Below are 217051 nucleotides of genomic sequence, written 5' to 3' on the forward strand. Positions count from 1 at the left end.
TAACTAGTCCATCATTCAATGGCTAATTATATTTTGAAATAATTACAGCTGTATCTGGAATAACTGAATCCTCTCAGATCACCTACCCCCAAGAAAAGACCCCAAACCATATAAATCACATAAAGTAGAGATAGCTGTAACTAGAGCTGCATGCCAGAAATACCTCTGTACATAACTTCTATTTTTACTTCTGCCCAGTTGAAGATATAGTAACTAATATCACACAGTAGTAGAGTCTTAAAAAATCTTTTGACCCAGCTTTCTCTTGTACTCTTCATTTGCCTCAAGCCTCTACTCCACTTACTCAGTACCAGCCTCCTCTTTCAGAGTGAAAAGGAAATAACTACATGGCACTGTGAAATGTGCAATAAAAATGCATGCATTGCGAGTAGAGCAGAGATGATTCACATTCCTTGGAGGAATGGAGATTTCACAGAGATTCCATCCAACCAAGTCGAAAAGGATGAACTCAAGCTGATCAGGGAGAGAGAAGGGCACTCCAGGCATCGTGGAGAGAGAAGATATGCATATAATATTTTCTACAGGCTAAAAGCACTGAAGCAAGGCTTCATACTTATGGGCTATATACCTCAAACATAGCCCACAAAAATACCTATGTGGGCACTATGCTTTAACTACAGTTTCATTGGAGTGTATTAGTAACATGCCAGATTCAAAACATGGCTGTAACTTCACCATCCTTCAAGATCATTATCTGATTGTCTACTCCTTCAACTCTTTCCAGTTCTATTTCTTTTCAGAGCTTTATCATAACATGTCCTTCAGTTCAGTTCAGTTCAGTTCAGTCGCTCAGTCATGTCCGACTCTTTGCGACCCCATGAATTGCAGCACACCAGGCCTCCCTGTCCATCATCAACTCCTGGAGTTCACTCAGACTCACGTCCACTGAGTCCCTGATGCCATCCAGCCATCTCATTCTCAGTCGTCCCCTTCTCCTCCTGCCCCCAATCTCTCCCAGCATCAGAGTCTTTTCCAATGAGTCAACTCTTCGCATGAGGTGGCCAAAGTACTGGAGTTTCAGCTTTAGCATCATTCCTTCCAAAGAAATCCCAAGGTTGATCTCCTTCAGAATAGACTGGTTGGATCTCCTTGCAGTCCAAGGGACCCTCAAGAGTCTTCTCCAACACTACAGTTCAAAAGCAGCAATTCTTTGGTGCTCAGCCTTCTTCACAGTCCAACTCTCACATCCATACATGACCACAGGAAAAACCATAGCCTTGACTAGGCGGACCTTAGTTGGCAAAGTAATGTCTCTGCTTTTGAATATACTATCTAGGTTGGTCATAACTTTTCTTCCAAGGAGAAGTGTCTTTTAATTTCATGGCTGCAGTCACCATCTGCAGTGATTTTGGAGCCCAAAAAAATAAAGTCTGACACTGTTTCTACTGTTTCCCATCTATTTCCCATGAAGTGATGGGACCAGATGCCATGATCTTCGTTTTCTGAATGTTGAGCTTTAAGCCAACTTTTTCACTCTCCTCTTTCACTTTCATCAAGAGGCTTTTTAGTTCCTCTTCACTTTCTGCCAGAAGGGTGGTGTCATCTGCATATCTGAGGTTATTGATATTTCTCCCGGCAATCTTGATTCCAGATTGTGTTTCTTGCAGTCCAGCATTTCTCATGATGTACTCTGCATAGAAGTTAAATAAGCAGGGTGACAATATACAGCCTTGACGTACTCCTTTTCCTATTTGGAACCAGTCTGTTGTTCCATGTCCAGTTCTAACTGTTGCTTCCTGACCTGCATACAGATTTCTCAAGAGGCAGGTCAGGTGGTCTGGTATTCCCATCCTTAGAGTAACAGTATGAGTATGGTAGAGAACATTTTCCTAATAGAAGTCAAGGTACAGATTGGGTAGGTTAGGACAACTGATTGATATCACACCTACTAGAAACAGAACAGTTTAACACAGCAGTCTCACAGGGGGCCCAAGGTAGAGCCTGTATCAGAAATAAAATATGGATGTGGCTTTTATCCAATGAATGGATAATTTAATATAATTATAATATAAAAACAAGGAACCCACAACGTTTTTAAAAGCAATTTTACTAGACTGAACCATAAAGGACAGGAACAGTACAAAATGTAAAGAGGTCTTTGCATGCTCAAACTTTTCTAGCTAGGAAAACAGGGTGAGAAAACTACAGTTAAAAACATGAGTCACTTTTTTAGAAAAAGAATGAATTCAGTTCAGTTCAGTCATGTCTGACTCTTTGTGACCCCATGGACTACAGCATGCCAGGCTTGCTGTCCATCACTAACTCTTGGAGCCTATTCAAAGGCATGTCCATCATGTCAGTGATGCCATCCAACCATCTCATCCTCTGTCGTCCCTTCTCCTCCCGCCCTCAATCTTTCCCAGCATCAGGATCTTTTCCAATGAGTCAGTTCTTTGCATGAGGTGGCCAAAGTATTGGATTTTCAGCTTCAGCATCAATTCTTCCCATGAATATTCAGGACTGATCTCTTTTAGGATGGATTGGGTGGATCTCCTTGCAGTCCAAGGGACCCTCAAGAGTCTTCTCCAACACCACAGTTCAAACGCATCAATTCTTCGGCGCTCAGCTTTCTTAATAGTCCAACTCTCACATCCATACATGACTACTGGAAAAACCAAAGCTTTGACTAGCCAGACCTTTCTTGGGAAAGTAATGTCTCTGCTTTTTAATATGCTGACTATGTTTGTCATAGCTTTTCTTCCAAGGAGCAAGCATCTTTGAAATTTATGGCGGCAGTCACCATCTGCAGTAATTTTGGAGCCCCCCAAAATAAAGTCTCTCACAGTTTCCATTGTTTCCCCATCTATTTGCCATGAAATGATGGGACCGGATGCCATGATCTTAGTTTTCTGAATGTTGAGCTTTAAGCCAACTTTTTACTCTTCTCTTTCACCAAGAAGCTCTTCAGTTCTTCTTTACATTCTGCCATAAGGGTGGTGTCATCTGCATTTCTGAGGTTATTGATATTTCTCCCAGCAATTTTGATTCCAGCTTGTGCTTCATCCAGCCCAGCATTTTGCATGATGTACTCTGCATAGAAGTTAAATCAGCAGGGTGATAATATACAGCCTTGATGTACTCCTTTCCCAATTTGAAATCAGTCTGTTGTTGCATGTCCCATTCTAACTGTTGCTTCTTGACCAGCAGATTTCTCAGGAGGCAGGTCAGGTCGTCTGGTATTCCCATCTCTTTCAGAATTTTCCACAGTTTATTGTGAGTCACACAGTCAAAGGTTTTGGCATAGTCAATAAAGCAGATGTTTTTCTGGAACTCTCTTGCTTTTTTGATGACGCAGAGGATGTTGGCAATTTGATCTCTGGTTTCTCTGCCTTTTCTAAATCCAGCTTGAACATCTGGAAGTTCATGGTTCACATACTGTTGAAGACTGGCTTGGAGAACTCTAAGCATTACTTTGCTAGCATGTGAGATGAGTGCAATTGTGCAATATTTGAACATTCTTTGGCATTACCTTTCTTTGGGATTGGAATGAAAACTGACCTTTTCCAGTCCTGTGGCCAATGCCAAGTTTTCCAAATTTGCTGGCATATTGCGTGCAACACTCTAAAAGCATCATTTAAGATCTGAAATAGCTCCACTGGAATTCCATCACCTCCACTAGCTTTGTTTAGAGTGATATTTTCTAACGCCCACTTGACTTCGCATTCCAGGATGTCTGGCTCCAGGTGCGTGATCACACCATTGTGGTTATCTGGGTCATGATCTTTTTTGTATAGTTCTGTGTATTCTTGCTTGCTGCTTCAAGACAGCGGAGGAATAGGATGGGGAGACCACTTTCTCCCCTACAAATTCATCAAAAGATCATTTGAATGCTGAGCAACTTCCACAAAACAACTTCTGAATACTGGCGGAGGATACCAGGCACCCAGAAAGGCACCACATTCTCTTCAAAAGGAGGTAGGAAAAAATTGAAAACACAAAAAGAGAGATGAAAGAGTTAGGGACAGAGACCTGTCCTGGGGAGGTGTCGTGAAGGAGGAGAAGTTTCTACACAGTAGGAAAACCTCTCACAGGTAGGTCTATGGGGAGTTTTGGATTCTCAGAGGGCAACATAACCGGGAGAGAAAAGACAAAACAAAACCACAGAAAACACACCTAACCGCAACTGCGGAAAATAGAACTTTCCCAAGAAAGGCTCCAACCACGAAAGGCACAGCTGGCCTGCTCACAGAACAAAGGATTGAGTGGATACCAAAGGAGAACCAGCTGGCTCCATACCAGCCCCTCCCTGCCCAGAGGCAGAGAGGCAGGCTTGCAACAGCCAGAACCAGAAGGTGAGTTCAGTTCAGTTCAGTTCAGATCAGTTCAGTTGCTCAGTTGTGTCCGACTCTTTGCAACCCCATGAATCTCAGCATGCCAGGCCTCACTGTCCATCACCAACTCCCGGAGTTCACTCAGACTCACGTCCATTGAGTCCGTGATGCCATCCAGCCATCTCATCCTCTGTCGTCCCCTTCTCCTTCTGTCCCCAATCCCTCCCAGCATCAGAGTCTTTTCCAATGAGTCAACCCTTTGCATGAGGTGGCCAAAGTACTGGAGTTTCAGCTTTAGCATCATTCCTTCCAAAGAAATCCCAGGGTTGATCTCCTTCAGAGTGGACTGGTTGGATCTCCTTGCAGTCCAAGGGACCCTCAAGAGTCTTCTCCAACACCACAGTTCAAAAGCATCAATTCTTCACCACTCAGCCTTCTTCACAGTCCAACTCTCACATCCATACATGACCACAGGGAAAACCATAGCCTTGACTAGGCAGACCTTAGTTGGCAAAGTAATGTCTCTGCTTTTGAATATACTATCTAGGTTGGTCATAACTTTTCTTCCAAGGAGTAAGCATCTTTTAATTTCATGGCTGCAGTCACCATCTGCAGTGATTTTGGGGCCCCCAAAAATAAAGTCTGACACTGTTTCCACTGTTTCCCCATCTCTTTCCCAGGAAGTGATGGGACCAGATGCCATGATCTTTGTTTTCTGAATGTTGAGCTTTAAGCCAACTTTTTCACTCTCCTCTTTCACTTTCATCAAGAGGCTTTTTAGTTCCTCTTCACTTTCTGCCAGAAGGGTGGTGTCATCTGCATATCTGAGGTTATTGACATTTCTCCCGGCAATCTTGATTCCAGATTGTGTTTCTTGCAGTCCAGCATTTCTCATGATGTACTCTGCATAGAAGTTAAATAAGCAGGGTGACAATATACAGCCTTGACGTACTCCTTTTCCTACTTGGAACCAGTCTGTTGTTCCATGTCCAGTTCTAACTGCTGCTTTCTGACCTGCATACAGATTTCTCAAGAGGCAGGTCAGGTGGTCTGGTATTCCCATCTCTTTCAGAATTTTCCAGTTTATTGTGATGCACACAGTCAAAGGCTTTGGCATAGTCAATAAAGCAGAAGTAGATGTTTTTCTGAAACTCTCTTGCTTTTTCCATGATCCAGCAGATGTTGGCAATTTGATCTCTGGTTCCTCTGCCTTTTCTAAAACCAGCTTGAACATCAGGGAGTTCACAGTTCACGTATTGCTGAAGTCTGGCTTGGAGAATTGTGAGCATTACTTTACCAGCATATGAGATGAGTGCAATTGTGCGGTAGTTTGAGCATTCTTTTGCATTGCCTTTCTTTGAGATGGGAATGAAAACTGACTTTTTCCAGTCCTGTGGCCACTGCTGAGTTTTCCAAATTTGCTGGCATATTGAGTGCAGCACTTTCACAGCATCATCTTTCAGGATTTGAAACAGCTCAACTGGAATTCCATTTCCTCCACTAGGTTTGTTCATAGTGATGCTTTCTAAGGCCCACTTGACTTCACATTCCAAGATGTCCGGCTCTAGATTAGTGATCACATCATCATGATTATCTGGGTCGTGAAGCTCTTTTTTGTACAGTTCTTCCATGTATTCTTGCCACCTCTTCTTAATATCTTCTGCTTCTGTTAGGTCCAGACCATTTCTGTCCTTTATCGAGCCCATCTTTGCGTGAAATGTTCCCTTGGTATCTCTCATTTTCTTGAAGAGATCTCTAGTCTTTCCCATTCTGTTGTTTTCCTCTATTTCTTTGCATTGATTGCTGAAGAAGGCTTTCTTATCTCTTCTTGCTATTCTTTGGAACTCTGCATTCAGATGCTTATATCTTTCCTTTTCTCCTTTGCTTTTCGCCTCTCTTCTTTTCACAGCTATTTGTAAGGCCTCCCCAGACAGCCATTTTGCTTTTTTGCATTTCTTTTCCATGGGGATGGTCTTGATCCCTGTCTCCTGTACAATGTCATGAATCTCATTCCATAGTTCATCAGGCACTCTATCTATCAGATCTAGACCCTTAAATCTATTTCTCACTTCCACTGTATAATCATAAGGGGTTTGATTTAGGTCATACCTGAATGGTCTATCGGTTTTCCCTACTTTCTTCAATTTAAGTCTGAATTTGGCAATAAGGAGTTCATGATCTGAGCCACAGTCAGCTCCTGGTCTTGTTTTTGTTGACTGTATAGAGCTTCTCCATCTTTGGCTGCAATGAATATAATCAGTCTGATTTCGGCATTGACCATCTCGTGATGTCCATGTGTAGAGTCTTCTCTTGTGTTGTTGGAAGAGGGTGTTTGCTATGACCAGTGCATTTTCTTGGCAAAGCTCTATTAGTCTTTGCCCTGCTTCATTCTGTATTCCAAGGCCAAAGTTGCCTGTTACTCCAGGTGTTTCTTGACTTCCTACTTTTGCATTCCAATCCCCTAAAATGAAAAGGACATCTTTTTTGGGTGTTAGTTCTAAAAGATCTTGTAGGTCTTCATAAAACAGTTCACCTTCAGTTTCTTCAGAGTTACTGGTTGGGTCATAGACTTGGATAACTGTGATACTGAATGGTTTGCCTTGGAGAAGAACAGAGATCATCCTGTCGTTTTTGAGATTGCATCCAAATACTGCATTTCGGACTCTTCTGTTGACCATGATGGCTACTCCATTTCTTCTGAGGGATTCCTGCCTGCAATAGTAGATGTAATGGTCATCTGAGTTTAATTCAACCATTCCAGTCCATTTTAGTTCGCTGATTCCTAGAATGTTGACGTTCACCCTTGCCATCTCTTGTTTGACCACTTCCAATTTGCCTTGATTCATGGACCTGACATTCCAGGTTCCTATGCAATATTGGTTTTTACAGCATCAGATCTTGCTTCTATCACCAGTCACATCCACAAGTGGGTACTGTTTTTGCTTTGTCTTCATCCCTTCATTCTTTCTGGAGTAATTTCTCCACTGCTCTCCAGTAGCATATTGGGCACCTACTGACCTGGGGAGTTCCTCTTTTGGTATCCTATCATTTTGCCTTTTCATACTGTTCATGGGGTTCTCAAGGCAAGAATACTGAAGTGGCTTGCCATTCCCTTCTCCAGTGGACCACATTCTGTCAGGCCTCTCCACCATAACCCACCCATCTTGGGTTGCCCTGCAGGCATGGCTTGGTTTCATTGAGTTAGACAAAGCTGTGGTCCTAGTGTGATTAGATTGACTAGTTTTCTGTGAGTATGGTTTCAGTGTGTCTGCCCTCTGATGCCCTCTTGCAACACTTACCATCTTAGTTGGGTTTCTCTTACCTTGGCATGGGGTATCTCTTCATGGCTGCTCCAACAAAGCACAGCCGCTGTTCCTTACCTTGGACAAGGGGTATCTCCTTACCGCCACCATTCCTGACCTTCAACGTGGGATGGCTCTTCTAGGCCCTCCTGTGCCTTCACAGCCACCACTCCTCAGGTTGCTTCTCCCAGCTGCTGGCCCTGGCCTCGGGCTTGGGGTGGCTCCTCAAGGTCACCACCCCTGGCCTCGGGTATGAGGTGGCTTCTCTTGGCCGCCCCTGATCTTGGACGTGGGGTGTCTCCTCCCGGCCGCCCCTGACCTCAGACGCAGGGTAGCTCTTCTCGGCCGTTCCTGCGCCGTCGCAGCCTGTCGCCCTAGGCCGCTGCCCCTGACCTAGTACGTGGGGTATCTCCTCTCGGCCGTGCTTAATGAGCTGGCCCGCAGCCGCCTGGGCCTAGTGAGCCGGCCCGCAGCCGCACTGCTACAATCTCAGTCCCAGAGAAGGCATCTTCCACCAAACTGTGAGCAGGCTCCCAGCTTCTAACCACATCACCCTGAGATCACGTATGGCTGATTTCACCAGAAGAGTCACAGCCTGAGATCAGCTCTCCAGAGGAGACATACAGCACACCTGAGATGGAAGCCAAGCAGCCAGGACCAGGGAGGTGATTAACATGCAGGGCCCACCTGGGAGTATGTGCTTGCCAAGCACCTGGTCGCCTGAGCTGCTCAACCCTGGAAAGGGCATGAAAGGCATACCCAGCTCACAGAGACTGATCCAGAACTGTTTCTGAGTGTCTCTTGAGGAGGTACGCATCAGCAGTGGCCTGCCACAGGGGCTCTGGGTGCAGACTCGGGTACGGCATAAGCCCTCTTGGAGGAGGTCGCCATTAACCCCACCATACATCCACAGAACTTACAGAGGACTGGGGAAACAGACTCTTGGAGGGCACAAACAAAACCCTGTGAGCACCAGGACCCAGGAGAAAGGAGCAGTGACCCTCACAGGTGACTGACCCAGACTTGCCCGTGAGTGTCCAGAAGTATCCAGGGGAGGCGTGGGTCGGTGGTGGCCTGCTTCAGCATCAGAGGCACTGAGGGCAGAGTGTGTGCATGGGATCTTTTGAAGGAGGTGACCATTATTTTCATTACCTCCACCATAGTTTAGCCTCAGGTCAAGCAACAGGAGGAAACACAGCCCCACCAATAAACAGAAAATTGGATTAAAGATTTACTGAACATGGCTCCGCCCATCAAAACAAGACCCAGTTTCCCCCTCGGTCAGTCTCTCCTGTCAAGAAGCTTCCACAAGCCTCTTATACTTCTCCATCAGAGGGCAGACAGAATGAAAACCACCATCACAGAAAACTAACCAAACTGATCACATGGACCACAGCCTTATCTAGCTCAATGAAACTATGAGCCATGTCTTGTAGAGCCACCCAAGACGTACAGGTCACGATGTAGAATTCTGACAAAATGTGGTTCACCGGAGAAGGGAATGGCAACCCACTTCAGTATTCTTGCCTTGAGAACCCCATAAGCAGTATAAAAAGGCAAAAAGATGAACTCCCCAGGTCGGTAGGTGCCCAATATGCAACTGGAGAAGAGTGGCGAAATAACTTCAGAAAGAATGAAGAGACAAAGCAAAAATAGCACCCAGCTGTGGATGTGACGCATGATGGAAGTAAAGTTCAATGCTGTAAAGAGCAATACTGCATAGGAACCTGGAATGTTAGGTCCATGAATCAAGGCAAATTGGAAGTGGCCAAACAGGAGATGGCAGGAGTGAACATCGACATTTTAGGAATGCGTGAACTGAAATGGACTGGAATGGGTGAATTTAACTCAGATGACCATTATATCTACTACTATGGGCAGGAATCCCTTAAAAGAAATGGAGTAGCCATCATAGTCAACAAGAGTCAAACAAGAGTCCAAAATGTGGTACTTGGATGCAATCTCAAAAATGACAGAATGATCTCTGTTCATTTCTAAGGCAAACCATTCAATATCACAGTACTCCAAGTCTATGCCCCAACCAGTAATGCTGAAGAAGCTGAAGTTGAACGTTCTATGAAGACCTACAGACCTTCTAGAACACCCAAAAAAGGTCCTTTTCATTATAGGGAACTAGAATGCAAAAATAGGAAGTCAAGATACCTGGAGTTACAGGCATATTTGGCCTTGGAGTACAGAATGAAGTAGGGCAAATGCTAAGAGTTTTCCCAAGAAAATGCACTGGTCATAGCAAACACCCTCTTCCAACAACACATGGACAGCACCAGATGGTCAGTACTGAAATCAGATTATATTCTTTGCAGCCAGAGATGGAGAAGCTCTATACAGTCAGCAAAAACAAGACCAAGAACTGACTGTGGCTCACATCATGAACTCCCTATTGCTAAATTCAGACTTAAATTGAAGAAAGGAAAACCACTAGACCAAGTAGGTATGACCTAAATCAAATCCCTTACGATTATACAGTGAAAGTGACAAACAGATTCAAGGGATTAGATCTGATAAAGTGCCTGAAGAACTATAAATGGAGGTTTGTGACATTGTACAGGAGGCAGTGATCAAGATCACCCCCAAGAAAAAGAAATGCAAAAAGGCAAAATGGTTGTCTGATGAGGTGTTACAAATAGCTGAGAAAAGAGGAGAAGCAAAAGGCAATGGAGAAAAGGAAAGATATACAAATTTGAATGCAGAATTCCAAAGAATAGCCAGGAGAGATAAGAAAGCCTTCCTCGGCAATCAATGCAAAAAAATAGAGGAAAACAATAGAATGGGAAAAGACTAGCAATCTCTTCAAGAAAATCAGAGATACCAAGGGAACATTTCATGCAAAGATGAGCACAATAAAGGACAGAAATGGTATGGACCTAACAGAAGCAGAAGATATTAAGAAGAGGTGGCAAGAATAACTTAGAGGTGGCGGGGGGTGGGGGGGGGAAAGAGCCCAAAAGGTGGAGCCAAGAGCTCTGAAGAAATACTTGCAGGGGACAGGATTACTTAAGAAATTGGTGACAGGTACCCACCTAACTTTCAGAATCCTTCTGGACCAGAGACCATCATATGAATGTTACTTCTCATCTTTTAGAATGGGAGATAGCTACTCTCTCTGTCTCACCATTGTATGTTTCACAGACAGGAGGCCCATAACTTGCCTCATTACTTCATGGGTCTTTAAACTGAGAAGTACTATACTTAAGGAAACTCATGTAAGGAGCCACATATACACCTGAACCTCATTTAGATGAGATCTTGGGGGTTCAAAAGCCTAACTCTGATGCAGTAATAGGATAAAAACACTGCGGAGTTTTTGCATATGGGAGGAATATAGATTTTAAAACTTTAAAAACACATATCCTGGGCTGATAACATTGTACTGCTTAGATTCTGTTACAAACGTCATACCTATATACCAAGCAATCAATTGTACAGGAGTTAGGATCTCAAATGAAGGAAATGGTAACCCACTCCAGTATTCTTGCCTGGAGAATTCCATGGACAGAGGAGCATGGTGGGCTACAGTCCATGGGGGTCACAAAGAGTCAGACACAACTGAGTGACACACACACACACACACACACACACACACACACACATGGGTCACAAAGAGTTAGATATGACCAAAGTGACTTAGCATGACACACGTTAAGGCATTTCCACTGTGGAAAGAAACGAGTTGTAACACCAAACTGTTTCACTCATCATATTTGCAGTGAGAGAATATTAAGAAACTTTTCTTGTTCTAAGGAGCCTTGTGAAATAATGTTATACTCCAACTTCGCATTAGCTCCCTGAATTATAGACCACAGATGTTCAGGCGACAACCAAGCAAGAAGGGAAAAAAAAGTCATGAAAAACTCCAAACATTTAGGTTTGAAAATAGCAAAAGCCATACAGATTTTTAAGACTGACAGGTACATTTAAGTCATCTATATTCAACTTTTTTCAAGTACTCTGAAGGACAACATTGTAACCTTTCTACTAAAGTAACATCAAACACCACAAATATCTTTCAACAATTCCAAGAAGAATATTCCGAAAACAGCACCACTTCACTCAACAAATCAGTCGTCAAAGTCCTATCTGGTATGAAAACACAGCTTTTCTTCACCAACACATACATGACTATTTCTGCTATTGTGTTACCAAGCAGGGTTTAAAGGCATTTAGAAAAGTATTATCTCCTTCTTCCTTCCATGTTAGAGTCTTGCTTCACATGTATTCTTTCATATATATTTCTATGTCCCTATAATGCACACTAAAACTAAAGACTAAAAAAATCTGAAACATAGGATATAACACCTTTTACTTTGAAATATTTTTCTTGCCAACTTTTTTCAGATGAACTGATACAATTCTAACAATTTTTTGAAAAAAGAGAATATTCTGTTGTATGGATTACCAAAATTTATGCCACAATTTACCCATGAATTAACATTGAGATTTGTCTCAATAAACATCTGTATACATATATTTTTATGCATAGGTATTTTTATTGTAAAGGATAATTTCCCAAAAGATTGCTCAGTGAAAGTATGTTTTTCAGTCTTATATATGTATCTACATGACTTTGTAACAGTTTAGTTCTGCCAGCAATGTTTCACTGTGCTCACTTCCTTGCATCTTCACCAAACTGAAGCCACTGTTTTGACTTTATTCTAATTTGATGGATGAACAGTGGTATCACATTGTTGTTGTTGTTTTTTAACATTCTTTGCACTCTTGGTGAGGATGAACATATTTGTGCTTGGTGTGGTTATTTTCCCATTATTATCATTTTAAAATTCTCTTTGTATTAGGAGCATTAAAATTTCCCTATATACTATACATATATTTCTTGTCTACCTGTTCTTTGGATTGTAGTGTCTTGCAATATAACATTTAAACTTTTTGTTTAGTAAAATATATCCTTCTGGGTTGTCAACACTGTTATGAAAAGATCATCGCCACTTCAATGTTGTATAAGGATTTTCTTTAAGTTCTGATCGTTGAGACCAGTTGGAGAAATTCTGCAGTGGTTTTATAAAAAAAAAAATTTAAGGAGAAATGAATGAATTGGGGCAAGACAAAGAGAGCCAGAAAGGATGATAGAATTGACTGTCCCATGATTCTACATTAAAAAAAAGACAAACACAACGCTACATTTTAGAAAATGAGGCTCACAGTGTGGTTAATTCTTCTACCCTTACAAAGCCTCATTCTCAGAAAGCACACAATTTAAAAAATGTAATTTGTATCCACTCCATTAGTGTGGATAAAATTTTACATATATGTACATCATTTTTTACTTAAGCATACATTCCAACTACCTTTACCATTTTATTCTCACCTGTTTTGCATAATGCTTACTCATAAAGTTAAAAAGACTATAGAAAAGGAACAACAGGGAATCTGGGAAAATTATGTAATTCTTCCTACATTAACCAAATACAAATACAGAAATTCTCCTATTTAAAATGTCACATATACTTAAATCAACTAAAGTGGCATAACTATTAAAACAATAGCATGCTTAAAAAAAAAGTCACTGCATGATTGTTTATTTAAAATATTATGACTCTGGATGTAAATACATATGGGCTTACATAATTTATTATTCATATAAACCCTTAATTAAAATGCTTAATTCTTCATCCACCATGTCTTTTTCCTAATAAGCATAATAATAAATTTTCTATCTCACTGAAAGTGTTTAAATTTAAAGCCTTTTGAATCTTGATTCATGAAGAAATTACTGAATAATTTAAGATTAACTACATCAAACAATAGTATCATTTGCAATGCTGTCACAGATTTCTCCATGGCAAATAGTCACATATCGTATTGCACAATTTATAGGTACAGGTTATTATGTGCACATAAACTCTCTACACAATAACAGTGTCTTCATCGCAACTTGCTTAACACATTTAAAAGTATGAATTTACAAAATCTTTTAACAATATACTTTTAAAAGTATCCTGAGGATATTACAAAATTCATTTTACCAGCCCTTCATTTCTTTGCTTCATTTGACTCTTTAATTTCCAAGATAATAGTTGTCCATATTTTGTTACATAAAAATGTTCTATTAATGTTCCTATTAACAAAATATATTTAAGCTAAGTAGTATATAGTTGTTACTTAAACACTTAGTCCCATTTGCCTCCAGTCTCCTTGGTTAAAATTAAGTATTACCAAGTTTTCTATAATTCTGAATCAGAAAAGGTATAGCACAAAACAGACAGAAATAGGGTTAGCACATTTAAGTTAAAAGCATTGTGCATTTTTAATATTTTGGTCATACTTTTATAATAAAATAATATATTTTGGCAAAAAAATAATAAAATATAAGGTTTAGTTTATTATCTATTAATGGTAGATCTGGCAGGTATTTTACATTTGTAAATACTATCTATGTAATTTGACTTTTCACATTTGTTTCTAAAAACACTGCTGTAAGTTTTTCAGAACTTTGAGACTAAAAGCACCTAAAAATAAGAAGTAAAATAAAATTTAAGTAAAATGTATGGTGCCCAAAAATCCTTTGACAAATTTATAAGCTTAAGTGTCTCATATATGCCACCACAGAAACATTATTGCCTGCTATGTCTAATCTAACTCAATGCAATCTTAATAATCTTGGAAGTTTTCCTGAAATTTATTTGAAGATTGTGAGAATTCAAAATTTAAAAAAAAAAGGTAAAAAAAAACAAAACAGCTGCAAAAAAGTTGTTATTCTGGTGGCGGTGCTGTTATGGCACAAAAACAAATGAAAAGACTTGCAGTTTTCTCTTATACACATACACACACACAGTTCACATAAGATGTGTAAGATATATTATATACATACACACACCACACACATACAACTTGGGCTCCAGAGGGAAAATAGATGAAAACTTTACGTAAGGAGCCATTTGACTCATTTATCACTAAAGTCCCAATGACAGTGTTAATGGAGATATTATTTTTTGACTCTTGCCCAAATATCATTCTATCATTAATTAACAGAGGAGTCTGAGATGTGAAAGTCTGAAAAAGGAAGTGAGAATGTGGTGAATTAAGTGATGACTGAGGTGTAACTGCCTTTATAGGTTGCACCTGTAAAGGTGCAAAAAAAAGGGGTATTTTTACTGTGAAACAAATTCATGCAGAGATGTCTGCAGAAGAACTTATCAACAAAACAAAATTCGTTTAACACTATGATATACTCACTATAACATACTATAAATACGTATTATTACAGCATTACTTACACATTTTACTTTAGGCAATGTAGTCTAATTCTGAATGACCTTGTTAATTTTTAAGGCATCAGTGCATCAAGGGCAAAGCTCCATAAAATAAATAAGAAAACAAGAAAAGCATTAGCTTATTTGTGGTATAGAGAATGATCACCGTACATTTTATGTGTTGGCCACTTCAAGGAATAGGTAATAAATTATATATCTTATTGTTAAAAATGTTACAGCATAAATTTCACATCATTTTTCAACACTTCATTTAATGGGCTAAACTGATCCGGCAGTATTCTCATTTTCATTGTTCCATCAGCTCCACATGAAAAAATGTGATTTGCAGGCCCCGTCTCAATTTGCATCACTCCGGTTCCAATATTTCTGAAAATGGATTGCCGAGCATGTTCATTGATAAAGGTGTGAAGAAGACTAAAGGTAGAGAGACTCCAAATCTGAAATTATATCAAGGACAAAATAAAAATAGGGATTGACAAATACCTTAAAAATCCAAGCCAAAAAAAAAAAAAAAAAAAATCCAAGCAAAAGATTTAGGCCTGTGTTTGTGTACAAATAAGGAATTTCTAAAACAAAAATGGAGAAAAATCTGTGTAGGCCTACAGTTACAACATTTTGATTCTTGTATATAGTGTTGCAATTTTCTAAATCTCATTGATATTATTACATTCTTCAAAAGTTAATCCAGTAAAACAGGTTAAGTATTTTAAACCCTTCATTAGAAATGAGAAAACTTAGATACAAGAAGGTTAGGTATGCAATGCAACAGAAACTTGTAATATTGTAGGAACTACAATGAAGATTTTCTCTCTCAGCAAAGATTCTGCTGTGTACCTATATAAATAGGGTAATTTTTTCTCCATAATGCACAGTATCCACCAGGGAATCAGAACCACTGGAAAGAGGAAAGTGCCAAACACCCAGAGGCCTTCAGATCAGGCAAAACTATATTCCAGTGGCAAGATAAACTATTACAATTTTCTGATGTTTTGACATCTCATTTAAAAAAAAATTTCTTTCTTTTCCCAGAGAAATTCATTAATTCACACTACTCTAGACATGAGTGTTAAAATTGTAACTCCTGAATACAACCTGGTATATTATGAAATCTTTTAACTTGATTAAATAATCAAACTCAGAATGAAAATACATACTAAAGAACTAATCTAACATCTAGCACAACTTATTCTAAACTGAGGAAAGTTCAAATAAGAAACTAGCTTCAAACAAACGAAAAAGAATTTTGTATGAAAACTGGTATATATATTTGATTTTAAGAAACACCTTTTTGAAATTCTAGTTAATTTTTTTCTGGCTGAGAATTATGAAAACAGTATGGAAGTCCTAACAAAGTAAAGTAGTCCAACTTATTTGTACTAAGTAGTCTCACTAGCATTTAAATTAATGGATTCTAAGAAACTAGACTCCCCCAGTGAGTTACTGACCATTAGAATAATCTGTTGACTAGTCTTACCCCTACAGATCCTTTAAAGTGCAGACAGGGAACCCTTCATCAGAACCACTACATCTGTGTTATAAAAGTGCACACTTCTGAGCCTTGGACTTACCAACTTGTTATGGGGGTACAATCTAGCAACCGTATTTCTAGAGTGGGATTCACTTTTAACAAGGTGCTTATTTTTAACAAGCTGCTTAACATTCAAACTTCTAAGTTCGAAACAGTGGAGTTTCAGAAAGACTGTTATAAGCAGAGCTTATCCAGGTATATCAGCATTCTTGAATCAGTCACTAAGTGGTTGGATGCTGATACTATGAATGACAAAATGGGGAGAAATCTGGGATAAGGGAAAATGTTAGTATATTTTGCAGCACCTGAAACCGTATTCAGTAACTCTGAACATGGAGTCAAGACTAACGTCTGAAATATGTTCATATCCATATCCACAGAAAATCCAGTTCGTTTGCATCCATTAGTTAAGCACATTTGAAAACAACAGGCAAATGGGCAATTTTCAAGTTAAATATTATTTTATTTTATTCACTAAAAGATTAAATAGCAATTAATCTTGTGGACTACAAAGAAGTCAATATTTCTATCATTTAAAGAAACAAGTGTCTTCAATATGATTAAAGAACCAAGGTTTCCAAAATTTTCCTTTCACATTGCAGATATTGTGGCATTACTATAATTACCTTTATGTTGCCTTCGGCAGATCCTGTAACAAAGTACTCTTCAGTAGGATCAATAGCGATGGCTTTAACAGGAGAATCATGGCTCTGGAAGAGTTGCCTCTGTTGTCGTTGCCGAAGGTCAAATACACATGTATAACCTTTTCTGCCACCTGATATTAGTAGCTGATGTTTTGGAGCATATGCCAAAACAGTGGCTCCACTATCATGACATGCAAAAGCTGAAAATTAAATAAAAATAAAAACTATATAACAGCATAAGAAACATACTCCTGGCTTTTGGCCAAGGTGGAATACTAGACTCGATTTACTCTCCTGCCTAAATCAATGAAAATATCAAGTGATACATAAGAAACAATGGAATGAGACACTGGAAACTAAGCACTGAAAAAGAATGATCTCTGAGAAATGAGAAATGAACTAGGTGAGCCACACAACTGACTCAGCTTACTGCTTAGGATTTTCCGGCCATAGCATAAGAAAGGGGAATCCAGGTTGATTTGTGTTCCTGTTTTTACCAGCCAGAGTAGGGAAAAAAATCTTTTAATTCAGAAGGCACTATACAGAGTACTGAGAAGGGTACTGACTCAATGGGGTGTGTGTGTACACATGTGCGTGCAAAATTTGCCCTGTACCAAACGTGGCTTTGATTCTGTTCAACACGATTCCCATCTCCACCCTCAACAAATCTGTTTCCAAGTAACTCAGTCCTGGAGAAAAACCTCAAAAAATATTTAAACAATACAAAAATAATACCTAAAATATATAAAATTTACACTATATCTAATAAAAAATGACCAGGCATGCAAAGAAGCACACATAAAGACAAGAAAATCCATCAACTGAAACTAACCCAGAAACGACACAGATGACAAAAATGCTAAATAAGGAAACCAATGTAAGTGTATTCCCAAAATCCTGGATTTTGTCTGGATTTAAATGTATACCTTAGGCGAATTATTTAACCTAAGTCTCAGTTTCATCATTTGTAAAAGAGACGATAACATCATCTGCCTAACAGTTATGTATGAGGATCAAACTAGGGAATATATTCAAAGCATATACATTACCTGGCAAATACTAAGTACTCAACAAAATGTTATTAGTATTGTAAGAATCTAGATAAAACTAATCATAAGGTTTTTTTTTTTTAACTTTTCCAGCACTTTGAGATATAAACTTGCATAGAGTAAAATGGACAAATTCTAAGTGTACACCGTTCATGAGTTCTGACAAATGGATACCTTTGTGTAAGCATTATTCAGATCAAAACAAAGAATGCGTTCATCATTCCAAAAAGCACCCTCAGGCTTTTCCTTTGCCCTCAAAAGCAATCACAATTCTGATTTCTATCCAATTAGTTTCGCCAGTTCTTGAACTTCATATAAATGGAGTTTTGTTCCTGCTTCTTTTCCTTTCGACATGCACTTTAGGTGTTAACCTATGTTGTTCCATCTATCAGTGGGACATGCATTTTAGTTCTGAACAGTATTCTATTACATAAATATACCATGTTATCCTGTTGGACATTTGTGTTATTTCCAGTTTTTGGCTATTATAAACAAAGCTGCTAATAACATTCCTATACCAGTTTAATTGTGGACGTGTGTTTTCATTTTTTGTGTCAAAATATATACTGCTAGGTCATGTTAGGTGCATGTGTAATTTTATTAAGAAATTGCTGAACAGTTTTCCAAAGAAGTTGTACTATTTCATACTCCTATCAGCAAATCATGAAGGTTCCAGTTTTTCCATACCCTCATCAACACTTGGTGTTCTAGAATCTTTAATTCTGGCTATTCCAGTGTATAGGATAGTATGATAAATTATGGTGCATTTAGCGTGCCCTTCCCTGACGACTACAGATACTGAGCATCTTTTATATGGCTATTTGCTCTTCAGATAGTGAACAAAAGGATAACTTTAAAAGTCTGGAATATATCATTTCTTTACTGGATTGTGTTTTTGTTTTATCTAAATCTCATCAACAAACCCAAGGTCACCTAGATTTTCTCCTGTATTTCCTTCTAGAAGTCTTACAGTTTTGTTTTTACATGCAGATCTATGATTCATTTTCAGCAAATTTTTGTGAAAGGGGTAAGATTTGTACCTATATTCATTATTCCACACAAAAGGACCCAAATGTTATAGCACTCTTTGTTGAAAAGACTATGTGCTTCCATTAAATTACCTTTATGGCATTATTAATGATGAGTCTACCAACTATGTGCAGGTCTATTTCTATGCTTCTTAATGTGTCTATTCTTAAGCCAATACCACAGTGGCTTGATTATTATAGCTTTACAGTGATTCCTGAAATCAGGCAATATGAATACTCCAGGTTTCCCGCCCCTCTACATAAACTTTAGAACCAGTTTGTTGACACGTACAAAACAGACTGCTGGGGGTTTAATTAGAATTGCACTGAATCTATAAAGTTGGGAGGAAGTAACATCTTAACAATACCAAGTTTTACAGTTTGTGAACACAAACTATCTCTCCATTTATTTAGGTCTTTTATCTTTTTTACCTTTTTTGGTAGCTTTTCCCAACAGATGCTATACAGATTTATGCTTCAGAATTACATTATTTTGGGTGCTATTTTAAACGGTGATTTTTTTTTTTTAAATTTCAACTTCCAAATGTTCATTTGTTGGTGTAAAGGAAAGCAACTGATTTTAGTATACTGATCTGGAATCAAAGCTTTGACTTTGCTATATCTGTACATTAGTTCCAGCAGTTTGGTTTTTTTTTCCCCCTGTACTCTATGGAGTTTTCTACAACATCATATAATATGTGAATAAACACAGTTTTATTTCATCCCTTCCAATAAGTATATCTTTAATTTCTTTTTTTTGTCTTATTGCTTTAGTTGTAACTTCAAGTATGAAGTTGAGTAACAGTGGCATGAGAGGATATAATACTATAACTGATATTCACAATGAACAATTTTTATATTATCTATGTTCCACTGTCCTTCATTAAAATACAGTGAAGAGTTAATTACACATATTAAACTTTTCTGCTTTCATACTTTGCTACCATGAGCAAAATAAATCTCACAAACTATTAAACATGTCATTTAAAAAAATCCATTTAAAAATCACTTTTATAAAATGCTTTCAAAACTTACCATGGACTAAACTATTGGCAGGTGCTACAAGAGTGTCCCACAAACATATGTTTCTGAAAAAAAGAAAGATTACTTCTTAAGTGACATAAAAAGTTGAAACAGAATAAAAATGTTTCACATTATATAATGATAAAGGGATCAATACAAAAGGAATATTATACATGTTAACATATACACACCCAGTACAGAAGCACCTATATAAAGTAAACAATAATAAAGAATACATAGGGAAGAAATTGATAATAATACAGTAACAGTATGGGATTTTAACACCCCACTGACATCAATGAACAAATAATCCAGAGAGAAAGTCTATAAGGCAATAGTGGTATTAAATGACAATGGATCAGTTGAGCTTAAATGGTATGTATAGAATATTATATTCTAAAACAGCAGAATGCACATCCTTTTCAGGCACACATGGAATGTTCTCTAGAATACGCCACATACTAGGTCACAAAACAAGTGCCAACAAATTTAAGAAAATAGAAATTGTATCGAGCATATTTTTTTCCCTAATCACAAAGGTACGAAGCTACAAATAAACTACAGAGAGAAAAACAGGAAAAACAAACAAACATGCAGACCAAACAACATGCTACTAAAAATGCAATGGGTCAATAACGAAATCAAAGGGTTTAAGTCAGAAAAGACCTTAAGACAAATGAAAATAGAAACACAATTTCCCAAAATCTATGGAATGCAGAAAGCAATTCTAAGAGGGAAGTTCACAGCAATACAGGCATTCTCAAATAAACAACCCAAGCTACCATTCACTTTTTCTTTTAGAAAAAGAAGAACAAACAAAGCCCAAAGTCAGTAGAAGGAAGGAACTTTAACCAAGATTAGAGAGGAAATAAAACAGAGATTAAAAAAAAAAATCCAATAGAAACAATCAATGAAAACAAGGGCTGATTTTCTGAAAAGAAAACAAAATCAACAAACTTATTCAGGTTCATCAAGAAGATGACAGAGGACCCAAATAAACAATACAAGAAATGAAAGAGGAGAAATAACAACTGATATCACAGAGATACAAAGAATCATAATACTAAGAACAGTTATATGCCCACAGACTGGACAACCTAGAAGAAATGGACCAGTTTCTAGAAATATACAGCTTGCCAAGAATGAATCAAGAAGAAACAGAAAATTTAAACAGACTGATCACTAGAAATGAAAATCAATCTGGAAGGGGAAACAAAACAAAAGCAACTGCCAGGTAACTGAGTGTCCAGGACCAGACATGGGAATTCTACTAAATATATGAAGAACTAATACTTATCCTTCTTAAACTATTCCAAAAAACTGAAGAGGAGGGAACACTCCAAAACTGATTCTACAAGGCCATCATTACCTCGATTATCTTGATACCAAAACCAGACAAAGACCCTATAAAAAAAGAAAATTACAGGCCAATATCTTTGATAACTACAGATATAAAAATCCTCAACAAAATATCTTAACAAACCAAATACATAAAAAAGATCATACACCATGATCAAGCTGAATTAATTCTAAGGTCACAAGGATGGTTAGACATTTGCAAATCAAAAAATATAATATATCACATAAACAAAAAGAAAGATAAATATAAGATGATCATCTCAAAAGACACAGAAACTCTCTATTGAGTTTTCCATTCATGATAAAACTGTGTGTAAAGAGGAAACAGTTCTTAACATAATTAAAGGCCACTTAAGACAAATCCACAATCAACATCATACTCAACAGTGAAAAGCTGGAAGCCTGCCACTAAATTCAGAAACATGACAAGGATGTTCACTCTCTCCAATTTTATTTAACATGTTACTAGAAATCCTAGCTATAGCAAACAAGAAAAAGAAATAAAAGGTATCCAAACTGGAAGGGAAAAGGGAAAACTGTCACTATTTGCAGATGATATAGAAAACCCTAAAATCTTTACCCCTCCAAATTTAGAACTAATAAATAAATTCAGCAAAGTTGCAGGATATAAGATTATATACAAAAAATGTGCTATACTTTTATATACTACTAATGAAATATCAGAAGAAGGTAAAACACAACCCTACTTAAGATCACATCAATAGGAATAAATATTTAGGAATAAACATAACCAAGGAGGTGAAAGACCTATACTCTGAAAACTATACACCACTGATGAAGGAAACTGAAGATGCTACAAAGAAATGGTAAGATAGCCTGTGCTTTTGAATTGGAAGAATTAATATTGTTAAAATGACCACTAAAACGACTACTCAAACCAATCTACAGATTTAATGCAATCCCTATCAAAATACTCATGACATTTTCCACAGAACTAGAACAAAATAACTACAAAAGACCCTGAGTTGTCAAAGTAATTTTTAGATATTAGACTAGAGCTGGAGGAATCATACACCCTGACTTCAGACTATATTACAAAGCTACAGTCATCAAAACAGTGTGATACTGAGTTCCCAACTCACTGTTACAAGCCACTGTTGACCTACACTTCACAGGAGACCCTCCAACGCTAGCAGGATCCCCACCCTTTGGTCCACTAGCATGTATAATTAAATTCACATAATTTAAATCCCTCTACTGAAAGAGGCATCCAGATATAGAAGACTCATCCAGTAGTCAAAGACCTCAGGGAATATGGAGAGTGGCTTGGAAATCACTTGCTCTGTAGGAAAGCCAGCTGCTATGTCATAATGTCACTCAAGCAGCCCTTTAGAGAGACTCAAGTTGCGAGAAACTGAGGTCTCCTGACAAGGCTTGCGAATAGCCCCGTGAATAAGCCATCTTGGAAGAAGATTTGCCAGCTCCAGTCAAGTTTTCAGATCATTACAGCCCCACTGACATCTTCACTGCAGCTTTAAGGAAAAGTCACTCAGCTAAGCCATTCTCAAATTCCTGTTCCATAGAGACTGTGAAATAATAAAATTGTGTTTGCAAACATCTTTTCCCATTATGTGGCTTGTCTTTTCCTTCATGTTAAGATGTGCCTTTTCTTTTTTAAATAAACTGAAGTTCTTAATGTAAAAAACAAAAATAAAAAATAAACCAGTGTGGTACTAACACAAAAACTGACACATAGGTCAATGGAACAGAATAGAGACCCCAGAAATAAACCCAAGACTTATGGTCAATTAATCTACGACAGAGAAGTCAAGAATATACAATGGAGGAAAGACAGTCTTTTCAACAAGTGGTGGCGGAAAAACTGGACAGCAACATGTAAAATAATGAGACTGGAACATTCCTCTTTACCATATACAAAAACAAACTCAAGATCGTTTAAAGTCCTAAATGGAAGAACGGAAAATCATAAAACTTCTAGAAGAGAACACTGGCAGTACACTCTTTTACATAAACCATAGCTATATTTTCTTGGATCAGTCTCCTTAGGCAAAAAAGAAATAAACCAATGGGATCTAATTAAACATAAAGCTTTTACAGAGCAAAGGAAATCATCAACAAAATGAAAAGATAATCTACTGAATGGGAGAAAAAGCAAATGATGTAACTGACAAGGAGTTAACACCTAAAACAGACACACAGTTCATATAGCTCAATATTAAAAAAAAAAAAAAGTGGAACAGGACTTCCCTGGTGGCTGAGTATCTAAGATTCTGCGCTCCCAATGTAGGGGGCTCAAGTTCAATCTCTGGTTGAGAATTGAGATCCTGCATGCAGCACAGTACAGCCAACAAACAAACAAAACCAAAACACAAAGCCACCAAAACAAACAAAAAAAACCCAACATCAATCGCAGCCGGGTATCTTAACTGGTTTCTGATTCAACCTGTTAAAAAAAAAAAAAAATGGACAGAGTAGATAGATAATCAATAGATAATTTCCCAAAGAAGACATATAGATGCCTAAGAGGCATATGAAAAGATGCTCAATATCACTAGTGCAGATCAAAACAACAATGAGCAATCACCTCACACCTGTTAGAGGGGCTATCAAAAAGTCTTCAATAAAAAAAATTTAGAGAGGGGATTCCTTGGTGGTCTAGTGGTTAGGAATCTGCCCACCAATGCAGAGGACTTACGTTTGACTCCTGGTCCAGAAGGATCCCACATGCTCTGGGCCAACTAAGCCTGTGTGCCACAACTACTTACCCCACACACCTAGAGACCATTTCTGCCACAAAGGAAACCACAGCAAAAAGAAGCTCACGCACTGCAGCTAGGGAGCAGACCCTGCCCACTGCAACTAGAGAAAGCCTGTGCACAGTAACAAAGACCCAGCATAGTCCAAAAGTACATAAATCTAAAAACAATTAGTTGGAGGATGAGGAGGAAAGGGAACCCTTGTACTCTGTTGGTGAAAATGTACATTGGTACATCCACTATGGAAAACAGTATGGAGGTTCCTCAAAAAATTAAAAACAGAACTACCATATGATCTACCAATTTCACTCATGGATATATATCTTGAAAAAATGAAAATACTCTTTTGAAAAGATATATGCAGCCCAACTTTCACAGCAGCACTTTATAATAGCCAAGACATGGAAGCAACCCAAGCGCCCATCAACAGAACACTGGATTAAGAAGATGTGAGACACACACAATATTACTCAGCCATAACAAAGAATGAGACACTGCCATCTGCAGCAATGTGGGTGGACCTAGAGACCACTGTGCTCAGTGAAGTAAGTTAGACAGAAAAAGACGAATACTATATGCTATCACAACATGCAACCTAAAAAATAATATAAATGACTATGTATACAAAACAGAAACAGACTCACAGGTATAGAAAACAAACTTGTTACCAAAGAGGAGAAGATGGGGGAGTGACAAATTGGGAATATGGAATTAATAGATACAAACTTAAAAAAAAAAGATACAAACTACCATATATATTATAAAATAGACAAGAAACAAGGATACATTGTATATAGAATAGGGAATTATAATAATTATCTTATAAAAATCTATAGAGTATAATCTGCAAAAATACTGAATAATGATGCTATATACCTCTAACTAACATAATATTGTAAATCAAGTATACTTCAAGTATAAAAACAGTATGTCTCATTCTAGCTCATCTGAATCTCACTCACACAGAAAGTTCTTAAATTTATACGGCACCAAATACAAGTAACCAATATACTTATGTATGATTAATTTTTAGACAAAAATTTTAAAAAATAATAGCTTCCAAAATGAAAAACTTCAGATTAACATGTAATTACAAGGAATACTACATGAAATCTGAATATAGAAACTATTTTTTGTATTCACTGATTTTCTAATCTAAATAGTTTGACTGAAATAAAGAACAGGACACAAGGAATCTTGAGCAAAAAGAAAACTTATTCCTACTATGAAAGGGAACAGCTTCTACTCCATTCTGTGAGTTACAAAGGAGGCATAAATACATATAAGAATTTCTATGAAAGATGGGTTGAAAACTCCATATTCCTAAAATTCCCACTTTGAGTGCAAAGAGGCGCCTCAGGACAAATATAAAAAGCTCAGCAACTTCAGAAGGCCTTAATCTCAAACTGAGCTGTATGAGGGAAGTCAAAAGGGTGCATGGACATGGAGAAATGAGATTTTTTTTCCACACATTTAAGTGTTTCGGGGAGATGGGGACAGGGTGCCATACACAACTAACATGTCTTTTGGAAGTTGTGTTCTGATTACGAAACTGATAATATTGGTCTCATAGGCTATGGCAAGGGTTTAACTAAACAGCGGGGCCAATAAATACTTTTTTTTTTTTTTTTGGCTCAAGCTTTCTTAACACATAGAAAATAATATGGAGAAAAACTCTTAGCAAAATCAAATTCTTTTCTCCTACACTGAAATGTTAACATTATTAATAGAATACCAAAAATCCAGAAGGAATGGATTTTGTTTTTAATGTCACCAGAATTTCCTTAGCTTTACAATTCAAACACAAAAGTGCTCTAAGAAACAAGTCTCTGTAATAAAAATATTTAAAGGTGTAAGTGTGAAAACATTATTGAGATATAAGGACATTAAGCAATTTAAAAATAAAGCTTAGCTACATACACCACAAATTTCAATTTCAGTTATAATCTCTTACCTATTGTCAGTTGAAAGACCAGCTGTAGCTATTAGAGAGGAAGAGCTAACGAAGACAAAATCATTGGCTGTTTTGTTATGACACTGCCAAGTCTGGAATGGTTATAAACAACAAATGTTACTGTTATCACAAACAACTTTATAAGCAGGTAGATGCATTAATCAAAAAGTGATCATGTAATTTGTGACTCACTTAATCCCTGTGTTCTTTCCCCTATAAACTTCAGAAACGTTATAAGAGTAATACAGAGAACTCTCATATACCCCTCACCCCAGTTCACCAAGGTTCCCCATTTTGGCATATTTGTAAATTTGCCACTTCTCTCTCTCTTCTCCCCCCGCCTCCTCTCTCTCACACACACACACATGCATACATACACTTTTCCTGAGCTACTTAAAGAAGATGCATACATTATGAGCCTTTACGAGGCCCTCTGCTTTTGTTCAACCAAAAGTTCAAGGGGAAACAAAAAGAGGTTAAGTTCAAATATTTTTCTTAGAAAACTTGTGAAAATGTTTGTCTTAGAAGACAAAAACTAGAATTTCAGATGATCTCAGACTGAATTATTTATTTTCAGAAATACACTTTAAAATATTTTTTTAAATATGTTAAATAAAAACATAATACTAACAGTCAACAAATTAGAAAATTGACAATGTTTCTCAATATTCCATCAAATAATAACAAACTATTATGAGAGATTTTTAGTCAATCATAAACACTGCTAAGTTATTTCTGTTTAGACATTTAATAAAAAATGAATTTTTAAAACATGTCAAAAATCATCCCATGAAAAAATTTTCCTTTCAGTCACTCCCCATTGCCCCCAAACACCACTGCAATTGGGCTAGATGATATGTCTTTAAAACAAAATTTACTTTGATCTCCAAAAGCAAATACTATTCATTTTTAAACTAATCTGTCTTTTTGGAAGTCAAAAAAATAAAAAGATAGTCCCCTTAGGAACATAAACTTGTACAGTTCACCGTTGAACAACATGGTTTGAACTATACAGGTTTAAACTACATGGGTCCACTTATACACAGATTTTTTTTTTGTTTTTTTCAATAAACACATTCTAGAGTACTACATGATCCAAGGTTGGTTGAATCTATTGATGCAGGACCATGGATATGGAGGGCTGCCTGCAAAGTTATATTTAGATTTTCAACTTGAGGGGGGAGGGTGTCCAGTGCCCCTAATCCCTGTGTTGTTCAAAGGCCACCTGTACATTTAATCTGCTGGCTGAATGAAAATATGAGAAAAAAATAAATAGTTTCAAAGTACCCTCACCAACACTCCCTTGCTTGCTTTCACTTAGATTAGTACTTTCTTCTAGCATTTAACCTAGAGTGAACTACCAGAATCAACCCACATTCTTAATTTTTTTCTTGATAGATATTGCTTAGTCCTACAAAGGGCTTCACTGAAGAATCTATCAAATATAAATTCACAGTTCTATGAAGTTGTGGAAGGTTCATTAAGTTTTTGTGGTCCTGAATAAAGATGTTATCAATTTTTTTTAAGAGATGGACAAGAAAATAGCGCCAGCTATAGGATATCTTTTCTGCTTTGTTCATAAGGTATAAATTTACTGCAGAAAAACAACTAGATGCACTAGTCTGTTTATCATCCTTTTTAGGCATCACAGCCAGCTGCAGTTTAGTAAGGCTAGAAAGGTACTTGAGTAACCTATGGTTGCATGGGTCTCCAGAGGTACCATGTTGGTTCTATACAGGCTTCTTTTCTTCTTTAAAAATATATCCCTTGACTAATTATTACATTTTAAATAAATTTTACTTCTTTGGTCTTTATCAAGTAACTGATCCACTACTCTTATTATTTATTTATATTTTCTGGTGAGTTTTTTTACTTTTCTTTTTTCTTTCGGTTTTGAGAAATGATTAACATGCAGCACTGTATAAGTTTAAGGAGTACAGCAAAATGTTCTGTCTCACATACATCATGAAATGATTACCACAATATGTTTAGCAATATCACCACCTCACATAGATATAAAAGAAAAATAAAAAATATTTTTCCTTTGATGAGAACTCAGAATTTACTCACTTAGCAACTTTCATATATAACATATTGACTATGTTAATCATGTTGTACACTACATCCCTAGTACTGGCTTATAACTCCAAGTTTGTACCTTTTGAACTGCCTCCATCTAACTTCCCCTGCCTCTAGCAACCATATATCTGATTTCCCCTTGCCATGAGAACCAGGCACTTTACAGGTTTATTTTCCAAGTTACTGGAGACTAGAGATTTTTATACCTCACAGGGTAATTTTAACATAATACAGACCGAAACTTACAGTAGTATGACTGAATACATAGCACTAGATAGATTTTACATTTTTGTCTTTGATACTTAAGTATATATTCTTGATTTCTTTAAAATAAAAATTAAAAAAATTTAAAGGTAGGAAATCTTGGCTTACCAGGTATGGCTTAGGCATACTTCCAGTAACTGGACAACATTTCCAGTTTGTTTGATACAAACTTAAATATCCATCAGCGTCAACTATTCCAAACTTAAGAGAAAAAAATTTAGCATTTAGTACAAATAAAAGGTACATATTTACCTTTACCCTCACTGTAAATCTCGTATTGTAAATCTTAAACATCTGAGTCATAAATTGTTTGATTTCTCATTTCACCTATGCATGGATCTAGTCCAGATAAACATTTAGCTACTGCTTTAAAAAATTCCAGGGCAGAGAAAAGTAAACCAACATCAGATCCCCAATTTATTATACTAACCAATAGCCTAGTCTGTATATTCTCTGTAGGTACTCCAAAAATGGGATACTGGATTTACACATTAAGCCATGTGACAAAATTTTAGTATGTATAAGATAAAACACGGTTCATTTTGAAAAAGATTCCCAGAGATATATAATAAGGAAAATGTGGCGAACAACAGTAGAAAGTAAAATGAAACAAAATTTATTATACTAAAAGAATTCTTGATGGAAACTCAGAGCATTTTGATTGGAAAGATGATAAAATAATCCAGTAAGGGAGTATAAGATACAGATCTTAAATGTCTAATTTCGACTCCTGCCTTCTCCCATCTACGGATGTAACAATCATTAATAATCCAATGTGTTTTCATTCAGATTTATTCTGCAAATATTCAAACACTCGTACATATTTTTTTAATGAAATTAAGATAATAATATACAGTTCTACAATTATATCTTTTACTTATGATAGCCATTTTTCCACATTGGTACATACAAATTTACCTCTTTCTTGTGCTGTGTAGTATTGCACTGTATAGTTGTATTGTAATTTTTTTTAAAGCTTTTCTCTATAGAATTTCCATTTTCTCCTATAATAAAAATGCTGCTTTGAACGTTCTTGCATATATACCTCTGAGTATTTATATAGGACAGATATCCAAAAAGAAAAAAAAATTGTCAAAGGGCATCATTTAAAATTGGTAGGTGAAGCCAAAATTAAATCCTAAGTGGCAATATCAATTTACACACCCATTTTCCCTTACACATTAGTTAACACTGCATACTACAAAATTTAACTATTTGTCAATTAACAGAAAATCCTCATTTTAATGTTCATTTCTTCAGTTATTAGTGAGGGTTATTGATCATGAATAGGGTTCTGCTTGTTTTTTGGTCAACTGTTCACATTCTTTGTTGTTTTCATCATCTTTTTACAAAATTGACTGACAGGGTTAATAGTAGGAATATTAACCCATTGTTTACTATATTTTTTACAGCTATTTTTCCAGGGTTTATCCTTTCTGTGGTTTATTCTGTTTTATGGAGTAAGTTTAGGTACATTTTTCAGAAAGTGTATATGGAATGTGCTAATTCTCTGCATACTTAAAAATGTGTCTATTTTGCCATTAATTTTGCATGAGTTTGGACAGACATTGGCTCCATTCCTTATCCATCAGAATTCTGTGAATACTGTTCTATTGTCTATTCGTAACCTCTATTTTCGGAGAAGGCAATGGCACCCCACTCCAGTACCCTTGCCTGGAAAATCCCATGGACAGAGAAGCCTGGTAGGCTGCAATCCACGGGGTCGCGAGGAGTTGGACACAACTTAAGCGACTTCACTTTCACTTTTCACTTTCATGCGTTGGAGAAGGAAATGGCAACCCATTCCAGTGTTCTTGCCTGGAGAATCCCAGGGACGGGGGAGCCTGGTGGGCTGCCGTCTATGGGGTCGCACAGAGTCGGACATGACTGAATCGACTTAGCAGCAACAGCAGCAGCAACCTCTATTTTTAAGGAGGCAAATGTCATTATTTTAGATAGGAAGGTGGAGAGGTTGTAGGTAAACATCTTTACCCCTACTCCTTCTTCTCATTACTTCTGGTCTAGTATTTGGTAGGCCCTTCTTTTTCTAAAAATCCATTTTTTGCTATGGGGAAATTTTTATTTTATTATTCCTTTTAATACAACGTTTCCTCTTTAAATCACTTTTCTTTTTATTCTTCTGCTATGTCTTTTAAAGGTCTTCTATGCATTTTCCTGGATCTTTGTCTCAATTTACTTCTTGGGTTTTTTCATGATGGGATAAATTCCTGATTTGTACTTCCCAGTCACAAATTTGATTTTCAAATACTTCCACTCTGCTATTCGGTTCTTCTAATCAGTAGTTCCTCTACTCTCCTAATTTTGGGGAATTGCATGTTTTTAATTTATAAAACTTCTTTATTATTCTACTGCCTTTGGTTCATAGAATCCTGTTCTTGTTTTACAGTGTAAGATCTTCCTGAATCTGAGGAATCATTCCTCACAGGTCATTTTTTCCCTGCTAAATGCTCCCTTTTATCTCCTGGTTTTTCTGCAATGTCCAATGACTTCTGACAAAATGATCAGCATTATTGTGAAGTAGCGTGAGTTACCTGTTCCATTTACTCCAGCAGTCTTCCCTATTAAGGGAGATAGCATGCTAGGGTGTTGTGCTTTTGGGTACCATCATGGCAAAGGTGAATTAACAGTAAGCTGACTGCCTGTTAAAGATACCTAGGCAGATAATAATGAAGAGTTTGTTGTGCCTTAAAAAAGCCTATATAGGAGAGTATTGTTGTGTTAGTCACTCAGGTGTGTCCCACTCTTTACAACCCCATGAAATTCTTTTGGCAAGAATACTGGAGTGGGTAGCCATTTCCTTCTCCAAGGGATCTTCCCCACCCAGGGATTGAATCCGGGTTAGTCAGAACGTTAAATACATAAAATAACTCTGTCAGGAACAAGACAAGGGTGCCCACTTTCACTGCTACTATTTAACATAGTTCTGGAAGTTTTGGCCACAGCAATCAGAGCAGAAAAAGAAATAAAAGGAATCCAAACTGGAAAAGAAGAAGTAAAACTCTCACTGTTTGCAGATGACATGATCCTCTACATAGAAAACCCTAAAGACTCCACCAGAAAATTACTAGAGCTAATCAATGAATATAGTAAAGTTGCAGGATATAAAATCAACACACAGAAATCCCTTGCATTCCTATACACTAATAATGAGAAAGTAGAAAAAGAAATTAAGGAAACAATTCCATTCACCATTGCAACGAAAGAATAAAATACTTAGGAATATATCTACCTAAGGAAACTAAAGACCTATATATAGAAAACTATAAAACACTGATGAAAGAAATCAAAGAGGACACTAATAGATGGAGAAATATACCATGTTCATGGATTGGAAGAATCAATATAGTGAAAATGAATATACTACCCAAAGCAATTTACAAATTCAATGCAATCCCTATCAAGCTACCAGCCATATTTTTCACAGAACTAGAACAAATAATTTCAAGATTTGTAGGGAAATACAAAAAACCTCAAATAGCCAAAGCAATCTTGAGAAAGAAGAATGGAACTGGAGGAATCAGCTTGCCTGACTTCAGGCTCTACTACAAAGCCACAGTCATCAAGACAGTATGGTACTGGCACAAAAATAGAAAGCCCAGAGATAAATCCACACACATATGGACACCTTATCTTTGACAAAGGAGGCAAGAATATACAATGGAGTAAAGACAATCTCTTTAACAAGTGGTGCTGGGAAAACTGGTCAACCACGTGTAAAAGAATGAAACTAGATTACTTTCTAACACCGCACACAAAAATAAACTCAAAATGGATTAAAGATCTAAATGTAAGACCAGAAACTATAAAACTCCTAGAGGAGAACATAGGCAAAACACTCTCCAACATAAATCACAGCAGGATCCTCTATGATCCACCACCCAGAATTCTGGAAATAAAAGCAAAAATAAACAAATGGGATCTAATTAAAATTAAAAGCTTCAGTACAACAAAGGAAAATACAAGCAAGGTGAAAAGACAGCCTTCTGAATGGGAGAAAATAATAGCAAATGAAGCAACTGACAAACAACTAATCTCAAAAATATACAAGCAACTTATGCAGCTCAACTCCAGAAAAATAAATGACCCAATCAAAAAATGGGCCAAAGAACTAAATAGACATTTCTCCAAAGAAGACATACGGATGGCTAACAAACACATGAAAAGATGCTCAACATCACTCATTATTAGAGAAATGCAAATCAAAACCACAATGAGGTACCACTTCACACCAGTCAGAATGTCTGCAATCCAAAAATCTGCAAGCAATAAATGCTGGAGAGGGTGTGGAGAAAAGGGAACCCTCCTACACTGTTGGTGGGAATGCAAACTAGTACAGCCACTTTGGAGAACAGTGTGGAGATTCCTTAAAAAATTGCAAATAGAACTGCCTTATGAGCCAGCAATCCCACTGCTGGGCATACACACCGAGGAAACCAGAATTGAAAGAGACACATGTACCCCAATGTTCATCGCAGCACTGTTTATAATAGCCAGGGCATGGAAGCAACCTAGATGTCCATCAGCAGATGAATGGATAAAAAGCTGTGGTACATATACACAATGGAGTATTACTCAGCTGTTAAAAAGAATACAGTTGAATCAGTTCTGATGAGATGGATGAAACTGGAGCCGATTATACACAGTGAAGTAAGCCAGAAAGAAAAACACCAATACAGTATACTAACACATATATATGGAATTTAAAAGATGGCAATGATGACCCTGTATGCAAGACAGCAAAAAAGACACAGATGTGTATAGCAGACTTTTGGTCTCAGAGGGAAAGGGAGAGGGTGGCATGATTTGGGAGAATGGCATTGAAACATGTATACTATCATGTAAGAATTGAATCGCCAGTCTATGTCCGATGCAGGATACAGCATGCTTGGGGCTGGTGCACGGGGATGACCCAGAGAGATATTATGGGGAGGCAGGTGGGAGGGGGGTTCATGTTTGGGAACGCATGTACACCTGTGGTGGATTCATGTCAATGTATGGCAAAAGCAATACAGTATTGTAAAGTAAAATAAAGTAAATTTAAATAAATAAATAAATATATCATGCCAAAAAAATAAAATAAATAAAATAAAATAACTCTATGAGTGTAGAAGGGCTTGAATGTCACACTTAAGAGTATGGACTTTTAGATATAACGAGGAGACTGTGGGTTCTTGAAAAGGACAACATGATTTCATCTACAGTGTATATATATAATGCTGGTTTTTTTTTCCTTTTTTATCTTTTTTGGCCATGTTGCAAGGCTTGTGGGATCTTAGTTCCCTGACCAGGGATCGAACTCGGGCCCTAGCAGTGAAAGCACAGAGTCCTAACCACTGGACAGCTAGGAACTCCCTATGCTATTTGTTACATAACTTTGTTGGCAATATGAAGGATGCATTAGAGAGATTAGTTAGTAACAATATAACATTGACACAATGGAAAAACATGAGTATATAAATGATATTCTTATATGCTCATGTTTTTAGATTAAAAGGTTTCTTGATTAAACTCCTTTAATTTCCCATTAAGGAGCAAAGAATGTTGCTAATTACTATTAAGAAATTATATGCTCTCAATTCTGTTTCATAAATACAGGAAAAAATTGTTGACTTTAGTGAAATGCTAAGAGCCATCTAATAAATGTTGTAGGCAAAAAGGTTGTAGCACACCATGATACAAGTAACATGTAAGGATGGTGGAAGGTTTGGAGGCTGACAGAAAATGAAAGGCAAGATGTACTATCAGCAAGGGCCCATGTGAATGTTTTTAGTGCAGCATGGTCATAAAGACAAAAAGAAGGCTGATTTCCTCTTTAGTAGCTGTTTGAAGTGCTAATAAGACAGGAGGGGCAGAGAGAGACAGTTTTAGGAAGGAAGATTACAGGAAGTGAAGACAGCAAGAGCCAGGTTGGCAAATTTTTGTTAAAAGGCCCATAGAATAAATATGGCTTGCCAGGTATAAAGTCTTTGTTCCCCTGAACTCTGTTGCTGAACTGAGAAAATAATCATGGAAAACAAATAATGAACTGGTTAGCTGTGTTCAAATATAACTTTATTTACAAAATAGGTGGTCTAGGCCATAGTTTGCCAACATCCTTTCTAGAGCAGGTGTTCCTCAAACTTTAACGTTTTGTACAAATCACAGGAGCATCTGGCTAAAAAACAGATGGTGATTTGATAGCTCTGGAGTCAATAATCTGCATTTCTAATAGGCTCTCAGATGTTGCCTACTACTTGGTACCTGACCATATTTTGAGTAGGTTCCAGAGGATAAAGAAAGCAGAAGTATTTAGAAGATGGTCCTATAATCATTTGGTCCTTAAGCATCACATAAAAGAATTTTGATGGACATATATATAATGTCTTTACAGAAAGAACCAAGTGAATTTAAATTTTGAAAGGAATTTCTTTGAAAAGAATTCATATAGATGGATTAATACTTCACCAGTAGATCAGTGAACTGTTCTTTTCAGAAGCCCAAATAAGAAATATTCATAAACCTTTAAGAAAATCAAACCATTACCCCTATTTACACTTTTAAATATTACCTTATTTCCTTGATAGTTAAATCTCATTCTTGTAACTCTTGAATTGCCACCAGAGCGGAAACAGGTTATTTGTTGAGAATGGCCCCATTCGAACATTCTGACACTTCCATCTTGAGCTCCTGTCAGATCTGCATTATAAGAGGGAAAAAAAACTACAAATTTATTTCAAGAATCAATGTGAAAATATGAAAGAAATACCTAAGAAATGAGTCACAGTCAATTTAGATAAATTCACTTTTGTATGAAACTTCACTTGAATACTCTCAATCTTAAAAACAGATAATTGCATAAGGCTTTCATCTGAGAACATATCCTCACACAAAACAACAGAAGCAATTGAATCAGATCTCTATAAACTTTATTTTCTTTTGAAATTATCTCAATTGTGTTTTAATAACCTTTAATAGATAATGTTTATGATGAAGAGTTAGAGTCTTAGGATTATTTAACTTTGTATGGTGACAGATGGTAACTGGACTTATCATGGTGATCATTTTGCAATGTATCAAAGTACTGAATCACTGTTGTAAACCTGAGACAAACACAATATTTCAAATTAACTGTATTAAAAAGATGATCTTGGGATTACTAACAGTCAATTCTTATCAGGCATACTAATAATGTTTAAATATCTGCATTTTTCTCTGACAAAACGATTGGAGGTCTTGAAAGTCATGTTAAAAAATCAATCATTTCTAATAATTTTATTATGATTGATCTAATACTCAAATACAGTATCCATTTCACTAAGGAATATGAATAAACTAAATATTATTACTTCTTTGCTTTATCATTTACTAATTGTATGTTACTAGGAATCTTACATAATCCCCTTGCTCTATTTTCTTCTTGTAAAAGGTATATGAAAGTGAAAGTGTTAGTCACTCAGTTGAGTCCGACTCTTTGTGACCCCATGGACTGCAGCCCTCCACGCTCCTCTGTCCATGGGGATTCTCCAGGTGAGAATACTGGAGTGGGTTGCCATTTCCTTCTCCCGGGAACTTTCTGATCCAGGAGTTGAACCTGGGTCTCCTGCATTACAGGCAGATTCTTTACCATCTGTGCCACCAGGGAAGCCAAAAAGGTATATAAGTCACTACTATAATGATATATAATATATCATTAATGATATCATTAATGATATATAAGTCACTGTACAGTTCTGAGAAGTAAATGAGATAATTTATATAAATCATTCAGAAATAAACCTAACATACAGGGCTAAACTGACATTAAGAATATGGTACAGAGGTAGTGAAAAATTATATTAATGTACGTAAAGCATCTAGCACATTTCTAGTCATATATGAATCAACCTTCCTTCCTTCCTTTCCAAGTACTTAAAATAAAGGAACTTCAACTGTTTTGGTTATATTTTAACACTGGGCTGGGATGCAAGAGTGGGTACAATTTCTTGTGACTAGCAATGTTAGTAGTAGGGCCACCTGATGTGAAGAGCTGACTCATTGGAAAAGACCTTGATGCTGGGAAAGAATGAAGGCAGGAGAAGGGGGTGGGGGTGACAGGATAAGTTGGTTGGGTGGCATCACCGACTCGATGGACACGAGTTTGAACAAACTCTAGGAAACAGTGAAGGACAGGGAAACCTGGTGTGCTGCAGTTCATGTGACTGCAGAGTCGGACATGACTTAGTGATTGAACAACAACAAGGGATGTAAACTGTATTCCCCTCCCCTCTATAGTTTTGTCTAGCTTAATCACAAACATAAATTGGACTAGATGCATTAACAAAAATCATTCAAATTTTTCTATTATTCATGGTTTTCATTTATTTGGAAAAATCCCTATTAGTAGCTTACATGAAAATGAAATATTCTCTTAAAACTTTATAAAGTTAAAAAAACCCAAAAGGTTCCTATAACCAAGTTGTCTGAGTAAATATCCCTCATTAGTAACTGGAGAGTGTTATGCTATATAGGTGTGGAAAGAGTTAAAGGCAAGCTTAAAAATTTTGACAAAATCATTATTTTTTTTTAATGGAACTTTCTTTTTAAGATTTACCTTTCTATTTCAACTCATCAGATTAACTTCTATAAAATTTTCCTTAAGTCCAAAAGTATTGGTTTATAATGACTAAGATCTTTTAAAAATCTGTTCCAAGGAAGAAAGGAACTGTTTTGAAGTATCAGCAATTCAGTCAAATTTTTTAAAAAACCTATTTCAGGGCTTCCCTGGTGGTTCAATGGCAAAGAATTCACCTGCTAATGCAGGAGACACGAGTTCAATCCCTGGTTCGGGAAGATCCCACATGCCATAGAGTACCTTAGCCCGTGCACCACAACTACCGAGCCTCTGCTCTAGAGCTGGGGAGCCACAACTACTGAGCCCATGCATCGAAACCACTGAAGTCCATGCTCCCTAGAGCCTGTGCTCCACAACAAGAGAAACCACTGCAATTAGAAGCCATACACTGCAATGGAAAAAGCTCACGCAGCAACAAAGACACAGCATGACAAAAAAAAAAAAAAGTAATACAAAAAATTTTTTTAAATAAATAAATAACTCATTTTAAAACTCCAGTTCATGAAAGTAGCCCACAGTTGAACGAAATTACTATCTGTGAGACTTATTCATGATATGAAACAGTATACTGTAAAAAAATTTCAGTGACTAATTAGCATTTAATTTTTCAACTCTCTGTCAGCTACAGTAGTTCTCTGAATGGAGAAAGTACTTATCCCAAGACAGAAGTTACATGATATTACCTAAGAACTATGAAAATAAGCCCATTAATTTTCTTTGAATCCAGGAATTATTTTATTTAAATCTATGGGCTTGAGGCAGAGCATATTTATAAACTAGTCAATTGTCATCACACATGCTTCAGGGCTGAGAAATAATGAAATCCCTTCAATATTTCAGGAAACTTCTAAACCCTACTGCAAAGAGTAAGGATAGGTTTTAAGCAATGCCAAATTTTCCTGCTGTGGGATTCATATTATCTACACTTTATATATAAAACACCTTTGACTCCTTTCTCTCTAAACCATCTCATGATTGTTTTTAGTTCATGTTTTACATTAGACTTGTGGATAGAAAACATATACTTCTAGTATTGAATAAATTCAACATAGTGAAAAATCGACTCAAGTTTTCAGTATTATTTTATATCTCTAGCATAAGTAATAGAAGCTACCTATTCATCTTAAGTATATGGCTCTCTTGAACACTTTTATTAGATAGTGGTATATAACTCTGATAACACATGCTTACAGCACTTGTGATCATTAAGTAAAAAGAACTTTGGTTTTGTCACTTGTATTTTATCAGAATATTTCTCATAAAAAAGGTGGTACAATTTTTAATAGGTTATTAAATTGGAGGGACATGAGTATCTTTTAGTTAACATGCACTATTTTTACTATTTTTGTTACTGTGTGGTAGGACAACTTGATGAAGGGCACAACTTAAAAATCTTATTTAAAAAAACTTAAAATACTCACATGCCAATATGAATACTGATTCCAACCCAACAGTTAATTTTAAAGTTGTCTCTATTATTATTTCTGCTTCAATACTTCCAATAATTCCCCATTAATTAAGTTCTTTGTTAAAGGAAGAAAAATTTTTGAGATTCCTAGGAAGATTAACTGAAAATAAATATATCCTGCCTTAGACTGTATAACCACTATACTTACTATTAGTGTGTCTGATAAAAGATAAACTGACATATATTAAAAAAAAACAAACTGATTATGATGAGCCTCTAAATGATCAAGATATGGTTCTGGTCTATATAATAAAAGATGAGAGTGATCCAATTATTAAAACAGTAATTGTCAGCTATAATTTAACACTATGAAGAGTATAGAAATGCTCAAAAATAAAATGTGCTAAGAAATATGCAGCAAAATGCTAAAAATTTACACATTAGGTTAGTCTTTATTAATTCAGGAAAATTACTTTCTCTATTTTTACTCAATTTTGAGGTGATTTCACTTGCTAGCAAACATTCTCAACAACAACAAAATAAAAGTTGACTACTTTTGATTGATACTAGAATTTTCCTTTAAATTCTTTACAATAATGGCTTATTATCAACTTACAGTAAGGAAGAGTTGGATGAGAAGTCATTCTTCTGACATTATTAATGGCCTTCTTAATCATCTGTTAACAAAGAAAAATCATTCATTTACACTTTTAATAAAAAGTAGCATTAAAATTTTATATTCTGACAGGAAATTCAAGTAACATTTATTTTTGTGTGATTTCATAACTATCATAATGGGTGCTAAAAATACTAAATATGATAACAGAAATAAAATTTTTAACAGCTCAGCTAACATTTTAAGTGTACATACATTTTCTGCATCATTGCCTAGGATCTAAGAACAAATTCACCTCAAGAATTTAGTCTTACCTCCTTTCTTGCCAATTCTTTTCTGATCCCATTAAATTTATTGGAATAATCCTGAATAGGATAAGGTTAAAAAGACAGGCAGAAGCATGTGAAAAAAAAAAAAAAGAGGTAAACAGAAAACTGTATAAATTTTTAACTGATAGTTTGGAACTATTTATTTATCCATTTTAAAATTATGCTTTGAATGGTTTAAGTAGCCTGTCAAACAAGAGTAAACTAAGTACTTGAAACTAAAGGGATAATTTTAATTTACAGGATATATCCTACTTATAGACTATAGCTAAAGTTATAGATTATCCTAAGTGTGTATCACCAGTCTCATGCACATTTTTTTGTTGTTATTGTTCTTTTGGATTTTAAATTGTTTAATTAGGCCAAAGCCATAAGTAAAGTGGGGATATAATAGGGAAAGACGGAACTAGGTCAGCAGAATCAGGGAGGAACAGAAACACTGAAAGACATGTTTGATACAGCTATACTCCAAAAGAGCAGAAATTGGTCCTAACTAGTATTCCTTTTCATTAGTATGCATAATTTAATAAAATAATAGGACTAGAAAATATCTGATCAAATTCCCTACCCACAAAAACTGAAAGCCTGCTGAATGTCATTTCTGTTTAGTAAACATCATTTTTAAACCTCTAGTCTCAATTAAAAAAAACAGCCTGAGGATTCTTGATTTTTCTAACTACTTTTTTTCCTAATAAGAGTATCAAAGAAAGGAAAATCATGAATAAAAAATACAAAGAGTTAAGTTTCTGAAAGCATATGCAGACTAGTACAAGGGAAAAGAAATCATTGATTATTTTAGTAAATCTATATAAAAGGAACCACCTTATTATACTGGTGTCTTTTTCCTGAGGCTGGAGTGGGGTAATCCCAATACTTATGTTTACAAACCACAATGACACCAACTAAAAAGATGTTCTAACATTTAAATAGGAAGAAAATTCAGTCCTAAGAGGAATGACAAAGGTAAATTTCCACATAAAAATGCTCTGGAGAGTAAGCAAATATTTTCTGAGCATCGACTAAAGGTTAAGCACATTCTACTTAGAGATCACCAGTGTGTATAAAGTAGACACATAATAAACTCTCAAAGAGCTTACATTCAGAAGGGTATAAAAAAATACAACCAAATAATAATAGATAATTTATAAATTGATAAAAGCTATAGAGATGATAAAATGGGATAATATGACTATCAAATGAGAAAACAGGATAACTGGGAGTAGAGGAGGCAGGAGCAGATACCTTTGCTAGGGAAACAAGAGAAATCTCTGGGAATCTGAGTTGAGATCTGAATGGTAAACAGCAAGTATTCTGAGTAGAAACCAAGGCAGAGGCTCTAAGTCTGATGTGTTCAAGCGGTAGAAAGAAGGTCACTGGAACTAGAGAGCAAAGAGAATCCAGGGGGGAAAAAAGGGAGATGCTACTGCAGAGGCTGGCTGAGTTTAAGTCACACAGGGCCTCAGAAGCCATGTGAAGGACGTGTTTTAAAGCAGTACTGGGAAATCTTAGTTTTAAGCATGGGAGTGATAACCTGAGTGATGTTTTAGAAAAGAGAAACTCTGCCTGCTGTGTAACAGACAGAGGGAGCAGTTGTAGAAGCAGAGACCAGAAAGAAAACTGTTTCAGGAAGAATTGTATTATATTCTCTGAAAATAGAGCTGGAAAAAATGCTTATTATTTCTTTTAATATATTTTGTATATTCTAAGTTCTCCTTTAAAAGATAACATCGTTAAGTTTTACAAGTGAATTTTAATGTATCTGTCCAATGGAAAAAATTAACTATTAATGACCAAGTCTTTTCTTTTGAATAATCACTAGACTGTTTTTCATGTTCTTCAATTCAATACTTAAAACCGTCCTCCATGAAATCAATGAGTGAAGAGGAATGGAGGGCTTTAACAGAAGCTCTACCACAAATTGGAGACAGTGACCTGAGTTAAATTCTTTGACCTTTCTCGATCTCAAGCTTCATCTAAAGAATGGTTAAGTGGAGTAATGTAACAGCTACAACAGATATCTCAAACAATAATAAGGTTATATGATTGGTAAAGGAACTGCATTAAGTATAAAATATTATCAGGTATTATTAAAGATAATCAAGCTTTATTTAAAGAATTATCTTCACTAATTAGTCAAAAAATTGGCACGGGGTGCAAAGACAGAATTCTACAGGACTTAAGAAACAGTGGGGAAAAAAAACACCTACCACCTAGCAAGTCATTGAAAAATTGCTGGTGCTGGGTTTCTTTGGTTCTGTGTATCGATTTCTATACTCCTATAGATACAGCTATGGATTATATCCTAGGTAATCAGGGTACAGTTCTGTGGATATCGTCATTCATACTACAATATCACCATTTAAAAACAAAGTAAAAGGGTACCCTTTGGTTTCCACTTCTACATCATCATACTTTTTCAGTTCATCTGCATATTATATTTTGCTTAAATTAAAAAAAAATTTGTATCATTTTTATTTTTTCATGAAAAGAAAAACATATTTGTCTCAGCATCAACTAAGAGTTGTTAGTTGATAACCATTTAAAAATATTTGGCAAATCTTTTTGGAAAAGAATTAGATAAATAAATGTTTGGTGCTTTATGGGCATATAGTCTCTGTCTCAGAATCTCAATTTTACCATTGTAATGTGAAAGCATCCATAAACGAAATACTAAAAAAATGTGTGGCCATGTTCTAATAAAACTTTATTTATATACAATAAAATCTAAATTTCATATAATTTTCATGTGTCACAAAATACCATACTTATTTTGATTTTTTTTAATGGCTTAAAAATATAAATTCTTAGCATGACACAAAAACAGGTGGTAGGCAGGATCTGACCCACAGCATGTGGTTTGCTGAGGTCTAATTTGGAACAGTAAGTTTCAAATAATTATTACTTAAAATACATCTCTTTGTATTTTCATTTATTTAAAATAACTTTTGTTATCAAATGAAAACCTATTATTCTTCAAATAAAAAAATCAGAACTTCCAAAAAGTATGACTTACTAAAAAAATTAAATTTTTAAAAAACATTTACATCCTTTATCTTATTAATTTAGAGGGAAAAAGCAGACATTTATACACAAACATTTTTAACTTTACATACCACAGATGCTCCTCTGCCAGTCTGTGTACTACCAAGCCATGGCATGTTAATTGGAGTACCAGGATTGCTATGTGTATATGGGGTTGTACCTTGCACAGCTGTTAAATCATCACGAGCATGTATAACCAAGAAATCTTCTGATCTACAAAGGAATGTCAGCCAGAATAAATCAACGAAGAAAGGTCTTCATTTCTTGTTATACCTGAAAGCTCTAACATATGACTTTGGATTTCTCTTTAAAATTAATTTTCTTCAGCTCAACTCCTAACTCACAGCCAATAATTCCATGCATGAACAATTTCAGATCCCTTCTCTTATTCCCTTCCAACCCTCAACCCACTTTTTTAAAGTTCAAGCCATCCCACTTCTTTATTCTTTAGCATATCAACTTCCATTTTGCTTACAATCTAGGAATATTCCTTTAAAAAAATAACTTGAAAGGTACAGTTCTGTGGATATCATCATTCATCCTACAATATCACCATTTAAAAACAAAGTAAAAGGGTACCCTTTGGTTTCCACTTCTACATCATCATCTACCCAAGTATAGATCTGTGTAGCCAGAATTCCAGAAACATCTAGTTCTTGAACATCATGGCTCGAAGCAATTGCTATGCAGTTTCTATTCGCCTGAAAAATAAATCATATAATAATCTTTAAATAAAGAAAGCATAGTGTATATATGGGCTACTTTTGAAAATGGAGACTACAAAACAGCCTCTAGAAATGATAACTTTAGGTATAGAATAAATATTATTTTCACAAATAAATATTTTAATAATTAAACTTTGAGATAACCATCAGGATGAACCTGGAGATGTGTTTATATTTTGAGACTTTCACAGCGCTCAACAGAAGGCAGCTACAAATGGAAATGCAAGTGCCACTTCATTTCTTCTGCCAGTAGCACTCTCTCTCTAGTCTACTAGAATGGTACTATCTCCCTAAAATTTGCACAGTTCAGAAATGTGAAGTGAGATATTGAAAAATATAAGAGCCCTGGAAGGTAAACAAAGGTAAGGGAGATAAGAACTTCAAACTGAAGAAATAACGGTGAATTATTCAAATAAGATGGTATTTCTTTCTCCTAAAGCCTTTCAATCTTAGGCAAGACAAACAGAATTTGGGAAGGGGTCTCGTGTCTCAGTTAGTAAAGAATCCGCCTGCAGTGTGGGAGACATGAGTTCAGTCCCTGGATGGGAAGATCCCCTGGAGAAGGGAAAAGCTACCCACTCCAGTATTTCGGCCTGGACAATTCTGTGGGCTGTATAGTCCATGGGATCGCAAAGAGTCGAACACGACTGAGCGACTTTCACTTTTTTAGGGCTTCCCTGGTGGCTCAGAGGTTAAAGCATCTGCCTGCAATGCGGGAGACCTGAATTTGATCCCTGGGTTGGGAAAATTCCCTGGAGAAGGAAATGGCAATCCACTCCAGTATTCTTGCCTGGAGAATCGCATGGACGGAGGAGCCTGGTGAGCCACAGTCCACGGGGTCGCAAAGAGTCGGACATGACTCAGTGACTTCACTTACTTCACTCACCAAGAAAAGGTGATGAAGTAAGTATTTCAGAAAAAAATCATCAGTGAAAAGTTGGTCAGATTAAATGATAGAAAACTTTCAACATCTATAAATTTAAAATGTGTATCTTTAAAGGAAAAAAGGAAGATTATTGATAGCAAAGAGAAAACAGGACTAATATTTCAATTATGCAAAATTCTAATACAAACTGAGACTGAAAAAACTGAGACTCCAGAGATATGTGGAAAAAAGGAAATTAACTACACTGCTGGAAGGTAATTCTCCATGTGACTCTCTACTTCTGTGTGTCTTGTGAATTAGTCAATGACTGCCTTTGTTTCACAGTATTATTATCAGGATGCCTATATAGCTATAGTCTCTCCCTCCAGATCAAAAGGCAGATATGCTTACTGTCCATTAGAAAAGATTTGGGTTCCCTGAACTCACTGTTCTCTGCCTGTAATGCAACACACTTTGTTTAGGTATCATCTAGCCCTCTTGCTGTCACTAGGAATTGCACCTTAGGGAACCAGAGCAAAAATGCTAATGTTCTGGCTTTTGCTTTTGCTGTTAGTAATAAACTATACTTTGTCTCTGGTCCTGGAGTCTTGTGTCTTCTAACAGTATCCATTAAATTGTAAAAGCTAACTTGTTAGATTGAATGCAGGGGAGTATCTCAGATCCTTCACAGTGCTTGACAGATAATCCACAACTACACAAATGAGGAAAAGTTCAATGTTATCAGCATTTTTAATTACTGCAATTTAAAGCAAAAGATATTATTTCTTACCTACAAATTTAGCAAAGATGTAAAAATTTAACAAAATAACTGGAGAAATAAAAATTAAACAAAGAAAGTTAATTTAAAAATTAAACATTAGAAAGTCAACAGAAGACTCTGTATTATTATCATGAGGATGACTGTTCAACTAGTTATATAAATTCAAATAAGAGAAAAAAGCTAGTTTGTTTTATAACACAAAATATTAAAATCTTATTTTCTTCAGGAGAAGGAAGGTACTAGTTGTGTATAGATAATAATTTTGAATTTGTATTTCACATGTATATATCATATTATATATTAGCACATCATGAGAACTGCCTGGCTAAGGGGCTAATTCCAAACTTGCCTGCTATGAACAGAACTAGTCATTAATCAGGAGTGTCTATGAGGAAATGAGACAAGGAACCTAGGAAAAGATGAGGAAAGAATGACAAAGGCACTATCTAGATGAAATCAAAGACAAGACAGACAAGCACAGGACAATGAAGAACCAGTTGGTGAATGGTTACTGAATGGGTAATGCCATAGGATATGATCTAAATAATATTTTAAAGTTATGAATACATGAAAAGGTGTGTGTGTGTGTGTGTGTGTGTATATGTGTGTGTGTGTGTGTGTGTGTATCTCTCTCTCTCTCTCTCTCTCTCACAGGCAGGAGGAGAAGGGGACAACAGAGGATGAGATGATTAGATGGCATCACTGACTCAATGGACCTGAGTTTGAGTAAACTCTGGGACTTGGTGATGGACAGGGAGGCCTGGAGTGCTGCAGTCCATGGGGTCGCAAAGAGTCAGACATGACTGAGCGGCTGAACTGAACTGATATATATACACACACATATCTAGATATATATCTCCTTTAGGTTATTGGTAGTAAAAGGAAATGAGTAACTAGAAGTTTTTATACATTTTTTAGTAAGGCAGTTAGGCAAGAAAGGAGGAGAAAGTGCTAAGACAAATTTCAACCATGGACCACTGTACCTAAGGCTACCTCTTCTGTAAGTAGCTTATAGACACCTCTATGGAGCATGCTGAGTAGAAGGGTAAGGGATACAAAGCAAACACTCTAGTTGGGCAGCTATTATAGCTAAAAGTTAAAGAGGAAGACTTTCTGTGAGACACATTTAAGCTTAATTTTGATCTAAGAATCACATTCAACATATTCATATAAGAAAGACAGAAAACATTTTCTTTGGATTAATTGGATGTGTTGTATAAACTGTAAAGGCAGGGGACGTCCCTGGTGGTCCAGTGGTTAAGACGCCATCCTTCCACTGCAGGGGGTGTGAATTCAATCCCTAAACAGGGAACTAAGATCCCACATGCCCTGCTGCATGGCCAAAAAATAAAAATAAAATACAATAATTCTCAAGACAACTGCATATATAAATACTTGAGACTTCCCTCTGTTTAGTAATAAAGTATTTTTATCTGCTATATATCCATAGTCAAATAAATTATCAAGCAATATAATCATCTTATATAATAAAGAATTTACTCAGATTGCAATTTAGGGAGTAGAAAAATAGCTTTGAGAAAGGGAAACAATACTAGTAAATAAACTGACAGAATAGGAGACATTCTCCAACTATGAATACTTAATTACAGAAAAAAGTCGATGTACTTACTTTGTTAACAGCAAAGGCAGTAATGATATCAGATTCCTTATGAATAATTCTTGCTTTACCTCCAGGATATCCCAAATCTGCTTCTATCTACATGGAGGGAAGAAAGGTACAAACATACAGCAATGTTAGTAATGGGAAAAAGAAATATGCTGGTCTTTCATTTAATACTTGCATAAATTAAGATGCTTTTTAGATAATTCAAATCCAAAGGTTACTAATTTACATGCTAATTATTTCTGAAACAAAATTTGGTAAGAGGAAATGACATCTGTACAAATTTGCCTTTTCACATATAAAAACATAATTGATAAACAACTCCATTAACTGCTTATATTCTTAAGGTGCAATAAGATAATTTAAGGCATTCTAATTATTAAAGTAAAATAAATTTACCACACTTCTTGAGTTTATAATCTTTTGATAATATTTTAAAAATATAGAAAAGCCAGAAGATAAATATTTTAGGTTTTGCAGACCAATAGTCATGCTGCATATTCTTTTAAAAAACCTTTCAAAAATATAAAAACCATTCTTAGTTCATGATCTACAGAAGAACAAGCAGGACACAGCCAGCTGAATATATTTTACAGACTCCATATAAAATAACTTTCTAGTTATAAAATAAACCTGAAATCCTGAAAAGCATAATATTTTACCCAAGTCAGTATTAATAGCTGAATAGACCATAATCCAACATACGTTAGATAAGGGAAACGTATTTGACCTTTTGCTTATACCACAGAAGGCAAATACATCTTTCAACTTAGAAGAGAGTACTGTATAAAATTAAAATTTACTAAAATAATCAGAGGTAAAATGAAGAGGCAATTGTTAAGAGTTAGAGATGTTACTCAATGCACTATGATTCATTATATTTTATTCTCCCTAACCTTCAATCTTTAAAATGAATTATTATAAAATGTTTTATAATTCATCATGAAATATAGAAGTTATTAATTTGAAATTAGAAAACAAATTTACTTCCTGGAAAATTTAAATAAAATATCACCAATCCCCATCCACTGTTTGACCACAGAACTGAGTAGGGTTAGCAGTATTTTTAAAAATGGCAACTAAGATGATAGTTCATTTACAAAGTTGAAAGAGACTTATGATTAAACCAAAATAACCATATGCAATCAAAACTCACAGTCACTGGATGAAAAATATCAAATATAATCTTAAATGCAACTTGCTAACAAATATTTTAAAAATTCACTGCTCATACAAACATTTTGGTTGATTTGAAGGTCAACTTCTCTTCTAAATAAAGTCTTACCTGTCTGAGGCTCATCGTCTGTAACAATGTCTAAGTCAAATTTTGTAATGACTAAAATTCCAAATTAACCGCCTATTTGCCTGGTATCTAAAGCACACTAAGTGTTTACTATTGGATTTTTAAAGAAATTAGATATAAAGACAAATAGTATTTCCATGGAATAGAGCAATATGCTATTTGCTGGTAATGAATGCGGGGGTGGGTAGCGTCACCTGCAGGACAGTCTTCAAACTTCATTCTCATGGAGAGAAAAGCAAGAAGTTCAAAAAAAGCTTCTTTGGTAAGGAAATACATTCCTGTCCTCTCATTATCTAGATTTACCAAAACACTGTTTCTCAATGGTGTGGTCCCAAGATGACCTGCATGAGAATCAACTAAAGGGGGTGGAGTGGAACAGGAGAAATGGTGTTTAGCATTAAGAGTTTATGCATATTTAATTTTGAGAACAATAACAAGTTGTAGGAGATGAGTTTGGAGAAGTAGCAGGTTTTGTTTGTACAGAGCTTTAAAAGCCATAATGAAGAATCCAGATTTCATTTTTAAAGTTATAAAAATACTGGAAGGTTTTGGCAATTCTGGATGTTGTAGGGTAAAACACAAAGGGTGAGACACTGGCTGCCAGGAAATGAGTTAAGAGGCTACTACAATAGCTAAAGTGAGAAGTAGTGGTGGATTTGACTAGGGTAGTAGAATAGTGGTAGTGATTAAGTGGTTAGAAATAAGATAAATTTTGTCAATGGGCTGAAACTGAAGTATGAGTATTAGAGAAAGCAAGGATGACTCCCCGTTTACAGATCTATCTCAATAAAGGATACTCGATGAAAGTGAAGGAAACAGTGGGTTTAGGCTGGAATTAGGGGAAGACAGGAAATTATGTGTTTTGACATTCATGGGGAGGTAACTATTAGGTTATATATGCAGGTCTGGAATTCATGAAGTGAGTAGGAATAATTAGGAATTACTGATAATTATTATTATCACAATAATAATATTTATTATCATATTACCATCATAATAATTATCAGTAATTCCTAATTATTCCTACTCATTATTCCTAAATATTAGGAATAATTAAGATTATCAGCCAATGGATGATATTTAAGCTATCAGATAAACCATACAGAAAGTAAAGATAGGAAGAGAAAAGGTTAGAGAAGTAAGTCCTAGAGTATTCCACATTTCAATGGTATGAAAGAAAGATTGGTCATTTCAGGACTAGGAAATAGCACTGGGAAAGAGAAATACTGACAGTGAATAAACTGACAGAACAGGAAACATTCTCGAACCAAGAGTTTCAAAAAAGTAGCTGAGATTAACACTATCAAAGGATACTAAAAAGTTGAATTTTATAAAGACAGAAAATTGACTACTGCAATCAGTGTAGTCACACACTAGGACAATCACAATGGAGCAAACTAAAGATAATACCTAACTAGGTTAGATGGAGAAGGCAATGGCACCCCACTCCAGTACTCTTGCCTGGGAAATCCCATGGACGGAGGAGCCTGGTAGGCTACAGTCCATGGGGTCGCTAAGAGTCAGACACAACTGGGCGACTTCACTTTCACTTTCATGCATTGGAGAAGGAAATGGCAACCCACTCCAGTGTTCTTGCCTGGAGAATCCCAGGGACAGAGGAGACTGGTGGGCTTCCATCTATGGGGTTGCACAGTCAGACACAACTGATGCAACTTAGCAGCAGCAGCAGCAACTAGGTTAGAGAAACACGTGACATTTGGTGAGTAGGGAAGGAAGTCCACTGGGGAATAGTCACAGGGGCATTCAATTGAGTTGACAATGTTTTATTTCTGAAACTGGGTAGCTCCTACATGGTATCTGCAATATTACTCTTTAAGTTTCATTCTTGAATGACTTTATAGGCAACTCTATAAATGAATTTTCCTAGATAAAGACTTAGAGAAATAAGGTGATAGACTCAAAGATAGATTTTTTTTTTTTTGGTTTTCATATTAAAGACAATAAAATATATTTACTTATGTTGAGAATAACTTAGGTAAAAATTTATCATGGGAGTGAGATGAGGAATAAATACCGAAGCAAAGTTCTTGGGGAGATAAGAACAGACAGGATCAGTGCACAAGTGGAAGATTTGGCTTTGGATGAAACAGTGTCAGATATCTATTTTGAGAGAAGGGAGAACAAAATATCTGCATACAGAACAGAAGTGAGATCTGGTGATGGGACAATACGGTGGGCTCAATCTCTGCTGACTGTACTTATTTTGATAGCAAAATGAAGTCATCCATGGAAAGTAGTAAAGAAATATCGTAAAGCTGAGATAAAAGGGAAAAGTAGGGAGAAAGAAAAGAAAATGAAAAAATTATGATGGTGGGATAGTTTAATTTGAGATTTGTGACTATAAATTTTAAATAAGGCAAGTCCCCATGGTTTGTGCTTTTACTTTATCCATGTTCAGCTACTTGGGTGCAGACATAGAGTTGGTAGAGAGCTAGGTTTAAACAGGTTTGGGAATTTTGAAGGCAAGTACAGTGTAGAGAGAAGAGGGCAAAAAGGTTAGGAGGTTTGCAAGGGCTTGATCACAATGAGAGGGCTTCCCTGGTGGCTCAGATGGTAAGGGCTCATGGAATCTAAGCTGGGAAAGAAAGGAAGGAAGTGGGGACATGATGTGAAGTGAAGAGAAGTCGCTCAGTTGTGTTCGACTCTTTGTGACCCCATGGACTGAAGCCCACCAGGCTTCTCGGTCCGTGGGATTTTCCAGGCATGAATACTGGAGTGGGTTGCCATTTCCTTCTCCAGGGGATCTTCATGACCCAGGGATTGAACCCAGGTCTCCCACACTGTAGGCAGACGCTTTACCGTCCAAGCTACCAGGGACATGATACTGGCAAATAAAAATATGGAACTCACATGTGCTACAAACATTAAAAGTCATACAAAATAAAATCAGAGTAAAAAAATCACAATGAATATGGTCTTAAAAATCTTCTTAATATAAGGTTTCAAGTCATGCTTATAAAATGTGATTGGGCTGGATATATAAGGGGGAAATCCAAATATTAATGCTAAAAGAGACTTTATGAGATTATGCAGATAAAAAAACTAACCAAAGAACTACCATATGATCCAGCAATTCCACTTCTCAGTATACACACAAAGAAATGAACGCAGAGACTGGAAGAGATATTTGCATACCAATGCTCACAGCAGTACTACCCAGAATAGCCAAAAGATGGGATATAACCCAAATGCTCATTAACAGATGAACAGATGAACAGAATACATTATATATACACAATAGGATATTATAAACCTTGAAAAAAAAACATAATTCTGATACATGCTATGACATGGATGAACCTTGAAGATGTTACACTAAATGAAATAAGCCAGTCACAAAAGGACAAATACTGTATGATTCCAAGTATAATGGGTACTGAGGGTAGTAAAATTCATAGACTGAAAGGTAACTGCCTGGGGCTGGAGCACTGTTTAATAGGTAAAGAGCTTCATTTTAGGAAAATGAAGAAGTTCTGGGAATGGATGTCATGATGGTTGCACCACTGTATTAATGTACTTAATGTCACTGAACTGTATACTGAAAACAATTAAAATGACAAATTTTATACACATATTTTATCACATTTTTTTTAAAGAAATTTTATGCAGAAACTGATCTGAATAGTATTTAGGTTCCACAAGGCTTTCTTTAGGAATTGGAGAAGAAGGGAAAAGTTCTAACAGACTAAATCCAGGACTCTACTGCTATTTCAGTTAAAGCAGCAGCATGTTTAAAACTATCAACTCTCATTTTACAAGTTGAAACCTTAGTAAATGAGGCTTCAAGAGTGGAATGAGCTGTGTCACACAACAGATCTATGGAAAGGTCTCATTAGTGGTTTTCAGTTACTATATAATGAAGTATTCTTGTACGCCCAGAGTACTTCAGCACTACCCTAATGATTTAATAAAACAAACATGAAGATGAGCTCTAAGAAATATCAAAGGTATAACAGAAGGAAATGGGAAGCAACTAGATGAATATAAAATGACATCAATACTCAAACAATTAGGGAATACAAATATTAAGAAATAATTTTGTTTTCAAGATTATAGCAGAGAAATGAGAGATAATATCACCATAGATTCTACTGTGTATTAAAAAGATAAGGAAAAAATATTAATAACTTTAACCAATAAATTTGACAACTGAAGTGAAGCAGAAAATTTTTTGAAAGGTATGGACTAAGAAAGTTCACTCAAGAAGAAACAGATAGCTTGAACTATCCTGTATCTGTTAAAAAATAGAAACTGGAGATTTTAAAACTCCAGGCCCAGAAAATTTCTCTGGTGAATTCTATCAAACACACAGTTAACAATATTCTTTGCCTGGTAATCATTAAAAACACCTGGGAGTTGTTTTATGATTGTACAAATTCTCATCCTTTCTGCTCTTGTTCTCAAGTACTTTGAGTACTTACTATGCATAAAGCAATGGGCTATATGCTACTGGTACTAGTAAAATAAATGCTGTATGTATGTTAGTTACTCAGCATGTTCAATTCTTTGCGACCCCATGGACTGCAGCCCGCCAGGCTCCTCTGTCCATGGAATTCTGCAGGCAAGAATACTGGAGTGGAATATTGCCATTCCCTACTCCAGGGGATCTTTCCAGCCGAGGGATTGAACCTGGGTCTCCTGCATTGCAGTTGGATTCTTTACCATCTGAGCCAAAATAAAAGCTACATAATATTATTTGATATATTTTAAGTAATTACAATCACAGAAGAGAATTTTAACTTCAAAAGTGATACTTGCAGAAACAGAACAATACTATTATAATTCTATAATACCTACTATAATTATGTTTTATTAAGAACTTTAGTTTTAGTTACTCATAAAAATTTGTAGCCAAAACAGGATACATTCAACTCTGTTTAAAATTGCATTCTCTTAAAAACAAAACAGAAACATTTTTTAATGATTACAATATTTAACTTGTTTAAAAAAAAGTAATTTGAGGTAATTAATTACTTTAAAAAGTAATGCAGCAATTTAATTGCATTGGAAACAAAGTCCAGTCCAGAACTAAAATGCAAATACTTTATTTTTCCCATTAAAGAATGCAATTTCTAATTTCAGTTGAATGATATTTTGTACCTTATTGATGTTTGGCTCCTCCATCATAGAATTTTTGATGGTTTCACAGTTGTCCTCTAATGACTTCATCAAGAAAGAATAACCATATGACAAAGAGTAAAGATGAGATGTAACATGTAAAATACTGGGGATATTTCTTTTTATTTTTAACCAAATTTACTAGAAAACAATACCGAACTATTTTTTTAAATTTCATATATTTTAAACAAAGTATGTGTGGAGAGGCATGATTGGGGGTTGGAGAAAACTTAATCCCTCAGAACTCATTAACAATCACTATAAATTTTATTCTATTTCCTAAGAAATTTTTACTCACTTCACTCATTTGAAATGTTGACATTTAAGCAAGATTAAGTCCAGAGTATTTTACACTACAAATTTCAGAGCTACTAGTGCCAGAGTATCATCAAATGAAAATTAAAGTCAAACTGTTCTCTTACACACTATTAAGTCTTGTCTCCATTATGACATCTCATTCCTCAAGGAAAATCTCCTGATTAGAAACTTTGATTTCAAGATTTCTAACTCCTTCTCTTGACTTAGCCAGAAAGAGTCAATAAAATGCTTGCAGCAACATATTTTTTTTAAAAGAGGATATTAGCACTTGTTAAAGAAGGAGATGGTTCACGACCTTTAGTTCTTAGAAAATGAAACAAAACAGAAAAAGAAACTGAGGATTAAGATGACAGCTGTCAAGCATTTTTGGGGGTTGGGACTGATTAGGATATAGTCTATTTGCAACCATCTACATTTGTATTTTACTTTTAAATAAGTACAAACAGTGAAGGACTTCTATTTTAAAAATACATGTGCCAGCAAACTATATTATATAGGAAAAGAAAAGACCTGAGGATACACCAGAACTTTAATGTCAGATGAAGAAAATTAGATTCCAAACACGTATAGGAATAAAGCAACAGCAGCACTCTCAAAATACTCTCCAACATCTACTGTAAATACAGGGCCTGTTATGTATCTATTTTCTAACCATCTGAAAAGTCACAGAGACTTGGGCTCAACTATTAAGTAGTCAGCCTCCAATTAAATAAATTTATATTTAAAAAATCATCATTTTAAAAAACAGAGAGATGGAAGGTAATTTTGAAAATACCACAAAAAGCCAGTCAACTTTCCAGTAAAGATTAAATAATTTTGTACCAACTCTATAAAGTCAATATTGTATTTAATTCCATTTAATCTATGTTTTACTAGGTAAAATTTTTTTTTTCATATTTCCTTCATGAAAATGTCACTATCACTGTTTAGAATAAGACAACAAAGCAGTAACAATAAATTTCTCATTACTGCCATTAATCATGCTGGGTTTTAAATAAGTTAAATCTGCTAGTCAAATACTGAAAAGTGTATTATATTTATTTTGGAGATTAAAAAAACTAAAATCAGAGAAAATATTTAGCTAAATGATAACTAAAATCTTCTATAGTCTAGCATCCATATTCATGATTTTTATTAAAATAATTATAATACAAAAATAACTAAAATTTTCTTAAGATACTATGAAACTCCTAAGAAAACTAAGAATAAAACAGCAGATGAGTTTAACAGGTACATCTATACTCATTTTTCCATTACCATTCCTTATGCATTCTGGGTTAGTTAAGCTCTATTCCCTTCAACTAGACAATCCAGTAGCAAACTAGTTTTTTGTTTTGTTTTGAGAATGATTTCATTTCCCAAATGTACTAAATATATCAGCAGTGAAGAAATGTTTTTATTTTCACAACTATATTTATCAAATACAGCGATGGCTTTTAAAAAATAATTTTGTACTTGAAATTACTATGCTTAATTTTCATGTTCATATTACAAGGTGCCTCAAAGAAATTAAACTAGTAATAACAAGCATAGTAAAACATGCTTTTTATTCAGAATGCAGCAGTGCTTTGTATATCATTGTGAGAAGGCTTTAACTTGCAACATATTATTTTAGTCAAAGGTACCTTTAAAATAAGAAACATTACCTCACCAGTCACGTTCTAATTACTCTGACACTCTTATATAGCACATTTTCTATTTTATTTATCCAAAGGTTTTCTTCAACTGTTTTAAAGTAATATATATATATATATATATATATATATATAAATTTAAGATATGTCTCACCAAAGGTTAAAAAGAAATACGTTAACTTGTACTCTATTTAATTGTATCTATTGTTTGACTAGATACGTACCAAAAGTCTTCTAAGTTAGCAAGAATACTATGTATTTTGTTTCCTGACTTGGCTAATTCAAATATATTTACATAATCAGGCAAACAGTAAATAATAACACATGCAGTTGCCTCTAACAAATTAGTTCTTAAACTGACAGACAAAACATAATTCATTTTCCTTTTCCAATAAGGTTAGATGTCATCTTGCTTTTTGCTAACTTGTCTTTAAGAAGCCATTCTATTTCCTTATCATTCCAACTGAAATGTCTTCCTTTTGTCCTCCCACTTAAAAAGCTGAAAAGCCTGCTTTCAGATTAGTTCAGAGCTTCTCAAAGTGCGATGATCCACAACCAGCCACCAGTCTTGAACTCTCTGTTACCGATATATGAGAAAATAAGGAACTGACTACATCACTAAACCCACTGCTTAATTTATACAATACTTCTTAATAGCAAAATTATTTAAAAGAAAGAAGCAATATGTTAATTTATATTCCAGTACAAGTCCCCCATATCAAACTGGACTTATGAGTAGCACTGAACTAAATGAGAAAAATAATCTGTATTATGATAACATTAAGGTATAATCAACCAATTACAGTAAAATTATAAACTGAGATTATAAAATTGTACTAAGTATAATCAATACAATAAAAAGAAAATGTAAATATTTGATATGTTTCCAGTATAAAAACCTAGTTTCAATGAAACTTCTAAGATAAACTTTATCACATGAAAAGGATAGGAAATTTCCCCTTTGTCTCAAAAGGTAGTCATGACAGCTCAAAATCAGGAAACAAGATACAGAATTCTAAGTTAAACAGTATCTTTCTGGGGAAAAAAGTCCCAACTACATCTGAATTAGTTACTTTGAACTAGTTAGGAAAATACCAACTCTCTCTATGAATTAACATACATGTTTATGACATAAAAAATGAATTTTTATAAAAGTCTGTAAAATACAACTCTTTATAGTTAAAAATACAAGGCATTAATAACAAAATGGCAAACAAGTTTTAATTTATACAGACCTCATTTAGACACCTTTTCTTTGTGAATATATTTCTGATAAAGGTTTCTTGAATTTCTTCCTGTTTCACCAAGTACTGCCAAAGTCTCTTCACAGACAGTGCCAGATGGTGTTTAGATCTACAAAGAGGCAATATATTTCACTATACACTTCCGAGACTTCTGATTAACCTGATTACATTCCCTTGGTGCTATATGAATGATTATAATAATAAGTTATCTAGAATCAGACCACATCATCTAGGGTAGTAATCAGTAATACTTTCCTTAAAAGAAGAGACAGTAAATATTTCAGGCTTTGTGGGCCGTATGTTCTCTCCTACAACCACATAACTTCACCACTGAAGTGGGAAAGCATCCACAGGTAATATGAAAATGAAAGGGTGTGGATACAAACCATAAACCTTTATTGACAACACAGAAGGAGGTGTGGATTTGGCCCCATGGTTTGCAGTTTGCTGACCTTTAACCTAAGAATATAAGCTCTAACAAAAGAGGTATGCTTCCTAGAAGAGATCCAGAAACAAAGCCACTCAAAGTGTTGTCTGTGAACATGTACTAGCCCATGAACTCTGTTGCTGATGAGCAATGAGGGAAGAGCCTGTGAAAGAATGAAAATCAACTATGTCACTGAGCCACAAAGTACACTGTTTATTCAGTTAACATTTTCTGTAGTAATTTTCTTAAGGAAGCAAGCACTGAACTGATTTATCTTTTGGTACAAATGCTTTATTTCTTCATGTACAGTAAAACAGTTTGCTAAAAAACTGTTCCAAATAGCTCTGCTCCCAAGTAGGTGTTAGGAAACACTGGCCAACAGTTCAAATCCAGCCTACCTTTCATATTCAAAAATAAAGTTTATTGACTCTATTATATTTAGAATAGATAAGCAACAAGGACCCATTGTATAGCACAGGGAACTTGGCTCAATATTCTGTAATAACCTAAATGAGAAAACAATTTTACAAAGAATGGATACTTGTATTGGTATAAGTGAATTACATCTATAACTAACAGATCATTGTTAATCAATTTTACTCCTATGTAAAAATTCATTGGATCACAGCTATGCCCATTCACTTATTGTTTATGGTTGCTTTCACTCTCCAATGGCACGGTTGAACAGCTCCAACAAGGACTGTAGGGCCAGCAAAGCCTAAAATATTTACTATATAAACCTTTGTCAGAAATGTCTGCGAAAATCCAGACTACAATATGCATCACGCAAAGACACAGATATGAGCCCAGAACAGCAAATTAAATGTAAGAAGTACTAAAACATTTTCTTCATGAAATACCACTAATATTCTGACTTACTAAAACTCAGAATAGTATCCATATGAAAACCTACTTGAAAGGAGTGTTGGTAGGTTCCAGCAAAGCTTTGTGGCGGAGAATTGCAGGACCTGCAGAAACACTCTCTTCAGAGGTATGACTTGCAATGAAGTTTTGAGGTGGTCCCCCGTGGATTTCAAGTCGTCGGAGAAGAACTTGTTCCCAGCACTGAAGAGTTTTTAGAACAGCATGACAAAGTGGTGAACTAACTGGAAGCTCTAAACAGAGAAAATTGACCCACTATTATCTTCTGCAATAAAATGCTATATTCAATCTTAAAAACGACTGAAATAAGATATACACATTTTGGCAGAGGAGACGTGAAAGAGAGGTGAGCACAGAAGTCCAGAGGACTGAAAAGAAGGATGCTGTAAATCTCTATGGCATTTCAACATAATTAGTGGCCTAGGATAACAGAAAAAGGGCAATCTAGGTCAAAATTACATCATACCTTTACTACTAGAACTTGAAATAACATTTGCAACTTGTGATTTAAATAACTGCTATAGGAATTACTGCATCTGACTTTAATTTCATATGAAAAAAATGTACGTGAATATCATAAAAATATGTCTGGACGGAAAATCAGTTGCCTTAAACCCTTGTATCAGCCCAATTTCTGCACAGCATATAACTTAGACTTCTTTGGAGAATTAAAACAATACGCAAGGTAAAAAAAGAACGTGAAATAATACTTACTACAAAACTCAACACTTCATATTTTACATTTCCATATTCCTAAATCCTGATCTACTTTCAATCTTTAGCTATTCTTGCTTTTTACCTTCAAAAATCTAAATAGTAGGCTTACTGCAAATTCTTGAGTTTTTTCAAGTTTAGAAGTGATCTAAAGATTTACTATGGAATATGAGAATAAACTTCCCTTCTCTCCATCAATCCAATATAGTCCACAATAATTTTTAGTTAAATTAGTATTTTAGCATCTACCACATACATATAAAAATCACAGCTAAATTACTTGGTATATTGTCATGCCCCTTTCGTTTCTATACAATCTTTTCATCCATTGGAGTTAATAATTACTACATTTTTGCTTTTGTTAGTCTCCTGGGTGTCTACAACTAGGAAATATCCAGCTCTTTGACTAGAGCTATAAACACCGTCTTGGTGCAGTTAATCACATCAGCTGCACATTCCCTGCTTTCTTGGATCCTGTCTTTCTACCAGCAACTAACAATATGACAGACTCATTTATAGACAGTTGCTTTGGTTAAAAGAACCGAATCTTCTACCAGCAGGAAGTTACTAAACTTTTTATCCACTATTTGAAAAAAAAATACAAAACAGTAAATCAAAAGCAATGGCAATATTAGCTCATGTTAAGCTATGTATTACCTGCAAGATCATGACCTGCAAAAGGATAGAAAGTCTTCAAATTGCTGAGCACCAGCTGTACCATTGCCAAACGCATCAATGACCAACTATAAATAAAGCAATAGATTTGTTAAAAATTTACTTACGGATTGAGAAGACTACGCTACTCTTTGTCCCAATAACTCACTACTAGGAATCTACCCTGAAGGACCTCCACAAAAACAAAACAATATACACAGGCAGTTTACTCATGTCAGCATTGTATAAAGAACCAAATTATCCATGAGCAGAGTAATGACTGAATAACTAGCTTTAAATCATGGAATATTTTAGGGTAGCCATAAAAAAGAACAAAAAAGGATCTCTAAATGTTAATATGAAGTGAATTTTAGCATGTATTAATAAATAAAAAGCAAGCTATAAACATTACATATAATATGGTATCTACTACCTTCTGTGTAAGAAAGCAGCAGAAATAAGATTTTATATACACAGAGATACACACACACAAGCTTATTTTTGAAAACAGAAGAATAAACCAGAAACTCATTAGAATGAGTATCTGTAAACAGCATAGAGGAAGACTCAGCTGGAAGAGATATGCTTGAAGAATTGCCTTTTTAAAAAAAAATTAAACAGAGACATTTTGGCTTCTTTCTTTTTCAAGTGAAAAATTTATTCCTTAGAGTACTGGTTTTTATTAGTCTAAACTGTCATAAAGTACACAATCAAAAATTAACTGTGGAATTACTGTTATGGAAGGGAACTTAACAATTCAGATCTAGGTTGTAATTCACCAAGCTACTAATTTCACATGCATTATTTTCAAAATTAAAAAACAAAATTTTTTAAAGAAGCTTAAAATTAAATATTCCATACCTATACGAATTTGAGTTAGAATGTTCCTGGAGATGGAAATCGGAAGCTAAAACATCATCGTCATCATCATCACTTTCCAGACTCTCCTCTGAATCATATTCAGCTCTACTTTGGGAAGCAGGTAGAAATGGCTAAAAGAAAAAAGTTATAGAATTTATTATCCAACTATATGACTTAATACATGTAATTAAATAGCCTAATATCAGCAATTTATCCCATTTTTGAGTACTTCGTTATAAGAAAGTAAAGTAGCAAGTAATTGGCTGCTTCTTTTTTGACAGTCTATGCCTTCAATACCACTTTAGTTGGTTCCCTTATTTAGTCATCATATCAACAAAAAATTTATTCAGTATCCACTACGTATCAAAAGTATACTCAATGTAAGAAAATTTAAGACATATACGCAGTCACTGCTCTCACATAACATATTTTAGTGGGGAAAAATAGGCAAATATTGAAAATTAAATATAAATTGAATTTAGCTGTGTTATAAAGAAAAAAAACAAGAGTTGAGATAAGCTAACCATGAAAGGCCTCTTTGAAAAGTGTAATTTAAGTGAGACTTAAAAGGACAAGAAGGAATAAGCCATATAACGAGAGCGAAGAAAAGCATTTTAGGCAGTAGTAATAGTATGTAAAAAGGCTTTAATAAAGGAAAAAAGTTTGGCATGAGAAAAAAGAATTTGGCTGAAGGCTACTAAAGCAAGAGGATAGTGTTGGCAAAAAAAACAGAAGAGAATAGCATGTGACAGATAAGGTAGGGTTTTTGAACAACACAGTAAAGAGTGTAATGGAATGCCACCAATGAATTTTAAGTAGAGTAAAGGTATTGATATTTATGCTTTTAGGAGTATCACTATGACCACAGCCTTTTTAGAGAAAAGTCAAATGTGAAAAGTAGAAACAGGAGACATCAGAAACTAAGGCAAGAGCTGGCAGTCTGGATACAGGTGTCAGTCATGGAGATGGAGATAAATAACACATTCACAGTATACCTGGGGGAATACATTGATAGATTTACTGATCAACTTGGAGAGCAAGGGAAAGAGAAGGAAAAGACAATTTCTGGGTTTCTGCTTGAGCAACTACATGGAAGAAGATGCCAATTAATAAGATGGGAAGACTCTAGTTGTGACAGGGGCATTACTGAAGAAAAAAAAAAACCCAAATCTTAAAGACCAAGATTCACAGGTCAGGTAGAAAAGGAAGGATAAAGAAAGAACATTTCAAAGGAATAAAGAACAAAGTTAGGAAGTAAACTAGAAGAGACTGGTATCAAGAGAACAAAATAAAAGCAACTCAAAATGGAGGAAATGGTCACATGGTTGAACCTGCTGCTAAGAGGTCAAGTGAGATGATGATAAAGAAGTTTCCATTATATTTGATAACAGAATGGGTGCCACTTGAATCTTAGTAATAGCAGTTTCAGGGGGCAGTTGTGTCAGAAGTCATACAATGACTACAAGTGAAGGGGATCTATGGTAATAAGAGAGATAATATGTATACACTTTTGAAAAGCTGAATGAGAATGAGAAGCAGAAAAACGGAATAACAGCTGGAAAAAACTGGGGGGTCAAAGCAGTATTTGGGATGTGAGACAGCAGAGCACTATTTTGTTCTGTTGGGAAAAGACAATAGAGAAGACAGAAGGCTAGAGAAGAAAAGCAAGGACAGGATTCAGACTAGCACTAAAGCCTTTGATAGGAAAGATGTTTCCTCAATAGTAAATAAGAGGAGAGAATAAGATGAGAGATTCACGACAGAGTGATGGAAGAATTTTGTTTTGATTCTTTTTTTTAAATGACTTATGACACCATCAGTTGAGTGAGGATGAAAGAAGAGATGTGGGAAATTTGAGAAGAAAACAAATATTGGATTCAAGGAAGCTGAATAAAGGAACACAGCAGGAGGAGTAGACCTTCTGGAAGAGCTGAGCGAATAGCTTGGTAGTCCTCTGCCCAGAAAGCAGAAATGTGCTGCACTATGCTTAGTCGCTCGGTCATGTCTGACACTTTGAGACCCCATGAACTGTACCCCGCCAGGCTCCTCTGTACATGAGGATTCTCTAGGCAAGAATACTAGAGTGGGTTGCCTTTCCCTTCTCCAGGGAATCTTCCCAACCCGTGATCAACCCCAGATCTCCAGCACTGCAGGTGGGTTCTTTACCATCTGAGCCACCAGGGAAACCCAACAAAGTTGTCAAAACAATTATTTAAAGATACTGGAAACTGATCAAACACACAGAGAAGTATTTATTCAAGAAAAACTTGTGAGGGACTACCGTGGTGTTCCAGTGGTTAAGATTCTGCACTTCCACTACCAGGGGTGCAGGCTCGATCCTTGGCCCAGGGAACTAGGATCCTGCATGTTGTGTGACCGGGAGCAACAACAACAGCAACAACTACTCAATCTCTGGTAAAAGTGAGCATCTAGCATTTTGGCCAGGGGCTATTTCTAGCCTGACCTCTGCCCTCTGTGACTCATTTGTTCTATCAGTCTGTGAAGACAAAGAACTCGGCTGCCTGGACAGAGAGGGCTCTCTTTAATGAGAATTCCATGCCCATAAAACCAGGCACAGGAGGGCCTAGAGGAGCTATCTCACGTTGAAGGTCAGAACAGCAGTGGTAAGGAGATACCCTTCGTCCAAGGTAAGGAGCAGTGACTGTGCTTTGCTGGAGCAGCCGTGAAGAGATACCCCACGTCCAAGGTAAGAGAAACCCAAGTAAGATGGTAGGTGTTGCAAGAGGGCATCAGAGGGCAGACACACTGAAACCATACTCACAGAAAACTAGTCAATCTAATCACACTAGGACCACAGCCTTGTCTAACTCTATGAAACCAAGCCATGCCTGCGGGGCAACCCAAGTGGGCGGGTCATGGTGGAGTGGTCTGACAGAATGTGGTCCACTGGAGAAGGGAATGGCAAGCCACTTCAGTATTCTTGCCTTGAGAACCCCATGAACAGTATGAAAAGGCAAAATGGTAGGATACCAAAAGAGGAACTCCCCAGGTCATTAGGTACCCAATATCCTACTGGAGATGAGTGGAGAAATAACTCCAGAAAGAATGAAGGGATGGAGCCAAAGCAAAAACAGTACTCACTTGTGGATGTGACTGGTGATAGAAGCAAGATCTGATGCTGTAAAGAGCAATATTACATAGGAACCTGGATGTCAGGTCCATGAATCAAGGCAAATTGGAAGTGGTCAAACAAGAGATGGCAAGGGTGGCCTAGACATTCTAGGAATCAGCAAACTAAAATGGACTGGAATGGTTGAATTTAACTCAGATGACCATTATATCTACTATTGCAGGCAGGAATCCATCAGAAGAAATGGAGTAGCCATCACAGTCAACAAAAGAGTCTGAAACGCAGTACTTGGATGCAATCTCAAAAAACGACAGAATGATCTCTGTTCATCTCCAAGCCAAACCATTCAACATCACAGTTATCCAAGTCTATGACCCAACCAGTAACTCTGAAGAAACTGAAGTTGAACGGTTTTATGAAGACCTACAAGATCTTTTAGAACTAACACCCAAAAAAGATGTCCTTTTCATTATAGGGGACTGGAATGCAAAAGTAGGAAGTCAAGAAACACCAGGAGTAACAGGCAAATTTGGTGTTGGGATACGAAATGAAGCAGGGCAAAGACTAATAGAATTTTGCCAAGAAAATGCACTGGTCATAGCAAACACCCTCTTCCAACAACACAAGAGAAGACTCTACACATGGACATCACCAGATGGTCAACGCCGAAATCAGATTGATTATATTCATTGCAGCCAAAGATGGAGAAGCCCTATACAGTCAACAAAAACAAGACCAGGAGCTGACTGTGGCTCAGATCATGAACTCCTTATTACCAAATTCAGACTTAAATTGAAGAAAGTAGGGAAAACTGCTAGACCATTCAGGTATGACCTAAATCAAACCCCTTATGATTATACAGTGGAAGTGAGAAATAGATTTAAGGGTCTAGATCTGATTGATAGAGTGCCTGATGAACTATGGAATGAGATTCGTGACATTTTACAGGAGACAGGGATCAAGACCATCCCCATGGAAAAGAAATGCAAAAAAGCAAAATGGCTGTCTGGGGAAGCCTTACAAATAGCTGTGAAAAGAAGAGAGGCGAAAAGCAAAGGAGAAAAGGAAAGATATAAGCATCTGAATGCAGAGTTCCAAAGAATAGCAACAAGAGATAAGAAAGCCTTCTTCAGCGATCAATGCAAAGAAATAGAGGAAAACAACAGAATGGGAAAGACTAGAGATCTCTTCAAGAAAATGAGAGATACCAAGGGAACATTTCATGCAAAGATGGGCTCGATAAAGGACAGAAATGGTCTGGACCTAACAGAAGCAGAAGGTATTAAGAAGAGGTGGCAAGAATACACAGAAGAACTGTACAAAAAAGAGCTTCACGACCCAGATAATCATGATGATGTGATCACTAACCTAGAGCGAGACATCCTGGAATGTGAAGTCAAGTGGGCCTTAGAAAGCATCACTATGAACAAAGCTAGTGGAGGTGATAGAATTCCAGTTGAGCTGTTTCAAATCCTGAAAGATGATGCTGTGAAAGTGCTGCACTCAATATGCCAGCAAATTTGGAAAACTCAGCAGTGGCCACAGGACTGGAAAAAGTCAGTTTTCATTCCAATCCCAAAGAAAGGCAATGCAAAAGAATGCTCAAACTACCGTACAATTGCACTCATTTCACACGCTAGTGAAGTAATGCTCAAAATTCTCCAAGCCAGGCTTCAGCAATACGTGAACCATGAACTCCCTGATGTTCAAGCTGGTTTCAGAAAAGGCAGAGGAAACAGAGATCAAACTGCCAACATCTGCTGGATCATCAAAAAAGCAAGAGAGTTTCAGAAAAACATCTATTTCTGCTTTATTGACTATGCCAAAGCCTTTGACTGTGTGCATCACAATAAACTGTGGAAAATTCTGAAAGAGATGGGAATACCAGACCACCTAACCTGCCTCATGAGAAATCTGTATGCAGGTCAGGAAGCAACAGTTAGAACTGGACATGGAACAACAGACTGGTTCCAAACAGGAAAAGGAGTACATCAAGGCTGTATATTGCCACCCTGCTTATTTAACTTATATGCAGAGTACATCGTGAGAAACGCTGGACTGGAAGAAACACAAGCTGGAATCAAGATTGCCAGGAGAAATATCAATAACCTCAGATATGCAGATGACACCACCCTTCTGGCAGAAAGTGAAGAGGAGCTAAAAAGCCTCTTGATGAAAGTGAAAGAGGAGAACAAAAAGTTGGCTTAAAGCTCAACATTCAGAAAACGAAGATCATGGCTTCTGGTCCCATCACTTCATGGGAAATAGATGGGGAAACAGTAGAAACAGTGTCAGACTTTATTTTTTTGGGCTCCAAAATCACTGCAGATGGTGATTGCAGTGATTTTAAAAGAAATTAAAAGACACTTACTCCTTGGAAGAAATTTTATGACCAACCTAGATGGCATATTCAAAAGCAGAGACATTACTTTGCCGACTAAGGTCCGTCTAGTCAAGGCTATGGTTTTTCCTGTGGTCATGTATGGATGTGAGAGTTGGACTGTGAAGAAGGCTGAGTGCTGAAGAATTGATGCTTTTGAACTGTGGTGTTGGAGAAGACTCTTGAGAGTCCCTTGGACTGCAAGGAGATCCAACCAGTCCATTCTGAAGGAGATCAACCCTGGGATTTCTTTGGAAGGAATGATGCTAAAGCTGAAGCTCCAGTACTTTGGCCACCTCATGCAAAGAGTTGACTTATTCTGATGCTGGGAGGGATTGGGGGCAGGAGGCGAAGGGGACGACCGAGGATGAGATGGCTGGATGGCATCACGGACTCGATGGACGTGAGCCTGACTGAACTCTGGGAGATGGTGATGGACAGCGAGACCTGGTGTGCTGTGATTCATGGGGTCGCAAAGAGTCAGACACGACTCAGTGACTGATCTGAACTGAACTGAAAACCAGAGACAAGCACGATTTGGAAGGATACATGTACCCCAATGTTCACTGCAGCACCATTTACAATAGCCAGGACATGGAAACAATCTAAGTAGTGTCTATCAATAGATGAAAGAAAGAATGATGTGCTGTGCATGTGTGTGTATATATAGCATTGAATTCTCACTCATAAAAAAGAATGAAATAATGCTGAAGATGGACCTAGAGATTTTCATAAGAAGTGAAGTCAAAAAGAGACAGACAAAGACAGAAAGACAGATACCATATGATATTACTCATGGATGAAATCTAAAATATGATATATATGAACTTATCTGTGAAACACAAACAGACTCATAGACATAGAAAATAGACTTGGGGTGGGGAATGGGACTTTAGGATTAGTGGATAGAAACTATTATATAGAGAATGGGTAAACAATAAAGTTCTACTATATAGCACAGGGAACTATTGATATATTTAATATTCTGTGATGAACCGTAATGAAAAACATGAAGAAGAATGTAATATAACTGGATAACCTTGCTATAAAACAGGAATTAACACAACACTGTGAATCAACTATACTTCAATAAATTAAAAAAAAAAAATAACTCCATGCCCAGCAGCATTGTCATAAACAAGAGTCTTCAGCAGCAAACAATTAGGGAAGGCCAACATCTCAGACAGGAAAGGATCTGCCTGTAATGAAGGAGACCTGGGTTTGATCCCTGGGTGGGGAAGATCCCCTGGAGAAGAGAATGGCAACCCACTCCAGTTGCATCTGTTATTCTCGTCTGCAGAATTCCGTGGATAGAGGAGCCTGCTGGGTTATAGTCCATGGGGTTACAAAGAGTTGGATGGGACTGAGTGGACTAATACTTTCACATCTCAACTAGCCTGTGTTAAACAGTGGAACAAAGGCAGACCAGCCAGAAATTTAACCAAATCCAGAAACAAGACAACTAAAGAAGGCCTTGATAATCAAGAATCATATAGCCAGCAAAAGGAACTATGCTTCAAAAATGAAGATGAAATATACTCCAATATAAATAAACATTTGCTGAATGAATCAATGACTGCAAAAGGCAATGTGAAACAAGGTGATATAAATGCACTTCTTTATCCTGAACCATGTTGGATATGAGAAAAACAAAATCTACTGCCTAACAGGACTCAGGGATTGGTGTCATTAGGAAATAGTGAGGAGTCAATTAATGCAAGGTAGTAAGGAAAAAATCTAGAAGTTCAGAATGTGAAGAATTTGGCTGTCCACAGAAGAAGAAGAGGATATATACTAGAAGTTCTTGCTAGGCATGGTAGGACAAGAATGTAAAACTACAGATGCAAGTTGAAACCATGCAAAGCAAATCTTAACAATCAATGAAAAAACTACAAGTGTTCCGTGACTATTAACAAATTCATCAAAACACTAAAAAACCCTTACAGTCAACTATAAATGTATAGGAAAAAGAAAACAGTAAAAATAATATTTAGTATACTGGTTTTTCCAGTGGTCATGTATGGATGTGAGTTGGACTGTGAAGAAAGCTGAGTGCTGAAGAATTGATGCTTTTGAACTGTGGTGTTGGAGAAGACTCTTGAGAGTCCCTTGGACTGCAAGGAGGTCCAACCAGTCCATCCTAAAGAAGATCAGTCCTGGGTGCTCTTTGGAAGGACTGATACTGAAGCTGAAACTCCAATACCTGGCCACCTCACGTGAAGAGTTGACTCACTGGAAAAGACCCTGATGCTGGGAGGGATTGGGGGCAGGAGGGAAGGGGATGACAGAGGATGAGATGGCTGGATGGCATCACTGACTCGAAGGACATGAGTTTGGGTAAACTCCGGGAGTTGGTGATGGACAGGGAGGCCTGGCATGCTGTGGTTCATGGGGTCGCAAAGAGTTGGACACGACTGAACAACTGAACCGAACTGCAAATCAGAATCAGCGAGAATTTATAAAGTGTTTTATTTCTTTGTAAAAAATTTATCAAGAAAACTTTCAATAGTGCTGGCCTTCTAATTTTATAAAACCCAGAATAAAAGCAAGTATCTTTTCTAATTGTTAGCAAACTATCAATTCCTTTCTAACTTTGTATCAACATCCAAGTTTTTATTGTACTTTCTATGTTGTGAAATATTACCCAGAGTTCTTTTAATGTGAAAGTTTTTTGGTTTCTTTTTTCCAATTTCAGTATCTCTAGGTCATCTCCATCCTTTGTCAAACTTTCCTCATTTATGTTGATAAGCTGGTCCTCACTAATTTTCCTTGGGTGCATATCTAAAGTCTCTCAAATGACAGCAATGTTAAATCCAAGAGTTAGCTATTTTTTCTAAAACTTTATTTATATTTGATTTGAATTTTATTTCCAGTACTCACTTTTCATTTCCAGTTGCACTTGACTTTGTCAGCTAATTTCCTGTTCTGATTAGCCAGTTTTGAAAACGTCACTTGCATTTATTATGGGAGGTAGGGAGGCAAGACAACTAACTACATGCTTTTCTGTGTATGAAATGAATACTGAATAAAAGGTACTAAATGACCAATCACTAACAGACTTTGAAAGAACTGTTGTGATTGGTCACTGATCAAGAGTTGCATCTATTGTTTATATAGTGATTTGTGGACTAAGAGCTAGCAGGAAAGTCTGTACTTTATGCAATCACTCATATTAAATACATTGTGGTAACTTTAAACTTGAACAATATTGTTGAGGGATTGATGTTATTTAACTAAAAACTGATATCTGAGTACATCAGGACAATGTAGGACTACAGTACAGAAAAGGAATTAGAGTTTGGATGGCACTTTGACTTCTGGCAGTCTTGATTCCTTAATCACTACCAAGTACGTTACCATTTGGAGAAGGGAAAGGTAAACCACTCCAACATTCTTACTTGGAGAGTCCCATGGACAGAGGAACCTAGTTGGCTACAGTCTATGGGGTTGCAAAAGAGTCAGACAAGCCTGAGCAACTAACATACACACACACATTACCATTAATGTGGCAGCCAATTTATCTTTTCATCTTCCTAAGAATGTTGCATTGTTTAAAATGCAAAAATCTTAATTTATACAAGAATTGTCTTAAAAAATAGTTGAAATATGCCCAAAATATTTTAGGATATATTCTGTGATAATTTATCCTGATAAAATGAACATTTTCTAAACCTGTGTGGGAAAATATTTGGAAACACCAACAATTACACTTAAACATTTTCATTTCTGTTTAACAATACAAATCATCATTTGGATAACAATTGTATTACCTTGGCAATGAAATAGTCCCAGATACTGAGCTCAGGTGGAATGAACTTCTCTTTAACTATCAGTGTCTCCTGGCTTATTGGTGGTGAGGAAGAGGTCACTGAGGCAGATTCTCTGCAAGACATTTTTGATGGCCTAAAACGTTTGTTCTGTTTCTCTCCTTCTTCCACTAGTGAAGAAACTAATAAGAACAAAACAAAGTATTACTAAAATAAGCACAATTTTCATTGTACTGATTTCATCTATTTTTACATAAGACTTAAGGTTAACTACAAATAAGTACATACACAAAACTGAGATTACTATGATAGTAAGGTAACTGGAGGAAGTGAGACAAAAATCATCTTGTATAGCTATCTTTGTTTTTATCTCATCTTGACCCTTACTCTCTGAATGTTCATTTATTTATTGTATATGTAAATTGTATACAGAAGAGGATGTAATATCTTCCTATAAGTGAGTCCATAATTTAGCTAAGACTATGACAGAAAAGTATCTGCATCTTTTTATTTATTTATTTTTTTAAGAATTTCATGGGTCAGGGCAGGGAAAACAGTATCATGAGATGTCAATATTAATTAAAGACAATGATTTTAAGATTCTTCAGCAATCACTTGGCCTTTTATCCCCTAAAAAACTACTACTAATTTTTCATTGAAAATATTAAAAAGTTCAAACACCACCACTACTTACTAAACTGATTCAGACTCTTAGAAATGATTAGAGATAGAATTTTCTAGTCAATGGAATATAAAGAAGAGGAAGAAAATGCAGTTTTTATTGTTTTAACTTCTAAACACTTTAGAGTTAATATTCCCTTATTATTTTACCTTAGAATATTAAGGGCATAAGCAAAGAAAAACAAGTTATACAAATCTTTAATCAAGACTAAGTCACAAGATGCAAATCACCAGTAGAAAATGCCTATCTCCTGGACATAGGCATGATCCAACAGATAGGTAAACAACTCCATATTAAGGCAAACTAATACTCTTCTTCAACGATTTCAGCCAGAAGTTACTTACCTTCCAAGGAATACAAGTATTTGTGCTGTAATACAATTTTGCTTAATTACTTGAAGCTACTCAGCTTGCATAAATAGCATGCTCATGCATTATATCGTTACAGCCAAGCTGACTCTAATAGAATAATTTAGTTGTTTCAGAAAAAAATAACACACATAAAATTAGTATACTAAGAGACTGCTAAAAAGTGGTATGATTATTACATAATCTTTCAAATGACTTTAAAAAGAACCATCATATCAATGTGTAATTTTTTCTCTGATCTTATAAACAACTGATAATCAACAAACATGTTTCTAATATATCTGTTGCATACATTTATATACATTCTAAAACTTAATGGTTTTACCAAATTCTGAGTAAAAAATTTAGAATTTAAAGGCATTTTTAATCTGTCAAAAATTAATGCTGTGTTCCAAGGTAAATGTCATTTGACTCCAATATTACTATTCTGCTATTTTGTTTTTAGATTATAAGAAGGCATATGATGTGAACATAGATGTTTAGGGAAAAATAAAACCGAGGCTAAATTCATAGTTTTACCAAGTTTGCTATGTCATAAAAATCAGCAGAGTTTTTAAAGCAAAGCTTTGTTTTGTTTTCAGTTTTTTAAAAGGGAGAAAAACATTTCAAAGTATAGTGTGTGAACCCAGGCACATGACATGAAAATGAAATTAACTACATTATGGGGAAATGTTTATAATTACAGATTCAACTTCAGAAGGAAAAAACTTATAAAACACTTCTGATGAACAAGGAGAATGGGGGGGAAATGGCAAACAGGTTCACAGTACTGAATGAAATGCTACAAGTAAAAAGACTTAGTGGTATCTCCTAGGAAACAAGAAATGACTTGAAGCTTGTCATTAGAGTAGATGCACCCACTTTTCCCTCAAACTGCAGCAAGACCTAAGACAACTTTATGGCTTAAATCATGTTGGATTCAAGTAGTCTTGAAGCTCAGGGGCACTGCAATAGAGACTATATATACTGCTGTTGGGTGCTTCACCATTTGTTTTTGAAAAAAGCTAATAATAAAATATCAAGCCATGTGCATGCCACTCTGTGGATACAAACTGACTGTACTGTTCCATTATTAAGGTAGTAAATGGCTATTTTAATAGTAATAAAAGAAAAATCAGCATTAGGGAGAAATGAAAAGAAATTTGGATATAAGAGACCTTGTGAATTACAAGGGGCATTAAGAAGCTAGAAAGTGGGTTAACAAAAACTAAGTTATGCATGGGAATTAATGATAATTCTTTCATCTGCAAGTATTATGAAACATAAAAATTATTAAAATATTTTGCTTTGCTTTATAAATGCAGTAAAAAGCAAAAGTATGGATTTCTAACTGTTAACAGAAAAAAAAAGTAATTTTTCAAAAATTGCTACTGCTCAACTATCTACTTTAAAAGCTTATCATAATAACAAAATAACTCCATGAACACACACTCAGACTAGTTTTAATTAATTAGAGAAAAGCAAATCCCATATTAACATATGTGGAAATCACAAAGTAAATTAAGTTTGATGAAAAATACTGATTTATGTACAATAACATTTTTGTTAAGAATTCTGACCTGCCAAGCTAGTCTAATAAAAATCGTCTACCATTTTCTCATATTACAAAGCTTAAGTCATATTTAAATTTTATATCATTAACAGTACATTAACCATATAATAGACTTGTAGAGAGAAAAATAATTTAGTTCATAAGACCATTTTTATAAAGTATTCTAGAATCAGAATTTATACCAGAACAAGGAAAACAGTGACTTTTAAAAACTTCACAGTACAAAGTGATGAAAAAACTTTTTAAAAGATTTTCAGGAGTTATAAGGAAAGTATTTCATCTTCAATATACAATACATTGATACTGAATAGCTGAATAGGTTGTCAGGAAAATGAAATGTTCTAGACTTATCCATCTTCATTTTGCTATACTTAAACACTAAAAAAATAAATATATACATTATTTTTCACTGAATTCAGATCAACTTTTTTAACACATCTTTTTATTTCCTTGGTCAACAATGTATACTGAATATTATCTAATGCAACTACACTCCTGGGACATCATGATTACATTTAATAGTAACTGAAACACGCAAGGCTACTTACTTACAACTGGAAATTTATCAAGCTGCTGTGCTGCTTTAGTTGGTGTGCTTTCAGAACAACATAATAATGCCTACAAAAACTGAGATTTCAGAACTTTGCCTTACACTGAAAGTCACTGCCGCTTGTCCCTTTGCCAACTTTCTGTTCTCAGATTTTGTCCCTCCAACTGTCAGTTTGTCTGCCTCACAGGGACTGCTACTTCTAATTACTACTACTGCCTTTGCTATTCACTATCTTCACTTCTTCCCTTTTTTCTGTTTTTCTATTTTTTTCTACTAGCTCCTTTACAAATTAAATCAGCTTTAGAAACAGCATGCCTTGGCTTCATCATTAAATGAGTGTACTCTTTTTCTTCTAGTTAGCACACTGATTAATCATATCATGCATGTTTTCTGTAAATGCTCTTTCAGTTACATCCATGACGGATTGTATTCAGAATAGTTTCTGGGTTCTTATCGACAGATGAGCAACACAAAATTTATATGCGGCTATACCCAGCCTCACCACTGAGTAAACCATGTTTTAAGTATCCTGTATTATTTGGACACCATGTCCCAATCCAAGAGGTTAAATATACAGATACAGATAATTTTTTTCACTTTGATTATTTAGGATTTGATAAGTGGTGAGATAAGAGTTTATTACATGGTATTTGCAACTAAAAACAGCTAAATCTGAGTGGTTAAACAAAGAACAACCTGGACTTCAAGTAAAGCTGTTTATGTATCTGTGCTCAGAAATGTTCTAGAATTGTTAAAATTGAGACTTGCTGACTGGTTAGTAAGAATGTATTTTTAATTTTTCATAAGTGTGTGGACATTCTATTTCAAGAATTTATACCCTTTATAACATTTTACATTAATAAGATCACAGTTTTCACTTTCAGTAAGCCTATAAACTGTACTCCCTCTTTGAAAGTTCTTTAAAAGAATTTAAATATCTGAAGTCAAGTATATATTCCAATGTGAATTTCATGTTAGTCTTTTCTATTTTCATCCATATAAAAAGTTAAGCACTGGAAATTACTCTTTAAAAATTTCAAAGGAACCATTATAGAAATTAAAATATCATTTAAAATTTGAAAGCCAAAATTATCACATATGGGCTAATAAATCACAAAAAGAAAACAAAGGCAGAAAACATCATGATTTTTTTCAGGTCAAAAAGCTTTCAATCTTTAAATAAATATACATAGTTTTAACACCACCAAGTTTAGAAAAGATAATAGAATTGTTTAAAATATTTACTTTACATGGTATTATGAACACTTAGAAATCCAAAATCTCTAATGGCCAGAATCATGATACGCAAACATAAAGCAGCCTTATTTGAAATGTTTTTCCAGTCACTTCAAGCCATAGTCTGATTTACCACGATTAGCACTGACATTTCTTTATTTTTACCCATTTAAAAATACATTAAAGTATAAGGAATAGAAAACATTGAAATGAAGAACTAGAGCAGAATAAAAGAAGCAGGGATGGTTTTCTAAAATGCTAACCATTGTTTTAAATCAAAAATATGACTTGATTAACGGAAAATTTTCAATTTTCTAAGTGCCAAACAAAATAAAATCGGCCCACTGTATCCCGACCCTTCCAAAACAACACAAAGCAAGCTGAACTGTAAAAGCCTATTTCTAAAGCTAGTATCTTGCCTGCAAGACTGGTAGGGCTATGAGAACTGATGGTTGAAAGAGCTTTGGAAAAGCCCACACACTCCATGGAGAATACCACTACCTGGTGGGGGCTAGGCATAGCAAAGTACCTTCCTGCCAAAAAAAGAAGAGAGAATCTGTATTTGGGATAGAACAAAAACCAATGTTACAGTATTTTTCAAAACAAATGAAAATTTCAATAGTAAAATATTTTAAATTACATTAGATAGTTCTAATCACTGGTGTACCAGTATCTTAAAGTTTAATAATTACACCAGAAACTTCATACTGTATGTTTTCCATAAAACTATTTATTCATGCTCTAAGAAAATGGTCTGTAACATACTTTCCTGTGAATAAATTAAAATGTAATTACATTTAACAAAGTTATCATTCAGATAAATAAAGTGGTAGCCTTCAAAAATAAAGTAAAACAGATTAAAAACTAACCAGGTAAAGCTTTTGAGTGTGCTTGTTCTTTGTTGGGAACACGCGCACCTCCACCAAATACAGCAGACCACATTTTTTCATTTAGAGGGTGGGCCACAATCCGAAATAATTCGTTACTAGAATGTGTTGCCAAGCCATGGATGAACAGACTAAGATACACTGCTGTGAGAATCTCACAAAGCAAGATCGTAAGTCCTGACTGGGCTTCCTCCCCAGAAGAATTCAAAAGTTGAACTAGGGAAGTTATTCCTAGGAGAAAGAACAAATATAGCTACCATTAGCTACCACTGACAATAAATTTAATAAATAAAAAATTAACTACAATTCCTAATTTTTGAAAAAATGTTATAGCATCAGGATAAAAATATTTTCTTCCACAGTTTCATAGACCACTAGAGGTTACTGCAGTTAATGCGTAAGTGTTGAGCTATCTGTTCAATTTACACAGACATTAGAAATAACAATGTTTTTCTATTACAACAAAAGCAAAAGTATAAAACATGATATGACAAAACATTTGAGTTATTTTAGTACTATGATAAAGGAAAAACTAATGTTATATAACTGGATAATTTGTAGTAAATGATGAATAATGAATTGGAATCAATTCTAACAATACTTAACAATGATTATCACACAGAAAAACCAAACCAGACCTACTTTTTCCTCATCTGATTAAGTTCAATAAAGCTAAGAAAAAACTTGTGTGTATATATATATATACATATATATATATAACTTTTTATACCTGGCCATTGAGCTGGTGATGTATTGGGAGTTATGGCTTCATCTAAGCTTCCTGTTTTTAAGGAATGTCGATGGGGAAGCAGTACTGTCTGATACACCATTCCAGTAAACTGATTTGTTTGAAATGAACTGAGAGAAAAAAAATTTAAATAATAACTATCTATAGTGACCTCCAATTGCAATGAACAATAATAACAAAGAATGACCTAAAATGAATTTCACATTTAATATTTCTATGTTTGAGATCTAACATTTAGAGTAATTTAAATACAAGCTTTTGAGTATTAGTTATACTGCTTTACATCTAAGTACTATACTGTATACTCTAGTACTATAATAAAAACAAAGTATCCTTTAAATTTTCTAAATTAAAACAGATATGATAGTTTTTAAATATACTTACTGAAAGTCATAAAATACATACAAATGAGGAAACTATTATTGACCACAAATAGGAAGCTTATATATCACAAAGGTATATAATTTATATATATCAATAACAAGGTTGAAAACAAAGTCAGTTTAGGTTCAATTTGATATTTAATGGCTAGTCTGCCCTACGTCAGGGTAGGCTATATCAGGTATATGCACCAGTAGCAGAAGTTTAACGAAAAACATGGAAGAATGGATTAGTGTCTGGAAATGCAGCTAGGATTTCTTATGAAATGAAGCAAAAATAAAAGAAATAAATAGATCATTTAAGAGGAAACCTAAAAGAAAAAAGAGATCCACAAGTTCTAATATCTGTCTCATAAAAGGAAAGAGAAGAGAGAAGATAAAATACTTGAAGAAATAGAATAAGAGAACTGCAAAGAAAGATATAACCCCACAGTGTCCAACAATATGTTTCAAAAGCCTAGAAAAATTACAGTGAAACCTTAGGACATAAAGAAGAAAATCATAAACATCAAGGAGAGTGTAAAATTTTTCTCAGTTCCAAGCCAGTCACTCCCTCCTCTGTGTTCCCTGAGCCTTTTACTGTTTATCATGTCTATCATGATCAATGATAGAGGACAAATCATTTAAGTATGATGTCATACTACATATCATTTATAAGTTTATATGTTTGTCTCTAACTAACATGACTTTAAGGAAGGAGATCTTATTCTAGTGATATCACAATGTATAGCATTAGGCAGTAATCAATAAAAGGCAGTTAAATAAGTTAATTGTAAAGAGTTTAACTTGAGATGCATTTGCCATAAAGACAAATGCTAAAACTTCAAAGATGAAAAAAAATGACTCAACATTTCTCCATATGCTTTTTGCATTAGCTAAAGTGGACTGCTGTATACATATTCCTAAAGCAAGAGCATATCTTGTATGCTGTATACATATTCCTAGAGCAAGAGCAAACTTCAGCAGTTACTACAAACATTCTTAAATTTCACAAGAAGATATTTACCTGTAATTATGACCACCACAAAGGCACTGATAGATACAAGCAGAAAGTGAGGCTGCTAAAGTATGCATTACATATACCTGCGGGAAAAAAAAAAACCCACAAAATTAATTTATAACTTTTAAAAACTGAACCTTTTTCAAGGCCTAATATAATTAGCATTTTTTAAAAGATGAAAAAACTATTCTGCCCTAATAAATATTTCCTCTTTTTCCTTAATACTCATTTCTGTCTGGAGACATCTCACTACAAATACACACACAGACACAAATAAAACCTGAAGCCTCTGGCAGTAATTATAAAATTCACAACTGCTACCTAATTTCTATTTTAAGGGCAAATGAGAACAGATGCTAGCTATTCAGCAAAGCAATGAGCCATTCATTAAAAGCAAGCCCTCCAAGACTCAACCTGTTCCCTCTTCAACCAAAACGTAAAACCTTGTCTGATAATGACAGTTCACTTAAGAACTATTCAAGTTACTACAGAAAACAATTTGAAGAGAGTGAAAATTTTGAGAAAGGGAAAGGTATGAAAGACAGCAACTGAAGGAAAACATTTGTATTAAGGAAGACAGAGCTCTAAACATGGCATGACAAAGAGAACTAACAGAAATAGATCTGAGGATGAAGGAGAAGCTTACCCTAGGTAAGAAAGTAGACTATTCAAAAAACCAGGTTCCTGATCTAATTATCAATATGATACTCTCTTGTGCAGACTAAAATCTAACTGCTATTTTTCCTTCAATTATCAATAGACATGTGACATGAATTAAAGCCAAGGAGAGCATCAAATAAACAAAGACAGCAAAGACCACATATGAGTTCAGTTCAGTTCAGTTCACCACTCAGTCGTGTCCGACTCTTTGAACCCCATGAATCGCAGCACGCCAGGCCTCCCTGTCCATCACCAACTCCCGGAGTTTACTCAGACTCACATCCATCAAGTTGGTGATGCCATCCAGCCATCTCATCCTCTGTCGCCCCCTTTTCCTCCTGCTCCCAATCCCTCCCAGCATCAGTCTTTTACAATGAGTCAACTCTTCACATGAGGTGGCCAGAGTACTGGAGTTTCAGCTTCAGCATCATTCCCTCCAAAGAACACCCAGGGCTGATCTCCTTCAGAATGGACTGGATGGATCTCCTTGCAGTCCAAGGGACTCTCAAGAGTCTTCTCAAACACCACAGTTCAAAAGCATCAATTCTTCGGTGCTCAGCTTTCTTCACAGTCCAATTTTCACATCCATACATGACCACTGGAAAAACCATAGCCTTGACTAGATGGACCTTTGTTAGCAATGTAATGTCTCTGCTTTTCAATATGCTATCTAGGTTGGTCATAACTTTCCTTCCAAGGAGTAAGCGTCTTTTAATTTCATGGCTGCAACCACCATCTGCAGTGATTTTGGAGCCCCCAAAAATAAAGCCTGACACTGTTTCCACTGTTTCCCCATCTATTTCCCATGAAGTGATGGGACCAGATGCCATGATCTTCATTTTCTGAATGTTGAGCTCTAAGCCAACTTTTTCACTCTCTTCTTTCACTTTCATCAAGAGGCTTTTTAGCTCCTCTTCACTTTCTGCCATAAGGGTGGTGTCATCTGCATATCTGAAGTTATTGATATTTCAACTGGAAATCTTGATTCCAGCTTGTGCTTCCAGCCCAGCGTTTCTCATGATGTACTCTGCATATAAGTTAAATAAGCAGGGTGACAATATACAGCCTTGACGTACTCCTTTTCCTATTTGAAACCAGTCTGTTGTTCCATGTCCAGTTCTAACTGTTGCTTCCTGACCTGCATATAGGTTTCTCAAATGGGAGACAGCAAAAATAACATTTTCTAGCTTCTCTAACCAAAAGGCAGAGTCTGTCTCTCCACTTAATGAGTTTGGGCTTACTTGTGACTTGGTTTTTGCAAGAGGACACAGCAAAAGTGATGTGTTATTTCTGAACCTAGTTCTCTAAAAGCCTTGCAAATTCTACTCTGGCTCTTTAAACCCCTGAAACCACTATATGAAATAACCCAGGTGAAATGGTTAACTTTATGTGTCCATCTGCCTGGGCCAAGGGGTGTGTAGACATTAGGTCAAATGTTAAACATGTATAATACCATGTAAGAAACGAATCGCCAGTCTAGGTTCGATGCAGGATACAGGATGCTTGGGGCTGGTGCACTGGGACGACCCAGAGAGATGGTATGCGGAGGGAGGTGGGAGGGGGGTTCAGACTGGGAACTCATGTACACCCGTGGTGGATTCATGTTGATGTATGGCAAAACCAATACAGTATTGCAAAGTAAAATAAAGTAAAAATTTTTTTTTAATTTTTTTTTTTAAAATAAAGTAAAATTTTTAAAAAATAATAAAAAAAAAGTTATTCTACATTTGTCTGTTAGGGTGATTTTGGATGAGATTAACATTTGAATTAGTAGTCTGTGAGTGGGCCTTACCCAATCAATTGACGTACCTGAATAGAACAAAAAGACTGAGTATGAGGGAACTTCTGCTTGGCTGCATTGAGCTGGGACACTGGTGGTCTTCTACTTTCAGACAAGAATTGAAACAACAGCTCTTCTTGCATCTCAGGCTTGCTGGTATTTGGACTGGAACTTAGACTGTCAGTTACCCTGGCTCTCAGGCCTTTGGACTCAGATTGGAACTACATGATCTATTCTCCTGGTTCTCCAGCATGGCGACAGAAGATCTTGAGACTTCTCAGCCTCCATAATGAAGTGAGTCAATTGCTTAAAATAAGGCTCTTTCTATAAACACACCCTCCACCCCCTTTTGATTCTATTTCTTTAGAGAACACAGCCTAATACTCTAAGCATGCCTACCGGCGTCTGAGACACATCTCAGAGTCTCCGGCCATCCTAACATCTCCTGACAGTCTTGCAGATGGCCCACCAACCACCAGAAAGTAAATGAGGCCATCTTAGGTCATCCAGAGTCCAGTCAACATGCTTGCTGACCAAAGACAAATGAGGTATCCAGCCATCAATCCAGCCAGCCCAGACTAGAACTGATGAACCAACCCACACAATCCTGAGCAAAATAAAGCATAGCTATTTTTAGCTATTAATACTAATGTTTCAGGGTGGTTTTTAAGCAGCAGAAGCTGATACATCAGGGATGTGTTTATTATTAAAGTTAAATATGGAATGAAATTTGCTTAAAATTAGCATAATCTGAGGAAAATTAAATTTCTAATCCTATAATATGCAATGTGGGCATTTATTCTACTGGGCAGTACAAGATATAAAGTGGCAAAATTAATTTATAAGGGTTAGGTTATCCAGGAGGGTAAAACTGTAAGAGAGGCTACCATTAAACAAGAAGAAAATGGAAATAGAATGATATCACAGCTTGTGAGGTAGGACAGAATCAGATGACAGACTATGAGAAAGAAAAAAAAGAGATACCTACATACTAGTTCTTTAACACAATATTGTTTCTGTCTCTAAAAAACAACCAGCTTTTTTTTTTTTTTTGGCTAAGTGTACACTAAAGAATTACTCATAAAAGCACACATACATACTATTATTCTTACCTAAATGAAATGGTTAAATAAGATAAAATGAAAGTTAAAAAATGAAGTACCCTTTGGGTAAATAATACAGGTAAAATGAGCCTTACCTACAGTCAAGTTTTCTTTGATCAAAATCGATACAAACTTGGCTACATAACAATCACTAAGCATAGGATGATGTTTAAATCATTTATAAAAAGCCTTAACACTTACCTTTAGCTTTATGACAGTGTATAGATTAATTAAATGTTTGAAACCAAACATACTTACTTTATTGCTCTGGATATCAGGATGGGGTGGTGAATCAAAGTTAATTATGGCATGTAGAATATCATGTGTTAGATTACTAAGGTGCAACAATGGATTGGCAACAACTGTTTTGGCACTGGCTGTACGAGCAAAGAGGAGAGGTACTGAGGTCTGTTCTGAAAGAGGGCTAGGAAATATTGGTTCTGCTGTTTCCTAAAAACAAAGGGAAAAAAGGTTAATCAACTATTTATAGTTATAATCCATTACTTAAGTAAGTCAGGTGTCTCTTTGAAAAACTTCAGAATGATTCAAAATTAAAAGCAAAACTGAAACTTTTACAGTTAGAAGGGACCTGAGGTGGTCAACCTTCCACCGATTATAATGAATAACGATGGGATAATACTTTTTTATTATCACCTCGCAAAGCCTTCATGTAAGACCATTTAATATGAACTAAGCAGACCTTAGGGTCTGACATGAAACTGTCCTGAAGCCTCAATACATTCACAACTCTAGAAATTCACAATATGAAATGCCACAAAAAAGTAGCATTCCTTAAAGTAACCATAATTAAGACAATCAACAATTTAAATATTTAAAAGCTAAGAAAAAGCAATCTCAAAAACTGTTTTTCATAAAAGTACTATTTTGACTGGTTATCATGTAAGTTACATACCTGCTGAGATTCTTGCAAAAGCAAAATCAATTCCATTCTCACAGATGCAAGACCCCCACCATGGGATCCATGAAGTATGCAGTAACTAAGAAACATCCTCAAGAGAGACTGATATTTCAAAAGCCACTGTCTTTTTTCCTGAAAATTTTCTCTCAGTTGTTTCACTTTTGTTTGCTGAAGCAAATCTTCAGCATCCTCATTTAGTTCAATTGCATCTCCATTTTTGCCAAATGCCGACTGTACTTCCTCAGGATCGGAACAATAGTCACAAGTTCTCTGAAGGGCTATCACCTCTTTTTCAAGCCAGTGGTATAGCTGATATCGCAGTTTTCCACCATCTATTTCATAGCCAGTAGATAAAGTACGAAGTTCTACTGTGAGAATCTTTAAACAAGCTCTAAATTTTAACTGAACTGCAATTACATCTTCTGATGGACTTAAAATGTCATTTTCATCTAATGCGCTGAGAGATTCTGTGTAATTAGAACTTGTTTCATCCACTTTTTCCCCAATTTTTCCCTCTAAAGGTTTTAGTTCTTTCATTGAAAGTGGGACATCTTCATTTTCTTCATCGTTATCACTGTCCCATTTTAATTCTAAAGAGTCATCCTGAAATACAATACTTGGTTGGCTCCAGTCAAAAGAAAGAGTGGAGTTTGATTGCTTCTCTGAGGAACCCTCTGAAGAAGATCCAAAACCATTCATTAGTGATTGTGACCAATCAATCGCTGAAGACTTATCTTCCCTTGCATCCAATTTTAATGGAGAAGAAGGAGAACAGTCTTTACTAGTATTCAAAAAGCTAGATATTCTACAAAAAGGTTTTGTTTTCTTGATGACTTTTGGCATCTTTGATAACACCTCCAAAGCCAGCATAGGGCAGCCAGCTTTTAAATGAGCACTGGCAGTAGTAAAAAATAATCTTCTTTCACTTAAATTAATTGTTCCTGCTAGTCCACTTTTTCCTGTTAAACTCATGTGTGTGGAAAATGCATCAGATGATCCAAAATGACGTCTCAGCAAAAGGGGATGTGTTCTTAGGTAATTGTAGAAATTAAAAACTGCAGGATTGCAGGCTGACATCATGACTTGATCTGAAAGAAAATTCAGTTCATGAGCCAAGAAAAATTCTTCAAGAATTGTGTGTGTGGCCCCTTTTCTCTATCATGATACCAGTATCTACCTGGTCTTATGAGAAAAATTTAGAAGACCACACTAATACATAGCATTGAATAGACAAGAACACATCTGCAATGAAAGTGTTCTAACACTAGGAAAACAAAGGTTTGCTGATTTCACATCTCTTCAAGTAATAATCTGAGGTATTTTAAAACATAGTTCTTTTTCCCCTCCTTTCCTGTATACAACTTCTCAGTCTGCTTTGCTAGATCTTCCTCACCTTCTCTGCTTTGAAATGCTGAGTATCCAAGAGTTCAGTACTTGACTTCTTTATCTACATTCCCTGGTTGAACACCTACAGCCCCATGGCTTTAAATACTACCTCTATGTGATAACCTGCACATCTCTAGCTCTAGTCCCAACTCCAACCTGTGAATCTAGAACACTATATCCAAAGGTCTACATTATATTTCCACTTACATGTACATAATCGTGCCTCAAGGCCTTTTTATTTACTGTGCCCTTGGCCTAAAAATCAGTCTTTGAGTTACTCAGATATCTGCATTGCTGATTACTCACTCATTTCAATTGGATTTGATGTCAAAGGTTACCTTATCTGAGAAGCCTTTTCTATCTAAAGCAACACTCCCTAAGATGTGCTCCTATCCTTCCCACTATCATTTACCCAGCGCTTAAACTAAAAACACAGGAGTTAAACTTGACTTTCATTTCCTTCAGATTCCATATCCAATTCAGTCCTATCTAGTCAACATTAAAATTATAGTCCAAATCCAACCACTTTTCTTTCACTGTATATCACTAATTTCTTCAAAACATTTATATTCAATGTTGATAACATCTATGTTCAATACACTGATTTCATAAAAACAGAAAATCCAAAGCCCTTGGCTTTCAAAGGATTTAACTTTCTGGGAGGGCAAGAGGCGGGTAATAAACTGTATACATAATTCTGTGTCCCCAACTAAACCATAAAGTCTTGGACCATTTATGTCTTCAATTTGCTTTGCATTATCCTTAGCATCCAACAGTGTGTTCTGAACCTGGTAAACTCTTAATAAGTAAGATCTTGGAAGTGTAGCTTACCATCATCCTTTGTGATAGGTTGCTTTATTAATGTTTCCAGAGCACTACTATAATCTTCTAAAATCCAGTATGCCATACTTCGAAGGAAAGGATCGTAATGCATATTTATATTCAACAAGTTGAGTTCACTGACAGGAGAATCAATTCCCAAAATTTTTTTACGTAAAATAGATTTATATGTTGCAGATGTATCAAATTCAGACTCATAGAGTCTTGCTATTACAAGAGCCAACTGAATGTCATTCAGTTTCTCAAGACATACCTTCAAAAAGAAGAAATATTGTTTATAAATAAGGGTATCTTTTGTTTTAAGGTAAAAGACTCAAACTGACTCATTAATAACTACATGAACATAAGCTTTAATAATATCTGAAATTAGTGAACAAGGATAATAAGTAAAACATGCTGCTTACTTCAGCAAATCCACTTGACAACACTTATGTTAATTTAACTGGTAGTACTAAGTGGTGGTGGTGGTGGTTTAGGTAGTACTAAGTATACATTTGCAAAAAGACTTAGTCTAACAGAAAAATACTGAATAATTCTTAATAACATCAATTTAAATGACATTTTATTTTATCCTTGAGTTTTCACTCTTTCCCATCCACCTCAGTAGACTAATGTTTCCAAATCAAAAAAGCTGTTTTGAATCATTTGTATGAAACTCTGAGCAAAAGGACAATTTGAGATAGAAATATTATATTTTAAATATTTATAACTTTTTATAAGGTTATTTGCGAAGGTTCATCAACTAATACAGAGCCAAATATAGGTCCAAATATATTTAAAGTGATGAGGCTTCCCCAGTAGCTCAGAAGTAAAGAATCCGCCTGCAATGCAGGAGACTGAGGCTTGATCCCTGGGTGGGGAAGATATCCTGGAGAAGGGCACAGCAACCCACTCCAGTATTCTTGCCTGGAGAATCCCATGGACAGAGGAGCCTGGTGGGCTACAGTCCATACATTCACACATGACTTGGCAACTCAGTGCACGCACACGTTTAAAATGATAGGACAAATTTTTTATTTTTTTGACCTGTTCATAAATATTCTTAGGAGGCAGATCAACTCCCTATATCAACCAACACAACCTGGTTAATTTTAATTCTGCATAAATATCATTCAAGCTAAATGACAAAATTTTAAAGTCACTTTCAAGTATTACCAGTTACTTTATGCATTAAGCCTTGTGTTAGTTCCATTATACTTAAGTTGAAATTTTAAAAAAAAATTTAAACCATAAAGTGCTTAAAAGGATGACAATGATATTTTTTTAAAAAAAATCACTCATACCTCAATTGCATCTCTGAGGCAACCAGCTAAAAGAAAAAATGCTGCTGAATGTTCAAATCGTTGTTTTCCTAACAAAGAAAAAGCATTCTTTAACGCTGCTTTACGCCATCTCTCATCCTCAAAATTGTTTCCAAAAAACTGTGTCATCTTGGAGTCTTTTTGGGATCTACAAAGAAAAATAAAGTAAGAAAATTTTCGAACATAAAGTTTCTACATCAGAACCAACTTTATGAAGTTAGCCACTTAGAAGTTAAAACTCAAAAGAAACAATTACCAGTTCATAAATTAGTACACGTTTCTTTTCTGAGCAAAAAGAACATTTATGGTAAACATTTACTTTTTCACATAAATTTCAGAGATTACTGAAAAAAAATTCTTTTAAATTACAAAGAAAACTGCATTAGCAGCAGTTTGAGAAATCATTTTTAAATCTATACAAAATATATAATTTATATTAAATTCTGTGTTACTTTACCATTTAATCAATTGCCTGTACATACTCCCAACTGCCCACCTGAGGATGACTTTGATGATAAAAATCATCATCACCAAGGAATCTGTCCTCAAGTAAAACTTTAAGAGACTAAAATCTAGTCTCTGAAAAAACGGACTGACATCACGATTTTCACCAAAGGTTGCTGTTCATACGGATACACCTAGACTGAAGCCCAAATGAAGAGTGAACTATTTATGGCCATCACATTCACCAAGCCTAGCTGAGGACAAATGAATGAGAAAAATTCTAAATGACCCCAGCTCAAGAATGGGGTCAGGGCCCTTAGGAAAAGAGTGGTTTGGAAGGTTAAGTCTGGTCCAAGAGCTCCTCCTGACAGGGCAGAGGGTAGATGCATTTTCAAAGCTCCACCAATTCATCTTCTTCCCCGTTCTAGATAGAAGTTTCCAGTTTAGTTCTTTGTCCTAACAGAGCATCATAAGACATTATTAAAATAAGCAAAAAGATGTTTTTCTGGACTGATAAACCTAAAAAAAACTGAATGTGACCTCATCAACATTCTTTCGCTCTGGTAGACACCTGGGCTTCTTTCACATGAAGTCTGCTAAATACAAAAATAACTAACAATCTACATGAACCACACTAACAAGCACAATAAATCTTTACTTCATACTCTTTATGGAAAGTTTTTCATTTTGAAGCAGTTTTCTCACCTACCTATATAATCCCCAAATCACTGCTTTCTTTTTCATTGCTAGGTAAAAAATGGCAGCATCTAAAGGATCATTCTTTTTATAAAAGGCTGCTTTGGCTACCTGTAATTAGAAAGTATTGGTCAATAATAATAAAGTATTGGTCAAAATTTCACAGAAATAGTTTTTAAGTAAACAAATACTTTCCTTTATATATAAACTGTCATACATTCTCTACTTAAATGTTCAATAAATTTAAAAAATATGTGAATGAACACATGCATATGTATATGTAAACTTATTTATTTATAATTACAAAAGTAATCAAGGTCACAAAGAGGTGGAAATAGGACTAAGCTTTCCATGACAAGCTCTTGAGTACTGCTTTATTTTCCTAAATGTGCATACATACTATTTGTAAAAGACAGATGTATACTACTAAATAAATATATCAACTAGTAATTTAAGAATTAGAATATAAAATTTTAAAAATTATATTAACATGCTATCCTGAAATATAAGGACTACTTAAAAGGATTTTACTGCTTAAAGAGTACCAGGAGAGTAAATATGGAACACCATTTCAATAAACATGCAATACATATTATTTATACACCAAAATAAAACACTCACCTTTTCTATGCACTTGCGTAAGATGCGGGTATTCCGGACCCACCATCCCACACCCATAGCTCTAAGTTCAGACCATGTAGGATCGTCTTTCTGCATCGCTGGCAACATGTTCAGTAGTTCTTCTTCTGCTACTGAATGAAATGCCCAGGCAAAATGACTAGTAGAGAGTCCTGAAGAAATATCAGAAATAATGTTTATAAGAAATATGACTGTATAATTATGATCAGAAACAAATGCTCATATTTGCAACAGAAATGCCTAAAAGTTTATACGTAAGACTTACAGAGTTATAATTATTAAATGTTTGAGGTTGGAGGGAATATGTGTTGGTTTTTTATCTTGCTCCTCCAAATAACTTGATCACATCAATATTATCCACAATGAGCACATAGTGTCTATAATTAAAATATATTTTTAAAAAAAAAGATAAAAAATGCTTATGGACAAATGCCACTGTGCTGAGTCTTTCTATTCTCTAGTATGTTTGGTCTCCTTTCATCAATATGTGTTGTGTGGATTTAATTCCATGGAATTAAAAAAGCATAGAGACAGTACAGATGGTGAACAGAACTTAAGACTGCAAAAACTTTGGAGTAAAAAATGCATAAATTAAATTCCAGCTCATCCTAACTAACTATATAACTATGGGTAAGTTACTTAGTCTCTTGATTCCTCAATTTCCTTATTTACAAGACGTGAATAACTGTGGCACCTACCTCATTACATTCTTGTGAGGATTAAAGTTTGCAGACATGATCCTCTACATAGAAAAACCTAAAGACTCCACCAGAAAATTACTAGAGCTAATCAATGAATATAGCAAAGTTGTAGGATATAAAATCAACACATAGAAATCCCTTGCATTCCTATACACTAATAATGAGAAAATAGAAAAAGAAATTATGGAAACAATTCCATTCACCATTGCAACAGAAAGAATAAAATACTTAGGAATATATCTACCTAAAGAAACTAAAGACCTATATATAGAAAACTATAAAACAATGGTGAAAGAAATCAAAAAGGACACTAATAGATGGAGAAATATACCATGTTCATGGATGTGAAGAATCAATATAGTGAAAATGAGTATACACCCCAAAGCAATCTACAGATCCAACACAATCCCTATCAAGCTACCAGCAGTATTTTTCACAGAGCTAGAACAAATAATTTCACAATTTGTATGGAAATACAAAAAACCTCAAATAGCCAAAGCAATCTTGAGAAAGAAGAAGGGAACTGGAGGAATCAACCTGCCTCTTCAGGCTCTACTACAAAGCCACAGTCATCAAGACAGTATGGTACTGGCACAAAGACAGAAATATAGATCAATGGAACAAAATAGAAAGCCCAGAGATAAATCCACACACCTATGGACACCTTATCTTCGACAAAGGAGGCAAGAATATACAATGGATTAAAGACAATCTCTTTAACAAGTGGTGCTGGGAAAACTGGTCAACCACTTGTAAAAGAATGAAACTAGAACACTTTCTAACACTGCACACAAAAATAAACTCAAAATGGATTAAAGGTCTAAACGTAAGACCAGAAACTATAAAACTCCATGAGGAGAACATAGGCAAAACACTCTCCGACATAAATCACAGCAGGATCCTCTACAACCCACCTCCCAGAATACTGGAAATAAAAGCAAAAATAAACAAATGGGATCTAATTAAAATTAAAAGCTTCTGCACCACAAAGGAAACTATAAGCAAGGTGAAAAGACAGCCTTTTGAACGGGAGAAAATAATGGCAAATGAAGCAACTGACAAACAACTAATCTCAAAAATATACAAGCAACTCATGAAGCTCAATTCCAGAAAAACAAACGACCCAATCAAAAAATGGGCCAAAGAACTAAATAGACATTTCTCCAAAGAAGACATACAGATGGCTAACAAACACATGAAAAGATGCTCAACATCACTTATTATCAGAGAAATGCAAATCAAAACCACAATGAGGTACCATCTCACACCAGTCAGAATGGCTGAGATCCAAAAATCTGCAAGCAATAAATGCTGGAGAGGGTGTGGAGAAAAGGGAACCCTCTTACACTGTTGGTGGGAATGCAAACTAGTACAGCCACTATGGAGAACAGTGTAGAGATTCCTTAAAAAATTGAAAATAGAACTGCCTTATGACTCAGCAATCCCACTGCTGGGCATACACACCAAGGAAACCAGAACTGAAAGAGACACATGTACCCCAATGTTCATCGCAGCACTGTTTATAATAGCCAGGACACGGAAGCAACCTAGATGTCCATCAGCAGATGAATGGATAAGAAAGCTGTGGTACATACACACAATGGAGTAGTACTCAGCCATTAAAAAGAATACATTTGAATCAGTTCTGATGAGGTGGATGAAACTGGAGCCGATTATACAGAGTGAAGTAAGCCAGAAAGAAAAACACCAATACAGTATACTAACACATTTATATGGAATTTAGAAAGATGGTAACGATAACCCTGTATGCGAGACAGCAAAAGAGACACAGATGTATAGAACAGTCTTTTGGACTCTGTGGGAGAGGGAGAGGGTGGGATGATTTGGGAGAATGGTATTGAAACATGTATAATATCATGAAACAATATCAAGAAACAAATCGCCAGTCTAGGTTCGATGCAGGATACAGGATGCTTGTGGCTGGTGCACTGGGATGACCCAGAGAGATGGTATGGGGAGGGAGGTGGGAGGGGGGTTCAGGATTGGGAACACGTGTACACCCATGGCAGATTCATGTAAATGTATGGCAAAACCAATACAGTATTGTAAAGTAAAATAAAAATATATATATAAAATAAAATTGTAAGAAAAATAAATAAAAGAAACAATATAGTTGAAGCATTTGGGATAGTACCTAGCACATAATAACTTTTATTACCCCATATCACCACATTAATAAGATACTTTTATATTTATAAAGTATTATTTACATCAGCAAGTCTCTTGATCTACTGTCTCACACAGGTGGTGTTAATCATTCAGTTTCTATTTTGTCTCTTCAAATTACATTTTGTTTAGCATTAATGAATGAAGTAAATGATTAATTATAAGATTTGGCTTTGACTTATACAAACATATGAACTCAAATTTTTAATGTAATATACAATGGCAAGGAATCTGAATTGCCCACAAGACCCAAGTCTTTGGCAATAAAGAAACTGTAAATAAAAAAGAAACATTTATACTGTGAATGGACTGTTGTTCTAAATTATCTTTAGATTCCCTCGTATCTCTCAACCAAGTTTAATAATTCTTCATAAATAAATAAATATCTGACTTAGAATTTTAGCTTCTCTTTTCTAAGACTAAATGCAAAATGAAAGGGAGGAGGAAGCAGAGAGAAAAGAGACAGAGACCAATGAACAAAGGTTAAGCTGTAGAGTTCCAACACCACTGTTTAAATTTTAGATCCAACAATCTGAGAAGCTGGCTCTATTTCTTAAACCTGGGGGTACTCAGTCAATAAATATCTTGTTTTGTTTAAGTTACCTTAGATTTAAGTAAAGTATTTCTGTTGCTTTGGAGTCCTGACTAATAATATAAAAGTATTTGAAATGTTATTAAACTAATATCTGAAATATATATTAATATTAATAGCAGTTTTGGGAGTGGAAAGATTTTTATTTTCTATGATCTGTACTCTTTCTTTGTAAAACAATTGAGTATATCTTATTTCTCTATTCAAGTTATACTCAAATTTGGGGGGGAAATGAATTTAGATGGATGTCAATCAAAGAGAATGAAGAATATTTAAATAAATTGAAGAGAATGAAATAATACTAATTGGCCTATAATGTATAATGCTTGAAGTAATATTCAATTGTCCAAAATCCATTTCTTCACTAACTCTATCTACGAAATAAATTTCAGAATTTTAAAGCAAAGATGAGGTGAAAGCCAATGTTTTTAACACAAATTAAGGAAATTCAGAATATATCAAACTTGTCATGATCATATCCAGGCAAACAAAACTTAAATGTTCTTAAACCTCTCTTCCACTTGGCTTACTTCCTTTTACTAGATTACTACCAAATCACCTTGGCGAAGCAGTTGAGCTCGATAAGCTGGAAGAGAAGTTGTAAGAAAAGTATGAAGTCGAACAGCCAGAAGAAATTTTAAGCCACATTCATCAAGAGTTTCTCCACCTATAAAACAGAAAAAAAAGTATTTTTACCTATAAAAACCCATTTCAAGAGCAAAACACAAGTAAGTGGTAATAATTCTGGCAAGCAGGGCATGTCACAGCACCAACCTCAGGGTAAAACATTGTGAAACTGACAAAAGCTGTCAATCTAAATATTATCTTTCTTTTTTTCTATACAATTATACGTTATAGGAAAAGCTGTATAGTTTAATAATTTAAAAACTAATAAAGAGAACAAATTGACTCAGGATCTCTGATTTTTTTAAATAATATAATCTCCTCTGACATGAATATTTAAATTAAAATCTGAAGGAATTTTAAAGAAGTTTAACCTCTGTGGTACTTGGTACAATATTTTCCATGTTGATCCAAGTCATATGCCCCATCCAGTAACTGTCAACACTAGAAGAAATGGCTACATGGTAGTGGGACCTGATTTTTACATGAAGAAAAACAAACGGTTGTAATATAGTCAGATCAAGAAATAATATCTACTAGTAATATTTAATATTGTAATTCACAACCAACTTTTCTTAAAGTTATAATTTTTATTACTGTTATTTTTTCTTAAAATTACCCCACATTCTCCTTTCAAGCAAAGTCCAAAGGGTGCATCCTACTGACCTATATCTGGTACTTAAGGCTAGGCTGTTAATTTCAGATCTTACTTGAAATCTGATGGGAATTTTATAAATTTTATTCATAACTCAGGAAATTAAAAATAAAAAATGTTGAGTGAGGGAAAGAACTGATTTTAGTAGCTTTGTTTGTTATTTTAGGAAGGAGTATACATTAATGGTAATTTTTAAAAACCTCAATGTTAACCCAAATTAATAGTGAACTGCCATGATGTGAGAAATAAAACACTTTTTATTTGGGGGTATCTAAGATATTTATTAAGAATGTTAACTTTCACTAAACTCAAAAGTAATGGATCAGATTGGATTTTTGTTATTAAGTAGACAGGTAAAATGGACTGGATTTTTGTTATTAAGTAGACAGGTAAAGTTGAATTGGCATAATGAACCTCTGTGCACTTTCTCAGAGTACTGTAACTTATGGGATAAAGAACATATATTCAAGTTAAAACTATTGTGAAGGCAACAATGATGACATAACAAACCTTTACGGCTATCATTTTTACAAAAATTATTTAAGATTATTTTCTGTGAAAAAATAAGTAAAAATAGTATCATCAGTTTTTCCTCTAATCCTGTACCCAACTTAGTATTACCTTGGCTTCGGTCTCTGCTTTCTCCAATATCAGTGCTGGTAGTTGCAATTGTATCTGCTAAAGCCATCAAAGACATCTGCTCCATCCGGCTGAGTCCTGGTAAACTAGAATGAAGTAAGTGGCCAGAAAGAACCTGAGCATGCTCAGGACCAAAGTAAGTTGGACTGTACTGTGAAAGGTCAATAACCACAGGCTCTGTATTTTCTTCATCTGTCTCTAACACATGACGGTCAGTCACTAAAACTGGCATCTGAAAAAGCTCATCATAATTTTCTTTTGACAACTGGTTTGAGTTATTTAAGGTACTCTGATTACTAGATCTCTCTAAGGATGAGTAATAGCTATCATCATCTGCTGCAAGTAAGGCATATAAAGGAAGTGGAGGGACGGAATCGATTTCTGTGTAGTCTGTATTTTCACTTTTGTTGAATGCCTGGGGGTCTCTAGTAGTACTTCCACTAGCACTGATGGTGAGAGACCTAAGGCGGCGCTCATGATTAGATTCAGCTTCATTCAGAGCCACGACTTCCCCAGCAATGCACTTGACAAGATGTGACAAGATGGCCTTTGCTCTCCGAACTTTGCCAAGATCCATGAGTTCCAAAAGTTGCAAAGGATGGTACTGAGGTAGAGTTGGGGAAAGAACATGAGCTGCTTCAAAAAGACCCGAATCTTCCATATCCACAGAAGGATCAAACGCAGTTTTCTTCCCACAGATCTTCTGTGCAAGACTAGTCATGGATCGAGTCAGAGCTTTCTTTGGAGGATGTAATCCAGAACTTGAGGAGTTACTCTGTTTTATTAAACTCGTTATAGATGGAGTGCTCCCATTATATGAATCTGTTGTAACAGGCTCTTGTTTAGAAGATGGCTGCCACTGGGAATACACATGCATTTCACAATCCATTCCTACCACCAGGATGCCATCTCGGACCCAAGATAAAGAAACAGGAAAAGGTGGAGAGCCTTCTACAGAAGAAACCAAGTCCACACTTCGTAACAGTACAAACTGAGAAAGGGGCACAACTTTAGTACTTTCCCAGAGAGGAAACGCCAGGCTTTCCTTACCAACCTGTTCTTGTACTTTGCCAGACAGGGGTCCATACATAAAAAGTTTTGATCCAATTCCTACAGTCAGAATATGAGAACCATCTTCTCTAGACATCCAATCTAAGTGAACTAAATGCTTTGTGTTTGATGTGACACTTTCTTTACTAGATAAAGAGATCTCTTGTTTATTATAGGCCACTAAATTGCTATCAATACTAATGCCAGAATCCAACACTGTATTTAACTCATCTAAATGAATTGTCTGCTCAAGGACCCAACATGAACCTCCTGTAGACTCACATTCAAAAATACTTACATGCATCACAAAGTCCTGAGAAGATCTACTATTAGACATAGGCTGCTTATATGCTACTGCTAAACGATTCGTGTGTGCACAGCTGACTTCTATAGGCCTACCAGGTACAGTTATACTGCTATTGCTCTGCAGTCCATCTTCAATAAGTAATGGCCATTCTTCCCAAATGTACGTAAGATCTGTTTCTCCATTCTTTGATGTGGCAGATTCTCCAGCCATTACTCTACATCTCCAGAATCTTACTTTCTCATCTGAGCATGAAGTTGCCAATAAATAAGGTGCACTGCATATGGGATATATGGAAGAAGAACTCAGATGTCCTAAAATAAAAATAACCCATTAACAAAATGTCAAATGATGTCAAAATAATCCATTAATAAAATGTCGAATTTGGTAAATACGTCTGTCTTCTTGTACTAAAGGTTTTAGTCTCCTGCATGAACTACCATTAACAACATGACAGCCAATATTTAGCTTAAGGATCAACAAGATCAGTAAGCAGCTTTTAATGACATCAAAATGGTACACAAAAATGACATTATTATCAAAACCTTGAGCCAAAAAAGAACTCAGATAATTTACAGCTAAGGACTCTCTGACTAAATGTGTATCTTATGCCTAAACAAAATAGCCAGATTAAGGCAGAATTAGAAAACCTAAATCCTAGTCCTGGTTTTCAATCCAGCATTCTGTTCACATCTCTTTGCTAGCATTATATATTATTATAAATCTAATTTTAAAGATATCAATACATTTAAAAAATTCATCAACATTCACTGGCTACTTCTCTATAATATTTTTAAATATAGCTGTGTGACTGGCTTACAATTATTTATGTACTAAAAGGGCCTTCCATGATTGAAGCTGTATTTCAAGGAAATGATGCTGAGAACATTCTCAGATGGGACATATGTTTCCTTGGGTTTAATGTAATTAAATACTCAATTTCCTAAATCAGGCATTGGCAAACTTTTCTTAAAGGGCCAAAGAGTAATAATTAGGCTCTGCTAGCCACAGAGTCTCTGTTGTAACTACTCAACTCTGCCATTGTAGAACAAAAGCAGCCATACACAAAAGTAGACAAATAGGTGTGGCTATGTTCCAAACTTATTTATGAAACAAGTAGGTGACCCATAGTTTGTCAAGCCCTATCCTAAACTATTAAATATAAATTACTAACCACAATATAGATGTTACATGGAACATCCATCATATTTTAAAAGCATATTTCAACATATTGTTAGTAAGTTTTTTTAAAGTCCTCAAGGACTTAGCAGTACTACAAAAGGACACAATTAACATTGTTCAGTATTTCTCTGAGCTAAACAGATAATAAAGAGTTTAGTGGTTATTTAGTCACTGCTAAGTGTGTCTGACTCTTGCAACCCCATGGATTGTAGTCTACCAGGCTCCTCTGTCCACTGGATTTCCTAGGCAAGAATCCTGGAATGCTGTTTCCTTCTCCAGGAGATCTTCCCAACCCAGGGATCTAACCTGCATTTCCTGCATTGCAGGTGGATTCTTTACCACTGAGCTACCAGGGAAGCCATCCCTTCCCAAAAGTCTCAGTTAAAAAAAAATTGTTAAGACTAGGAAAAAAAGCTTTTATCATATGCTACTGCTTTTGTCAAACAAAAGAAATTTCTTCTCCTGCCCTAGGACTTTTTTTATTGTAAACTCAACTTGCACCCAAGATTATTTTTAGAAACATCTTCAGTTTCTCTTACATTTGCTATAAAATTTTTTTAGAATGGAGTAGTGAAGAGTATACTTTTTTGGCTAAGGATGCTGCTGCTGTTGCTAAGTCACTTCAGTCATGTCAGACTCTGTGCAACCCCACAGACAGCAGCCCACCAGGCTCCCCCATCCCTGGGATTCCCCAGGCAAGAACACTGGAGTGGGTTGCCATTTCCTTCTCCAATGCATGAAAGTGAAAAGTGAAAGTGAAGTCGCTCAGTCATGTCCAACTCCTAGCAACCCCACGGACTGCAGCCTACCAGGCTCCTCCGTCCATGGGATTTTCTAGGCAAGATTACTGGAGTGGGTTGCCATTGCCTTCTCCAATGGCTAAGGATAACAGCTCTTAAAATTTCATCAATACAAAAATCATTTTTTTTCAAACTTTAACTTTCCTTGCACTGATTCCTCTTTTATTAAAATATACAAAAAAAAAAATCTCAGAATGTTAAAAAAAATTTATCATGACACTGTAATACTCCTGCTAACTTCACCAATTACAAAAGATTAAGTGCTTGATTACATGGCAAACTGAAGAGCATTCGAAGTAACTAGTCAAAAGTGATAAGTAAAGACCAAAAATCCACACTGTGACTATGAAAATGAAAGAACTAGGTGATTAAAAAGATGGATTTTTGTCTTGGTTTTCATGATACCCTTGATACCTTGAAATTCTGTACACTGGAATGACCTGGAAGGTTTGTCAAAATAAGACTGCTGGGTCCCACACCAGAGTTTATGATTCAGTAAGTCTAGAGAATGACCCAAGACTTTTTACTTCTTACAACTTCCCAAACAAGTTGCTGATGCTGCTGGTCTGGGGACCACATTTTGAGGACCACTGCCCTAAGGATGAGGATGATAAATATTTATCAGGACACTTAAGAGTCCTTCACAGCACAGAGCTCCTGGCCACCATTACCAATATTATCATTTGGCAAATAGGTGCAACTCCATTATTAAGTCTGCCCTGGAAACTTTCACTTCGTCTTTACAAAAGAATAATAAAAACTTGTCTTGGAAATCAATATTTAAGACAGTTCTGGCTGACAAATGCCAGAGTAATCATAATGAGAAATTTAAATTTTTAATTTAGGATATTGAAAGGTATTCTTTCCATTTCTGCTCCTGTGTGAATTTAAAAATGGGAGTTGCACCTATTTTTAAATACACAGTAAACCTTCATGCACTGCCAAATGTATCAGTCTCTTTTTACAAAGTTTACACACCTGCTGATGGCTTAACACTTATTATCTCAACTCCTTCTGGCAAATGCAACTCTTGGCTATAAACCATTTCTGAAGACAGAGTCAACTTGCTGGTACTCTGGAGATTTGCTCTGCAAGCCTGATACTTTTGTGAAAAGGGGGATAGGATCTTCTCTGGAGAAGAAGAATAATGTTCTTCTGGCTGCCAAGCTGCTTCAGATATTTTTGTATCTACTTTTTCATCTATAAAACATAAAAAAAGAACCAAAACACTGGGAGGGAACCCCTATAAACATTAAAATTGCTAAATTTTATAATCCAAAACTGCCTTATAAAAGATAAAAATGTAAACATATTCCTATGTTTCTTTATGACAAGAAAACTGAGAAATTGTTTTTTCCTTAATTAACAGAATAAACTACAATTATCCTGTCAATAAAAATAGCTTAAAAAATATCCACCAATCTATCTATACATACATTGTTAATCTAAGTCTACTAAATAGAAAAAAAAAAACAACTCACCCAATGAGACAGGAATGGACTTTAAATGCAAATTCCACATGTGTAACAATGAACGGTTGTCTTGGGTGCACTCTATTACAATTAGGTAGAATTTTTCAGAAAATCCATTAGGTGAGCTGCCTGTTGGTATTAATGATGTATTTCACTATTAACATAGACAGCTATTAACCTCTTAGTATGAAAAATGAAAAATAAAGAACATTCTGTTGATATAAATAACCCTTTATATCCATATTTCTCATTTTCAGCATCTTTCCATCACTGTATTTAAAGGTTACAAAAGCACTACAAGCATTTTTGCAAAGTTCAAAATTCTCAGGGAAAATGATAGAAGACTAAGAGAGTAGTGGTAAGAAATTAGACATTCAACATAAAGGTGTAGAATTCAAAAAGGTACTTCTTAAAGGAGGAAAATAAATGGAAAAAGGGTAAAGAAATGATGTACAAGAAAATAAAAATAATCTGAAACAAATACAGAATGCAGTTATTATTATTGTTTGAGTCTTGATAATCGACTTTTAGAGCAATTGGTACACACTGTACAGTTCCTTGGTAAGTAAAGTTATTTTTGAGTTTGGTTTGGCTCTGTAATCAAAACTAATAACCAAGATATTTTAGCTTTATTTTCCTGATTTTCTTTATTTAAAATAACAGCTAATACTGGGAGGATGAATTTAATATCATTTTTAAAACTGCTTAATTGTAAGAAAGTATTAATTAAAACCGCCTATATAACTTTAAGTTTGTAGCTAATGCTTTAAATTGCAGATTTTTAAAGGGTCAGGTGCCAATATCATTCAAATTATTAGGGCAGGACCCCTCCCATGCAAAGAGCACTCACACATTAATGATAAAGAACATGTCTATGATACTTTTTTTAAAAACATAATTGATGTGAGTTCTCTGGCAATCCTGCGGTTAGGACTCTGCACTCTAACTGCCAAGGGCCTGGGTTTGATCCCTAGTTGAGGAACTAATATCCTGCATGCCAGGCAGCATGGCTAAATACTGATTAACTAATTACAGTATTTTAAAAAACCATAACTGACAAACTCCTTTAATTTTTTCATTATTATTGCCTTGTTAAGAATAAAAAGATACTGGTATTTATGACAAATATTATCACAAATGTACTGAAACACTGTATCAACTTATCTTTATTAACTGCCTAACATACTGTACATTTTATAGCTCATTACATAAAAAATTCTTTACCTGCATCAGATAACATTCTGTCTTTTCCCAGTCTTTTCTTCTCAAGATTATTCAAAATGAAGTCTTCTTGAAAAACATGAAGTAGTTGGGTTTTTCTGCCTTGCTGAATGTAAATAAATACCAACATAAGTTGACATACATATTATTTATTAATGCTAAGTGGCCAGAAAAATAATACTTACAAGTTTGGTAATGGGATCTAATGCGATAATGCATCCTGGCCTGGCTGTTGACTGTTGACTTACGATGTTAAACACTTCACCAACATATTTCTGTTTTTGAAAAAATGGATATTTCCTTTATTAAACAATTAAATTTAAAAAACAATAAAAAATGATGTAAAATTTGAAGCATAACAGACAATAAATAAGTTCAGGTGAGACTAAATAAGTTCACAAGTCTCTTTTATTATAAACATTCTGGGATTTTACCAGGCAATTACACAGGAATGAACAGAGTTATATAGCTCAGTTGGTGCAGAGAAAAACAAAAGCAACGGTTGGTAATCATTAAGGAGAAAAAGTATTTTATATTTTTAACTATGAAAGACTGACTTCAATCTCACGGGAATGTTCCAAGAATCAAAGCTTTTTAGCATTAACTTTGACAAACAAAGCTAAATAAACAAATTAATATACTATTTATAAACAGTGATTTCTTGAGCCACATCATCTCCTGACTGCTCTTGTCAAGGTCATATGGTTAAATTCAATCTTCATCATGCCTGATCTATCAGCATATGAATCTGTTATTTCTTCCTCCTAGAAATTTCTTCATTTTGGCTTCCTTTGTACACCACACTCACCCCACTTTTAACAATGGAATGCCCCAGGGTTCAATCTTCCTACCATTTCTACTTTCCAACTATAGCCTCTCCCTCAGAGATCTCATTCAGCATCACAACTTTATGTTCTAACAGGTACTTATTTTCTATCTTCAGACGAGGCCTCCCTCTAAACTCCAGACACTAGCCTACTAGATCTCTTGGATATCAAACAGGCATTTAAAAATTAACATGTCCAAAGTTAGGCTCTTGAATCCTCCCTGCACCTCAAAACCTATTTACACATTCTTCACATCTCAAGGCAAACCTTGGGAGTTAGCCTCTTTTTCTCACACAAACCCCATACCCAGTCCAATCCTTATAGTCAATGTTCAAAACACATTCAGATTTGACCAGTTCTTATCCTCTTTACCACCACACCACTTGCTACCATTCTAACCCCCTTTCACTTTTTCTTAAACTACTGTAATAGCTTCCTGAATTGGTCTCTCTAAGAACACTTCTGCTTCCCATGTCTAATCTATATAGCAAACAGAGTGATATTTTAAAGCCTAAGTCAGATCATATCACTGTCATTCTTTACACCAGTTTCTATGTCATTCAGAGTAAAATTCAAAGTAACTACAATGGCTTATGAGGTCTTTTACTGCAAAGGCCAGGCTAACTTTTTAACTTTATTTTTTATTACTTTCCACCTCATTTATCCTACACCAGCCACAACAGCCTCCTTGATGAGCCTTACCTACCAAACATGCTCTGGTCTGAGGATCTTTACACTTGCTTTGCTGAAATAGTTTTCCCACTAAATATCCACAGAGGTAGCTCCTTCATCTCCTCCAGGTCTTTGCTCAAACTGTACCACTTCTGTGAGGGTTTCCCTGACCAGCACTTTACTTGGCACTCCCTACTACTTCTGCAACACTGTTTCCCTCCAAAGTATTTATTAATATATTTTGACCTTTTTTCTATATTCTTTCACTGAATGTAAGCTGAGATTTTTGTCTGTTTAATTCACATCTAAATTCCGAGCACTTAAAAACAATTCCTGAAAAAGAGAAGACCCTCAAGAAATATGTTGCTACTATAACACTGTATGCTTTAAAAAAAAAAACTTTGTCTTCTGTAAAATAACTTAGGGGAAAACAAAAAAAAAAGATAGGGGCAGACCACTGATAACCAAACTGAAAGCTTTTTTCTCTTGATTAAGATTAAAATGCCACTCTTATTATTTCAGCTTCCCCTGTTCATAAATAACCTATAGATGAACCAACATGATTTAGCAATATACCGCCAGAAGTCCCCATGTATCTCTGAGCCAGGAAATACTATGCGACTTCCCTGGTGGCTCAGTGGTAAAGAATCTGCCTGCCAATGCAAGAGACATGGGTTCGATCCCTGGGTTGGGAAGATTCCCTGGAGAGGGAAATGGCAACCAACTCCAGTATTCCTGCCTAGAAATCCCACACACTGAGGAGCCTGGTAGGCCACAGCCCATGAGGTTACAAAGGAGTCAGACATGACTTGAGGCTGAACAACAAAAGGAAGTACTACATATTGTTGGACATTAGATTCTACTTTTGGAATGAATGAAAGACATGGTTTCTTTTTAAGGGATTGGGATCACTATAAGATCCCAATATAATGTAAGACTATAATGTAAATGTGCAAAAAATTACTAAAAATACATTATAAATTTTATATGACAATCCTAGAAATTGCTCAGTAAGTATAAATTAACTATTTAAACACATCATATTTTATTCTTAGTTTCAAAAGTCATTTACTTACAGAAATTTCAGGATTGGAAAGCTCATATAAAAGCTTCTTGGCATCAATAACTGCTTCATATAATCTCAGATATTGCCCATCACTTGCTACAAAGCACGCACTAGGAGAGTTGCAATATGCACCTAGATGTATTTAAAAAATATTTAAAATTTAACTTTTAAGCAACAATGTCAGAAAATCTAAAGTTCTTAAGTAAAAATCAGAATGCTTACCTAGACAATAACTGGGAATAAGAGTAGGCAGCCATGCCACATTGGAAAATGCAGAAACGTGAAGAGAATTAATCCGGGCAAGCTCAGAAACACCTCCAGAGAAAGACAATGGCCCAACTGGATCAACTCTCCAAAGAATAAGCTCACTGTAAACTGCATTGGGATCCTGAAAGGCCATGTCAATAGTGCTTTTATTCTGTTGTGCCAAAGGACATTCTTCAATATTCACAGCGTCATCAGGTTGCTTTTGGTTATCAACATCTGGTGTCCTTAATGCATTATGGTGTGACGTTGTCAGCAATAACGGTAATACTGAGTGACAAGCTAAATCATTAAGATGAAAGCGATGACCACAGTATCTGGATTTGTGGGAAATACTGAGAACTGTAGAAAAAGCAGATTCTTCGGCAAAACTGACAAGCCATTGATTCAGGGAGCCATCAGCGTGCTTTGAAATCATCATAACATTAGGAGTAAAAATACTTAATTTTAAACTATTAGTTGATTTACTGTGACCAGAAGAGATAAGCATTGACGTGGAACGTGTCAGGCTGGAAGGTTTTTGTTTCCCTTGCTGAATAGCCAAGTCAACATTCTTGGTACAGGCATACATCACTATGCTTTTACAGAGAGAGTTTGCATCACCTGTGGGGAAAGCTACAGGAATTCTGGAAACAAAGGACACCTGGAATTAAGAACGTGAGCATTAGAAGACATGAAACTATATAAAGAGGTTTTACAAAACAGTACCCACATTTAACAAAAAGCTGCTCTCCAGAGATCATAAAAGTAATACCTGTACTTGACGAAACATACCAGGCTGGTATTCGTCCAGCCAATCCACATGCCAAACCAGCAAAGAACCATCCATGGGATGAATACTGAATAGCATGTCTGCATTTTTACTCCATTCAGACAGAAGTACTTCAATCTGATGATCAATGGCAGATGATGGTAATGGTACAAAACTTGAATTTGCTACCAGTTTATCACCACCCAATTCCTTCTTTTCATGATTTATTTTCAGATCATCAATGCTGTCATCGATCTCTATAAACAAAAGAGTTCATGAACCATATAAATACAATCAAGCTACTACTATAAATTAAGAAATGCATTCTTAATCTATCTTTACAAATGCATTCAAAATGAAAAACATGTTTTCATATAAATAGGAAATGGGGTTCCCTTTAAAAGTAATTTTGCTCCAGGAATATAAGGCCACTGGAGTAAACTCAGTAATCAGAAGGCCCAAAGGGCTCAGTCACTGGATTATCAGTAGAAGGACTATTACTGACTGGAAAATCGGTAAAGGGGGCACAGAGTCAGACACAACTGAGCGACTAACACTTACTTACTTAAAGGGAGCATGAACTTGGAAAACAGTACTGGGGGGAGCAATTTGGCAAAAGTTATTGAAATTTTAAAATGCTTACACAATATGCTAATTCGCCATCTAGGGATCCACCTTAGAGAAAACTTCACACAAAGATAGAGACGTGTGATTTCACCATTATCAGTATATAGTGAGAAACAACTGAAATCAATTTAAATGTCTATCAACAAAGAAAACGCTTAAGTTTTCTCTTGAGTCTCCTGATTCAGGAGCTGTTAAAAATAATGAGCAAGAAAAGTGCCGAACACTGAATTTAAGCAAGCTACAGATGAACATGATGTTCATTTAAAAATGAAATCCCATAGTACAATTAAAAAGAAACTACCTTTACATATACTTGCATGAGCATAGAAAAAAATAAAATCTGGAAGAATGCTCATCAAATTTAACAGTATGGAAACTTTATACATGATGGTACTGTTAAATTTTTTTTAAGGGGAACATGTAAACTTGTAATTTAAAAAACACTTGATTTCTCTCTACTTGACTGAGGCTGAATGAATAGAAACTGAATGTAGAGCTTAAGTCCTAAGTGTACTGCTTTTCAAACTTTAATATACATACAACTCATTTGGGAATTTCACTAAATTGCAGATTCTTGTTTAGCAGCTACGGTGGAGCATGAGATTGTGCATTCCTAATAATGCCAGTGCTACTAGTCTGCAGATAGTCCTCTGAGCAGCAAGACCCTAGTGGCCCACAGAAGCATAAGTATGGAGAATTCTAAATCCCTACATTACCATCAGGAAGTAAGACACTTGGAACAAAACCGTCTATACTGGATTATTATATGAGCTAGTCCAAATGTGTATTATGCCACTGAAATCTGAAGGTTATTCCTAACAGTAGCTGATGCTACCCTAATATAAAAATCTTCACTATCTTAAACAAAACGTCATAGTTTTTATCCTTCTTAAAGCTTTACCTTCATCAGATTTTACATCTGCCTGATTAGAATCTTCTACACTGGTCTCAGAAGATGGTTGCTCAAAACTTTTTCTAAGTTGTTGTAAAAAGACTTCCATGGACAAAGAAAAATGCAACTCTTTATTGTTTAGCCAGTGTACCACAAAAGGTCCACTCTTCTCTTCATTTTCACTTAGACTCAGAGAGGTAATAGAAGGAAGAAGTGGAATGTCTACAAAGAACAAGAAAAAAAATCAAAATTATAATTTCTATCATGCTAGCATATAAAACACATTTTATTTAATCTGTAAGACTCACAATATAATGGTTCCCACAATTATTACTAATGAAAAAACAGACTTAAATGGTGTATTTAATATACTTATTGTAAAGGACAGAAAAGTACACATTCAAAGTCACATACCATAACTTACTTATATACACACACATATGTATTTTTCTACAATTATAAAATGTTCTCATTAAGAAACCTATCTATAATTTGTAGACATGTAAATAGAATAGTGTTCATAATTTATACAGAAACTCATTAGAAACATATTTTAACTTGATCTACCATTAAAAATGTCATCATCAAGTTGTCAAAGGAACCAGTGATATGTTTACCTCAATAGCAACAACTTTCTTTTACTTAAGAGACTGACATATTAACTTTTTTCATGACCTACCTATCTAATCCTAAGATAAGATACTACAATAGATACTGGTTATTTATTAGCATCAAGATTGAAATCAGATAGTATGAAACTGAGGTTCCCTTCTTATATTCAAGAAAATCATTCAAGACAAGTCAACTCAGCTAAAAAACAAAATAATATCTGGTCCCTTGGTATTACTTTTGAAATCATTGCTAAATGAAGTATATTGAAGTACAAATTCAGAGTAAAAAATGACAATCCTTACGTAACAGAGGTAAAGAAAGATTTGTCTATTATTATTAAAGTCCAAATCTAAATCATGCTAGTGTCTGCTGAACAGTACAGCCTGGAATAGATTCAGGGAAGGTTAATAATTTTCTCCAGAACAAATCTGCTGATTTTAAAAAATAGGAAATACAAATAATTTGAATTATTTGTTCAAACACGGTCTATTGCTGGACACCAACAGAAACAGTATTATAAAGGATAAAGGAAAGGATAAATGAATCTTTTCCCCACCCCTTCTACTGGAAGTGGTTCTAAGAGTTGATGGATATTATCTAATTCAAGAGCTCTGTTTATAATTATATATTCGTTAGTATAATTGTTTAATTAGTGTTTATCTATCTCCTACCTGGTTATATGCTTCATATGAGCAATGATCAATAATGTTGTGATCATTATTGTATCTCCAGTTCCTATATGGCACTAAACACACAATAAAAGCCTTGAGGGGCTGAACTACCAACTGCACTGTTGCTAGGTGGATACGCAATAATGTCAGAGATTTAAACTGTCCCCAAGAAACTTCATGGGTAGAATTTTCTGATTTTCAACTTTATAAAATCAACCCAGAAGAGATTAAGTAATCCTGAAGTAGATCACAGGCCTAGCAGTTAAGTACACAAAAAAGGAGGGGCTTAGGCTGACTTAGCAGAAGCATTCTGATTGAAAAGTAATCACATTTCCTTTGCCTTCCGACCTCACTCAAAAAATTTGGTAAAATCATTTCTTATGAGAAATAATCATGGAGAGGGTATAAGTGCTAGAACTAAGATAACATACTATTATGAACTTCTCTCCTGTATCTATTCTATTGGTGAACAAATAAGTGAAGCCAAATCTGCACTGGGCCTTACAGAAAGGTCATTCTAACAGACCTAATTTAAGGAAAGAAAGTCTCCACAGAATCTAATATCGCTCCTAAAGTTATTATTTTTATTTGATTTTCCCTAAATGTATGAACTTTTCTTGGGGACCTACAATCTGAAGAAAGGTTTTAAGAGTTTTCCTTATTGTAAGGTAGTCAAGAAGATGTTACATTGTAACTTAGGGTTTCTTTTTCCATAACACCTCAGCCTTTTCTATTAAAGTGAGAATTCAAGCTTTCTTTAGTCTCAAAATACTGTCTTTTACTCACAAAGACTTTCAAAATTATTCCACTGACCTCAGAGCTTCCTCTGGATACTATAAGCACTGACAATATATCTTTTTTGATAAGGTAATAATATAATTTTCAATAAAAATCATTCAATATTCTCCCATTTACATTTTCTTGGCTCACGGATTCTTTTAGTGCTGGGACTGTTATTAACCAAATAAAACTGAAAAAAAAAATAGGTAAATACACTTTATTCCTACCCCAGGTATCTCTGCACTTTTAACTTATCAAAGCACTTCTCACTTTGATTCAAGTAATTAATGGACTTATTCATTCTATGAACTTCTCACTTTGATTCAAGTAACTAATGGACCATATTCATTCTATGTTTCTTGAAGAACACAATACTGCAAATCCAGTATGTTATATGTAAATAGGTTGTGCTTAATTTATGTTTAAGAATATCTCTGGACTTCCCTGGTGGTCCAGTGGCTAAGACTCTGCCCTTTCAATACAGAGGGCCTGGATTCAATCCCTGGTCAGGGAACTAGATCCTGCATGCCAAAACTAAGTGTTCTCATGCTGCAATGAAGACCTGGTGCAGCAAAATAAACAAACAAAAGAATATCTCAAAATACACAAAAATTCATTAGAGTGGTTACCTTCTGAGGAGGAAGACTAGGGTGGAATAGATGCGAAGGGAGGTTAACTTTATATTTCCTGTATAGATGGTGTTTATTATGTGCAAATATTATTTTTAACTTTTTCCCAGCAATATTTTAAGGTTCTACCTTAAATGCCCAACTATGACCACCTGGTTTTTAAACTAACATAAAATATTTACTATAATGATAAACACTTCAGTCTTCAAATTCATAGATAAATCCAGGTATTCTAGATCTTTCAATCTATCTCAAAGTACATATTTGACCACAAAACAAGGTTTCTTAATTCTTCAGTTATAACTTCTACAATATTTCTGCCCTATTTCTGAAATGGCTCCAAAGATTAAGTACAAAACATACCAGTTTCATATGAACAACTATATGGTAATTATAATTCTGAGGTGTTAATTTCTTTGTTAAGTATTAGTTCAAATCTCAACTTCTGAATAAAGTAATACAGAACATCTCAATGACTTATCACAATCTAAAATTACAGACCAAATCACAGCCTTAAGAAGCAAACAAGTAAACAAAAACTTTTTCTATCATCAGTGAGCTGGCTATAATGAGAAGTTAGCTAAGAAAATCACCTACAATTTTTTACTTACTCAATAAGTATAGTATAACTTACTGGTCATAAAAATCAATCGACTTGATCTGGAAAACATTTTCTGAATAGGGCTTTATTACCTGTGGCTGGGTTGATGCTGGCTGCTATATGAAAGTGGCAAAGTGCATTGGCATGCAGTGGAGTGTTCCTGTGAACATGATGAGGGTCTTGCTGGTGTGGCAGGTATCCAGTATGTGCTACAAGTGCAAGCGATCGCCGACCTCTACGAAAAAATTTCAGATTTACCTATAAGAATAAAAACAATGTGAAACAATGCAAAACAAAGTGAAACTAACGGCTATTTTGTTATAAGCATGTAAGTTATATAATGATTGTCAGATGCTCCTATTTCAGATAAGCCTATATGTACAAGTACCTTAGAGTATTTTTGTACAACAAACATGAAACATGAAATAAGCCTGGAACTTTTAACTGCCCAACTTTTCTTTAAACCATCACACAATATGTTAAATTTTGATTTAATATTTTAATTTAAAAAAAGTTTACCATGCACCTGTGGAAAATGATATCCCTATTTATACAGTTCTCTTTGTATCCACAGGTTACTTCCTATGACCACAAAGCACTGAATAATATTACCACCATTCATTAGGATGGTATTTCATAGTTTACAAAGCACTTTCACTGCAATCACCTCACTTGATCCATGAGGTAGACAAAGCAAATATTGCTATTCTCATCTTTCATATGATACAATACTTTATACAGAACACAACATCACCTAAAAGTGATTCCTAGTCAAGGACTTCTTTCAACTATTATTATATATAACCACTGGTTGAGTCTCAGTGGTTGAGTCTCTATACAATACACATGTAATTATATTCTATGCCACTAGCAATACAATCTAAATTTGAGAAACAGTATTTCCATAATCATATAAAACATTCAAAGATAAATCATTTTTAGGTCACTTTCTTATTTTCAAGAATCCATGTTACTAGTCTATGTTTAATCAGCACCAACATCAAAAACTGACTTTAGTTTTGCCATACTATGGTAATTCAAGTTCTTGGAGGTTTGAACGCTAACAAATGTAGAACACAATCTGATAAACTAATCATTCCTGTAATGACAGGACAAACACCCTAAGCCCTAAAGAAAGAAAAATAATAAATTATTTTTACAGTCAAATTTTTGCATTCTCAGATCTTAATTGACTTTATGTTATTTCAGCTAAGTTATATATGATCATCCTTTTGATATCATCAGTTAACCTAAGGTTAACTTTGTAATTACAGGCAGTTTCATGCTAGACAAAAAAAAAAAACCCTAAAAATTTTCTGAGAACTGATTTCCTAAGACATATATTTTTTCATAACTATCCATGATTTTGAATATTAAGATGAGTGTTACAAAAAGGCCTTGTACAAAAGATATTAAAACATATAGGAAAAACATCTAACAAAAACACTCACATCTGAAGCATTTTGAACTCGTTCTTTACTGGAAACGTTTCTCTTGATGTTATTTGTTAAATTAATTGGTTCAGTCCAATGGTTGCAGTCACTTCCATAGAGCAAACAATCATTTGGTAAAAATGTCTCTACCCAAAGACGACATATGTTATCTTTGCAGCAAGTCAACAGTACATTACATACAGAAGCCCTAAGGAATAAAAGGATTTTAGAAGCAAAAACATAAATTTCCCACAGTATCATATTCCACAATGTTTCCATAATTATTTAAATGTATACAACTAAGGTATCAATGAGAAAAGTCAATATACATTTATGCAACATAGTCAAAACCATTAAAACTGAGTTGGGTATTTGATTTCATCACTGCAAACGCTTGCTAATCCATTTATTTTCTGCCTATAACTCAGTAGTTCCTGTTTCAGTAATTCAAGATTCTTATATCTAAAGAACAAAAACTGAGATCATATCATACTCCCTCAGTTAATAACAAGGAAAAAACCTGACATCTTCTATTCAGATTTTCTGATTTATTCAGTGGATATTTATTCAAATTATTTCACAATGCTTCATTTTTACTTCCTGTAAAGGTATATGCATACTTGTCACTAACAAGCTATAGTAACTAGCACACTTACTGTGCCTTTGCCTAACATATACCAAAAGCAGTCAAGTGCAAAAACAGAAAAATTCATTTAAGTATTAGCCATCTCCTTCCTTATTCATTTTTGACTTTCAGTGCATTTACTGTCTTGCCACCCCACAAAATAATAACAAAACAATTACATATATGTTAATAAATCCCATATGCATCAAGAGCTCAAAAGCTGGAATTCTATTATTAAAGATTACCTTTCTATTGACTGACAATCTTGTTAGCAAACTTTTTTTCTAAAGTTGCAATATCCTGTAATAGACACTTATTCAAACATATCTAACTGATTAAAAAAGAAAAACCAGTAGAAGGTTTCTATCAAGTAACTTGGTAAGTTAAAGAAAAAAAATTAAAATATTCTATAGTAGTCACTTTTTAAAACATACCTGATTAAAAAAAAAAAAAAGCAAAGGGCAAGACCAGGGAGAACAGCACATTCTATCTTGGTAGCTCTCTCCAGATTCCTCCCCTGCTCTTATACCTCCCTCCCTGCCCCTCCCCTTCTATGTCTACTCCCCTACTTCTTTTCCCTTTCCATCCACTCTCTGGGCTTCCCTGCCTCTGCCTCCTCCTACAATTCTCTGCTTCTTAGCCTCCCTTTCCACCTCTCCTACCTCTCATTGGTACCATCCTCCTAGGGCCTCTCCTTACCTTTCCAAACCCTCTGTTTCTCCTTCCTTTTCCCATCGTTATGCCTCTCCATCCTCTTTTTCCTTCAATTTTCTTCCCCTTTTTTCTCTGTCTCCCTCTGACCTTTTCCTGCTCCCGTTTCCTGTTTCTCTCTAGCATATTTACATACACACAGGCAGTGGCAATAATATCAAATGTAACAGAAACAGAAGAAAATACAAAAAGGCAATATGGAAAGTGCAAGGTTCATAGTGCCCCATCAGTAAATGGCAGAATGGGAGGCTTACAAACAAAGAGCAGAAGATAGGAGTCTAAAGAGTTGAAAAGACAGCAATCAGGAGAGGCATATGAACTTAGACAAGACCAACAAAGCAAGCTAGAAAGGTGCACAACTCAGAAGCATGGACACAGTTTCGACCGCAGATAATGTTCTTCAGAACACCAAACCTTTACAAATAGTGTAAACAGCTGGCTGGTAATATAAGCTCAGCACGGAAGAAATATCCTGATGTATCTGAGGCATTGCTCAGGCCATATCTCCCTTTCTCATTTCTTCATCAAGGTATCTTATTCTCTCTTCAATAAGCACATCATATTCAGGTACAGCCCTCCCCCTCCACCCAAAACTGATATATATAGATGAATGACCTTATATAGGGCAACAGTATGATGGGTAAGTGTCTGCAACAGTTATCCTATCTTGAGGCAACAACAGGCTAAGATGGTTCTAAAACTAGTTATGTAAAACCAACTTCTGAAGGTTTTGTGGGGGAAATAACCAAACCTCCCAATCTGTCCTACATTTATCATTTTTAATTAACAGGGAAGTGCCTGTATATGCTCATTACAAGCACGTCCCCATTTTTCCTCTCAAGACACTTTGTGTGAAGCGTCATCATTTGGTTGAACATCTTAATTTTAAGATGCCATATCAGGAAGGACAATGGTCTTTGATGGGATCTCTTTCACCCTCATGAGAAAGGGTCAGCCTTCCTGCTATAAATCTGCAGGCAGCTGGTGAAACAAACATGAAAACTAAAAGAACTAAAGGAGATTAGTTGGTTTTTTAATAGATCCGAAAGTGAAATTCTGGAAACCTTGCCAAGACACCACAACTAACAGAAAAGTCTCGTTCTATATCACAGTTTTTTATGCTGTAGAATTTAGTTGATAAAAGAGATAAAATAAGTAGGGGGAAAAATTAATATGTTTTTTGCTCTCATCAAGTATTCTTAATGCCCCAGTTTAAGGTATCTGCCTCTGATGGTATCTTCCACCATGATCACTTTTGCCAAAAGTGAGTGAAATTTATCAGAAGCAGATGCGACTGTCCTCTCTCAAAATATACAATATTTCATAATTCTCTTTTTTAGTATTCTGGTGCTCTAATTAGCTGCATGTGAAAATACCTGGAATATCATCAGAACTCAACCTTCAGAATAATGTTAACTTCTGATAGTTCTAAAAGGTTAACAGTTTGTGAAGACAGTTATTTTTCCTTTATGTATGTCATAGCTCGGGGCTTCCCCAGTGGCTCAGCGGTAAAGAATACACTTGCAGTGCAGGAGCTGCTGCTGCTGCTAAGTCGCTTCAGTCGTGTCCGACTCTGTGTGACCCCATGGATGGCAGCCCACCAGGCTCCCCCATCCTTGGGATTCTCCAGGCAAGAACACTGGAGTGGGTTGCCAGTTCCTTCTCCAATGCATGAAAGTGAGAAGTGAAAGGAGACACGGGTTCAATCCCAGGGTTGGGAAGATGTCCTGGAAAAAGAAATGGCCACTCCAGTATTCTTGCCTGGAAAATCCTATACAGAGAGGAGCCTAGTGGGCTACAGTCCATGGAGTCGCAAAGAGTCAGACACAACTGAGCACACACATGTCATGGCTCATTCTATTCTAGACACATATTTATACGTGTGGGCAATGGTCTCAGAAGTACTAAAGTAATAGCTCTCAAAGTGAAGGTGGACTGAGGATGCTTCTGCCAACAGTACAGACTGTCCACACCACTTTCCTTTAGTTCAAAAACTGTGAAACATACTTCTAACAGAAGAACCATCCGTGTACCTAGAGGGTCCTAGTTCAATGCTTTGTTAGACTGGAGGAGAGAGGTAAGAAGAATGGTAACTATCACACTACAAAATTGTTCAGAAGATCTAGGTATAACAATGATGTATGTATGCTGTTATATATTCATTATATGTGGATTTGTGTCCAAATCCACAGAATGTACAACACCAAGAGTGAATCACAATGTAAATTATGGACTTTAGGTGATAATAATGTGTTGATGTAAGCATCAACTGTAACAAATGTACCACTCTGGTGGAGGATGTTGATAAAGCAGGTGGTTGTGCATATGTGGGGAAAAGGGTTGTATGAAAAATCTCTATACCTCCCCTCAACATTGCTATAAACTTTAAACTGCTCTAAAAAGAATGTTTAATATGAAATAATTTTTTTTAAAAAAACCTAGGCTTACTCTGCTGGCTCAGAAGAACAAAACTAAAGTTAACAGATGATCTAAGTATGCTATAATGGATCAGCTTAAGACATTCTCAGATGACAAAAAGATAAGGGAAAAACTGTATCGATCCATAGTGTGGCCAAACTGAAGATGGCCATGTGGAACAAAAAGGGATTTCTACCTACAATTAAGTAATACAATACCTCTGTAACTTACTAAATATATGCAAAAAGTCAACAGAACATCAAGTCTGACAAAGACTATAGGAAACAAATGAAGTACTAACAGGTTTATTTGTGCATGCATGTGTAGGTTAAATTAATACCTAGTTTAGGACATCATAATCTATTGGCCCATGTACTTTTCCTCAAAGATGCTACAGGCAATTAAAGAAATATTTGAAGTCTCATGGTATACACTCTCAATAAAGCTTGTTTTTTTAGTTACAAAAAAAAAAAAAAAACCAAAAAAAAAAACAGTGGATACACATAGAAAGGGACAGGATAAAGAGAGTGAAATGTGAAAAAGTTGATGTAAATAGAAATTTAGGAAATGACTAAAGACGAAAGAATTGAAAGAAAAAGATGCACAACTCTTGTCACTTTAAGATATCTGAACTAGAGGTAAATTATCCTTTCACATGGCTCTCCTCTTAAGTATCATATATAGTTTACTCATAGCCAGAGGCTTGCAGTCCAGGAGCTTTCTAGTACTACTTGAATCTTCATGGGCAAAAACCCTATAGCAATGTATTCTCAAAATGAGAAAAGCGGTCAAAGTCACAAAGATGACGTTCTCTTAATACATGGGAAAAATGACTAATCCACTGACCTAGGCATATATTTGCTTGTTTTACGCCAGGAAAATCCATTTACAGCTCGAGGATGGGCCAGATATACAAAAGAAAAGTCAGTTTCTCCTTCAGATTGTTTTTCTGAATTTTTATCTGGAGAGGTAACAGATGTCCGCCAGTTTTCTACATTATACCATACCTTTAAAAGACAGTCATCCTAAGAGGGTGGAAAAACAGAAACAGAAAAACATCCAGATCAGAATTAAAGGTTAAATCAAATACCAAAGGTAAGATTTTTCTTCGCAATTAAAGGAACATAGGGATGTGAGGAGGGGTTGGGCATGGAAAAATTAAGAAAATCTCTGATTCTGATACTTTTCTAACCAGCATTCCTTAACTGTTCTTTGAGAATTAAGGTATGTGAACGTGTGTATTTTGCCAAGGTTGGCTCAAGGAAAATGGTAGCTACTATTTGATATGGAAAATAAAGTCATTCAGGAAAGACCTAAAGATGAAGGGTTCATTTTCTCACTTAGCCAAATATTAAGTAAGAAAGCATTACCATTAGTAGACTTCAAAATACTGCTAATTTTATAAAACAACATTTTTTATAGATTGTCATATGAATGTTCAAAGAAAATGATAATAACTAGTTAGCAACTACCACTATATAAAATATTAAGCTACTAATTACATTCCTGATGCTGACTAAAGTTAATCAGATTAAATAGCCCTAGTTTTCTCCTAAAAAAATTTTAGGAGAAAATACCTCACCAAGAATTTAAGACATCTCATATTCTTAGTCTGCAGATTTGAGTCATGGGAACAATAACTTCAGACTATTAGTTTTATGTAAAGTGCTCTGTAAACCAATGATTTAAAATAATTAAAATTTAAGGGAATTCACTATTCTGAAATCAATAGGTAATAACAAAGAAAAGTTACAAATGTCCTTCTAGAAAGTTGTAAATTCTTTTACTATAAATACAGTCTAATATAGCTGTCAGCTAGAAGATAACATAAATAACAGTTATAGTTTATTACTGACAGTATACTATATCCAAGACACTGTGCCACTTTACATATGCTGTCTAAACTAACCCAATGATCCAAGACCTATGAGGTAGGTATTATCATCCTTAGTTTATACATGAGAAAACCAAGACTCAAAGTGATTAACTACTTGCTCAAGATCAAAAAGTTGGTAAATGGCATATTTATACCCAGATCTACCTTTGATTTAACCTGTTTCAATTATATCATATTGCCCCTTAACATAATAATATTTAGCCAATTTTTGCTATTTAACATATTTAACAGAAAATGTTTGCAACTTAAATAATGAAGCAAGTTAAATTTTTTTGATATTTCAAAATACACCATAAACACAACTTGATAATAGTATTTTCACAAATTACCTTCCCAGCAGTGGCAAAAAATTCTCCATCTGGTGAAAATTTCATTAAATGAACTTGGGAAGCAGTTCTGTAAATTAAATAGACAAGGCATAATTTTCAAGGAAAATTAAATGAGAGAATGCAACATTACTTCTCTAAACTATATTCAGTAACCTGCTTCAAATACAAAATGTGGTAACATAAGTTTGACACTCACTCTTAAGTATATCTCATATTATAAATTAGAAATAGAAAAGTTAATATTAAATATAAAAATTTTCAATGTAAAAATATCTATGAATAAGAATCATATAAGGAAAGACTTGTCATTCTTTAAAGCTTAAGACAGAAGAGTCACAGGTCTCATTCCTTTAAAATATGAGAAAGCAAGGTTTCATTTTTTAACATGGAAATCTAATTTTTGGAGCTATGGATACTTACATTCCAACATACATTTACAAGAACAATAAATCAGTATTTTATAATGAATTCTGCCTTAAGGCAGCATTTGTACAGTTGAAGATTATGTATGTGTGTGTTAATGAGAGACTTCCAACCATTATGGATTCGGCCTTCCAATTTTACTAACATACTTGGTACATACTTGTCTTTCCTTCTTCAAGGAGTTTCAGCTCAGTTCCCTCATCACCTTCCCTTTTGCCTTTCAGGAAATACTGATCTCAAGACATTTCTCACTATCATTGCTTTCTTTTTCTTTACCCAAGTTCATGCTTAGATAGTCACACCAAACTTATTTGTAAAGTAAGCCAAAGAGGAATTCCGTCACAGTTCAATTTCAAATGAAAACAACTTTTTTACCCTGATTTTAATTATTATAAATACATAACAGAAAATAATGATATAAATGGGTGAAAAGAAGAAAAGAAAATCATCTACAGCTTCACCAAAACCACAACACCCATTTTCACACAAAATCACTAGTAACATGTTGATACACTGACTTCCGGATCTCTTTCCACTTTGCCTCTGCATCTGCTTTCTGTGGGAGATTGTGGGGAAGAATATGGAAACTGCGTATTTACAATTTGCTCTGTAATATTTATTTTAAAATACATCATGAACATTAAGTTCCGATACTTTGAAACTCCAATAGTTTGGCCACCTGATGGGAAGAGCTGACTCATTTGAAAAGACCCTGAGGCTGGGATAAATTGAAGGCAGGAGGAGAAGGGGATGACAGAGGATAAGATGGCTGGATGGCATCATCGATTCAGTGGGCATCGGTTTGGGTGAACTCCGGGAGTTGGTGATGGACAGGGAGGCCTGGCGTTCTGCAATTCATGGGGTCACAAAGAGCTGGACACGACTGAGTGACTGAACTGAACTGAACATTAAGTGGTACAGTGAACATTTTTGAACACACATTTTTATGTATCTAGTTAAAGATATCTTTAAAACAAATAATTAAAAGTGCTTGCTCTTACACTGCTATATTTAAAATGGATAACCAACAAGAACCTACTATATGGCACATGGAACTTCGCTCAATGTTGTGTGGCAGCCTGGATGGGAGCGGGGAGAATGGATACATGTATTCGTATGGCTGAGTCCCTTCACTGTTTACCTGAAACTATCATAACATTGTTTGTTAATCAGCTATACCCCAATACAAAATAAAAAGTTAAAAAACAATGCCTGGTCTTCATGATTGTGACCGTGTTGCCCCTACAGTCTTTTCTTAAAGCAGTATCTAAAGGAATTCTTTTAAAAGGGAATCAGATTTCACACTCTGCTCAAAACCCTCAACAGCTTCCCAACTCACTCAAAATTAAAATGCAAAAGCCTCACAATAACCTGTAAGCTGCCTCCTGACTCTAATCATTCCCCATCACTCCTCACTATATTACTTTCCTCCAGCCACAAGGTGACACACAGTTTTACCTAAGGGTCTTACACTAGTTCCCTCCTCCAAAAGATATGCACACATAGCTTAATTCCTTCATATCTATACTCAACGTCACCTCTACTCCTCTTCTCCTATCCTACTTTTTCTTTATTGTACCTATTAGTCTCCATCTAACAGATATAAGCAGATTTTTAAAATGCACCACAAATGAACTATAATCAAGCTCAACTTTTAAATGTATTCCAGTTAGTGTAATCTTCAGTTGTTCAGTTCAGTCGCTCAGTCATGTCTGATTCTTTGCAACCCTATGAACTGCAGCACACCAGGCCTCCCTGTCCATCACCAACTCCCAGAGTTCACCCAAACTCATGTCTATTGAGTCGGTGAGGCCATCCAACAATCTCATCCTCTGTCATCCCCTTCTCCTCCTGCCCTCAATCTTTCCCAGCATCAGGGTCTTTTCAAATAAGTCAGTTCTTCCCATCAGGTGGCCAAACTATTGGAGTTTCACCTTCAACATCAGTCCTTCCAATGAACACTCAGGACTGATCTCCTTTAGGATGGACTGGTTGGATCTCCTTACAGTCCAAGGGACTCTCAAGAGTCTTCTCCAACACCACAGTTCAAAAGCATCAATTCTTCTGCACTCAGCTTTCTTTATAGTCCAACTCTCACATCCATACATGACTACTGGAAAAACCATAGCCTTGACTAGACAGACCTCTGTTGACAAAGTAATGTCTCTGCATTTTAATATGCGGTCTAGGTTGGTCATAACTTTCTTTCCAAGGAGTAAGCGTCTTTTAATTTCATGGCTGCAATCACCATCTGCAGTGATTTTGGAGCCCAGAAAAATAAAGTCTGACATTGTTTCCCCATGTATTTGCCATGAAGTGATGGGACTGGATGCCATGGTCTTCGTTTTCTGAATGTTGAGCTTTAAGCCAACTTTTTCACTCTCCTCTTTCACTTTCATCAAGAGGCTCTTTAGTTCCTCTTCACCTTCTGCCATAAGGGTGGTGTCATCTGAGTATCTGAGGTTATTGATATTTCTCCTGGCAATCTTGATTCCAGCTTGTACTTCTTCCAGTCCAGCGTTTCTCATGATGTACTCTGCATAGAAGTTAAATAAGCAGGGTGACAATATACAGGCTTGACGTACTCCTTTTCCTATATGGAACCAGTCTGTTGTTCCATGTCCAGTTCTAACTGTTGCTTCCTGACCTGCATATAGGTTTCTCAAGAGGCAGGTTAGGTGGTCTGGTATTCCCATCTCTCTCAGAATTTTCCACAGTTTATTGTGATCCACACAGTCAAAGGCTTTGGCATAGTCAATAAAGCAGAAATAGATGTTTTTCTGGAACTCTCTTCCTTTTTCCATGATCCAGTGGATGTTGGCAATTTGATCTCTGGTTCCTCTGCCTTTTCTTAAACCAGCTTGAACATCTGGAAGTTCATGGTTCACATATAGCTGAAGCCTGCCTTGGAGAATTTTGAGCATTACTTCACTAACGTGTGAGATGAGTGCAATTGTGCGGTAGTTTGAGCATTCTTTGGCATTGCCTTTCTTTGGGATTGGAATGAAAACTGACCTTTTCCAGTCCTGTGGCCACTGCTGAGTTTTCCAAATTTGCTGGCATATTGAGTGCAGCACTTTCACAGCATCATCTTTCAAGATTTGAAATAACTCAACTGGAATTCCATCACCTCCACTAGCTTTGTTCATAGTGATGCTTTCTAAGGCCCACTTGACTTCACATTCCAGGATGTCTGGCTCTAGGTGAGTGATCACACCATCGTGATTATTTGGGTCATGAAGATCTTTTTTGTATAGTTCTTCTGTGTATTCTTGCTACCTCTTCTTAATATCTTCTGCTTCTGTTAGGCCATACCATTTCTGTCCTTTATTGAGCCCATCTTTGCATGAAATGTTCCCTTGGTATCTCTCATTTTCTTGAAGAGATCTCTAGTCTTTCCCATTCTGTTGTTTTCCTCTATTTCTTTGCATTGATCACTGAGGAAGGCTTTCTTATCTCTCCTTGCTATTCTTTGGAACTCTGCATTCAAATGGTTGTATCTTTCCTTTTCTCCTTTGCCTTTTGCTTTTCTATCTTTCACAGCTATTTGTAAGGCCTCCTCAGACAGCCATTTTGCTTTTTTGCATTTCTTTTTCTTGGGGATGGTCTTGATCCCTGTCTCCTGTACAATGTCATGAACCTCATTCCATAGTTCATCAGACACTGTCTATCAGCTCTAGTCCCTTAAATCTATTTCTCACTTACACTGTATAATCATAATGGATTTGATTTAGGTCATACTTGAATGGTTTAGTGGTTTTCCCTACTTTCTTCAATTTAAGTCTGAATTTGGCAATAAGGAATTCATGATCTGAGCCACAGTGAGCTCCCAGTCTTGTTTTTACTGACTGTATAAAGCTTCTCCATCTTTGGCTGCAAAGAATAAAATCAATCTGATTTCAGTGTTAGCCATCTGGAACTGTCCATGTGTAGAGTCTTCTCTGGTGTTGTTGGAAGAGGGTGTTTGCTATGACCAGTGCATTCTCTTGGCAAAACTGTATTAGACTTTGCCTTGCTTCATTCTGTACTCCAAGGCCAAATTCTCCCGGTACTCCAGGTGTTTCTTTACTTCCTGCTTTTGCATTCCTGTCCCCTATAATGAAAAGGTCATCTTTTTTGGGTGTTAGTTCTAAAAGGTCTTATAGGTCTTCACAGAACTATTCAACTTCAGCTTCTTCAACGTTACTGCTTGGGGCATATACTTGGATTACCGTGATATTGAATGGTTTGCCTTGTAAATGACCAGAGATCATTCTGTTGTTTTTGAGATTGCATCCAAGTACTGCATTTCAGATTCTTCTGTTCACTATGATGGCTACTCCATTTCTTCTAAGGATCAATCTTCAGTTGATCCTAGAATAAAACTTGCACAGTTTCCAGTCCAAGGCTTAATTGTTTACTTAAATAATAAACCACTTCAAATAAATGAGTATGTCTAGTCCGAGTTACCAGGACTCTGTATAACTGTTTTTTTAACTTAAGATTTTTCTCCCTCTTCCAACTGTATGAAATACATTTCAAATTCTCAGTTCAATCCAAGAAGCCCCTTACCAGATTTGCAGTGACTACAGTACAGCAGTTCTTTGCTCTTCTCTCTCTGCAATCTTGTATGAAAGACTCAAAAGCAAAGCCACAGCTCTTTCTAAGGAATTATCTTTTTTGCAAAATCCTATTTCCTCTCTATATTTAAACCCTTTTTAATATCCATGATCTGACTATGGGGTGCAAAAGAACACAGAACTAGCTCCTTTGAAATCTCCTTTATAAATTCTATATATAGGAAATCTGCCTTACTCTGACTCTGGTATCTGATAGGTGGCTCAGTGGTCATAATCCCCCTGCCAATTCAGGAGAAGATACTGGGTTGGGAAAATCCCCTGGAGAAGGAAATAACAACCCATTCCAGTATTCTTGGCTTGGAAATACCATAGACAGAGGAGCCTAGTGGGCTACAGTTCATGGGTCTCAAGAAGAGATGGACACAACTTAGCAACTAAACAACTGCTTCACATAAAACTGACTCAGGAAGAATGGCCTACCTTACATCCCGTCATACTGATTTACTGGTATATTGTTTATCTCCACCCATCCTATATTCTAAGCACTTTTACCACTGCCTGGAATATGATAAGCACTCAATATTTGTTGGAATGAATGAAAGAAATTTGGACTTGCTATCTAAAAAACATAAGAAAAATTAAGCCTACTGATTCATACTTCCATAAAGTATGATACTAATTTTATGCTCTTATTAACAGTATATATTAGTTAGAATATCTTTTCTCTACTCACTCACTAGTAATAGATATTATTCATTCTTTTATGGATATTTTGCATTTCATGATTTTTGTATGAGGTTAGTCAACTCAATATGCTGCTCATTATTCACATATAATACTTCAAAAAAATTTTTCTTGAAACATTTTTCTCATTGTCCGTTTTTATTTACTTCTGAAATATCTACCTTCAAATTAATTTTTAAAATCTCCTTTTAAAAATGGCATTAACCCCAAACTGCATATATTTCCCATCGAGTTTTCGGTTTTTTTTCCTTACAATCTTTTTGTTTCACGAAAGATTTTTATTGATACCTAAAACTATTAATTTTTTTCCTTTTCTTTCTTTTCAGTTTTCAGCTGTGGTGCCATACTTAGAAAAATTTCCACAACTCTAAAATAGCACTTCTCATTTAATAGTGATAGCACACAAATGACAACTAATAGCCCAATATGCAATTTTTAATTTCCCAATAGTGACATTTTAAAAAGGTAAAAAGAAACAGGTGAAATTAATTATATATTTTACTTAATCCAATATATCAAAAACATCATCATTTCAGTATGTAATCAACTAAAACTTAGTAACACTTTCACACTCTTTTGCTTAAAACTTTTGAAATCCAGTGTGTATATTATACTTTTAGGACATCTCAATTCAGTCTAGCCATATTTCAACTGCTCAAGTGAGATGTGGCTAGTTGCTATCATACCAGATATGGCAGTATTAAAATATGAGAATTTACTGGTATTTTCATCTAAATTTTTGTTGTTGTATACATATTGTTTTTTCTTCCTTTTAAATTTGTTTTGGTGCCAAGTATGAAGGGGATTCTAACTTTGCTTTCTCCTCCACAGAGCTAGCAAGTTGCCTTATTGATGTAAAATGCCACCTTACATACTGAAACTCTGTGTACTTGGGTTTAACCCTGGACCCTAATCTATCCATTCTTGTATCAACAACAAAGGCTTGATCTGTTGTAGCTTTAGAATTAGTTTTACTATACTGTATGTCTTCATTCTTTTCTTCTTTTAGAATTTTCCTTTTCTTGCCATATGTGTCCTTTTAATATTTTGAACTCCACTCACAAGTAGAAATTCTAATGAGATTGTGATAAGAGTGATATTCAACATATAGATTAATTTGGGAAAAATATCTTCTTCACAATGGGAAAATTCAGCCAAAAGTATGAAAGGTATCTTTGTCTTCCTTTTGTATAATTTAGAACGCTCTTATGGGCCTTACACATTTCTGCTTCTTCCTAGGCGTTTCATTCAACAACTTAAAAAAAAAAGGATCTGCAGAGCATGGGAAATGGGGACTGTTCTATGTATAAGAAAAGGTATGTCACAATTATAAAAAAAAAATACTTTTTATGTTAGTATGCTTTTATACAAATGAAAATGCATTTATAATATCATAAGACCATACAAAATAGATTTATTCGTTTAACCCCCTAACTAATTGCTTACTTGCACTGCCAAATGCACCTCCAATCCCCAAAGTTAAGATCTGTTTTATCTGGATTTTCATCTTCAGCTGGCTTCTCCAAGTTAGCACTGGACCAGAGTTGCAAACAGCTGGAACCAGTTAAAAGACGATTACCTGAAAAAATATGTATTATCCACCATAATTATTTAGGTATTTAATTAGTGACTTAAGTTACATGCTCAAGAGTTTCATATAATACTATAAAGAACACAACTTTTTTAAAAAGTCAAATAAAAAGAGATTTGGGTTATGAGGGAGTAAAGCCATATTTTAACTTTGTTGAAGAAGCCTAGACAGAAAGGGGAACAGATCTTGTAATCTCTCCTTCAACAAACATTTAATGAGCACCATCTTTGTAACAGGCACTGTGCTAGGCACCAGTAATACAATGACAAATGAGACACTGTCCTTTTTCATGCTGGGTTCACATTCCAGTAGAGAAATATTATGAACAGAAGCATGGAAACACATGAGTTCATTATATTCCAGAGAATGCTTCATAATCTCCTTATGGTTAAGGGATAAAGCACATAGTATACCTAAGAAAAGAAGTAAGGTTGGGCGGGGGCGGGGGGAAGCCATCATATTGTGAAGCATTTTTGAGGTCTGTAAGGAGTTTAGTTTGTTACAAGCAGCTGGAAGTTAGAAGATTTTATATGGAGGGAGAGTTTGCAGAGTGTAGAATCTGTATTCTACAACAAGGGGTCTCAGCCGGGAGGGGGGTGTCAATAGATGGATGTGAAGAGGCATATAAACCTCCTCCAATAACATACATGCAAAAGTTATAGGTATACTATGAGCATTTTTCTAGAGATAACTCAGAATTTTCACCATACTTTCAAAAACCTCAGTACACAAAGAAGGATAAATATTCTCTATAATTCTAGAGAGAGACAAGATTAGGAAAAACATAAGATTCTAGGAAACCTGGTTAAATGACACATAGATGGGAAATCATGAGGATCTGAATCAAATATTAAAGTCATAAGCATGGATTTGAAAGCCATTTCAAAAAAACAGAATTTTCAAGGCTTGACACCACATAAAAAATAGAAAGGTACAAGAGCTTTCAAGGATAGATCCCAACTATATGACTTGGATAACTGGTTAGAAGATTATTTTGTCAAACAAAGAAAATTAAAAAGTACAAACTTTGGCCAAAAAGCTGACAATAAATAAGGCATTCATCTTGGCAATTGAAGACTATGGATTTGTATCTCTCTGGAAAGATCACTTTATTTAAAAAGTGAGTCTGTGGCAAAACACTGACTTTAGATAGGAAATCCCTGTTTCTAAATGCCAAGTAAGTTACTTAATTAGCCATGTGAATTTGGTCAAGTTGGACAACCTCTGAGACTCAGTTTTCTCACCTATAAAATTAGAAATTTGTATAGAGTTGTTTAAGAATTAGCTATTATATACATAATGTATCTGGCACAGGCTAGACACTTAGCAGAAGCTCAATAAGTAGTAGCAGTTAGGTGGAAAGTCTCATCAGCAGTTCAGTCGCTTAGTCGCGTCCAACTCTTTGTGACCCCATGAATCGCAGCACGCCAGACCTCCCTGTCCATCACCAACTCCCAGAGTTCACTCAGACTCACGTCCATGGAGTCAGTGATGCCATCCAGCCATCTCATCCTCTGTTGTCCCCTTCTCCTCCTGCCCCCAATTTCTCCCAGCATCAGAGTCTTTTCCAATGAGAAAGTCTCATAGATGGATAAAAACAGCCCAGACAGTACTAACAAGACATTCCATTTAAATACGGTTATTATTCCACTGTTGAGCTTACCAACAAATATACCTGTTCTTTTTTGGCTGAGATATAATTGACATGTACCATTATATTACTTTCAGTTTATAACACAATGATTCAATATTTGTATATAGTGTGAAATGACTACCACAGTAAGTCTAGTTAACATTCTTCAACACATATGGTTACAATATTTTTTCTTGTGATGAGAACTTTTAAGATTTACTCTTTCTCTGCAACGGTTCAAATACACAGTACAGAATTAAGCATAGTTGCCATGTCATGCATTACACACCAGGATTTATTTCATAACTCATAACCTTCACCTATTTCATCTATTCTCCCCAACCCCACCCTTCTCCACCCACTACCTCTGACTTCTCAGTATCTGTGAATTCAATTTTGATAAGTTTTATTTAACAGAAACTAAGGGTGAAATTAAGGTATGCCCCCAAATTAAGAAATTAATATAGAATACAAAATAATTCACCTTAGTTACAGAATGAAACAAAAGTAGGTAGGGTATAGTATAATACATTGATTTGAACAGAAAGGGCAGAGGTATGGCTATCACAGGAGGGGGAAAAAAGCATTAAGCCTAAAATAGTAAATCTTAGGATTTAAGCAAGATGCAATGGTGGGTCTGGTGGCAATACAAAGGTAATACAGTCAGTTTACTAACATCACTTGAAAAATATTCTTTATATCCAATGCCTGGCATATACTAATAAGGTATATTCATCAAAACTAAAATACTAATATTTCACTTAATATATTCTAAATCTGTTTATAAATAGTTACAAAGTTCATTTGAAAAAAACAAAGAGTTCCCAAATACATATAACAATAATAACCCATTTCTGAACCAAACCTCTAAATTTTAAACTTTTGATTATAAAAAGAAAAATAATAAAATTTGCTGTGAATTTTAACTAAATCATGATTTAAAAGATAACCATCATGAACTATTGGCAAGTCACTAGCAGATATGTTAAAAATAAGTAGTTATCTTCTAATAGAACTCTGTAATGATGATTTCAAAGGAAATAAAATACTATCAATATCCATAATAATATCAATGCTACCTTCTGAACCATTAGTACTTACAGACCACAGGTACAGACATTCCAAGCAACTACTAAGTGATTACTAAAGAACACTCACTTCAAATAAAAAGTGTTTTTATTATAGTTATTCATAAGAGATTTCAAGTATCCAGTTCACTTGCTAACAATATTTTTTATAGTAAGTACTAAAATATCTTTTTACAGAAAGCATCAAGTACATTCATAATTAACCATTCTTGATATGTTAAGTAATCTGCTCATGATCACAAAACTTCTAGTCATATATATAAACATTTATTGACAGTTTAATATATGATGGGCCCCACATAAATTACAGAATAAAATAGAATCTAAGACCTTGTCTAACAAAATAAATAAATAATTACAATAAATTGTAGTGCTATCACAGAATAACCATATAATTTATCATCCAAACAGGAACACGTGTGAAAATAAAAGATAACACTATTAATAATTATATGAGAACAATAGGCATAAACTGGACATGAGTAACCTTATACATAGTAGAGTTAAATACAAAGTGCCTTACTAAATGCCAAATTTGAATCCAGGTTAAATTTCTACTCTTCTCACTGTATGCATAAAATACACATGCAAGATGCCAGCTAGCAACAAGCATCAAGCTCATGAGAGAAAATATTTTAAAACACTGTGAATTTTTAAAATCTGAAGTAATCTCTTTATCTTCTAAAACAATTTCACAAGGTTCTGAACTTTGTATTCTAAATTAACATTTTTTTCTCAGCCATTTTATCTACTATATGTAACTACATCTCATATCTGTGTATTCCTTTCATCAGTCACTCGATATGAACTGAGCACCTACAATGATAAGGGCACTGAAACAAGTTATTTCTCATTGAGACTACTGTGAATGCACTTTTCAAAGGTAATTAAAATACAATATTTACCTTCCTGTTCCTCTTGTCTCTGATCATTCTAAGACACTGCTACCAGAAAAATCTGGCAAAATCATAAATCTTAGTTTGCCACTAGCCACATTCAAAAACCTATACACTTTATACAATTTAAAAGAATTAAGTTATTTAATTATTTACATGACTGTAAAGGCTTTCCATCTGCTGTATTCTTATCTCTTCACCAAACTCACTCCAGTCTCAATGAAGTACTAACCAGTAGCAGAACATATCCTATGCTTTCTTTCTCTGTTCCTCTGTTCACTCTGATAAACTGGTAAAAATTGCTTTAAGACTGTTTTTTAATGCAGAAATAGATAAGTGATACATATACACATTATTTCTTCTTAGAATTCACTTGTTTTTTTCCATCCTCAACCTATCCCCGCTCCCTGGTGGCTCAGATGGTAAACAGTCTGTCTGCAATATAAGAGACCAGGGTTTTGACTGGGTTGGAAAGATTCCCTGAAGAAGGGAATGGCTACCCACTTTGTTACTCTTGCCTGGGGAATTCCATGGACAGAGGAGCTTGGTGGGCTACAGACCATGGGGTCACAAAAAAGTGATATATATACACATTATCTCTTCTTAGAATTCACTTATTTTTTCCATCCTCAACCCATCCCTGCTCCCTGGTGGCTCAGATGGTAATGAATCTGCCTGCAATGCAGGAGACCAGGGTTTTGACTGGATCGGAAAGACCCCTGAAGAAGGGAATGGCTACCCACTTTGGTATTCTTGCCTGGGGAATTCCATGGACAGAGGACCTTGGCGGGCTACAGACCATGGGGTCACAAAGAATCTGGACACAAAAGTGACTAACACTTTCCCTTTCAACCTATCCCTACCCTCACTATCAAAGTCCATCTACTCTCACGTTAAAAGGCTCCCCTTCAATGAAACTTTGATTCTCCAGAGACAATTAGTGTCTGCTTCCCAAAACAACACATTCCTACAATAGCTGGACACTATTATGGTGCATATTTTCCTCATTTCAGTATAAGCTCTAAAATTACACAACTTGTTTTACTTACTTTTTTGTTCTTTATCATTTCACACAATGCAGAACCGAAATACATGAAAGTAAAAACAAGCAACAGTCTAGACAAGTATTATTTCAGTTAATCCTTCTTTTCTTACCTGCAGGATCCCAAGTTATATTGTGTGCTATGGAGTCCAGAAAAAATTGGCCACTTTTCTGCCACTGACTATATAATTCCTAAAATTTGAAAAAAAGGTCATTTAGTCTATTATTGGCATCTTCTCTGTCAAATGTATACACTGACACTAATTATTTTTAATAATACATGCACTCGTTTTTTTTGAGCTATACTTGAGCACTGAGTCATATTTGAAGAGAATAAAATGTTCAGGCTAGTCAAGAAAAATAAAGAGTATGTGATGGAGATCAATGAGAGCATATCCATTCCTGGAAGGTCCAAAAGTCTGTCTTTACTATATTTAGACAATCAATAAGTATCTGCCAACTAGGACAATATACGTATTAACCTCAAACTTTTAAAGTTACTATTATTACTTTATTATTATTATTATTATAGCTACAAAGGTTTAATTTTAAATATGTCTGTGTCTCTGCTACTTGAAGATCCCTCCTCTTCTAGTGTTTCACCTTCACCTGAGGGCATATGGTAAGTGTGAAGATTCAGAATAAGAGATGTTAACACTGCTCTTATATAAATATAAAGGCTTTTCATCCCTTAAAACAGTATTTTTCAAACTTTTTTAACATGCAAATCAGTAAGAAATATACATGGCACTGTAACCCAGAACACATATATGCATACACATAAATGCAATCTAAGTTTACTCTTAATACATGTGATGAACTCTAACATTTCTATTCTTTTTCATTTTCTTTTAAAGTCAGCTTGTGGCCTACTAAGTTGACTTCTCTAACCTCTAATAGATTGAGACCCATAAACACTCTCTGAGTGTAGTGGTTCCCATACTTTGGAATGAAAATAATGTGAAATGTTTACTAAAAACTCAGACTCAAGACCCATGCCCAAATGTTCAGATTCAAAAGGTCCGAGACTGGGCACAGGAATCTGTACTTTAAAACAACATCTCCAAGTGATTTTGATACAGGTGACCTGCTGAATATGCTTTCATGAAACACTATGTGGGCTTCCCTGGTGGCTCAGACAGTAAAGAATTCACCTGTGAAGCAGGAGACCTGGATTCAATCCCTGGGTTGGGAAGATTTCCTGGAGGAGGGCATGGCAACCCACTCCAGTATTCTTGCCTGGGGAATCGCCACGGATAGAGAAGCCTGGCAGGCTATAGTCCATGGGGTCGCAAAGAGTCAGACACAACTGAGCAACTAAGCACATTTTGCAGAAATGGCTCTCAATCATCAGAAGACTTCCTCTACAACTAGATGAATGAGTACGTAGGCACTATCCCACAGGTACAGATTTACAATTCCCCAGAGCAGGACCTGGACACACTATCAACTAGTGATTCTGATGTGCACCTCTTGTGAAGAACTACCATCTTAACAGAATATTCCAGAATGTACAAATAAAACAATACTTTTATGAGGCTCTAAAGATTCTCTGATACTATATCTTGGAATTAAAGATTCTGAGCATCTTCCAAGTTAATAATTTTTCCATTTGATCCAGTTTTCCCTTTATTCATCAGGCTTTTTTTCCCTGCCCTCTCTGTAAACTCAGTGCTGCTACCAATAAACCAGCCTCTTCTTATTGAATTTTTCAGACTATTATATTAAATAATTATAACTAGTACAAGAGTTATAACTGAAATTCTCAATTCTACTTTTATTAATAAAGGCATTTTAACATAACAAACTGATTTTTTAAAGTCAGTTATTTCATTCAACAAATATTTATTGACTAGTATTTGAAATACAGTGTTTTAGAAGGAACAGCCACCTATAAAATATGTTTTTAGTACTATCAACTACTAATTCCTAAGGGTATGAGAGCCTCTAACACTGGATTCATAGATAATAATATAAACACAAACAGAAATGACAGAAGTGTGGACTCTCCTTCCATGAAAGTTTTAAATGAACATCAATTAACCTAGAGAAAATATTTTTCATCAACACAAGGTAAGGAAAAAGAATCCTCACACCTAGGGATTAAGACAACTAGTTTCACTCTTAGAGCTATGGCTCAACTGCTGTTTCACTGCTCAAGTCACATATTTTTGAACCTCTGCTGCCTTATTTATAAAAAAAAATAACATCCGCCCAACTAGGAGGGAATTTGTAAGATATTAATAAGCTAAGTGAAAATGAAATGAAAACTGTTAAAAGATATATAAAATAAATCTATTATTAACACACTGTTTAATTTTTCACATTTAACACATTTCCAGTCTTTGAAATCAAGAATAAATAGATGTTAAACAATTTTGGTATTGAGCAAAGAACCTCTTAAGGCCGACGTGCTTAATATCAAACAGCTACAGAGCAGCAGATAAGTAAACCATTTCTATGACTCCTACGACAATGGTCTTTAGACCACACTATGCTGATCCTCTTTCACTTAAAATCAGTGGTTTAACCTTCAGTAGAGATGAGTAAAATACCCTGGGCTGCTATAATTAAGGGTATCAAAACACAAAAAAAATTTACTATATAACCTCAATATTTATAAACTATTGTTTTAAGAAACTTTCAGAACTATTCCTGAATATAGATTCCTTAGAAAGAAAAAACATTCACTGACCCACTAACAATTATTCCATGATTTAATAAGGGCAAGAAATTAAGTCCAAGGGGTATGTTAAGATTTTGAATAGAAATATGTCACTTTAAGAACAAAATATACAAAGAAAAAAGCTATACGAAAGAAGACCACAGAAACAAAAAACCACTGCCACATATGACTGGACAATGAAGTCTGCCACTATTAATAAAGTAACTGACAAAGTTGTTGACTCTTCAAATACTTAATAAAAGAAAAAAAAGTGACAGACGGGGAAAAAAAGGCATTTCAAGATAATTCAGTGAGCACAATTTAGTTTAATTCTACTTCAATGAAACATTTACACATTTTAAAGAAGGAAGTGGCATTCAGCATGTTGTCTGTATTTACAGTGTACAATTCATACTGATTTATGTGACAATCACTCTAATTTTGTACTCTTAAAAATGTTATCTTTTAATACATATTTCCATTTCTAATAGAAAAAGATAAATTACTGACCAGATTTTTCTTTTGCTTCGGTAGGTTAACTGGTTCAAAAACAGAAATAACATTTCCATAGGATGCTGCAATCTTTTAAAAAGAAAAAACAAAGAAAACTTATAAATATGTTGTTACTTATGAATCAAAAGAGCAAAGGAAATGAATAGTATAACTTACAAAATACTCAACACAAAATTTCTTTCACCAATACTTGAGAATGTCAGTTTTGGGGGTTACCATATCTGGGTCAAAATCCCAGCACTGTCACTTACTGTATACCAGCAAGGTAATCTCTTTGAACCTCAGTTTCCCTATCTACATTTACAATATGTATTACATTATCTTCCTAGTAGAACTGAGGGCCAAAATAACATCTGTAAAGCATCTGGTAAAGAACACTAAATGTTAATTCCCTTCCTCACATAAGAAAATGTATTGATGCATTCCTTATAGAATTTGATGACTTAAAAATCAGTTTTTAGGTTACCTCTCCTCAAAAGTTCACAATTCTGTCACTGTATATTTAACTCACTGGAGATAAAACTTAGATCTATTCCTTCGTGAACTCTTTAAGAAGTATACTTTTTCAATATTCTACTTGAGTATCTTTAAAATTTACCCCTTAATCAATGAAAAATAAACCTTGCTGGCTCTGTTTTATGAAGTAGCTACAACTGCAGCCTGAGGGAGTCACAAATGAAGAATATTAAAACATCAGAAATCAGATATATAGATAGAATGAATGATCAGGAATAAAGATAAGACATATAATCTAGTGAAGAAGAGTAAGAAATGAGGATATAACATACATATGGGAGTAGATATTTTTAAGTGTTCTGAGGAGTTCTGAGAATACAGAAATCTACACTGAGTTCATCCAGGAGTGTTTAGTTTGTGCCTTTATGTGAGGCTAGGATTTCAAACTGCAGTGAGTGTTCAATTTCAGAAATAGAGCACAGTATGAATACAAGTGTAAATATTAAAAGAAGTATGTTGGGAGGTGACTGACCATCAGTCCACCCAGAAAGAGAATAATGAACATGAGGCCAAAAAGGTAGGTGTGAGTGGGTTAAAGAAAGTCTCAAACCAAGGTGAACAACCTAAACTTTTCTAGAGTAATGGGAAACTAAGAACAGTTTAAAGCAAATGAATAACAAGTCAAATGCAGACAGACAAACAAGTCAAATGCAGACAAATTTTCTTAGGAAAACTAATCTGGTAGTACTACAAAGATAAAAACAGTAATGATAAAATATTGATGCCTATGGTATCAAAAAGCACTTCCTTCTAAAAGTTAAACACAAGTCCCAAATACCAAAACCTATAAATTTTCATCTTGATATCTTAAGGAATCATTTGATTATACTGATACTGTCTGTAAAACAAATGAAATGTACCCTTTATCAGAATGATTAGAAAACCAAATGACTTCTTCATTCTAACCTGGATTTCATGTAATATAGTAACCCACCAAGCTCCTCCGTCCATGGAATTCTCCAGGCAAGAACGCTGGAGTAGGTGGCCATCCCCTTCTCCAGCGGATCTTCCTGATCCAGGGATCGAACCCAGGTCTCCTGCATTTTAGGCAGATTCTTTACCATCTTAGCCACCAGGGAAGCCCATAGTATAGCTTATCCCAAAAAGATAATTCATATTGGAAATTACTAAAATTAGATTTCCAACATTAACCAGCCTCATGTGACTCTAGATGGTAGAAGTGAGTTTTCATATAATCAAGATTACAGAACTACAGAGCTAGGAGATAAAGCAAAAATGAAGAGAAAGGAAAAAAGTTTCAAGGATTTTGGGCATTCCATAATAAAAATCATTTTTGTAATACAGGGAGAATGAAAGACATGAACAAAAGAAAGACAGATAAGACACCTGCAACTCTACTGAAAGGAAGGGGTAGATGAATAACAAAACAAAAAACAGTAGTCCAAAAAAATAAGCAAAGACTACAAGAGTTGAAACGACTTTACCATGAATATCTTTAAGCTAGGTCTGCAAACATAACTTTTCAGAACGGCAAGTTTACTAGGAATGATTAGATTAAAAATAAGGTTGGGACCATTTTGATTTCTCACACAAAAAGGTCTAACAGTATCACAGAGTCAAACAATATACTTTAAGTATCTAGCAAAAAAAAAATTACATTTGCAAAGTTCAGCCTAGTCTAGCTACAACTGTATCTAGGCTTGGTCATCTATGCCTGTATGGTGCTATATTAAGCTCTATACTATACTGTTTGTAAGTATAACTCTCCCAACTCTGGTACTATACAGAAACCATATTTAACCTGATGTGAAATCATATAACCCATTTCTTTTGTTTTTGTTGCTATTTCACTTTCAAGGCAATTTTTTCCTTTTCATATGTAAATAGAAGTTGACTGAATTTTTCACTTTTGTATAGACTTGGAATAAATTACTTAAAAAATTGTAGCATTTATGTTGATTTTTTTTAACAAAGTTTATCCCCAGGTTACAAGGAGATAACTACCTGTTTAAAGACAAAGTAGGATTCTAACAATAATTTCTTTTCAGGAGTTTATTTCTAGACTGAAGTTTATTGTTATTCCTTTCCTTCAATCGAATAAATTTTGAAATAAGTAAGCTTTACATCTATTCTACAGGCAATAAATATTATATCTATCAACTCACGGAGAAAATTATGCTATATTTCAAGATTATACAAGAATAAATTCCTGACAGTCTCTAAGATACATTTAAGTCAGGAATTTTGTTCTCTAGGGCACAGCTAGAGAGACCAAGAAATCTATAGCTACATTGTCTTGGAAACACAGTAAGTCTCTAATTCAACAAGAAATGATACTTCAGAGACTATACTCACAAAAACCATACTCAAAACAAATCTCATATTACCACAGGATTACAAACCTTGCCTTGCTGCATTGAACAATCTACACATCCTACTTGAATATTTCCATGTTTAGCTCCTGGGATTATTTGCAGTCTTTCAAAATCACTTCCCAGTATAACAATGTCACATCCAGATGCGTAAGCCTAAAAACAAAACAAAAAAGAACAAAATAAAATTAAAATGATAAAATTGTCAACAAAATATTTTCTCATATAAAACACTGGTATTAAATATTATGTTTTAACAGACAAATTTTAAATATTTTTTAAAAATCTTTATTATTTGAGAATATTTCTCTTACCTCCCGTATACAGATCCATCAGTCAGTCCTATCTGCAAAATATATACCAATTCCTTTCACTTCTTCCATCTTGATTGAATGCGACTGCACTTATCTAAACTACCATCATCTCTCTCCTGCATGATTGCTTATACTCTGATCACTTCCATTCTTGCTTCCCTCTACAACTCCTTTCCACACAAAGACAAAAGTGATCTTTTAAAAGTGTTCATTACACCAAGTAATTTTTCCTGATTAAGTCCCTTCAATAGTTGCTTCATTGGACTTGGAACAAAATCTCAACTTTTTACCAATGTCAATGCCCTAAATGATTACCCTAATTTCCCAAATCCATCTCAAGCTACTCTTTCATCCCTTCAAATGGCTCCTGCCCCTATATTACTCTTTTTTCTGTTCCTTGGACATACCAATCTTTTTCCACCTCAGGGTGGTTTACCTTGCTTCTACCTGCCTGGTCTTTGTCTAACTTCTTTTCAACATTCAGGTCTCAGTTCCTCAATAGACTCATATTCTTGCTCCCTCTCCTCTAACGACTTTCTGGTTTTTTTCTTCATAGCATATACCACAATTTGTAAATATCTTGCATGTTATCCATTTCCATCACTACAAGTTAAAGTCCACGGCAAAAAGGTAGGGTTCAAGTTTATCTTGTTCTCTGATCTTAGATCACAGAAGCATCTTCCATTTAAGAGCACATGACTGTCATCCTATGCTGTTATATGCAGCATAACTGAAAATAAAATATCCATCACAAACTGTTTTCCATCCTGGTAAGTTCTGAAAATCTCAGTAATTCCTTACTTTCTCATCTCTTTTGCACATATACATACAATTTACCTAATGCAAAAAATATTATACTTAATATATATACTTTATGACCATAAATCCTACAAAGGCCAAAATGGTTCTGCATAAGCTACAAAAAATATTACAAAAGGGATTTGAAAGAACAAATAAATCTGCTCACATTATCAAAAAAAATTAGGCCTGAACTGGCTGACAGCTTCTAGAGCGGCAGAGTGGGCTTGATTTTGACTTCTGATCTAGCGCTCCTTCAGTGGTAGCACAGGAACTTCCTTAGTTAAGCATACTTGCCTGGGATCTTCCTAAAAGAACTGGGAGAAATCAAGTGCGGTTCTACTAGTGTCACTAGTGGAAAAAACTGGCTCAGAAAACAAACAAAAAACCTCATGATGGTCTGCTCACCTCTGTGTAAATACCCACGACAGGATCACAAGGCTTGTCACAAGATAAATTATCCTCAAGAATAAATTCCAAAAAGCAATTTAAGAAAACTTTTCATTAATGATCCTCTAAAATACCTTAATATTTTAGAAACTGATTTTCTCCTGAATTTTAAATTTTGATAAAATACTGTCACTGTTTACCAAAATAGTATACTAAATGCAGAGTGTTTACAATTTAGATTTCCTTCTCACAACACAAGTCTGTTTCAATTTCCATTAGCCAGGATATATATATACATTTATTTATATACATATATATACACACACATGTATACACGCACACATTTTAATATGTTCATAACCTCTGCCTTCTTTTCGTGTACTGCAATTATCTATCTAATTTTAGACATTGTGTTGCACCTATTTCTGTCAATCATGATTAAATTTTCCTGAATCAAGTCTACAATTAATCCTGAAGTATCTCACAAAATTATTGCTTAATTAATGTTTAATACGAGTATTGAACATTTTCAGACTTGATAAATGCAAAGTTATCTCAGAAATAGACACCTACCCAACAGAAAGATGCCAACTCATAATACATATAAACCGTGATCACTCAAAGACTTATCCAGTCCTGGATTACCCTTGCTTTTTTCCTGCTACTGTATTATATTATAACAGCCTGTCAGTTAATTTTTCCTTAGTGATAGTACTAGAGGATGCAAAGCTATCTATTCCTAATTTTGGTAACCAGTGAAGCTGCTCAGTCGTGTCCGACTCTTTGTGACCCCATGGGCTGTAGCCTACCAGGCTCCTCCATTCACGGAATTTTCCAGGCAAGAGTACTACAGTGAGTTGCCATTTCCTTCTCCAGGGGATCTTCCCGACCCAGGGATAGAACCTAGGACTCCCGCATTACAGGCAGACACTTTACCATTTGAGCCATCAGGGAAGCCCAATTCTGGTAAATTTTTAAGTCAAACAAATGTTATTGATCTTCATCTAGAATATCTCTCTCATTCAGTCTGCCCTTTCTTCTTTCAGAGTTACAATTAGTGGATGGCAATAAACTGGTAAATGGAAAAAACAAAAACAACAAAAAAAGAATATAACCAATTGTAGTCCATACTTCATGAGTTGGAGTATGGATAGTCCTTGGGGCTTTATAATACAAAAAAAAAAAAACAAAAAAAAACCTCCTGATTTTCTTGACTATAGAATTTTAATTTTTATACTTTTTTGATAATGTAATTAATTAAACATCAGTTCAGTTCAGTCGCTCAGTCATGTCCGACTCTTTGCGACCCCATGAATTGCAGCACGCTAGGCCTCCCTGTCCATCACCAACTCCCGGAGTTCACATCACAAACTCACGTCCATTGAGTCAGTGATGCCATCCAGCCATCTCATCCTCTGTCGTCCCCTTCTCCTCCTGCCCCCAATCCCTCCCAGCATCAGTCTTTTCCAATGAGTCAACTCTTCTCATGAGGTGGCCAAAGTACTGGCGTTTCAGCTTCAGCATCATTCCTTCCAAAGAAATCCCAGGGCTGATCGCCTTCAGAATGGACTGGTTGGATCTCCTTGCAGTTCAAGGGACTCTCAAGAGTCTTCTCCAACACCACAGTTCAAAAGCATCAATTCTTCGGCGCTCAGCTTTCTTCACAGTCCAACTCTCACATCCATACATGACCACTGGAAAAACCATAGCCTAGACTAGACGGAACTTAGTCGGCAAAATAATGTCTCTGCTTTTCAATACGCTATCTAGGTTGGTCATAACTTTTCTTCCAAGGAGTAAGCATCTTTTAATTTCATGGCTGCAGTCACCATCTGCAGTGATTTTGGAGCCCAAAAAAGTAAAGTCTAACACTGTTTCCCCATCTATTTCCCATGAAGTGATGGGACCGGATGCCATGATCTTTGTTTTCTGAATGTTGAGCTTTAAGCCAACTTTTTCACTCTCCTCTTTCATCAAGAGGTTTTTTTAGTTCCTCTTCACTTTCTGCCATAAAGGTGGTGTCATCTGCATATCTGAGGTTATTGATATAAAATGCATTAAAGATTCAAACTATATTTGCATTTTGTTCTGTTTCTCAATTATTTTCAAGATTATGTAAGTATCTTCTTAAAAATCCTGCTGTGCACAGAATACTGGTTGAATAAACTATAGTACATAGGTAAATGGAGTATTACACAGCTATAAAAATAATGAGGAAGAAACCTATGAACTGACTTGGAGTGATTTCTAGGAGATAGTATTAAGTGAAAAATTAAGAAAATAAGTAGAAAAGGGCTGGCTGACTTGTCTTTGCCTGACCTACTTCACTTAGCATAATACCCTCTAGATCCACATATTTTGTCACAAATGTCAAGAATTCACTCTTTTTTATGATTAATATTCCATTGTGTGTATGTGTGTGTATAGGCATTGTGTGTACACATATATGGATGAAAATGAATGCATATGTGTATTTGTGTGTGTACATGTACATATGTATATATGAGTAATTTAATAATTTCAAAATTCATAACCAGCATCCATTGGTAGATGAATGAATAAAGAAAATATATATATACACATGTATACACACACACACACCTACACATCTTTATTCATTCATTTACCAATGGATGCTAGTTATGATTTCTGAAACTTACTAACATCATAAATAAATCTATCAGAATGGGGGGTAAACAAATGAACTAACTACATTACAAACAAAAACTACATCTACACTGAAAGAAAGAAGGCATGAAAATACTTAGTAATTTATGAACACAGAATTTGACTAATATATTTTCAGCCTTGGAGACTGAGAACGAAAGAACTTTGGCACCAAAATTTTATATACACCAAAGCTATACAAGGACACTACGAAAACTACAGGCCAACTTCTCTGACGAATATAGATGCAAAAATCTTCAACAAAATACTCAAAGACTGATTTCAATAGCACACTAAAAAGATCGTACACCATATTTATCCCTGAGATGCAGGATGGTTCCATAAAAGCCATATATGACAAGCTCACAGCTAATGCAGTCAATGGTAAAAAGCTAAAAGCTTTCCTCCAAGATCAGGAACAAGACAAGGATGCCCACACTTTTACCAATTCTATTCAACCTAATATTGAAGTCCCAGCCAGAGTAATTAGGCAAGAAACAGAAATAAAATGCCTTTGAATCAGAAAGGAAGATATAATATTGCCTGTTTTCAGAATACAAGATACTACATATAGAAACCCTGAAGTCTCTACCAAAAAACTTTTATAACTAGTAAAGTCAGCAAAGTTGCAGAATCCAAAATCAACATAAAAAAATAACTGCATTTCTGTACACTAACAATAGACTATTCAAAAAAGAAATTAAGGAAACAATCCAATCCTCAACAGCATCAAAAAGAATAAAATACTTTAGAATAACTTTAACCAGGTAAAAAGTCTTGGACACTGAAAACTATCAAGACATAGATTAAAGAAACTGAAGATTACACAAATAAATGAAAAGACGCTTTTGGTTTTCAAATTAGAAGAGTTAATATCATTACAATGTCCATACTACACAAAACCATTTATAGATTCAATGTAATTTCTATCAAAATTCCAGTAGCATTTTTCACACAGAGGAAAAAAAAAAATCCTAAAATTCACATGGAATCACAAAAGATCCCAAATAGCCAAAGTGATCTTAAGGAATCACTAAGCTGGAATCATCACATTTCCTGATTTCAAACTATATTACAAAACTATAATAATCCAAACAATATGGTATCAGCATAAAAACAGACCCAGAGACCTAAGGAACAGAATCATAAGCCCAGACATAACCTACACATATATGGTCAACTAATTGTTGACAAAGGTGCCAAGAATATACAATAGAGAAAAGATAGTTTCTTCAATAAGTTGACACTGGGAAAACTGGACATCCCTGTGCAAAAGAATGAAACTGAACCCGTGTCTTACATCACACACACAAAGAAACTCAAAAATGAATCAAAAACTAAACTTGAAAAATAAACTGGAAACAACAAAACTCCTAGAAGAAAACATAGGGGGAAAGCCCCTTGACAATCAGTGATGATTAATTGAACACCAAAAGCACAAGCAACAAAAGCAGTAATAAATAAGAGTACATTGAACTGCAAAGCTTCTGCACAGCAAAAGAAACCATCAACAAAATGAAAAAGTAACCTTCAAAATGGGAGAAAGTATGTCCAAATCTTATCTGATAAAAAAGTTATTATCTAAAATACATAAAGAACTCATAATTCAATAGCAAAAACAATCCAGTTAAAAATGGGCAGGGGACTCAAATAGACATTTTTCCAAAGAAGAGGTACTGATGGTCAATAGGTACATGAAAAGACATTCAATATCCCTAATCATCAGGGAAATGCCGATCAAAACTGGATGAGATATCACCTCACACCCATTAGGATGCTATCATCAAAAAGATAAAAGATAAGTGTTGGTAAAAATGTGAAGAAAAGGAATCCTTGTGTACTCTTGGTGAGAATGTAAACTGGCATAGCCACTGTGAAAAACAATATGGAAGGTCTAGTGTGGTCTAGTGGTTAAGAATCTGCCTGCCAGTGCAGGAACAGAGGTTCAGTTCCCGGTTCACATGATTCCACATGTGGCAAGGCGACTAAGCCTGTGGGCCCCAACTGCTGAGCCCACACTCTAGAGTGCAAATGCCACAACTACTGAGACTGCGTGCTGCAGCTACTGAAGCCCATGCACCCCACAGCCCATGTCCACAACAGGAGAAGCCACTGCAATGAGAAGCACATGCACTGCAGCTAGAGGGTAGTCCCCACTCGCTGCAACTAGATAAAGCCCACGCACAGCAATGAAGACACAGCACAGGCAAAAGAAACAAACACAAAAACAAGCACACAAAAACAGTATGGAACAGTCCTGAAAAAATTAAAAGCAAAACTACCCTATGTTCCACCAATTCAACTTCTAGGACGATATCCAAAGATGATGAAGTCACTGTAAGAGATACCTGCACTCCCATATTCATTTCAGCCTTGTTCATAAAAGCCAAGATATGGAAACAGCCTTAGTGTCCAACAGTGAATGAATGGATTTTTAAAAATATATTTTATACACATACACAAAAACCAAAGAATATTGTTCAGTCACACACAAAAAAATAAAACCCTGCCACTTGTGATAACCTTGAAGGCGTTACGCTAAGTCAGAGAAAGACAAATACTGTACATATATATTCCACTTATATGTGGAATCTAAAAACATTTTTACTAATAGAAATATTTTACTAACAGAACTGAATGGTGGTTGCCAGGGGCTGTGGGTGGTAAAATGGGAGATGTTGGTCAAAGGATACAAACTTTCAGTCATAAGATGAGTAAGTTCCAGGAATCTAATGTATAGCAGGGTGACTATGGCTAACAATACTATACTGTACAGTTGAAAGTTGCTATTAGAATAAATCTTTAATGTTTTCATCATAAAAATAAAGTGGTTATTATGTGAGGTAAAGGATACATTAACTAATCTCATTGTGGTAAATATTTCATAATATGTATGTATATCAAATCACAACATTGTATACTTTAAATTCACACAATGTTAACACCAATTGTATCTCAATAAGGCTTAGGGGAAAAAAAAGAGAGAGAGCTGATCCTGTACAGATAATCCAAACTGGGTATCATGCAAAAATCACTTGAAATAGACGCATCTTCTTATGGATATTTTAAATAGATTATTAAAATTAATTCAATCACTAGAGTTTATACAACATGACAAGTTAATAAGCATGTAAGTACACCAAACCAAACTGGGAAAACAAACTTTAAAATGGGCTCTGTACCCAAAGTTCATAGCAGCATTATTTACAACAGCCAAGACATGGAAGCAACCTAAGTGTCCATCAACAGATAAACGTATAAAGAAGACGTGGTACATATATACAACAGAATATTTATCATAAAAAGAATAAAATATTGTCATTTGCAGTGACATGAACGGATCTAGAGAATACCACACTAAGTGAAGTCAGGGAGAAAAAAAGACAAATACTGTATGATAGTATTTATATGTGGAATTTTAAAAATTATACAAATCAATCTATACACAAAACAGAAACAGACTCACAGATGAAGAAAACAAACTTAGAGTCACCAAAAGGAAAAGGGAAGGGGGCAAATGATAAATAGGAGGATGGGATTAACAGACATGAACTACTAAACATAAAACAGAAAATCAATAAAGAGACCCTGGTGGCTCAGATGGTAAAGTGTCCGCCCGCAATGCGGGAGACCAGGGTTCAATCCCTGGATTGGGACGATCCCCTGGAAAAGTAAATGGCAACCCACTCCAGTATTCTTGTCTAGAGTATCCCATGGACAGAGGACCCTGATAGGCTACAGCCCATGGGGTCGCAAAGAGCCGGACACGACTGAGCGACTTCACTTTCACAGGGAATAATATTCAATGTCTTATAATAGCCTATAATGGAAAAATAATCATATATATACACATATATAAATCCAGATCACTTCGCTGTAAACCTGAAAGTAACACAATATTGCAAATCAACTATACTTCAATTTTAAAAACTTAATGTATTAATAATTCACACATTAACAAAATAAAAAATAAACAAAATCGGATATGTATGATTTTAAAATAATCCATCTCTACTAATCTACCTGGTTTTAAATATATTATACATAATACTTTAAACCAAAATCTACAGAGTTTCATAGATTTTTAACAAAATAAATGGCTCTAAAAACTTCATTTCAAGTTGCCCTATTATTAAAACAATCATTAAAAGAACAGAACTGGTTTATCAAATAAATTGCCATGCTACCCAAGTTTCAAAAGTAAAATGCATATATTACAATTGATACACTAGCTGCTTCTGTCAAAAGATCCGTAATCAGAATAACTTACTACTAAGCAATGAAAATTAAATTGACAAATGAAAATCCTTTTATTAGGCACATGTAATATTACGATTACTAACTGAGGCTAAACAAGGTGCAAAGAAAAAACTGAGTTCATATGCATGCTATTTAGCATACAACAAACATTATTTTTAAGTTTGGCAGACAACTGTCTCAAATATTCTAAATTTTAAAAATTACCCAAGGTTGCAACAGTCATCATTCTAATATGGAAATCCTGTGATTTCTGTATAGCAGTTAGATTTCCTGTTTTCACTGTTTTATTTTAACCAACCATATCAGGTAAGTATCCCGAAGAATTTCTTCCGGGTGTACTTCCTGGTTAAATGACTTATATTTGGCATATTGTAATTAATATTATTCTCATTAATTAAAACACAACATTAAGATTTCAACTTCCCTGGTGGTTCAGACGGTAAAGCTTCTGTTTGCAATGCTGGAGACTGGGGTTCGATCCCTGGTTCGGGAAGCTCCCCTGGAGAAGGAAATGGCAACCCACTCCAGTACTCTTGCCTGGAAAATCCCATGGACAGAGGAGCCTAGTAGGCTATAGTCCATGGGGTCACAAAGAGTCGGACACGACTGAGCGACTTTACTTTTTTTTTACTTAATAGTACTTAAAATACAATATTTTAAAATAAACCAAATATTTAAAGTCTAATTTGTACCCGTAATGGCCTATGAGTACCACAAAAATCATTCTCTCTCCAGATACATACATTATCAAACTTTTCCCTCCTGTATTCTCTCCATTCACACGCTTCTCCAAAAAAAGAACTTCCTATAAAGGCTTCCCTACAGTGAACAAAAGAAAAATTCAAACTAAAGGATGCTTACTATTACAGAAAGTTGAAGGAGAATGCTAATTCAGCCTCCATTTCTCTACCAACATCCAGATAGCTGCAATAAGTCTTTTGACTTCTAATCTGGGTCCCTTTGGTTGGGAATACTGAGTTGTCCAACACAGAAGAGAGTCTGGAGCTATTGGAAGCATATTCCCTTTCCATTTCAATAAAAACACAATTTCAACACTAAGTACAGATAATCTATTATATATTAAAGCACATATCACTAGCATGCACAGAAATACTAGAAAACCAGATCTAACTGACTATGCCTGTTTTTAACTATGAAAAACAATATTTTCTTTTTCTAAAAACGAAAGTCGTCAACAGATTAGGGCCAGGTGCTCATATACTTTCACTCTAAAGACTGTAGGAAATTAACAAGGAAAAAGGAATGAAGGAAGAAGACACATAAAGAAAGAAAAATTAAAGAATTTTTGCTAATATACCTGAAATTTCTCCTGCTTGTTCATCTAATATTTAGGGTAAAATGCATAATAACTGATATTGAAAAAAATTTTTTTAACTTTAACTGAGGTATTTTATTTGAACTCAAATCTAAATGATTAAAAATACTTCTTAAAACTGCAATTTTTAATTATATAGCAGTAAGATTTCTTTACTAGTATTCATCGATTTAATTAGTATTCAACCTAGGCACTATAAGTTTAGCCTTTATAACAACTGACATTTTTAAGAGTTTTACAGGTACCAAGCAATGAACTTAATAGTTTTTCATGTAACAACCCTATGAATACGCTTTCCTTAGCCTCATTTTACAGATAAGAAAAAAAGAAACTCAAAGAATGTAAAAGAATTTCCCCATGGATATATAACTAACTGTATGGACTAGGTTGGAAATTGAATTCAGATAATGATGCTAGTATTAGGTGACACCAGTACTTCAATCACTGTTCTAGGCACTCACAATGAAACTCTGGAAGACATACATACACAAGGCAAAACAGGTTACTAATATAATGAAAGCGCAAATAAAGTGCTTTGAAGTGTAACAGACAAGGTCACTGCCTACTGGAAGTTTTCCTATTAACAGAAAAGTCAAACTACTTTGATGCCAGTTTAAGTAGCAAAAAAAAGTGTCTCATATATACTATATTGGAAATGTCATATTTTAAAATCTAGAATCCATGAGAAATGGCACTCAATTTTATTTCAATTTAAATCCCGTCAGGCTATATTCAGAAAACAGGATCTCATCTCTTGTAATCTTTTAAAATAAGAACAAATAAGTTATCTGCAAACATGCAAAGAGAAGAATTACAAACATTAAATATGTCTTTAGAGAAGGTATAATTTAACAAGAGAAACAAAATAATTCTTCAGTGGGCCTGTAAGAGGAAGATTTCATGTCCCTCGGTGAAGTAAAACTGGAATTTAGGGAAATATTTTTAGTCTGCACATACCATCTACCATTAATGTTTGTTCTCTTTCTATGAAAAGAAAAAAAAAGCCAAAATCAAAAGAGGTTAAAAACAAAATTCAAGGAGTAAACAAGAGGTTCTACTTTTTAGAAAAAAGGATAATTTCAAGATAGATTAAATTTAAGATGTATATAGTATCCAGAAGACTGAGGGCAAGAAATCTAGTTTATAACGAATCAATTTAATATTAAATAGTCAGGGTAGATTAGCTGCAAAGGAAAAAAGATGATTGTTAATAAACTACCATGAGAATCAGAGAGACCTGGGATCTCTTCATACTAAACAACAATAACGAAATGTTTATTTTCACCTTATTTACTGCACTGATTCCTGAGATCTGAGAGAAATCTACAAGAGGCTTGGCAGGAGGTGATTAAAGCTTGGTCTATGGAAATACACTTTAAAATTCAGTAAACCTGAGCAGCAAGCTACATGATGGCATAGGACATTCTTCTTATCTTTGACACATTAACTCATCTCTCCTTTAAAATAACAAAAGCATTCACCAAAATTTTATAAACACTTTGGCCATCTAGGTGCATAAATAAGTCAGCATACTGTATATACTTTGAAGTTCACAACACTGCTTACATATTAATAGATTCTGAATGCCTTCTCAGATAAGGTTGTTAGAATTTACATTAGAGGAGCATTCATATAACTTTAGGAGATGTCAGAGAACGAAATGTTACCATCCAAAAATCTCCCATTAGAAAAATTTCCTTAGGATGATCTTTATTTTCTGAACAGCAACAGCAGTGTTCATCTGCTGGGAGACTCCCGTGGCCCTCTACCACCCTCAGAGTTCACTCTCTCCTTTGAGCAAGGTTAACATTTAGAATTAGAATCTCTAAAACTCCTAGTGTCAAGTGCAATTTAAGGCATATATGAGTCACTCTACAGGGAAGGAACAGACTATTCAAAAGCAAAGTACTTGGTTGGCACTAAAAGCGAATTCAGGTACTAAATGACTACACCATATTAAATAATGATTACGGGTTCTTTTCTATTATTTATTGACTGACAAATATGACAAAAAGTAGTCAAAAGTGGATAAAAAGAATTAAGTAACAATCAAAATTAAGTAACAATCACAACTCTTAAGAGATAGCTTAATAACTATTCAAGTTGTAGCAAAAATCATGAGCCCTATAATTATATTTAGATATAGACTATTATGTACAATACTAACCTAAAGCTTGGAATCATTATAATAACCACAAAAAATTCTTTAAAAAATTACAGTTAAGGAAGAAAATGTCAATATTCTGGTAAGAAGCAAAAGTTTGGGGCCCTCCTTTCATTACCTGGGGAAGACAAAAGAAAAACACGACACTTCCATTTAAACTTTAACATGGAACTACCACAAATGAAAGAGGAGTTTTACTGAAAAACAGTAATGTAATTTTTGGTAATTAATACGAACAATCTAAAATAAAACTCTCCCAGGACCTCTACACTCAAATACGGAGTGCAAGGATGGCAGGAGTGAACCATTAACAAAAATAGTTTTCTCTTTCCAAAGTTATTCCCAGTGAACTTAAAGAAAACTAAATGAAAAGCACTGTTTTCACTATACTTTTACTACGAGTTAGTTGTTGACAGCAAACAATTAGTAATTGTTTTAACTTTTTTTTTTTAAGACACCCACTCTTTTTAACTACAAAAACTTGACCTTAACTCAGAAGAAGAAATGAAACTAATCCCAGCTATTCCTAAACTTAACAAGAGCCTATGGACTTGGGCAATAAAAAGCCCCCCCACACATTACCACATTACACAGCAACGACATTGTTAAACCACTCCAACCCAAAGATGTCAGATTAAAGCTTGAAAAAATCCTACAAAACATTCTAGCTTCCGAGTGTAGTCTCTGTAAACATTAAGTAGCTCAATGACCCAAGTGCTGTTGCCGCCTCCGTTCTCAAAGGCCAGGTCTGCCGACCCTAAAGAGTGGGGACCTCCCCCTGGGACGTGGGGGACCCCCGCAAGGGCGACGAGGTTTTCTGGGCCTCCGCCCGCTGCTCTGGGCCGAGACCGGCTGACTCAGGGGCGCGGACTCGGCTCGGGCGACTAGGGAGCCTCCCCCACTCACCGTGAAGCGCTGGTCGCCGACGCTGCCCACCGAGAAGCAGTGATCGCCGGGATTCACGGCCCCGGTCAGCACCTGGTGCAGGTTCATGTCTGCGCCTCAGTCCAGCAACGGACGTCGTGTCCGGCTCATGCCCGGGGTCAGCGGTCGCTTCCCTCCCTCTTTCCTTCACGGGCGGCGGCCGTTCTGCAGCGACAGGCGCCAGAAGCCGGAGCCGCTCAGCTGCGGCCCGCAGCTCATCCCGAGCCCTGGCCTGTGAGGCCCGGAGGGGGCGGGCCAGCGAGCAGGCGGAGCGCCGCGCTCGTCCGCGCACCTGTCACAGTCCACGCGGGCCCAGGTGAAGCTCTGGGTCGACCCAGCGGCCGCGACCCCCGGCCGACTCACCGGCCAGGAGGGCCACGCCGTCCGCAACACTTCCCTGAGGTCTGGGTGGCTGGCCCGGACCGAGCCCAAGTGTCGCAAGCAGCACGCACTCGCCCTCCCCACCTGACCTGGCCTTGCAAGCCCCGGTGCCCGCCACCCCCAATGGCCTCGGCGGCTCCCTACGCGTCGCTAGGTCCCTTTGGCCGAAATATCGCGAGATTCTCGGGGCGAAAAGGAATACTGCGGTAAAGGATTCACTTTTTTACCACCGCTGACAGAACAGCAAGAGGAAAACGCCTCTTCGAGGGAGATGTTGGCCAATCCCGAGCTCAAGCCCTCCTAAGGCTCCACCCACTGCTGAGGATAAACCAATGTCTTAAAGGTTTGTGAGGGACGCTGTGCTTTGAATGTTCAACGTCAGGAGCCTAGTGAAAACGTAAAGAGCCTTGCATAAGGTTAAGGGCTGTCAAATTATGCTTTAGGTTAGGGCTTATTCTGACTGTTGGACCAGAAAGCTTAAAAGGGAGAAGTACATTATAAACATACTTGCGGTGTCCTCAGTCCTGGTAGAGACTACAAGTCCCAACAAACACCGCTCCTCTGGGCGGCCCGCGAATACTACTGAATGGGAACCCTGCGGCTTCTCCGACCCGCACTGTAGTTAACTCCGGCCGGACGCGCGTTTCCGTTTCGCTAAAAAGGAAAATAAACCCTTAACAAGTGCTAAAATGAGATGTTTTCACCAAAGTTCAACTTAACATTCGTTTTTAAGTTGTGGTAATAATACTGCACCAGCCCTGCGTTTAGCTGGTGTTTCGGAAAAATCTAAGAATTCCAAAGTGATTAGTGTCATAATCCCAACTGTGAGATTCAACTCAATGTGTTTTGACACAAGTTTTGTATTGATAAACATCTGTTTTTGTCTCCGCCCATGTACCGTAAGCCTCTTAAGAGACAAGCTGTCGTGTATCCCAGAGTCCAGTGCAAAGTGTACGATCTAGGTGCTCAGTAAAGGGTAAAAGAGTGAATGTAAATAAGAACTTCCCAGTAAAAAAAAGAGGTCACCTGATGCGAAGAACTGACCCATTGAAAAACACCCTGATGCTGGGAAAGATTGAAGGCGGGACGAGAAGGGGACGACAGAGGATGAGATGGTTGGATGGCATCACCGAGTCCATGAACATGAGTTTCAGTAAGCTCAAGAGTTGGTGATAGACAGGGAAGGCTGAAATGCTGCAGTCCAGGGGGTCTCAAAGAGTGGGACGCGATTAAGCGACTAAACTGAACTGAAACCGATTTTTATTTTTATACCCTTTTCTGGTGGTAAAAACAAACAAAAAACTCTTCACACTAATAGTTGGATGAGAAGAGTACTGGTAATTTTATTATTATTATTATTATTTTGCTTTCCCTAAGTTTTTTGCAAAATACATATACTTTGTTTTGCAATTTTAAAAGTTTACTTTAAAAGTAAGTTTAAGAAAAAAATCTTTAAAAAGTAGATATATGTATTTATATAATGATACACTTTGCCATAGGGCAGAAACTAATGCAACATTGTAAATCAACTATAATAAAAAATATTTTTAACAAAAGTCTAAAAGAGCCATTTCCTTTTTTTAAATTTGAAAGATGTAAATGAATTCCATTATTTATCCTAGTCACCTCATAAAAATAAGGGATTTTAAATTTAAATTGTCTTAAAAATACTATTTTATTGAGGTATAACATTTTGTTTTTTAATTATTAATTCAGATTTTATTTAAAATGCCTTTAAGTTAATCTTATATTTTAGATCTTAAATCAAGAATTTTATCTGTTTCATATAAATTCTGTATCTAGCCCAAAGTTTAACATGTTTACTTGCTCTATTCTGCCTATCTTCTGGTTTTAAAAGGCATACTTTAAAAAGTATGCTTGGGGCTGGTGCATGGGGATAACCCAGAGAGATGTTGTGGGGAGGGAGGTGGGAGGGGGGTTCATGTTTGGGAACGCATGTAAGAATTAAAGATTTTAAAATTTAAAAAATAAAAAACTAAAAAAAAAATAAAGAGGAACCCATTCTGTTTATAAAAAAAATAAAAAAATAAAAAGTATGTAATAAAGATTAAAAGAATGAGAGAAAGTAAGGGACCTAGTAGTTAGGAAATCTGAGATCTACTCTTGATCTCTCATTTGCTGTATGACCATGGAAAATGTCTCATTAACTTTAAGACCATTTTCCTCATCTCTAAAATTAGCAAGTTTAACTTGTTTATCAACGATTTTTTGCTTGGCATTTTTATTCCTGATAAACATCTGTTGGTTTTTATTAAATTCCTTCATCCTAGGAATAGATGGAATTTGACTCCTGCCCTAATTACTATTTAGACAAGTAACTTAATCTCTCTGTGCTTTACTTTCCTTATCTGTAAAGTGGGGATATTAATAGACCTTCTTCATAGGATTATCATGAGGATTAAATGAGCACAGTGTTTAGCACATAGGCAGAATTTAATAGATGTCAGGAGGAGAAGAGGATGACAGAGGATGAGATGGCTGAATGGCATCACCGAGTCGATGGACATGAGTTTGGGTGAACTCCGAGAGTTGGTGATGGACAGGGAGGCCTGGCATGCTGCAATTCATGGGGTCGCAAAGAGTCGGACACGACTGAGAGACTGAACTGAACTGAACTGATTCTTAATATTTTTTAAACTTTTGACTATTTGAAAGCCTTTATTGATTTTGACACAATACTGTTTGATGTTTTGGTATTTTGGCCATGAGGCTTCTTAGTTCCCCAACTGGGGATCAAACTCATGCCCTGCACTGGAAGGCTAAGTCTTTCCCCCACGGGGAAGTCCCTATCATTATTATTACTATTATTAAATAAACCTAACCTTTTGACCTATTTTTTCTAAAGTGTCCCATATAGTGTCAAACCTCAGTCCAAATCAAATTTTTCAGTGATATCTGAAATCCCATAAATGTTCTGAAGCCATCTTGGCCTATATCCAAACCTATGGGACTATAGTACAACAACTAATGAAAAGTGAGGGTAATCCTTTGCCTCTTATTCAGAAAAAAACTGCCCATTAAACACCCTATCTTTGATGTACAGCAGATGAACTGTTTCAGGTAACAGGTTCAGTAACAGGTAACTGAAACAGGTAAATCCTTGGACTGTATCTATTCATTCCACTACAACTAAGACCTACTGTCTGGTTTTATACAGCCCTTGAACTGAGCATGTTTTTTACATTTTCTAATGGTTGAAAAAAATTAATAGAATAAATATATTTTTGATGCATACAATTATATGAAATTCCTATGTCCATAAGTAAAATGTTATTGAAACACAGCAATGCATAGGCACTGAGGTATGGTCTATGCCTGCTTTCCCACTACAACTGCAGAGTTGAATAGTTTCAACAGAGATCATATTATCCTGCAAAGCAAAACATTTACTATTTGGGCTCTTAGAGAGAAAGTTTGCCAATCCCTAACATATAGGAAGGTTCCTCTACTGCTCAATGATCTCCAAAATAGCTTTTGCTGTGCAGAATGGTTGTTGTACTGAATGATAACTCAGCTTAATTAGTAAAACATTTCCTGTTGAGGATTACACAAGCATCTTTAAATCCTTTGGTGAAGGAAATGGCAACCCACTCCAGTATTCTTGCCTGGAAAATTCCATGGACAGAGGAGTCTGGGGTATAGTCCATGGAGTGACAGAAGAGTTGGATACAACGGAGCAGCACGCACACACATTGTATCACTGAGTCTCAAGTATTTATCATAGCACAGAGTAGATACCACTAATAGTTGAACGCAAGAATGAATATGGAAGAATCTGACTTACATACATGTATGCTGCTGCTGCTGCTAAGTCGCTTCAGTCATGTCCGACTCTGTGCGACCCCCGAGACGGCAGCCCACCAGGCTCCCCAGTCCCTGGGATTCTCCCAGGCAAGAACACTGGAGTGGGTTGCCATTGCCTTCTCCAATGCATGAAAGTGAAAAGTGAAAGGGAAGTCGCTCAGTCGTGTCCGACTCTTAGCGACCCCATGGACTGCAGCCTACCAGGCTCCTCCATCCATGGGATTTTCCAGGCAACAGTACTGGAGCGGAATGCCATTGCCTTCTCCGTACATACATGTATAAAGAGTCCCTAAAGAACTACCTTGGAAAATTGTCCATAGGCAAGCTCTTTGCTTTCAAACTGCTCCTCTTTACAGATCACCCAGTAATGTCACTCACCTCCCTTAACAAAGCTCTATTCAACCCAAAATCCAGTCCTAACTTCTTATGCAACTTGAGTGTAACTCTGACCTTGTGACAAAATTAGTTAGATAAGGAAATGGAAGAATGGAAGACATGAAGGTAAATTATATATGCCTGCCTTTCATCCTCCCTTCTCTTACCCCTTCTGCCACCAGGGAAGCCCTTACCCCTTCTGCCCAGACGCCACAAATCCACCTCCTAACAAGAAGTCCAGGTGAATTCTTGAATCCAATTATTTCCTGAACTGTAATTGACTTTTCTCATTCTGTCCTTTGAATACTCAAAGGCTGTGTACCTTTATTTATTTATTTTTCCCTTTAGTTCTTTTCATCCCTTTTCCCCCCTGTAATTTCTTTAGTTTTTTTTTTTTCTCCAGCTTTATTTCTAAGAAACAAAAGAGGAAGGATGGCTCTGAAAAAGGAAGTATTTCTTTAAATAAAATTCTGCATATTTTGCCTTATTGCTAGCAGCAGAAACTCTTAGAAAACCAAAGTACTGTGGTTTCGAGGACTGGCAGGCCAAAGAGAAGTCTATGCTCTCTTCAGTTCTAGTCTTAAAGGGAAAGGAGGACTTCTATCAGACTTGAGTGGTGACAGTGCAAAGAAAAGCAAACAGGCTAAACTCTGAGATTCTTGTGGGAGAAGGAAAGGAGCATATAGGAAGTCAGCTCAGATGGAGAAGTAATCATGCCTCTCTCTCACCAGCTTATTTACTGAAATTCCCTTCACTCCCCTCCTCTCTGCCACCCTCATCCTCAGTTCAATTCAGTCACTCAGTGGTGTCCAACTCTCTGCGACCCTATGGACTGCAGCACACCAGCTTCTCTGTCCATCACCAACTCCCAAAGCTTGCTCAGACTCATGGCCATCAAGTCAGTGATGCCATCCAACCATCTCATCCTCTGTCATCCCCTTCTCCTCCTGCCTTCAGTCTTTCCCAGCATCCTAAACTCATCGATATAAATCCTTTTTCTCCTAGGACCTGTGCCATGGGAGCCAACAAGAAGGGCTTCTATCCCATAGTTGACACCCAGTAGATAAAGGAGGTTAAACAGAGAAAAAAGTCCCTAATTCTATAAGAAAGACTCAATCAAGGGGAATTTGTTGCTGGAATTGCATATAAACATTTTTATATCATCATAAAATTCTCAAAAATAATAGACTGTCCCAGAAAACTGCCTGGGCTGCCAGCAGCAACCTTGCTATAAAAAAATCCATCAGGAACATTACAGGTTAAATAGATAGTTGAACAATGCTACAGGACCCTAGCCATCATCTATAATACTGTTATTATAGAAAAATTAATTCCAATACTTCTAAAATTTGAAGAAAGCCATTAAATACTACTGGCTACTGGCTCACCCTCACTTGCTCAACTGGAGGGTTTTCTACCTATAAATAATTAAAGGGCAATTATGTATAAAAGCTACTGTTTATTAAATACCCATTCTATACTGTAGTGAGGACGGCCTGGCAACCCTCTCCAGTATTCTTGCCTGGAGAATCCCCATGGACTAAGGAGCCTCGCAAGCTACAGTCCATGGGGTCATGAAGAGTCAGACATGGCTGACCAACTAAGCTCAGCACAGAAAATTCTATAACAGGCATTCTATCTCATTTCAATCTCAAGGATGCTGTAAGGGTTAATATCTCTGTTTTACAAATGAAGAATCCTGAACTCAAATTAAATAACTTGCCCAAGGTCATATTAGATTTAGGTCATATTGCCATCCAAAGATTTGAACTCAGATCTCTTAGGCTACAAAGGCCTTCTAAGTGTTCTCCAAAGCTCCCTGAAGCCCAGAGAGAATTCAGTCAGGGTCTGCTATTCCTTAGCTGACAAGGTGAGAAGAGACAGGACTTTTTAAAGTTTGGGTCTTCAGTGAGCCTTGGTAGAAAGAACCATCTTCCCTGAATAGTTTTCTCCTCCCCTTCTTCAAGATGGAAGGAAAGCTTACCTCCCTACCTTGACCCAGCACCCAGACTATAAAGGCCAGCTTTTGTTGAAAGGCAAAATATACAGGTCCAACTAGAAAACTCCTTGATACACAGCCAGTTTCAGATATTCACTCGGTGAAAAGGAAATACTTCTAGGAATGTTTTGGAACTAGCAGTAAGTCATGTATATCAGGTCACGGCTCTTCTAACACCTATTGGAGTTTTCATTAGCAGGGAAGCAGAAGTCAAGAGATGTAATTTTGAAAGGGAAAGAAAGCATGAGGAAGACAGCAGCAGGCAGTTTTGTTTAGCCAGAAGCAACTTGAAAGCATTCGATGCTGGGACAGAATGAAGTAGAGGGACTATTCTATTCAGAATCCCAGAAAGTTATTCTATGAGTATTGATAAGTTGACTCTAAATTTTTTATGGGAGGCAAAATACTCAGAATAGCCAGAACAAAACCGAAAGAGAAAAACAAAGTTGAAGGACTAATGCTATCTGATTTCAAGACTTACTATAAAGCTGCAGTAATCAAGACAGTGTGGTTTTGGGAAAAGAACAGACAAATAGATCTGTGGAACAGAATAGAGAATGCAGAAACAGGCTCTGATCTATATTCAACTGACATTTGACAAAGAAGCAGAGGCAATAATGGAGCAAAGATGGTACTGGAAAAAATGGACAACTATGTGCAAAAAATTTGATGTAGACACAGACCTTCTACCCTTAACAAAGTCTAACTCAAAATGGATCCCAGACCCAAAATGTCTAACATAAACTATAAAACTCCTAGGAAATATCACAGGAGAAACCTGACCTTTGGTTTGATGGCTACTTCTAAGATATAATACCAAAGGCATGATTCATGAAAGAAATAGTGGATAAGCTGAATTTCAGTAAAATAAAAAACTTCTGGTCTGTGAGAGACGTTGCCAAGAGAATAAGAAGACCACAAATCACAGACTGGGAAAAAATATTTGCAAAAGATATTTTGGATAAAGGATTGTTATCCAAAATAACACAAAGATCTCTTAAAACTCAACAATAGGAAAACAAACAGCCTGATTGAAAAATGGGCCAAAGATCTTAACAGACACATCACCAAAGAAGATATACAGATGTCAGATAAGCATATAAAAAGATGCTCCATATCATATGTCATGAGAGAATGCAAAACAATAATGAGATATTACTATATATCTATTAGGATGGCCAAAATCTGAAACATTGGTGACACTAAATGCCAGAGAGGATGGAGAGCAACAGGAACACTCTTTCATTGCTCATGAGAGTTAAAATGATACAGTCACATTGGAAGACACTTTGGCAGTTTCTTACAAAACTGAATATACTCGTACCATACGATCCAGCAGTCATGCCCCTCAGAGTTTATCAAAAGGACCTGAAAACTATCTCCTCACAAAAACTTGCACACAAATGTTTGTAGCAGCTTTACTTACACTTTCCAAGATTACAAGTAAACACTGTCTGTCAGTAAGTTAATGGGTCAGGCGGTAAAGCGTCTGCCTGCAGTCTGGGAGACCCGGGTTCGATCCCTGGGTTGGGAAAACCCCTGGAGAAGGAAATGGCAACCCACTCCAGTACTCTAACCTGGAAAATTCCATGGACTGAGAGGCTCCTCAGAGCCTGGTAGGCTATAGTCCATGGGGTCGCAAAGAGTCGGACATGACTGAGTGACTTCACTTCACTTCACATCAAGACTATGGAATATCATTCAGTACTACTAAGAGATGAGCTGTTAAACCGTGATGAGTCACGGAGGAACCTTAAAGGCATATTATTAAGTTAAAGAAGTAAACCTAAAAAGGCTACATACTGTATGATTCCAACTTTGTGACATTCTCAAAGAAGCAAAATTATGTAGACACTAAAGAGATGAGTCATTGCCAGAGAGTGGTGGTGGGGGATGACTAGGTGGAGCAGCAGGGCTTTGTAAAATAGTGTTGAAAATACTGTATATGATACTACCAAAATGGATACATGTCATTCATCTGTCTAAACCATGAACTTGGTGACTATGATATGTCAGTGTAGGTCCATCAGTTGTAACAAATGTACTGCTCTAGTTAGGAGCGTTGATAATGAGGAGTCTACTCATGTGTAAAGGCAGGAGTTTCTGGGAAATCTCTGCTTCTTCCTCTTTATTTTGTGGTGAACCTAAAATGTCTCTAAAAAAAAAAAAAAGTCTTAAAAAAAGAAAGAGGAATGATGACTTGGTAAATCAAAGCTTACCACTTGCCCCTAGCCAAAATGGTAAGACGAGATAGAGAGCTAGATTAATGAACAGAAAATTTGGGAATGTTTCTCAACCATGCAAAGGGATAATTACAAAAGACTTTTATATTCAGAAAGCAAAGAAAAGAGAAGGTGTGTGCAGGAAGTGGGGAGGCGCTACCCAATTAGATTATAAACAAAGCTTATCAGGGACCGTGCTTGCTTTCTTTCATATATGTTTAATGGAATAACTGGTAAGGCAGAACACAAAATTTTCCAACAACAGAAACTGCCAGCCTCTTTTCTGCCTAGGACAACATTACAAATGCCCTTGAAGCAACATAGGTGAGAGTCACTTGAGTGGCTCCTTTAATTATGCCACATAAACTGAGGTTGCTGCTAAGTCGCTTCAGTCGTGTCTGACTCTGTGCGACCCCATAGGCGGCAGCCCACCAGGCTCTGCCATCCCTGGGATTCTCCAGGCAAGAACACTGGAGTGGGTTGCCATTTCTTTCTCCATAAACTGAGGTTACTTCTGCATAAAGATGGACAAGTGCAGCTGAGTCACACACAGTCTACCAATATCTAACTAAGCAACACTCTATAAATAATATACACATTTGTATATTTATGGTATATTAAAAAATATATGTATTTTACCAGCAGAATTTTGTCAGTAACAACCACACTAGGAAAGAAACAGATAAAGCAGGAACAGTTAGAGCCAATGCACAAGTAGAAGGTTCTGCTGAAGCTTACTATTGGTCTACTTGTATTTCCCAGAAGCAATGCTTGAAAGCCAAGGACAAATCATTAGAATTCCCATCAGTTCAGTCAGTTCAGTTCAGTTGCTCAGTCATGTCCAACTCTTTGCGACCCCATGAATCGCAGTACGCCAAGCCTCCCTGTCCATCACCAACTCCCGGAATTCCCAAACTCATGTCCATTGAGTCGGTGATGCCATCCAACCATCTCATCCTCTGTCATCCCCTTCTCCTCCTGCCTGCAATCCCTCCCAGCATCAGAGTCTTTCCCAATGAGTCAACTCTTCGCATGAGGTGACCAAAGTATTGGAGTTTCAGCTTTAGCATCATTCCTTCCAAAGAACACCCAGGACTGATCTCCTTTAGAATGGACTGGTTGGATCTCCTTGCAGTCCAAGGGACTCTCAAGAGTCTTCTCCAACACCGCAGTTCAAAAGCATCAATTCTTCAGCTCTCAGCTTTCTTCACGGTCCAATTTTCACATCCGTACATGACCACCGGAAAAACCATAGCCTTGATTAGACAGAACTTTGTTGACAAAGTAATATCTCTGCTTTTGAATATGCTATCTAGGTTGGTCATAACTTTCTTCCAAAGAGTAAGTGTCTTTTAATTTCATGGCTGCAAGCACCATCTGCAGTGATTTTGGAGCCCCCCCCCCAAAAAAAGTCTGACACTGTTTCCACTGTTTCCCCTGTTTCCCATCTATTTCCCATGAAGTGATGGGACCAGATGCGATGATCTTTGTTTTCTGAATGTTGAGCTTTAAGCCAGCTTTTTCACTCTCCTCTTTCACTTTCATCAAGAGGCTTTTTAGTTCCTCTTCACTCTCTGCCAGAAGGGTGGTGTCATCTGCATATCTGAGGTTATTGATATTTCTCCCGGCAATCTTGATTCCAGTTTGTGCTTCTTCCAGTCCAGCATTTCTCATGATGTACTCTGCATAGAAGTTAAATAAGCAGGGTGACAATATATAGCCTTGACGTACTCCTTTTCCTATTTGGAACCAGTCTGTTGTTCCATGTCCAGTTCTAACTGTTGCTTTCTGACCTGCATATAGATTTCTCAAGAGGCAGGTCAGGTGGCCTGGTATTCCCATCTCTTTCAGAATTTTCCACATAGATAATCCCAAATGTAGGGAGAAGTGAACTGAGTATATCCTTATTTTTCTACTCTTCTACCTAGGGAAGTAGAAATAGCTGCTGTATAGGGAGGGATGAGAAGAGAAATAAACAACCACAACCTGGACTGTCTCTCACTGGTCAATGCTTAGGCTTCAGGCCCCTACACTGAGTTGAGGAAAAGGCAGTGGTAGTCCCCATGAAAATTCGATTATGAACCTGGCAAGTATCAGAGAGTATATTAAAAGGAGAGTAAGTAAATCTGCAAAATTTCACCAGAGTACTTGTTCTTAACCACTAAACTCTACTGCCTCATTTTAGGTTTTCTGGCCATGGTAATTGACTCAGGGATGGACCCTGGGTCAATCAGAATCCTTCTCTGCAACCAGCAGGAAATGCTTACATTTTTGAAAGAAAGGACCATCATCCCTGAACATAGATGATGTCTCAGTGTTTTAGAAGAGAATGAAGAGAGAAAAGTAAATTTCATTTTTGTGTAAGAGTAAGAGGATATCACAATGTTTCTTGAACCCTTGGTCCAGTCCTGTGTGATGCCTTTCCTACCCAATTATGTGAAGCCACAATAACTAATTGTTCAGTCACTCAGTCTTGTCCAAATCTTTGCAACCCCATGGACTGCAGCACACCAGGCTTTCTGGTCCTTCACCATCTCCCAGAGTTTGCTCAAACTCGTGTCCATTGAGCCAGTGATGCCATCCAGCCATCTCACCCTCTGTGATCCCCTTCTCCTCTTGACTTCAATCTTTCCCAGCATCAGATTCTTTTCTAATGAATTGGCTCTTTGTATCAGGAGGCAAAGGTATTGGAGCTTCAGCTTCAGCATCAGTCCTTCCAATGTATATTCAGGGTTGATTTCCTTTAGTATTGACTGGTTTGATCTCCTTTCAGTCCAGGGGACTCTCAAGAGTCTCCTCCAGGACCACAGTTCAAAAGTATCAATTCTTCAGCGCTCAACCATTTGTATTGTCCAGTTCTTGCATCCATATATGACTACTGGAAAAACCATAGCTTTGACTATACAGACCTTTGTAGGCAAAGTAATGTCTCTGCTTTTTAACATGCTGTCTAGGTTTGTCATAGCTTTTCTTCCAAGGAGCAAGCATCTTTTAATTTAATGGTTACAGTCACTGTCCACAGTGATTTTGGAGCCCAAGAACATGGTGGTTTATATTCTGTCCAGCATGAGAATTTCACTTTTCTTGAATCATTGTGAAATATTAGCATGTCAAGTAACAGAGGGAAGAGCAATAGATATAGGAGAAAGGCAATAATACCGTTCCTAAAGTGTGCTTTGTATAGAACTTCACATAACTGGTTCAATTGCTGTTGGTAAGATTTTTAAAAATGAAAATATGGACACCATGTAGAAAACTAGTTTACAGAAAAACATATACTAGAGCTCTGAGAAAGTAAAAACTAGAGTTGAGGAGTGGATAAATGTTATTCTGATTTTACTTGCTGATTTTTCCTTTCCATATAGCAGCAGAAAGAAAAAGAGAACCCTGTTAAGAGGGAAATTCAGCAAGCAGCTTTCTTTAAAAGTCCTTTTCTCTGCTAATATTGCTAGAAATTCAAATGGTCACAATTTCCCTGTGTTCTATAAGAACATTGCCATTTACTCAGAGGCTTTTAATTATAGTTCCTGGATCAAAAGCATCCATAGAGAGAGGGCTCCAGGTTGTAAATAGTGCTTCAATTAAAGCACATCTGTCTGAACCAATGATGGATTTTTAGTAAACAGGACTTTTTGCTTTCTAAACCTTAAGAGGTAGAGGTAGGTAAAAGAAATACCTTTTTGTTATACATGGAAAATTCACTTTAACTGTATTTATTTCTGAAAAAATAATCTCATCCTCAAGTTTGTGTTCTTCAAAAATGAAATTAAAAAATTATAGGATGATATTTTTACCTGTTTCTAACTTTCTCTTGTTGATAATGTTGTATGGTGTCTAACCTGGTACATTTGTTTGCTTAATGTTCTTCCTAGAAAGTTTTTATCCTGAAAAAGAAGGGGATACAATTTTGAAAGTTTTTCATAAAAGGTTAGGAATGGAGACAGGCTGCTCATTAACAGTATTAGGTAACTGGCATTTTACTAATGTAGTGAAAAATAAGGAGAATATGGTAGGACAGGCCATTTTGGGTAGGTAAGGCTAAGACTGACTCAGTGTTTAAATTTGAAGTAATCATAGGACATCCATAGTAGAAGATACTTAGAGAAATGGGGCTGGAGCTCAGGAATTATTACATAGTAATACAAAACCAAGAAACAGTCATTTAAAGTATCCAGAGTTGACCCTCAGGAAGAAAGGTGGTTTCTAAGGCGAGAAGGTGAAGAAACCAAGCACTAAAGAACTAATAACTAAAGCTTAGTGCCTACCCCATAGTAGTAATAAGAGTCAATTCCTCTAATGTAGTCAGGCGAATGGGAGAGGCACCAAGGAAACATAGCAGGGTCTTTGAAAAGCATGTTACTTTAAAAAAAAAAAAAAGTATGCCTCTCAAAGTGTAAAAATAATTAAAGTCCAATAAGAGAGTGTTGAATTTAGGATTTTAGGTGGTGGTGGTAGTGCTTTAGTTGCTAAGTTGTATCCGCCAGGCTCCTCTGTCCATGGGATTTCCATGGACAAGAATACTGGAGTGGGTTGCCACTTCCTTCTCCAAAGATTCTTCCCAACCCAGGGATCAAACCTGAGTCTCCCGAGTCTCCTGCATTGGCAGGTAGATTCTTTACTGCTGAGTCACCAGGGAAGCCAAGGGTTTTAGGAGATCCTTCTAAATGCACAAAAAGGAGATAAAGAGGAATTAACTGACAGCCATATCCATAAATTGTCTTTGCTTTTGTACTTATTCAGTGTCCTTTTCTCAAGGTGGATACTGAAAGGAAAGCTGTTAAGAAAATTACAAGGTTCTAAAGAGTTAGTCCACCATGAGAGACTCAAATGGGCTTCCCAGGTGGTGCTAGTGGTAAGAACCTGCCTGCCAATGCAGGAGACATGAGATTCAGTTTTGATCCCCCATGTCGGGAAGATCCTCTGGAGGAGGGCATGGCAAACCACTCCAGTATTCTTGCCTGGAGAATCCCATGGACAGAGGACCCTGGTGGGCTACAGTCTATAGCGTCGTGCAGAGTTGGACACCACTGAAGTGACTTAGCACGCACAAGGGACTCCAGTCCTCCAGCTAAGCCTTGAATTTGACTTGAACACTGAGAGCTCTTGAATAGATGAAGACAGTATCTTTTTTTTTTCTTGCCTTTATTCCTTTTTCTTTTGTCTTTCCTTCCTCATCTACTTCTTTTTAAAATCTTTTTAAATTTCCCCAGTATCTAGAAGGCTCTGATAGGGAAAGGTGCTGGCTGGAGAATTCTTAGACTACAGTAGCTAAGAGGGCAATGGTTTCCTAGGCATCAATCAGAGAACAAGTTCTTTCTAGCACTGGCTCTGGTCCACTGTCCTGAAGAGTCTAATTAGTTTGCTTTTCTGACCTTGATTGCTACCTTTAAAAGAGACCTTAAAGCCTGATGAGTCTCCTAAGCTTGCCAAGCCCAGCTGCCTCAGTCTAATCAGCAGTCTTACCCTGCCCAGTCCTCTTGCTCTCTGACCACACTGCTTAGCTAACCCCATTTGGATCACACGCGATAGCCTATGCCTCCTTTGGAAACTAGCATCTAAGAACTAGCTTCTTACAAAATGGAAAGAAAGACTGTAAATGGAATGAAAGACTGTAAAGGTTCTTGACAGAATAAAAAACCAAGGATATAGGGAATCCAGGGTGGAGGTGTTGGACTTGTCAATGGTGAGTGTAGAGACCTTTGGTTAGAAAAGATACAGATGGGGCAAGAAAGGTTCAACTTGAGTGTCTTCATCTTTTCTGCAAAATAGGATGCAAATCCTTTTCAAAGAGGAAGTGTGAATTTTATTGTATGAGAGTTGTATTTCAATAAAGTTATTTTAAAAAGAAGTGCACATAAGAGATGGGGTAGGATTAGAAAACTATTGAGCTTTAACAGTTATATTCATATTAATGTGGCAATTCCTGGTTATGGATCCTTTTAATGATGTTTCTTAAATACACAGAACAGTTGCAATTGTCTCTATGTTCCTCTCTTCCTTTCTCATTGAAATATTGAACTGTGCCAAAGATTTCCACAGAATCTTTTTAACTTTCTGGCAGTCATTCCAGGGGAGGAACAAATGGAACATAATCATATGTTTCCTAATCCACAAATGTAAATGTGACAGATACATTAAATATTTTAATACATAAATAATATTTATACAGTCTGTTTTAGGCTATACACAACAGACTATTCAGCCAGTGGTGGCTTACATAATGAAGACACTGAAGTGTGTCATACAATAAAAAATGGTTCCAGGATGGTACAGCAGATAAATGGGGGATTTCTCCTGATAGACACACGTTAACTATAACAGTTTCAGATTTTTCCTCACCAGAAAACATACAGGAAAGCAGGAAGGATGGGGAAGGAAAGAGACTTTCTCGTCACTTTCAACTTTCCTTTTACCAGGGAGGACTATCTTCCTGGGAAGTTAACAAGCAAATTTCCTATTGTATCTCCATGACCCAAACTGGGTCACATCGCAAACACCTAGCTTCAAGGGAGGCTGGAGAAGTGAGTGAATAACTGGCTTTCTAGCCTCGGAGAGAGAAGGACAACAAAGGAGGGAAGTGGAAATGGCTTTTATGTAGGCTACCAAATGCTCTGCTACATTATTCACCGGGGGAAAAGCATAATACAACCAAACAATATCTGCTTGAGCAACTTCCAGTATGAGGAGATTTCATTTAAACTGATAAAACTCAAAAGCTGAGGATGAAAACTGGAGGAAATTTGCATGCTTGAAAAGCGAACAAAACTTCAGAAACCAAAACATGAGCATATGAAATATGCTATGAAAATAAAACTGATTAAGATAGCTTTGTGTTTTGGATTCCAGTCAGTTTGGGAGGACTACAGGTTTCTTGTAGAACAGCTAACTTTTCATGGAATGGATATTTACCTAGGGAACAAAAGCCTGGATGCTTCTATATCAAATAAGTGAGCCAAGAGTGTTTCTAATAACTGCTCCTAATTATGATAATTATTTTTCTTTTCATTCAGTTTTGCATTGGTCACATTTGGCATCTCTATACTTCTCAATGAGTTTTAAGTAAAACATGGCAGATCCTAAGTATGGTACTAGAAGATGAACAAAAGTGCTGATATTTGGAAAAATGTAACCTATTTTTAAGATCTGGGACCCTTACAAAAGTAAAACGCTTAGAAAAAACAAAACAACTATTTTTTGTTCAGACTGACCATGTCATATGTTGTGAAAGAGTAGTACTAACTAGTAACTTCTCAACTCAGAAGAATATTCATTGTACTGTGGATAAGGGCCTGCCGTATCAGTAAACAAAGGATATTATGACCACAGAGCCATCAGCCAGTGCAGCTGCCCCGACTGTGCACCGTGAGGGGATTCAGGATGGAGAAAAACAGAATACTGGCCCTAATCAAGATGCATATAGAGGGAACAATTTCAGTAAGCCAAGACTCTTTTATCTTCCCATTTATAGAAAAGTATGAAATTCATTAACTTGAGATGTCTGGTTTTCTTTAATTAGCAGTATGCTTTTCATGTTCCAACTACCAGTTTTGCTTTGCTTTCAAAACTTCCTATGTACCTGACTCCATCCTTGCTTCTTTGTAACCATTCTTCAAATCTATCTGAGATCTTGACTTCCAGGCTTAAGTCCTCAGTATGTCAGCCAAATAAATATAATTTTAGACTTTTAGATTGTTCAATATTTTTCAGGTGACAGTAACTTTTTATTATACAAACTGAGACAAGGAACCACACTGGCTTCTCAGTGTTATTATTAAATGAAGAAATTGCTCATACATTTTAGCTTTAACAAATTTGACTACATTGATCCTTAGATTTTTATTTTTGAAGAAGGAAATACAGAGCTGATTAAAAAGAGTGTCCTATTCACTATTATGGGAGTCTATAGTATACAAAAAATGAAGTTATTTAGACATTCAAAACTCAGGCTTCAATTTCTGTCTTTTACAGTGTATCACAGCTGACTCCTTCTAAGGATAAATAGGAAAAATTATTACCAAATTCTGTTTATAATTAATACTATTCTTTCCAAAGATTGTACACAAAACACATTTAAGAGGAAAAAAAATTCACAAAGAAGAGTCTATGGGGGTCTACTCAGAACCCTAGAGTTGGTATTAAAGATTATTTTAAGCTAAAGACGTTGGAGATTCAACAGATGTAGAAAGAACCTGCTTTGGATCTTCCTTTATTAAAAGCAGAAATTTGGGGGAAATGAGGTTGCCATAAATTCCCTCTTCTGGCAGTTTTTACTCCCAGGAAGGAAGCCAGGAGTGATTCTATCATAAATCCCCTCTCTGGAGAAATTTATAACCATGAAGAGGAAAAGCAAGAAGAGGTGGCAAAAATACACAGAAGAACTATACAAAAAAGATCTTCATGACTCAGATAATCACGATGGTGTGATCACTCATCTAGAGCCAGACATCCTGGAATGTGAAGTCAAGTGGGCCTTAGAAAGCATCACTATGAACAAAGCTAGTGGAGGTGATGGAATTCCAGTTGAGCTGTTTCAAATCCTGAAAGATGATGCTGTGAAAGTGCTGCACTCAATATGCCAGGAAATTTGGAAAACTCAGCAGTGGCCACATGACTGGAAAAGATCAGTTTTCATTCCAATCCCAAAGAAAGGCAATGCCAAAGAATGCTCAGACTACCGCACAATTGCACTCATCTCACATGCTAGTAAAGTAATGCTCAAAATTCTCCAAGCCAGGCTTCAGCAATACATGAACCGTGAACTTCCAGATGTTCAAGCTGGTTTTAGAAAAGGCAGAGGAACCAGAGATCAAATTGCCAATATCTGCTGGATCATGGAAAAAAGCAAGAGAGTTTCAGAAAAACATCTATTTCTGCTTTATTGACTATGCCAAAGCCTTTGACTGTGTGGATCACAATAAACTGTGGAAAATTCTGAGACAGATGGGAATACCAGACCACCTAACCTGCCTCTTGAGAAATCTGTATGCAGGTCAGGAAGCAACAGTTAGAACTTGACATGGAACAACAGACTGGTTCCAAGTGGGAAAAGAAGTACTTCAAGGCTATATATTGTCACCCTGCTTATTTAACTTCTATGCAGAGTACATCATGAGAAACGCTGGACTGGAAGAAACACAAGCTGGAATCAAGATTGCCAGGAGAAATATCAATAACCTCAGATATGCAGATGACACCACCCTTCTGGCAGAAAGTGAAGAGGAACTAAAAAGCCTCTTGATGAAAGTGAAAGAGGAGAGTGAAAAAGTTGGCTTAAAGCTCAACATTCAGAAAACGAAGATCATGGCATCTGGTCCCATCACTTCATGGGAAATAGATGGGAAACAGTGTCAGACTTTATTTTTGGCGGCTCCAAAATCACTGCAGATGGTGCTTGCAGCCATGAAATTAAAAGACACTTACTCTTTGGAAGAAAGTTATGACCAACCTAGATAGCATATTCAAAAGCAGAGATATTACTTTGCTGACTAAGGTCCATCTAGTCAAGGCTATGGTTTTTCCAGTTATGTATGGATGTGAGAGTTGGACTGTGAAGAAGGCTGAGCACAAAAGAATTGATGCGTTTGAACTGTGGTGTTGGAGAAGACTTTTGAGAGTCCCTTGGACTGCAAGGAGATCCAACCAGTCCATTCTGAAGGAGATCAGCCCTGGGATTTCTTTGGAAGGAATGATGCTGAAGCTGAAACTCCAGTACTTTGGCCACCTCATGCGAAGAATTGACTCATTGGAAAAGACCCTGATGCTGGGAGGGATTGGGGGCAGGAGGAGAAGGGGATGACAGAGGATGAGATGGCTGGATGACATCACTGACTCGATGGACGTGAGTCTGAGTGAACTCCAGGAGCTGGTGATGGACAGGGAGGCCTGGCGTGCTGCGATTCATGGGGTCGCAAAGAGTCGGACTTGACTGAGCGATTGAACTGAACTGAACTGAACTGAACCTTCTTAGACAAACACTATCACAAACTTTTGATCGCTTATCTCTTCTTTGTTTTCCTAAAACCCATTTGCCTCTCTTAAATAAACTTAAAATTCTTCCTATGGAAGTCTTTTCTCCTCGCTTCTTTTCTCTTACTGAGTCAGGTATATAAACCTCTAACTTTAACCATTTAATAAGCTGGCTATTTTTTCTGTTAGTAGCTTCTTTTATGCATACAAATAAACTGTATACATAAAACTGCATGCAAATAAATCTGCTTTTTGTCACTTTAATCTGTAGGCCCCCAATTAGTACACAGAAGAGGGTAGAGGAAAAGTTTATTCCCTACCCAACAAATCTTCCAGTTTTCACAAATAATGCTATTGGCATTTTTGATGGGACAGTGTTTTGTTGCATGGAACTGTCCCATAATTTCAGGACATTAAGTGTTCTCGGCCTCTGTTAACAGTATTCACACACACCACTCCTTCCCATCTCATGACATGTCAACCAAACATACCCTGCACATATCCTGAAAAGGATTGTCAGATATCAAAACTTTTCAGAATACTTTTTATATAGGTATGTTCCAAATATTATATGGGATATAAGCTTCCCCGGTGGCTCAGATGGTAAAGCGTCTGCTTGCTGTGCAGGAGACCCGGGTTCGATCCCTGGGTTGGGAAGATCCTCTGGAGAAGGAAATGGCAACCCACTCCAGTACTCTTGCCTGGAAAATTCCATGGACTGAGGAGCCTGGTGGGCTATAGTCCATGGTGTTGCAAAGAGTCGGACACGACTGAGCGACTTCACCTTCACACATACTAAAAGTAACTTATTCTTTGTCTGAAATTCAAATTTAACTGGGCTTCCTCTACTGTTTAATAGACTTTCTTCTTCTAGAGTAATTTTAGGTACACAGTAAAATTAGGGAAAATAGTACAGATTTCCCATATTCACTCATACACTACACATACAAAGCCTCTCCCATTACTATTGTCTCCAACTAGAAAGTTACATTTCTTACAACTAATGTACCTCCATTGATACATGATTATTACCTCAAGAGCATAGCTTACATTACCATTCACTCTTGGTGTTGTACATTTAATGGGCTTGGGCAAATGTATAATTCCATGGGCTGACTAGTTCAATATCTTACAGAGTAGTTTCATTGCCATAAAACTCCTCTATTCTCCAGCTCCCTGTATTTTTAAACTCTAGATCTGATGATCCTAATCCAAATGATCCCTAAAGAGAAGGTACCATGACTCTTTCCTTTCAGAAAGACCCTTGCCACCTTGCCTAACATCCAAGAGTTCAAAATATTGCAATCATTCATTCATTCAACAAATATTGATTTGTAACATTTTAAAGTGTTTGTTTCCTAGGTTTCTTAAGCTTCATCAGATACCATAAAAAAAAAAAAATAAATGAGACAAAATCCCTAATATCCAAGGGCTGTCAAATAATGGCTCCCTCACATTACCTAAACAACCTGTGGATACCACAAAGCTGAATTTATTGTTTACTGCAGCAAGAAAGAATGATGCCACAAAAATGTTTAAATGGTGTCTCTGTGAAAGAAGGGCAAAGTTGGGGTATTTACTGAGATTTTGAACTTTGGTTCAAGCCAGGTCTTTTAACTCTAGGCGGGGAGGATTGTGTTGATTAGGATTACATATGAATCAGAACATGAATTACATGGATGTTATAGTTTAGAATTAATGGGCCCAGTAAGGTGAGGTTGTGAGGACAAGTCTCAGGATGTAAACTGTTGTTGATATTGTTTATTGAGGAGTTGATGGTTCTCCCATGAAATTCCATTGCTTGATGTTTTCCTCTAGATCGAATAGTTAATGCTTGTTTGCCTTTTCCTGGGGAAATCAAGGTCTTGGACAGTTATGTTTAGAATTTCAGAGGTACACCATTTTTTTAAAGATTTTTTTAATGTGGATCATTTTTTTAAAGTCTTTATTGAATTTGTTACAATACTGCTTCTGTTTTATGTTTTGGTTATTTGGCCATGAAGCATGTGGAATCTTAGCTCCCTAATCAGCGATTGAACTGGTACCCCCTGCCTTGGAAGGTGAAGTCTAAACCACTAGACCACCAGGGAAGTATCTCAGAGGTACATTCTTGCTCCTCACAATTCAACAACCCCAACCTCAAAGACTGTACATTTCTCTGTGATTCTGCCTGTAACCAAAATGTGGATGACCTTTTGTTGTGTTCTGAAAATGACCTAAACCCTTAGACTGATTCTCTCTACTTGCTGTTTCAGTTCAGAAAGGCTATAAGTTTCCCAAAAGAGAATTTATGATTTTATCAAAGTTCAGTTCATTAGCTAGGACATAATATATCCCCAGAAGATGAACTCTTTACTTCTGACAGACTATAGGCTGTTCAAAACTTTGCCAGGCCAGTAACTAAGACACAATTAAGTAGAATCCTAGATGGCACTGGCTTTTGCAAGAAGTGGATTACCAATTCTTCTGAAATAATAATGTCTTTGTATAGCGTCTTCCTTACCAAAGACTTTATGAATTAAGTCCTTGGTAAGGAAACCTCTTTGAATCTTAAACATGAACAGGCCTTTTGTGAGTTATAATCAGCTTCCCACTGTGATTTGTCTAACAATAGTCACAGCAACTAAACTAGTAGACACATTGGCAACTTGTTTGGGGAGCCGCCTTTAAATCTGATGTTCATTCATATTGTAAAATCTTTGATTCTCGCTGAAAATACACCACAGATCTTCATAAATACACTTACCTCCTATGAAATTCTATCACCTTTTCTATTACTTATTTGTGATCATTGTTATACTACTTAAATCCTGAAACTTTTCTTCCACTGCCTGAAGAAGAGGAAAATTCACTCTAACCTCTGTAAAATACAGGCCTGAAAGAGATTTATTAGAAATTTCATTAGAAAATGAAGACTGAAATTTTCTTCTTGATGGGTCATATTTTAAAACAAAAATAGACGATTATTAGGTAAAAATTTTTAAATAGGTTAAAAAAAAATTCACTTCACCCCTAGAATATAACCCTTTACAGAGAGGAAAATCTCAGGTTGCAGAACTCACTGTGCTCACTAGAGCTTGCCAGCTAAATAAGAGCATTAACATTTACAGGGATAATGGATAAGCTTTGGGGGGTGTTCTGTGAAGTTGAAGTGCTCTGGGGACAAATAGGGTTCTTGACCTCAGAAGGAAACATGGCCAACAAATTAAAGAATTTTTAATGTTCTTTTCCCTGTTGCATGTGTGCGTGCTCAGTCATGTCCAACTCTATGTGACCCCATGGACCATAGCCTGCCAGGCTCTTCGGTCTATGGGATTTCCTGCTTAAGAATACTGGAGTGGATTGTCATTTCCTTTGCCAGGGGATCTTCCTGACCCAAGGATCAAACCCATATCTCTTGTGTGTCCTACATAGGTAAGCAGGTTCTTTACCAACTGCGCCACTAGCTATTGTAAAAGTAAGAACTCATATAAAAGATTGAAGGAAATGCTCTGGCACTCATATAAATCCTAGACTTCATAATACATCAAAAAAAAAGTCTTTGGAGGGGTTCACAGATATTATAGAATGACAGGTTTCCACACAGTTTATAATCTAGTCAGTAGAGAAGCGTGTAAGGTAGTAAATGCGATAAGGAGATGAGTACTGTAATAGAAGGGGAACGTGTAGGGAAGTGCCCGTGGAGGAAATGGTCACTTCTTAAACAAGGAAGGAGAATAATAATGAATCTAGAGCAGTTTCTTAGGGGAAAGTATCTTGGAGATAAGTCTTTGGCAGGTGAGGATGGGCAGGGAAAAGAGAGTGCTTTCCAGGCAATGTAAACAGCTAAAGCAAAGGCTGTGAAACAGCTTGGCCAGTTCAGGGAGTTGCGTTTTGGTTGGCTAGAGCAACTGGGCAACAAAAAAAAGAGATGAGGAGTTTACCATGGGAAATGTGGTCACCTTGATCCCTGCCTCAAATAAAAGCAATTTAAAGGTTGTTGTTATTCAGTCTCTTAGTCGTGTCCAACTCTTTGCAACCCCATAGAGTGCAGCATGCCAGGCTTCCCTGTCCTTCACCATCTCCCAGAACTTGGTAAACTCATGTCCATTGAATCAGTGATGCCATCCAACCATCTCATCATCTGTTACCCTTCTCCTCCAGCCTTCAATCTTTCCCAGCATCAGAGTCTTTTCCAGTGAGTTGGCTCTTTGTATCAGGTGGCCAAAGTATTGAGGTTTCAGCTTCAGCATCAGTCCTTCCAATGAAAATTCAGGACTGATTTCTTTAGAATTGACTGGTTTGATATCCTTGCAGTCCAAGGGACTCTTAAGGAGTCTTCTCCAACACCGCAGTTCAAAAGCATCAATTCTTCAGCACTCAGCCTTCTTTATGGTTCAACTCTCACATCCATACATGACTACTGGAAAAAACCATAGCTTTCACTAAATGGACCTTTGTCAGCAAAGTGATGTCTCTAGTTTTTTAATATGCTGTCAAGGTTTGTCATAGCTTTTCTTTCAAAGAGCAAGCATCTTTTAATTTCCTGGCTGTAGTCACCATCCACAATGATTTTGGAGCCCAAGAAAATAAAGTCTTTCACTACTTCCATTGTTTACCCATCTATTTTGCCATGAAGTGATGAGACCAGATGCCATAGTCTTAGTTTTATGAATGTTGAGTTTTAAGCCAGCTTTTTCACTCTCTTCTTTCATTTTCATCAAGAAGTTCTTTAGTTCCTCTTTGCTTTCTGCCATGAGGGTGGTGTCACCTGCTTATCTAAGGTTATTGATCTTTCTCCCAGCAATCTTTATTTCAGCTTGTGCCAGAAAAAGCATCAGTGAGTTCAGTTCAGTCACTCAGTCGTGTCTTACTCTTTGTGACCCCCCATGGACTGCAGTACACCAGGCTTCCCTGTCCATCACCAATTACTGGAGCTTACTCAAACTCATGTCCATTGAGTCGGTGATGCCATCCAACCATCTCATCCTCTGTCCTCCCCTTCTCCTCCTGCCTTCAATCATTTCCAGCATCAGGGTCTTTCCCAGTGAGTCAGTTCTTTGCATCAGGTGGCCAAAGTATTGGTTTCAGCTTCAGCATCAGTCCTTCCAATGAATATTCAGGACTGATTTCCTTTAGGATGGACTGGTTAGATCTCCTTGCAGTCTGGGGGACTCTCAAGAGTCTTCTCCAAAAGCACAGTTCAAAAGCATCAATTCTTCAGCACTCAGCTTTCTTTATAGTCCAACTCTCACATCCATACATGACTACTGGAAAAAACAAAGCTTTGACTAGATGGACCTTTGTCAGCAAAATAATGTCTCTGCTTTTTAATATGCTGTCTAGGTTGATCATAACTTTTCTTCCAAGGAGCAAGAATCTCTTAATTTCATTTAAAAAAGCATAATTCTTGATTAATAAATTGGCTGAAAAGTTTATGTTTTTACTATTATATTGGATGGGCCAAAAATTTCACTTAGGGGTTTTCTGTTACATCTTACAGAAAAACGCAAACAAACTTTTTGGCCAATCCAATAAATATATCTTGATCCTGATAAATAATTATTTTTTAACTGCCCTGAGACTTAGCATTAAAAAAAGAATTATGCAACATGTTCAGCCCTATTGATATACCTTCTCCTACAGCAATCTGCTAAGTCGCTTCAGCCGTATCCTACTCTGTGTGACCCCATAGATGGCAGCCCACTAGGCTCCCCCGTCCCTGGGATTCTCAATTGCTGCAAATTTTTGAAATGTTGTTTTGGATAAGCAAGAAAAAAAAGTGAAAGTGAAAGTGAAGTCGTGTCCGACTCTTTGCAATCCCATGGACTGTAGCCTACCAGGCTCCTCGGTCCATGGGATTTTCCAGGCAATAGTACTGGAGTGGATTGCCACTTCCTTCTCCAGGGGATCTTCCCAACCCAGGGATCGAACTCAGGTCTTCCACATTGTAGACAGACCCTTTACCGTCTGAGCCACCGGGGAAGTCCAATTTGTGCAAATGAACCTACTTTTAACCGGATGTTATTCAATTTGAAAAGCAGTCATATTCTGATAGAGTGTGCGCAAAGCCATTTTTAGACATGGTCAATATTTTTATACCTGAATAACAAATACACATTTGTGTGTCTGTGTGTGTGCATATGTCTGTATATGTGTACCCACAGTATTAATATCATTTCCTGTTTTTGCAGTATCTTTTTACAACCTATAACCAATGTTTCCTGCTGTCAACTAATGATTTCCTAATTATTATTTCATATTATTATATTATTAAGTATTACATTGTATTATTATAGAATAAATTTTATTGTATTTATTATTATATTATATAATTAATAGAATGATTAATTATTTTATTATTCCTAGGAGAAGGAAATGGCAACCCACTCCAGTGTTCTTGCCTGGAGAATCCCAAGGCTGGGGGAGCCTGGTGGGCTGCCATCTCTGGGGTTGCACAGAGTCGGACACAACTGAAGCGGCGCAGCAGCAGCAGCAGCAGCAGCAGCATTGTTGTTAGTAAATAGTGTAGGTGGAGAGCAGTATTATGGTAAACCAGCTGAGCCACGATTCAATGTCCCTAACCCAGTACGTTTTCATTTAAAACATAAGCAACGTAGAGCCTAATGATAGAAACAGGAACATGTCATGCTTGTTTTGTTTTATTTTGAACCCTAAGTTTAGAGGGTTAAGGTAATAACCATACTTCCTTGTTCTGGCACAGATGTGCAATCCCTCCTGTCTTCTCACTTAAAAATTTTTAGGTAAGGAGAACATTTGACACATTGAATTAATTGAATTGAAAGCCACTCAGTCATGTCCAACTCTTTGTGATCCCATGGACTGTCCATGGAATTCTCCAGGCCAAAATACTGGAGTGGGTAGCTTTTCCCTTCTCCAGGGTATCTCCCCAACCCAGGGATTGAAGCCAGGTCTACTGGCATTGCAGGTGGATTCTTTACCTGCTGGGCCACCAGGGAAGCCCAAGAATACTGGAGTCAGTAGCCTATCCCTTCTGCAGCAGATCTTCCCAACTCAGGAATCGAACTGGGGTCTCCTGCACTGGCAGGTGGATTCTTTACCAACTGAACTATCAGGGAAGCCCATGGAATTCTCCAGGCCAGAATACTGGAGTGGTTAGCTTTTCCCTTCTCCAGGAGATCTTCCCAATCCAGGGATTGAAGCCAGGTCTCCTGCATTGCAGGTGGATTCTTTCCCAGCTGGAGCCACTGTTTTACACATGTATTCTTATTCCCCAGGGCTTAGAGGGAAGTCCCAGGAGTCAGAGAGACCAGAGTTTGGATCTTGATTCTCTGCCACTCAGTGAATGTGCAATCTTAGGTAAATGATTTGGCTTCTCTGAGACTCTGATTTCTCATCTGTAAAAGGGGAGTAAAAATAACCTCCTCTTCGGGTTGTTATGAGAACTGGATTATATACTTAGAGTGCTTAGCACTGCAAGTTAAGTGCATGCAAGTTACATTTTTGCTACTGTTAGATCATCAATGCCAATAAGAACTTGTGGTTAAAGAGTTATCCAGGCTAGGAATATTCACCAGCAGTATGCTGCATAACTTTAAGCAAATCACTTTGCAAAATGTTACTCTGTTTTTGCAAAAGAAATGGAACTGACATTGTAAATTGTGCATTGTAAATAAGATTGTGAAAATTTAAAGCACTAAAAACATGTTAATAACATACCATCTCATTAAAATCTATAGTTATATTTCTAATCCTGAAGATAAGTACAATAAATATTCATTATTAATAGTGCACTTTCCACTCAAGACATTAATAAGACATTTCAAAGAAGACCAAGCATAGAGCATTGAACCTACCTAAGGTTATGGACTCAGTAAGACAAGAGGAGTGATTAGAAGAGGAGAGAAATGTATGTTTTCTGAGGATTTTCATATTTATTCTCAAACAATGAACCTTACCAGCTTTCTCTGTTAGGACATGGGTGATGCTGAGCGGGAGCTGATGCAGGGAGTCCCCAGGCCAATTAAATAGCTATGGCCATTCCTCTCTCTTCTGATGTCTACTTCTGACATAAAATTTAGCTTCCCAAAAGGGTTAGCAGCAAAGGAGAAAATGTTATGCCGTAAAATGATGAAACTCCTGGGCCGCCTAAGGCACTCTGCTCCAACCCTCACTTCTCAAAGAACAAAATTCAATAGTTACTGGCTCATTAACTCTTTCAGTTGAAGGGCTGTAGAGCAGTGACTTGGAGCCTTTGAACCAAACTGCCTGTGTTTGAATCCCAGCTCTTGTGCTCACAAGCAGTGTAAACTTAACCCCTTAGGGCTTTAGTAGGGATGACAAAAATAACACCTACCTGAGAGCAGCACCTGGACCCTACTAAAGACTCTATTGCTGCTAAGTCACTTCAGTCGTGTCCAACTCTGTGTGACCCCATAGACGGCAGCCCACCAGGCTCCCGCATCCCTGGGATTCTCCAGGCAAGAACACTGGAGTGGGTTGCCATTTCCTTCTCCAATGCATGGAAGTGAAAAGTGAAAGTGAAGTTGCTCAGTCGTGTCCGACCCTTCGCGACCCCATGGACTGCAGCCCACCAGGCTCCTCCATCCATGGGATTTACCAAGCAAGAGTGCTGGAGTGGGGTGCCATTGCCTTCTCCAAAAGACTCTATTAATAGTAGTTAATTAGTTTTACAGCCAAAACTGTATGTATGCCCAACTGGAATGTGGTTCACCTAAAAGGTAAAATTATAGATGAAGTTGGCTTAAATTGAAATAGCTTATATGAGCAGTTACCATCAAGGTATCAACGTGAATCACTTCATAGTGACATAAATAAGACCAGTTCTTTTCTCCTCATTGCTAAAATTCCAAAGTTGGTATAGCGCAGAAGTTAAGTATGAGCTTTTAAGTCAGTCATGACATTTACTGTGTGTCAGTTACTTGGTTTCCCTTGGTTTACATAATTTTCAAGTATGTAAAATGGTCTAAAATAGTACCTTATTCACCGAGTTGTTGTGAGTTTTAGATGAGATAACGCAAGCAAAGAGATTAGCATACTTTCTGACAGTGAATATGTAATTTGTAATTTATAAATGTCATGGTGGTTATTGCTATTTTAAATACAATAATAATGCAAATAAGCCCCTTCTGATATTCCTAGGTTTAACTATGATCACCACAAATTTAAATGTGTTCAGAAATGGGACTTCTCATTGTAGATTTGGATATACATTTAGAAAGAGTTCTAGAACAATCATATGCCTGGACCGTGGCAGGCACTTACATAAATACTGCCCCTGTGAGTACAAATAATGTTTCCTTTTCCTCTGGAAACCTCACATCTCAGCCTTTTAAGATTTTTTGCTTTGTTTTACCTTACTGAAGTGAATTCGCTCAGTCGTGTCCAACTCTTTGAAACCCCATAGACTGTAGCCTGCCAGGCTCCTCTGTCCATGGAATTCTCAGGCAAGAATACTGGAGTGGGTTGCCATTTCCTTCTCCAGGGGATCTTCCCGACCCAGGGATCGGACCCAGGGATCGAACCCGGGTCTCTCACATTGCGGGCAGATGCTTTTAACCTCTGAGCCATCAGGCAAGCCCTTTACCTTACTACTTAAGGTCATTTTAGCTGAAGGAGATTGTTTACACCATCACTAAACCTTGCCGTATCTACTCTAGTCTTGATCTGAATCTGTTAGAAGCAGCTAAAGAAGCCACAGCCAGCTGGCATTTGCTGAAAAGTATGAACAGTTTGATCTCTGGGATCAAATTGCCAACATCCACTGGATCATGGAAAAAGCAAGAGAGTTCCAGAAAAACATCTACTTCTGCTTTATTGACTATGCCAAAGCCTTTGACTGAGTGCATCACAATAAACTGTGGAAGATTCTGAGAGAGATGGGAATACCAGACCACCTGACCTGCCTCTTGAGAAATCTGTATGCAGGTCAGGAAGCAACAGTTAGAACTGGACATGGAACAACAGACTGCTTCCAAATAGGAAAAGGAGTGCATCAAGGCTATATATTGTCACCCTGCTTATTTAACTTATATGCAGAGTACATCATGAGAAACGCTGGACTGGAAGAAGCACAAGCTGGAATTAAGATTTCCGGGAGAAATATCAATAACCTCAGATATGCAAAAGACACCACCCTTCTGGCAGAAAGTGAAGAGGAACTAAAAGCCTCTTGATGAAAGTGAAAGAGGAGAGTGAAAAAGTTGGCTTAAAGCTCAACATTCAGAAAACAAAGATCATGGCATCTGGTCCCATCACTTCATGGCAAATAGATGGGCAAACGGTGGAAACAGTGTCAGACTTTACTTTTTTAGGCTCCAAAATCACTGCAGATTGTGACTGCAGCCATGAAATTAAAAGACGCTTACTCCTTAGAAGGAAAGTTATGACCAACCTAGATAGCATATTCAAAAGCAGAGACATTACTTTGCTGACTAAGGTCCATCTAGTCAAGGCTATGGTTTTTCCAGTAGTCATGTATGGATGTGAGAGTTGGGCTGCGAAGAAGGCTGAGCGCAAAAGAATTGATGCGTTTGAACTGTGGTGTTGGAGAAGACTCTTGAGAGTCCCTTGGACTGCAAGGAGATCCAACCAATCCATTCGGAAGGAGATCAGTCCTGAGTGTTCTTTGAAAGGACTGATGCTGAAGCTGAAACTCCAATACTTTGGCCACCTCATGAGAAGAGTTGACTCATTGGAAAAGACTCTGATGCTGGGATGGATTGGGGGCAGGAGGAGAAGGGGACGACAGAGGATGAGATGGCTGGATGGCATCACTGACTCGATGGACGTGAGTTTGAGTGAACGCTGGGAGTTGGTGATGGACAGGGAGGCCTGGCATGCTGCGATTCATGGGGTCACAAAGAGTCGGACACGACTGAGTGACTGAACTGAACTGAACTGAACTGATGAACAGTTTTGAGAAGCATTTTTAAACAGTAATAGGAAAAGAATAGGACATTAGTTCCCTGGATTTAAAATACCTTGCATATATGTTGAAATTTGGATTACCTTCTCTATGGACTAACTCTGGCAAAACTTCAATTAGTATTTTCCCTTGTGTAGTTTACTCTGCTTAAAGTTCATTATTGTCCCAATAGGCTAAAATTAATTTTAGTATTAGCTCAAAAAATGTAACAAGAAAAGTGCATTCCAAAGCAAAACAGTAGTTTTACATTATGAGTTGCTCTCAAATATTCAAAGCACTGCCATTGATCATTTAAATAAACATTTTTTAATTTAACCACTGTAATAATAAATTAACCAAAAATTTTAGCAGAAAAAAATTTTGCCTGTAATTGCCAAGAGGAAGCAGAGTTGAGCATACCCATTTATATACTTTCAGTAGGTTTATGAAATTCTCTTTCCCTTATCACAGCTCTCAATCCAAACTTTATCTTCATTTGCAAAGATGTTGTTGTGGCAACACTGGGACTCATGGCACTAGAATGTGGCCAGATTAGAATACATCAGAATCTGCGTCTCCTTGTATGGTCATACCTCTATTTTTTTTTTTTTAATTGTTTGTGTACACATCCAAGAGATACCTCTTAGAATTCCTGCTGCCTGGAATAATGTCTTGTTAGAAGGAAGTCAGGAAGGAGAGAGGGAAGCAAGGGAGGGTTTAAGTATGGAGCTAGAGACAGAGAAGTGGGCCTAGGAAAATGCTGCTGTTATTATGTGCTGCCACTTCTGTATACCGTTCTATCTGCCGCTCTTTTCTGTCTCTATCCAGTGTCAGGATGATTCTAGCCTTAAAGAGAAATAACTCCAAGATCTTGTCTTCATTGTCATGAATGGATTCAGTAATTTTAATACTAACCAGTAGTAATTGGAGAAGGCAATGGCAACCCACTCCAGTACTCTTGCCTGGAAAATCCCATGGGCCAGAGGAGCCTGGTGGGCTGCAGTCCATGGAGTCTGGAAGAGTCAGACACGACTGAGCGACTTTACTTTCACTTTTCGCTTTCATGCATTGGAGAAGGAAATGGCAGGCCACTCCAGTGTTCTTGCCTGGAGAATCCCAGGGACGGGGGAGCCTGGTGGGCTGCCGGCTATGGGGTCGCACAGAGTCGGACACGACTGAAGCGACTTAGCAGCAGCAGCAGCAGCAATCAGTAGTAATAATATCATCAATTAAAAGTATTTTTATTAGAGGGCTCAAAATAAGCTACACTGAATAACTTACAGGTCTATCATTTATGGTCTTGTCCATCCTCCTTTTTCAAAGTTCGGTTTATGTTTCCGTCAGCCTTGGGATCAGTAAAAGCTTCTGAGGCAAAAAAAGAAAAACTTCACATTGTTTTCCCTCTGTATTCTTTCTCTTTTATTGATAGGAGCTAAAAGTATTAGTTTGGAATCACATTTATTTTTTGCCCTAAAAAGTATGTTAAATAATGTATAATGACACTTAATGAAATACAATTGTTTAATTGGCTTTTGTGAGTACTGCTCTCTGTCACCAAAAGACACTTGATTGAGTGCATTCTTTATGATTTTAAGATAGCACAGTTATATTAACCTGAAGGATAGAGTGGCATTTGCTCTATATTTATTTTACTGTTTTACAAATAGGGTTTTCCTAAAAGATTATGTTGTCATTGGGCTTCATGCTATAGGAGAAACATAATAACTTTTAAAATATTGTACTCCCTTCTTTAAATAGATAGTACAGGCATGTGATGTAAAATTTAAAAGATACAAAAGGGTATATAGTGCAATGCCTCTCTCCTGCACTTGTCTCCCTGCCACCCAGTTCCTGGAGGAAACCACTGTGCTCTGGTCTGGTTCTCTTCCAGACATGTTCTCATACTGATCTTTGACACATCTCATTTAATCTAAGCACCTACTCAGCTCAGTTTCAAAACATCAAATTCAGTTATTTTCCAAAGGAGACGCTTCTTTCTGCTGGCCATTTCCTATAAATTAATTCTCAAAATGAAAACATTCAGTTTAACTGAACTCCCAATGAATGAAATTGAGAGTATGTCACCATTTCTGGGGTTAATTTAAAGAATGTTTTAAAGAAAACCAAGTATCTAGGGGGCTCCCCTGGTGGCTCAGATGGTAAAGAATCCATCTACAATGTGGGAGATCTGGTTTCCATCTGAGTTTGAGCAAACTCTGGGAGATGGTGAAGGACAGTGAAGCCTGGCGTGCTGCAGTCCATGGGGTCGCAAAGGGTCAGACACAACTTAGTGACTGAACAACAACAACAAAGTGTTTTGGACTCCAGATGGGCCTTAAAAAAATAATAAACCAGTGTGTTTTCTTGGGTTTGTCTGTCAGTTAAGTGGATGATTTGTGTGATAGGGAATTCTTTGTTGTTGTTGTTAGTGAATCTTGTCATGTGGGAGAGTTTGAAGTTAGGCTTCAATTCAGTAACACAGTGCCCCTGTTTTATCTCTACCTGTTTCTGCATTTTTTTCTTTTTTTAGCAGTAAACTTGTTCTTAGCTTATCCTGCCAACATTTGAGTTTTACACCTTTTTCAAAGTGCCCTGTGGGTCTCTCCATGTTTGCCTCACTGCTTTGTCCTCCTCTCTTTTGTAGACTGTCAAAGTTCCAGTATGTAAAAACAGTTACAGCATGAAGAATTAATTCTAAAATAGTCATGTTGAATATACCCATGTTTGGAAATAGCATTTCTATATGGGGCTTTCCATTCAAAACAATTAGTGGAACTATATCCCCTGCCTTACTAAATGTGTCATTTGCTTGGATACAGGAATTGGTTCATTAAACAGAAATTTGAGTTAAGCAGGTATTTAGTGAAATTGAATTTTTCTTAATGACGCAGGTCTGTGCTAGTCTCCACTAGAGGTAATTATGTATGAGGTGATCATGAAGGAAGGTGCATGGTCTCATGGGGCCCTGAGAAGGGTGTTATAATGAGGATATAAGGCAGGTATTCTCCTCAGGGTACATGCTATGGATCCACGATAAGATGACTTTCCAGTGAGGGTTTGTGGTTATTTCTTGGTGTTATTCCTACTTCCCTAGGACTCAACAAGGTCTTACACTTTGGATAAGGTCTCAGCATTTTGTTAGTAATGTCACTGCAAATTTATACTAACAGTACACATACCAACTGATAAGAACAATGTTTTTATTTTTTCATTATCAAGTACAATGACTAGGCAACCAGGAATTTGATTAGAATCTGCTGCTCATTTGACACAGCAAATCTCATTGCCCTCAAGGCTTCCTCAACAACATTAGAAATACCTGTGACAATGTCAAGCAGTTAAAGAATTATGGGATCATCTGTGTTGATTGTATTTTTCCCCTGTGTGCTTCAGATCAAATATTTTTCTACTTAATATTTATTTAAGAAAGCATACTGCTTTAAATGGATTACCTGAAATATAGTTTCTTACTAATGCAGGCTTGCACATGATAGATTGAAAACAAGCTTACTTGGGCTCAAACTACTTTTCAGTGTAGGTGAGAACTAATTTTAATAAGAATTCAGAATCATATGCAAAATACTGGTGTTTATTTCCGGTGTATACTCTTATGAGTATCTTCACCACTCAAAGAAGGAGCAGTGAAAACTGTGGTCAGGTTTAAGGCATTCAAAAATTTCACAATTATGTTTTCTGATACAGTTTTATTTATTGCATTACTGATAAGGTGGTTGTTTCAGAACCTAGGATACTGAGGCAGTAATGACAAAATTAACAGATCACTATTGACTTGTCTAATGTACTTCCTATATAAGCACAATAATAGAAAGAAAGGGTCTTAGAATAGGATTTAACAGATAATAGTATAAAAGAAATTTTAAAGGTAAGAAGAGTATTTTTTGTATTTCAGTTTAGTGGTATCTTTAGATATTGGAGTCCCCCAAATGTGTTCTCAAACAATCTACTGTTGAAAACTAGTAGGAAAATGTTTTTTACTTTATTTCCTTACTATGATTTCAGATGGTTTATGTCTAAATAATTCTCCTGAGAATTTAGGACTGGCAGGTATGAATGACTCAATGAAACAGCTCCATCTTTGACTCATGGAGAATCTGGCATTAAGTCACTTGACTCATATGCTTCTCTCATTTGGAAAATGTTACTATAAGTGTACCATAAGGTGCTTGTGAAATACTTGAATGCAAGTATAAAAGGTGGTACGTGCGTTCTAAGTCACTTCAGTTGTGTCCGATTCTTTGAGACCAAATGGACCACAGTCTGCCAGGTTCCTCTGTCTATGGGATTCTCCAGGGTTGCCATTTCCTTTTCCAATAAAAGGTGGTAGCAAATGACAATATTAAAAAGTCTCATATTCAAATATAGTTTTATAACACTTCAAATAGATGTTTTAGTTTCATTGGAGATCAATTCTGAGAAAACCTATTTATGTTGGGATATATACCCTCATCTCTCCTCCAAATAAAATATCTCTTTAAAAATATTTAACTTCTCTATACTTCTGGACATTCGGTTAAATAAAATAAGTGGAAAGAAACAAGCATTCAGTTCCAGATTTAATTTAAAATTTTTCCTAATTAAGTTAAAAAATCTACACAGTATTCAGAGTCTACCATAAATTAAATTCAGTTGCTTATTCCACTTGGGTTAAGTAGAATTAAACCTGTCTATAGTGTAATATTTTTAAGAATGACAAATGTCATTCTCCTAATACTATTTCCATTAAACAGAAAGTACAATGTAATATATAAATAATATGCTTTTATTAGAATAACTGGCAAATTTTTAAAATAATAAGCTTCATTTTTTTAGGACAGTTTAAGATTTGCAGAAAAATTGAGAAGATGATTTAGAGAGTTACCATATATCTATCTGTTTTGCCCTATTTTCAATATCTTACATTATTGTGTTACACTTGCTATAATTAATGAACTGATATCAACACATTGTTACTAAAGTACTTGGTTTACTCAGATTTCTTAGTTTTACCCAATTCCCTGTTTGTGTCCTGGCTTCCATTAAGTCACCACGTTACATTTAGTCATTATATCCTTAGATTCCTCTTGGCTATGACACTTTCTCAGATATTTCCTAATTTTTGATGACTTTGAACATTTTGTGGACTACTGGTCAGGTCATTTGAAAAACGTTCCTCTGTTGGGATTTGTCTGATTTTTACCCCGTTATGAGACTGAGACGAGCGCCAAAGAATTGATGCTTTTGAACTGTGGTGTTGGAGAAGACTCTTGAGAGTCCCTTGGACTGCAAGGAGATCCAACCTGCCCATTCTAAAGGAGATCAGCCCTGGGATTTCTTTGGAAGGAATGATGCTAAAGCTGAAGCTCCAGTACTTTGGCCACCTCATGTGAAGAGTTGACTCATTGGAAAAGACTCTGATGCTGGGAGGGATTGGGGGCAGGAGGAGAAGGGGACGACCCAGGATGAGATGGCTGGATGGCATCACTGACTCGATGGACGCGAGTCTGAGTGAACTCCAGGAGTTGGTGATGGACAGGGAGGCCTGGTGTGCTGTGATTCATGGGGTCACAAAGAGTCGGACATGACTGAGCGACTGAACTGAACTGAGCTGAACTGATACCTTGTGGGGAAGAGACCACAAAGATGAGGGCTTCCCAGGGGGCACTAGTGGTAAAGAATCTACGTGCCAATGCAGGAGACATAAAAGACGTGGGTTCCATCCCTGGGCCAGGAAGATCCCCTGCAATAGGAAATGGCAACCCTCTCCAATATTCTCGCCTGGATAATCCTGTGGACAGTGGCGCCTGACCAGTTACAGTCTATGGTGTCGCAAAGGGTCAGACGCGACTTAGCATGCACACGACAAAGATATCATATCCATCGTATCATGTTAAGGCTACACGTGTCTACTTGATTTATCATTGTTGATGCTGACTTTGATCAGCTGGCGGATGTGGTGTTTCTCTTTTTCCCACCTTCCCACTCTTTTTCCCACCTTCCCATACTGTACTCTTTGAAAGGAATACTTCCAAATACTATTCAAAGTATACTTCCAATATTATTTACAGAGAACACGTACGGAGTTCCCTTAACTCTGTCAGTTGAGAGTTACCCTCTCTTTCCCTAGGGTAGAGTTTATCTACATAAATTATTTCTTAATTCTTTTGCAGGGGAGATTCATCTCTTCTCCATCTACTTACGTATTTATTTGTTATATTAGTATATACTCATGGATTTTTACTTTATATGTTGGTTTATAATCCCATGCTATTTATTTTGTGGCTCAGATTGTTTCAGCTTTTTGCCATTGGGAGTTGTTTCAGTTGGCTCCTGTGTTGCTTTGATACACTAAAGTTTTTTTTTTTTTTTAGTGTTAGTTTACTTTCTGGTACTACAAGAAGTTCTGGTCCTATCTGGGCAGCTAACTTTAAAGAATTATATTCTAATTTCTTGCTAATTAGAATGACTGACAATTATAATAAACTCTTAATTATCTCTCAGCCAAACTGTCAGAGAATCCATATATCTACATTTTCTGCATTTAATATTATAAAAAATAATTATGAGATGAGTATGAATTCAGTTTTGTATAATTTTATAGCTAAATATACTTAGAATTTATAGTGATGATTAAGATAACAGACATATGCATTAAGTAAAATTTTGTTTTATTTTACTTTTAAAAAATTGTATTCATTTATTTATTTTTGGCTGTGCTGTTTATTCAGTGCTGCATGAGCTTTCTCTAGCTGTGGCAAGCAGGGCCTACTCTCGAACTGCAGCGTGTGGGCTTCTCGTTGTGGTGGCCTCTCTTGTCGTAGAGCATGGGGTCTAGGATGCTCGGGCTTCAGTAGTTGTGGCACGTGGGCTCAGCAGTTGGGGCTCCCAGGCTCTAGAGCACAGGCTCAGTAGCTGTGGCTCACAGGCTTAGTTGTCTGTGGCATGTGGGATCCTCCGGAATCAGAGATCAAACCCATGTCGTCTGCACTGGCAGTCAGATTCTTAACCACTAGACCACCAGGGTAGTCCTAAGTTAAATTTTAGTATTTTTACTATAGTTTAATTTTTAAAAAGTTAACAGTTCAAATGTCACATATAAAACAGTCAAATGTCCAATCATCACAGATAATTGTAATTTTTCCCGAGGAAGCTGAATAATTTGTTTATAACAATGTGGCTATATAACATTTGTTAGGCTACAAGTTACATTCATAACTTAGAACCAAGATAACACTAGAGTTCTCACAAATGACAGGATTGATAGATGTTAAATGTATTAATACAAGCAAAAGTATATAGCACAGTGCCTGACCCATTTGTTTGAACCTTAATGCTCAGGTAAGGAGGGTCAGAGGTAAATATGAAGCCTTGTAAAACATACCAGCCTAGATAGATTCTATTTTCTGGAGGATAGCTAACATGACTGTGGCCTGAAAAGATCCCTCTGATGTTCAGATTCAGTGATTCCTAGAGGCTACTGCATCCAATGGCCACCCACTCCAGTATTCTTGCCTGGAGAATTCCATGGACAGAGGAGCCTGGCGGGCTGCAGTCCACGGGGTCGCAAAGAGTCAGATACTACTGAGAGACCACTTTTCACTGCATCCTTAGATGACCCTGAATGAAACCTGAGAGCAGTTCTTCTGCTGACTCCTGGTAGGAAGACAGTGTAAGAATCCACTGTTCGGGCTTTCAGTCAGTTCAGTCCCTCAGTCAGTTGTATCCAGCTCTTTGTGACCTCCATGGATTGCAGCACGCCAGGCCTCCCTGTCCATCACCAACTCCCAGAGCTTGCTCAAACTCATGTCCATCAAATTGGTGATGCCATCCAACCATCTCATCCTCTGTCGTCCCCTTCTCCTCCTGCCTTCACTCTTTCCCAGCATCAGAGTCTTTTCCAGTGAGTCAGCTCTTCACATCAGGTGGCCAAAGTATTGGAGCTTCAGCTCCAGCTTCAGCATCAGTCCTTCCAATGAATATTCAGGACTGATTTCCTTTAGGATGGACTGGTTGGATCTCCTTGCAGTCCGGGGGACTCTCAAGAGTCTTCTCCAAAAGCACAGTTCAAAAGCATCAATTCTTCAGCACTCAGCTTTCTTTATAGTCCAACTCTCACATCCATACATGACTACTGGAAAAACTATAGCTTTGACTAGATGGACCTTTGTCGACAAAGTAATGTCTCTGCTTCTTTTAATATGTGTCTAAGTTGGTCATAGCTTTTCTTTCAAGGAGCAAGCATCTTTTAATTTCATGGCTGCAATCACCATCTGCAGTGATTTTGGAGCCCAAGAAATAAAGTTTGTCACTGTTTCCATTGTTTCCCCATCTATTTGCCATGAAATGATGAGACTGGGTGCCATGATCTTAGTTTTTTTCAATGTTGAGTTTTAAGCCAGCTTTTTCACTCTCTTCTTTCATTTTCATCAAAGTCTCTTTAATTCTTCTTCACTTTCTGCCATAAGGGTGGTGTCATCTGCATATCTGATATTTCTCCTGGCGATCTTGATTCCAGCTTGTGCTTCTTCCAGCCCAGCGTTTCTCTTGATGTACTCTGCATATAAGTTAAATAAACAGGGAGACAATATACAGTCTTGACTTACTCTTTTCCTGATTTTGAACCAGTCCATTGTTCCATGTCTGGTTGTAACTGTTGCTTCTTGACCTGCATAAAGATTTCTCTGGAAGCAGGTAAGGTGGTTCAGGCTTTACTGACCAATAAAAAGACAAGGTTTATGTTGGCCTTGCAGTGATCATTCATGTCAATTTATATGTGTTACTAGAATGACACACTAAGTCTTCTGGGCTGCTGCCACAGATGGCCTTTGGAGGCTACAGGTTTACAGCAGCTAAAAGCAAACCAATAAACAGAATGGTTCTCTTCCTGAAAAAGGCAAGATTTTCCCACTCCCTCAAATTTCTAGTTGCTGGGATAAATAGCTTCCCTGGTGGCTCAGATGGTAAAGAATCTGTTCATTATGTGGAAGACCCAGGTTCAATCCCTGTGTCAGGAAGATCCCCTGGAGAAAGGGATGGCAACTCACTCCAGTATTCTTGCCTGGAGAATTCCATGGACAGAGGAGCCTGGTGGGCTACTGTCCAAGGGGTCACAAAGAACTGGACATGACCAAGTGACTAATACTTTCTAACTTTCTTTTCTAGGATAAATAACAACCCTATTTAGTACCACAATTTTTGCTTTTGTAAAAAAATAGTCCTACAGATTAAAAAGTAGCTGTGTTTAAATACTTTAAGTATAAAATTAGTTGACCTATTATTGTCCTATGTATTATTATTTTATATTTATTATATATTTTCCTATATAATATTTTTCTTCTCTCACATGTTTTACACAGTTCAAAGTATTATGGTCATTATGCAATTTAAGCATCACAAAAATGCAGAAAGGGAAGCAAAAAGGGTATATTCCTTCATTTTACAGATTAGGAGAGAGGGTTAGAGTGGTAAAGAAATTTTCACAGAAAAAAAATCAGAACTGATTTTTTAAATTTATTGAATTATAGTTGATTTACAATGTTGTATTAGTTTCAAGTGTATAGCAGAGTGATTCAGTTATGTACATTCTTTTTCAGATTCTTTTCCTTATAGGTTATTTCAAAATATGTAGTATAGTTCCCAGTATTATACAGTAGGCCTTGTTGGTTATCTACTTTATACATAGTAGGGTATGTTTGTTAATATCATCTTCCTAGTTTATACCTCTCCCCCTTCCCCTTTGGTAACCATGGTTTGCTTTCTATGGAAGTGGGTTTATTTCTGTTTTGTAAATAATTTTATTTGCATGCTTTTTTTCAGATTTCATATATAAGCCATATTATATGATATTTGTCTTTCTCTGCCTGGCTTATTTCACATAGAGAACTGAATTTTGAGCCCTTTTTTTTGTTGGTCAAAACTCAGTCCTCTTTGCATGAAGTGTATCAGTGTTTCCCACAGTGAGAGGATTTTAGGTAGTAGGCATAGTAATATCTTTTAAAATATTTATACATATAAGAATATAAATAGCACCTCAAGTTTATGATATCATGGATATTATTTCAGGATGAGGGTAAACTAGGTATGGAATAAAAGTGAGTCAATGTAAATAAAAATACTGAGTACTGAAATGCATGATTTGTGACTGTGAAAGAAATCCCAAATACGAATAACTAAAGTCTGAGAAACACTGAACTGTGCTCAGCCTAGATCCTAAAAGAAAACAGGTTATTACTAAAGGAAATCAAACAGGAGACTGGAAAGAAATAATTGAATTATAGTTGATTTACAATAATCAATAATTTTTAAAAATACATTATAATTTTATAATGATCAGAACTGTATGATAGCCTGCATTTGCCTGACCAGATAAGTGTATATGATACATATTAACTGTAAACATTTAAAAAGTAAAACATGTTATATAGATGCTTAAGATTTTAAAATATTTTATCTCCCTTGTGGAACTTATGGCAATTTTAATTGTGGTAGTAATTAGTATTTCTCTTTATATTTTTATGATAACTAAATCAAATGTCACATGAATGCATCAACCAGCCACTTTTAATGTTCCTAAAAGAAGTAAGAGATTGGTTTTCCTCAAGTAAAAGAAATTGATTTCTAGTTTGGAAAGTAAAAAAATTCCAGGCAAGTAGGATTAATTCATATGGATTTTTATTTTCTGAAACAAAGAGGCAGTAAGATATCCTACAAGGTGCGCTGGGCTGAGAATTACAAGCCCTGGGGTTCAGTCTCAGTGCTGTGACTGTAGGCAAATGACCTTTTAAAGAAAATCTTTATATAACAAAGAGAATCAAGGTTCCTAAGAGTCCTTTTAGTTCTGATTCTAAGTCATAAATTCATCCTAATCAATCTTCCACCCTATGGAGCAATTTTTATAAAATGAATTTGGAGTGGTGATCCAATTTGATTTCTGAGGGCATATAAGAATGGGACCCTCTCTCCAGCAATTCTCCTGTGTAGCCCCAAAATCCTTTGGGGATATTTCCTATGCCTCATAGTTAAAAAGGAAGATGGTATGAAAGATACTTTTCTGCTGGCTCCATAATCACCTTTACTATTAATATTTTAAAGTGCTTCTCATGTTATCTTTTACAACAATGATCTTGAAAACTACATGAATATCCAGTTTCATCTCATACCTCTCTACCCAGAACTCCAGTTTTTCTTCACCATTTCCAATCAAGGTTAACTAAAGATCTGTATTAATTACAAGACAAAGATTATAAAGTATATTTTTTATTCAGAATTTATTTGTGCTATTGACATTTCTTCCTATACTCATTTGCTAAGCCCTGGTCTTTCATCTCTGTTTATATTTTCCTATGTACCCTGATTTATCCACTTGCATGGCTAAGAAGAAACCAAAAATTGATGCATGGGTTTTTTTTTTTTTTATCCTTTTTTTTTAATGTCATAGCATCAATGCCTCAACTTGCAACACAGCTGTTGGGACTCATAAAAGTCAGGACTACTGAGCCAACCAGAGTTCCTAAAACACAAAACTCTACTATCAATCAGCCTATACCACCAATAACATTCTTAAAGGCACAAGCAGATCCAGATTTTGATAAGACATGAAAATTATACACTTCTGGAGGCCCTCTTAAAAAGTGTAGACAAAAATGGTTTTCTTTCGTAGATGAGACCCTTGCAAATGAGAAGCACTGAAGCTGAAGCTTTGTTAGCTTTGTTTAAATCTGTCATTGCCAAGGAAAGTTGTATGTATATATCTCCAAGCAGAAATCACTCCAAAAAAAATGTGTTTCTGTATAAAATCAAAACAAAACAGCCATAGGAACACTATTTCTATCTGGGATTTTATCCACTTTCTCCAACATAGAATATAGTGAGTTTAATTGGGCCAAATAAATGGTGAAATTTGAAACTTGGCTTTTATAAATTATATGAAATGAAGTGTGGAGCAATGAAATGTGCTAGAATGCAAAAGAGCAAGATAGAGAACATAAACTTAGGCAGGCCTGAATTACTAACCCAGACACCTCCCTGGGTCAGGCTTGCTTCACCTGAACCTCCAAGAAGGGAGGACACCCAGAGAAAGATTACTCATGTAGAGTCTCTTTACCTTTGAAAGCATCTTCCTTATTCAATCAAGAGCATTTATCCTTCTGGGCAAGGGGTAAGCCAGGAGCCCTTCTTGTGTCACACAGCCATACAGCAGAGCAAAGAAGGAAGTTGGGTAAAAGGACATGGGGGCCAACTGAAGCAAACACACTCTCCTGCCTTCCTCATCTCCAGGCTTTAAAGTAATTCCTCTGGTTATCTATCAACACATCTGAAATTTAGAAACTATTGATATTTATTATTTTGAAATATTTGGATTGTTTACTCTGTTTGATCAAGATGTTTCATCCACCTGCACTTTATGTAGCATTATTTTAAAAAAAACCCAAAAAACCCTAATTAAGCAAGAGTGTAAAGAAGTTTCCTATAAAGATATGTATGCGCTTATAATAGCTCTTCTCTCTCTCATGGGTCATAGTTGCTACTTCCCTCTTTGTTTCTGCTCATTATCTGCCTGGTGGCTAACTTCTGCTTACAGTTTCTGCTCCCTTTCTGCTTGCACATGACTTGAACAAGGTGCTGGAAATATAATAGTGAGTAAGACGGCCCTGACCCTCATGGGACTCTCAGTATGGCGGGGACTAGTAGTCAGGGATAAAGGAGGAGAGAGAGATAGAGAGACCTTAAAACCAACATACATGACACAAAAAGAACACACATAAAAGCACTGTGATGTAAACTGAGGATCATGATTCATGAGTGGATCCTGAAACCAATCTAAGGGGCTTAAGACCAGTATTTTTAACAAAAAGAGTAACAGAAAATATCAGAGTAAATCACACATATTAATAATAAGCTAAGTATTATTTTGTGAATTTTTTTGCTTCAGTTTATATTGTCAGTGAGTAAATACAAAAATCCAGGTTTAGGGGGAGTGTGCTTTCTAGGAGAAAGACAGATAATAAGATATAATTTAGTAAGGTATAGAATATATTGGAGCTTCCCAGACGGCACTAGTGGTAAAGAACCCGCCTGCCAATGCAGGAGACATAAAAGATGTGGGTTCGATCCCTGGGTCAGAAGGATCCCCTGGAGGAGAGCATGGCAACCCAATCCAGTATTCTTGCCTGGAGAATCCCTTGAACAGAGGAGCCTGGAGGGCTACAGTCCATTAGGTCACAGAATCGGACACAACTGAAGCGACTTAGCATACATGCATAGAATGTATTAGGAAGTGATGAAACTGAAAAACAAAATGCAAGGCAGAATATATTAAATGTCAGGGCTATGGGTTGAAATTTGAGAAACAGTAGTTAAAGAAGGCTTCCATGAGAAGGTGTCTTTTGGGTAAAAAGCTGAGGGAATGAGTCAAATGGATATTTGGAGAAGGAACATTCTAGGCAGAAGGAATAGCCATCGCAAAGCCATGGATTATGCCTGGCCTGTTTGAGTTTGAAGAAAAGCAAGGACAAAGTGAGTAACGGTTAGTGAATGGGAGACATAGCAGATGAGGAAAAAGGGCCAGCTGAGGTCTGGGGTGTGTAAGGCCTTGTAGTTCACTGAAGGGCCTTTGGTTTTGATTCTGTGTGAGATGGGAAGCCATTAGATGATTTGACGATGAGATGATTTGAACATCCAAGTGACATGTTTCAAAAGGACTACTCTGGCTGCTAGATTGAAAATAGTTTTAAGGGAGGTGAAGGCATCAAGCTTCCCTGGTGGCTCAGTGGTAAGGGACCCACCTGCCAGTGCAGGAGATGCGGGTTCAGTCCCTGGGTCAGGAAGATCCCCTGAAGAAGGAAATAGCAACCCACTCCAGTACTCTTGCCTGGGGAATCCCATGGACAGAGAAGCCTGGTAGGCTACAGTCCATGGGGTCACAAAAGAGTAGGATACAACTTAGTGACTAAGCAACAGCAACAACAAAAGCAGAAGCAGGAATATCAGAATGTAAACTCTGTCAAGGTGATAGTTTCTGTGTGTGTGTGTTTTTTAAGTGTAATAGTTTTTAACAATCCTATTCACTTTGTATCCCTAATACTTTATAGTGACCGGCACGTATATTCAAGAATGAATATTTCCCTGTATGTGCACCTGATCATTACATGAAATATATTTCTTACTGAGACTCAAAGTCATAAGGATTAAAATCTCTCTTGGAGGAAATTAACCTAGTCTTGGTCAGAAAAAGAAACTTTGATAAATTGACATTTAGGCTGAGAGATGAAGAACAGACAAGGGGAGGTGCTGAATAAAGAGAAGAGAATGTTTCAGGAGTAGTAAATTTGGGAATCATCTTCACAAGGGTAGTATTTGAAGCTCTCTGGGTGTTTCTGTATGTGTGAAAGCAAGCAGAAAAATTAAAGCCATTGCAAAACACCACCAGTTTCTGTTTCTTATCTTTTATAATCATTTCCTGTAACATTTGCCCTTATGAAAAAAATAGCCTATAGTAGTCCTTTTTTTTTAAGTGTAAATCTTTAAGGTAGTTTCCTGTGTCATTTAGTAATAGGGAAAGTCAATGAATTATAAATTTCATATTTAGGTTGTTTTATTTTTACCTAAAGTGTACATTGTGGTGATCTGATGTACACACACTGTAATAGGGTTCCCCCATCTAGCTAATTAACACACCCACCACCTCACATACTTATTTTTTCCCTTTTTGTGTAGAATATTCAAGTTCTACTGTCTTAGCAATTTCAATGATAGAATGTTATCAGCTGCGGTCACCATATTTTATATTAGAGCCTCAGACCTTACTTATCTTACTAACCTTTTCTTATTTCCCCACCTCCCCCACCAAACCCCTGGAAAGCACTTTTCTTTATTTCTATGAGTTTGACCTTCCCTCCCTGCCCCCCACCACCTTGGTTTCTACATAGAAGTAATATCAGCAGTATTTGTCTTTCTTTGTCTGGCTTATTTGACTTAGCAGGCTGCTGCTGTTGCTTAGTTGCTTCAGTCGTGTTCAACCCTGTGTGACCCTATGAACTGCAGCCTGCCCGGCTTCTCTGTCCATGGGATTCTCTAGGCAAGGTACTAGAGTGGGCTGCCATACCCTCCTCCAGGGGATCTTCCTGACCCAGAGATTGAACCTGGGTCTCCTTCATTGCAGGCATAGTCTTTACCACTGAGTCATGACCTCAAGTTTTATTCATGTTGTTGCATATGGCAGGATTTCTTTCTTTAATATGGCTGAATAATATTTCATTGTGTATATGCATATCACGTCTTCTTTATCCACTCACACAATGATCGACACTTAAGATTGTTTCCCTTCCTTGGCTATTGTGAATAATGCTGCAATGAACATAGGAGTTCAAATAGTGCTTTGATATCCTGTTTCTACTTCCTTTGGATATATAAACAGAAGTGGAATTGCTGAATCATATGAGTAGTTATAGTTTTAATTTTTGGTGAAACTTGCATACTGTTTTTTGTGGTGGCTATACTAACTGACATTCCCACCAACAGTATATGAGGGTTCCCTTTGGTCTACATCCTCATCACCCTTATCACTTGTCTTTTTGATGATAGTCATTCTAACAGATGTGAGGTGAAAACTCATTGGTTTTGATTTGCATTTCCCTGATGATTAGTGATGTTGAGTACATTTTCATGTATATGTTGACTATATGTATGCGTTCTTTGGAAAAATGTCTATTTAGTTCTTCTGCCTATTTTTTAAAAATTATGCTTTTATCCACGAAAAGCATGAGTTTTTTATTTTATTTTGGGTATTAAACCCTTATTCGATGTATGATTTGAAATGTGTGTGTGTGTGTGCTCAGTCACTCAGTCGGGTCTGGCTCTGCGAACCCATGGACTATAGCCTGCCAACCTCCTCTGTCCATGAAATTTTCCAAGCAAGAATAATAAAGTGGTTTGCCATTTCCTACTCCAGGGTATCTTCCCAATCCAGGGATCAAACCTGCGTCTCCTGTGTCTCCTGCACTGGCAAGCAGATTCTTTACTGGTATGCCACCTGAGTTGATGCTATCTAACCATCTCATCCTCTGCCTTCCCTTCTTCTTTTGCCTTCAGTCTTTCCCAGCATCAGGGTTTTTTCCAATTAATGCTTTCAAATTGTGGTGCTAAAGGAGATTCTTGAGAGTGAGAACTGCAAGGAGAGCAAACTGGTTAGTCCTAAAAAAATCAACCCTGAATATTCATTGTAAGGACTGATGCTGAAGCTGAAGTTCCAATACTTCGATTTATGATTTGAAATATTTTCACCTATTCTGAAAGTTGCCTTTTCATTCTGCTGATGGTTTTCTTTGCCATGCAGAAACTTTTTAGTTTGATGTAGTCCCACTTGTTTGTTTTAGTTTTTATTTCCTTTGCTTTTGGTGTCAAATAAAAAATAAATCCTTGCCAATATCAAGGAGCTCACCCTTATATTATCTTCTAAGGTTTTTCTTATGGTTTCTGGATTTACATTCAAGTCTTTAATCCATCATGGGTTAATTTTTGTGTATACTGTAAGATAAAGGTCCAGTTTCATTCATTTGCATTCTGTTCCATTGACCTATGTGTCTGTTTCTATGCTAATACCATGCTGTTTCGATTATTATAACTTTAAAAATATAATCAGGAAGTGCGTGGGAATTTCCTAGCACTCTACTGCTGTCACTAGTCTAGACTCGGTACTATAGCTGCTGTGGGCCTAGGTTTGATCGCTAGTCAGGGAACTGAGAGCCTGCAAGCTGCACAGTACACTGAAAATTAAAAAGGAAAAAAAAACAAACAAGAAATCAGGAAGCGTGATGTCTTCAGATTCATGGATAGTTTAGATAGTCCGCATTTTCTGAAGCTGTATCTTTTTATCTTTGAGTCCATGTTTCAGTTTTGAATAGTTAGCATGTGATTCCTCATATAGGCACTGTGGTAGTTATAGCCTTGGCCCAAGAGCTAGCAATATGTTTTTCTCCTGACTCTTCATGTACAGAGCTTACAACATTGATTTCATTTTATTTTAGTTTACTAAGGCAGCTTCTGCTGCTATGGTGATACATACACACACACACACACACACACACACACACACACTATAATTTCAACAAATTTAAATCTAAAACTGTTCAGTTAAAGCAGGACTTTCTATCTAAGCATATGTTTGATATATTGGGTTGGCCACAAAGTTCATTCCAGTTTTGAACAAACTTTCTAGCCAGCCCAATATTTTTATTTTCTAAGAAATTCAGTGTTCTTCATTAACTTCTGGTATTTCTTAAGTTGTAAAATAGAATTAAAACTCATAAAAGCATATTGTTTAGAATAATATCAGAATTTAAGCTATAATAGAATCTAATTCTAACTTTACTAATTAAAAATTCATAATATTTGACTCATTTAAAAATATAGAGAAAACATTTCACATTTTAAAGAACATTAACCATTATTTAAAATAACTTTTTGTTCTGAATTAGTCTCATAAAATAACTTTTCTTCTTATTATAAGGTGAAACATTGCCATTGTATAAAATATAGAAAACACATAAATGTATAGAGAAGGAAACAAAGATCATCTGTAGTCATATCATTCAGATATAATATCAATATTTACATTTTACAATATTTCTTTCCATTTTATATGCATACATTTAATGTATACTTTTATTTTTTAGTAAACTATGATATACTAATAGTGGGTAGCATTTATTGAACACTCATTATGAGCTGGCACAATGCTAAGTACTTTACATATATTATCTCATTTAATCTCACCAGGCCATTATGAAAGTATGTATTATTATTTATCGTCATTTTATAGATAAGCAAACTGAAACTCAGAAAGGCCTAGTATTGTGTTCAAGGTCATATGTTTAGAAAGTATTTGAGTCAACTCTAGAATATAGGCTATTCTGACTACAAAACCTAAAATGAGGCCAATAGCACGTATTCTCTTCCATTACCCTGACCTGCTTTTGTCATTTGCCATAAGACTGTGACTTTCTCCACGTCACTAAATGTTGTTTATAGAATGGGTTTAAGGGCTGTTCAGTGGTGTGTTTTGTCAGGCATACCATAACTGCTTTAACCATGTCTCTATGGGCAATTAGGTTGTTTCCAACTTTGAAGGTAAGGACCACATGTGAGTCATCTCTGTAGCCCCAGCATCAAGATGTCTGGCACTTTGTTTAGGCTCAAAATGTCAGCTGAACAACTAGAGAAAAGAAAAGGAACCTCATCTAAGGAAAATGACATAAAAGATGGAAGACAGGTAGGAATAAAAAGTGCCACATTTGTGGGAAGATGAAAGAAAAATCCTAGTTTACAGAAACAGAATCCATATTGGAGAGGGTGATTTTCATTAGGCTCTTTGAGTTGTAAAGAAGAGAGAAACTCATTGAGACTAATGTTTTTAAGATCATAGTTATTGGTAAGGAAAACAGTGATACCATAGCAATTCCAGTCTAGCGCTATTATTCAAAGTGAAAGTGCTAGTCGCTTAGTCGTGTCTGACTCTTTGTGAGCCCATGAACTGTAGCCCGCCATGCTCCTCTGTCCATAGCATTTTTCAGACAAGGATACTGGAGTGGGTTGCCATTTCCTTCTCCAGCGGATCTTCCGGACCCAGGGATGGAACCCGGGTCTATTATTGGTTCCCTCTTAATCTATCTATATTACTTTCTTTGACTCTTGTTTCAGAGTGCCTATTTACTTTTCCCCCAATTACCAGCTGCTTTACATACTTTTTTTTCCTCTCATTTATTTTCTTTACCCCATGGATTACGTCAGTATTTCAGCTCATTCACAGCTCATTATTGCCCATCTGTCTTCTTTCTACCTTGTCATCTTTCTTATTTTGCTCCTGGAGCTAAATTGTCTAACATGAACTTAAAAAGCACAAAGACTGACATAACCAAGATAGTGGTTCTGGGAATAATGTTGGAAGGAGAGATGTGAACAGGCCATCATTAGCTCTTCACTATGGCCACAACCCACAATGTACAATTCTCTGTCCCTTTGAACATGCTGTTCCCTTGACTTGAAATCCACAGCTTAAAAAAGCCACTTTTCTGTTCTCTCACAGTATCCTGTGTATACCTCTAGCATAATATCTATAATTATTTGTTATAATTATTTACTTTGTCATGCCTATGTAATAAACTTTTCAAAAGCAAAGAGAATGGATGAATATATTAATCAAAATTTATTTACATTTATTCTATACTAGCATTCATTAATTCACTCATGCCGTAATTTATTGAGTATCTATGCTGATATACCACTCCAGTACTCTTGCCTGGAAAGTCCCATGGATGGAGAAGCCTGGTAGGCTGAAGTCCATGGGGTTGCTGAGGGTCAGACATGACTGGGTGACTTCCCTTTGACTTTTCACTTTCGTGCATTGGAGAAGGAAATGGCAACCCACTCTAGTGTTCTTGCCTGGAGAATCCTGGGGATGGGGGAGCCTGGTGGGCTGCCGTCTAGGGGGTTGCACAGAGTCGGACATGACTGAAGTGACTTAGTGTAGCATAGCATGCTGATATAGGTAGCAAGAATAAATAGAATGTAAAAATGGACAGGCCCTTCTAAATGTTACCCATGTGTAGACTCCAAACTATTACAGCTAGAACACAAGCTCTCACCACGTCTCGTATTAATATACTTTTAGACAGAAAAACACTTTGAGTCCCCAAGAGAAGGGGGAAAAGAGAGAAAACCAAAAATAGTATGACCAGTAGTGATAAAGTTATCCTGCACCTAAAGATTGCCAGATAGCTTGGTTACCGGATTTGATAATAGTGGTACCTCTGAGTACCACATAGGAGGAACCGCAGGAGAGATTTAGAGGCATGATTAACATTTTTGCTACCTGCCTCCTGTGTGACACACTCCTTTAAGGACAGGAGAATGGTTTTTCAGTGTTCTACAAAACTGGCATAATAATGAACACCTGACATGTTATCTCATCTCTGTTTTTCCCATAGTGGTGAAGCAGTCAGTCCTAACGTTTTTAAGTCTAGAATAATCTTGAGCTAGGATATTTCATAAATAACTTTATAGAATAAAAACAAAGAAAAGGGTGATGGATTCTCTCATTTTATTATCTTCTTAGTATTTATTTTTCAAATTTTTTTCATCCATTAGAAAGAAGGCATATTAGAAAGAAGGTATTACCTGATGTTCAGCACATTACATGCTCAAAACAAAACAGAAACACCAGTTTAATCACCAGGCTGTACCTTGTTGGAATGTACAATGTATTACTTTCTATGATATCATGAAAAGCTTGGGCTTTTTTTGTTTTGCACTGCCATCTTTTTCATGTTGGTTCTTGCTCTGAGGCATGTTCCTGTATAATCACAAGATGATATAAGATGATATCTCATCAAGTTTAAGAAGAGGACTTATTTTCTTCCATTGGTCTATTATTATCAGCCAGGAGAAACTTCTGCTGGACATCCACTGGTAGATTTCCTGTCAGGTCTCGGCCAAAATTGCTTCACACACCCGTGCCTAAACCAGTTGCTGGCTAGGGGAATGGAATGACAATAATTGGCACCAGTCAAGACCTCTGGGGTTGGAGAGAGGTCTAGTCTTCCTTAAATCTCAAGGCTGCCCTAGACCTGAGGAATCAGGGGTTCTGTTAACAAGAAACAAATGTGGAGTGTGGGCTGCCGGGAGCCACCACGGGAGATCCCACCCATGACAAAAGTCATGTGGAAGAGAACTGTTAAGCAAGGCTTCAGAACTCAACAGGCTCCCTAGGCTTTCTAGAACATCTACCCCAAAACCAGAATCTGTCTGTTTTACTATTTCGTGACTTTCACCAACTCCTCTGACATTAACAGGGGGCTATTCCTGACCACCTTTCTCTGGAGAAAATCAGCTTAGGGCTATAGCTAATAAGTCTTCTGGAGATGAGAAGAATATTTCCAATCAAAACCCCTCTGTTAGCATTTTAGCTTGCTTGGCAGATATATCCAGACTCTTGCAGCTATGCATATGATTATTTACATCCTCCCAACTGTGAGAGGCATGGAAAGCCTAAAACATAGAGCCTTTTAAAGAGTTAAAAGTTATTAGAGTAGTGCTAGGCATAGGATTTCATTATTGGGCCAATGCTTGTTGCTAAGTTCCCATATCTCTTATCCACTGTGCACCTGGGAGTGCATTAGTTAACATAGTTATAAAGTAAGAAAAACAAGTGTAGCCTTGAAATTAACCACATCAGACTTTTGAGCTAATTGGTTCTTTCTTGTAACTCACTGCACCTTTGCTTCGTGAGAATGTAACTCTGTTTAATACTTTTTGAGGCTGACATAGATTAGAAATATAAGAAAAAACATTTCAAGGGAAAATAAGTTTTCTGGTTGAACAGCCTTTATCAAAAGAGGGTCATAAAATGTTCACAGGCCTCCAAGGCCAGACGATAATGTACACAATATTGTTTATGGGAAAGGTTTGCAGGAAAAATCTTGGTTTCGATAAAGACAAAACAGATGTAATGTTTGGGCTGACTCTGTATGACTTTGCATCTTTCATTTCCCTCTATGTACAAGTAAAGGTATAAAAGACCCTTTTGAAAATAAAAACAATGGGCCTCACTTGAAGAAGCTTGGTCACCCCGTGTTTTTCTTTTTTCTCTTTTTTTTCCCTCTCTTACTTTCTTTTTCAGGCTGATCTCTTGGAGCATAGAGGCTCCCTGCTTTCACTTATCTGCCCGGGTTTCTGAACGGGAAGACGTTCTGCGTCTTCACTACCTTGGGAGACCGGGAAGGCACCTGTGGCTTCGTGAACAGGGCAAACTTCTTGTCTCGAAGTTTTATTGGCTTTCTATGTAAACCAAGGAATATCAGCCTCTTTTTCTCCTCTATTTTCTTATCTACAATATTCTTTCCTTATCTCTAAATCATCCGCCGACGCCGTTTTTCCTTCAGGTTCCCCTGGATCCTGCGGGGGCTGGACCCCGGCAGTGGGCTATACAGAAGAATAGATGTAGAGAAGGACAGCCTAGAGAATCAATTGTTTCTGCTACACAAGTCTACAGCAGAGCAAAATAAGCACACAAACTCAATAAGCACACAAACTCAAAAAGCACAATGATCTGTGCTATTTAATGTAAGGACAAATAGCCCCACATGCATGATTCATTTTGAGAGATTTATTATACGGCTGTCTGGAGTGGCAAATAGGACAGGGAATTTGAAATCAGACAAGGCTGATCACTTAGCAGTGATTTAACATGAGTGAAATTAACTTCTTTGCAATTTAACTTCCTCCTTTATAAGACAGGGATAACATTACCTGCTTCTCAGTTCAGTTCAGTTCAGTTCAGTCGCCCAGTTGTGTCCGACTCTTTGTGACCCCATGAATCACAGCACGCCAGGCCTCCCTGTCCATCACCAACTCCTGGAGTTCACTTGAACTCACGTCCATCGAGTCAGTGATGCCATCCAGCCATCTCATCCTCTGTCGTCCCCTTCTCCTCCTGCCCCAATCCCTCCCAGCGTCAGAATCTTTTCCAATGAGTCAACTCTTCACATGAGGTGGACAAAGTATTAGAGTTTCAGCTTTAGCATCATTCCTTCCAAAGAACACCCAGGACTGATACTGGTTAGATCTCCTTGCAGTCCAAGGGACCCTCAAGAGTCTTCTCCAACACCGCAGTTCAAAAGCATCAATTCTTCAGTGCTCAGCCTTCTTCACAGTCGAACTCTCACATCCATACATGACCACTGGAAAAATTATAGCCTTGACTAGACGGACCTTTTCTGGCAAAGTAATGTCTCTGCTTTTCAATATGCTATCTAGGCTGCTTCTAAAAGCTATTATAAGGATTAAATTTTATGATGGACATTAATTGCCTATAACGTTGCAGGCATTCAAATGTATATGTCTTCCAGCTTTATTTAAATCATAATAATTCATAGTGTTGATTCCAGATCATCAATAAAATGTCAAATTTTGTTCTGTATTTTCTGTTTGAAAGCAGATATTTAATATATATTGGAAATATGTTTGTTAAAACTTATTAAGAAATTCTAAGTTTCTAAAATATAAAAACTCAGTTGTCCAAATGCCCAAAATGGCTTATTAACTATTGATGTTTGAGAACTTACTAGTTCTATGTACATTTATACACATTTTCTGATTTTTTAAAAGGGGTGGTATATGTTGCTAGTGAAAATGTTAGTCGCTCAGCTGTGTCCTACTCTTTGTGACCCCGTGGACTATATAGTCTGCCAGGCTCCTCTGTCCATGAGATTCTCCATGCAAGAATGCTGGAGTGGGTAGTCATTCCCTTCAGCAGGGGATATTCCCGACCTAAGAATCAAACCCAGGTCTTCTGCACTGCAGGTGAAATCTTTACTGTCTGAACTGGTATCAGTATCAGTGGATAAAGGTTAGGGATGCCGCTAAGCAACCTACAATGCACAAAACAGCTCCATATGACAAAATATCTCAAAATTTACAATAAGTCTGTGAGTTAGATGTTTTTACTCTTATTTTTCAAATGAAGAAATTAACCTTCCAAGAGTCTGAGAAACCCCAAATCACATAGCTGGTATGTAGAGTACCTGGTTTTATGTGACTCTAAAGATCATGCTCTTTCATTAGTTATGCTTTGCTTGAATAGGGTGAGATTATGTCAGTGAAGGTGTTATTAAAGATTTATAAGTTTGGAGTTGGTAGATGCAAACTATCACAGTTAGAATGGATAAACAGCAAGGTTCTACTGTACAGCAAAGGGAACTATATCCTATCTCTTGGGATAAACTCTTTTGAAAAAGGATATAAAAAAGAATGTAATAGATATGTAACTGAGTCACTTTGCTCTAAGGTAGAGATTGGCACAACGTTGTAAATCAACTATACTTCAATTTAAAAAAGGATATAACAAAAATCCATTTATAATATCTACAAAAGATATAATGTACTTGGGAATAAATAATTTAAAATGTTGTGTAAGTCTACTTTAAAGATGGGAAAAAACTATTGAAATCTATTGAAGGAGATATAAATAAATTAAACCAAATGGAATGTACAGTCTTCTTGATATTGTATTGTTTGAGAATATTTTACTACAAATGTAAAGAAATGAACTCAAAAAACTCTTTAGATGTGTAAGTATAGATAAGAAGTTATTTATACGTAGTGCAAGTGTATATTAATAGAAAAGGTTGGAAAAAAAAGAAAAAAAAAAAGAAAAGGTTGGGAGGACCAAGAGTTGCTTAATACTCATGAATCACAAAATACCTATATACTCATGATATACTAAATATGGTTAATATTTAGGATACACTAAATATATTTCAAATCCTGAAAGATGATGCTGTGAAAGTGCTGCACTCAATATGCCAGCAAATTTGGAAAACTCAGCAGTGGTCACAGGACTTGAAAAGGTCATTTTTCATTCCAATCCCAAAGAAAGGCAATGCCAAAGAATGCTCAAACTACCACACAATTGCACTCATCTCACACACTAGTAAAGTGATGCTCAAAATTCTCCAAGCCAGCCTTCAGCAATACATGAACCATGAACTTCCAGATGTCAGGCTGGTTTTAGAAAAGGCAGATTAACCAGAGATCAAATTGCCAACATCTGCTGGATCATGGAAAAAGCAAGAGAGTTCCAGAAAAACATCTATTTCTGCTTTATTGACTATGCCAAAGCCTTTGACTGTGTGGATCACAATAAACTGTGGAAAATTCTGAAAGAGATGGGAATACTAGACCACCTGACCTGCCCCTTGAGAGACCTATATGCAGGTCAGGAAGCAACAGTTAGAACTGGACATGGAACAACAGACTGGTTCCAAATAGGAAAAGGAGTATGTCAAGGCTGTATACTGTCACCCTGCTTATTTAACTTATATGCAGAGTACATCATGAGAAACTCTGGGCTGGAGGAAACACAAGCTGGAATTAAGATTTCCGGGAGAAATATCAATAACCTCAGATATGCAAATGACACCAACTGAAATATGTATATTAAATGAAAACACTCAATATTCATGAGGTCTTAATTAAAATTCTATCCATTTTGTGTACCCATGCTGGTCCCATGTATCTTCTACCCAGTGCCGTTCAGTTCAGTTGCTCAGTCATGTCTGACTTTCTGCGACCCCATGAATCACAGCACACCAGGCCTCCCTGTCCATCACCAACTCCCGGAGTTCACTCAAACTCACGTCCATCGAGTCGGTGATGCCATCCAGCCATCTCATCCTCTGTTGGCCCCTTCTCCTCCTGCCCTCAGTCCTTCCCAGCATCAGGCTCTTTTCAAATGAGTCAGCTCTTCACATCAGGTGGCCAAAGTATTGGAGTTTCAGCTTCAACATCATTCCTTCCAATGAACACCCGGGACTGATCTCCTTTAGGATGGACTGGTTGGATCTCCTTGCAGTCAAGTGACTCTCAAGAGTCTTCTCCAACACCACAGCTCAAAAGCATCAATTCTTCAGCACTCAGCTTTCTTTACAGTCCAACTCTCGCATCCATACATGACCACTGGAAAACCATAGCCTTGTCTAGATGAACCTTTGTTGACAAAGTGATGTCTCTGCTTTTTAATATGCTGTCTAGGTTGGTCATAACTTTCCTACCAAGGAGTAAGCATCTTTTAATTTCATGGCTGCAATCACCATCTGAAGTGATTTTGGAGCCCCAAAAAAATAAAGTCAGCCACTCTTTCTACTGTTTCCCCATCTATTTGCCATGAAGTGATGGGATCAGATGCCATGATCTTACTTTGCTGAATGTTGAGCGTTAAGCCAACTTTTTCACTCTCTTTCACTTTCATCAAGAGGCTCTTTAGTTCCTCTTCACTTTCTGCCATAAGGGTGGTGTCTTTTGCATATCTGAGGTTATTGATATTTCTCCCGGAAATCTTGATTCCAGCTTGTGCTTCCTCCAGCCCAGAGTTTCTCATGATGTACTCAGCATATAAGTTAAATAAGCAGGGTGACAGTATATAGCCTTGACATACTCCTTTCCCAATTTGGAAGCAGTCTGTTGTTCCATGTCCATTTCTAACTGTTGCTTCCTGACCTGCATATAGGTTTCTCAAGAGGCAGGTCAGGTGGTCTAGTATTCCCATCTCTTTCAGAATCTTCCACAGTTTATTGTGATGCACACAGTAAAAGGCTTTGGCATAGTCAATAAAGCAGAAATAGATGTTTTTCTGGAACTCTCTTGCTTTTTCCATGATCCAGCGGATGTTGGCAATTTGATCTCTGATTCCTCTGCCTTTTCTAAAACCAGCTTGAACATCTGGAAGTTCACGGTCCACGTACTGCTGAAGGCTGGCTTGGAGAATTTTGAGCATCACTTTACTAGTGTGTGAGATGAGTGCAATTGTGGGGTAGTTTGAGCATTCTTTGGCATTAAAGGGAAACAAAACTCAAGATTGTTGAACAGGCTAACTAAAAAGCTATAGGAGTGACCACGTGTACTAGCACTTGAGTTTCTCCAATAAGGCACTTACGTTTCATTGGCCCAGAAACCTAATGTTGGGCTATTTTGCTCAAACCTCAACTCTGTGTCTTATTGCCACACCATCAGTAAGCAAGGCTTATGTGGTAGAGAGAGAAATAGAGCCTGGTACTATGGCCATTCCATCCAGGTTGGATCTTATTCTAAGTGCGTTTCTCCTGTTTCTCACTGTGCGTTAAAGTGGCCTAATAAACCACATGATTTTTTAACATTTTAATTATAGCTTGATCCTTTCTATCCTGTGATGTCTGGGGTAGCTTGCCAGGAAGGATACTTGCACACCAGTGTTAACTTCAGAAGATGCACAACATAATAACTGTACGTTAAGTTTTATTTGGAGCAAAATTAGGACTGTAACCCAGGAGACAGCACCTCAGATAGCTCTGAAAAGCTGCTCCAAAGAGGTAGAGGGGAAAGGTCAATATATGTGATTTTGGTGAAGGGCACTTATCTTACAGAAGATTTTCTGCTAGTCACAAGGAGCTGATGTCACCATGTAGGGATCTAGTGCTTTTCTAGATATGTAGAGATGCAAAGATTGGGCTCATAAAATCATTTCCTGAAAATATCTAACTGTCTAAAGACCTGTCTCACCAGTTTTCCTGCTTCACAAAGTGCGCCATTCCTGTTATCCACCCTGAACTCCCCTCAGGGCGCATTGAAGGTCAACCGCTTCAGTAAAACAGGATTCAGTCCCCACAGAGACAGATGGGAAATGCCCTTGGCAAGCACCAATTTGTCATTGAGAGGATCCCCCTCAAGGTCATAAATCCTACCATAGTTTGGGAGGCTTTTCAGGACCATTTTGTCCCATGATGCTAAGAAAGCTCATTCCTAGGTCTGGAGAAGATTTTGCTGACAAGTCACTCAATGTGCTATTATTGGACTAGGTCTTAATGGTCAAAGATCTCTGGACACCTGCCCTCTAGTTATGGTCCAGAAGAATATTCCCTCTTATCGCATCTTCCCATTTCTAGCATTACACTATTACAATCATTGATCATATACAGAGCTATATATTTGATCCACTGCTTCAAGTCACCTAGTCATCATTATTTTCATTGGAGGCTCAGTTACATATTTGGTAATTGCAAGAAAAAACAATCTTGTAAGGCAGGCAAATACAAATAACATAGTTAGCAGTATTACTAAAGTCATAAGTGAGAATTAAGCCAAGAACTTCAATTAGGTGTAGCCCAGTATCTTCTTAGGTCATCTGACTTAGTCTATTCTGTACCAATCTTTTTTTTTTTTAGGGAAATTATGTATTGGTACGGTCCATAAGGCTCTCAGCAACAATTTCCTAGTGTTACTAGGCTGATTATCCTTAGTACAATTTAATTGCTCTCAAGATAAAGAGGTGGGTATTTAAAACTTCAATGACCACAACCTGGTGTCAACCACATAAATCTATCCCATAATTGTGGGAGGTATTATTCCTTGGTTGAAGTTGCTTATTTCTTTGATTGAGCTTGATGAACTTCAGAGGAAACTTCATATTTATGGCCAGGATCAGAACAGATATTATTAATTGGCCAGGTGAGCAGTTCCCACCTAGTAGTATCAAGGGTAACTTAAACAGAAGTGAACTTTCTTTCTTCTAAATAAGCTTCCTAAGGGCCATCCAGTTAGAGTCTTGGAGTGGAGAAATCCACCAAAGTAATTTAGAAGTACTAGACACAAACCCAACAATTGGATTTGGTTTTACAACCAGCAAAGGATTGTGTCTATGATAGAAAACATTTGATTTTATGCAAATAACCAAGAAGTCAAGAAAACATTATAAACAATCATGGGTCCAGCATCTTGGGTAGGTTGTCTACTTCTGATATTGCCTTCTTCTCATCTTGGCATAGTGTAATTTCCTGATTAAAAGATCCTTCCATTGGATTGGAGAGTCCTTTCAATTATGTATTTTCCAGTAAGGATAATCCCCTGGTTGTTTACATGAACCTGAAATTCATTTAGCTTAATTTCTCTTGCATTTAGAATTGTTTGATTTGGAAGCACTTGCTTTTCCTTAGGCCAATGAGATTAGAGTTCATTTACAAATTGACCTCAGCAATATTATCCAAAGATAGAGGCATATACTGAGATATATGTCAGAGTATAAAACTCACTAATTATAAATAACAGCTAGAATATAATTAGAACAAACTCCCATTTTTTTTTTCTCAGTTTCAGAAATTAGGGATGGTCTAGATAAGATAAGTGATGCAGAGAGCTCTGGTCTTATGACAAAGGGAGCGAAATCAGGTTCTCATAGTAGGAGTTATTCCCTCAGAGTATGAATTCTAAAGAGATATGTTTTCCTTCAAGTTTTCTCTATTGTTTGGGAATTAAACTGGATGGGGGTATGTTGACCTTCAAGGGTCACTGTATACTTAATTGGTACAATTGAAGTTTTATAATTTTCATAGATACCCCCTTTTCTTTTTTTCTAATGGTTTTGAAAAATTGGTGAAGTCAGTGTAACAAGGGAGTTGTGTGTAACTTAAACCAGCCTAGGTTGTCTTTTTGACTAGAGTAGCCAAATCCTCATCTAAGTCTTCTAAAAGGTAGAGATAAGCAAAGGAAAATCACTGCAGATGGTGATTGCAGCCATGAAATATAAAGATGCTTACTCCTTGGAAGAAAAGTTTTGACCAACCTAGATAGCATATTGAAAAGCAAAGATATTACTTTGCCAACAAAGTTTCGTCTAGTCAAGGCTATGGTTTTTCCAGTGGACATGTAGGGATGTGAGAGTTGGACAGTGAAGAAAGCTGTGCGCTGAAGAATTGATGCTTTTGAACTGTGGTGTTGGAGAAGACTCTTGAGGGTCCTTTGGACTGCAAGGAGATCCAACCAGTCCATCCTAAAGGAGATCAGTCCTTGGTGTTCATTGGAAGGACTGATGCTGAAGCTGAAACTCCAATACTTTGTCCACCTCATGCGAAGAGTTGACTCATTGGAAAAGACCCTGATGCTGGGAGGGGTTGGGGGCAGGAGGAGAAGGGGACGACAGAAGATGAGATGGCTGGATTGCATCACCGACTTGATGCACATTTGTCTGAGTGAACTCTGGGAGTTGGTGATGGACAGGGAGGCCTGGCGTGCTGCGATTCATGGGGTGGCAAAGAGTTGGACAGGACTGACCAACTGAACTGAACTGAAGCAAAGGATCATTTTGGTGGTTAGAGAATGATTCAGGTGTCAATACCAGAATATTGCTTAAAAGTGATTCCCCCCCCCCCCCCCCAATTTCCAGTAATAGTCTGGATTGATTCACCTGGTCCTTGCTTGCATTATTGAATCTTTGTCCAGTTTATGGTTTTGGGAGAATGCTCTAGGATAGGTTCAAGTAATTTCCGGGCTAATTCTTTGCATTCAGTGCAAACCTCTGGACTATGTGATTCAAAGTCATTAAGAGACATTTCTATCCTGCTTTCTCTCTTCATTCTCTTGCTTTGCTTTCAGAAACTAACAGCTGCATTAGTTGATACAGATCTGAAAACCTGGTCTCATAGGTTCAGATGGTTAATTCAAATTCCTTAGCAAATCTCAATGGATCCTCGATTGGGAAATTCCTTCGCTGTCTCTAACTTCTGTTTGGGTCCAGGTATAGGTAAGCACTAAAAACAGTTCACTTGCCCTTGTAATAGATTTCTCCTTAAGGGAGCTATAATCACTTCTGATTTTTTTTCCCTTTGCTGGGGAGAGGGGAGCAGCAGGAGGCAGAAGAGCTGGAAGAGAAAAAGTACTTGGTCTAGGCAGTTCAGATAGGAGAAGATACTTGAGTGGAGCAGAAGGAGAGGCAGAGAGTGCCAGCAGCCTTTCTTAGTGTTCTGATATAGTTTCAAGCAATTTCTTGTTGGTTTCCTGCAAGGAGGTTACTCTGTTGTTTTCTATTTTTGAAACTTCTAGATACCAATCAAAGTAAGCATTCCATTCAGTCTGTTTGATCTTATGGCTAGCTTTTTTAAACTGCATGCAAAAATATCAGTTAAATATCAGTTCTGGAATATAAAAGGAACCCCAATTTTGCCATTTTAAGTTGAGATCTCCTTTAGCATAATTTCCTCAGTTAAGTAGATTCTTGCAAGGATAAGTTACGTATGCACACAACCCTTGCTGGGGTGTTAGTTAGAGGTTGCTTTCTGATGCTCTTTGTTTCTGTGTTTGAGAAGCTCTGCTTTCCATTTTGCTTCCCTAGTGGCTCAGATGGTAAAGAATCAGCCTGCAATGCTAGAGACCTGGGTTCGATCCCTGGGTGGGGCAGATCCCCTGAGGATGGCACAACAACCCAATCAGTATTCTTGCCTGGAGAATCCCCATGAAAAGAGGAGCCTGGTGAGCTAAAGTCCATGGGGTCACAAAGAGTTGGACACGACTGTGACTAAGCACAGCACATTTCCCATTTTAAGTTGAATTTGTCAGGGATAAAACTTACTAGTGAAATTGTGTAGTTGACCTCTGTCCTGCTTGTGAACTTCATTCCTCCAGGCATCACTCCAGAGTTGTTTCAGCTCTTATGTATTTTGTTTTCTTCCTCCAGCAGTCTAAGACAACTATGCTTGTTCAGATCACTGAATGGCCAATTCTTATTCACTATCCCTGGTGAGCAAGTGTTTTAATTAATGAGTGGGCTTTTCTATGGGACCACTACATAGCATTAGGACTTGGCCTTCATCATTCCCATAAATTTCTCAGTCACCTGAGAAAACCATTGGCTGAGAGAAATCTTGTCCCTTTTTTTCAAAGCAAGGCTCCTGTGTAATATCGTCACTTTTCTATTAAGGCAGTCAAATTGAGGAAAGCATCAGATTAGCCTCTTACCTAACTACTCAGCACAGACCACTCAAGTCTCCTACAACTGAGCAACCTTGGTGTCTTTCAACCAAGCCCCAGGTATTCCTCAGTATTTTTCAACTGAATTTCACCCAGTATCTTTCTGGGTGGATACTTCTAACTGCGTGGATATTCCCCCAGGATCTTCTAACTGGGTGTATATTCCCCAGTATCTTTCAGCCAAGCCCCACTCAGTGAGTGGGTATGCCCCAGTATCTTTCAATGGGGCACCTCCCCCAGTATGTTTCAACTGGGAGCGTACAGGTACCTGCTCTACCACCAAATAAAACTCAGGACTATCAATCAACATGGGAGATACGAGAACCAGGAGAACCTTACTCAAATATGTCTGGACTCTCTGAGGAGGCAGATGGGCACAAGGGGCCTCTGCTGGTACCAAGATTCCAGTTTCTCATAAAGTTTAGGCAAAGAAGAGAAGTCTACTCTGGGCCCCTTTGTGGGTACCATAACTATCGACTTAAAAAAGAAGCACACCATGAGAGTTGTGAGTTAAGTTTTATTTGGGACAAAATGAGGACTGCAACCTGGGAGACAGCACATCAGAGAGCTCTGACAAACTGTTCCAAAGAGATGGGGTGGAAGGTCAATATATATGATTTTGGTGAAGGGGGAGTTCATGTAATCAAGCACTTATCTTAAAAAAAGGTTTTCTGCTAGTCACAAGGAGCTGATGTCACCATGAAGGGACTTAATGCTTTTCTAGGTATAAGCAGATACAAGGATTGGGCTCAAAAAATCAGTTCCTGGCAATAACTATCTAAAGACCTGTTCTGCCAGTTTTGCTGGAGCTCAAAGAGCCTCATTCCTCTTATCAGTCCTGAACTCCCTTCAGGGTATGTTGAAGGTCAACAGCTGCGCAGCACTGGATTCAATCCCTGCAGAGGCAGGTGGCAAATGCCCTCGGCAAGTGCCAATTTGTTGATGACACCACCACTACATCAAGGTAATTTCCCACATGGCAGGAAGATTTAATATATGGAAAAGTCAATAGATTCAATGACATTTTAATCCAAAACTCAATATAACATTTTTCTTGTAACTGACAAGCTGTTTTTAATGTATGTATGTATTTATTTTTCATCTTCATTGCTGCACAAAGGCTTTCTCTAGTTGTGGTGAATGGGGGCTACTCTCTAGTTGGGGTACATTGGCTTCTCATTGCAGTAGTTTCTCTTGTTGCAGAGAATGGACTCTAAGGTGCACAGGCTTCAGTAGTTGTGACGCCTGAGCTTAGTTGCTCCATGGCATGTAGGATCTTGCCTGACAAGGAATCAAACTGTGTCTCCTGCAATTGGCAGGTGGATTCTTTACCACTGAGCCATCAGGGAAGTCCAGACAAGCCGATTTTAACTTGTATATAATATAGAGTAGCAAAGGTCCAAGGTCAGTCAAGGCATTCCTGAGCAAGAAGTGGAAAAAGAGAAGATAGGTTACGGTGGAAGCAGTTGCTCTATCACATAAGACTTATTATAAAGCTGCATTTGTTGAGATCATGTAGTTTGATCAAACAAGGGTGGATTTAATATCCACTAGCAGTGGGGACACTTTGAGAAGAAAAGTGGCAGGAGCCTTGAGTATCAGCAAGGGCAGATTTCATGGTCTCGGTCAGCTGAAGCAGTAGTTCAGAAAAGTAATGGATACTATTGTGAGTACAAAAACAACAGCAACAACAAAAAACAACCCACAAAACAACAGAATAGTCCACAGAGTGCAAAAAAAGTCACCCACTGAGGACCTCAGAACAGTCTGAGAACACCTTGAAGAGCTGTAGTTCTTGGAAAGTTGTTTGAGCCAAGTCAGGGAAGCACTGTTGTTGCACTGTAACTCTCAATTAGTCCCAGGCTGATGAGGATGCAACTGCATACACTTTGTGAGTTTTTATGTTTTTAAAAGACCCTTTGATATAAGGGGGCTTCACAGGTGGCGCTAGTGGTGAAGAATATGCCGGCCAATGCAGGAGATATAAGAGATGTGGGTTCGATCCCTGGGTCAGGAAGATCCCCTGGAGAAGGAAATGGCAACCCACTCTAGTATTCTTGCTGAAAGAATCCCATGGACAGAGGCACCTGGCGGGCTATGGCCCATGGGGTCACATGACAGAGGATGTTTTACAGGTTAATTCTTATAATATGCTGCTGTGGGTTGAATTATATATTTCCCCAAAATATGTTGAAATCTTAACTCCTAGTATCTGTGAACGTGCTTTTGTTTGGAAATAGGGTCTTTGCAGATGATCAAGCTAAGGTGAACTCATTAGTGGGTTTCCCTTGTGGCTCAGTTGGTAACAAATCCACCTGCAATGCAAGAGACCTGGGTTAGATCCCTGGGCTGGGAAGATCCCCTGGAGAAGGGAATGGCTACCCACTCCAGTATTCTACCTTGGAGAATTCCATGCACTATTCCATGGAGTTGCAAAGAGCTGGACATGACTGAGTGACTTTCACTCACTTCACTAATCCATTATGATTGTGGTCTTATAAAAAGGGGAAATTTGGGCACAGTGACAGAGATGCAGAGAATGCCAGGTGAAGTTGGAGTTAGGCTGCCACGAGGAACCAGTGGAAGCTAGGAGGGAGGCATGGAACAGGTCTTTCCCTAGTGCTTTTAGAGGGAACATGGCCCTGCCAATGCCTTCATCTCAGACTGCTAACTCCATAACTATCAGATTGTAAATTTTTGTTACTTTTCACACTTAGTTTCTGGGACTTTGTTATGGTGACCCTAGGAAACTGATACATATGCCAAGCATACCTTGTTTGTTTTAGGGCAGTTCTTTGGGATACAGACTCTGATACAAAGATTTGCACTCAAGATGTCTATCAGGAGTACTCTTGGAGAAATACCAGAGTAGGATTGGGCAGTGAGAGGAGGTGAACTTCAGTGTCATTGCAACAGAGGGCTCCTACGGAACTTCTGAGAAACTGGGTCTGAGAGGTTTTCTTCGGAGTTGTGCTCAACTGAGTGTGGGACCTGTGCCTTTGTATTCCCATATAGACAGGTCACTGGAAGTTTATCATCCCTAGGAAGAGAGTCTAAACTTGAGCAAGGCAGGTCTGTTCAGATGAGGACAATTCCCAGCAGGGGCTCTACTGTGAGTCATCCATAGCTCACACTGGTAGGTGGGAGAATAAGTGCTGAAGGGAAGATCTGGGTGATGAACCAAAGCATGTACTGCGTTGTCTGATCATTTTTTCCTACCAAGATAAAAAAAAAAAAAACCCACAAACAAACAACTTGGACTTCCCTGGTGGCATAGTGGAAAAGAATCCAGTTGCCAGTGAAGGGGACACAGGGTTGATCCCTGGTCTGGGAAGATTCCACACGCCAAGGAGCAGGTAAGCCTATGTGCCACAGCTGCTGAGCCTATGTACGTGTGCTCCATCACTCAGTTGTGTCCGACTCTTTGTGACCCCATGGACTGTAGCCCGCCAGTCTCCTCTGTCTGGATTTCCAGGCAAGAATACTGGAGTGGGTTTCCATTTCACCCTCCAGGGGATCTTCCCAAATGAATCTGAGTTCCCTATGTCTCCTAAATTGGCAGGCAGATTCTTTACCATTGAGCCACACCCCAGTGTGCCTCAGCTAATGAAGCCCATGGGCCTAGAGAACAAGAGAAGCCACTGCAATGAGAAGCCCGTGCACAGCAACGAAGTGTAGCCCCTACTCGCTAGAGCTAGAGAAAGCCCGAACACAGCAATGAAGACCCAACGCAACCAAAAATAAATAAAAAGTAAAAAAACTCAAATCACAAATACATAGATATAAAACTATTAAGTTGATCTTCAGTACTTAAATTGATATAGTGAGCTACTTTTAGAATAAGCTAGTATGATATTCATAAAGCTTAGTAGGCCTTGTTATATGTCACAAAGGAGAGAAATGTTCAGTTTCTGTATGAAAAGGGGAAGTCACTTAACTCACAGTAGTATAAATTGAGGTAGAGGTGCTACAGGTGCTGGTCAGTTGAAAGCACTATGGAGGGAGAAAGAGTGTTGCTGTGTAGAACTAGGAAAGAGTGATCTGAGATCAGGAAAAATAAAGTTAATTTTGTTTGTTTTTAGGTCCTAATTTATGCACTGGATATATTGTTTACTAAAAGTGGTGTAAATAATATTGACTGGAAATGTTTATAAGTGTGGAAAAAGGCTCTGGAAATGGTCAGGGAAGTGTTGAAAGAGGAGGTTGTACTTAAACTGAATTTTACAGAATGACCAGAATTTCCATATGCAAAAGGTATTGGTTCCAAATTTTTCTCAAGGACCTAAAATGGGTTTTGAGAATCACTTTGAACAAAGTGTTTACATGATCTAGCTTTTGATATCCTTTTTCTTTCAATCTGTGTGTTTGAATCGAAGCATTTCTCCTGTAGTCATCATATAATTGGATCTTGGTTTTTTGTTTGTTTGTTTGTTTGTTTGTTTTTAGAATCGAGTTTCACAGTCCTTACCTGTGATTATAAATTGTTTGGTCTATTCACATTTAATGCCATTAGTGATAGTTGGGTTTACATCTGCCAGTTGAGTTTTTGTTTTCTATGTATCATGTTGGTTTGTTCCTCTGTTTTTCCTTACTGATTTCTTTTCATTAAGTGAATATTTTTTAATGTAGCATTTTAATTTCATTAGTCTTTTTTCCCACTATTTTCATTATTTCCTTAGTGGTTACTCTGGGGCTTACCATATACATCTCAATTTATCATCATCAATCAGCTCTAGCCATACACTAATTTTATTTCAGTGAGATGTAGAAACATTACTCCTTCATAGATTTATTCCACTTTCTCCTTTTTGTGTTATTATTGTTACACATATTTCACTTATACATCTATAAATGTAAAAAAAAGCCCAATAATACCTTGTTATAGTCATTAGTTCATATAATTTTACTATATTTTAAAGAAGATAAGGAGAAAAAGGAGAGCAAGCATATACTGATATATAATATCAGTATATTCAGACTCTTAGCTATTTTCAGGAACTGATAAACACACTCAGAATAGAAGTGTTCCCAAATTTCAGATTCATTTTCTATTGCTCTGTCTTAGCCTGCATCTTGACCCAGTACCTCTTTATTAACTTGTTAGCTCACTGATGTCCATGAGCAGATACTTCCTTGGAAGAAAAGCTATGACCAACCTAGACAGCATATTAAAAAGCAGAGACATAACTTTGCCTGCAAAGGTCCATATAGTCAAAGCTATGGTTTTTCCAGTAGTCATGTATGGATGTGAGAGTTGGACCATAAAGAAGGTTGAGCACTGAAGAACTGATGCTTTGGAGCTGTGCTGTTGGAGAAGACTCTTTAGAGTGACTTGGACTGCAAGGAGATCAAACCAGTCAGTGCGAAAGGAAATCAACACTGAATATTCATTGGAAGGACTGATGCTGAAACTGAAGCTCCAAAACTTTGGCCACCTGATGCGAAGAACTGACCCTTGGAAAAGACCCTGATGCTGGAAAAGATTGAAGGCAGGAGGAGAAGGAGATGACAGAGGATGAGATGGTTGGATGGTGTCACCAACTCAGTGGATGTGAGTTTGAGCAAACTCTGGGGAACGGTAAAGGACTGGGAAGCCTGGCATGCTGCAGTCCATGAGGTTGCGAGGAATTGGACACGACTGAGTGACTGAATAACAACGGAGATATGGTTGTCCTCAGCAAAGAGGCCCAAAGGAATTACCTTATCTGCCACAATGAATCAGCTGATCTCACTCTGTTTTTCTAACAAAGCATCATCTTTTACTTAACGTGGCTCTGTATTTTTAAAACCTTCTTATTTATCAAATATTTAGTTTGCATTTTTAGTCCCTTATGTTTATTTTAACCAAATAAAGAGAAGTTATTTTTATGGCAAATATCCTGCTTTCTTGAATTAATGAAGGGAAAGTGACTTCTTAGACAATATTCTTATTGAAAAATGAAAAATATATCTATTTTGTAGTAGAGAAGAGATCTAGATGGATATCACCAAAAAAGAAAGGGAGGGATTCCCCTTTGGGAATTTTCTCATGCCCCTTCATAGAACTGGACATGGAACAACAAACTGGTTCCAAATTGGAGAAGGAATAAGTCATTGTCACCCTGGTTATTTAACTTATATGCAGAGTACATCATGCAAAATGCCAGGCTGGATGAAGCACAAGCTTGAATCAAGATTGCAGGGAGAAATATCAATAACCTCAGATATGCAAAAGACACCACCCTTATGGCAGAAAGCGAAGAACTAAAGAGCCTCTTGATGAAAGTGAAAGAGGAGAGTGAAAAAGTTCGCTTGAAACTCAACATTCAGAAAACTAAGATCATGGCATCTAGTCCCATCATTTCATGTTGAATAGATGGGGAAACAATGGAAACAGTAACAGACTTTATTTTTTTGGCTCCAAAATCACTGCAGATGGTGATTGCAGCCATGAAATTAAAAGATGCTTACTCCTTGGAAGAAAAGTTATGACCAGCGTAGACAGCATATTAAAAAGCAGAGACATCACTTTGTCAACAAAGGTTCATCTAGACAAGGCTATGGTTTTTCCAGTAGTCATGTGTGGATTTGAGAGTTGGATTATAAAGAAAGCTGAGCACTGAAGAATTGATGCTTTTGAACTGTGGTGTTGGAAAAGACTCTTGGACCTTGCACTCTTGGACCTTGGACTGCAAGGACATCCAACCTGTCAACCCTAAAGGAAATAAGTCCTGAATATTCTTTGGAAGAACTGATGATAAAGCTGAAACTCCACTACTTTGGCCACCTGATGTGGAAAACTGACTCACTGGAAAATACCCTGATGCTGGGAAAGATTGAAAGTGGGAGGAGAAGGGGAAGACAGAGGATGAGATGGTTGGATGGCATCACCAACACGATGGACATGAGTTTGAGTAGGTTCTGAGAGTTGGTGATGGACAGGGAAGCTTGGCGTGCTGAAGTCCGTGGGGTCGCAAAGAGTTAGACATGACTGAGCAACTGAACTGAACCTTCAGGTAACTACCACCTGTCTTAGCTCCCTCAGGTATGGGTCTTTTCCTTTAAAATGCTCAGTCAATCCACAGGCAAAATCTCACTATCCCGATAGATATGCCATCACTCTTTGTGTGTGTGATATGCTCTCTAAAAACTGAGTTTCTACTAGTACTGATGGAAAGTGAAAAAGCGTTAGTCACTCAGTTGTCTTCTACTCTTTGCAAACCCATGGACTGTAGCCCACCAAGCTCCTCTGTCCATGGAATTCTCCAGGCAAGAATCCTGAAGTGGATTGCTGTTCTCTGCTCCAGGAGATCTTCCCAATCCAGGGATTCAACCCTGGTCTCCCGAATTGCAAGTGGATCGGCAGCTTCTGAGCCACCATGGAAGCCCAATTTCAATCAAATGTCACTTGATCTTTCTTATCTTTCCTTATTCCAATTTTTTTTTAATTTTTTCTCATTCTATATATGTGTAATTTTTTTTTTAGTTTTTTATTTTTTAAATTTTAAAATCTTTAATTCTTACATGCGTTCCCAAACATGAACCTCCCTCCCACCTCCCTCCCCACAACATCTCTCTGGGTCATCCCCATGCAGCAGCCCCAAGCATGCTGTATCCTGTGTCAGACATAGACTGGCGATTCAATTCTTACATGATAGTATACATGTTAGAATGCCATTCTCCCAAATCATCCCACCCTCTCCCTCTCCTTCTGAGTCCAAAAGTCCATTATACACATCTGTGTCTTTTTTCCTGTCTTGCATACAGGGTCGTCATTGCCATCTTCCTAAATTCCATATATATGTGTTAGTATACTGTATTGGTGTTTTTCTTTCTGGCTTACTTCACTCTGTATAATCGGCTCCAGTTTCATCCATCTCATCAGAACTGATTCAAATGAATTCTTTTTAACGGCTGAGTAATACTCCATTGTGTATATGTACCACAGCTTTCTTATCCATCCATCTGCTGATGGACATCTAGGTTGTTTCCATGTCCTGGCTATTATAAACAGTGTGGTGGGCCAAAGAACTAAATAGACATTTCTCCAAAGAAGACATACAGATGGCTAACAAACACATGAAAAGATGCTCAACATCACTCATTATTAGAGAAATGCAAATCAAAACCACAATGAGGTACCACTTCACACCAGTCAGAATGTCTGTGATCCAAAAATCTGCAAGCAATAAATGCTGGAGAGGGTGTGGAGAAAAGGGAACCCTCCTACACTGTTGGTGGGAATGCAAACTAGTACAGCCACTATGGAGAACAGTGTGGAGATTCCTTAAAAAATTGCAAATACAACTACCTTATGACCCAGCAATCCCACTGCTGGGCATACACACTGAGGAAACCAGAATTGAAAGAGACACATGTACCCCAATGTTCATCACAGCACTGTTTATTCCAGTTTTTAAATCTGCTTTCTCCCTCAGGGGGAGAACCCTGGCCCCTGGTGGTATGAGGCACTAGCAATTCCTGCCTATCTGCCAGAGTTATGCAGAGGAATTGAGTCTCAGTTGCTCACAGCTATAATATGATTAATGATAATGATGATGATTTTCCCTGCTCTTTTTACTTTTGCCTATCTCACTTCCTCATTGTTCTTCTGGTGCTTCTGAGATTCCCCTACCTCTGAAGTAAACTAGGGAAGTCCCTGAAGTACACTCAGTTCAGTTCAGTCCCTCAATCATGTCTGACTCGTGGCCACAGGACTGGAAAAGGTCCCATGAATCGCAGCACACCAGGCCTCCCTGTCCATCACCAACTCCTGGAGTTCACCCAAACTCATGTCCATCAAGTCAGTGATGCCATCCAAGCATCTCATCCTCTGTTGTCCCCTTCTCCTCCTGCCCCCAATCAGGGTCTTTTCCAATGAGTCAACTGTTCGCATGAGGTGGCCAAAATACTGGAGTTTCAGCTTCAGCATCAGTCCTTCCAAAGAAATCCCCGGACTGATCTCCTTCAGGATGGACTTGATGGATCTACTTGCAGTCCAAGGGACTCTCAAGAGTCTTCTCCAACACCACAATTCAAAAGCATCAGTTCTTTGGCGCTCAGCTTTCTTCACAGTGAAACTCTCACGTCCATACATGACCACTGGAAAAACCATAGCCTTGGCTAGACGGACCTTAGTCGGCAAAGTAATGTCTCTGCTTTTTAATATGCTATCCAAGTTGGTCATAACTTTCTTTCCCAGGAGTAAGCGTCTTTTAATTTCATGGCTGCAATCACCATCTGCAGTGATTTTGGAGCCCCCAAAAATAAAAGTCTGACATTGTTCCCACTGTTTCCCCATCTATTTGCCATGAAATGATGGGATCAGATGCCATGATCTTACTTTTCTGAATGTTGAGCTTTAAGCCAACTTTTTCACTCTCCTCTTTCACTTTCATCAATCGGCTTTTTAGTTCCTCTTCACTTTCTGCCAGAAGGGTGGTGTCATCTGCATATCTGAGGTTATTGATATTTCTCCCGGAAATCTTGATTCCAGCTTGTGCTTCTTCCAGTCCAGCGTTTCTCATGATGTACTCTGCATAGAAGTTAAATAAGCAGGGTGACAATATACAGCCTTGACATACTCCTTTTCCTCTTTGGAACCAGTCTGTTGTTCCATGTCCAGTTCTAACTGTTGCTTCCTGACCTGCATATAGGTTTCTCAAAAGGCAGGTTAGGTGGTCTGGTATTCCAACCTCTTTGAGAATTTTCCACAGTTTATTGTGATGCACACAGTCCAAGGCTTTGGCATAGTCAATAAAGCAGAAATAGACGTTTTTCTGGAATTCTCTTGCTTTTCCATGATCCAGCGGATGTTGACGATTTGATCTCTGGTTCCTCTGCCTTTTCTAAAACCAGCCTGACATCTGGAAGTTCATGGTTCATGTATTGCTGAAGGCTGGCTTGGAGAATTTTGAGCATCACTTTACTAGTGTGTGAGATGAGTGCAATTGTGTGGTAGTTTGAGCATTCTTTGGCATTGCCTTTCTTCGGGATTGGAATGAAAACTGACCTTTTCCAGTCCTGTGGCCACTGCTGAGTTTCCAAATTTGCTGGCATATTGAGTGCAGCACGTTCACAGCATCATCTTTCAGGAGATTAAAGCATCCATTATGTTAACAATGTACTAAACTGTATGTGTAAAGTAAAATATAAGATATTTATTATGAAAAATTTCACTTTCTTATGGTTATATTGAAACACGCAGTCTTCCCTTTATCATAAAATAGAATTTTATTATTAATGTTAGGTTTCTTGAAGAGTTAACTTATACACTAAAGGAAAGGGGACTAAAAGAGGGAGGCAAAGAAGGAAGAAAGAAGGAAATAAAAGACAGTAAAAGAGAGAAAATAAATCTATCTATAAGGTTCTATCTTTAAATGACCTTTATGAATCATGTACTTTAGCAATATGTCATTTGATGCACAGATCCATGCTTCCAAGGAGCAAATGTAGAAGTAAATGGACACTGAAGCGCTGATCTAAACATTTTTTATTGAAGTATAGCTGATGCGCAATATTATATGTTACAGGTGTACAATACAGTGATTCACAGTTTTCAAAGGTTATCCTCCATTTATGTGTGCTTAGTTGCTTAGTTGTTTTCAGCTCTTTGCATCCCCATGGACTGTAGCCCACCAGGCTCCTCTGTCTATGGGATTTTCCAAGTAAGAATACTGGAGTGGGTTACTATGTCCTTCTCCAGGGCATCTTCCTGACCGAGGGATAGAACACAGGTCTCCTGCATTGCAGGCAGATGCTTTACCATCTGACCCACTAGGGATGCCCATACTCCATTTATAGTTATTATAAAATATTGGCTATATTCCTTCTGTAGTACAGTATATCCTTGTAGCTTATTTTATACAGAAAAGTTTGTATTTATTGGCTGCCTGTCCCAGTATTGATTGCTCTTCCCCTCCTGTCTCCCTACTGGTAACAGCTAATTTGTTCTCTGAAGCTCTGATTTCTATGTCAGACAAAAAGGAGGTAAAATCACTTCACCAATGAGCTACATGTTTTTTTTTAAAAAAGCCTTATTTCTTATTTCTTGCCTGTCCTCTTTGGTTCAGTTTTATTATAATTATTATTTTTTTAGGTGCACCTTGCTTTATTTAAAATGGATAATCAACAAAAACCTATTGTATAGCACATAACAGTTCAATGTTATTTTGTTTTGTTTTGTTTTGATAGCTTTTAAAAAATTTTACTTTATTTTACTTTACAATACTGTATTGGTTTTGCCATACATCAACATGAATCCTCCATGGGTGTACATGAGTTCCCAATCCTGAACCCCCTCCCACCTCCCTCCCCATACCATCTCTCTGAGTCATCCCAGTGCACCAGGCCCAAGCATCCTGTATCCTGCATCGAACCTAGACTGGCGATTCGTTTCTTACATGATAGTATACATGTTTCAGTGCCATTCTTCCAAGTCATCCCACCCTCTCCCTCTCCCACAGAGTCCAAAAGTCTGTTCTATACATCTGTGTCTCTTTTGCTGTCTCGCATACAGGGTTATTGTAACCATCTTTCTAAATTCCATATATATGTGTTAGTATACTGTATTGGTGTTTTTCTTTCTGGCTTACTTCACTCTGTATAATCGGCTCCAGTTTCATCCACCTCATTAGAACTGATTCAAATGTATTCTTTTTAATGGCTGAGAAATATTCCATTGTGTATATGTACCACAGCTTTCTTATCCATTCATCTGCTGATGGACATCTAGGTTGCTTCCATGTCCTGCTTATTATAAACAGTGCTGCGATGAACAATGGGGTACACATGTCTCTTTCAGTTCTGATTTCCTCTGTGTGTATGCCCAGCAGTAGGATTGCTGGGTCATAAGGCAGTTCTATTTGCAATTTTTTAAGGAATCTCCACACTCTTCTCCATAGTGGCTGTACTAG

General features: G+C 36.8%; 1 protein-coding gene and 1 non-coding gene across 11 annotated transcripts; one reads left to right on the forward strand and one right to left on the reverse strand.

Moving 5' to 3' along the window:
- Positions 1-12082: 12082 nt before the first annotated feature.
- On the reverse strand, positions 12083-144724 carry DMXL1 (Dmx like 1). Of its 10 annotated transcripts, none has more exons than XM_042250326.1 (46): positions 144164-144724; positions 131359-131484; positions 128477-128548; positions 125415-125493; positions 120498-120630; positions 113326-113392; positions 111946-112124; positions 107364-107553; positions 106005-106170; positions 102629-102841; positions 101104-101357; positions 100308-100992; positions 100096-100217; positions 97706-97795; positions 97524-97626; positions 96309-96428; positions 95806-96027; positions 91474-93159; positions 90133-90240; positions 86076-86245; positions 85468-85565; positions 84297-84462; positions 83005-83266; positions 80782-81875; positions 80127-80318; positions 76332-76408; positions 74928-75055; positions 74180-74428; positions 73730-73843; positions 68926-69104; positions 59685-59815; positions 58827-58912; positions 57487-57688; positions 56138-56255; positions 52933-52995; positions 46515-46601; positions 43093-43214; positions 42585-42726; positions 39460-39510; positions 39146-39206; positions 35079-35206; positions 28619-28711; positions 26168-26259; positions 20129-20181; positions 16999-17216; positions 13134-15281 (listed from the first exon to the last, which is right to left on the reverse strand). In XM_042250326.1, exons 1-46 carry the CDS (start codon positions 144248-144250, stop codon positions 15057-15059), a joined length of 9303 nt encoding a protein of 3100 aa, XP_042106260.1. In that variant the 5' UTR covers positions 144251-144724; the 3' UTR covers positions 13134-15056. The 10 variants fall into 10 exon arrangements, with proteins under 10 accessions (XP_042106261.1, XP_004008739.2, XP_042106263.1 ...); XM_042250331.2 differs by lacking the exon at positions 144164-144724 and adding an exon at positions 132610-135724; XM_042250327.2 differs by lacking the exon at positions 39460-39510 and having other exon boundaries at positions 12083-15281.
- Positions 144725-163534: 18810 nt separating this feature from the next.
- TRNAS-GCU (transfer RNA serine (anticodon GCU)) lies at positions 163535-163607 on the forward strand. The gene has a single exon. It is a non-coding gene; the product is annotated as a tRNA-Ser (tRNA).
- Positions 163608-217051: the final 53444 nt, after the last annotated feature.

The sequence above is a fragment of the Ovis aries genome, chromosome 5 (assembly GCF_016772045.2).
Source record: "Ovis aries strain OAR_USU_Benz2616 breed Rambouillet chromosome 5, ARS-UI_Ramb_v3.0, whole genome shotgun sequence".
In the NCBI taxonomy this organism is placed as follows: domain Eukaryota; kingdom Metazoa; phylum Chordata; class Mammalia; order Artiodactyla; family Bovidae; genus Ovis; species Ovis aries.

Excerpts from the sequence above, each read along its gene's own strand:
- DMXL1 (XM_042250326.1), bottom strand. The coding sequence starts at position 144,250 with ATGAACCTGCACCAGGTGCTGACCGGGGCCGTGAATCCCGGCGATCAC. Across the intron at positions 100,993-101,103 it reads GTATGTTTCGTCAAGTACAG|GTGTCCTTTGTTTCCAGAAT; the intron begins GTATTACTTTTA and ends TCTTAATTCCAG. Across the intron at positions 96,028-96,308 it reads GTCCATTCCTGTCTCATTGG|ATGAAAAAGTAGATACAAAA; the intron begins GTGAGTTGTTTT and ends TATGTTTTATAG.